The 288,358-nt window shown below is 38.8% G+C and overlaps 17 protein-coding genes, 1 long non-coding RNA gene and 2 other non-coding genes across 25 annotated transcripts in view; 10 read left to right on the top strand and 10 right to left on the bottom strand.

The window, feature by feature from the left end:
- LOC117991391 (serine-rich adhesin for platelets-like) overlaps nucleotides 1-27,274 on the top strand; it is a 165,557-nt gene extending 138,283 nt beyond the window's left edge. Inside the window, exons 6-10 of the mRNA XM_034978979.2 lie at nucleotides 19,873-20,045; nucleotides 20,516-20,735; nucleotides 21,056-21,395; nucleotides 21,753-22,857; nucleotides 23,119-27,274. Of these exons, the coding sequence (XP_034834870.1) occupies nucleotides 19,873-20,045; nucleotides 20,516-20,735; nucleotides 21,056-21,395; nucleotides 21,753-22,857; nucleotides 23,119-23,333 (2,053 nt within the window). The 3' untranslated portion in view covers nucleotides 23,334-27,274. The remainder of the gene's footprint in view (nucleotides 1-19,872; nucleotides 20,046-20,515; nucleotides 20,736-21,055; nucleotides 21,396-21,752; nucleotides 22,858-23,118) is intronic.
- LOC117991406 (uncharacterized) overlaps nucleotides 1-33,499 on the top strand; it is a 311,428-nt gene extending 277,929 nt beyond the window's left edge. The window contains exons 2-5 of the mRNA XM_034979001.2: nucleotides 28,851-29,196; nucleotides 29,777-29,944; nucleotides 30,773-30,875; nucleotides 31,926-33,499. Coding sequence (XP_034834892.1) covers nucleotides 28,996-29,196; nucleotides 29,777-29,944; nucleotides 30,773-30,875; nucleotides 31,926-32,125 — 672 coding nt within the window. The 5' untranslated portion in view covers nucleotides 28,851-28,995 and the 3' untranslated portion in view covers nucleotides 32,126-33,499. The remainder of the gene's footprint in view (nucleotides 1-28,850; nucleotides 29,197-29,776; nucleotides 29,945-30,772; nucleotides 30,876-31,925) is intronic.
- On the bottom strand, nucleotides 33,494-39,975 carry LOC117991399 (putative nuclease HARBI1). The gene is made up of 6 exons (XM_034978990.2): nucleotides 39,562-39,975; nucleotides 38,657-38,850; nucleotides 38,070-38,202; nucleotides 37,576-37,720; nucleotides 36,321-36,487; nucleotides 33,494-34,795 (listed from the first exon to the last, which is right to left on the bottom strand). Exons 1-6 carry the CDS (start codon nucleotides 39,787-39,789, stop codon nucleotides 34,523-34,525), a joined length of 1,140 nt encoding a protein of 379 aa, XP_034834881.1. The 5' UTR covers nucleotides 39,790-39,975; the 3' UTR covers nucleotides 33,494-34,522.
- Nucleotides 39,976-41,577: 1,602 nt separating this feature from the next.
- On the bottom strand, nucleotides 41,578-41,649 carry TRNAD-GUC (transfer RNA aspartic acid (anticodon GUC)). The gene has a single exon. It is a non-coding gene; the product is annotated as a tRNA-Asp (tRNA).
- Nucleotides 41,650-42,144: 495 nt separating this feature from the next.
- Mettl14 (methyltransferase like 14) lies at nucleotides 42,145-49,467 on the top strand. Its single transcript, XM_034978989.2, has 7 exons — nucleotides 42,145-42,302; nucleotides 43,236-43,400; nucleotides 44,087-44,287; nucleotides 44,536-44,692; nucleotides 45,366-45,527; nucleotides 47,190-47,337; nucleotides 48,007-49,467. The coding sequence occupies exons 1-7, from the start codon at nucleotides 42,237-42,239 to the stop codon at nucleotides 48,251-48,253; spliced, it is 1,146 nt and encodes a 381-aa protein (XP_034834880.1). The 5' UTR covers nucleotides 42,145-42,236; the 3' UTR covers nucleotides 48,254-49,467.
- A 22,907-nt stretch (nucleotides 49,468-72,374) lies between these two features.
- Pten (phosphatase and tensin-like protein) lies at nucleotides 72,375-125,398 on the bottom strand. Its single transcript, XM_034978985.2, has 8 exons — nucleotides 124,698-125,398; nucleotides 100,359-100,531; nucleotides 85,572-85,713; nucleotides 78,058-78,156; nucleotides 75,512-75,705; nucleotides 74,891-75,119; nucleotides 74,271-74,368; nucleotides 72,375-73,940 (listed from the first exon to the last, which is right to left on the bottom strand). Exons 1-8 carry the CDS (start codon nucleotides 124,933-124,935, stop codon nucleotides 72,576-72,578), a joined length of 2,538 nt encoding a protein of 845 aa, XP_034834876.2. The 5' UTR covers nucleotides 124,936-125,398; the 3' UTR covers nucleotides 72,375-72,575.
- Nucleotides 125,399-130,366: 4,968 nt separating this feature from the next.
- On the bottom strand, nucleotides 130,367-144,909 carry LOC117991410 (nucleolar MIF4G domain-containing protein 1 homolog). 2 transcript variants are annotated; one of them, XM_069505069.1, is made up of 11 exons: nucleotides 144,640-144,908; nucleotides 143,969-144,200; nucleotides 142,732-143,459; nucleotides 142,071-142,161; nucleotides 139,792-139,913; nucleotides 138,579-138,775; nucleotides 137,687-137,862; nucleotides 133,335-133,516; nucleotides 132,463-132,627; nucleotides 131,600-131,731; nucleotides 130,367-130,682 (listed from the first exon to the last, which is right to left on the bottom strand). In XM_069505069.1, the coding sequence occupies exons 1-11, from the start codon at nucleotides 144,838-144,840 to the stop codon at nucleotides 130,386-130,388; spliced, it is 2,523 nt and encodes an 840-aa protein (XP_069361170.1). In that variant the 5' UTR covers nucleotides 144,841-144,908; the 3' UTR covers nucleotides 130,367-130,385. The 2 variants fall into 2 exon arrangements, with proteins under 2 accessions (XP_069361170.1, XP_069361171.1); XM_069505070.1 differs by lacking the exon at nucleotides 132,463-132,627 and having other exon boundaries at nucleotides 144,640-144,909.
- A 467-nt stretch (nucleotides 144,910-145,376) lies between these two features.
- On the top strand, nucleotides 145,377-193,949 carry LOC117991396 (outer mitochondrial transmembrane helix translocase-like). Of its 3 annotated transcripts, XR_011237886.1 has the most exons (8): nucleotides 145,377-145,693; nucleotides 147,329-147,437; nucleotides 147,812-147,956; nucleotides 148,491-148,658; nucleotides 149,103-149,371; nucleotides 150,131-150,259; nucleotides 150,982-153,699; nucleotides 193,863-193,949. XR_011237886.1 is itself a non-coding variant. In XM_034978988.2 (7 exons), the coding sequence occupies exons 1-7, from the start codon at nucleotides 145,521-145,523 to the stop codon at nucleotides 151,141-151,143; spliced, it is 1,143 nt and encodes a 380-aa protein (XP_034834879.1). In that variant the 5' UTR covers nucleotides 145,377-145,520; the 3' UTR covers nucleotides 151,144-155,050. The 3 variants fall into 3 exon arrangements, 2 of the variants coding, with proteins under 2 accessions (XP_034834879.1, XP_034834878.1); XM_034978988.2 differs by lacking the exon at nucleotides 193,863-193,949 and having other exon boundaries at nucleotides 147,341-147,437; nucleotides 150,982-155,050; XM_034978987.2 differs by lacking the exon at nucleotides 193,863-193,949 and having other exon boundaries at nucleotides 150,982-155,050.
- LOC138403612 (uncharacterized) lies at nucleotides 155,308-158,192 on the top strand. The gene is made up of 2 exons (XR_011237843.1): nucleotides 155,308-157,292; nucleotides 157,331-158,192. It is a non-coding gene; the product is annotated as an uncharacterized lncRNA (long non-coding RNA).
- Nucleotides 158,260-162,470, bottom strand: LOC117991405 (uncharacterized). Its single transcript, XM_034978999.2, has 4 exons — nucleotides 162,254-162,470; nucleotides 161,155-161,639; nucleotides 159,079-159,212; nucleotides 158,260-158,299 (listed from the first exon to the last, which is right to left on the bottom strand). Exons 1-4 carry the CDS (start codon nucleotides 162,433-162,435, stop codon nucleotides 158,285-158,287), a joined length of 816 nt encoding a protein of 271 aa, XP_034834890.2. The 5' UTR covers nucleotides 162,436-162,470; the 3' UTR covers nucleotides 158,260-158,284.
- LOC117991509 (uncharacterized) lies at nucleotides 172,147-174,302 on the bottom strand. The gene is made up of 2 exons (XM_034979103.2): nucleotides 174,121-174,302; nucleotides 172,147-172,852 (listed from the first exon to the last, which is right to left on the bottom strand). The coding sequence occupies exons 1-2, from the start codon at nucleotides 174,300-174,302 to the stop codon at nucleotides 172,369-172,371; spliced, it is 666 nt and encodes a 221-aa protein (XP_034834994.2). The 3' UTR covers nucleotides 172,147-172,368.
- On the bottom strand, nucleotides 182,469-202,038 carry LOC117991390 (uncharacterized). Its single transcript, XM_069505132.1, has 13 exons — nucleotides 201,834-202,038; nucleotides 199,632-199,837; nucleotides 197,911-198,041; nucleotides 193,635-193,639; nucleotides 193,460-193,528; nucleotides 191,962-192,088; nucleotides 190,812-190,905; nucleotides 189,493-189,651; nucleotides 187,794-187,926; nucleotides 187,530-187,635; nucleotides 184,764-187,452; nucleotides 184,524-184,667; nucleotides 182,469-184,456 (listed from the first exon to the last, which is right to left on the bottom strand). The coding sequence occupies exons 1-13, from the start codon at nucleotides 202,021-202,023 to the stop codon at nucleotides 184,244-184,246; spliced, it is 4,266 nt and encodes a 1,421-aa protein (XP_069361233.1). The 5' UTR covers nucleotides 202,024-202,038; the 3' UTR covers nucleotides 182,469-184,243.
- A 2,915-nt stretch (nucleotides 202,039-204,953) lies between these two features.
- Nucleotides 204,954-209,998, top strand: LOC117991407 (UPAR/Ly6 domain-containing protein crok-like). Its single transcript, XM_034979003.2, has 3 exons — nucleotides 204,954-206,958; nucleotides 207,553-207,729; nucleotides 209,585-209,998. Exons 1-3 carry the CDS (start codon nucleotides 206,904-206,906, stop codon nucleotides 209,794-209,796), a joined length of 444 nt encoding a protein of 147 aa, XP_034834894.1. The 5' UTR covers nucleotides 204,954-206,903; the 3' UTR covers nucleotides 209,797-209,998.
- Nucleotides 209,999-211,290: 1,292 nt separating this feature from the next.
- On the top strand, nucleotides 211,291-211,374 carry TRNAL-UAA (transfer RNA leucine (anticodon UAA)). The gene has a single exon. It is a non-coding gene; the product is annotated as a tRNA-Leu (tRNA).
- Nucleotides 211,375-216,938: 5,564 nt separating this feature from the next.
- On the bottom strand, nucleotides 216,939-220,665 carry LOC117991409 (zinc finger CCHC domain-containing protein 24-like). The gene is made up of 4 exons (XM_069505131.1): nucleotides 220,606-220,665; nucleotides 219,017-219,139; nucleotides 218,574-218,771; nucleotides 216,939-217,945 (listed from the first exon to the last, which is right to left on the bottom strand). Exons 1-4 carry the CDS (start codon nucleotides 220,663-220,665, stop codon nucleotides 217,799-217,801), a joined length of 528 nt encoding a protein of 175 aa, XP_069361232.1. The 3' UTR covers nucleotides 216,939-217,798.
- Nucleotides 220,666-221,387: 722 nt separating this feature from the next.
- Nucleotides 221,388-228,897, top strand: LOC117991400 (uncharacterized). Its single transcript, XM_034978991.2, has 5 exons — nucleotides 221,388-221,520; nucleotides 224,558-225,322; nucleotides 225,991-226,195; nucleotides 227,444-227,597; nucleotides 228,128-228,897. Exons 2-5 carry the CDS (start codon nucleotides 224,953-224,955, stop codon nucleotides 228,302-228,304), a joined length of 906 nt encoding a protein of 301 aa, XP_034834882.1. The 5' UTR covers nucleotides 221,388-221,520; nucleotides 224,558-224,952; the 3' UTR covers nucleotides 228,305-228,897.
- Nucleotides 228,898-241,356: 12,459 nt separating this feature from the next.
- LOC117991402 (uncharacterized) lies at nucleotides 241,357-249,017 on the top strand (the record flags this gene model as incomplete). The annotated part of the gene is made up of 6 exons (XM_034978994.2): nucleotides 241,357-241,499; nucleotides 242,008-242,258; nucleotides 242,769-242,951; nucleotides 243,655-243,859; nucleotides 245,916-246,075; nucleotides 248,547-249,017. Coding segments are annotated over 6 exons (1,110 nt in total), but the record flags the coding sequence as incomplete, so codon positions are not given.
- A 946-nt stretch (nucleotides 249,018-249,963) lies between these two features.
- Nucleotides 249,964-268,232, bottom strand: Mlf (myeloid leukemia factor). Of its 3 annotated transcripts, XM_069505084.1 has the most exons (9): nucleotides 267,972-268,232; nucleotides 266,817-266,983; nucleotides 264,958-265,043; nucleotides 264,250-264,352; nucleotides 263,746-263,866; nucleotides 261,758-261,907; nucleotides 258,234-258,299; nucleotides 257,269-257,320; nucleotides 249,964-256,641 (listed from the first exon to the last, which is right to left on the bottom strand). In XM_069505084.1, exons 1-8 carry the CDS (start codon nucleotides 268,028-268,030, stop codon nucleotides 257,287-257,289), a joined length of 786 nt encoding a protein of 261 aa, XP_069361185.1. In that variant the 5' UTR covers nucleotides 268,031-268,232; the 3' UTR covers nucleotides 249,964-256,641; nucleotides 257,269-257,286. The 3 variants fall into 3 exon arrangements, with proteins under 3 accessions (XP_069361185.1, XP_034834886.1, XP_034834887.1); XM_034978995.2 differs by lacking the exon at nucleotides 257,269-257,320; XM_034978996.2 differs by lacking the exons at nucleotides 257,269-257,320; nucleotides 258,234-258,299.
- Nucleotides 268,233-268,681: 449 nt separating this feature from the next.
- LOC117991392 (homeobox protein 5-like) lies at nucleotides 268,682-272,524 on the bottom strand. Its single transcript, XM_034978982.2, has 3 exons — nucleotides 271,913-272,524; nucleotides 269,677-271,723; nucleotides 268,682-268,875 (listed from the first exon to the last, which is right to left on the bottom strand). Exons 1-3 carry the CDS (start codon nucleotides 271,981-271,983, stop codon nucleotides 268,726-268,728), a joined length of 2,268 nt encoding a protein of 755 aa, XP_034834873.1. The 5' UTR covers nucleotides 271,984-272,524; the 3' UTR covers nucleotides 268,682-268,725.
- A 101-nt stretch (nucleotides 272,525-272,625) lies between these two features.
- Nucleotides 272,626-283,443, top strand: ScpX (Sterol carrier protein X-related thiolase). Its single transcript, XM_034978983.2, has 2 exons — nucleotides 272,626-273,956; nucleotides 280,906-283,443. The coding sequence occupies exons 1-2, from the start codon at nucleotides 272,850-272,852 to the stop codon at nucleotides 281,407-281,409; spliced, it is 1,611 nt and encodes a 536-aa protein (XP_034834874.1). The 5' UTR covers nucleotides 272,626-272,849; the 3' UTR covers nucleotides 281,410-283,443.
- Nucleotides 283,444-288,358: the final 4,915 nt, after the last annotated feature.

The following is a 288,358-nucleotide window of genomic DNA, read 5'->3' as shown; positions in this document are numbered from 1 at the left end:
TGCCCACTTCAGCTTCGCAACCCGCTGAGCTATGTCGGTTACTCTGGTTCTCCTACGGATCTTGTCATTTCTGATTTGATCACGTAGTGTGTTGACACACTCCAAGCATAGCTCTCTCCATCCCCCGCGGAATGACTGAGCTTTCTACTTCTATATGTAACTAGCTTATGCTCGCGACTTCGGCCGCGTGGACTACACAAATTTCAAACCCCTATTTCACCCCCTTAGGGGTTGAATTTTCAAAATCCTTTTTTAGCGGATACCTACGTCATAATAGCTATCTGCATGCCCAGCCCAATCCGTCTAGTAGTTTGCGCTATGCGTTGATAGATCAGTCAGTCACCTTTTCCTTTAATATATTACTTAGACTAGCTTATGCTCGCGACTTCGTCCGCGTGGACTACACAAATTTCAAACCCCCATTTCACCCCCTTAGGGGTTGAATTTTCAAAAATCCTTTCTTAGCGGACGCCTACGTCATAATAGCTATCTGCATGCCAAATTTCAGCCCGATCAATCCAGTAGTTTAAGCTGTGCGTTGATAGATCAGTCAGTCAGTCAGTCAGTCAGTCAGTCAGTCACCTTTTCTTTTTATATATTTAGATATAAGAGTTCTGTGGCGTAAAAGCTCACCTTTTGCAAAAGCTTAATTGCGTAAACTACGTTTCCAAAAGTTTTAACCTCAAAAACGTTGGAAACCCTTGTGCTAGTTCTCCGCTTAGTATTTCGTCCGCTTTTTGCTCAAGACTCATAATTTCATCTACCCCCAGGCCTCAGGGGTTTTCCTCGAGTACTGCCTTAGGTTAAGAGCACAATGGCAACGATTCCGTTGTCTTTCTCTAAACTAAATTTAGAGTATCTGCATCCTTTTCTTTTTAACAATGCTAAAGAGGGACAGAATATGAACTTTAGTTTTAAAGAATCTAAATTTTAGTGCACGCTACAAACAGTAGGCTCGCGACTGTGCGCTAAAATCACGGGTTTTAACATCTAAAAATAAAATTTAAAACTGTCAAACTGCGTCTGTCCTTTTCATATTACATTAGTAAGAAGAGGATGCGAATACTCTAAAATTAGGTTGTGCTCAGAATCAGTACCATTAGGGACCTTTTGTTTTAACTATTTTCATGTCTTTTCTTTCTATATTTATTTGCCTGTTCTCGGGAGAGATGGGGAGGGTGGTCCTGCGCTTGATTGTTTTAGTTTGTCGTGCCATGAGAATAGAATAGAATAGATAAGAATAGAATAGAATAATGCAATGGAATGGAATGCAATGCAATGGAATGGAATGCGGTAAGATCGTAATTATTTTAAAAGGCATTTCACTAGAAAAAAGTACCATTTAGTCTTGCAACTAGTCGCCAGTCTGGCCGCACCCTTATTATTTGATCTGCCGCAGGCCGGGGTCTTGTTCCGAGCGCGGTCTTACTGTTTGAATTGTTAAATTGAGCTAGTTTTCTGTTCTTTATTACAATTTGCTTTTCATTACATTACATTTATTACTTGTGTGCCCTCGGGTAGTACCTACTTCTGTATCGTTCTTATTGTTTGGTGAAATCTAAATAAATATGAAAGTAAAAGGTGACTGACTGATAAATAAATTTAATTAAAAAAAATATTTTTAATTCAATTAAACTTTTACAAGTATTTTTGAATCGTCAGAGGGCGAGGAAGGTCACCCATGCGATGGACCGACCAAATTAATTAGTCTGCTGTCGTCCTTTGCACGAGTGTACCAGGCTGTGGGCCAGCACGGGAAGTGGTGAATGCTCGTGAGGCATATAACATCTGCCCTCAAAGACGTTGCTTCGTGATGACCACGACCGCTCTGCCAAGAGTGATACGAAGAAGAAGAAGAAGATGCATCTACCACTGGTTCGGAATGCCTTTCATACCGAGAAGAACCAGCAAGAAACTCGGCGGTTGATCTTTTCAAAGATTTGATATACAATATTATATTTTATAATTTTTATAGTGTTTCACCTACACTTGAAGGAAATTTCTAAATAATTTTAAGTACACATCAAAAATTGCGAACCGGCAGGAATCGAACCCGCGTCTCCTGGGATCGCGCCCGACGCTCTAACCACTAAGCTACAGCCCGCTTACTGCCAGTGACGAAATTTGTAATGTGTATGCTCACTCAGTACCTACTGAAGCGACTGTTTCTGCCATCTAGTAGCGACATCTTTTTGCAGTTATCGAAACTACTTTCAAAGGCCCATATTACAATGCAGCTCTTTGAACGAGAAATGACATACTTGCTTTTTACTATATTTTATAATTTTTATAGTGTTTCACCTACACTTGAAGGAAATTTCTAAATAATTTTAAATACACATCAAAAATTACAATTGTGGTGGCATTACAATATTATGCCATGTAAAATTAAAGTATTCGCGTTGCAGGTCAAATCCACGCTCATTTTGAGTTTTATGGCCCTAAAAACTTCTCATTCTAAGAGGAAACCCGTGTTGGAACGGCCCGCGATGGGTTGATCATGATAATGATAATAATCAATACTTAATATTATAAATACGAAAGTGTGTCTGTCTGTCTGTTAGCTTTTCACGGCTTACCTGTTTAACCAATTTCGATGAAATTTGGTACAAATACATCTTGCATCCCGGGGAGGGACATAGGCTAACTTTTAATCCCGGAAAATCAAAGAGTTCAAGCGGGATTTTATAAAACCTAAATCCACGCGGACAAAGTCGCGAGCATTATCTAGTTAATTTCATATGATCAAGATTAATTTATTGTCCCCTGCTGGTTTGTAATTGTTATTAATGCAAATCAGTCTTCAGTACTTATTATTATAAATGCGAAAGTGTGTTTGTTTTTTAGTTTGGTGCAACGGATTCACGTGATTTTTTGCATGGGTATAGATAAATACCTGGAGAGTGATATAGGCTATCCCGGAATATATTTTATCCCGGAAAATCAAAGAGTTCCCACGGGATTTTTAAAAAACCAAATTCCACGCGGACGATGTCGCAGGCATCAGCTAGTTACCATGTAATTCCAAATTAACATCTTCATATTTGTCGTTACTCCGGAAGTTAAAGATTCGGAAAATGAGGTAACTTCGTATCAAAAAAAAACTTTTTCAATTTTATAATGGAAAATGTGAAATCTTTTCCCGGAAATAAAGTTATAACTTCATCGCCGGAACGGTGTAAATATTATATGTTTAATAGACGAACCAACCAATTTAGTTGGTGCCGACATATTATGCTCAGGTGCCGGGATAACCAAACTCTGAGGTAGGTGTTGTGGTATAAGTCTCACAAATTGCTATTGCGCTGGAACCATGTCTCATTAACATCGAATCATTAGACCTATATTTAAGTAAAATATACCATCAGCTCCAAACTTCAGTCTAGCTCTGACGTCACTAAAATGGCGGCCAGGCGTATTAGCAATTTGCAGAACTTATACAACTGGTGACTTTAAAAAATTACGTTTTTCTTTCTTTCAACTCCAACTAAGGTCAATAGCTGGATATTTCTAATCTAATCTAAATCAGCCTGCATTGTCCCACGTCTGGGCAAAGGCCTCTCTCCGATCCCGATTCCGTGCCTCTTCAGGCCACGTAACCGTAATCTTATCTAATTCATCACGCCAACGTCGCCTCGGCCTATCACGCTGGCGTTGATGGTTCTGGGGAGTCCAGAAAGAAGCAGATTTTGCCCATAAGTCATGTGGCATACGGCACACATGACCGAATATTTACTTACAATACGCGGCAGAAAGTAATGTACATCGGCCTTTAGAATAACATTTCGGCTTTGTAGAGCGTTGTCTCTGTCACTCATACCTATATGACATTTTGTCGGTCTTAACGACAGATACAACGCTTTACAAATCTGCTATCTGCTGCTAAAGGTTGATCTACATTACTGTCTGCCGCGTACTGTACTGAAATTATTGAAAACTCCACCCGAGAGCTCAACTTGGTTGGCACCAATCAAGTTGGGTTGTCTGGTTACAATCATAAACACGGAAACATTAAGAGGCTGTTTGGCCAAAATTTTGGAAAAGTGAAGATAATTCAAACAATTTTGGAGGATACGCGCAAGGGGATGGATTTAGAGCCGCAGGGTGAAATTAGGGTCATCCCAAAGAATACTAAATAAGGTAATAGAAATGTAATATCGGTATTAAAATACCGGTACAGGTGTCGCCGATTTTAAGCAACTCACTCATTCAAAATTAAGTCGAAAGTATTTTAGCGTTTAAACTACCGTGAGTGAACGTCGACTACACACGTGAGTAAGCCGGGACAGATAGTATTTATAAGTCGAAAGTACTTATATTCATTAATTTTATTTTATTATTTTATCGACTTTATTCTGCCCATTGATTGGTGGATTCGCGACATTTTTTCACAGCCAATCAAAGGGCAGAATTTGTTGACGATTACGATAACGATGAAATCGTTATTCTTACACAATTGGGGGGCTGTTGACGATTGGCAGATTTAGCACACGGTTGAGACAATTATGGGGAACTCTCAAGCATGCTGGTTTCCTCACGATGTTTCCTTCACCGTAAAGCAAGTGATATTTATTTGACAACCCTCCACCTCCCATGGCGCCACCAACCTCTCGGTTATATGGGCCGAATCGCAGGAAGACGCCCGTTCGGTACTTACTCTTGGCGTTTTCCCGGGGCGCCTTCTTGACTCTTTAGAATTTATTTTATGCGTCCTCCTTATACTATAACTAACTCCATAACTCCGAAAAGTTAGAAATGCGTGTCCGGGACTGAACTTTGAACGCTTCTATAGTTATTCTGAATTCTGTGGGCCAACCTATCTAAACTTCCGTATTAGATAAATATACCACGAGGATTATAAATTTAGGGTGCAATATAAATCAAAAGTGTATGGAGATTAACAAGCCCGTTATCTTCTCGCCGGTGCCCTATTTCTAACCATCTTGCCTCTTTTTTCTGGACAATTTTTTGGGCCAATAATTTTACTCGAAGTAAAGAATTCAGGTTAAGATCTATGGAGCCCACTTTGACTTTGCTAAGACTTAAGACACTGTTGAAACGAGACTGTTATATCGCTGGCATAAATCTGCTAAGTCAAAGTACATGTGACGACCTCCCTGGCGCAGTGGTAAGCGCTGTGGTCTTATTAGTGGGAGGTCCCGGGTTCGATTCCAGGCAGGGGTTCGAAATTTTATAATTTCTGAATTTCTGGTCTGGTCTGGTGGTTTGGCCGTGGCTAGTTACCACCCTACCGGCAAAGCCGTGCCGCCAAGCGATTTACTCTGTCTGTCGTGTCGTGTTTGCATCGTAGATCTAGCGACATCTATTATATTGTACAGTAACCCAAAAGTAAGTAAAAAAAACACTTGCTTTAACGGTGAAGGAAAACATTGTTAGGAAATCTGCATACCTGAGAGTTTTCTATGATTTTCTTAAAGGTGTGTGAAGTCTGCCAATCCGCACTTGGCTAGCGTGGTGGCCTTCTCTTACTGAGAAGAGACCCATACTTAGTAGTGAGCCGGCGATGGGTTGATCATGATGATTAACCCTACAGTAAAAAGTTAGCGTTGATCTACAGTATAGTTCTTGCATTTCACGAAGGCCACTGACTCATGCTTGTGTTTAAGTCGTATCGGTATACATAAGGTACAGTAAATGTGTGCGTTTGACAGCGCTTGCTCGCGACTGATTGGTCCGACACGCACGCACACTTACGCAATGACCATGTAAACGACGTTACCACAAGTAAAGTTCACTAGCCTTCGTGAATTGCAAGAACTGTAGCATAATATAACCATTTACTGCCATTCCACTCGCCTTTTCATCAAGGGCGCCGTGGCCGCCAAATGGTCCTTAAACTCCCTACGCCGCGCTCGCCGACAATTTGTCGGCCATTTGGAGGGCCTTCCCATAAATCATGTCGGCCAGTGTTTGTGGGCGCACCCGCGACAGCTCCGACGTCAAGTGGTGTCGGTCTTTTGTTGCCGACACTTTTGCGGTCGATAGAACGTGGAGACTGGCATTTTTGTGTGCTGAAATTTTACATTCCAATTTGCATCAGGGATCATGCAGATAGATAGATATTATGCCGTAGGCATCCGCTAAGAAAAGGTTTTTGAAAATTCAACCCATAAGGGGATAAAATAGGGGTACGGAATTTGTGTAGTCCACGCGGACGAAGTCGCGGGCATAAGCTAGTTTTACACCTAGTATTATTTTTCCTTCAAGTAATAATATTATTACACACTGACAGGCGCTTAAAATAGATCTGATATGGCCGTATAAACCTGCAAAACGTAGCTCTTGCAAGCTAGATTACGGTAGGGAAGTGTAGGTAACAGCTTAATAGGTCTGTATTCGTCGATAACGAGCGCGCTGTCGGCCACGGGGTCATCCATCAGGCTGCCCCTACGTTACACTCATTAAGACCGTGTTCTTTGAAAATGTATCGCGAAATATTGGTAGTAGGTTTGCAAGATATTGGGCTGAAAATCTGTTTTTTTTTTGGATGGAAAATGAGCCTGACTGAATGTCTGATCTATCAAAGCACAAAGAAAAAACGGGCTAGAATGGCTAGAAGTCGGTTTCTTCTATAACATAGTCATTCACTAAGAAAGGATATTAAGACATTTCTCCCCTAAGGCGGTTAAATAGGGGATGAAAATTTCTATAAAAGTCCCTCATTTTTCCCTCCGTTATATCCAGAGATATGATTGTTTCAATCCATGAAAATTGGTGTTTTGGCTGTTACAGGATTTTTGGAAATTCAACCCTCTCAATGTTTTTCAAAAATCCCATTTTAGCTAAGCCAGGGCGAGTCAGTCACTGCCGATGCCGTCGCGTTGTTATTATTGTCTGCTCGAGCTTTCCGAGCATGTTATCGGGTACATAGACATACCTTGATTAATTTGATGATTTTGGTTTGTCACGACGGGACTGCAGTGCTGCGAGAAATGTAGTTCGAGCTGTCATGGGCTTGGCTACTTTTCGAGAATGTGGTCAAAATCCATGTAAAAACGTAAACAATCATCCAACTGGCTCGGGACAAGTACAATACAATTTGATTGATGAGCTCAAATAATTTGTCTAAAATAATATCTAAATAATGTAAATCTGATGACTTAGATTAGATGACTGAAATAAATTATGGTCTTTGTAGTGCAATAGTTAGGTATCCCCTCTGTATGACATGTAAAATTTAAATGACTGTTTTTATTTCTATTTTTTTTCTCTTGTTTTTGTATGACTTAATTAATTTACTTTCTGAATATTATATAATTTTAAAGATTTTGTAATTTATATGTACTTACATGTTTTTAAAAATTTAACTGTAATGTAATATTTAAATATTCATACACCAATATTCTAAGGTAGAATGCATAAGGCTCGCCAACTAATTTTATAACCATGTTATGTCACCTGCATTCTTATGAATAAATTTATTATTTATTTTATTTATTTATTATTTACTTAATAAAGGCTGTAAGGCTGACAACAAACGTCGGGGCTAATTTCATTATTAGGGCAAGCACGCGTGCCTGCAACGATTCACTCTGGATTACAGGCATTTACGGACCGGTGCTGGTCTAAACTACGAGAGGTAGCGTTGGTACAAATAATGATCGACTGACTCTGATAGAATGATGACTGATAGCTTGATAATTATTAATTTTAGGCGTAAATTAAACAGAGCAAAGCGATTAATTCACAAGTAGTTGCATTATTTGTGACGAAATCTTTATCAAAATTAATAGAGTAAGAGCCCGCGAGGACCAGACCTTAGTTATTTTATAAAAGCTGGAAGTTTCTCTGCGTATTGTCCCCAACACAGTGAGGAACTACGAAGTTTGGATCATGGTAGCTTTGGCAGATAACAGGTAACAAAGGTTTAAAAAATCTTACGTCAAAGTATGAAGTGTAATTTTTTTATATACTAGCTTATGCTCGCGACTTCGTCCGCGTGGACTACACAAATTTCAAACCCCTATTTCACCCCTTTAGGGGTTGAATTTGCAAAAATCCTTTCTTAGCGGATGCCTACACCATAACAGCTATTTGCATGCCAGTTTTCAGCCCGATCCGTCCAGTAGTTTGAGGTGTGTGTTGATAGATCAGTCAGTCAGTCAGTCAGTCAGTCACCCTTTTCTTTTATATATTTAGAAGATTCTCCGGAATAGTATGAGAAATTACTTCATGCATTCCAGACACTTAGTATCGTGGCAATCCCCTGCCAGACACCCTTAAACTTTAACAATTTATTAAACTTAAAGTTTTGGGGCACGCAGCTTTTATACAAGCGCTTATGACTTGCACCACAGTTCCGATGCGGCTCAGCCTAGAGCCATACCTTAACTAAACAAACGCTGTAATGAGCCGCCTTTGGGAAATGATAGACGCGACTACAACGCTCGCACATGTTTGCCTTTGATGTCCCATCATTGATTGTACTCTAGGTATCGATAAACTTTGTAATTAATGTTTAATAATTATTGTGTACTTGTCATCATCATCATGTTCAACCCATTGCCGGCGCACTACAGAGCACGGGTTTCCTCTCTGAGTGAGAAGGGTTTTGGCCATGTGTGGATTGGTAGACTTCACACACCTTTGAGAATATTATGGAGAACTCTCAGGCATGCAGGATTCCTTACGATATTTTCCATCACCGTTTAAGCAAGTGATATTTAATTACTTAAAACGCACATAATTTTGAATAGTTAGAGGTGCGTGCCCTGGATCGAATCGAACCCACGACCTCCGATCAGAAGGCGGACGTCCTAACCACTAGGCTATCACAGCTTAATTAGCAATTATAATTATAACAGTGTAGTTATAATTGAATATAATTATGTATTATTGATTAACATGGCAGACAATAATTTGAAGCAAGATAATCAATCAGGCCTGCGCATTTGAACGATTTCTAGTAATGCAAATGAACTCTACTAGAATTCAAACCTTTTGTAAAAAATGTATTTGAGTAATTCGTGTAAAAAATTAATTTTTACACATAAATAATTTTATAATTCTCACTTGCGATTCTAAATTATTATTTTTACTGAAAATGAAAATATCTTTATTCGGTTTCAAATTATTTATCCACTTATATTGTAATAAATTGTTACATTTTTTTAAATAGAGATAGCGAGCAAACGAGCAGGCGGTTCACCTGATGTTAAGTGATTACCGCCGCCCATGAACATTTGCAGCACCAGAGGAACCGCCGATGCATTGCCGACCGTTTAGGAATTTGTTGGTCCGCCCCTTGAATAACCCTATGTTGTAATCTAGTGGGAACACCGCCGATGGGAGTTGGTTCCACAGTTTGCATGTGCGTGGAAAGAAGGATCTGGCACAACGGACGGTCGAAGTGCTCCAGAAACCCAGCTGGTGATACAACAGTGCTGAGATTTCATATCCTTTAAATCTTTCTATTTGATATATCAATTAACAACTACTTTAACTTTGTGTAACTAGTTAAGTTATCAATCAATTAGGGCTGTCAAACACTGTAAAATATTTACACGTCACAATCCCCTATCGATTTGCGAAAATGAAGGGCAATTAAAGCGTGACAATCGTGATGGATGAGTCACAAGCGGCTTGCTGCGGGCTGAGAGGTCTCAGCTCGAATCCCGTTGGATAACGGAACTTGGCTGGAAAAGTTACCCCAAAAAAAACCGGCCAAGTGCGAGTCAGACTCACGCACTGAGGGTTCCGTACGACAATCGTATTTTATCGACATTTTGCACGACAAATCAAAAACTATTATGCCTAAAAATAAATAAAAATCTGTTTTAGAATGTACAAATAAAGCCCTTTCATAAGATACCCCACTTGGTATAGTAATATTACTTTGAAAGTTGAAAATAGCAATATTTGTTCATGACCACAATTTAATTTTTTTTGTGTCATGTAACCACAAATTCACGGTTTTCAGATTTTTCCCCTCATGTCTGCTATAAGACCTACCTACCTATACCTACCAAATTTCATGATTCTAGGTCAACGGGAAGTACCCTGTAGGTTTCTTGACAGACCGACAGACAGACAGACAACAAAGTGATCCTATAAGGGTTCCGTTTTTCCTTTTGAGGTACGGAAAAAAGTATTAAAAATTAGTGCAAATTATTTCTGAAATCATCATCGTCAGAGTGAGAAGGGTTTTGGCCAGTCTACCACGCTGGCCATGTGCGGATTGGTAGAGTTCACACACCTTTGAGAACATTATGGAAACACATTCGGGTTTCCTCACGATGTTTTCATTCACTGTTAAAGGAATTGTTTAAAACGGTGCCGTAGACTTGATACACCTATTGCAGCTATACCTGTCCTTTAAGAACATTATGGAGAATTCTCAGGCGTGCAGATTTCCTCACGGTGTTTTCCTTCACCGTTAAAGCAAGTGAGAAATAGTTTTTTTTAAACCAATCATTGTAAAATAAACTGACAACACAAATAAAAGTTAACTGATCATCTTCAAATAAATAAGCGAAAGGATATCGAAGCCAATTATATAAAGAAATCTTCAGTGAAAAATCTCAAAAGATATCCCGAAGTTAAATATTTGACATTCGACTTGAGAATCCAATCCGATGGAAAAGTTGTGAGCTCGGAAGCTAAGTAAGAGATTCGAGAGAGCTTAATTTTTATCTTTTTTACATTTCAGCAATTAACCTTTCCTAAAAGTATCTCTTAACTTTCAAACGGGATGAGTAAAATGTTCCAAATTAAAGCCATTAGAGATTTATCTGATATCTGCGAGTTTTAACTTTTATCTGATTCTAATTGGCAGTGGGCCAGTGCTTGGCAAAAAAATTATACCGGCTGTAACCACGTGGTTAGTCGAAGTAAGCCCGACTAGTTTCGGACCCATCTAGGGAGTTCCACACGCCGCCTGAATCCAGCGGCTCCCTGCGACTCGTCCAATGTCGTTCGTCCAACGCTGCGTCTTCTGGTTCGAGGTCGCCATTCTAGAACCCTGACAACATAGTCAGTAGACTAATATAATTTTAATTTAGTTTTTATCCATTTCAGTACTTTTATTGTAAACTTTCACCTAATGCTTTCGTTTTTTAGGGTTCCGTACCTCAAAAGGAAAAACGGAACCCTTATAGGATCACTTTGTTGTCAGTCTGTCTGTCTGTCTGTCTGTCAAGAAACATACAGGGTACTTCCCGTTGACCTAGAATCATGAAATTTGGCAGGTACGTAGATCTTATAGCTGACATTTGGGGAAAAATCTGAAAACCGTGAATTTAGGGTTAGATCACACAAAAAAAATTAAATTGTGGTCATGAACTAATAATTAGTATTTTCAACTTTCGAAGTGAGATAACTATATAAGTGGGGTATCAATTATCATATTATGAAAGGTCTTCACCTGTACATTCTAAAACAGATTTTTATTTATTTTTATGCACCATAGTTTTTGAATTATCGTGCAAAATGTCGAATAAATACGACTGTAGTACGGAACCCTCATTGCGCGAGCCTGACTCGCACTTGGCCGGTTTTTGGAATCTAATCAATATTTCTATTATTGGAAAGTAGGCAATGCTTTCCCTTTAACTTAATAGACTAAATGTACAGTAGACTTCTTCACGCTTAGTACTAGATTTTATGTCTCACCTACGTTGATTATTCGAGTGTCAAAAACACTTCTGCGTTATAGTAAACTGGATCTTAAATGCCTTGTTTTAAAGCTTGTTTTTAAGTTTGTCTACACATCTATAGCCAGCGCTCCAAGCGGAAACTTTGCGAAATTAAAATCAGCGGCATTGAATTTTTGACTTTAGTTCAAGGCTTTTAAGGTCCATTTTACTTTGACGTTATTGTGTTTCGAATCTCGAATTCTAGCAACGTTGATGAGTCGTAAAATCTTATACTAAGCGTACTGGCAAATTGTCGATATTGAAAATCCGGATGTCTTTATTACCTTTCTCTATGCTGCATCTACGTGAGCTCCACAGACTAAATGAAAATGATAGAAGGTGCAACCAAACGTTTTCATAGACTAGTGGCAGTGGACACTGGAGATTTGTTAGAATCCGCTGAAACAGGTGGAATCTGTATGGTGCAACATGCAGCGTGCGACATGCACCGACCGCCCTCCCACTGCTAAACATGCAGGAAAAAACAGCCACCAGGCAAGCAATACGCACCACCACCACGCAGCACCACACAAATCCCAAAACACACTCGACTCACGTTTCACCCCGACACCGGAGCATCCTCAGGAGATATACTTAGACCTTACAATCCACAAATGCAAAGTCTTTGCCTTTTGGCGTTTGGTTCATTGTAAAATATTTGTGTAAAATGTGATACTATTTTGAAGAAAAGTTTGAGTGTTCGTATCCCTTAAACATACTAAAGTCGTAAATAAACCCCTAAAAATTATTTACATAAATTTTTTTGTTGTTTGGGTAAAGTAATAAAAGATGTCGTAATTTTTAAGGAAGCCTTAAAACAATATCGTTTGTGATTTAACCCACTTTAGTGTCGCGGTTAGGGATGTCAGAAATGCAAATAAGTATCGATATTTTTTGAAAGGATGTGGAAAGTTCCATAAAAAATATCGATATATCGGTTCAATTTCTAATATTTGTGACGTGCAGAGAGATAATAGTGAACGAACTTTTTTTGAATGAGCTATAAAATAAACTAAAGTAAAAATGTAATTAGGTAAATTTGTTTGTCGGTCTGAAAAAATAACGATTTTCATACTTACCTTTTCGATAGTTGGAATTTTAAATCGATACATCAATATATCAAAAATTAAATATTGCTCCTAAATATCGATACATCGAACAAATAAGTAATATCAATTTATCGATATTTTTTCGACAAGCCTAGTCGCGGGCTTATAGATTTGATTACACGCTTTACGATTGCGGACGCGACTTCCGTGCTCTGCGGCGTTTGTTTTACGACGGCCATAAGGCTGCTTTTCCACCATAGGCATAGATGTGTAATGCAGCTATGCTTTGAGGAGGTTTCGGCTTTGTAGAGCGTTGTCTCTGTCACTCATACCTGTATGACGTTTTGTCGGTCTGTTGGTCTGAACAACAGAGACAATGCTCTACAAAATACAAATCCGTTATCTCCTTCTAAAGGTCGATGTACGTTACTTTCTACCACGTACTGTACTCGACGTTTGTGGACCTCTAGCGTCAGTCACATGTTTTATTTGCAATACATTGCTGATTTTAAAAATACCGTTCCTTTTTAAAAAAAACGTGTTTTTTTTATAAGTCATTGGTTTTTTGTGGTATATTATTAGTAATCATCTGCTGCTCCATTGCGGTAGAATGACTGCTACAGTGTCATGATCGCAATCACCCCTGATTAGTTGATGTTCGCTCACTATTGGCAGCATTGTATTGTTGCAACAAGAATAGCATAAATTCAGCCAATCGCAACGATTAAGATTGTAATGATGTTAGATACAGTTTTCCCGCAATCGAGCAGCGGTAGGTACTATCGCCTGTCTTCGTTTTTGCTAGCGTTCTACGTACACCCTGTATATGTTATCTCTATAACAAATCCCCCATTAAAAAGGATTTCTGAAATTTCGAGTGAAGCCGGGGCGGGTCAGCTGTTTATTACTAAAGAGGTGTTAAACTTTTTTTAATGTCTGTATGTTTATGGTTGCCTATAAAATCCAAAACCGTCGTCGTAGGACGGTTCCGCTCGTTAAGTGCACTCGTATATCCGTTACGGCTTTTCTCCAAAACCAACCAACTAAGTATCACGTCCGAAATATACCCCTAGGATGCAAACTATCTCTGTACCAAATTTCGTTAAAATCGGTTGAAGCCGGTTGAGCCGTGAAACGCTAGCAGACAGACAGACAGACAGACACACTTTCGCATTTATAATATTAAGTATGGAAGTATGGATAAGGACACATTACTGGTGTTAAAGCACCATCAAGTCCTTAGTCAAATAAGGAGCTATTTTAGTTCAATCCTAATCCTAATCCTAATAATATTATAAATGTGAAAGTGTGGATGTTTGTTACTCAATCACGCAAAAACTACTGGACGGATTTGGCCCAAATTTGGAATGGAGATAGATTATACTCTTGATTAAGAGGCATAGGCTACTTTTTATCCCGGAAAATTAAAGAGTTCCCGCGGGATTTTGAAAAACGTAAATCCACGCGGACGAAGTCTAGTTTACTATAAACCAAAATCTTAATTTGCTCAAACAAGTCGAATCTGTATGGTGCAACATGCAGCATGCGACATGCACCACCGGCTCCCCCACTGCTAAACATGCAGGAAAAAGCAGCCACCACCACGCAGCACCACACAAATCCCAAAACACACTCGACACACGTTTCGACACCGGAGCATCATCAGGAGATGTATTTAGACCTTACAATCCACAATTGCAGTCTTTGACTTTTGGCGTTTGGTTCATTGTAAAATATTTGTGTAAAATGTGATAGTATTTTGAAGAAAAGTTTAAGATTGTTCGTATCCCTTAAACATACTTAAGTCGTAAATCAATCAATCAATCAATCAGCCTATTTGCGTCCACAGCTGGACATAGGCCTTCCCAAGAGCACGCCACCACACACGATCCTCCGCCTTCCTCATCCACCCACTTCCCGCTATCTTCTTAAGGTCGTCAGTCCAGCGGGTTGGAGGTCGTCCCACACTGCGCTTGCTGATACGCGGTCTCCACTCCAGAACACGTCTGCCCCATCGGCCATCGGTTCAGTCGTAAATAAACCCCTAAAAATTATTTACATAACATTTTTTGTTATTTGGGTAAAGTAATAAAAGATGTCGTAATTTTTAAGGAAGCCTTAAAACAATATCGTTTGACACTACACAAAATATCTCAAAACACACTCGACGCACTATTCGCCCCAAACGCGACACCCGAGCATCCTCAGTAGATGTAGACCCTACAATCCACATTTGCAAAGCAACTGCGTAGCATTTGTGGGTTGTCTACAACTTCACTGTACTTCAGAACAAGTCAACCCCAGCGGTCACTCGTTCTTCGATACCACCGACTACTCGTGTGCCACCGACATAACCTGCCCAATGATGCTTTAGCTTGCTAAACTAAACGTACGCTCTTAAAAAAAGCATAAGTACATAAATAGTTATATATTCAAAGTCAACGTCAAATGATTTATTCAAAATAGGTAATAAATTACTCGTATTGATGGTCTGGTATGGTGTTAGATTTGTAAGATATAGTGGTGATAATTATTACGCAAACTTAAAACTAAAGCTACGAGGGTTCCAAACGCGCCCAGGTCTGAGAAGAGCCCACAACAAACTCAGCCGGGTATTCTTTTTATTATCACCACTTTACAAAATTATTGAAACTTATTAGAACTATCACAAAGTCGTTAAGCAACTCATTCCCAAGCTTGCTTATCATTTAAATAATCCTTTACATTGTAATAGGATTTTTCAATTAGTTTACGTTTTATGAAAACTTTGAACTTGTTGAGAGACATCTCCAATATGTCTTCTCTTATTACAATCGAAGATTATGTAAATTATAAAAAAGCGTGGATTTGACTCGCTCCAGCAACGCGCGGGAAAGCAGTGTTATGATGCAGCCAACATTGTGCTGTGTTGGCTGCATCATAACACTGATTACACCTTTACCTACCTTTTCAAAGCTAATTAAAAGGTGTAAGATTATTTAAACTGGCGTCTACGGCGCACCTCGCGCGCTAATTGCGCTAAGAAATATAACCAACAAGAATTAATGACACTCTTTGTTCCCGGGAAATAATTGGCTTTTCATTTTACCGGTATTTATGGTCGATTCGCACCGCTAACTAACGTTGTGGTTAATTGGTTTTAGGCGGAAGCGGCGGTCAGTTGAGACTTTTATAATGAACACACGTACTCGGCTCGTGTCATTGTTTTTCATTCGTTTGGCTACTTACTTCTATTTTTTATGATTTTTTTATCACAAGCTTGACTTTCATATAAAGATGGGCGGTCTCCATATAAAGATTGTGAGGGTATGTGAAGGTGTGTGAAGTCTGCCAATCTGCACTTGGCCAGCGTGGTAGACTATAGCCAAAACATTTCTCATTCTTAGACCCTACCCATATCCATGCCCTGTAATGCAACCGCGCCGGCCCACTACTTATCACGGGCTCCCTCAGAATGAGAAAAGTTTAGGTCATAGTCTGTCACGCTGGCCCAGTGCGGATTGGCAGACGTAGATTTGATATTTTTATTACTAGCTGATGCCCGCGACTTCGTACGCGTGGATTTAGGTTTTTATAAATCCCGTGGGAACTTTTTGATTTTTCCGGATAAAAAGTAGCCTATGTCCCTCTCCAGGTCTTAGGTCCAACAAACAAACACACTTTCACATTTATAGTAGGGTAGTGATTCAGATTGTAAATAAATTGCTGTGGCAATATGCATTGTCTATAGTCTCTGCTCTCTACCTAAATACAGTACCGCACGACTATTTCCACAATTTAAGGGCAGATTTGAGAATCACGTCACGTTCATCTTTTATTTAAGGGCCCTCTTATGAATAACTAAGGTCACTGGTTTTAATTATCGCTCTAATGCGGCGGGACGCGGGAGTGACGCCCTTGTTTGGTGCCGTTATTGCTGGCGGGACAGTTAGGCATGATTAAAAATTTTCATCACCATGTCACAGAGTAAGGATATGATCATTAAGAATACCCGGCTGAGTTTGTTGTGGGCTCTTCTCAGACCTGGGCGCGTTTGGAACCCTCGTAGCTTTAGTTTTAAGTTTGCGTTATAATTATCACCACTATATCTTACAAATCTAACACCATACCAGACCATCAATAAGCGTAAATTATTACCTATTTTGAATAAATCATTTGACTTTGACTTTGACTTTGATCACACTTAAGGTGAACGCACACTTATCCGAGCCGAACGCGTCGAACGAATCGAAGTCAAGGAGGCCTCGCACACATATCCGCACCAGAAGAATCGACCGCGCCGAAAGAATCGACTCAAATTAGAATCACTCATTTTTTAAACAATGAAGAAATAGTACTCGCGCGTTGCTCTGTGCTCTGCGAGCGCATCAGTCGAGTCAACCGCATAATCCGCGCCGAATCTGATGACGTCATCCGAATGCGTCTAGGATTTCTGGGGTTCTTGCAGATTTGGACGATTCGACGCAGAGAAGTGTGCGAGGTTTTATGAAATTTCATATACAGAATTCCAAAATTCGTTTCGTTCGACTCGTTCGACGCGTTCGGCTCGGATAAGTGTGCGTTCATCTTTAAGGCGAAATGTTATTGAAGTTGTACATGGGTGCTCTCTGAGACGCGTTGCGGGACCGGGAGCGGTAGCCTGGGCCGCCCGAGCGCAAAGTTGCACGCTTTTTATAATTATTTATATTTAAAATTCTTTGTGCTCTGTTATCATAAAATAACACCGTAATCCCTTAGTATATTAAACGTTGAACGTAAATACGAAATTTTATTGAAATTGGTTTTATGTCAATCGAATAAAACTGTAGGGCGATTGTCTAAAACCTGCATCAATCATTATTACAATCTCAATTGTTCTGATTGGCTGAATTTGTGCGATTCTTGTTGCATCAATGCATTGTGGCCAATAGTGAGCGAGCATTAACCAATCAGAGATGATTGCGATCGTGACATTGTAGCTGTCAAACAACCGCGGTAGGGCCACTGGTTTTTCTCCTAATGGTCGTGTAAAAAATGCGTATTTTGGGGAAACTTCGCGATTTTATTTGTATCCACGCGGATTGAAGCCACGGGCATCAGCTAGTAATGAAAATAAACGAATGATATTTTCTTTGTATTCATTCATTAATTCATTCACAACGGTACCGGAAGACAATATTAAATTCACAAAAGGCGGTACCAATTTAATGGTACAGCGAGAGCTCAATAAGGCTCTATTTTCATTTCGTAAAAGGAAAAAGGCGAAAAGGCTGGAGTCAAAGGCCGTCGGGTTCAGGTTTCATACGGAACACACTCAGCAAGTCTGGGGGACCTAGATGCCAGAACGCCTACCTTTACTAGATGGTGCGAATTATCCTGGGTAGACTTTGAGGTTGAATTGAGTCTTGCAGGGTTAGTATGAGTAAGCCTATCTAAAAATCTATCTCATAAATATCAAATCATAAATATAAATATCATCGCTAAATGTGTTGCTGATCGCAAATCTCGAGAACAGCTGAACCGATTTCGCTAATTCTTTTCTTATAATATTTCTTGAAGTACGGGAATGGTTCTTACGTAGAGAAAAATTTTAAAAATTGCAAGTATTAAAAAAAATAAAAAATTAAAGAATCGACTGGTATAGGCGGTACGAAGTTCGCCAGGTCAGCTAGTATATAATAAAAAGAAAAGCTGACTGATTGACTGACTGATAAAATCTATCAACGCACAGCTCTGACTACTGGACGGATCGGGCTGGGCATGCAGATAGCTATTATGACGTAGACCTATAAGAAAGGATTGTAGAAAATTCAACTCCTAAGCGGATGAAATAGGAGTTTGAAATTAGTCCACGCGGACGAAGTCGCGAACATAAGATAGTTAGGAATATAGGTAGGAATTATAATAAATATGGCATATTATAAGTATCTTATACCTATTCGATTCATATGTATGTAATTATGTATGTATGTATCGGTTTTGATATTTTTTCACTGTTGCAATTTACATACTTTCAAGAAGTTTTTAGTGTAGGTATGTATAATAGACCTAGGCATCAATTCTTATGTACAAAGCAAATAGCAATGGACATAATATACGCTTATGTCACCAATATTTTCGATTTCTGCGAGATTTTTTATTGACGTTTCTAGTATAGAAGAGTCCATAATAAGACGCTCCCAGCGCTGGAATATCAGGCATCGTGCAGATACCGGCGCGCGCTGATATCGTCGGAAATGAAATTCCATCGCGGTCAAACAATTTCGCTTATCTGAGCAGCTTTGCGAGCAGGAAATTAAATTTAGAACACTATTGTTTGTTTGCAGTTCGGATTTTTTGTTTTCATTTAATATATTTTTTGGGTTTTATCAAATATATTTTGTTCATTTATTTTCATAATCATTGTTCTGAAATTATATGTAACCTTTTGGGTTACATTTAGTATTGAGAACTCTTTAATTTTTTGGAATAAAAAGTAGCCTATGTCCGCCCCGGGGTGTAAACTAACTCTGTACCAAATTTTCATCTCTTATTTATCTTCAATCAGTCATCATCAATCATAGAAGCAGTTAAAACAATTACTCATTAAGAGCTACTGCTGCTACAGTAAATTAATTACTTGTTACGAGCATACGGGTGGTCTATCTCACTTACTGTCAACGGACCAATTTAGAAAATAAAAAGCAATTTCTCTAATGGAACCGGGGATGGAAAACTATTGTTTCCCATATAAATAACAACTCGAAATGGTTTTTTTTTCGACCGATTTGTTCCTTATTAAATTTAATTTCTTATTAACGTCCCTAATTGAATTGTGGTAAATAAAAAGAGCGTGCATAACAAGGCTTACATCTTGGACCTTTACTATTCCTTGATTATACAAATGATTTTGTCTCTTTTATCTAGCTTTAAATTGCATTTTTCATATTTAATCATGTGTTTATAAAATTGCGAGTTTTAAAGACCTAACTGTAATTATGTGGAGATCTTTAGAGGCGACTTTCATCCCAATGGTCGTCTATCGATCGATAGTGACATAGATAGATAGACGATAATGACAAAAAAATCATGCACTCTTCACTTTCTTTCTTTTCTTCTTTCTTTTTCAAAAGATGAATTCTCTATCAAAATACTAGTATATATAGTATTTTGTACTGTGATTTCTATACAAGCATTTTATTTGTCTACAGGAGGTTCGGAATGGTAGACAAGCGGTTCTGCGTAGAAGGTGGCTCGAGGTGCGGTAAAGGCGAGGGATTGTTTGTTTTTGCCGCCGAGGGTGGCAGGGAACTGACGGAGCTCCTGAACATCTACAGTCATGAAGCACATTCGCGGCTAAGTGTCGCCTCCAGGAGTGGATCAGGTAAAAATCAAAGCATATACATAACATCTCAAATTGATTGCTAATTATTAAAAAATATAAATTTTTAAGAAAATAGAAGCTTTTAGACTCTTCGGAGTATCTATGAAATGGCCATTTCTAGTCCAAATTACTTAAACTTCATAGTCTTTTTTATCATTGAGATCAACTATTTTCAGGGAATAGAAATTTTTTATATCCAAAATTAAACTTTACAAAAACCGTTCAAATCGTCAAGTGAATCTATCACTGATTCAAAATGCCCATAGGTACTACCAAAAAGAACTGGCAAGCGTATTGGCGGATGCTCTTTTCAAAAATTCAAATGACAATATTATATCTTTTTAAGATATTATTTTGTGACGATATGTCAGTTATTTACAATTACTAAATAAATTCTGCGAGACCAATAATGTAATCTATGATTCTGGTATTTCCGATCTTGTTAATGTTCGATTATTGTCTTTTTACAGTTCTCGACAAAAGGTTCTCCGACACGAGTTCCTGCATGGACGACTGTTTCCATCAGTCAATGCGCTCCGTGTCCCCCTCCTGGGGCGGCGCGGCCAGTCAGACCATGCACTGCCTGTCCGACCTGGACTCCAGCCTCGACAGTAGCGAGGACAAGTTCAGGAGGCCCACGTCTCTGCCCAGGTGTTCCAGTTGCATTGGGAAGATCAGTCATTTAACCAGGTTTGTTGACTGTCATTCAAGCCTTGATGTCTATTCTAGACTATATAAGCATTGTCTCGTTTCATCTGACGGCATTTCGTATTTAAATGGTTTTATCAGTATATCTTGAAAATTGATCAAATTAGTGATGTGCCCAATTGAAATTGGAACATTTACATTCTACAATTACACTAAAACTAATTAATTTACCATCGAAATAAAACTCTTCAAGATTAAAGAACTTATTTAATTTTATGACTCTGTAACTGACTTCTTTAGTCTAGACAACTAAGACGCAACTGTATTAAGATTACTGTAACTTAAAAAAACATATTTTTCAGGTCATCAACAATGCACACGCCAGGCTCAATCATGTCACCAGTGTGGACGATGGAGAACATATTGGAGAAACGCTCGGATTCTGATCGAGCGTCCATCTACTCAAGATCAAGTGGCAGTGCTTCCGAGTATTCAGTACCTCGAGGCGCTTGCCTGCTCGACAAGAGCTTTGACTCCAAACGTGCCAGTCCGGTGGCGTGCTGCACGCCCACCGTGCCAGTGAAGACTGGCAACACGTGCCAGTGCTGGCAACAACCCAAACCCTGCTGCTGCAGGAAGAAATCCTTCAACGGACCTTACGAGAATTATGACGTGCCAAAGACGCCTATGCCTTTAATACAGGTAAGAAACAAAGACAAATTATTTGTACTCCATTATTTTCCTGTAATTTTTAAACAAACACCATTACACATTCGATTACTGTCTCACCTCATGAAAAGAAGTGATGTGACCTGCAGTGACATGCAGGTCATAGAGGCATAAAAGTACTGCGTACCAATGTTAAAATCTTAATGCCTACCAGGCACGCCACTGGTGGTCAAAGTTAAAACGGGTCCGCACAGAAGATGCCTGTTCACTATTAGATTTGATATATCACTTGTGATCCAATATTCTGAAAAAAATGGTAAACCTGACTTATTTTTTTTTTTAAAGATAGAGACTGAAATTCCAATAACAACATAGATTATTTATTTTTAGGAACATCCAGTAGACGTCAATATGGATGCAGCAAGTTTATACGACACACCAAAGAAACTGAAATGTCTTTTGCAGCAATGCGACTGCTCAATGAACGAAGCCAAAAACGATGAAAGCCAAACACTCGAGAACAACAACATATGTGATACTAGCGTTAACAATAATACCGAACACTCCAACTACGTTAATGTTACCCCGATATCCGAAAAAACACAAATAGATTTAAGCAATTACGCGAATATAGACCGAGCGACGTTAGAAGAATTTGAAAGCTCGTTGCGTATACTTCGAAGCGCTGGTTTCAGTCAGGAAGAGTTAGATGCTTTGGAAGATATACCGGAGCAAGATGACGACATATCCACAGCTACATCGAACACAGTTCACCCTTCAACAGAATGCTGTAACGATCATATGAACTACATGCATATGGAACCGTTAGAGAACAGTCTATCTAGTAACAGTAAAAACTTTTCCGATAACATCAGTCGAATTAGTCACGTATCAGATCCAACTCACACTGATACAGATAACACGATCAGTACAAGACGATCAAGCTCTGCAGATTTCACTAAGAGACATGACGATGACTACAGTATAAACAACAGAGTTTGCTTCACACCGACAGTTATTAGACGAACTTGCAAAAACGATTGCATAAACGAAGGTATACCAGTGAGAAATAACACTCCTGATGCATTTGAGAAGGGGAAAGTTTTCAAATCTCCCGAACCAAAGGCGGACAACAGTTTCGTCGCTAAGTTTAAGGATGTGGTTAAAATTCGTAGATCTTCGAGCGTCCCGAGTAAATCTGATAAGAACAGAGATTCATCGAGCTCCAACGATTCAGGAGTTTCAACAGGATCTCTCAAACATCACAAGGGAGATTTCAATGAATTTGAAATGCCCGTCACGAATTCGAAATCGTGTAAGAAGCATAAAAGCAAATTGTTCAGAAATACGTTGACGCCAGTCCACGGGCCGTTTACAAAGTCTAATTCGTCGGATCCACTGAAGAACCTGACATTTCAGTTCGAAGAAGTCTCTATTATGGCCAAGTCGAACTCCTGTGATGTGGACACGCTTACGAGGAGGAAGAAAAGAATTGGTGAGTTCAGAAATGTATTATTAATTATGTTATCTATTATTAAAAGTCTACTTTTCACTAAGATATTACACTGATAGCGGTTGATTTGCTGTTACCCGTTGTGGAGTTCCATGCTCCATTTCAGATTTCCTTCCGATCACCTTTCTATCAGATTTTCACTAAATTGCCATGAAGCTAACCTGACAATACAACCTTTGGTAAAAAAAAAATATTTTTGACTATAATTGATTTTTAAAATAAAACATTGTTAATCTATTTCAGGAGAAACGGACACAACAGCGCGCCACAGCCAGATGACAAACAAAAGCACGTCCTCTGGAGCCTCCGACACTTCCGACTACATGGAGTCTCTATCAGTTTCCTCGTTCAGCTCCTGTGACGTGTCCGCAGACAGGCACGTAACGAGACCGCGCTCGGGGAAGGAGTATGCCAGCATTGATAGGACTGCGTTAGTGTGCGACGTTGGACCCGCTTGAAAAACTAAATTTCTTGCCTTAAATCTAATCTTCAATTCAATTCCCAATTATTGGCTTTTAAATCTAATCTTGAATTTGGAGTGTATTTGACAAATAAATCGTGGAATTTGTCACATGTTTGATTAACAAATATTTAGATTCGTCAAATTTGTGTTGATTTAAGTTTGGTATCAATATTCAATCTATTTGTAATACATTCGTCGATAAGTTACTTATAAATATTGCTTTTTGGCAAATATATTTGACCAATAATAACTTTAATGAATAATTAATTACTAGATGGACTTAAGGACATTCAAAAGTGCTCGTGAAAATATTACTTTATTACGATTAGGCGTACGTATATTTGTAATTTTTTAAATGTTAAGTTTTACAATGCAATGTTTAAACACTTTTTTTGTTCTGATGTAAACAAAACAAAGTTGGAATTTTATTTTTCCTGTCGGATTTTGTATGTCACTAACTACATATCTTTTCACAAAGATCAATACTTTATCCACGAACAACGTTGCTAAATAACTAATTATCGACAGATTACAGATAGATTGAATACTGCAACCTGACGTAAGACTACACTCGACCAACAAGTCTTCGGATTTATTTGTCGAATAAAATCTTTTTAATCGAATTCGTCAAATAAATCTTGCATTATTTGTTGTGTATGTGGCAAAAATACTTACGCCTTTTTTGTAAAATACGTAGTACCTCGTTACCTTAATATAGGTAGCCTTTTATTGATCGTGGCATTACAAGCTACTTTTATTTTATTTTTATGTCTTGTATTTTGCTTTTCAACTTACTATAAAAAATATTATAAATATTTCGTCGATGTAAATGCAAACATTCAGAAAATATGCAAAATGGAAGAATATAAATAAATCGATTAGTATGATTGATCGTATTTTTCGTAAATTTTTTAAGTAAAAATCTATTATTTTTAGCAATATACATTACTAAAGATTACAATTTAGCACCTAACATATATTTCATTTAAAACAAAAATCAATCACATGAAAATATACAGTTGTTCCTATGTACATAGTTAATTGTAGCAAAGAATTTATTATCAAGTGAGTTAGATGTTAGTTCAGACGAATTTAGCTAAAATATGAGGTAGCGTGCCAAAAATGTTAGCGTGCTTTCAAAAAATTTGAACCCTGAATTTCTTTGATATTGAAATTGTAACTGCGAGCGATGCATTTTATGATATCAAGTTTGACACCACTCATACAAGTACGTTCACAACATCATTACGAACTTTCAGGCAAAGCGTGTAACTATTGTGTCATGTGTACTAAAATAAATTAAATATTCACTAATTACAAGTTTTCCAATTTTATAAATATTTAATAATTAATAATTACAGCTATGGCACAACTCTAGTGCCTACCTATTGCATAATTGATATACGTCGATTAAAGCTGATCAAACCATAAGATTACTACACTTTCGTTCTACTTGCAAATACCATAGAATTATTAAGTACTATGTAAACCAATACTAGGTACCTAATTCCGTGTCAAATAGTGTCACCTTTAACGTCATAAAATTGCAGTTACGATTGTAATGTCATAGCGAATAAGAGCCCTAAAGTCCGATGTAGATGTGCGATACGTGTAAATTATAAGAATAAATGTAAGTCTTATAGCAAATAAGAGCTTTCATTTAAAACGAGAATCCGTGAGAGTGAACAATTGTAAATTGTTCCACGTTTGAATGTAATAATAAATGATCAATTACTTAAATGTAACTTACATATTATATTTTAATAAATGAGTATGTAACGATTAGATTAGTTTAAAAACATAAGTTTTTGAATAAACTTAGGTAGGTACCTACTTAAATTATTTGTGCCTTTATGTACAATGTGTTTTTAGGATGTTTTTGTCTATTTGCCGGTTCCTTGGCCCTTGCTTTATTGTCAATTTACTTACTATACATTTTGATAAAATATTAATAAACTTTCATATTATAGCCTATTGCTAAAGGATATGACATAGGCTATGCGACGTTCATTGTCATAGGTTATATGACGTCATGACAAATCCAATAGTGCGGATATCAATCAAATATTATAAGTACGTCAAGAAAGAAATTTTTAGATTGGTATCAAATGGAGGGTTGTAGATTCCGCAATTTATACATAATATGTAAAAAATATGAACCGTTTGTCAGCGGTGGTCGGGTTTTAATTTTTAAACTAAATCTTGTTCGTAATATTATGTTACCTTTATATTTTATTGTGTCCTTATTTTAAGATGTTTCAATGGCTAAATGGTTTTTATTCCTTGACGCATAAAGTCGTAAAATAATTATTATTTATCATAAATTATTTTTAGTTTTTGGGTAAAGAATAAATTAAAATACTTGATTGGTGCTGATTTATTTTAAAATTTAAACATTGTACTATTAATAACGTACATGAGTTTTATTTAAATGGATAAAAATACGACTTTATGCGTCGAGATTTATTTTAAATTATTTAATGGCATATTTCTGTAACTGTAAAATAAAATAAAAATTTAAATAAAATAGTTTGTATATGTATTTATTTCATAACATGTACATACTAGCTATGTTTGTAACGGGAGGAAAACATTAATATTATGTAAACTTAAATATTACTAAGTATGTACTTATATCAAAGAAGTAATTAAGTATAGGTACTCAACTTTGCCTCCATAGAAACAAAAGCAATAGTAAAACTCCAGTAACAAAGTATTCTTATAAAATGTAATATACTAATTATAATATATAGTAACAGCTGTACTTACCTAGCCATTTTATACAAATGATAGCTTCAGAATCCTGTCGTTTTAATAAATACTACAGTCCAATCTCGTTATTCGTGACTCGTGTGTTCCATCCATTAAGAGGGTAGTAAACAAAACTGCATGTCAGAACAGAGCACGAAAAACAAGCGTGGAAAGTATTTAAAAAGTCTTTTATAAGAATTCTTGTCCTTTTTATAAGACATTTTTATAAGAATGTTTTTCTTTATAGTCTTTACTTATACGTTTATTTTGTTTAATTATATATTGTGTTAATTTATAATTAGACGCAATTTAACGTATCTGTTACGATCATTTTTAAAATCGGGTATTCAATTTTACCTCTAAAAATTGACTTTTGGTGAATTTTTCGTCTAGTCAAGCGTGAAATGGTGGTCATATTGAAGTTTTTTATCAACTCTCCATAAAAGTGAAATGATAGGTATTAATAGTATACTACTATTACCCTTACTATATTTTTTACTGGGATTTTTTGACACGAGCATTCAATAGTAGTTAAATAGTTATATAATATGTATGTCACAAGGGGCCAAAGTGATGTTTCGTTCAAGGGCGTTATTTGAATTCTGAGTGAAGCGAAGTATTCTAAAATAGAATGCTGAGCGTAGCGAGGAATTCAAAATACGCCGATCGAGAACAAAATATTTTGGCCCCAAGTGGCACACGCTATTTTCCATCACAATACCTATGAGAGTAAACAAAACACAATATACTTATTGAATTTTGTTCCCACTAGCCCCTTATTTTTTTTCAAGATTTTTTTCAGTCTTTAACGAAAAAAACTGGTATAGGTAAATATTATTTTAATGAAAAACGTTGGTATAATTCGGTTTGAGTTTGTGTTATTTTTTGTACGATGGTACGGAACCCTTTGTGTGCGAGTCCGACTCGCACTTGACCGTTTTGTTAACTTTTCTTATTAGTAGTTTGATAAGCCATTTTCATTATTCTCATGATATTTGATATGGCCACCTCACAAAACGGTTTTGGTTCTTTGCACGAGATATTTGCTTTTACGCGAAGATGGCGTATTTCCTTATAAGTAGATAGGTATTTACTATTTACTATTATTGTGTACACTATTATTTTTAACTTTTGTTTGTAGTTTATTGCAACTGAGAGAAAATATAGCGCATTTCAAAGATGAAACATTTATTATTTCAACCAATTTACTTAACTACCTACCTTATTACTTATCCATACTAATATTATAAATGCAAAAGTGTGTCTGTCTGTCCGTCTGTCTGCTAGCTTTTCACGACTCAACAGTTTAACCGATTTTGATAAAATTTGGTATAGGGTTAGCTTTCATCATCCATAGGCTACTTTTTATCCCGGAAAGAAGAGTTCCCGCGGGATTTTAAATCCACACAGACGAAGTCGCGGGCATCACCTAGTAAGTTATAATGCTAGCACATTTTAGGATATTTTACTGGAATTTATAAAAGCGTCCGGGGTTCGATCTTCTTAGCAGAGAGTTTCGGAGCACGCACTTCTTAATTTTTCGGTAACTGCTATTCTGTTTCCTCAGATCCAAACTCCCTTTTGAGCTATTAAGTAAATAGTTTAGTACAAATTTGTGTTAACGCTAAAGGAAAACATCGTGACCCATGCCTGAGTGGTCCCCACAATGTTCTCAAATGGTGTGTGAAGTCTGCCTATCTGCGGACAAGAACAATGCGGAATGCCCGAACGCACAAGGTAACAAACAGACTGACAAACATGCTGTAATATTAAATAATATCGATTTTTAATTAAATTCAGTTTCGTTGCCTTCTAACATCAGATGGCGCTGTATGACTGTCTTAACACATTTCGACTTTCGATGCTTGAATTCTATCAACGTAGGTAGGTTAGATGTAAAATCTCATACTAAGCATTTATTTTGTGTTCCATTCATTTTCTATTTAGAATAGGTACCTACTCACTGCGGCCGCTTGTATTCAAATGGAATAGCAAGTAGCTAATCGGAGATTCCATCGATAAGATGAGATGCATTAGGAAAATTGTGCTGTTGGGAAACGTCAAAGCAATCTACCAATCTACTCATTTTAAAAGCTCAATGCTGCTAATGGATGAGTAGGCGGATGCAGTTGCTTTTTTGTCACAATATTTTATTTACTTGGTTTTCAGGGGTAGGTATTTAATAGATACCTAGTTAGGTACTTCGTAATTATGGTTTTTTACGTAATTTTCTTAGGTCACGCATTGAAAGCAGTAGGTAAGGCAGAGAGTAGATAGGTTATAAATGGCCGTAGCCAGGAATGGATTTCGGGGGAGGATTTTATCAGGGTCATAACCGAATCCTTTCGTAAATAGGTACCTGGTTAGTGGAATTTTACCTTGCAATTTGGCAGTGAGATTGAGTAAGTAGGTACCCAGGAACAAGAAAAAGAGCGCGAGCACAAACCGGTCCGGGGCCGGGGTCGACGTGCGGGGTGCCCTCCCGCCTCATACCATGATTGCCATCTCAATCTGTCGCGGACTATAGCTTTATATATCTAGCACCGTTTAAAGCTTAGGCAGTTGGCGTTTTGTTTAGATCATTGTAAGTTCGTGTTTCGCGTTTTGTTATTGCTCTGAAAGATACCTATTTGTCTTGTCAGTAGACATTTGTGATTTGACAATGAATGACGACAGTCTGTGAGTTCATAGAGCCATAGACAAGAAAAGAAGAAGTCCGACACTGACATTGACATGTGTTTGTTTTCGAAAAATAATAAAGAAGAGGCCTCAATTTTGTTATATATATACTTCAAACTCCTAGTTCTAAAGAATGCTCAATTAAACCAACTCTAATTAACATTTATAACACAACTACGTATAAATTCAAGAAAAACTAAAGAGGTTAAATATATGAAAAAGGCACTATGGTAGGCAAAACTGTGGTGTCTCCAAAACAGATGGAAATTCTTGTATCGTTTATGGAAGAGAATAAGGACTTTGGGAGAGGACATGTCTTCAGCAAAGGGCGACTGGCCAAGCAAATGATCGCCGCAAAGTGGGCCAAACTGGCCGCTAGACTCAACAGTGTTACTGGAGCTAATAAGTCAGCTAGGAAGTGGAGAGAGGTAGGCAAGGCATTCACACCAGTTTCTCTTACTTTACCAGCTTTTCCCTTGCACACTTCTCCTTGATGTCCTACAAGTGTATGTACTGTATCTATAATAGGTCGCTACCTACATCTGCATAAATCATCATCATTGTCAATTATCTCATAAGAAAGGTCAGAGTCAACCAGCGGGCGATGGAGAGAGCTATAATTGGAGTTTATCTACGTGACCAAATCAGAAATGAGGAGATCCTTAGGAGAACTAGAGTGACAGCTCAATGGGTTGCGAAGCTGAAGTGGCAATGCTGCAAAGCTGAAGTGGCTACACTATTCCTGAGTGACATAGGCTATATTTTACTATCAATAAAATTAGAGATTTCTACGAAAATTGTAATAAGCTACCAGTATGAAGCCGGGGCGGGTCCCTAGTTTCTTAAAAAAAAAAGTTATATTCTTAATCTCTTAGGCACACATGTTATGTAGCTATTACCAGAAAGTCTATACACAAAGGATAAATGAACTCCACTGTACAATGCTGAAGCATGACTTCTGTAGGATAACAGTTGACATCTCACAGCTGTTCAAACTATTCTTTACAGTATTGGAATGATAAAAAATACTCTGTCAGGAAAAAGTCCCTGTCAATATTGGGTGGGAGTTCCAGCAAGAAGTCCCTTGATGAAATGGATGTCAGGATACTGAATGTGGTGGGCAAAGTGGCAGTCTACTCCGAAGAGTCTGTGAGGATACCCAACCCGTTTGATGATGTAAGTTAATATTGAATGAGTAAAATTTATTAGCCTGCAAAAGCGAGGGTGGGTGAGCCTGTGTTTGAACACTTGTGCACATCTCCTTCGTAGTAGGCTAGTCTTTGTGGGAATTGGCCACCGTGGCTGAAATTCCATCAGGAGAATCTTCGTCATGATCTCAACCCATCCTATCACTGGTCTATTACCGAGCATGTTTATTCTATCAGAACGAGACGAGAAGTGTTTAGGTCATAGTCACCACACTGGCCACATACCTTTGAGAACATTATGGAGAACTCGGGTATTCAGATTTCCTCAATGTTGTTTTCGTTTTCAATGAAAGCAATAAGGGCTTAATTTAAATGTACCTTAGCACTGAAAAATTAGAGATGTGTGCCATGGATTAAACCCACTCCCCCTAATAGAAGGACAACCACAGATCAATATTTTTATTTCTATCTGTCCCCCTAAGGGTGTTCCCTAATAAATTATTTGGTGAAATAATACATTTATTGATATTTTAACAATCAGCACATTTAGTAAGTAAAACATATTTTGTTAATAGATTTGGTCAAATGTTTTTTTTTTGTAAAATGATATGTTTGCGGAATACAATGTTTGTGATTTGATTATAGTAGTATGAGTAGTTTTTGAAATGTTTTTGGCGAAATGATCATTTGTTATATGTTTTTTTGTAAATCATTAGTGAACCGTACATTGTACACATAGGAGGTCAGGTCACAGGTTTTATTTAATTTTTAAAAAAATGTCTACAACAAAACTCAGTCAGATATATTCAATATGTAGCCATATTGTCATATTAATGATTTATAATACCTATTTCAGGAGACGGCTGTAGAAGATGAGCTCCCCGCTGACTCCAATTTAAACGGACATGATGCAGATGGAACAGACAACTCCACTCCTTTGAAAAGACGTCGCTACATACGTAAGTGCCTGCCTACTAATAAGGTCTTCGGTCAGAGGCAGATTATCCCTAAGGCAAACTAGGCACGTGCCTAGGGGCGCGAGGTTACGAAGGGGCGCGTGCGATCATGTAGAATTCCATTACCTGGCCTACCTAACTATACCTACTAATATTATCTTGGAGTGACCGAAACTGTCCTTTAATATACCAAAGTATCATGATGTGATGTTCTCCACTCGTTCCCATAACGATACGCGGTCTCCACTCCAGAACACGTCTGCCCCAGCGGCCATCAGTTCTGCGGCAGACGTGACCTGCCCACTGCCACTTCAGCTGGCTAATGCGTTGAGCTGACATAGCTCAAGGAATTAGCCAGCTCAGTCACTTTGGTTCTCCGACGGATTTCCTCACGGATTACGGATTTTGTCCCTCATCCTCAGAGAGACACCCTCCATAGCACGCTGAGGGACTTTGAACTTGTGGACAAGGCCAACTGTCAGTGTCCACGTCTCGTGATTTCACATCACCTAGTCTTATATTTGACATGACAGATTCCACGATCAAACCGAGAGTTTCCTTACTCTAGTTCACTCTGGCGTGTCGCGAAACTAGTCGGGTGAACGTCGACTAAACACGTGATTAAAGCGTGTGTGTGATTGAGAAGAAGAATATATTCTTCTTCTCAATCGTTCACTCTTGACAGAGTGGTCGTGGCTATGAATTCTTCACTGCTGCTCGTGCGATCTCCCTCCAGCGACTTCTATTGGTGGCATTATGTGTACACACGGAGACAGGCGTGTTCGTTGCGGATTAAGTCTGTCCACCTAGTTGGGGAACGACCACGTGGGCGTGTGCCCTCCACTCGACCTTGTACCACGAGGTGTTCGATGGTACAACTCTTCCTTGTAATGTGCCCAAAGAACTTGAGGATTCGCAATTGTACTAGTGACGAAAGCCTTTGATTTATTTTCAGTTCTTTGAGGTGATGAGGATATGTATAATGGAAATCACTCACGATAGTTTAAACGCTAAAATTTCTTAACAGATGAACTAAATATTTTATTTTTGCAGGAACTCGCAAAGGAGTAGTGGCACCGGATTGGGCAATACAGATAGAGGCGCGACGCGTGCGGGCCGAGGAGCGCTCCGCGGCTGCCTTCGAAGCCCTAGCGGCCTCCGCTGGCGGCCTGGCCGACAGCCTGGTCGGCATACGACACGAGCTGACTCAGATACGGACAATGCTTGAAGCTAGGCAGAACAATAACTATTGAGAACAGTGAATAGTGAACAGAAGTGAATAGTGAAAAGAAGTGAATAGTAAAAAAAATTGCAATAAGTATCATAACAATCGTTGTGATGGTAGTATCAAAGCAGATCAAGTCCAAAATTGTGCTCAAGCACTCCTTAGAGCAGGGATGTCAAACAGATTTTCTTGAAGTGCTATCTTTAAGATTTAGGGCGTGTTGGCGAGCCAGGGTCAAAGGAGGTGGCCAAGACTGGAAACACGTTTTCAACCTTTTTATTGAAATATGAAATGACATTTAAAAACTGTAAAAAAATCTTTTTTAGTTTTTAAATGCTCACACGTCTCGCAAAACGGGCTATTTTCAGCATGCGTGGGTTACATCGAGTGCATGCCGTCTTAAAATCCTCTCGAGATTCTGGTGGCGCGCCGTATTGAAATGGTTTGAGGGCCGGACGCGGCCCGCGGGCCGTATCTTTGTCATGCCTGCCTTCTAAGGCATAGGCTCTAGGATTGAAATAATATTATCTTTATGCACACAAATTTCAAAAGCAGTGATATCCTAGTGGTTAAAATGTCACCTACCATACAGAGCTCCAGGGTTCGATCCTGGGCACGCAGATTTTGCAGTCATGTAAATTGTAAGCAATTAAATATCACTTGCTTTAATGATGAAGGAAAACATCGCGAGGAAACCTACATGCCACAGTTCTTCTTGTTATCAAAAGATGTTTTAAGTCTACAGATCTGATTATCAGACCTGGTGGCAAGACTCTGAGTGCAGCCAAGAGCTAGTCTATAAATTAAAAAAAGGGTGAAATCCATGTCATCCAGCCTGTGCCATGGTCACATAAGGATAAGATTCAGAAAAATCTGGAAATCACTTCATTGTATAAATGTAAATAGGCTAATAGGAATAATTTATATTAAATAAATGACAACCTCCCTGGCGCAGTGGTGAGCGCTGTGGTCTTAATAGTGGGAGGTCCCGAGTTCGATTCCTGGCAGGGGTTTGGAATTTTATCATTTCTAAATTTCTGGTCTGGTCTGGTGGGAGGCTTCGGCCGTGGCTAGTTACCACCCTACCGGCAAAGCCGTGCCGCCAAGCGATTTAGCGTTCCGGTACGATGCAGTGTAGAAACCAAAGGGGTATGGGTTTAATAAAAACTGCCATACCCCATGCAGGTTAGCCCGCTATCATCTTAGACTGCATCATCACTTACCACCAGGTGTGATTGCAGTCAAGGGCTAACTTGTATCTGAATAAAAAAAATAAAAAATAAAAAAAAATGACAAAAACTGTATATAAATAAATAATTTATTTTAGGTAAATACTCATTAATTTTATTAATCAAGCATCATTAATTTTTGGAAATGTACAAATAAAAACAGTTTGTTTATATTAAAATAATTTTATTTTTACCACCTTACTTACCATTTATTATACCTACTTACTAAAAATACTAATATCTACAGTAGTATTTTAAATGCATTTTATAATTAATTCATTACTTATTTACTGATTCTGAATGATTTTTATTTCATTGACTTATCATATTCTATTATGACTTAGGTACTAGTTTTTACATACCTATTTACTTAGTATGTAATACAAAAGTATTATCACAGCCTAACTATACATACAAAAAGAAGTCGATTTAAAATAGTGTAAAATACAAAGTATCACAGAAAATTAAGCTTTTTTTAGTATAAATATAGGGATTTTCACAAAATCAAAAAAGTGTAAAACATATTTTTTAACAAAATTACTATCAAAAAATAAAACTAACATTATTGCTAGTTAGTTTGGCACATAAGTAATTTTAGGGTTCCATAGTCCATACTTCAAAACAAACCCTTCTAAGATCACTTTGTTGTCTGTCTGTCTGTCCGTCGTGTCTGTCAAGAAAACCTAAAGAGTATTTCCCGTTGACCTAGAATCATTAAAATTTGGTAGGTAGGAGACGCTTATAGAAGAAGTAATTTGTGGTTACATCACAAAAACAAAATTATTGTGTTAACGAAAAAATTAATTTACTATATAACGTAATTATAGATGGCGCTGTTGCCATTAACTTGCAGTGTTGCACATAAAAATGTTAAAATATCTTGTCCGGAACCCATCGTGTGCGAGGCCGACTAGTATTTGACCGGTTTTTTTAAATAAATCTTCGTGCATTGCATATAAGTCCCGCAAATTGCTATTGCGCTGGAACCATGCCTCATTAACATCGAAATGACGTCATTTTGACGTCAGCCGAAATAAAAATATACCATCAGCTCGAAACTTCAGTCTAGTGCCGACGTCACTAAAATGGCAGCAACGCGTATTAGCAATTTGCGAGACTTATATTATAGTTTTATTTTATACTTTATATTATACTAGTTTATATTATACTTTTATTATAGTTCCTCAGCTGGTAATCTACGTATAATACTGATTCCCTTCACAATGTCGATGGTTGGACCAATCAACCTGGTACATGCAAGCACTCCTCGCAGCCCACAGTCTGCCGACCAGGCCAAGCCTCGACCCATCCACGTCATGTGACTCCACAGCCTCAAAGATCTGCTGCTGGGAGTCCAGGTGCAGCTCCTCTTGGATGTCTATGGCGAGGCCAGCCTGGTTTACGAAATTGTGGAGGACCACACATGCGTTGACCATTTTGCCGGCTTTGATGGGGCTGTAGCGGAGTACCTAAAATTTTTTTATTTATGTATATTAACTAAAAGTATTTATACACTAGCGTTAGATAGGAAAAAATGGAGAAGTCTAGAGGAGGCCTATGTCCAAAGAGGACAACCTGAACTGTAAATTGCTGGTGTTACTAATTTTTTAGAATAAATTATGTAGGATAGGATAATTAAATAATAGGAAATAAGAAATTAGTAATACGGTTAGTTAATAATATAATATGTAAAACTAGTGTATCAGTGAATAAAGGCTATTTTATTTTTATTTTATTTATTTATTTATTAACTAAAAGTATTAGCGCCTAGCGGTGATAGCCTAGTGGTTAAGACGTCGGCCTCCTATCGGAGGGTTGGGGGTTCGATACCGGCCAATCAAATGTCACTTGCTTTAACGGTAAAGGAAAACAATGGGGCCAATTGTCTTGTACACTATCTCTAATCTAAACTAAATTAACAGATCTAAATCTAGTGCTATCCTTTTCCGCAAGCAACATTATGAAAGGGATAGCAATAGATTTAGACGTTTGATTTCAGTTTAGTTTAGAGATTATGTACAGGAGAATCGGCCCCATTGTTAGGAAACCGGCATGTCTGAGGGTTAATGTTCTCAAAGGTGAGTCATCATCATCAGCTTGTGGACGTCCACTGTTGGACATAGGCCTTCCCTTAAGAGCACCACCACACCCGGTCCTCAGCCTTCCTCATCCAGCCACTTCCCGCCAGCCTCTTTATATTGTCGGTCCATCATGCCAAAAGTGAGTGAAGCCTGCCAATCTACACTTGGCTTGCATGGTTAAGTATGTATGAGCCCTTCTCATTCTAAAAGGAGACCCATGCTCGGATTGGAAATGAGTGAAAACCCTAGCTCAAGAAGGAAAGCGCTAGGCAAATCACGTCACTTACGCGTTTCTCCGAGGTTTCTGCAATTTGTTTTTTTTTAATTAAAAAAACCGGCCAAGTGCGAGTCAGGCTCACGGAATGAGGGTTCCGTACTACAGTCGTATTTTTTCGACATTTTGCACGATAATTCAAAAACTATGACGCATAAAAATCTGTTTTAGAATGTACAGGTGATACCCCACTTGATATAGTCACTCACTTCGAAAGTTACTACTACTACTAATACTAATTATTAGTTCATGACCACAATTTAATTTTTTTTGTGTCATCTAACCCTAAATTCACGTTTTTCATATTTTTCCCGAAATGTCAGCTAGAAGATCTACCTACCTGCCAAATTTCATGATTCTAGGTCAACGGGAAGTACCCTGTAGGTTTCTTGACAGACAGACGGACAGACAGACAGACAGACAACAAAGTGATCCTATAAGGGTTCCGTTTTTCCTTTTGAGGTACGGAACCCTAAAAATGGCGAGCAAACCAGCAGGTTGGTCACCGGATGCTTTTTTTTCAATAGTCAATAGTTAAGTGATTACCGCCGCCCATGAAATTGGTTACGGTGACGTACAGTGCGATTGTAGAAAAAGCTGAGGTTTATATTTTAGGTAACGAAAGAAAGTAAAGTATACCTTATGTGCCAGCATGCATCGCCAGCGTGCCTTGAGCACGCCGATGCAGCGCTCCACGACGCTCCTGGCGTGCGCGTGCAGCCGGTTGTAGTACTCCTCCGGCGACCCGAGGCCGGCCCGCAGCACTGGGGTCATCAACCAGGGCCTTTGGGCGTACGCTGAATCACCTGCCATTTTAACTAATGGTTAAAATGGTATTAGTAGATGTTATGTTTTTAGGGTTCTGTATGTACCTTAAAAGGCAAAAAAGGAACCCATATAGGATTAGTTTGTTGTATATCTGTCAGTCGTGTCTGTCGAGAAAACCTATAGGGTACTTCCCGTTGACCTAAAATCATTAAATTTGGTAGGTAGGTAGGTCTTATAGCACAAGTAAAGAAAAAAATCTGAAAACCGTGAATTTGTGGTTACATCAAAAAAAATTGACGCTACTCGTACTGCGCTACAAACTTACAACGAACAAACTAGATGGCGCTATAGGTATCTTCAATCAATCACTATAGAGTCTAAATCGCGCTAACAAAGTTTAGCTGGTTTCCGTAGTTTATTCTAGCTGGACATTTCCTAATGAATGCCACTACACCTGGACCCCAGCCTTCTTCATCCAGTTACTACCTGCCTAATATCACCTGTCCATTGGTCTGGAGGGCGCCCCACACATTACGCTAACTTGTTTAAGGTCTCCACTCTAGAACTTTCCGGCTCCAGCGGTCATCACTTTTTATGTAGTTGGTATATCTAGGTTATTGAAACCACACACAGAGCCTCAATAGCTCAACCGGTAAAGGAGTGGACTGAAAACCGAAAGGTCGACGGTTCAAACCCCGCCCGTTGCACTATTGTCGTACCTACTCCTAGCACAAGCTTGACGCTTAGTTGGAGAGAAAAGGGGAATATTAGTCATTTAACATGGCGGTTCCCGCTTCTACGACTATCATCATCAACAACCGATAGACGTCCACTGCTGGACGTAGGTCTCTTGTACGGACTTCCGCAAGCCACGATCTTGCGCCACCTGAAACCAGCGGCTCCCTGCGAATTGTCTGATGTCATCTGTCCACCTAATGGGGGTCTCCCAACGCTGCTACGACTATAAAGCCTGACCAGAAATATAAAACACCTCGCCATATTGCGGAAAAGCGTGGAACTAATTTATACAAGACATATGCTTAGTGACCATAGACCATTTACTAGTGGCGCCCCCAGAGCAAGTTTTTTATATTTCTGGTCAGGCTATACATGGCCTACATAATACCGAGAAGATAATGTGCGCCTTCCCCGCGACTGTGTAGCTGCTGCATGAAGTGGTTGACGGGGCACTGGCTCCACACGTGGCAGTCGTGGCAGGCGCCTCCGAAGGACGCGTCCACATATAGTATGTTCAGTTTCGAGTCACAGATCTGTACATATATAACACAGTACCATGTCTGACTGACAAACAAGGCACAGCTCAAATTGGTGGAATCTAGAAATTTGAAAGCATGCAGGTTTTCTGTATAATGTAGACTCACATTAATAAAAGATTTTGGGTTGCAATGGCATTAAAAACTTAAATCAGCTACTATCGATATTCGTAATAACTATTATAAATAATATTTGATAAATAGGTATTACAATATTAATGATTACAGAATTTGTTCTAAATGAATAATTATTAACAGCAACTTTTAGTATTAAAAATTTATGTTATATCAAAAAAAATATATATTTATCATGTTATTAGTCAAAAAATCTAAAATAGATACTTACAATCAGAACATTAATGGAATGATAGTTTTTCCTATTGAAATAGGCTCCCTCATTTTCGCTGGGTCGTATCATGGCGATGTGAGTCCCGTCTATACACCCTGCTACGCCAGGTATCCCAAATTCTTCGAAAAACCTTGAAAAATTATATAAAAAAGTCTTAGGCATCACCTGTAGGCTGTATGTAATTCCTATTATAGCTAGGATCTGCTGTTAAACTAAATACAACCCATCGGAAATATCTGCGCACCTCGCTCGAATGCACTTACCCGCAGCTCGCCCATTTTCGCCTATCCAGTACCGTGGCCAACGCAAGCGCATTGCATGATATCACTAAGCCAGGTTCGCAAATATTTCCGACAGGTTTATTTTTATTTTCAGTTTAAACAATATACACTTACAGACTAATCCAAAATGTGTACAGGCTAAATAAATTACTCAAATCTAGTAACATTTAGTACTTAACTATAATTTATTTAAATACAAAAAAAATGCTTTTATAAAAGCTGCCTCTTTTTGGTAAAACACGTACTTGTACTTATCATGTTCAAATTTTTTTAAATCAAAGGATAACCATACAAATATCTCACCCTCTAGACACCTCCTCCAACTCCTGATTGGTTCTAGGAAACTTTATATATTTTCTTAATACTTTTGGTGTGTTGAGAGCATTAGTGACATCCCTCAAACAATCATGCACTGATGTTTGTGACAACCCTAGAAGCTTTATCCCAACAGCTTTCTGATAGCCGCCTTGTCCATAAAATGCTAACGCTGTTAAGATCTGTCAAATAAATGTTTTTTTTAACTAAATTCAAATGTTTAAATAAAAATCGTTAACTATTCCAAGACAGACTACAAAATATATATCATACAACTATGACGTGGTACTAATGTTTTAATAAGACTATCGCCACATCTGTGTGAACCACTAGGCAATCAAAGCAGTGCTACAAAGACATCCTATCGAGGATCCATGATTTAATCCCCGGTGGTGGGCATGCACCTTTTCAGTTATGAGCTCTTTTACTTTTATGCCAATACTAGCTTATGCTTGTGATTTCGTCCGCATGGACTACACAAATTTCAAACCCCTATTTCACTCCCTTAGGGGTTGAATTTTCAAAAATCCTTTCTTAGCAGATGCCTAAGTTATAATATCTATCTGCATGCCAAATTTCAGCCCGATCCGTACAGTAGTTTGAGCTATGCATTGATAGATCAGTCAGTCAGTCAGTCAGTCACCTAATCCTTTTGTATATATTTACAAATATCATTTGCCTTAACAGTGAAGGAAAACCGCGTCGTGAGGAAATCTGCATACTTCACGAGTTCTCTATAATATTCTTAAAGGTGTGTGAAGTCTGGCAATCTGCACTTGGCCAACATGATAGACTATGACTTAAACCCTTCTTATTCTGAGGACAGTGGTCAGCAGCGGTGATGATGATAATGACTACACAGTCTACAGTACTAAATGAAAACACAGTCTCACCTTAATATCTAGAGGTATCGCATTCGAGTACTGGCGTCCAGGCAAGAAAGGTTTTAGAACGGCGCAAAGTTCTTTAAAAAGAGGCTTGGTGAGGCGAAATAATGTGAGAAACTCGTCATCTGGCAGATCTAAGGGACTGTCCTGTTCCCTAAGAACACGTTTGCTCACTTTTACGATCTTTTTTTTACGATCTTCTTCGGCTGCAGCCAAGAAATATGCACCAGACATTTTGTGAGATTCGCAGCTGGAACTAAAATGGAAACGTGTTCTGTGCTCACAGTCGATATTGGATTTTGTATATATCACAAATTAATTGGAGAAAGTGCACTGTTTATTTATGTTAAGTTTTTTTTTTTTTAATTATAATGTTTACGCTTTTCTGACACTTTTTAAAATACATGAATGAAAATAATACAATTCTGTCACATTGACATTTGATTTGTCACAAGTTGACACGTGTGCTTTTGAGTTTTGACGTTTTGACTTGGAATGTTGTTTCGACATTTTGACCATGGTTTTGAGTTTGACAAACACACCACGAACTAAAATCGATTTTTTACTCGATTCAACGAATGTATTAGTCATTTTATTCTCTTTGGATTCAACCGCTATGAAAATATTGTATTTGTAATCATTATGGCAGAGTAGGTAGTGGTTCGCCCCACAGAGTACTTTGTAATGTTCGCCCCGACTAAGACCTTACGTTACGACCTTACGGACGTTTACCTGTTATAAAATGAGAGCAATAACGCAAGAAATTCGCTTGGCTAATATTATTGTGAAATTATGTTAAAAGTTTAGCATTTAAATCTACTAAGTTAGTAGATTTAAAACTAACTAAACTACTAAACTAGTCGGGCTAACGTCGACTAAACACGTGAGTACAGCCGGGACAGATATTATTTAGTATGTTTAAAATACCTACTGATGTCCATTAAAAATGAAATAATTTCGTTTCTTTATTATACAAATTATCTACATAATTTAAGTATTTGTTGTTCAAGTGCAGGATGTAACTGAAATTATACTGTATAATTAGCTCCAATTTCTAATATATGTAGGTAGCCGTTTTTGACATATAACGTAGATATTTTTATGTATAAAACGGGTACCACGATTAATTTTTGTTTTTATTTGTCGATATTTCAACCCAATTGCACGGGTCGTGGTCACGACACGATTAATTTTTGTTTTTATTTGTCGATATTTCAACCCAATTGCACGGGTCGTGGTCCCGTCGTGACCACGACCCGTGCAATTGTACCCGTTTTATACATAAAAATATGTCGTTAAACCACGAAACAAGCTTAAAATCATTAGTATATAACGTAGAATTCAATCTACACTTTAAAGCCCCCCATTTCAATAAAACGCCCGACGCGTATCTAAATATATTTAAAGACCTGTTTTATTCATCCAAATTACAAGTTACAGTCTCACAGGAAACAGGGTCTTCGTCGGACTAACTACGTGCCCTCTCGATAACTTTAAAATAACTATTAAAAAGAATTTTAGCTTCAAAATAAGATTATAATACAAATACAAATAAATACAAATTATTTATTTGCTGATTGTAGGTACATTTATAAGTTGTCAATTACAATTTTTGTTTCGAGCTACAATCTACCATACTATGGTGTGCAAATTTGAATAGAATCACTACCTACGTAGGTACCTAATAATAATTAATTTCAACGAAATCTTCTAAATGGCTGAGGACCGGGTGTGGTGGCGCACTTTAGGGAAGGCCTATGTCCAACAGTAGAAGTCCACAGGCTGATGATAATGAATTCTTCTAGAATAACAGATTCACTATACAAATTACAGTACGTAAACAACCTACTGAAATGTGACTCGCGTAGATCACAATATAATGTGTTCCTACGCGCTAATTTAAAAAACAACTGTAAGCTGTAAGGATATTAATGCAGTTTTGAAACTAGTACCCTAATCTAACAAGTAACAATAAAATGTAGTTATTTGAAAAATAAAAAAAATATAAATAAATAAAAAGAACTCTCCGGCGGGGAATCGAACCCCGGTCTCCCGCGTGACAGGCGGGGATACTTACCACTATACTACCGAAGATGTATTAGTCGACGTCGAATTTGTTTACCGTTCTTTATTTGCTAGCCGTGTATCACATTAATAATACCTAATATATTGTAGTCTGCAGTCCAGAGTAGACTCCAGGCTCCAGATTCAGGACTCTGGACTCTAGAATAGGTATTATTTCTTGCCAAATGCCAGTGATTAATTAAATTGACTTTCAGCTCTTTTCACCAGGTGCCTAGGTAACTAGGTAAATAACCGTTTAAAAAATTACTACAATTTCAATAATTTTTCGTTCCATACTTATTAATTTCGAATCTAAGGTTTTATAAGAAACAAAAATACCAAACTTATTCTAGAACATAAAAATTACAGATCGAAAATATCATCTAAACCACCGCAACGAGGCAGGGTGTTATTAGTTTTGAATAGTCCGTAATCGAATTTTGAGTTTTGAGTTGTTTTTTTGGTTTTTGAAGTTTTGAACGAGACGTCGACTGTCAAAGTAACTCACTTGTCAGTTGTCAGTGTCAGTGTGTCAAATTGTGCCAAGCGAAGCTTGGGTATTTTTTTACGAAATTCCTGAAAGAAAATAAAAATACTTTTGTAATAAAAACATAACAATGAGTGAGAAACTAAAGGAGTTGCGCGAGAGGTCTCAGAAACGAAAGAAATTGCTAGCACAAACGGTAAATTCTGATATATATTCCACGTCTGCTTCTGATTTTTGTGGTTATGAATACTAGCTGACCTGAAAGTCCCGGCTTGCTTGGGTAGAATTTCAGAAAATCCTGCCTACATGTTAAATCTTTTAAGTTTCTACACTAGACAATTTAAGGTTATATATTTATGTCGGTCAGTCAGTTTATAGAAATAGAAAGATTTCTCATTTAAATAAACTTATACAAGTTGTTGAATTGTCTTAAGAATGGCCTTCCTACCGAAAAGTACCTACATGCAAGAAACAGTATAGTTTTGTTTATTTTCTGTTTTGATGCTTCATGAACTTAGTAGCTATCTTGTTCTACTAGGAATCTGGAAGTTCTGGATTTAAGGTTGAGCCAAATAAGTTATTAGGTTTTTGTCAGGAAGTTTTTGGTGGCACTTTCCTATATTGTATGTTATTTCTTTTGTTTGTATGTCCTTGATTTTACAATATTTAGCTTTTAAAATATAGTAACTGCTCAATTTCTTGCCAGATCCTGTCATTAGGATACCTTGCAATAGAAACAGGTTAAACTTTTAGTTACCAACAATTCTTTTTTTCTATTCCTATACAAGTTAGCCCTTGACTGTGCATCACCTGAAACTGCCATACCCCTTGTGGGGTGGTGGCAGTTTCATTGAAGCCCATATGGTCAGTTTCTACGCGGCATCACACGGGAATGCCTGGCGGCACAGCTTTGCCGGTAGGGTGGTATCTAGCCACGGCCGTAGCCTCCCACATGACAAGACCAGAGACCATTTGCCAGGAATTCAACCCAAGATGTCACCACTGTGTCAGGGAGTAGATAATATTCTAACTTTTTATGATCTGAAAAGACCATCTGTTGAGTTTCTTGTGGGCTCTTCTCAGATCCATGTTGTTACTGGCCAGTGACATTTAATTTAATTGGTTACAGTTAGGAGTGTCGAGTGTCAGTGAGCTGCGACATGCTCTAGGAGCAACTGTGGATGTGATGCCCAAGAAGCAGGCGTCTACTGAGTATACTGCTGATAATAACGAGAAACCTACGCAGAAGGAAACTGATAGCCTTGTTTATACCGACTCTTCTACTTTTCTGAAGGTTTGTTGTTATGTTTTTAGTGTTTCGTACCTCAAAAGGAAAAAGGAACCCTTATAGGATCACTTCGTTCTCTGTCTGACTGTCCGCCTGTCCGTCATGTATGTCATGAAAACCTATCGGGTACTTCCTGTTGACCTCCAATCATGAAGTTTGGTAGTTAGGTAGGTCTTATGGCATAAGTAAAGGAATAAATTCGAAACCCGTAAATTTGTGGCTACATCACAAAAAAAATGTATTTTCAATTTTTAAAGTAAGATAACTCTGTGTAACAATTTTTAAAGTAAGATACCAAGTGGGGTATCATATAAAAAGGCCTTTACCTGTACATTTTAAAACAGATTTTTATTTATTTTTATGCATAATAGTTTTTGACTTATCATGCAAAATGTCGAAAAAAAAATACCCGATTACGGAACCCTCGGCGTGCGAGTCTTACTCGCACTTGGCCAGTTTTTGGAGTGCAGTGTATCTGTGAGATTGTTGTAAAGTACCTACTGATAACTAAACAGATTTTGAAAACATTAGCAGATAGATGCAAATGCGCGCGTCCGTCCCGCGCTTCTGTTGCTTCGGCCGCGACTACCTTTTAAGTCTAAGGCTATTTATAAGTCTTTGCTAAGCTATCCTTCTGTATCTGGAAGGTACTATTGAGTGTTTTGTAGTTATAGCTTGTGTCCTGTACCCAGGGCACGCAATCCTCCAACCCTCACAATGACTACTGCCAGCACTTCGTGGACACGGGGCAGCGGCCGCAGAACTTCATCCGCGACGTGGGGCTGGCGGACAGGTTCGAGGAGTACCCCAAGCTGCGCGAGCTCATCAAGCTGAAGGACGAGCTCATCGCCCGCACTGCCACTCCGCCCATGTACTTAAAGTGTGACCTTAAGGTACGTGAACACTTTCAGTGACCGCAGACGCGATGTGAGGCTGCGGACAGGTTCGAGGAAGGACCATAACAAGCAGTGGGCCGGCGAAGGGTTTATGATGATTTTTTTTTGCCTAGCCGTGCCGAGCCGTGAAGCCTCTGCTGTCACGGCTCTGGGTTTTAGCTATTTGACCCTTGGTCTTACTAAACTGTACATTTTGTGTCATTATGAACCCATTTCATAAACAGCTATTATGTCTCACCATACAGACGTTCGACCTCAAGTCAATGGGCAGTAAGTTCGACGTGGTGCTGGTGGAGCCGCCACTGGGCGCGGGCTGGCGCTGGCGCGACGTTCTGGCGTTGGAGCTACATCACATCGCACAGCCGCGCTCTTTTGTGTTCCTCTGGTGCGGCAGTTCTGAGGGTTGGTATCTTCTGTTAACTAGTGGTATAAGGGAAAATAAAGGGCACAAGGTCCCAGTTTAAGAATGTGACCGCTCCATGTCTTCCCGTGGATGTCGTAAAAGGCGACTAAGGGATAAACCAAATGGTGGCGGTTCTAACGTATTTCCACCCAACAAAAGCGTTCCCAAAGGGGGTTGGCGTCAGGCAGGCGGCCGGCTGGGATAAGGTAAGGAAGAAGAAAAGCATAGTAGCAGATCGGGCAGACCAAGTGCAGGATGTGGTGGGTATTAGTAAATAGTAATTAGTAATCGCTGTTAGAAAAGAGTAGGAGTTAAATGGTTTTGAAATAAGCAAAGGAAATCTATCCATTTATTTAAAAGAGGAGAGTCATATGATAGCCTAGTAAGACATCTGCTTTTTTTCTTTGTTAGTGTGGAGGGGGAAATGATATAATTAAATAAATAAAAATATTTTTTATTCAATTAAACTTTTAAAAGTATTTTTGAATCATCAGATGCATCTACCACTAGTTTGGAATGCCTTTCCTACCGAGAAGAACCAGCAAAAAACTCGGCGGTTGCTCTTTTCAAAGATATGATATAGAATATTATGTCATGTATAAGAATCTCCTCTCTTCTTCTTAAGATACCGACATCCTGAGGAAGACATCAGATCTATGAATGATGTTTCAGGCTTGGACATGGGACGGGAGTGCCTTAAAAAGTGGGGTTTCCGGCGCTGCGAGGACATCTGCTGGATCAAGACCAACATCAATAACCCTGGACACTCCAAAAACCTGGAGCACAACGCCGTGTTCCAGCGGACCAAGGAACACTGCCTCATGGGAATCAAAGGTCAGTACCACCACTTGTACGTCGATGTACCTGCGCAGAAATCTTATTTTTGAATGGCGCGAATTTTTTCCATTTGCAAATTCAAAATGGCCGACGTATTTTTCCTTATTTTTTTTATGAATTTGAAATGAAGTAATTTCAAAGGTTTTTCACGGCTATTTTTGTAAACATTCCATTTTATGCTGACGCCTTTTTTTAAAGAAATCTATATGCATGTTAGCACGCGACAGGTCGAGATGACCATCAGGGTTAGAGGCGGCGGGACGCCCCGTACGCCACCTCGCTATCCCGCACCGGGTTAGTGCGGGTGCTGTGTGGTTATGCGGGGCGTTCCCACCCTGATTGCCATATCGAACTGTGGCGTACTATAGTTTCCAAGGTTTTTCGGGGTGCAAATTACGAAACCCTCGTCCATTTTCGTATTCAAGACGGCCGCCATATTTTCCTTTTTTTTCATGACATTGATGAAGTGACATTTCTTATAAAGTGTTCGGGTCGCTAATTATGAAAATAGCGTTCATTTTTTATCATAGCTTTGTTTGCTTTATTCCTTAGAGCTTAGAGTTTATTATTGTATGATTTGAAAGAAAGAAAGAAAGAAAGAAAACTGGTTTATTCATCTTATGCCTAAGGTACAAACAAACTTAAAATTAATAGTTAGTAGATAGTAGTTAGTAGATAATAAGAAGTACTTAATAATTAATTTAATCTAAAATGAGTTCTTGCACCCACTTGGCACAAGATGAAATGGCCCCAGCTCAGCATTAATGCTGCAGGTTTTAAAATAAAACCTGAGCGCTGGTATTCTGCCAGGACCAATAAGAGTGACGTGCACGAGCCTAACAGTCTTCACCAACATCTGTGATTGACAGGATGAGTTCGATTAAACGGAGCTAAAAAATAAAAATAAAAAATAGTCATTGTGCATGGTTAGTATAGCGTGTAATTAAAAATCTTAAAAACTTGCCGTTTTATATAAGGGTAATAGTTAGAAAGGCAATGAAATAAATACAGATAAAAGCATAATTAACATGTATGATATATGTGTGGTATTGACGAGCTGTCTGCCGAGATAGGTACGGGCGAAATGTTACTTACATTACGTGTGTAGGTACCTAGATGTAGCAAATTAGCAGCTTCAAACGACCAAACTAAATAACCTAGAACTAATTAGAGTTTTTTGATCGTTTAGGAGTTTCTTTTTTAGATTATTCTTAAACGCAGGAACTGAACTTAAATTTGATTTGCAATAGTAAATAGTCTTTTTTAGGTTGTTGTCTGTCTGTCTGTCGTTCTGTCAAGAAACCTACAGGTCCCGTTGACCTAGAATCATGAAATTTGGCAGGTAGGTAGGTCTTATAGCAGACATTCAGAGAAAAATCTGAAAACCATGAATCTGTGGTTACATCACACAAAAAACATTAAATTGTGGTCATGAACTAACAATTAGTATTTTCAATTTTCGAAGTAAGATAACTATATCAAGTGGGGTATCATATGAAAGGTCTTCACCTGTGCATTCTAAAACAGATTTTTATTTATTTTTATGCACCATAGTTTTTGAATTATCGTGCAAAATGTCGAAAAAATACGACTGTAGTACAGAACCCTCGTTGCGCGAGCCTGACTTGGCCGGTTCTTTTTAGTCAACTTCTTACACAGGCACGGTGAGGAGGTCGGTGGACGGCGACTTTATCCACGCGAACGTCGACATCGACCTGATCATATCCGAGGACCCGGAGTTCGGCAGCAGCGAGAAACCCATAGAGATCTTCCACATCATGGAGCATTTCTGCCTGGGCCGCAGAAGGTAACAGTTATTTATAAGACGTAATCTTCTTCACTATAGACGTTTCTTCACTATAGACCCATCGCTGGCCCACCACTAACTTGATATTTGATATCTTCTGGCTAAAACTCACTTTTAGGCTTCCCTACCTAAAGAGTAAAACGGGACCCTATTACTAAGACTCCGCTGTCCGTCCGTCTGTCCATCTGTCACCAGGCTGTATCTCATGAACCGTGATAGTTAGAAAATAAAATAAATTAATATCACTTACTTTAACGGTGAAGGAAAACATCGTGAGAAAACTTGCATGCCTGAGAATTCTCCATTATGTTCTCAAAGCTGTGTGAAGTTTGCCAATCCACACTGGTCCAACGTGGCAGACTGTTTGACCAGACTGACACGATGTTTTCCTTCACCGTTAAGACTTCAGCTCGACGCTAAACGACACCCCGAGCCGCTAGTTGGTACTTAGCGTAGCCATCATAGGGGTGACTGCAGTACTCCATGCACCACCTGACTTGTGCTTGTGCTTCTAATATCATCATCAGCATCAACCAATAGACGTCCACTGCTGGACATAGGTCTCTTGTAGGGACTTCCACACGCCACGGTCTTGCGCCGCCCGGATCCAGCGGCTCCCTGCGAATCGTCTGATGTCGTCAGTCCTATTATAGCTGTCTTATTTTCCAGAGTCCATCTCTTCGGCAAAGACTCTACCATCCGACCAGGTTGGGTCACCATCGGACATGAGCTGACCAACTCCAACTTCAACGCAGAACTCTACGCTTCATACTTCACAGAGGGCCGCGAAACCACCGGCTGCACCGAACGGATAGAGGCCCTCAGGCCCAAGAGCCCCCCCAACACTAGTAAAGGGGCCCGGCCTAGGGGGAGGGGAGGATTTAGGGGCAGGGGCCGCGGGAGGGGCGCTATTTAGTGGTATTTTATATTACATATATGGACTTGTGGAATACTTACTATTGGTAACACGAACGCGTTACAAGTAACCAAATGTCTAACTCTAAAACATGTTTTGTAACAATATGTCGCCATTTTTGTTTGCACTTCAAGTTGTGACTTGTCACTGGAGTTTTATACAGAACCTGTAAAATACTTAATCAAAGTTAAGTCGAAACCTTTTATTACAATTAGGCTTAGGTAGGTTTCTACTGTACACTTTTTGACTGTCAATTATTGAATGTTTTATTTTATTTTATTGAACCACCAACAGAATTATATGTACAAAAAAACGGTTTTTCCTTGATTTTACGTCACCATAATGACGTTATACTTGACATATCGTCGATTCAGGATCAAACCGAGAGTTCCCTCACTCTAGTTCACTCTGCCAAGTCCTGTCTCCTCCAAATTCCAATAATTGTACTATTTGGTAACATAATGTGATAGCTTTGTTAGTGTTGCCAATAGATGGCGATATATAAGCGTATCGAGTGACAGTTATTATTTTTAATATAATAATTTTAATTTTATTTGAACTGTTTTACTTTAAATTCCACTCATATATCTAGACCAATTTTGTGTGTAGGTACTACTATAGTTTTCACACAATTTATTTATAATCCGTAAAAATGACTCTCACGCGCCATTTCAACTGCATAGACTATGTCATGTCAAAATTTTAAAGTTAATTTCAGTACAGTTATACATTCGTGGTTCACCTTTAAAATAAAGACTAAAGTGACTAAAATCGTGCTTTTGACATGAAATTTGACACAAAAAGATGGCGTTCTTTCTATTATATCTATTATTATCTGTCTATTAGTTAGCAACGTTGTTATTTGTCAATAAATATTATACAATTTTTGATAACAACAAAATGTACTCATCGTAAGTAATCGTTATTTGCTAACGACTACTCTGCCTCTTGATTGACGGGAAAAAATTGGTTTTTTACACAATCGGGGGGATGATGTGTTAGGCCGCGATTACACCTGTAAGTTTTACTCACGTAAGTAGCTTACGTAATCGACAAATATACAAATGTAACTCTATGTAAATGTACTCTTTCATTAGTAAAACTTACAGTTGTCATCGCGGTTTTATAAAAACTTCTTATCACGTGAAGGACCTCTGATAGTGATAGTAAATAAAACTCCAAAATATATACATCAATATATTTTATTTTACATAGGTTGTCTTTAAATCAACTCGACTATTCTGAAGTTCATCAAAATATAAAAAAGACAAAACAAAAAAATATGTCATATGAGATCTTTTACTTACTAAGATAAGAAAAAAATTACATATTTCATTTTAATTAATTATTTATTTTACTGTGGAAACTAAGAATTTCTTACGATTCAATTAAAAAAAAACTTTAAAATAACATATAAGGGGACTTTATTGGCCTTTGCATTTTTTTTTAAATTTCTACATCCATTGATGTATAAGTAATATTTGAGGGATAAATCGAGGTAACAAAATTTTAAATATAACTTCAACAATAACAGAATACGCTTATATTTTGTACCAAACGATTTAAATAATGTTATCATCAATGCCTTCAAAAAAAAGAATTCCACCAAATGTCAAAGTTACATTGAAAAAGTTACCCCAACTTAGTGCAATTGCTAGCGACATGCTAGTTCAATAAAAAGAAAGGCTGTATTGGACTTATACCGCATAAAATTTAACTCCTCACGCGCCATTTTAACTTTTTGTGTCAAATTTCATGTCAAAAGTACGATTTTAGGCCTTATTTTAAAGGTGAGCCGTACTTTTAACATGACAGTTGACCCATAGAGTTAAAATGGCGCGTGAGGAGTCAAATTAGATTTAGATTAGGTTAAATAAGATAATGCAAAGAGCAATAAAGCCCCCCGCAAACTAAGGCACTGGTCCAACCGCCGACGATTAGCGAGAAACAAGCAGAGCTAAAAGCTAGAAACGAGTTGGTGAGCGTCGTGAGAAGCGATAGTGTGTAGTTGTGTTAATTTTGTCGCTAGGCTATCATCGAGTTTGCGAGTTTGACGGGCGACAAACTGCGCGAGTGTTTTGATTGCCAAGAGAGGTCGCTGAGCGAGTTTTTTCTTTTATAGTTCTTGTCGCTGCGCTAAACTAGTGATGAGAGAGTTCTCTCTGACAGTGTGCACAGCCAGCGATCAACTAACTATTAATATATCTCTCATTGACACGAAATTATACATCGATTGTACGTTTCTTGAGCGAGAAAAGAGTCGATAGCTATACTGTATCTATGGAGACAAGTTAGTATAAGGCTCTCTTTGGTACGTAATCTATACAAATGACAGAGACAAAACTTTAGTGGGCGTTAACCATTTTGAGGCACCAACCAATCACAATCATGTTTTTAAAAAACATTCGAAATCAAATGTAATCAAAACACATTTGACAAAAATGTTTGTGATTGCTTGCCGCCTCAAAATGGTTAACACCCAATGAGTTTTTGTCTCTGTCATTTGTATGGGGTTATATAACAGAGAGAGCCCTATACTAACTTCTCTCGGTGGATAGAGTATAGTCACTTCCTCGTCGGCGGTGGGACAACTGCCTAATCTGTATCCAATTGACACAATTCTCCATCGATCCTATTCTTTATTATTCTTTACATCGCACATTGTCAAGTCTTATATTACATAATTCAATTTTTTTTGTTATCATTATACAAGGCATATTCTACATTTAGTGTCGAAGCTACACGTCCAAATGTTAACAAGATGACCTATGGCCGAATTTAATATAATCAATCTATCTATTCATAACTGTCGATAAGTTCAACGAGATGTCGATAAGTCGGCAACATTGTTGTTAGTCAAAAAAAGATCACACAATTTTTGGCAAATAACAACGTTGCCAAATAACTTATCGATAGATTACGGATAGATTGATTAATAATTTCGGCTCCTGCTATCTTCACTCACAATGTTTCCAGCATCATTTTTATTTATCTATGTGAAGTTAGCCGGAACTGTCAATGTCTATAAGCATTTGGACGGGTTAATATTGTACCAGTACAAAATATCCATCAAGATATCCAAATATATAAAAGGAAAAGGTGACTGACCGACTGACTGATCTATCAACGCACAGGTCAAACTACTGGACGGATCGGGCTGAAATTTGGCATGCAGATAGCTATTACGACGTAGGCATCCGCTATGAAAGGATTATTGAAAATTCAACCCCTAAGGGGGCGAAATAGGGGTTTGAAATTTATGAAGTCCACGCGGACGAAGTCGCGAGCATGAGCTAGTTCAATATAAAATTTCACCGCACTTACGGCTTTTTCAAAAGTATTAATGGAACGGTGTTTTTAATTGGACAGAGAAATTTTAACTTGGATTTGGATACGTAAACAAAGCATCAAGCGATGCGAGGTCTTGATAAATGGCGAGAAATCTCTGTAAAGAAGTAAATTCTTGTGTTTAAAGTCTTGACGTCAAGCAATAAGGTCTGTATTTCATTGGTTCATTCGCTTTTAGTCGGCGATAGATTGCACATTTTTGCTCAACTAATTTTGCCGATGCGACTTATAAAGTCGTCTCGTCCACAAACTAAAAGTCACTCAGTGCGCTATGTTGGGTATCACTCTCAGGGATAAAATCCGGAACGAGAAAATTCGCAGAACAAAAGTGACCGACATAGCTCAAAGGATTAGCAAGTTGAAGTGGCAATGGGCAGGTCATGGCTGTCGCAGAACCGACGGCCGATGGGGCAGACGTGTTCTGGAGTGGAGACCGCGTACCGGTAAGTGCAGTGTGGAACGACCTCCAGCCCACTTGACCGATGACCTGAAGAAGGTGGTGGGGAGCGGCTGGATGGCAAAGGCGGAGGACCGTGTTTGGTGGCGCGCTCTTGGAAAATCCTATGTCCACCAGTGGACGCAAATAGGCTGATGGATTGGATTGGACTTATAAAGTGGTATTACTGTAACTGGATGGTAAGTTACTATCAAGTATTGTGTGATATTGGTACAATATGCACCGTAGCTTCGACACTGCAATATCATCCTTCAAGTATAATCGTCATAAGATCACATTTTTTAATAAGGCAAACAACAATCTTTAAAGCTAAACCTTTGATGAAGGGGTACAGATCGGTTCACGTAAAAATACCTCTGGCCGATAGAGGAGGGGACGTCTTCGAATGGATATAATGAATACGCATAATAACATAGTACGCTAGATGTTTGTGCCATACAAAATGACAGTTCTTTTTTGTGCCTTTTCAAAGCGCCCCACCGAGCGTACCGGAAGATAAAACTGTCACCTAGTGTCAAATAGTTGTGTTAAAACAGGTGTCACATCACTAACATTTGACCTGCGATCTAAAGAGCGAACTTTGACTTTGCTCAGATTTAAGACACTTAAAACGAGACAGCGTTATATCGCTGGAATAAATCTGTCTCGTTTTAACTGGAACTTACGTCTGTACCCGTAGTACAAGATTTTACGTCTCACCAAACCAAACCAAATTCGAAATACTTCCGCGTTACAGTAAACTGGATCTTAAATGCCTTGTTTTAAAGCTCAAGTTTGTCTACACTTCTACAGCCAGCGCTCCAAGCGGAAACATTGCGAAATTAAAATCAGTGGCATTGAATATTTGACTTCAATTCAAGGCTGTTTAGGTCCATTTTACTGTAACGCGGAAATATTTCGACTCTCGAATTTGGTTTCGTTTGGTGAGACGTAAAATCTTGTACTACGGGTACTGAGGTAAAGTGCGCTCTATAGAACTCTGCGTAAATTCCAAGTACGTACGCTCACTGCTGCTATCAGCGCTAAAATAGTGATAATCAATGTGCTTCAAAAACACGTCGTCAATAGCAGATCTAGCGTATTATGTAAAACATAGTATAGTAATACTATAAATATGTATCAGTGTTATATGGTTGTAATAACAGTCTGCGAAAGAAAAAGTTGACTGTAAGAACCATTGCGCGGTCATAGACACCCGCGCCGTTCCCCATCACTAAATAAGTAGGTCAGAAAAACGGCTCCTGCACAGGTACAAGGTCAACAGTAGTTTTAGGTGAACCGAACTGTAAAGTAGAGGGGTGGTGGGAAAGACGGCGAAAAACCGATAACGAAACTTTTCGTGCGACAAAATCTTGAAAAAAAAAACAATGTCTGCAGAATGGGAGTTTATTCTATTCCGGCTAAAAGTTTCAAAAATCGTTCAAAAACTTATTCGGGTATACAATCAGTTATATTCTAGGAACCCTAGAAGTTAATTGAAAGGTTTTTAATAAGAAAAATATTGAAAACTATAGATTTCAGTTTGGTAACACAATACATACAATGCCTAAAAGTCACGTGCCTTTCCTTTTCAGTAGATAAGGTTACGAAAAGGAGGGCAATAGTTTTAGTTTTGTTTAGAATTAGCACAAATGCTATTTACTCAAATTAGTGAAAAAGAATTTTTGAAATTGATAGATCAGTTCGAGTTTTATGAAATATTCTTCCAATATACTTTTAGGGGTCCTAAGACACTAGCGTTACAGTGTACATCAAATCTGTCCTATACGGAACCCAGCTAATAGAATCCTAAATTTGTACTTGACGTTATAGAAACGTGTAAGAACACCCGGACGCAAACTTCGATACGGCTAACAACAAAAACGCATCAACCAAGCATGTACACAGTAAAGTAAAACAAAAATGCGAGTCATCAACATTACTTCGATGTGATGATGTGGCCGAATCTTGCATTTTCTTATCTTAAACGCATTTTCAGTACAGAAATATGGTTGGATGGATACACATCATGGGATGGTATGTATCGATATCTCACATTGGTACAGTTTTATTGAAAGTCGATTTCACAACATACTTACTAGATTTTTAACAACACTCGATTCGGCAATCGATATCAATATGAGTTAAATCAAAATGACAAGAAAATAGTATAATATACGAATACTGAGATATATAGAGCATACTTTGAATTTGCTCAGACTTAGAGTTAAAATAAGACAGACATAGGTACCTATCTGTAACATAAATCTGTCTCGTTTTAACTATCTTAAGTCTGAGCAAAGTCAAAGTACGGTCTATAGATCTCAGCCATAAGATGGCATTTTTACAGAGCACAAAGTATATGTTGGTACCTTTTCGACATGAAAAAAAAAACAAAGTAGTACATTTAAAGAATTTAATTAATTATTACAAACTAATTAAAGAGAAACGTGTTAAAAAATCATGATACTTATAGAATAAAACATTTTCTTTTCACGTTGGAAGCATTTTGTGTGCCTGAGACTGCCTAAGCCCGAAGAAAATACCTAAACAAAAGCTTGGAGGTTGTTTTTAGTACGAAATGTGTTCTTGTTTCATGCAGGAGTATGTTTCTAGTTAACGTTAACAACGCTTAAATCTGCCCAAAATTGTGTAAGTATATGTTAAAATAATAATCTAGAATATTATTTTTCATTGTACGTCGTGTATATGTGCAGTCAGATATTACTTTTTTATATATTTTATTTACTGGACATTAAGTTTTTGGTAAAATTGTGTGACATTGGCACCGATTCCCTTGTCTTTCTCTAAACTAAATTTAGAGTATCTGTATCCTTTTCTTTTTACTAATGCTAAAAAAGGAGCGGAACATGCCTTTCACATATAAAGACTCTAAATTTTAGTGCACAATACAAATTTAAACAGTAGGTTCGCGACTGCGCGCTATAATCACGGGTTTTACCATCTAAAAATTAAATTTAAACCTGTCAAACTGTGTCTGTCCTTTTCATATTACATTAGTAAGAAGAGCATGCGATACTCTAAAATTAGGTTGTGCTCAGAATTGGGGCCATTACCTAATAAAAGGATTTATCAGTAATTCTGCAGCCTATATAACGAACCTCCAATATTGTTAATTTTGTAAAAAATCTACCACTGAGTTTTAGATGATTCTATGACGTTCTTATCTTACTCGTACCTTAGATCCTAACCTAACTTACTCGTACAGATAGCGTCAAGTAAAAAAATCTCGCATAGGTCTTTCCTACAGCGCGTGAAGCTACTTGACTTCGTTGACTGGCGAACCAAAGTGCAGCGACATAGACCCCGTCATCGTACCAAGAATATCTAAACGACAGAATTAAGGGGATGTCTGCGCATAGCTTTTTCATATAGTGCCCGGCAAACAATGAACACATTAAGAGACGTAGTGGGGAAAGATTAAAGAATCCAGGAAGAAAGGGTCAACTTTTGAACCAATAGCGTGCACCCTCGACGACTGATTATCCAATCGCATGCACCCGTCAATCGCGTCAATAATGCAGACACACAGACCTCGTCATCGTATCACCAAATAGATCAATAAATCGCCCACTGCGCAGGTTTAAGGGAGTTCTTTTTACCTGACGCCTACTGTATATTTCCTTTCTTCTAACATACCTATGCCTACAATACTAACTTTCACCTTACCTCATCCCGACATTCCCGACATTCCCGACAGAAAAAATTTAATCTGTTAATTTTTAATCATAAGCCTTTTGCCTACTAAAATCAGCGTTTTCAAACGTAAGACCCGCAATGCAAATGATCCGAACTCAAATAAATTCAAATCAGAAAACTCGGATCGAATCCGGAACTGCATCCGTTTAGATCATGAATGCACAGATAAAGGTGGCTCGAGTGCTCCTAATACCTACTTGAAGCAAATATCTGCTAATTGCTATCCCTTCGACTGCCGAGTGATAAGCGAAAGGTCGGAGACCAACCTCTTGCTCTAATTTGTTGGTTGAAGTGGGAAAGCGATAAGTATAGTAAGTTATTAGGAGCGCTCTATCTACAGGTCTATATAGATTCATGGTTTCTGCTTGCCACCACCACCTGGATGAATGCCGGCTCGGATTCGGATCGGACCAGAGCACAACACGGATCGAGAATTCTCAGACCCGGAAAGAATTCAGTGCGTAAAGACCCTTACTCCAGATTTACGTCAACACCGTTTGTCCACTTGAAACCTTTACAAGTCTCAGATTTTCTGCGAACGTGTTTCCTTCACATACACTGATGTTGATACTTTCATACTTTTATTGCTTTTTTAAGGCAAGAAGTGTGACTTTACAGTAAATTTAGTATTTAACTTGTCAATTTATAGAATGAACTGAACTAGATCGAAACCAAAGTTTTCAGAATGATCCGCTAGGGTTTAGTTTGCACTTATCGTGGCTGATAAATATATCTTTTCTTTTCATCAACAGATGGCTATTCGGGAGCTCATTCTAATACCCTTTGGGTTACATCATCATACCACAATGCGTAATCACCTGATACCGCTTTATTAAGCTAACATAAATCGATTCCGTGTATTTAAACAGTTTTTTCTGTTTTTGGCCTCCAAAAACGATCTATCCATAACCTTAGCGTAACTGACCTAAACGTCATAGAAAACAAGTAGGAATATTATTGAAATAATAACCTCATGGGCCCGCCATCTTAAAACATAACCTCAATTTTGACAAAAAAATTACACCAGAGGCTCAGCCCCTTTAGGGTGGATTTTCGAGTAAAGCGCCGCGACAGAGCAGCATTATGAATGTATAGATGTTCTATTTCAAGAAGACCGTTTGACTATGCGTGTGTGAGTGCACATGTACAGATTGTTAATTGTTATAGTGTGCGTGGCGCTCAGTTTCGGCATTTAGAATGACATTTCGGCTTTGTAGAGCGTTGTCTCTGTCACTCATACCTATGACGTTATATATGACGTTTTGTTGGTCTCAATGACAGGGACAACGCTCTACAAATCTGCTATCTCCTTTTAAATGTCGATGTACATTATTTCTGGCTGCGCTTATAATATACACCCACTACTACAACCAAAGTTGTGCGGTCATCGTGAAATATACTATGCAATTGTAACGGCGTCTCGTGTGTTTCCAGATTGTAGCGTCACATTTTCCGAATTTATATTACTTTAAAATAAATTTCCAATTTTATTCATATTTGGTGTAGACTGTAGACTTTTGAAAATTTTTAGACAGAGATTACTTACAACAATTCACAATGGTAGATACAAGTTATATTTTTTAAATCAATCAAATTCTAATAATATCCTTTTGTTAATTTTGTTCTTTAATGTCACTCTTTACTTTTCTCCACATCAATAACAGTGAGAATAATATAAGTGAGAACACTTATTTACACTAGCTGATACCCGACATATCGTCGCTCGGGTATAAAATTTTGAAAATCCTGTGGGCATTCTTTAATTTTCCAGGATAAAAAGAATTCTATTTCCGTCCCTAAGATGCAAGCTACATCCTTGTCAAATGTCGAAATCGGTTCAGCGGTTTAGGTGTATAAAGGTAACAAACACACAGTGTTACTTTTGCGTTTATAACATTAGTATGGGAAATGTATTTTTTCGAACGTAGCTTTAAATGATTCTTGTGTTTGAACTTGTTTTTGATTTTGATTGAATTTATTTTTGATGTCTGGAAATAATAAGATGAGTTGTTATGCCTTGGTCCCAATCGATATGATTCCGAACCACGCTGCACGCAGCAGCGCTGCCGCAACAGTACTGTCACCAGCTGTCACAGTCCTGTCGCGGCAGCAATGTAGCGGAACATTGCTGCCTAGCTCGGAATGTAATGTCATATAAGCTTATAGAGATTGTATGGGGACCAGTAGTGCCGCGACAGGACTGTGACCGCACTGTTGCGGCAGGGCTGCTGCGTGCAGCGTGGTTCGGAATCATACCTTTAATCTATAACAGGGTTCCAAAAAAAGGGTTCAAAAACATTCTGTTTAATTTTACTACCATTGTTACATGTATTCTAGCAAAATAAAGGATTTATGATTTATTTATGATTTAACAGGGCTCAAAACTTGTTTAAAACAATGCCAACCCTGCTTTAAACTAAATGGTGTACTTTATAGTTAAAATTTTGTCTATGCCTTATTTATTGAAAATAGTGGAGATGACTTTTTATTAATAAAATAGTATGTTGTATTATTTTGCGTCTTTGGACTGCTGATTTTCGATTACAGATGTTGTAAGCAAAAGATGCTTGCCTACTGTTCATCGCATAAAATATTTACGTACCTATGATTCGTTTTCTGATGTTATAAGTATATTCCACAACGCGTAAATATAGCCTAAAAAGATGGCAGTTTGAGATCGCCGATCTACATAAATTTTTTCGTCCAACTAGAGTCTAACAACAAACTAAACATATCTTTTTGTGCTAACACACTATAACGAATTTGTTCTAAACTTGAGAAAATTAGATATATGTAATAAGACTTTGTGTCGTATTCCTAATTATTAAAGGTCGTGACTCCTCTTCACTGTTCATATTAAGAGTTTTTTAAAGTTCATTTTAGTGTGTTAGTACATTCAGATCAAATGGTGGGTAAATCTGCCTCGTCTGATGGCATAGTAATTCTTTAAAATAACATTAAAACAAGTAAAGCAACAACGGAACTAATAAAAAAACAATTTCCGAAGAAACGATTACCTAATTTATCATGCCCCTTAAAATAGAAACTTTATGATCGGTCTGTCTGTATAATGTTATTAATTTAACCGTTCCCGTCCGTAATTCGTTTCACGTAAAAAGAACGCTTTGCGACTGTGGGACGCTGCTTAGCAAGCGAAGGTCTGCGTTTGATTATATGGTTGTATGTACTGAGGGTTGGAAAAAAAGAGTTTTTTAGACTAAACATTATTTTTTTAATTTTAAACATGTTTTAAACATTTGTATAAAACAATGTCAACCCTGCCCCTGGTTATATTGCTCTTGACTAGTCTGCGAAATGTAACATTGACTGGACGATACAATGTGCAGCCGTTTGGCTGGCCATCGCCCTCAATTCGTATCAAATTGATTAAATCGCCTGCTGCGCAGGTATAACATCAGCGGGGTTTTTACATGAAACGAATGCAAAATCTGGAGATGATTATTATTAGATCTATAATTTGCTACAAAAAATTGTAATTGTAGAACAATTTTTGGATACACTTGAAATTGAAAAGTTACTCCAACCTCAGGGGAAGTGAAAAGAAACACAGCGGGCAACTCAGAGAAGAAAAAAATCGCAATAAAAATACCGTGTTCTAATTAATATTCAATGTACTTCTTATTCAGTCATAAGATTCGCTGTTAAATTACATTCTTTATATTATTCAATAATATTATTATATCATACGTTGTGAGCGTACTACAGGGGTACCTTGAGTACTGGTTGAGAAAGTAAAACCTTTTATGTCTCAATGAGGCGTCCAACGTACTATGTCGGTGTTTGAAGGACAATCTAGTGTCTGCTGAAAAACCACTAAGTATCAAAATGTTGCATCATGAACATTTTGATAGTGGTTTAGATCTACAGAACGTACTTTAACTTTGCTCAGACTTAAGACACAGTTAAAATGAGACAACTTTGTCTTTCACATAGTTCTGCCTCGTTGCAGATTTATATGAGAGACATAAATCTGTCTCGTTGCAGATTTATGTGAGAGGCATAAATCTGTCTAGTTTGAACTCAAGCAAAATAAAATTACGCTCTCACCAGAAGTGTATAATTTTTGACACTTTGTCCATACAACAAATTGCATCCCTAGATCAAAACTATCTCAACTCAAAACAATTGTTTTCAGAAACTAAGATTTATTTAAAATAATCAATGGAAAATATTACAATTCAAAAAAATTAGAAGGAATTATAATTGTGCTTTGAATATTACATAAAGTATCATCATCATCATAAGCAACCCATCGCCGCCGGCTCAGTACAGAGCGCGAAGTGGGAAGGGTTTTGACCATAGTCTACCACGCTGGCCAAGTGCGGATTGGCAGACTTCACGCACCTTTTGAGAACATTATGGAGAACTCTCAGGCATGCAGGTTTCCTCACGATGCTTTTCTTCACCGTTAAAGCACAAAGTAATATTTAATTACTTAAAACGCGCATAGCTCCAAAAAGTTAGAGACGCGTGCACGGGATCGAATCCCGACCTACGATTAGGAGGCGGACGTCCTAATCACTAGAGCACACATAAAGTATTAGTTAGTTATTACAGTTCTCCCGTACAAGTAATCGAGTCAAGAATCAGAAACTGACATATCAAAACGCAAGGTTTTTGAGTTGAAGCAGTTTTGATATAGGGATGTGAAATCTCAAAAACCAGTCTCTTAGCGTTTGGAACGCTCTTATGAGTTAAGATCCGTTTCAGGCTGGTATACAGTCGTGCGTGCTTTAACATTTACATTTCTAGTGACTAAAAAGGTCCAAATATATATGACAACTTCATAAATGGTTTGGCAAAGGTTTTCCGTTTTTTTTACATGATACGTTTACGCTTGACGACAATCATGCTCAGGCATGATTCATATTGCCAGCGAATCGAAGGGAATTTAAAAATTTACCTAGCATAAGCTCTATGTACCCTGGTTAAGCACAAACTTCTCGCGCAAAAACAAAAATTTGCTCAAAAAATTCTTGCAATTTTTTTTGCACGAAAAATTTGTGCTTTATGCGGGTAGATAGAAATTAATACTGCTATTGTAGTTCTAAGAAGCGACTTTTGGGTTAGTTTCACGTTTGAAGGTGTGCAATGGATTTTATTAGACAAGCCGAAAATTGTGTGAAAACCAGAAACCCATTTGAACAAGGAAGGTTAAACTGATTTAAGTAATTAAATTTTGTAATGCTGTCACTTTTTTGCAACCGCATTTTTACAAAATTTTGGCCGAGATCTATAGAGTTTACTTTTTGATTGTTTGCTCAGACTTTGCTTAGAGTTGAAACGAGACAGATGTATGTTTCTTACTTCATTTTAACTGAAATTTAAGTGTATGCAAAGACAAAGTACACTCTACAGATCTCAACCTAAGCGTCCTTGTGCAAGTGAGCCTTAGTCATGGTTTTATGTTAAGGTGTTCCTATGATGCAAGAACATACTGAACTGAACCTAACCATCGTGAAGCTGGTGCTATAAAATCCGGACCTCGAAAATAATACGTTCACACAATAACCGCACGAAGATCCTTCCAAGTCTTTCACATATTCCGTTATATTATAAACACTGAAGTTTATCCATTGACTTACTTATACCAGCAAGATTTACTATCACGTTCAAAAAGTGTCACGAGACAAAATATAAGTGCTCCTGCAAAGTGGGATTTGTATAATGCATAAATTTTGAGAACTCACTCGCCATATTCGTTCTGGGTGTCAACTGTCATGTCAAAAGTGCGGTTTACTCGTAGACGGAGTAAAAAATCTAGACAAAAGAATGTTTTCTTTCTCATTCACATTAAAAAGAGAGCACAGATAAAGTTACTAATGTGATAAACAGAGACGCAGCTAACTTATTTTTTGTCCCTTAACGTGTAACCGATTTTTTTCAAGGAATACAACTTTAGTTGCAAAACAAACTTTGAGAATTCGTGGCGTCATTAGGTTTTTACTTGTTTTCACATAAAAAACGTTTAATACAAATATTGTTGATCGGTTAATACAAATATTGACTATAAAACAATGGTAATTGTCGTGTTATTCATCGTTACGTCGTGCTATCGCTATCTCAGACGCGGTTACACAGTACTTTAGTCTAGCTTTTTAGTCAGTCTACGGGTTTACCCTTAAATTAAGGGCTAAAATCGTACATTTAACATGAGTCATGTCACATGTACGATTTGTTTGACACCGAGCAAATATGATGAGTGGGTTCTCAAAATGTACGCACTATATAAGGTTTTACATCTCACCGACGTTGATAGAATTCGAAAAACTCTTTAGCGTTAAAATAAAATCGACTTTACCTGCCTAGTTTTATGACTCAAGTTCGTCCATACATCTACAACCAGCGCTCCAAGTGGAAATCTTGCGAAACTAAAATCGGTGGTACTGAAATTTCAACTTTGAATTGAGGAGCTTTGGTTAATTTTACTTTGAAGTTTTTAGTTTCGACGTTCGCATTCTATCAATATTAGAACAAACCTATTATGTTTTTATTTAGTTTTGTCACTATTGCGTACAATTCAAATTGCACCTTACTGTGACGAAATAAGAATGAATTTGTTATTGATTTGATGAACTTTTCTTATGCTATGATTATTAGTCTTGCTCATATAATAAGTCAACGAGTTTATCACATCATTAGAATCGAATCCTTTTTTATTTTTTCAATGTCAATAGTCCACCGGGGCAATGGCACAACCCGCAAAATTGATTAATTAATTATTTAAAATCCATAATCTACACATCGTAAACACACATATAACACTACATTGTTCGTTAAAACTTTTAAAGTCACTACGGTAAAGGCTCGGAGGAAAGTCTTTTCGGGCGCCGAGATTAAAGAGTGTTTTTTTTAATTTTAAGCCTTTGCCATATTTTTCGGAGGGGGAGGTAAGCGGGGTTTAGGTATAGAAGAGTGCGGAGGTCACTGATCCCTCGTGCGACCCTCACAAGTACGTGGATTCACCTGAAAAATGTAAGAAACCCATATAAGCGATCACGACACGGTTACAAATGCCACATTTTTTTTTTGAGCAACGGACCATCCATTGAATTTAAGTCACACAAAATTCGCGTTTTTTTTTTAGTTATAACTCAAATATTTAAATTATTATTATTTTTATAATTTCATAATATACTTATTGTAAATAATGTACATAACACTGTACAAAATTGACGATATAAAATTAAAAATGCTTTAAAAATTGTGTGACAACTCATGGATAGTCCGCAATTTTTTTTGGGTTTTTGGGCTTTTAAAGTTCTAACCGAATTCCAAAGGCGTTATTCAATTTGATTTACATACATATTTACAACTTTACAAAGCTTCAATAAGTACAATCGTGAGCGAAAAAAGGTTTTGATTCAGAAAATTGAATTTTTTTTATAGCAGAGTGAAACAATCGCAAAAATGTAAATTTTATAATACTGAATTTTATTTTATTTCTTGTTATATAAATTAAACAATTTTAGTTTTTTTTATTTAGAAAAATTAATGCTATATTCGCTCTAAAGTGTATTTATTGAAGATTTTAAGTCTGCAGCCCAAAAAATCAAAATTTAAACAGTTCAAAGCAATTTTAAAACGCCATAAGTCGTAAAAAAATCTTATTAAAAGCAAACAAATGTTAAAAAACGTAAAAAAACAATAACAGTAAACAGGCGTTCGAAAATTGAGTGGCACGTGTGATGCGGTCAGGTTTGTGCAAAGCGAGAGTGAGTATGAGATAATGATGGTTAAGTGGACATGATACAGTAGGACTCAAATTTATTGGTGGCTGAGAGGTTGGTTACAAGCAGGGTTGGCAAGTTTTAAAAAACACGTTTTTAAATAAACAAAAAATGTATTGTTTTAAAAAACTGTTTCTTCTTAACCCTGGTCACGAGTACCGTCACAATGGCATGTTTTATTTAAGTATTAGCGCCAAATCAATTGTACCTGCACGGATTCGCTCTTGTATTCACTACTCAGCCGCGAAAAAATTGAATCAACCTGTAAACTTGACATTTATGCAACATCCATACTTTTGAAGATTAAAATAGCAATCCAGGAGACAGCTACACTGTTGTCCTTTAGCCAAAACGCAGCTAACCCCAAAAAAATATGAATTATCGCCAAAAAGACATGGGTTATTTTTTGTCGAAAAATTTATATTTCTAAAATGTACATAGGATTAAGGTGTTTAGTTACTTTTGTCCTATTTAGTATACTTTCTTAGAAACATTATTTTTTTGAAATCTCACTTTTTTGGTGATAACTTACAATACATTTTGAGCTTAGCCGTTTTAACAAAAGGACGACAAGTATGTGTGGCAATTGCGATCACTATTTGGCTGACGTTCTCTCGCTTTTGGCTAAAATGCACAGTTCTAGTAAAAATACTTTAAGTTCAGCCAATCCGAACGGCATTCCGAACTAGTGGTAAATTGAACTATTTGACGACTCAAAAGCACTTGTAAAAGTTTACTTGAATAAAAATATATTCTATTTTATTCTATTCTAATCAAAACAATAGCGATTGTGGCAAAACTTCGTTAGATTGGTATGGATGTCACGAATAATGTCCAAAATTAAACACAAACTATTAATCAAAAAACAAAACCTTTACACAAAACACATTCCACAAGGACAAGGCCCAGTTAAGACCCTCGCAGATTATGACGACTCAACACCAACTGCACTCAAAGAGCCAAAGCCAACACTCAAAACCACGATGCATATTAGCAATTTGTATAAATTGAAGAAATATTTTTTTCACGTCTCAAGTTTTTGCGAAGCGTTGAGCGAGCTCGTAGTTTTTGACGTTGTAACGTCACGTCGAGGTCACGAGGTCTGTAGAGCACACTTTGACTTTGCTCAGACTTGAGACAGTCAAAACGAGACAGATTTATGTACTCTATATAAATCTGTCTCGTTCTAACTTTGTCTTGAGCTTGAGCAAAGTCAAAGTACGCTGTAGATATCAGCATTAATGAAAGTCAAATGGCGCCGATTGGCTTGAAAACCATCTCTAAACTAAATAATGACGTAGCGCTATTTTACTACGGATTAAACAGTCCGAAAGGGATTGCACTAATCTTGAAACTTGTCAGAGATTGTGTACCACCGAGTGAGCGCTTAAATCTAGTGTTGGGTAGTCATAGTATGCGATGGCTGTGAGCAACCATTTTATAAAAGCAGGAACACTTTTATAAATGGTCAGAAGTTTGAACAGAAAATATTAAGACAGTATTCATTTCTACTTATGGGTTTCAAAGCAGACAAAGTTTATTTTTTATAAATATTAAGAGAATATTAGCGGTCTCTTGGAAAGGTGCATTTAGACCAAACGAGCGTACGTTCTCGCGCTATCCCACAGCACTGTGTCAAATTCCCTCAGGACAAACAGAGACAGCATAACGGTCGGTCTTTGTTTATCCAAAGAAAATTTGACAGAGTGCGAGCTTAGAGCGAGCATTCACTTGTTTAGTAGTCAACCATATGACAATAAAAGGAAAATTGTAGTTTAGGGAAATCGCAATCGCAGCTCGCTAGCTGCCCTTGAATCACCACTCTAAAAAAAATGGAACACATCTTTCTACTTTCTGTCCAAGTTTATAAGTAAGCATGCATAAACACTTTTGTTAAAGCGAAATCGGTTTAACATCTATAGGGAATCACAAAAACCTGGAAGATAAAAATCATAATAGCAACCAACCAAATGTTTTACAAACCACACGATATACACAGAATTAGTAACGAATTGGGGGTTTTTTGGTGTTAATCGACTGTGGTTTAATCTGTCAAAACTGACAGGTCTATTATCCTCCGTCCTTTTTCGCCGGAAGCATTGTGAAAGAGTTAGAACTATTTTTAGCTCTGTCGATTAAATTAAGGCTTGATATATAAAATTATAGCCACATTCTATGTGGTATAGGTATACCAACTGAGTAGGCTCCTGCGGTAGTGGCGCGGTGCGGGAGGGTGACACTTGTCACAAGAATCACGCTTGCGTCACGTCATCACACTTTTCCTGCACCGCTCCGTTCCACTACCTGGTGACCTCCTCAGTTATACGTTACGCATGTACAGTACGACAAGGCTCTTTTGGCACTTGAATGACATTGACAGGGGGGCGTAGATGTAGAAGAAAGTCTGCCAGCAAATAAAAATCTCCTCAATTTTAATTTAGTCAATCTCGAAAATCGAGTATGTTTTATCTAATTTTAACTGAATGAGAAATTGAGAATACCGTCCCTGTTTCCAATTCGACAAAGAATAATAAAAAGCCATTTATAGGCCATGGACTTGCAACTTATCATAGTTACCTGCTAAAAATACTATATTCACCTAATATGGCTATAAAATGCAGACAAATTTATGCTGAATATATTATCGAGATATATCGTGATGTTATGTATATGGAGTGGCTCTAATATTTAACAAAAACAGCGAACTTCAGATTTTTTACTTAGCAACACCGCATATAAGGGGACAGTGTGACACTTCATAAGACGGCGACGTTAGTTCCCATTTTGACCACGCGCCAAAAGTGTCTTGTCGCACTGTAGTAGTGTACGTAATAGATTTAATAGAATGTCGTCTCTTTTGACCACGTTTTGACAGCTTTTTTACAGTCAACCAACACCGACTTAACAATAAATGCGAAAAGCATCTTACTAAGAAATGTAAATAATGGGGTAGGGTTTACAGAAAGCAGTGATATTGCTTGTAAAACGAAAAACGAGCTTAGAGATGCGGAAACTTTGAAAATTGTGGTTTTGTGCACGATGCACACACAAAATACACTCTTTGTGAAAATTTTACATACGCTGACAGACAGACGGGACGGACAGCGGCGGCTTAGTAATTAGCACCTTAATGATTTTAAATAACGATATTAATTAACAATTTTCAAAGCTTTCAAATGATATATTTTACACACTAACGCTTTTGGGGAGAAAGCCAGGGCTTTTAAATATTACGTGCGTTTAAACGATTTTTGTTCACAAAAAAATAATATATATGCGAAAACGTCTTTTGTGCTAACAAAAACGGACCTTATGCCTTGGCTTAAAGAGCTAATTTTATTCGATTCTTGAATAAATTTTAATTGCAGATATCAAATGCAAGTGAGGCCAGACTAGGCCCATTCACGATACGCTTGAAATAAAACTTTTTAGGCGTTATTTTTTTGAACACTAAAACTAGGGTTTCCAGAAACCGGTGCTTAGCTTTAATTAAACCACAAAAAAAAATAAAAAGTCTATTCAATTTTGTTTTTAAGGCACGCAGCTTACCAGAAGAGTACAATTATTTACTTCGCCGATGACTTGTGGAATGGAAGAGACACGCTAGATAATTGTCGGTGGTATAAAGCGTAAAATTGAACTCCTCACGCGCCATTTAAACTTTTTTGACAAATTGTCATGTCTAAAGTACGATTTTAGTCTTTATTTTAATGGTGAACCGTACTTTTGACATGACAGTTGACCCATAGAGTTAAAATTGCGCGTGAGTAGTCATTTTGTACGGACTCTATAGCTAGGAGTTTTCAGAGCTATCTTATAATTTGGATAATTTACAAGTAGCAGGTGTGTGTTGTGTCGGATCGACTATGAAGAAATAATCTGAGAGGTCGGGAGGCAACGTCCTCCTAAGGGCGCCTCCTGTGAGGCTCGGACCACGGCTTAGGATGACGTTGGGATGGGATTGGTTGGACTACTGGTTAGTCCGTACGCGTCCGTGGCTTGAGTCCACGTCCGGGTGGCGTTAGAAATCGGGGACCTCGTCTTCGCCGGCGAAGACGCTGTGATAAGGTTGAATCGTGTAGCCCTACGAGATAGGGAGCATTGTCGGTTATGATATTATGATCGTCGGGATCGTTAAGGACGTGCTTAGGGCGCCTTTTTATCGGGGGGTTTGTATCAGTTTTTGCAGAGCATATAGTATCGTGAATGAGCCTAGGGCGCGCTCGTGCGTGTAGGAGTGTATATTTACGTGTGTGCGCTGTTCTCGGGCGACAGCGGCCGGTAGCGGCCCACGCGCTCGCACCCCGCCCCTGTGACGTACGTCTTTACTTAGTACTCGGAATTACATCGACACTGAGGTTGAAATCTATAGAGCGCACTTTGACTTTGCTTAGACTTAAGTTTCAGTTAAAACTAGACAGATTTATGCCAGAGGTATAGCGCTGTCTCGTTTTAACAGTGTCTTATATCTGAGCAAAGTCAAAGTGCGCTCTCTAAATCTCAGCCTAAAGCCTAGCACGAAAGTTGTGATGGTCAAGTCGACTATCACAATTTTTGCTATTGGTACTGATTCTGAGCGCAACTAAATTTTAGAGTATTAGCATCTTTTTCTTACCAATGTAATAAGAAAAGGACATACAAACCTAATTTAATTTAGAACTGCCAAACCTCGTGACATTTAGGTGCCAGTCGCGAATGAAACTATTTTTTAAAGCAGAGTGCACTAAATTTAGGGTCTTTAAATTTAAAATTCATTTTTCGTCCTTTTTTAGCGATATTAAAAAAAGACGCAGATACTCTGTATATTTAGTTTCGAAAAAACTTTAGAATCGACGCCAGTAGCTGACTTATTTATAATCTAACTAAAACTATGTTTTGGAGCTTAGCAGATTTTTTTTAACGTATCTGGCGTGATTATAATCATCTGGTACCTGATCTGCTACCACTCCCTATCACTCAATGTGATAATCACAAGTTCCGTGCTAGCCCTCCTTACTCGTAGGAGTAGAATAAGTATTACTTTTTAAACTATATAGGTTTGCGCTTGCCTGCAATCACTCTATATATTAGATGATGACTGATGATGCAGCCTAAAGTGGAGCGCGTCTGCCTAAGGTGTCTAACCTTACGTTTCACGTTAGTCGTGTCGAAAGTCCATCTCTTTCACCCATTATTGAACCAGAGCGAGAGGTAAAAACATGACATTACGTTACGTTAGTCGCGTCGTATGTCCATCTCTTTCACGCATTGTAAAACCAGAGCGAGAGGTAAATAGAGGCTACTTAGAATTTTTTGCTGTTCTATCAAATTACATTAGGTATGCTATGCATAAAAAACTCGTTATCGGTTTTTGAGATCACTATCTGATATCACTACTCTTATCCCCTACGTTTTTTTTTCCAAAAAACACCTAACCAAATGTATTATGTTTTGGCTTATTGCATTTATCCACCCTAAAATCTAGGGTGTATACTCGGAAACATACACCCTAGGTGGCTGCTTTAGGGTGTATACTCGAAAACGTGAGTCTCGTCTATCCACCTGTAGACGGCAAATTCGTATATCATTGTTTAGTCCAGGGTGGATAGACGGAAAAAAGTTTCAGAGTATACACCCTAGGTGACTGTTTTAGGGTGAATTAACGAATAAGCCTACGTTTTCAATTGGAAAACTGACAATCGAAACTTGGATTCCAACGCTAATCAAAATTAATATTAGCGTTTAGGGTTGCCACACGTATCGATAAAATAATTCGATAATTGACTTAGGAAGAACGCAGATTTGCATAATGGAAGCGTCGCGTCGGCTTTTGTTGATAACAACTGAAACTCATCTTTATCGACTTTAGCATATGGTTGAAATTGATAAAACAAAACACAGAGCACATAGTCTTCTTAGTGTTTGTTTATTTCATACCAATTGTAATAAAGCTAATTTTCAGTTGCTCTGCAGGGCAGAGGTCTCCCTAGATCATATGGGATCATCCCTAATATGGCTTTTGCCCTAAAAATAAGTTTATTTTTACTTAACGTAATAGACTTAACGTAGTCAACTACCGAATTCAAAAGATGTTAATAGATAAAATAACAACAGAAAGAATAAGAGCGTCCTACACTGAAATACCTATACAAGAATCTATTTACGAATTTCACCATTCTTTTTAGAATTGATTAAATCACTAAGCAATGTAAAAAAAATATGTTTAAGTGCTTAATAAGAAATTAAAACACGTTATGACAGTTTTTGTATTGAAAATTTGTCAAAATTTAAAATTTGTTTCGTCAATTAAAGTTTATTTTTATATTATTGAAAGAGATCATTGTGTTTAAAAATCTGTCATTAAAATAAACCCGTCAATTACAAGTACTTAAAGGCTGTTTTACGCCGAAGCAACAAAATGCGACAATGCAGCATGCTACAAAATGAAAGCATTAATTTTCCGCCTTGAGCTGAATTCTATTTTATGCAAACACAACACCGTGCTGTAGAATCAAAATGTTACGGTATGACGTGTTAAACGCCGGAGTAACAAGATGCCACAATGCGGCATGCTACAAAATATGAGAGCATTGATTTTGCGGTCATAAGCAGCATGCGATCAACATCGTGCTGTAGAATTGAAATATGACAGTCTGCCGATTTGAAGAGTTTTGCTACATTTTTAGGGTTCCGTACCTCAAAAGGAAAAACGGAACCCTTATAGGATCACTTTCTTGTCTGTCTGTCTGTCAAGAAACCTACAGGGTACTTCCCGTTGACCTAGAATCATGAAATTTGGCAGGTAGGTAGATCGTATAGCTGACATTCGGGGAAAAATCTGAAAACCGTGAATTTGTGGTTACATCACACAAAAAAAATTAAATTGTGGTCATGAACTAACAATTAGTATTTTCAAATTTCTAGTAAGATAACTATATCAAATGGGGTATCATATGAAAGGTCTTAACTTGTGCATTCTAAAACAGATTTTTATTTATTTTTATGCATCATAATTTTTGAATTATCGTGCAAAATGTCGTAAAAATACGACTGTAGTACGGAACCCTCGTTGCGCGAGCCTGATTCGCACTTGGCCGGTTTTTATTATATTTTGAAGCATGCAGCATCGTGGAGTGTGGCATGCCTCAATGTCGCACTGTGTTGCCCTGGCGTAAAACAGCCATTTCATCCATAAAAATTCAAAACATCTAACAAATTTGGAAATCTGAATTTTGGCTAAACATACACAATTGTTGAAATTTTAGTAATAAAAAAGGTTTCCAAAATCATTATTACTACATGAATGTCAAAATTCGTAAAACAAATCCATTTTAAAAATAACAAATAAACATTATAACATAACAATTAAAACAAAACATATAATTATTATAATCTGTACATAACACCCTACCTAACTTGATCACTTAGCATTTATTATATTATATTATCATCGTGTATTAAAATGACACATAATTCAGAATAAATATAGAAATGGGAAAGAAACGTGAGCTTTTCGTCGCGCAGGTGACTAGTGAAGCATCAGAGCGCGTTATTGTACAAACACACGTATAATGCGTCCAAACTAAGAATAGGAATGTTATTTCACCATATTCTGACCATCTTTGCTGGAAATAAATTTTCATTCAATATATTTATAGATTTTGTAAGATCTGCAATTATGTATTCAAAGTATTTTCCTTGCAAACTTGGGTTAGTATGATACCTACAGTATGACGATCGCAATCACCTCTGATTGGTCACTATTGGCTGAAATGCATTGTTGCAGCAAGAATGACATAAATTCAGCCACTCACAACAACTGCAATTATAGCAATGATTGATGATTTTCAGCAATTTTCCAGCGTCATCTTTAAGTGATACATAGATGACAAATAAGTCATTAGATTTCCTATTCTTTACTTTAGATGCATTATATTTGACGTTACAATTTAATTTACGTCGCTTTGGATACTAGAGGCATACCTCTAGTATAGGTTTATACATCTAGACATAATTATATCTTTATTTTTGAGTAGCTAGAGTTGTACCAGTGACACAATTTTTCAGAAAGCACAGAAGAATTAATGAACAGCAAATACCATTTCTATTACCTAATTTAGAATTCTGTGTTACGACATCAGACATGACTGCTGCAATTAATTACTATTTTGTGATTAATAATACGTCTGACATAATATATTGATAAAACTCTTAAAGCCTCATTCATATTTTGCCTAAACAGCTCAACGGGAAATAAGTAAAGCCAGTTTCATTGATATTAAATGAAGCTTCAATTTGTTTTCTATTTCTTTTTTTTTTATCATTGACTCAGTCAAACAGTCAGTGACGTCAGTAAAATTGAATCTTTCCCGTGAACAAGTCTCAAACCAAATCAAATGATACCACCGAGATCATAATACAAGCACATAATTGTACTTCCTAATTATTTAATGCGATTGCGAATGTTAGGGCATCTATTTGACGTCAGTATGATTGAACAATTTGCGCAATTTTAATCAACTCGATAATTTACGTTCACAACTGCACTAACTACATAATGTTTAAGTTTTTGGAAGGTTTTTTTACGACTCACACTAAAAAAGTAGACAATTTGTTTAGTATCTGATCACAGCTCTCGGCCTGACTGATTGATTATCTACTATTTTTATGCTAGTTATAATCTGAACTTTAAACCTCCTCCTGTAAAATCATCCATTGTGAACTAAGCTATCAAAATGATCAATCAATGTTGTTTCGCGCAGGATGACGCCTAAGATAGGGGTCTCTTTGTGTAACGCATTGTGTGACGTCATACTAACGCTGCGTTTTTGCGTTGCGTTCATATGCACTAAGGATCCCGTAAGATCGGTCGCGCGTACTGTACATCATAGGTACTACTCAGTCAGCGCAGAACAACAGTGTTGTTGAAGAGTAGTGTGATTAAATCGCGCCTCATACAATCAAACTTGGTTTGTATAGCACGTGCTTGAAAGACACTCTACTTAAAAGCACACAACGTGTATACGCGACCGACATCAGCGTAGGAATAATACAGGCCTTTATCGCTGTCTATGAGAACAATTTAATATCACTGGCGATCGTCCTTGTGTTTTTTCTTCCTATTCTCGCCGAATTTCCCGCTAAATTCTCTCCAAGACGCTCTCATGTCGCCTAGCGAAAGTCGAGGCCTAGATCCATATTTACATTTCTTATCCTTTTTACTAAATTCCTCGGCTTTGAAATCTTTTTTACTTTCTACCGGATATTCTGGAGGCTTTTCCATCCCGACTGGATATTCGGGAGGTTTTTCTGTTTCTGAATATTCAGGTGTGTCTGTATAAATATTAGTGCCATCTAAATATTCAGGCTCTTTAGTATAAAGAGGACTATTTTTATCAGTAATTGGGTATTCTAGTGTTTTACCTGTAGTAATTGTATTAACTGGATAATCGACTTTATTCATATTCGTATTACTAGTTTCAACCATTTGTCTATGCAAATTATAATCATATTCAGGTTTGTCCATAAACAAATTAGTATTAACAGGTAGTTCAAATTTATCAGTATATAAATTTTTGTCATTGTCTTCAAGGTGGTTCGCGAAAGATGTCATTCTATCGAGCTGTACTAATTTACACGTACACGATTCATTGTTGGTAGGATAAGTGGATTTACTTGTACTTAAGCCATTAGCATTGAATACAGATTTAGCATTCCGGTCCCTAGCCTTATCGATATGGTTCCTACCTAATTTATTAATATTATTAGATTTTCGTGCATCCTGCGCAACGTTAACACTATGTTGAAGTGTATTGGAACATAATTCCTCATCAATGTCAGCAGATTGACTAGAGTCATCTGATTTACTCGACTCGCGTACAATACGACGTTCTTGCGTTTTAGTGAAAACATCATCGTATTCAACAAACTCAGGAGCTTTATTTTCACTATTATCAACATTCATATATAGTTTACCATCATTAGATTTATAATCGGATAGACAATTCGCACTTAAAGTATTATCATCAATGTTCATACATAGTTTAGCATCATCAGAATAATTTTCGGGTGAAGAAACTTTATTTGCACTTAAACTATAATTATCGACAGTCATATACAATTTACCATCATCAAAATGATGTTCAGATGGAAGAGTTTTATGCGTACTTAAACTATCATCGACATTCATATATAGTTTATCATCATTGGGGTAGTGGGGTGGGTCGGGGTAGTCATCATCGCTGGGGCAGAGGTAGGGGCAGCGCGGGCAGGGGTGGGGGTATGGGTAGGGCGGGTAGGAGGGGCAGAGGCGCTCACCGGAGTCCCAATGCGCGTCGGGCTCTGTATCAGGTTCAGAGCCGGAAGAAGCGCAAGATGACAGCGATGGCGAAGCCCGGACGGAGTGCCCGCTGAACGTTGAGGATTCTGGCTGCTTTTGGATTATAAGTTCCACCTGGAAATAAGAACAAAATTTTGACTGCCTTATTGGCAGCTGGCTTATTTATTCAGCTGCAAACCATGAGATATCATGACCAGAAAAGCCCCACTAAGCGCCGTTGGGACTTAATGACATGTAGATATAAATACATACATTGTTAAGAGTTAAGACATCTAAAGTGATTGGGTTTTTCGGTCAAAAAAGCCTGTAGAAAATTAAAGGATGGTTCTCGTCCCATCAAACATATGACAGTGCACCTGTTTGTGCACACTTGTGCACTGTAATACACTGTATATCTCTTTGGTAGTTGGCTAGTCTCCGTTGAGAGTGGCTAAACGTTATTACCTTAAAGTCGGGACTGTACAGTTTATGCTGCTTGTCTTTGTGCGCGTCATCCAACTGCCACTTGTCCAGCGTCAATTTGAACGTCTCGAGGTTTGGACCTGTGGAATCACAAGTTTATTCATAAACGACGTGGCTTTCTCTTACTTCACACATGATATACTGCCCAGTACCATCAATTCATTAATGTATATCAGAAAAAGAATCGGACCGAGCATTCTACCCTGGGGTACACCAAAGAGTCACCTACCGGCAAAGCCGTGCCGCCAAGCGATTTAGCGTTCCGGTACGATGCCGTGTAGAAACCAAAGGGGTATGGGTTAAATAAAAACTGCCATACCCCTTCCAGGTTAGCCCGCTATCATCTTAGACTGCATCATCACTTACCACCAGGTGAGATTGCAGTCAAAGGCTAACTTGTATCTGAATAAAATAAAAAAAACTTTTAAATAAAAATATAATAAAATATTTGCAAAATAAATATAAAACATACTTTGTGTGTATTGATTAGATGATTACGAACTGATCTGCCCTGCCTCAGCTTTGCTTGGGCTGAATTTCTGAAAATCCTTTCTTAGCAGGGGTTTGGCTGCCAGGACAAGCGTACAAGAAAAAGTTCTCACTGTCGACGGGCGCGGGAACCGGCTCGGCGCCCACGCAGGCGGTGACGAAAAAGGTGTTGAACCAGAAGTGGAAGAGGCGCTCCTTGCGCATCATCATCTTGGGCTTGCAGTACACGTCCACGCGGACGTCACCCGCCAGCGGCGTGCAGGCTGCTGCTACGACGCGCGCCGCGCCGCTGCCAGCCGCGCCCGTGCCGTCGCGCCGCAGCTCGTGCGAGCCCAGCGACGCCTGCGCATAAAGAAAGATAAATACATTATACTTAACAGAATTCAGAAGTTTGAGTTAACTTCGGAGACAGCCAATTCACAGGTAGCATGTGAAAAACCACGTGGAAAGCCTTTTACATAGTTATAAATGTCATTCTTGCTACTTTACTGTAAATAAAGGTTTGAAAATTTACATTTGAATTCGTGCGCGCTTCGCCATCGACGCGAGCAAAGACGCTAAGATTGTGCGAGCGAGTACACTCTCATCTCTACGTAAACATCAAGTAAAATTAATGTAGCAAACCATTGTAGGTGCGAAAATTTGAAAATTGAAAAAAAAAACACCTGTGAAGAAACAAAAACCATTTCACTAATTGAAAATGGTTTAAGAGCAGCAATAATGCCCATCTCTACCTTGAACGTCAGCTCGGGCTTCTCCTTGGGCTGCGTGACGGTGACCTCGAGCGTGCACTGTGAGCCGGCGAGCGCGGGCGGCGGCGACATGAGCAGCTCGCGCACGTGCACGCGCGTCGCGCGGTACGCCAGCCCGCCGCGCACCAGTGCCGCGTAGTAGTCCACGTAGCGCCGCTGCGACGGAATTGTCACGCCTGCAGTAACGCGTCACGAGTTAGTTCCGAAGTGTCGACTAGATGGCGCTGCGCTATATTAAATCTCGATAATGAATGCTGCTCTCTAAAGGAGGATCAAGTTGAACGGCTCATTGCACAGCACAAAGTGCGCGACGTTGTGACGGTATTTATCTCTGATCAAAGGCCGCTCACGTAATTAATACCTATTGCGCACTGAGTGACTCAGGATGAGCAACTTTAAACGCTCAGCTTACACTAACAGGTGTGGATCCTTCTTAACAAATAACACTTCTAGGTCTGAGAGAGACGCCGATTCTGAGCATAATAAACTTCCGGCCACAATGGTGCCCTGATCTTGGAGGTCCGAATTTGATTATTTCGTACCCTTCATGCTTCGGAGAGCATTTTAAGGCGTGAATCTTGGTTATTATTACAATAAAATTCGATAGCAATTTAAAATCTAAAACTAAAAATTACACCCATTCAAGTCATATGCGACAGGCAGTGGCGGTCACAAGGTTTGAAGCTAGGGTAGGCATTAAAAAAATAAAAAAAAAATAAACATTCTACACCAAATACCAAAATTTCAGGATTGTAACTCATTTCGTCTAGGAGCTAGGGACCCATGACAGACGGATAGAAAGACAGCAGAGTGACATTAATAAACCCTCAAAAGCGGCCAAGTGCGAGTCAGGCTCGCGCAATAAGGGTTCCGTACTGCAGTCACAATTTTTCGACATTTTGCACGATAATTCAAAAACTATGATGCATAAAAATTAATAAAAATCTGTTTGAGAATGCACAGGTGAAGCCCTTTTATATGATACCCCACTTGATATAGTTATCTTACTTTGATAATTGAAAATACTAATTATTTAGTTTATGGCCACAATTTAATTTTTTTTGTGTGATGTAACCACAAATTCACGTTATTCAGATTTTTCCCCTAATACCAGCTATAAGACCTACCAAATTTCATGATTCTAGGTCAACGGGAAGTACCCTGTAGGTTTCTTGACAGACAAACAGACAACAACACAGTGATCCTATAAGGGTTACGTTTTTTCTTTTAAGGTACGGAACCCTAACAATTAGGTAGTTAAATTAATAGGTAAATACAGGTAGGTACAAGTCCTTAAGTAAACACAATAGTTCATTTTAAAAAAGAAAATCAGATTGTTCATTATAAGGAGTAGTTAGTTGTTTAGGTAGGCTATACTAATTTAGGGAATTCTAATTAAATCGACTCGGTAAATCTACGTCAGAATATTTTGATTATTGTGGTAACGATCGTGTATAGTATATAAACAAACCCTAAATTGATTATATTTATCACTTACTTACCTAGATTCGAAAAAGTTCTGAACCGGAGATATAATAACCTCAACGTTTCCAACGCTTGTTAAATTGATTAGCGAACAATACCAATTTAATCATTCTGTTATCACTAGGTACACTAATAAGATCTCACACACATAACCTGCAAGTAATATTCACTTTTTACAAAGAAAACTATTCTTGTTGTCGATCAAAACAAACAAACTTTCTTGAAAACAGCTCGAGTGCCAAACTGACAACAGAAAGCGCGCGCCGCGCAGTGCGCACTTCGCGCGGAGACGGCGCGAAAATACAAAATCAAAACACAAACTTTATAATTTCTTAGAATTTAAAACGTACTTAAATTTATGGAAAATAAAATAATATCAATAAATTAACAACATTGAAAAAGTAGAGAATCATAATAAATATAGTTTTTATAGCAATAGATAAAATACTCATTTGTTTACATGAACTTACGAATTTAAATCACGCGCGGTTTTCAAAACAATATGTCTGATACAAATTTCTCTCTTGTGATTGGACAGAAGTACTGCTTATTTGGGCCCGTTAACGACGGGTCATTTGACGCACACATTAACAGATTTCGAGGTGAATTGTGTCACACATATAAACGTTTTCTTGTAAGCCGTAAGCATTTCGGTCCTCAGCTTTTTCGTCCGATGTCGACCGCGCAATCACAATCGCGACCGCTCGTGATCGTTTTGAACGGGCGTGCGCGAGTTTTTGAAGAAGAGGTGTGTGTAATATTAATATTATTATTTAATAATAATTATTTTATGTATTATTTTTTAAATAATGTTATACTAACAATATTATTTAACATGAATTATGTAAGTATTTTTTTTTGTAAAGTCTTTCATATAAGTTTGAACATGTCTAATGGTAGGGTAAGCAGTGCTTTTATGCCTCTATGACCTGCACGCCACTGGCGACAGGGTGGCGAGCCCGCCACATGAATGGAAAGCGCGTGATACCTCACGACCTCAGCAATATAACTGGGACAAAGAGTAACATGTAGAAAAGTGACACCTTTCTGGTCGTGCGTCCTCTTGGTGCCGTAGAACTGCAGCGCCTTGTCCGCCGTCTCCTGCTGCCCGCTGTACAGCAGGTAGCAACACACCATTGTACCTGAAAAACAAAACAAAACATTTTATTAAAAAGAGGGAAGCGCTTGAACCCAGGACAAGAAAGATAATTACGCCCAACTTTATTTCTTTTATAATTTTCCTCTAAGCGCTACTTGAAAAATTGCTTAAATCTTTTTCCGGACAGAAGTAACGTTCATACTTCACTTTCACCAACCTTCCGTTCTTCTGACATTCTGATGGCTCAAAAGAGCTAATCTAAGCGGATTAGCTCTTTGAGGCAGCCATATTTCATCGAGTACCATCCATTAAATGCTTTCGTTTTTACTTACTAATATGATAAAAATATATTGGGGACTCATTTTCAAAAAAATTAATCTATCGAGCGCGTGTAGTTGGACTTCAAGTGTGCGTAGCACGCATTTTTTTAAATTCCCTGTTTGACTGTGATTTAGGGGTTAAACACCCAATTTTTTTGTGGTCATCCTCGCTACACAAACGTTTAGAAACAGAAATAAGTTAACAGAATAGCTACATCCATTATCAAACATAATATCAAGTACCATATCCCTATCAGGTTACGAAAACACAAAAAGACAATAACATAATATATTGAAGGTTTCTTGCATAATTAAACGTAACAGAACGTTAAGGAAAGAAAGGCAATCGCCCACAGCCATAAAAATATATAACAAGTGAAATGATCATCCACTGCCTCCGAAAACTTGTTCCTTTCATATTGGAATAGCTGCGCGTTTTTAGGGTTCCGTACCCGAATCGTGCCAACGGGACCCTATTACTAAGCCTCTGTTGTCCATCCGTCCGTCCGTCTGTCTGTCAGCGGGCTGTATTTCGTGAACCGTAATAGGTAGAGCTGAAATTTTCATAGAATATTTCTATAACAACAAAAATGAACATTTCAAAATGGCCCCCATGAAAACGTGTTATTTCTTCTACGATGGTACAGCTACAGAACCCTTCGTGTGGGAGTCCGACTCGCAATTGATCGATTTTTTATTTTTACGTCCCTTTAGGGCTGACCACAAAGGAAAAAAAGGAGGCGGGATAAAGGATCCCTTTTGGAATTTACGACACCGCGTGAAAGTCCCAAACGCTGGTGATTTTGGCAATTATTATTATACTCGTGGGCCGTAAAGAAATTGTCGCACATTTGTTAGTCTTAATATATAAAAGGAAAAGGTGACTGATTGACTGACTGACTGACTGATCTATCAACGCACAGCTCAAACTACTCGACGGATCGGGCTGAAATTTGGCATGCAGATTTGGATTTGGTGGCGTAGGCATCCGCTAAGAAAGGATTTTTGAAAATACAACCCCTAAGGGGGTGAAATAGGGGGTTGAAATTTGTGTAGTCCACGCGGACGAAGTCGCCTATTGCTCGTGACAGGTCGAGATGACAATCGGGGGTATGAGGCGGGTAGACATTCCGCACGTCACCCACGCTATTCCGCACCGGGTGCTGGGGGCTGGGCGGGGCGTCCCCACCCCGATTGCCATCTCGACCTGTCGCGTATCGCACGCAGCAAAATTTTGAATTCTTTGTATGAAATCCTAGGAAACTTAGCACATAATTCGTCATCTTTGTTAATAAACTAGTTTCCTTTTATTTGCGTTCCGCGTGTCATATAATATTAAGACGTCATGACAAATCCAATATGGCGGATATGACAAACAAAGGTATGACAAGAATAAAAAAGGTGAATTACAACGTCATGACAAATTCAATATGGCGGAAACGATGGAACGAAATTTAGGCGGAAATTGAGAAACCCATTCATTGAGTTTGGTATCAAATGAAAGGTATAGAATGTGCCGATTCCCTTTAGGAGGTCGTCAATTTTTTTCTAATGCGGTTATTCATCCTCATCTCATCCAATCCCCGGTTCATCTCTCTACTGAGTACGGGTGTCCTCTCAGAATGAGAAGGGTTTAATTAGATTAGGTCATAGTCCAAACGCTGTCCGCACTTGGCCGGCTGAACTATGGCTTAAATAAATCCTTTTGATTGGTCGAATTCACACACATAGGAAAACTCTTAGGCATGCAGGTTTCCTCACGATGTCTCTTTCAAAGTTTGAGCAAGTGGTATTTAATTGCTAATTGGGAATTATAATAATTCCGAAAAGTTAGAGAATACCCGGGATCGAAGCCCGGACCCGGGATGCTAATATTATAACACTTATATTATGAAGGCGAAAGTTTGTATGTGTGTGTGTGAGTCTGTGTGTTTGTTACTCTTTCATGCAAAAACTACTGGACGGATTTGGCTGCAATTTGGAATGGAGGTATTATTGGCCTATGTCTTGGATTAACATATAGGCTACTTTTTATCTCGTATAAATCAATGGTTCCTGCGGGATTTTTTTTAAATAATATATCCATGCGGACGAAGTCGCGGGCATCATTTAGTAAATAAAATGTGCATAAAGGATCCTTTTTGAAAATTTACGACACCGCGAGAAAGTCCCCAAACGCTTACAATTCCGCCAATTATAGGCCGTAAAGAAATTTCGCAATTACGGTTGTAAATTTTAACCTGGCAGGTTAGGGGGGGGGGGGGGACTTTGTTTGCATCACAATAGCTGCCGGCATCAAAGGAGATGTTACGTGTAATTCGTATAACTTCGACCTTTGTTATTTGGGAAACTATTAGGCGCAAGGCACACCTGCAGAGGGGAGTGGAGGCAGCGACTTTATAAAAGCTTTTCAAAATTTGGGACACACGTGCAAAGGGCAAAGGGGAGTGGAGGCAGCGACTTATTAAAACTTTTTCAAATTCAAATTATTCAATTCGCAGAAACATTTTACAAATTAAGATCTTTCGCCTCAACAATAGACATGCAAAAAATAAAATAATAATATGTATACTTAGTCAATACTGTAACTAAAATTCAAATCACAAAACGATACATACATAAATAACAAACTGTTCATGTTTAGATATTAGTCAACGTTAAATGTCAAAAAATAGCCTGGACATGTTAAAAATGCAAGGTTACAAAAATTCGCCTAAGCTGATTTGTACAAATGTTCGGAACACCATCATAAAAGATTTCAATTTTTTTACATAAACATTTGCAAAAAAATTATTCAAGGTCAAAGTTCGCAAATATGGGTTTATTTGTTTTTCTTAAAAATATGTAGGTCTGATTAAAATATTGTAGATCATGCATTATCTATAAAAATTGTTTTTACACTTTTCTCCTAAGAGTTACCGTTTCTGATATAAATAACGATTCAAAAAGTTGAAATATGCACACGTTTCCACGCCACCTGTGAGGTAGTGTACTTGGCGCAATTTTTTAACGTAGGTTCCCCGGTAATATTACGATTTATTGTGATCCTGTTTCAATTCTATATTAAGTATGAAAAATTGTACTATAGAAAATGATTTTATAGGAAATTTCAAGAAATTGGGGAAAATTATTCGCAATCATCTAATACTTCTGCTTCCTCTTCTTCTGTTCTTGTTTTTCTTGTTCTTCTTCCTGGTTGCAAATAAATCGTCCTATCATCGATGAATCAGACGTCTCCTCGCTGATATCGTATGAACATTTTTTTGATGGCGAATCAACATTGGAGCATGACTGGTCTTGACTGGTCTTTTGAAAACAGCAGAAATTACGTAGAGAAATAATATTAATAAACACGTGTTTTCACTACGAAGGAACGTTGGAGACTAGCGTTTTGTCTAATAGGCCTTGGGCTTGGAAAAAAGAGCAGGATACGACCCTTGCCACGCGAACAATGATTGAATGGGAGACCGATGCTGCTCAAGGTTACACTGGCGTATAAAATGAGGGACTGGGTTTCTTTCGAGTTGATATTCTCATCGTTATAATATTTATTTTGTGTGTACATAAACATAAGTAATACAGACCGATAATAAAATATTTTTACTTGTATTACAGCTCCAGTGCATATATGCAGCGTATGATGTATAATATATATACGTACGTACTTATTAACACAACATTTTGAATCGTTATATCTCGGAAACGGTGGCTTAAGTGAACAATTTTTATACACAATTGTATGATCTTTTACAATAATTATAACCTGAACTTTTTTTATGATAAAACTTACCGTTTGGCTGAAAAACGCAAAAAACCAACAAAAAAAAACCTACATTTGTAAACTTTGACCTTGAATATTTTTTTTGCAAATGTTGGATCGATGGGTTATAATGGTGTTCCGAACGTTCGTACTCAGCTCTATGCGAATTTTTGTAACCTTACCCCTATTTTTAGGGTTCCGTACCTCAAAAGGAAAAACGGAACCCTTATAGGATCACTTTGTTGTCTGTCTGTCTGTCAAGAAACCTACAGGGTACTTCCCGTTGACCTAGAATCATGAAATTCAGGTAGGTGGGTCTTATAGCTGGCTTTAGGGGAAAAATCTGAAAACCGTGAATTTAGGGTTAGATCACACAAAAAATTTAAATTGTGGTCATGAACTAATAATTAGTATTTTCAATATTCGAAGTAAGATAACTATATCAAGTGGGGTATCATATGAAAGGGATTTACTTGTGCATTCCTAAAACAAATTTTTATTTATTTTTATGCATCATGGTTTTTGAATTATCGTGCAAAATGTCGAAAAAATACGACTGTAGTATACTGTATACTGTAGTCTGAGTGTACCCTCAGTGTGCGAGCCTGACTCGCACTTGGCCGGTTTTTAGGCTAATTTGACTGGGCTAAAATTCAAATTATATAGTAAGATTTTACAAATCAAAAAATTATTAAAAAGTCTCTTTGAAAAAAACTGATTCTACCATCTATGCGTATTTACTTACGGCTCTTGGTTCTGGTAATTTTTAGAAAAAATATGACCATATTATAGTCAAATAATAATTAGATTGATAGAAAGTCTTTATTGCACACAAAACTAGAAAATACACAAGGAAACTAAAACACGTGTATGCAAAGGCTGCCTTATTGTTTAAAGCCTTAGATTAAGGATTGATGAAAACATGTAAATTAAAACAAACACAACACAACAAAAAACAAAACAAAAAGAGTTAAAATGGGCGTGAGGAGTTAAATTTTACGCGTTATACGTGCGTTTTACTTTTAAGCAATTAAGTATGACTTGCTTTAACGGTAAAGGAAAACATCGAGGAAACATGCATGCCTGAGTGTTCTCCATAATGTTTTCATTTCAAATGTGTGAAGTGTGCAATTTAGCCAGCGTAATGGACTATGGCCCTTTTCAACCTGAGTGGAGACCCATTCTCAGTATCGTCACAGTTCACGACAGTTATGGAACTTGTAACAAAGCGTCGAGCCTTCGACGTCACTGGCAGGCGTCAAATGTTCCTACATTTGACACCAGGTAGCCTATAAATCGCCTATTTTTCTTTGATTTCACGTCACCCCTAAAGCACCCCTAATTTAGACATGTCATCGATTCAGGATCAAACCGAGAGTTCCCTCACTCCAGTTCACTCTGGCAGTGTGCCTGCGATAGGTCGTGACGACGATGATGATCAATCGATTTCTATCGATCGATTACACGAATCGATGTTAGACTCGCAACCCTACTTTTTATTCAGGCATTCGTATGCTTATGAGGAAGGTCTGCACATGTTTGACCTCAGCCGAAATATTTGCCTATGCACACAATGAAGTGGCATTGAACACTGAACTCAAAGAAAATTGAATATTATCATGCTCTTCATCAAATACACCTTAGCAACGACTTATAATCTACTAGCTGACGCCCGCGACTTCGTCCGCGTGATTTAGGTTTTGAACAATCCCGTGGGAACTCTTTTGATTTCCGGGATAAAAGTAGCCTATGTCACTCTCCAGGTCTTTGACTATACCCATGCAAAAAATCGCGTTAAACCATTGCGACGTGATTGAAGGACAAACGAACAAACAAACACACTTTCGCATTTATAGTAAGGGTACGGATACTAATCTATACTTCTATACTAATATTATAAAGAGGTTATGTTTGTAAGATTGTTTGTAGGCGGTAATAACCACTGAACCGATTTTGATAATACTTTCACCAGTAGAAAGCTACATTATTCCTGAGTAACATGGCTATGTTTTATTTTCAAAAATTAGAGAAACAAGTCTGGATCCGAGTCAACAGACCTGTCCTCCCCTTGCCAGCCTTGCAGTACACGGCGGCCACGTTCCGCGCATCCTCGCTGAGCCACGTGTGCACGTCCGTGCAGAACTCCTGGATCTGAGTGATCTTGGGTGGCGCGTGGACTTCTATAAGCTCTATAGATCTCAGTCCAAGTGTCGAAACAAGTGCACGAACCGAGTTCCTCAACTGACCTGTCCTCCCCTTGCCGGCCTTGCAGTGCACGGCGGCCACGTTCTGCGCGTCCTCGCTGAGCCACGTGTGCACGTCCGTGCAGAACTCCTGGATCTGAGTGATCTTGGGTGGCGCGTGGACTTCTATAAGCTCTATAGATCTCAGTCCAAGTGTCGAAACAAGTGCACGAACCGAGTTCCTCAACTGACCTGTCCTCCCCTTGCCGGCCTTGCAGTGCACGGCGGCCACGTTCTGCGCGTCCTCGCTGAGCCACGTGTGCACGTCCGTGCAGAACTCCTGGATCTGAGTGATCTTGGGTGGCGCGTGGACTTCTATAAGCTCTATAGATCTCAGTCCAAGTGTCGAAACAAGTGCACGAACCGAGTTCCTCAACTGACCTGTCCTCCCCTTGCCGGCCTTGCAGTGCACGGCGGCCACGTTCTGCGCGTCCTCGCTGAGCCACGTGTGCACGTCCGTGCAGATCTCCTGGATCTGAGTGATCTTGGGAGAGCGTGGTCTTCTATACGCTCTATAGATCTCAGTACAAGTGTCGAAACAAGTGTACGAGCCGAGTTAGTCAACAGACCTGTCCTCCCCTTGCCGGCCTTGCAGTGCACGGCGGCCATGTTCTGCGCGTCCTCGCTGAGCCATGTGTGCACGTCCGTGCAGATCTCCTGGATCTGAGTGATCTTGGGAGAGCGTGGTCTTCTATACGCTCTATAGATCTCAATCCAAGTGTCGAAACAAGTGTACGAGCCGAGTTAGTCAACAGACCTGTCCTCCCCTTGCCGGCCTTGCAGTGCACGGCGGCCATGTTCTGCGCGTCCTCGCTGAGCCATGTGTGCACGTCCGTGCAGATCTCCTGGATCTGAGTGATCTTGGGAGAGCGTGGTCTTCTATACGCTCTATAGATCTCAATCCAAGTGTCGAAACAAGTGTACGAGCCGAGTTAGTCAACAGACCTGTCCTCCCCTTGCCGGCCTTGCAGTGCACGGCGGCCACGTTCCGCGCGTCCTCACTGAGCCACGTGTACACGTCCGTGCAGAACTCCTGGATCTGAGCGATCGTTGGGTGGCGCGTGGACTTCTATAAGCTCTATAGATCTCAGTTCAAGTGTCGAAACAAGTGCAGGAATAGAGTTCCTCAACTGACCTGTCCTCCCCTTGCCGGCCTTGCAGTGCACGGCGGCCACGTTCCGCGCGTCCTCACTGAGCCACGTGTGCACGTCCGTGCAGAACTCCTGGATCTGAGTGATCTTGGGCGGCGCGTGGTCTTCTAACTTGATCCGTTGCACCTGGAAGAACAACACAATCATTTAACTATCCTTTTTTTTAAATTTAATTATTTCGAAAAACCCGATACACGTTGGGAACCGAGGTCGATGGCGATCTCTCAACCCACTTGGTGAACACACGACATCAAATGAGTTTCATTTTACCATCTCGTATGCGACCTTCGGAATATGGCAGCGTGTGCCACAGCAATACTTCATAGCGAGGTGTGAGACAGACCACAGGATATCTTAAGATGAATCCCCCCCCCCCCTTTATAATATCAGTATGGATTATGAAAAAATTGGAAAACAAAACCGCCGTCCATCGATATAAATGACAAGATATAGTCAAGCGAACAAAATTTTTCACAGTTTTTGGAATACTTATTAACGGACCCGTTTGAAATCCAGACGTCACTGAGGTTACATTGCTAAAGCACCACTGAGTCGGTGCCATTTTGTTTGTTCAATAACCCTGTCCATACGAAGTAATATATAAGTCAATGCCGCCGCGCCGTCCTACAAAAAGGTAATTTCGAATTTAAGTACAAGTTTGACATTTAACATGTCATGTACATATTATTAAGTGTCGAAAACGTGACCACAACTGGAGAAATCTCACGTCATAAGCTCAACCCGTCAAAGTTGATGTTGTCTAAAGTGCTATTGTATCTGTGGGAACGCGGCCGGCGTATTTCGAGAAAAGCCAGCGCAACCTTCTGCTGGAAGCGGTCTGCGGTCGTCACATCAGGGTCTTCACATCGTATATGTCATGTGTAGTTTACCTTTTACGGTTTGCACACTTATGACTTACTAGCGGCCCGCCCCGGCTTTGCACGGGTAGCTTATGAAAATGTTCGTATTATGGATTTCAATTTATTTGAAACTAGCTTAAGCTACTAAATTTTAAACCCCTATTTCACCGCCTTAGGGGTTGAATTTTCAAAAATCCTTTCTTAGCGGGTGCCTACGTCATAATAGCTATCTGCATGCCATATTTCAGCCCGATCCGTCCAGTAGTTTGAGCTGTGCGTTGATAGATCAGTCAGTCTGTCAGTCACCTTCTCCTTTTATATACTTAGACTAGCAACCACTCCGGCTTTGCACGGGGAGCTTATTACAATTTTCGTATAGATCTCTAATTTTTTTGAAATAAATTATAGCCTATGGCACTCGGGAATAATGTAGCTTTTTACTGGTGAAAGAATTTTCAAAATAGGTTCAGCAGTTTCAGAGATTACCCCCCTATATACCTAAACAAACTTTACTTCTTTATAATATTAGTATAGATGAGGAGTTCATTCGTAGCGTGCTTCACACAAATGTAGTTTGGCTCCCGTTTGAATATTAACTAAATCTAGAAAATTCGTAGACACGTTCTAGGACTCCCGTTAATATATTTGGTTCCAAAGTTACGTAAGAGGAACTCTTCCTTTTAGGTGTCCGTTAATAACAGGAACACAGAGGGAAAAACTCATATTACGTAAATTAGGTATCAGTTCAAAAATTTCCGTAGGTCGTATTAAAATCAATGACGGCCCAATTTGTGGTCACATATTATGTACACGCAATAGAAATCGTTTGCGTCATAAGGAAAAAATTGACAACAATTACAACAATATCATGCCGACTTCCGATTATGACTATACCCATATAAGGGATTTGTTACTCAAATACATTAAATACTACGTAATTGAAATATCCAATTTCTAACCATAATGGGATGGGATTTACATTGTTGGAATGATGAAACCTACATATAGGTGTACCTAGTTAATATTTCCTCGATTGGACGTCATTACGTCGTGTGACGTCATTACTCAACATTTCCTGTAGAAATTCAATTTTTATTTTTTTTATTTTTATTTTATTTTATTTTATTTTATTTTATTAGATATGCCAACGATAAATTGTAACAACATTCACAAATATTAAAAACATGTCACATTTTCCAACCATAGTTGATATTATATGGGGTAAACATAAGAAATGGGCCTCATAAGAAAGCTCAGTGTCACTCAGCGGGCTATGGAGAGAGCTATGCTTGGAGTTTCTCTACGTGACCAAATCAGAAATGAGAAGATCCGTAGGAGAACTATAGAGTAACCGACATAGATCAACGGGTTGCAAAGCTGAAGTGGTAATGGGCAGGGCATATTGTTCGTACAACCGATAGACGTTGGGGTCGCAAGTTGCTGGAATGGAGACATCTGACGAGTCTATAGGAATCTAGTCAGTGGTTTCAGATGCGTCCTTGAATGACGTCACATAACACACTGACGCCAGTGTGTCATGTGACGTCATTACACGGCATTTCTCTGTAGAAATGTAATTATTCCAATCATAGCTGATATGGGGTTTACATTGAATGATATAATCTATTATAGTCAGTGGTTTAACGCGTCCTTGAATGGGGTCTGAACGTCATGTGACGTCATTACACGGCATTTCTCTGTAGAAATGTAATTATTCCAACCATAGCTGATATGGGGTTTACATTGAATGATGTAATCTATTATAGTCAGTGGTTTCACGCGTCCTTGAATGGGATCAGTACGTCATGTGACGTTATAACACGGCATTTCACTGTAGATTCTATAGACATTGAGGCATCTGTACTCTGTAGAGACTAGAGAGTATACAATATCTAAACTAAAATGACAGATATTTTTCAGGACGGGACGGGATGGGACGGGGGGGGGGGGTATATATCCGGAACTAATGATGCGATTCCGGAATTCTTTCAGCGATAGCTACATTATCCCTGAGTGCTATAGGCTGTAAACTATATCACGCGGACGAAGTCGCGGGAAAAAGTTAGTATTTTATTAAAACAGTAGACTTTTCAACCATAAGTAGAATATTCAAATGTAGAGAATTAGGAAACCTAGTAAGAGCAACCGGGTCAGTCAACTGCTTGTGGTTCCAGACGCGTAGGAGTGACGCCATCAAATCCTCACAGATAATGGCATAGAGACAACGGAGGCACTTCGACACCGGCGCGTGGGCGGTATTATGTCCCATAACCGAGGCTAACATGACCATACTATGTGACTCTTTAGGATCTTAGATTAATACTCTAACAAAACTTTTTTTTAGAGATTTGTATGTGTGGGAGATGCCTTACAAATGTACGAAAAATTTCGTCCGCAACTTGTGGCGGCGGCTCCTAGTCGTCGCACGTGTAAGGAACGACTACGACTGAGATCTGAGCAAAGTTTCAGTTAGAACGAGATAGCAATTACTAGTGATATACCGCTGTCTCGTTTTATTTTACCAGTATTGTAAGACTAAGCAAAGCCAAAGTACAAAGTCAAAGTCAAAGTCAAATGATTTATTCAAAATAGGTAATAAATTACGCTTATTGATGGTCTGTGTATGGTGTTAGATTTGTAAGATATAGTGGTGATAATTATAACGCAAACTTAAAACTAAAGCTACGAGGGTTCCAAACGCGCCCAGGTCTGAGAAGAGCCCACAACAAACTCAGCCGGGTACGCTTCATAGATCTCAACCTGACTGCGATTATTGTCATACTTCAAAAAATAATTTCAAAACAATGTCCCTTTCTTTCTTTCTCCATTCTGGGCTGGTTTCCGCACTTAAACGTTTCCGTCTGTTGTGCGTGCATCGCCCTTCCCCGCCGAAGTCTTCACTCCAGCCATCCAAGCTCCCTCCAGAAGCCAAATAGACCGCCCAGGTTGCCGAGGGCTTCATGGAGTGAGGTCGGGGAACCTAAATGGCGCTCGCGTTGATCTGCTACGCCCGTGCACTCCAGGAGCACGTGCGTCGGTGTTTGTCCCAACAATGTCCCATCGTCGCATCAGGTAATGGTCACACGACACCATAGTGGTCACAAATGATGACATTACGCGCAGGGCTGCGGTCACGGCCGGCCGGTGCGCCGTGGGCGTGCACGCTAAACAGCTACATATAGTGTGCTTAGTCTTTGTTTTAGTAATAACTAGTATAGTTACAGTCTGTGTTAGTATAGTCATTAATAAGTATAGTTGTTAGTTAGTGATTTTTTATTTTATTATTTTTTTATGTTTCCGTGTGTTTCATTAGTTTAGTTATCATTAGTTTATAATCCGTGGCGTCACCCGGTTCAGGGTACCAGCTGAAAATCAGCGCTGTATGTCCTTGTGCAACAAGGCATACAGCATAATGCTGAGCTGGGACCCTTTTTTCGGGTTGTGCCACACAATATGACAGTTTGTTCCGGCGCTTCTTTTGCTTGTTCTCAGGTGGAAGAAGCGCCGGAACAACCAGCTCTTAGTTTTAAGTTGTGATGTGTGGCATAATTTGTATTAATAAACGTCTTTTCTTTCTTTCTTTCTTTCTTTTCTACAACTGTTCAAACACTGGAGCTGATTCTCTTATACACAATCTCTAAACTAAACTAAATTAACAGGTCTAAATCTAGTGCTATCCTTTTTCGCAAGCAACATTATGAAAGGGATAGCAATAGATTTAGACGTGCCATTTTAGTTTAGTTTAGAGATCGTGTACAACGGAATTAGCCACATTGTCTGTTTGAATGTTGTAATTCCTGCACGACGAGATGTAATCCAGAGTCAAATGACTTATCCTTTTTAACGGACAAGAACACTGTTAAAAGAGGACAGGACTTGAAATCATCATCATCATCAGCATCACCAACTCTTGTAGGGACTTCCACACGCCACGGTCTTGCGCCGCCTGGATCCAGCGGCTCCCTGCGACTCGTCTGATGTCGTCCGTCCGTCGGACTTGAAATCACTTGTATCACAGTTCACGTCAGTTAGGGAACTTCTAGCAAAACGTGAAGGCCTCGACGTCACTGCTACTTGGCAGGCGTCAAATGTTAATTAATACATTTGACTCAGGTAGCCCTATTTTTAGGGTTCCGTACCTCAAAAGGAAAAAAGGAACTTTTATAGGATCACTTCGTTGTCTGTCTGTCTGTCTGTCCAATGTCCATCTGTCCGTTTGTCGTGCGTGTCAAGAAAACCTACAGACTCGCCTGATGTCGTCCGTCTACCTAGTGGGGGGGTCTTCTAACGCTGCGCTTTCCGGTGCGAGGTCGCCATTCTAGCACCTTGGGACCCCAACGTGATACTGTGCTGTAATACATTTCTGCGTCGTCACGCATTGTATCGGAATAAAGGATCTCCTTCAACGTATCTATTGTAATCTGGCAATTTCACTGATAACCCGTTGATAAGGCGCCACTCCACTTGCCTTGCACCCGCAATACACTATCACTTGGAACATACATACACTCCACTATACTGAATGCGATTGCTATCTTAAGAGCCCCTTCACAGTAGCGTTTTTCCAGTGTTCGCCGAACATAATATTATGACGCCGCGACTACGCGACTACGATGCTTGAACGCGATACTAACACTTGTCACTGATGTCTTACAGAAGCCACGTGAAAACGTTATCGTATGGGTATTATCTACACTAATATTATAAAGAGGTAAAGTTTATAAGTTTGGATGCAAGATGTAATGTCCGAAACTAATCAACGAATTTCAAAAATTCTATAATGATCTATAGATAGATAGCTACATTATCCCTCAGTGATACGGGCTATCTAAATATATAAAATAGAAAGCTGACTAACTGATCTATCAACGCACAGCTCAAACTACTGGCCGGATCGGGCTGAAATTTGGCATGCAGATATCTATTATGACGTAGACATCCGCCAAGAAAGGATTTTTGAAAATTCAATCACTAAGGGGGTAAAATTGGGGTTCGAAATTTGTGCAGTTCACGCGGACGAAGTCGCGAGCATAAGCTAGTAAAATACATATGTGTCGTGGATGTAATTGCAGGCTAGTAATTAACAAATGGATTCCGACGAGGGAACAAAATGGATTACCGGCTTTTCTGTTAAAAAGAAAATTACTACGGAAACGAAAAAAAAAACCCTGTGGGGGACCCATTATGGAATTTGCGAAGTGAAAGACATTATTTTATGCTATATTGTAGACATAGTAAAAAATAACTTCAAATGATAGGATTGTACATGACATGGGGCTGGCATACAGACTATCAGTAAAAGCCCCTTAAAAAAAATCAGATTAAAAAAAAAATCTGCGCGGCGAATACGTCCGTTGAACGCTTACGCCGCAGAAATGCTAGTGTGCAAGGGCTCTTAGAGAAAGGTGGAAAAGATAGCCGTCATTTTAAACCGAAAAACAGATTTATATTTTCAAATTTAACGTCTATCGGTTTTTCGAACTCCCACTGCCACTTCAGCTCGCAACCCGTTGACCTATGTCACTCTGGGTCTCCTACGGATGTCCTCATTTCTGATTAAATTCTGATAAACTCCAAGCATAGCTCTCTCCATCGCCCGCTGAGTGACTGAGCTGATTACCTAGTTTTAAATAATGTCGTATTGATAAGATTTAAAAAACCGGTCAAGTGCGAGTCAGGCTCGCGCAACGAGGGTTCTGTACTACAGTCTTATTTTTTCGACATTTTGCACGATCATTCAAAAACTATGGTGCATAAAAATAAATAAAAATCTGTTTTAGAATGTACAAGTAAAGCTCTTTCATATGATACCCCACTTGGTATGGTAATTTTACTTTAAAAGTTGAAAATAGCAATATTTGTTCATGATCAACGTTTTAATTTTTTTCTTGTGATGTAACCACAAATTCACGGTTTTCAGATTTTTTCCTAATGTCTGCCATAAGATCTACCTACCTGTCAAATTTCATGATTCTAGGTCAACGGAAAGTACCCTGTAGGTTTCTTGACAGACAGACAGACAGACAACAAAGTGATCCTATAAGGGTTCCGTTTTTCCTTTTGAGGTACGGAACCCTAAAAAGTAGGAGTCGGTAACATTTGATTAAATGTACCTATAAAATGCATCGGCGCGGCGTAATCAGATTCACCCCCTTTATAAAGCTTCGCTGAATCAATCTCAGAAGCCCTACCGAGGCGATGGGGTAAATTGTCAGCGATATTCGCCGATACAATGTAATAGAGCCCTACGTCATAATGATGACATGACGGCACTCGTTGACATAAGATTAGGACACCTACACTGCCATGAATGTGATTTTTAATGTTTATTAGGGTTCCGTACCTCAAAAGGAAAAACGGAACCCTTATAGGATCACTTTGTTCTCTGTCTGTATGTCTGTCGGTCTGCCAAGAAACCTAGAAACATGAAATTTGGCAGGTAGGTAGGTCTTATAGCAGACATTAGGGAAAAATCTGAAAACTGTGAATTTATGGTTACATCACACAAAAAAAAATTGTTGTCATGAAGTAATAATTAGTGTTGTCAATTTTCAAAGTAAGTTAACTGCTATATCATAATATGAAAGGGCTTCACTTGTGCATTCTCATCATAGTTTTTGATTTATCGTACAAAATATCGAAAAAATAAGACTGTAGTACGGAACCCTTGGTGCGCGAGCCTGACTCGCACTTGGCCGGTTTTTTTTAAATAGCGAGCAAACGAGCAGGCGGGTCACCTGATGTTAAGTGATCACTGCCGCCCATGTACATTTGCAGCATCAGAGGAACCGCCGATGCGTCGTCGGCCTTTTAGGAATTTGTCGGGCTGCCCCTTGAACAACCCCATGTTGTAATCTAGTGGGAACACCGCCGATGGGAGTTGGTTCCACAGTTTGCATGTGCCTGGAAAGAAGGATCTGGCACAACGGACAGTCGAAGTGCACCAGACACCCAGGTGGTGAGGGTGAAATTGCTTACGGTGGCGCGCGGTGCGGTTGTAGAAAAAGGAGGGTGGAATGAGGTCAAAAGGCTTTTCAGAGCCCTCCCCATTGTAAAGGTGATAGAACACGCATAGAGAGCTTACGTTAACGTTAGGTATAGTGAATACATTTTGAGAACGCACTCGCCATATTTGGTCTTTACAAATATCAAAGTTAAACTTTCTTAACACTGGACATCCAGTCAGGACTGGTCCGGCTTTTGTTAGGCTTTTTACTGTCGATCGCTACCGCATGCGACAGTGCTGCCTGACAACAAGATTTATGACAATAATAAAAAAGCTTGATTTTACATTAAAAAAATTTGTCGTACCTATTAGTACTAAGACACAAAATGTAGGGTGTCCGGCCTTTCTACCCAAATATCCGGCCAAACTGGCTGGTCTGTCCGGCTATTAGGTTTGGCGACCTGGCAACCCTAGGTATGCAGATAGCTATTATGACGTAGGCATCCGCTAAGAAAGGATTTTTGAAAATTCAACCCCTAAGGGGGTAACATAGGGGTTTGAAATTTTTGCAGTCCACGCGGACGAAGTCGCGAGCATAAGCTAGTATACTATATAATAAGTTAGTCATAATAGGGTCAGAGAGCAATACAATATTATCTTTGCTAGGATGCTGCAAAAGTGATCTAATCCGCGCTTCTGTTTAAACAGACATAACAATGATAAATTATAATATGTACTTAATGTTTGCAAATTTCCAGAAAAGACTCCACAACAATTATAAATGCATAAGCCCGTCGGTATCGCTGTAGCTAGTCTTTATCTGGTCTAGACTGGCGTTCTGATAATACTCAATGACTATGTTGTATGTGAAAAAGGGCATATAACCACACGAGTAGATATATAGACCAGAGGGGAAGCTTCATACTAGCGGCTTGCTGTAGGTTCACTTACTCATAGCGCAGCTCACGCACACCACGACGTGTCACGGACGCTCAGTTTGCCGCCTTTTGCCATCGAACTGGCCCCAAACGGAGCGTCCGTGACACGTCGTCGTGGTGTGCGTGAGCTAGTGTGAAGCTTCCCCTCTGGTCTATAATATCTACTCGTGTGATATAATTAAGCAAAGGCATATAAGGGACTATTAAAGCAAGATGTATATATAATTAATCTTAATGTAAGTGAACAGTATGTTCTTTTTGAGAATAAATTCTTTAAACCGAGATCCCACTTCCCACACACACACAGAGAAACAAATTGTGTGGGGTAGAAGTAGTGCTAGTGTGTACCTTTTATCCCGGGAAATCAAAGAGTTCCCACGGGATTTTTTAAGAACCTAAATCCACTTTACTCGTACAAATCGTTTGCTCGCTATCTCTATTTAAAAAAAAAACCACGCGTACGAAGTCGCGGGACTAGTAGTAGATACCCGCGACTTTATTCGCGTAGATATTATTTGTTATCACTCTCTCTCCAAGAGATAAGTGCCGTCAAGGGGCGCGACGTCGTCGTCGCGTAGGTATATTTCTCGGGTCACACGACCAAGTGAGCCTGGCCTGATTGGACTTACATATTTCCTTTCTTCTTTTTCTGGGCACGCTCACAAGTTTAGTGTACTCGACCGATACGCGCGCCAATCTGGTGTGGCCCTAAGCCTTGATAAGCGTTATCAGGAGCGCGCCGCTATCGGGAGGGCACCCGGGGCGACACCTAGTCTGCTTACTTTCTCCAGGAATAGATCGACTCAGTCAAGGTGTTTGAAGGTTGCAGACTATCTACTATCCAGTATTTATAGTCAGAGGCGGATTAAATGTCGAGAGCGCCCTAGGCAAGCATCTGATAGGCGCCCCTCTAACAGATATATCTAAATAATATATGAAAGGAAAAGGTGACTGACTGACTGACTGATCTATCAACGCACAGCTCAAAATACTGGACGGATTGGGCTGAAATTTGGCATGTAGATAGCTATTATGACGTAGGCATCCGCTAAGAAAGGGGTTTCAAATTTGTGCAGTCCACGCGGACGAAGTCGCGAGCATAAGCTAGTTATTAAAAAATTTACTGATTTAATTTTTTTTTGCATAGCCGGTAGTTGGTGGTTATACTATTTATATGAACGAGTGAAGAACATCGCATCATGACACTTTGCTACATTAAAGAAGAGGCAGTTCACCAGAGGCCATCCTACCAGAGACCAGAGACAGAGAGAGAGAGAGTCCATCAGAGCGGCAGAGGTTTCGGTCACCCCATGATAATATTACTTAGTAGGGATAATTAGGTAGGCCACGTAATGGAACTCTACATGATCGCGCGCGCCCCTAGGCATGTGCCTAGTTTGCCTTTTATAGTTACCACTACCCATCCTAATTCCACGCGGACGAAGTCGCGGGAATAAGCTAGTAAATAATAAGTGATTTAAGGTAAGGACTCTTATACACAACACTTAAGGAGCTAATCATTGAACAGTTTACCTCCACTTCGGTAAAGGTAAATGTGTGACTAGGAAAACTGAATAAGAATTGATATTTGCATTGCAATTACCATAATATAGTTTAAAAGCACTCCATTAGGGGTGCCACTTGAAATGCAAGAAAGCAACTACGCCGAAATAGGGATGATGGCTACTTGTCAAATCAGCAACTTTTTATCAAATGTCAAAACGCTCGCTTAGTAAGGGAGCTTAATATGAAATACAATATGTACATTGTACATGACGTGAAGTAATTTGATGTATTTTTTAAGTTTAATCCATAATTTAAAATGATTAGAAATTTTAAATTAACAGTGGACGTCAATTTGACGAATTTTAGAAGACTCTATTTAATAATTCCTAAGAAATAATTATTTTATTTTTAATCATCATCCCCATTAATATGCAAATAGTATTTATGCAAATAACAGTAATAAAATAGAAAGATTTTTTATTCAAAAAACTTTTAAATTGTCAATCGACCACCGGTTTGGAAAGCCCCATCCTATCGTGAAGAACAAGCAAGAAACTCAGCGGCTGATCTTTCACAGCAGTGACTACGGTAAAACTGACAGCAAAATCGATCATAATGGAGCCCTAAGAATATTTTTTTTCAGTTGTGATATTATTATTTTCCAGAATATTGTTAATCCTCGAACACCAGAAAGAAAATTGCATTTCAAATCGAAATTGGGAAAATTAATTTTTATTAGGAATTACAGTAGTTTAGTGTACGTAGATAAAATTCTTTGAAGACTACAAAGAAAGATGGTCACAATGGGTGCAAAACCAAAATAATTGAGTTGTATCATTCGTTTGCACACCGCAATTTTAGGTCAAGGTCAACAAATAAAGAAATTATTTTTTGCGACATCCCTATCAATCCACGTGGCATCGACTTGTGACGCGTGAAGAGGAAAATCGCGTGCATTGTATCTGAATTATCTAATACATGGTGCTCCAAATAATAACATCATCATCATCATCATGGTTAACCCATCGCGGCACACTACTAAGCACAGGTCAGAAATTTAGGCCACATAGTCAGCCACGCTGGACCAGTGCAAATTGGCAGACTTCTTACACCTTTGATAACATTATGGAGAACTCTCAAATATGCAGGTTTTTTTGCCATGTTTTCCTTCACCGGTAAAGCAAGCGATATCTGATTGCTTAAAAACGCACAAAACTCAGAAAAGTTAGAGCTGCGTGCCCAGAAAACATCGCTGGACATAATTTTCAAAGACATGTGAACTCTAACAGTCAGCAGTCCGCACTGGCCACCGTGGTGGTATATGACCTAAACCAATCTCAATTTTTTATTTTTTATTCAGATACAAGTTACCCTTGACTGCAAATCTCATCTGGTGGTAAGTGATGATGCAGTTTAAGGTAGAGCGGGCTAGCCTGGAAGACCCTGGCAGTTTTTATTAAGCCCATGCCCCTTTGCTTTCTACGCGACATCGTACCGGAACGCTAAATCGCTTGGCGGCATGGCTTTGTTGGTAGGGTGGTAACTAGCCACAGCTAGAAATTCAGAAATTATATAATTCCAAACCCCTGCCAGGAATCGAACTTGGGACCTCCCACTAATAAGACCACAGTGCTTACCACTGCGCCAGGGTCAAAAAAAGTCATTCTGAGGAGACCCGTGGTCAGATATACCTAGCGGTACAAGATCCTGTCCTTGTTAGAGACTATGTCCAGCAGTGGTCGTCTATCGGTAGCTCTAGATGGACCCCCTGTATAAGGACAGTATCGTATGGTCACGTAGGAACATGCTGCATGACTCAGGTGGCTCCTACGTGATTGATATCATAGATCGCAAACGTCATGACATGATGATGAAAGTCAAGCGATTTTTTCATAATACACTACTGGTGATACCTAATAGCCCTACTCAAAGGAATTCTGATGATTTAATGATTTTAAGCTTACTACATATTTAAATGTAGATACCGTTATTTACATTAAAATATGTAGTAAGTACATAATGGCACCGATTCCGTTGTCTTTCTCTAAACTAAATTTAGAGTATCTGCATCTTTTTCTTTTTAACAATGCTAAAAAGGGACAGAACATGAACTTTAAATTTAAAGACTCTAAATTTTAGTGCACGCTATAAATTTAAATAGTAGACTGGTATGGCAAACCCTGTGATTTTAGCGCACAGTCGCGGACTGTGCGCTAAAATCACGGGTTTTACCATCTAAAAATAAAATTTAAAACTGTCAAACTGCGTCTGTCTTTTTCATAATACATTAGTAAGAAGAGTATGCGAATACTCTAAAATTAGGTTGTGCTCAGAATCAGTACCAATATCACGATTAATTTGATGTTTTTATTTGTCGATATTTCAACCCTGCACGGGTCATGGTCGTGACGGGACTGCGGTGCTGCGAAAGATGAAGTTCGAGCTCTTAAGGGCAGAAGCACTACCCTCTTTCTTGTTCTTTTCGTTGGAACTTCACGAGATGTCCGGCAAAATACACTCACAGCGTCACTATTAACTTTTGATGTCGTATGATGCTGTCTTGGTTTGCATAATTCTACCACTGGATTCCACATACTTGCTTAAAACCATTCTCACGATTGGAATTCTTGTGTTTGCGAATTTCAATCGCTTCGCGCACTAGTCTAGGTATACAGTGATTATATTTGTAGGAATTTTTCCACGCTTAAGCAAAACCTGGTAATAGCTATTTGATACATTTTGAAATAGACGTCATATCGACCCATCGCCGGTCCACTACTGAGAACGGGGCCTTCTCAGAAGGGTTTAGTGCAGATTTAGGCTTGGAAAACTCTTAAGCATACCGGTTTCCTTTCGATGTTTTTCTTTACCTTAACGGTGGTGATAGTGACCGCAAGAAGTTTCAAAACGCAAATAGCTCCCAAATGTTAGAGATGCGTGTCTGCACTCTGGAGTCGAAGCTTTTTGAAGTTGTCAAACTTAGTACACCACCAAAAGCGAGTTATAGGTAGACAGAGCCCGCAAAAAATGTTGTTCGAAATTGGTGCAAAGTTGCCTGTCTATCGGTATTTTACAGGATATATTTTGGAGAGTGTGCCGAAGAACTTTTCGACCTGGTTCCTCCTTCACCTTTCTACTATCGTACCGCAAGGCATCGCCAAGGTCTGCACCTGTACGTCGTCGAAATTCCACGATACGTACGAAGCGATTTGCCTCCTCATTTCTAATTCGAACCGCTAAGATTTGGAACACCCTTCCAGCATCAGTTTTCCCCTCCAATTATAATATGGGTACTTTCAAGTCAAAAGTGAATAGACATCTTCTAGGCAAGCGCACTCCATCTTAGGCTGCATCAGCACTTGCCACCAGGTCTGATTGCAAGCCCTAGGCGCTAATCTACTTAAAAAAGAACTGACCCGCCTAGTGCATAGTACACATAGATTGCTGTACTCAGCTAACGCAGATAAAGTCATGTAATAAGTTTAGTCTCGCACTGGTTGCGCGTCCACGAGTCCACGTGTAGCCTTGAGGCCGCAACATAAAGAACGAGCTGTTCTGTTGGCGCACGACAAACGTCGATATGAATCTTTAGGGGGCTGTTTGTTTATTGCGTAACGCCGTTCGAGTTGCTGTTAAACAACCATTACACGACAGGTTTTCTGCATTGGTAGATTCCGTCAATCATGAGTGAGGATGATGCCCGCGACTTCGTACGCGTGGATTTAGGTTTTTAAAAATCCCGTGGGAACTCTACGATTTCTCGGGATAAAAAGTAGCCTCTGACACTTTCCAGGTCTTTAACTATACCCATGCAAAAAATCTCGTCGATCCGTTGCTCCGTTGCGACGTGATTGAAGGACAAACCAACAAACAGACACACTTTCACATCATCAACAACTCATGCAACATCAATCATCGCGTTTAACCTCATTATATTTAACGCTGGTAACAACGAAGACAGGACGATAGCACCTACTGATGATTAGGTACTGATATGATACCACAAAAAAACGCCAAAAATAAATAAAAAACCTATACATTGTAAAAGTTCACGATAAAACATCTGACGCTAGAGGTCACCGAACGTTGCGTAAGTAGGCCACTTGGAGTAAATGCCGCGTCGTAGGTGGGGCATTGACCCGAGTTTTGGACGCTATACATTGCGGGTTTGAAAAATACTAAAAACTAAAAATGAGGCAAATGGTTATTGGTATTGGATTGGGATTGTGTTTAGGTATTATAACAATAACGCTAAGTTTTTGCTAGCGTTCTGGTTACACCCGCGGGGCAATTACGTAAAACGTTACAGTAGCGACAGCAACGCGACAGCAGTAGCAATGCGACAGTTCATTTGCTGTCTCTCTTCTTCTTCTTATTTTTCTTTGTGGCTATTGCTGTCTCTCTCTCTACTCTCTAGCCGCTGTTACGTGTGACGTTATACAGTAATGATCGCGAGATACGTAAGCACTCCGCCGCCGGCGCCGCCGCGCCGCCGCCGGTGCGGTGTGTGTGTGAACTCACCCTCTGATGAAACTTGTTGCTGTCGTAGGTGCGCTCAGCGCACAGGTTGTATATCTTGTAGTGCTCCTTGTGCATCTGCTCCAGGAAGCGGTACACGTCGTCGATGTGGTTCCTGTACACCCCCTCCAGCTTGTCTCCCGGGTAGCCCATCGCTATCAACCTATCTGTTATATCTGTGAGGCACGGGTTAAGGAAATTTCCATAACAAAATTTAAACATTAAGTAAATCTACACTTCAACACAAAAAAAAACCCTTACCTATAGGATCACTTTGTTGTCTGTCTGTCAAGAAACCTACAGGGTACTTCCCGTTGACCTAGAATCATGAAATTTGGCAGGTAGGTAGATCTTATAGCTGGCATTAGGGAAAAAATCTGAAGACCGTGAATTTGTAGTTACATTACACAAAAAAAATTAAATTGTGGTCATAAACTAATAATTATTATTTTCATCATATGACAGGTCTTCACTTGTACATTCTAAAACAGATTTTTATTTATTTTTATGCATCATAGTTTTTGAATTATCGTGCAAAATGTCGAAAAAATACGACTGTTGTACGGAACCCTCGTTGTGCGAGCCTGACTCGCACTTGGCCGGTTCTTTTTTGTGTGATGTAACCACAAATTCAGTTTTCAAAATTTTCCCCGAATGTCAGCTATAATATCTACCTACCTGCCAAATTTCATGATTCTAGGTCAACGGGGAGTACCCTGTAGGTTTCTTGCCAGACAGACAGACAGACATCAGCTAGTACATGTATATTGCGTTCGTATAAATAAAAAATGTGCGCCATTTTACCAGCACCAGCAGATAAATTAGTTTTGTTCAGATATTTGGGTAAAATCTCATTGTCACCAATGACCTCGAAAGGGTTACGCGTGGTCACGTATTTAGGGTTCCGCAAGCCGTACCCGAAAGGTGCCAACGGGACCTTAATAAGCCTCCGCTGTCCGTCCGTCTGTCACTCTTGTCTTTTAGCGGGCTGTATCTCATGAACCGTGATAGGCAGACAGCTGAAATTTCGAGTGTGTATTTCTATTGCCGCTATAACTAAAGCCGCTATAAAGTTTATATATGGTTATATTATTATCTTGTATGATGAATGATGAAACGGAACCCTTCGTGTGCGCGTCCGACTCGCATTTGACGGATTTTTGTATTTCTTACAATAGCGAAAAGGGCCTCGTCATACTTATTATAAATTAAAATGAAACTGTCTGTCGCTGACATGAACTTGAGAGTGACTTAAATTAAGTAACTAGGTATATGTCTTTAAAAAATAATTAAATTGTATGCAGTGACATTCTAGAATGTCATTGATTGTATGACATTAATCTATACTAATATGTATTATAAAGAGGTAAAGTTTGTGTGTAGGGAGTAATCTCTGGAACTACTGAACCGAATTTGAAAATTCTTTCGCCAGTAGAAAGCTACATTATTCCTGAGTAATATAGTTTGTATTTTATTTTAAAAAAATTAGAGAACCCTACGAATATACATCGTCATGAATCATGATCAACCCATAGCAGGCTCACTACAGAGCATGGATCTCTTCTCAAAAAGTGAAGGGTTTGGCTGTAGTCCACCACGCTGGAGCAGTGCAGATTGACAAGACTTCACACACCTTTGATCATATTAGGGAGAACGTTGTTTTCTATTTAAGCCAGTGATATCTAATTGATGTAATGACATTAATAGATAAATAATGTAATATTGTAGTATTGTTTCGAGTCGCTCAGACTAATGACAAAGCAAACTTTGGGTTCTAATTGCGGTTAAGTAATAGGTTACACGCTAGGCCGCCGATAATACGTTAACCGCAGGTTAGGCAAACGGGTTCACTGGATACACATTAATCTTGTGTGTTCTTCGTGAACATCGTCATGATCAACCCATCACCGGCCTACTACTGAGAACGGCTCTTCTCAAAATGAGAAGGGTTTGGCCGTAGTCCATCACGCTGGAGAAGTGCGGAATGGCAGACTTCACACACCTTTGAGCACATTATGGAGAACGAAGTTTTCCTTCACCGTTTAAACAAGTGATATTTAATTGATTAAATGACATTAATAGATAAATAATGTAATATTGTTTCGAGTCGCTCTGACTAATGACAAAGCAAACTATGGGTTCTAATTGCGGTTTAGTAAAGCAGGGTCCTAACCACTAGGCTATCGCCTTCTAATTGGAGGTCGGGGGTTCGATCCTGGGCACGCACCTCTAACTTTTCGGAGTTAATAAATAAATAAATAAATAATCTTTATTTCACAGACATCAAGGCCCACAATATTATGTTAGTAACCATCTTAATCTATGTTAGTAACTATATTATAATATAATGTATGTTAGTAAGAAACTTATTCTATGTTAGTTAATGTGCGTTTTAAGTAATTAAATATCACTTGCTTTAACGGTGAAGGAAAACATCGCGAGGAAACCTCCATGCCTATGAGTTCTCCAAAACATTCTCAAAGGTGTGTGAAGTCTACCAATCCGCACATGGCCAGCGTGGTAGACTATGGCCAAACCCTTCTCACTCTGAGGGGAGACCCGTGCGCTGCAGTGAGCCGGCGGATGGGTTGATCATGATGATGATGAAAACAGGGTACTCACCTAGCCGTGTAGCATGTAACGTATCTGATCCTGTATCAAGTGAGTACGTAGGCTTGAGCCCGCTGCGAGCGGCTCGCGCGTGGACCGCAGTGACCCGCCGAGTGGCGGTATCGCAGCAGAGGCGTTACCTATGGTGCAGGGTGTGCGGCGCACATGGGCGCCGGGTCTAAGGGGGCGCCGAGCGCCCTCTAATGCGACACCTCCAAAGATGCGTCGATGCCGGCGCTCTCAAAGACCCTGCGCTCGTGTTATGGCCGACGCCGTCATCATTTAAATTTTTTTTTGCACCTTTTACATCTGAATTTCCGTTTGAAAATATAAATGTTGGTATTCGATTTTGACCCTGCTCCTACTATACTAGAGGGCGCCAGGGTACTGGTTGCACACGGGCGCCACAAGGGCTAGAGACGCCCAGTAGCCAAGCCAGGGTATGCATTTAGGTATGAACTTATTTTACGGCAGGTTAAAATGAAAAATAAGCATTGACTTATTAGAATGAGGGTAAGCAGTGCGTTTATGCCTCTATGAGCTGCACGCCACTGGAGACGCCTCTGGCTCACAGTGTGCGCGTGGACGGCATCCGGGAGCCCGTAGCTGGATACGGGGTGACCCTGGACGAGCCGTACTCACTTGCAGGTTGATACAGTATCAGATACGTTACATGCTACACGGCTAGGTGAGTACCCTGCTTTACACGTTACGCGCTCGGCCGCCGACAATACGCTAACCGCAGGTTAGGCGAAAGGTTCACTGGATACACATTAATCATCTTGTGTGCTCCTTAAAATTCATCATCATGACGATGATGAATTTTCGGTCCATCAGCCAGCTCACTTCTGAGCACGGGTCTTCTCTCAGAATGAGAAGAGGTTTTTATTTTATTTTAAGCCAATTTAATCATATTAGTTCGCGGCAGAAAATAATGTACATCGACCTTTAGAATGACATTTCGGCTTTGTAGAGCGTTGTCTCTGTCACTCATACAGCTATCTGTATCTCCTTCTAAAGGTCGATGTACATTACTTTCGGCCGCGTACTGTAAATGATTTGACTTTTGACTTTGACTTTTAGCTTTACGCCACGCTGTGGCCTAAACCTTCTCATTCCGAGGAGAGACCCATGCACAGTAGCGGGTCGGTGATGGGTTGAAGATGACGATGATGATGAATAAAATACAAGATTTGAGCAAAACCTTGTTCTGAAATACCTAAGGTTACAATGTAAAAAACAGACAATGTAGTCTGAAATCTGAATTAGGTTCAAGATACCGTTTCGTATATGACGCGGAATTTTTATCAGCACTGGAAAGCTATTCAATTTCACAAGCCGGTGGTCCAGACACTGGCGTTGTTAACATGGAAAAATTAATGACGTTACGAAATGTCATCGAGGGGCCACGATCTTGTCGCACGAGCGGGGTCGTACGGCAGAGCCTGGTATAGATAGTTCAATCCACGAAAACGCGTCCCACTATTTCGTGCGGGGAAATCACGGGTGTGGGGAGTAATCTTTACCTAATTTTTCTTCTTGTGCGTGTGTCCACATCGCTGATCGGTGCGTTACGAGTTACGACTTACGACATACAATAGAACTCACACTCTAACAACATCTATAGCACATTTTGCATTATGAACCAATTGGGACAAAGAGTGGGGCGCGTCATCATGGATTGAATTATCTATACAACGGTAAAATGACAGCCACAAATGCACAGTTTACGGATTTATTCTTTACTTGTGCTAGCTCAGTGCTCAGCTATAAGACCTACCTACCTACCAAATTTCATGATTCTAGGTCAACGGGAAGTACCCTATCGGTTTTCTTGACAGACACGTCGGACAGACGGACAGACAGACAGACAGACAGACACAGACAACAAAGTGATCCTATTTTCCTTCCTTTCATTTTGAGGTTCGGAAGCCTAAAAAGTCCTCAGGTCGACAGTGTGGCTAATTCTGTTGTACTACACAATCTTTTAAACTAGCTAAACTAAAATTACTGGCATTACGGGCAACATTACTAAAATTGCGTGAAAGGGCAATACGTTTATTATTCATAATGCTCCCTACGAAAAAAGTATAGCACTAGATATTATATACTGCTACCGTCTAGTAGACTAGTAGTTTGAGCTGTGCGTTGATAGATTAGTCAGTCAGTCACCTTTTCGTTTTATATACTTAGATATCATACATAAAGCTAAATTTAGATACCTAAAAGTTATTGAAAACACTTCACCGCGCCTGTTTGGGCTGATCCTTATGCATCGCTTATTTGAAAAAGCCATGGCTCTGCGTTAAGTCGCGTTGTGACGTAACCAGCCGACTGGAACACTAAATTAAATAAGTGGAATAAAATAAAACCTCTAAATGGGCCCACTTTCTTGCCCCAGACCATTGCCCCGCATATTAACTGGAGATAATGCGACTAGTTCTCAGTTCATAGATTAGCTATATTGCCACAGCATAGCTATCATACAGTTAGGAAACGAACATAACGGGAACCAGTCATTGGCCATTGTAGCTAATTCTACACTATACCGAATGGACTAAATTCAGCGCCAGTACCAGACCTTCGTTATTTTATAAAAGCTAAAAGTTTCTCCGCGTATTGTCCCTTACACTGGGAGAAACGTTTGTTTGATGATCCAAGCAAACGTTTCTCCCAGTGGTGGCTTTCGAAGGTGTTGGCTAGCTTTTCACGGCTCGTATGTTGAGCCGATTTTGATGAGATAGCATCCTGGGGAAGGACATACTTTTGATCCCGGAAAATCAGAGTTCCACGGGATTTTTAAAAACCTAAATCCACGCGGACGAAGTCGTTGGCATCATCTAGTTTTTTTTAAAATTATATTTTCTTTGGAGTAGTTTTACAAATCACGTCATGCATTGCCAGACAGTGTCGTGGCAACCCCCTGCAGACGGCAGGGGGTTGCCACGATATCGATCACAGTGGTGTCGTTACCAAAAAATAATTGTAAACGTCATCCCAGTGGTGTCGTTACAAGACATGTACTACCAATGTCAGGACTGCAGGCCTTAGCCGACACAAGGTTTAAAATACAGTACCGGGGAAGCGTCCCCGCGTCACACCCGAGCAAATAGGATACTTGGCCTAGGCCAAACGCGTGTATATCAAACTTTATCGTCTAAAACGACGCTATTTACATCACCGGCGTCTCTAGAATAACAATGAATTAGCTTTCGAAACGAATCTTTGCCAAGTAGGCGTACGTTTGCTCTAGGCGTTATATAGTAAACTTAGTAAGCCTTTACCTACATAGTCTATACTTTACATAGGCTACTTTTTTCGGAAAATCAGAGATTTTTATTTCTCTTTATTTTTAAATAGTATCTGTCCCGGCTGTACTAACGTGTTTAGTCGACGTTAGCCCGACTAGTTTCGAACCCATCCGGGGTCCTTTTTCAAGGGAGTTCGTTCGCGCACGCGCCGCAGTTTAGACTGCGGGCCGCGCGTGCGGGGTTCAATAACCTAAATGCTAATTTTCAGTCAGTTTATACTTTTATATGCAAAGATATAGATATTGGTACTGATTCTAAGCATATCTAAATTTAAGAGTAGGTATTCGCATCCTCTTCTTACTAATGGAATATGAAAAGGACAGACGCAGTTTGACATGTTTTAAATTTAATTCAGAGCTGTCAAACCTTGTAACTTTAGCTGCCAGTCGCGAGCCTATTGTTTAAATTTGTAGCGTGCAATAAAATTTAGAGTCTTTAAATGTAAAATTCATATTCAGTCCATTTTTAGCAATATTCAAAAGAAAAAGATGCAAATATTCTAAATTTAGTTTAGAGAAAGACAACCGAATCGGCGCAACCTTTACGCAACGGGTAAATGCTTTATTCCACCAGGACTGTATAATAAATAGCGATTCAAACTTCTTGGCTGTACCGTGCCATAATTCAGCCGTTCAATATACCGTAAAAGCCTGACCTTTTTAGTTTTATCCTGTCGCTGGCTCACGAAGATTTATATTTTCCAACCGTTATATAAAATGCAGCTAAGCCGGACATGTTCGATTTGGAGTTTCTGACACCATGCTCAATTGTCAGCAGAAAATTGTCTCATCATCATCATCAGCCTGTGGACATCCACTGTTGGACATAGGCCTTTCCTAAAGAGCGCCACCACACCTGGCCCTCAGCCTTCTTCATCCAGCCACTTCCCGCCACCCTCTTTATATCGTCGGTCCATCGTGCTGGAAGGCGTCCCACACAACGCTTGCTTAAACGCGGTCTCCACTCAAGGACTTGTGGCAACCGCCACATCACTCCCCTCCGAGACGAACGCGTAGTGTGAAGCAGTGAAGAGAGGTGGCGTTGTAGCGTGAAGGCGTGTGAAGGGCAATGGCCGCTAACCATCCAGAGAATGTTGGACAAGGACGCCAACGGCCATCGCCTCTACGACAGACATGACCTGCCCACTGCCACTTCAGCCTTTGTCTATTGGCCTGTATTGGAATCGTTTCTAGGGCTCCGTACCTTAAAAGGAAAAAATGGGAACCCTTATAGGATCACTTCGTTCTGTCTGGATCTGTCTGTATTTATCTGTCGTGTCTGTCAAGAAAACCTATAGGGTACTTCCCGTTGACCTACAATCATGAATAGGCAGGTAGGTAGATCTTATAGCAAAACTAAAGGAATAAATCCGAAAACCATGGATCTGTCTGAGCACATCACACAAAAAAAAAATTAAACACTAATTATTCATTAACAATTTTAAATTTTCAAAGTAAGATAACTAACTATACCCACCAAGTGGGGTATCATATGAAAGGGCTTTACCTGTATATTCTAAAACAGATTTTTAATTAATTTTATGCATAATAGTTTTTGATTTATCGAGCAAAATGTCGAAAAAAAAACGAGTACGGAACCCTCGATACGAGAGTCTGACACGCACTTGGCCGGTTTTTTTTTTAAATATTTACTCAGTTTATGATTTTGTAAATTTGACACATTTTTAACACGTTTTTACTAACTCGCTTACTTGTTTTAGTACAGAATCATTATGCCCTGATTTTATTATTTAACTAGCTAATGCCCGCGGCTTCGCTCGCCTGGATTTAGGTTTTTAAAAACCCATGGGAACTTTTTCCAGGACAAAAAGTAGCCTATCCGTAGTAGCCCGTCCCCGAGATGCAAGATATCTCAGTACCAAATTTAGTAAAAACATTTAAATGCATGGTACTCTACAAATTCCGTGGGATCACCACGATTTAAGAATTTAATTCCTTACAGCATCAGAGCTGAGGAGTTGGGTCTTCGAGTTCAAAAAGTCTTTACTTGGCAGGTACCTCCAATATCAATTTATAACCGACAGTTTCTAAATCCTATCAATATTTGTGGTCAGGTCCAGTACAGCATCAGGATTCAGGAGTTGGAATCCAAATTTTTTATGGAACAATGTGGCAAAGCTTCTCTATCGATTAAAAAAATCAAATTGCTCAAATCGGTTCAGAAATCTCGGAGATTTCGGACATATAGGTAGAAAAACACAACTCCTCTTTTTTGAAAGTCGGTTAAAAAAGTAACCTATGTTACTCCCTGATTAATCCTCTACTTGCCTGTGAAAGTCCCGTCAAAATAGGTTCAGCCGTTCCGAAGATTAGCCCGTGCAAACAGACAGACAGACAGACAAAATTTTTAAAAACGTTTGATTCAGTTAAGGTAAAGTTCAAATAACCATATGAGCTTAATATGGGGCAGTTATTTCGAAATTACAGACGGACACTCCAATTTTATTTATTAGTATAGATTTTTTTTAAGTTTATTTTTGGCGCGCTTGATTTCGGTGAAAATCATCGTGCCTCTCACCTTTCTCAAACAGGATAAAACCAAACAGGTTACCCACGTGCGCCGCCAATTTCGGTCGCGCGTACTGCGTCACCTTAATGGAACTTTTCGACAACAATAATTAATTACTTACTTTCAAGAAAGATATAGATTTATTATTAGTAAGTACTTCGTCCGTGTGGATTTATTTTTCTAAAAATCCCATTGGAACTATTTGATTTCCCGGGATAAAAAGCCTATGTCACACTCCAGGTCTTTAACTATACCCACGAAAAAATCACGCAAATCTGTTGCGCGTGCATTAGGTAGTGTTTTGAATATGACGAAGCCGGGGCGGGTCGCTAGTATCAAAAAACCCGTGCGTGTGCGCCGGAGGGCATTACGACGCAACTTTGTGAATCGCAACAGACTATTAAACATAATTAAGTGCGCGAGCGCAGCCCAGTTATGTAAATCAGTAATTGTTGCTAAGCGCGTTTAATTTCACTATTGAATTGCGACCTTGAGATCATTAAGTGTAGCTTTATACCCGAGTGCGATAAACGTACCGTTATAGTAACAGAACTTGTGGTTAGATTTTGTACTGCAATCAAACGTAACGGGGGTGGACAGTGGTACTGATTCTGAGCACAACTAAATTTTAGAGTATTTGCATCCTCTTCTTACTAATGTGAAAAGGACAGGTATAGTTTGACAGTTTTAAATTTAATTTAGAGCTGTCAAACTTCGTGACTTTAGCTGCCAGTCGCGAGCCTATTGTTTAAATGCAGATACTCTAAATTTAGTTTAGAGAAAGACAACAGAATCAGCGCCAGCGTGTGATCTATAGAGCACACTCTCACTTTGCTTAAACTTAAGATAGAGTTCAAACGAGACAGAGCTAAATCTCTTACATAAATCTCTCTCAATTGTGTGTTTTAATTCAATTTTAAGTCTGAGCAAAGTCAAAGTGCGCTCTATAGATCTCAGCCTGAGACCCTTTAGGCGTTGTAGACTAGTCGCCCGGCAACTCAATCGACGGCGACCGTTAGAATCTGTAATGTTTTAAAAAAAAAAAAAATATTAGCCATGTTAAATGACTAATATTCCCCTTTCCTCTCCAACTAAGCGTCAAGCTTGTGCTAGGAGTAGGTACGACAATAGTGCAACGGGCGGGGTTTGAACCGTCGACCTTTCGGTTTTCAGTCCACTCACTTACCGGTTGTGCTATTGAGGCTCTAATACTTATATGACTGCCAAAGATAATTAGGTATTGGACTATATAATTTTTTTTTTAATCAGAGATTATTAAATATCGTCCTTTGTTAGTTTTAAGTGCAATAACCATTTTAAATATCGATTAAACTAAAACGTACGTCATTATAATATGACGTCACATTCCAGTATTTTAGAAAATCTCGCATACTAAGCGCGCGTTTTGACGTTTGATAAAAAGTCACTGATTTGACTAGTTGTCAAATACCGTATTCACCATTTGGACATCTATTTTTATATAATCTCGAGAATAGCTGAACCGATTTCGCTTATTCTTTTTTCATAATATTCCTTGAAGTACGGGGATGGTTCTTACGGAGAGATTTTTTAAAAAAATCCTGAAAAAGAATCGACTGTCAGGCGGTACGAAGTTCGCCGGGTCAGCTAGTTTTTAATATTCGTCGATTTTCTCCGCTCGTTCTCAGAGTATAAACTTTAGTATTACGAGGTTGCAGCGTCTATCAAATATTTGCCAGCAAATCTGATATCTGTGTAAATACAATAAGCTTCCATTTCGAGTGTATTTGCTATTTTAACTATACAGTGCTAAATAGTTTTAAGTACATTTTCGTAGAAGTCAAGTATTAGAAACGCTTTAATGGCTTTTAGGAGTCGTCAAACTTTTAGTTAATAGCTAGAAGTTAGAATAGCTCAATCCCGTGACTTCATACGCGTGGATTCACGTCTCAAAATTCTTCCCTAATGCATCCCTAGGGTACTCATCATCATCACAACCTGTCGCCGGCACACTGCTGAGCACAGATCTCCTCTCAGAACGAGAAGGGTTTTGGCTATAATACACCGCACTGGCCAAGTGCGGATTGGCAGCCTTCACGCACCTTTAAGAGCAGTATGATTCCGAACCACGCTGCACGCAGCAGTGCTGCCGCAACAGTGCTGTCACCAGCTGTCACAGCGCTGTCGCGGCACTACTGGTCCCCATACAATCTCTATAAGCTTATCTGACATTACATTCTGAGCTAGGCAGCAATGTTTCGGCAGCACTGCTGCGTGCAGCGTGGTTCGGAATCATACCTTTATGGAGAACAATCATAGCCTCGATAGCTCAACGGTTAAAGGAGCGGACTGAAAACCGAAAGGTGGCCGGTTCAAATCCCACCCGTTGCACTATTGTCGTACCTACTCCTAGCACAAGCTTTACGCTTAGTTGGAGGGGAAATGGGAATATTGGTCAGCAATTAACTTGGCTAACATTCTTTAAAAAAAACATAAGTTTGAAGCGTAGTTGGAAGGCTAAAAAAATCGCTTTATAAGTATTGTTAGCACTTAGCACAAACTTTTTGCTATGCCCTCTGAAAACGAGGCAAATACAGGTAGCGGCAAAAAATTAAGCATTCTTCAAAATCAGTCATTTTTCATGTACTTGTGAAAGAATTAAAATAACAACTAAATTATTTTACTATACTTATACATGACCCAGATCTATTAAATCAGTCAAACGATGTAAAATAAAAGGTCAAGAGTTATTATAATATTACTATCTGATGCCCGCGACTTCGTCCGCGTGGAATTAGGTTTTTAAAAATCCCGTGGGAATTCTTTAATTTTCCGGGATAAAAAGTAGCCTATGCCACTCTCCAGGTCTTTATCTATATTCTATACCAATGCAAAAAATCACGTCAATCCGTTGCACCGTTGCGACGTGATTGAAGGACAAACCAATAAACAAACACACTTTCACATTTATAATAATAAAGGTACTGATTCTAGCGACCCGCCCCGGCTTCGCACGGGTATTATTACAATTTTCGTAGGGATTTTTTTTGGAAAATAAAATATAGCCTATGTCACTCAGGAATAATGTAGCTCTCTACTGGTTAAGAATTTTCAAAATCGGTTCAGTCGTTCCAGAGATTACCCCCTACAAACAAACTTACAAACTTTACCTCTTTATAATATTAGTATGGAAGTTTAGATAAAACATAATTATAATTTCTGAATAGTGAAGTTAGCTTTAATTTAAGCGTGGTACTCATAATATTAATTTAGCAAGGTCTGTACACACTGAGGATTACTGTAACCTTAGCAGATTGAAACCAGTTTTTAAGGGTTCCGTACAAAACAAAAAACCCTTACTAAATAAGGCCCAGTCGCATAAAGTTAAGTTACGGTTACACTTTGATCGTCAATCTTCTCTATACAAAAATGAATCGCTGAATGTGTTGCTGATCGCAAAACTCGAGAACAGCTGAACCGATTTCGCTAATTTTTTTTTTATCATATTCCTTGAAGTACGAGGATGGTTCTAACGGAGAGAAAAATTGAAAGAATCTATTGTTAGGCGGTACGAAGTTCGCCGGGGCAGATAGTAATAAATACCGATAGACGTTGGGGGACTGGGGACCCAAGGTGCTGGAATGGCGACCTTGCACCGGAAAGCGCAGCGTTGGAAGACCCCCACTAGGCGGACGGACGACATCAGGCGGGTCGCAGGGAGCCGCTGGATTCAGGCTGAGCAAGACCGTGGCGTGTGGAAGTCCCTACAAGAGACCTATGTCCAGCAGTAGACGTCTGAACGTCTGGACGTGAAAATTTCAGCTCTGTAGCTATTACTGTTTACGAGATACAGCACGCTGACAGACAGACGGGCGGACGGCTGGACGGACGGACAGCGAATTCTTGGTTATAGAATCGCAACCCTAAAATGTTTAATATTTTTACCGATTGATTTAACTAAATAAACATTTGTATCAGGGTTCCAAGTTACGGAACCCTCTGTGGTCGAGTCTGTCTCGCACTTGGCCGGTTCTATTATAAATAACTTATGCCACTCACGAGTTAGATACGACCTCTTTCAAGGTTTCAGTGGTTTTGTATATTCACCGACAGATAGGCCCATGTAAGTAAAATCCATATACATACTAGTCCATACTAATATTATTATAAACTAGCTTGTGCTCGCGACTTCGTCCGCGTGGACTACACAAATTTCAAACCCCTATTTCACCCCCTTAGGGGTTGAATTTTCAAAAATCCATTTGGTCCAATTGGTACAGAGATAGCTTGCATCCCGGGGAAGGGCTACTATGCAAGGATGACAAGGATATGCTACCTCTATCCCGGAAAATCAAAGAGTTCCCACGGGATTTATAGAAACCTAAATCCACGCGGACGAAGTCGCGGGCAGCATCTAGTCTTCTAACTATATAAACCATGCTGGCCTACAGTGCGGATTGGCAGACCAAATCAAAATCGGTCTACTAGTTTAGGACCTAACGGTGGGCATACATACTAGACTGTCGCCGGGTTTCTTGCTGGTTCTTCTCGGTAGGAAAGGCATTCCGAACCAGTGGTAGATGCATCCGACTATTCGTAAGTACTTGTAAAAGTTTATTCGAATAAAAAAGATTTTTATTTATTTATTTATTTATGTCAAAATCATAACCCATTCTTTTGGATTTGCCGTAGTCTAATAAAAACCCGGCCAAGTGCGAGTCAAACTCGCGCACCGAGGGCTCCGTACTAAGTAGTATTTTTCGACATTTTGCACGATAAATCAAAAACTGTTATGTCTAAAAATAAATAAAAATCTGTTTTAGAATTTACAAGTAAAGCCCTTTCATAATATGATACCCCACTTAGTAACTTAATCTTAGTTTGAAATTTGAAAATACTAATTATTTGTTCATGAACACACTTCAATTTTATTTTTGTGGTGTAACCACAAATTCACGGTTTACGGATTTCTCCCCTTACGTGTGCTACGACCTAACTACCTAAGACCTACCTACTTGCCAAATCTCATGATTCTAGGTCAACAGGAAGTACCCTATAGATTTCTTGACAGACAGATAACAAAGTGACCATATAAAGGTTCAATTTTTTCTTTGGAGGTACGGAAACCTAAAAACGTGCGGTGTTAATGACATGTGAACTGTCAACACTGTGAACGGAATCTAAGGGTTTCTTATTTTACTACGGTACCCTAAAAAGAGGGCTGATTTTTGCATGAAGTTTTAATTTATGAGGTCACCGCTCCCATTGCTCGCCATGCAAATGTTATAAATAATAGCCCGCAAGTGTTCAATTATTTTATATCGCAACCATATTTGAACAAGAGGTTATTAAACCTATATTTATTGAAATGACGGTACACAACTGAACAATTGATGATGCAGCTTATTAATTAATTGATATGTGTTAATGATGTTCTGTCTTGTAAGAAACATGAAAGTTTTTAGGGTTCCGTACCTCAAAAGGAAAAAAGAAACCCTTATAGGATCACTTTGTTGTCTGTCTGTCAGCCTGTCAAGAAACCTATAGGGTACTTCCCGTTGACCTAAAATCGTGAAATTTGGCATGAGGGGAATAATCTGAAAACCGTGAGGTTACGTCACCAAAAAAAAAATTTAAATGACGAAAACAAATATTGCTATTTTCAACTTTCAAAGTAAGATTAGTATACCAAGTGGGGTATCATTATGAAAGGGCTTTACTTGTACATTCTAAAACAGATTTCTATTTATTTTTAGACATAACAGTTTTTGATTTATTGTGCAAAATGTCGATATACTACGATTGTAGTACGCACATGGCCGGTTTTTTTTTAAAGTAAATCTTCTTTAGATACGACTGATTAACTCAAAGAACTTTTTTCTGAAGAAAGTCACGCGAACATTATTTTCGTCCGTATTCAAAATGGCCGCAAAACAGAATAGCTGTTATGAGATCGCCATCTTTTATCGAGGTGTTGCATAGTAAAAAAGTTTTCACACTTACCTACTCTTTTAAAACTACAATTTAATATTATTTAAAGAGTAAAGATTTGTTTGTTTGTTTGTAATCGACAAACTTTGAAACTACTGAATTGACTGACTTTAATAATTCTTTTACTATTAAAAAGCTAAATAAATGCGAAAGTGACAAGTGTGTTTGTTTGTCGGTTTGTTGGTTTATTGGTATGTTGGTTTGTCCTTCAATCACGTCGCAACGGAGCAACGGATTGACGTGATTTTTTGCATGGCTATAGTTAAAGACCTGGAGAGTGACATAGGCTACTTTTTATCCCGGAAAATCAAAGAATTCCCACGGGATTTTTAAAAACCTAATTCCAAGCGAACAGAGTCGCAGGCAGCTAGTTTAGGCCATATTATCCAGTTATTAGGTACATACTTAGTCAATAATTATTATTTATTATTTTAACAACTTCAAAGTCACTTCAATCGAACCTTACACACGCACTAATATTTTTACGACATTAAAAAAAAAACTTTCATGTCCTTTGGAGGTCCGACTTTGGCAATTTCGTCTCCTTCAAGCCTCGGAGAGAAGAACTTGAGAGTGCCGCATTAATACCACGAAAAGTGCATTATAATATAGAGATCTCTCATAGAGATAAGTGCTTCCCTGTCCACTTTTACTCTCTTTTTCTCTTTGTTGTAAATGTTTTTGGTACAAATTAAATTAAATTAATGGAAAGGAGTCACGAGTCCCGACCCTCAAAAATGAGGATTACGACGCAGAGAGACAGCGCACACAAGACTATTAAATAACTTTAAACAAAGTGATCATATTTTATAGTCCGTTTAGAAAACATGGTTTCAAATCACATAACGGGAAATCGACCCTAGCAACTCTTTCTTATGAGATGGTTAATGCCGCCGTTGTGTCACGTAGCTTAAATATAAAGGATAAAAGGAAAAGGTGACTGACTGACTGACTGACTGATTCATTAACGCACACCTAAAACTAGTGGTCGGATGGGGCCGAAATTTGATGTGCAGATTGCTATTATGATGTAGACATAAGAAAGGATTTTTCAAAATTCAACCCCTAAGGGGGTAAAATAGGCGTTTGAAATTATTTGTGTAGTCCACGCGGATGACGTCGCGGGCATAAGCTAGTTATTCGATAAGGAAATATCTTTATCGTTCAGAAACCAGTCCAAGAAGAATACTCTATTAAAAAAAACGGTATCATCGATTAATATGCAATGAAAAACAGTTTTATTTTTAAACATTGAATAGTGATGAATAAATTATTTTTTATACAATTTCATATTGAAAAAAATTAATCATAATACAAATGGTCGTGATTATAACTCTCAACGGTTGATTGAAATGTCAATATAAATAATTAATTTATTAATTTTTGTATTTAATGTATCCTCTCAATTCAAATTAATTTTAATTATGAAAGACTAGTTTGGTTAATAGGTTGTTATACTGCATTTTAGTAAATAATCTGTAATATATTTCTCGGGACAGTTACCCCGAGGAAAGTTCTCTCCATCGCTTGCTGAATGATTGATGCAAATTATGGTCCTCAATTGCGGTAGAATGACAGCTACAATGTCGCGATCGCAATCACCTCTGATTGGTTGACGCTCGCTCACTATTGGCTACAATGCATTGTTACAACAAGAATGGCACAAATTCAGCCAATCAGAACAGTTGAGATTGTAATACTGATTGATGCAGGTTTTACGAAATCGACCTACAGATCATTTATTCAAATAGGGTACCATTGTACACTTTTTGATGATCAGTTGTTGAATTTGTAAGATGTGATAGTGATAATTAATTACTTAAACATAAAACTAAAGCTACGAGGACTGAGCTTTCCTAACCGGACCTTTTAAGGAACATGTTAAAATCAAACTTTTAAACAAAATAAATCGCAATTAAAAAATTTATAAACGCGACTACTATGGTGACATAGAATCAAAGAAAAAAAAAGGGGTACTTTAAGGGCCGGTTGTTTCAAACCATTGGTCTTCGTAAGGTACGTTCGTTTAAATTTAACAGACGTAGACGAATTTTAACATTTGTTAATTTAAGAGCGTTGCTTCATTGCACAAAAAACGGTTCGTCATTGTTATTCTGTTTACGAAACTAACCCTTAAAATTAACTTACTTTTCCGTAACCTTTTTTATTTCATTTTATATTAAATTATATAGTTATTGATATTGCTACTTCGCATTTTAAACACTTTTTCTTTTTTTAAAATTCTCTTTCATCTTAACTGATCATCAAATAACTACCATTAAAAGCATTGAATTCAATTGATTCCATTATAATTTGTAAATAAAATATTCCGTTTGTAGGAAGTATGAAGTTATGAACTGATTTGACGATCACCAATGGTGTCAGCACTGGTTAACGTAAACGTAACTTTTTAACGAACGTTAGCGCTAATAGTTGCTGAATCAACGCTTTTTCTTTTCTTACGTTCGTTAGCGCCATATTTAAAGGTTACGTGTCCGTCAAAATTTGTTGAAACAACCGGCCCTAAGGCTACCTGCGTCAAATGTTCTAACATTTGACGCCTGCCAGTGACTTCGAAGCCTCGACGTTTAGTTAGAAGTTCCCTAACTGTCGAGAACTGTGCCTATTCCCTAAATAAGGAGATTATTCAAATTATATGCGTCTAAAACGTCTAAATACGTCTGTCCGTTCAAAATTAGAAACGCGATGTATCTGTCTACCATATCCAGTGGTTGCTGACCGATGTTAAACAATGCTGCTTGCCAAAAATCGGTGCTAAAACGCCACCGTCCTGCTTTGTGGTTACCGCCACTGTTTAGCTAACGTACAGTTAGGAGCCCGAGTCACAGCTGAAAATCAGCACCCTGCAGTTTATGCGTGTTGGCGCATAGCATTATGATGCAAGGCATTATGCTGAGCTATTTCGGGGTGGTGTCACAGATGGAAATGTTATAACGTGGCGGAAATATCAACGCACCTCGCTGGAATGCGCTTCCCCACAGCTCGCCCGTTTTCGCCTATCCAGTACAGGTGCCAACGGGAGCGAGTTGCATGACGTCACTAAGCCAGGTTCGCAGATATTTCCGCCGGTTTATACATTTGTATGATTTGTCTGCGACACCAACAACGCTCTTTCCTTCTAATATGGCAGGCAACTGTGAATGCTAATTTATTTGATAACTGGGCCTAAAACTGATTGACGCGATTTTATAATATTTTTACTTTACTTTTACCTATGCACTCATAGCAATCTGATGAAAGTCCATTCATTCAATGACTGATTACAGATAGCTTTTAAATATTTAAAAAAAAACTTGACGCGACGTTCGGACAGTGCTCGAGATATGAGAAAGACCTTGATCAAGCCAAACAAAACTACGTGCTTGACCGTCTCTTTATGTTCAAGTGTGTGTGTACAAAGAGTAGGTACAAAATGGATAAAGGTAAATAATCTATACTAATCTATACTAATATATCATAAATGCGAAAGTTTGTCTGTCTGTCTGTCTGCTAGCTTTTCACGGCCCCACAGTTCAACACATTTTGGTAAAATTTGGTACAGAGCTTACATCCCGGGGAAGGACATAGGCTACTTTTTTATCCCGGGAAATGAAAGAGTTCCTGCGGGATTTCGAAAAACATAAATCCACGCGATGTGGCGCGGGCATTAGCTAGTAATTAATAATATCATGTTACATAGTTTAAGCACTTGAAAAGTTACATAGTTACCTGCGGGTTAACGGCCTCCGAACTGTACGATAGCTAGACGGTGGTTAGGACTGACGGACAAAGTAATCCTTGCTAATTTGTTTGTCTGTCGCCGCCTCACGTCTGAACAGCTCGGCTCATTTATATTGTTGCAACCCAGTAGCTTTGCGTCATGGATTAAGGCAATGCATTTAAAATCATGAGGTGACGATTGATTAATGTTTTTCTTAAACAAGCTGACCTGGCGAACTCCGTGCCGCCTAACAGTCGATTCTTTAATTTTTTCGCTCCGTAAGAACTATCCTCGTACTTCAAGGATTATTATAAAAAAAGAATAAGCGAAATCGTTTCAGCTGTTCTCGGGAGATTTGCGCTTAGCAACACATTCAGCGATTCATTTTTATATAGAGAGATTACGCAGCCCGACCCGGCTTTGCTCGGAATTGATCTGATTTTTTACATGGATATAGTTGAAGACCTAGAGAGTGGCTTTTTATCCCGGAAAATCAAAGAGTTCCCACGGGATTTTTTTAATCTAAATCCACGCGGACGAAGGCGAAGGCATCAGCTAGTTTATTATAACTCCGAAACTTAGATGTGACCTGGATCGAACCCAAAACTTTACAACAATTTTATTAATAACTTTTTTTCAGTTTTGCAAGGCCAATAACTTTTAGAAACATTTACTCGCTAGGGTCTGCGTAGAACATTTCGCAACTGTAAATTTAGGCTTCATTAACTTTTAACAAGGGTTCCCGTAATAGCGTTTCCCTCTAACCGCGAGGGTAGGTACTCCAAATGTCAACCAGCGTAACCTATATTTGACATATTACCTCTGGAAGGGCGTTGACCTTTCACCTCGGTAACATTACGGGCGACCCAATGACACGTCAGATTGTGTAGTGAAATAGCATACTTTTTATCATGTAGCTGATGCCAGGCATGCTTTGCAGTCAGAGTTGCAAATAACCATTATTGGGGTTCCGTACCAACGCAACGGGGTGCTGACGGTAGCCTCCGCTGTCGGTCCGTCCGCGTCCGTCTGTCTATCAGCGCGCTGTATCTCGAGAACCATAATAGGTAGTGAGCTGAAATTTTCACAGAATGTGTATTTTCCATTGTCACTACAACAACAAATAATAAAAAATTTAAAATGGTCGTCACGAAAATTAAAAAAAAAAAAAATTATACGATGGGACGAAACTCTTCGTGTGCTAGTCAGGCTCGCACTTGGCCGATTTTTATCATGTAGCTGATGCCAGACATGCGTTGCAGTCAGGGTACATAGTACGGCTAGCTTATGCTCGTGACTTCGTCCGCGTGGACTACACAAATTTCAAACCCTTGTTTTACCCCCTAAGGGGTTGAATTCTCAAAAATCCTTTTTTAGCGGATGCCTACGTCATAATAGCTACCTGCATGCCAAATTTCAACCCGATCCGTTCAGTAGTTTAAGCTGTGCGTTGATAGATCAGTCAGTCAGTCAGTCAGTCACCTTTTCCTTTTATATATTTAATATTCTGTGGTCAGGATTGGAGAAACTATGTGTTTAAGAAAATCCGATCAAATGCGAGTTGGAATCGTGCACGAAGGGTTCAGTACCATCGTACAAGAAATACTTAACACTTTAAAAGAAAAGTTGTGATGCCAGACTTCATGATTCTAGGTCAACGGAAAGTCACTACCTCAATTACAAATGCGAAAGTGTGTTTGTTTGTTGGTTTGTCCTTTAATCACGTCGCAACAGAGCAACGGACCGAGATGACGTGATTTTTGCATGGGTTGAGTTAGACCTGGAGAGCGACATAGGCTACAACTTTTATCCCGGAAAATCAGTCCCCACTGGATTTTTAAAAACATAAATCCAAGCGGACGAAGTCGTGGGCATCAGTTAGTCTCACAATAATTATTGTATTAAGTAAAATAACAGTCAAAATCTCGCGCTCAGTCGAGTCGTAGGTATGCGGAAGGATCTTGGAATCCACTAAGACATTGCTACATGCCAAATTTCATGATTCTAGGTCAACGGGAAGTAGGTACCCTATAGGTTTTGATACCCAAACAGATTTTTTTAATTTTGACAGACGTTGAGACGAGATGTTGGAGTGAACCTATAAGGGTTCCTTTTTTCTCTAGATACGGAACCCTAAAAAGCAATCACAATATCGATAATGATATTGTGATTATGGTGCTAAAACGCTAATGTGGTCACCGCATACCTATCGCGTAACTCGGGTCGATGAACTATGCGAAACTGATAAATTGACGTTGCATTTACTATGGAGTATAATTTTTTTTTTTCAGCACTTTTTAGGGTTCCGTACCTTAAAAGGAAAAACGGAACCCTATTAGGATAACTTTGTTGTCTGTCAAGAAACCTACAGGGAACTTCCCGTTGACCTAGAATCATGAAATTTGGCAGGTAGGTAGGTCTTATAGCTGACATTCGGGGGGAAATCTGAAAACCGTGAATTTGTGGTTATATCACACAAAAAAAAATTAAATTGTGGTCGTGAACGAATAATTAGAATTTTTAATTTTCGAAGTAAGATAACTATATCAAGTGGGGAATCATAAGAAAGGTATTCACTTGTGCATTCTAAAACAGATTTTTATTTATTTTTATATAAATCATATATTTCATAGTTTTTGAATTATCGCATCATAGTTTTTGAATTATCGTGCAAAATGTCGAAAAAATACGACTGTAGTACGAAACCCTCGTTGCGCGAGCCTGACTCGCACTTGGCCGGTTTTTTAGTATATCTAGCTTTACAGGATTATTCCTAAGACGCTAGTGTAACATAATTATGTCTTTAAAAAAATCTTATATCATTTCGCTTAACTATTTTGTAGGAGTAGACAGCAGTGATAGTGATAGCCAAGGTAGGTCAGCTGCGGCAGAGTGAACTAAAGTGAGAAAACTCTCGGTTTGATCCCGAATCGACGATATGTCAAATATTAGAATGATGACGTAAAATCAAAGAAAAATAGGGCTACTTTTGTGTTCATGAGAGATCTCGGAGGCTCCCAAATTTAAGCGCTCAGGGTGGCCTCCAAGGGGGTTTTAGTGCGTAGAAATCCTACATAACCAGAAGCTCGATTGCGGTAGAATGACAGCTACAATGTCACGATCGCAATCATCTCTGATTCGTTGACGCTCGCTCATTATTGTTTACAATGCATTTTTGCAACAAGAATCACACAAATTCAGCCAATCATAACAATTGAGATTGTAATAATGATTGAAGCAGGTTTTATGAAAATTTTCAGAGTTATGTGCGTTTTAAGTAATTAAATACCACTTGCTTTAACGGTGAAGGAAATCGTGAGGATACCTGCATGCCTGAGAGTTCCCCATAATGTTCTCAAAGGTGTGTGAAGTCTACCAATCCGAACTTGGCCAGCGTGGTAGACTATGGCCAAAACCCTTCTCACTCTGAGAGGAGACCCGTGCTCTGTAGTAAGCCGGCGATGGGTTGATCGTGATGATGATGATGATGAAATAAAATGAAATAAAGCACTTTTAGTTTTAGGTTAAGTATAAACAATAAAATTCCAACTATTTGTATATATATAACTACTGTGCCCATTGGCACATTGGATAGCTATAAACCCAGAATTAAATTTAATCCTGTCACAAAAGCCTCACAAAAGCACATAAAATCTCTACATTACATAGGAATGCCCTCACAACTGAATTTCGCCAATCTCATTGGAGATTAGCCATCTCTCTGTGTTGTAATTGCTAAGGGTTATCAACTCTTTTAAGGGGTATCAGTTTAATTAACTGCCATACCCTTTCCAAGTTAGCCCACTTCCAGAGCTTCCGACATGGTCAAGCGACTTGACGTCAAGCACGTAGATTTTTGATCAAGCATTTTGACCGTTTACAAAGTTTGCTTGATGCTTGAGTCAAGCGTTTACGTGCGTGACTTGTGATTGATGCGATTTTATATTGTTGCTTGACGCGACGCGACGTTTGGACAGAGTTCGAAGTATGATAAAAGTCCCATTTTCTTGATCCAGGCGCTTGACAAAACAAATTGGGCATCGATAGCTCAACGGTTAAAGGAGCGGACTAAACCGAAAGGTCGCCGGTTCAAACCCCACCTGTTGCAGTATAAGTCGTACCAACTCCTAGCACAAGCTTTACGCTTAATTGGAGGGGAAAGGGGAATATTAGTCAACATGATAAACTTGGCTAATAAATAACTAGGTATGTGCTTGAGCGTGTTAGAAGCTCTTAATATGAAAGTGGGCTAACTTGGAAGGGGTATGGCAATTTTATTAAACTGATACCCCTTATCAGTCTTGTGTTACACTGAGCTATTAAAAATGGCTCACTAGAGGTTATGCTCATTATCTCACGCTAAGTAGGTACATAAGATTAAGTTTAAATATCAATAAATCAGACTAGCATAATATTATTAGTTATTAGCTTTATCCTGTGACTTCTTCCGCAGTATATATATTTAGCTTATCCCCGCGACTGCACGTGGACTACTTAAATTTCAAACCCCACTTTTTCCCCCTTAAGGGTTGCAGATGCAGATGCGGCCCTTGGCAGACTTCTAGGTCCTAATAGCTATCTGCATGCCAAAGTCCAGTAGTTTCCAGAGCTGTGCGTTGATAGATCAGTCAGTCAGCTTTTCTTTTTATATATTATTTAGACTAGGTGATGCCCGCGACTTCGTCCGCGTGAGTTTCATTTTTTAAAAATACTGTGGGAACTCTTTGATTTTCCTTGATTAAACATAGCCTATGTCCTTCCCCGGGATGCAAACTATCTCTGTACCAAATTTCATCAAAATCTGTAAAAACGGTTGGGGCGTGAAAAGCTAGCAGACAGACGGACAGACAGACAGACACACTTTCGTATTTATACTATTAGTATGGATGGATATGGATTTATAGCCTTATAGCACTCGAGGACAACATAGCTATCTATCAGTGAAAGAATTTTCAGAATAATCCAATTCTCAGATTAGAACTATAAATGATCTCATTAGTTCCAGAGATTACCCCCTATATCCAAACTTACAAACTTGAAATTTTTATAATATTAGTATAGAATAGGTTCTGCAAATAATTATTGCAAAATGTACAAGGTTTTTAATATAAGAGAACGTACATAAAACAGAGTAGATTCTTAGTTTTTCAGAAATTCCAGGTTAGCCCGCTCCCACCTTAGACTGCATCGTCACTTACCATCAGGTGAGATTGCAGTCAAGGGCTAACTTGTATCTGAATTAAAAAAAAGTAGATATTGATCTTATTCAGAAAGTAGGCTTATCTAACAGAAATCAAATAAAATGTATTGAACTAAAAAGGGCATAGCTTAATAGCTGTTTTAAGTAAGCAGTTACCTACTTAGTTATTGATTTGGACACCACTAAATACTTTATTATATAATATAGGTACTTTACCTAATTAATATTATTACCCATAGTTAACAAAGATAGTATCATTCACACCTGTCTATTAGAACATAAGTATAAAATTAGCACCTTTTAAGTACACCATAGTAAAATTATGCAATGGCATAGTGAAATTTTTCTTTTATAATGTATATTTGAGTTGAGAAACAACAAAGACTTGTCTGCATAACAGAGAAAGTTACATTAGCAAACAAGCAACTTTCTTCCACACCTAATGGCTTGACATTGATTGGCCCCAAGGCTGCCTAAAATACACACAGAATACTGAATGATGCTCTCTGCAGGTTTCCAACTGTTTATCAGATACTATCTAAGTGCTGTACATATACACTGTGCATAGCTATACATATGTAGGCTATTTGAGCTGTTGCTATGCAAGATATCTGACATCTATACATGTATAGCTAGGGCCTACATCAACTGTTGCCTTTATGTGAGCTCTCAATACAATGGAACTCTGTTAACCGTCTTCCCCGTAATATAAGTATGTAAACAGTATGTTTGAACACTCTCTTGAATGTTTACAATTGTAAATCTCGACGGGAATTGATTATCTCGAGACGAATCTCGCGATATAACCTCAAAGACGTGAAACTGGTGAGACGAACGCAACATACAGGTTGTTATACTAACACTCGTAACAACTACTAACGTGACGAGAATTCCTACCGATACGTGGATGCGAGCGGGCACTTCGGGTCACAAAGAGTCGACTTACCCAGGGTCGGAGATGGAGGAACAACTTATCACAAATCACTACACAAAAAGGATACATGCCAAGTCCAAATTGTAACCGTCCTTCGTGTACCGTTTCCGGCGCTTGCTCACGATGCCCTTGATGGGGTTCGTCATCTTGATGTTGGAGATGGAGTTGGCCATGGCTGGCGGCGGGGGCGCGCGCCGCGGGAGCAACTCTGCCGCCGCGCCCTTAGCGGGCCCGCCCGCTCCCGGCACCCAACGCTTCTCGGGTGCCTTTCGCTCGCGGCGCCGGCAGCTCACGCAAATACCCATAAACCCTCCGGCGCTCGCATGGGGCCGGCGGAGCGCGAGCGGACGCCGCGGCCGCCCGATCAGCTCGCGCCCGCCATGACTGTCCGCGCGCCCCGGGCCGGGCCCCGCGCTCCCCGTGCTCGCACGCGCTCGCGCCCGAGGCCAGCCGCTCGCACCGGCGCCAGTCACACATATAGCATACTCCACACCCGCCACTGATGCACGCACTGTCGCCACGAGCCACGAGCCGCGAGCCAGTCGCCTGGCGCTTCCACAGCGATGCCACAATTTATCTCGCACGAATGGCGTCCATCCTGCGTTCGCACTCGATCCAGAACACGACCGACGAGAAACAGTTGCACAAGAAAGAAAGATGGTTATGAATTGATGGCCAAAAGTGAAGACACTGTCCTGTTCGCACTTAAAATGTACGCGTTTATCGAACAGAGATAGAACACAACCTTAATTTCAGTGCTAGCGGCTGCCTCTCTTTGTTCACTGACGTTTACGATTTTTCTCGCAAGGTCGCGCTTTAGTAGAATCTTTTACCGCCATTATTTAAATTGCAACCAATGAATGGCATCAATTATATATTGCATGATATTTTACTTCTGATAAGAAACTTTGGTGTAAATAAACATGATTAAATACTATAAAACGCTATTATCTAACTTAAATAGGCAGTTTTCTTGAAAATAAAAAATACTGTTGCTTAAATGGAAACATAGATGGCGTTAGTTGTAAAATAGTGAAAGACTGCGTTCCGATTCACATCATATCATATTTTTTAAGTATTTTATAAAAACATAATATATATTTTATTAATTATATAGCTAGCTAGCCGTAAAATTGTTTCTTAATTTCGAAAGAAACATGTGTAAATAAATCTATAGTTAACCTAATATATATTTGAAAAAATATATTACGATTGCGATGTGAATCGATTTTTAATCGAATCGTAACGATACGAACACAGATATGTCGATACGAAGATACCTACTTTAAATACTTCAAATAAAAATATTTTCTATCCCTTTATCACTCAATCCAGCAAAAGTAGTATCAGTACCTCACAGTTCACAGCAGTACCTAAGAGAATATACTTAGAGAATATACCTTCTTGGGATACAGGTTCACATTCAGGGTTCGTAGGTACCTACATCCGTATAAGTAGGTAATATTTAATTCGCCTAAAATAACCAGTTTCAGCATATCTTCTCATCCTTATACTGACTATAAAACACTATAAAAGACGTGTTGCCGTCGGCCGTCGCACATCGCCCTGTGTGTGAACGTTGTGTGTTTTGAAAAGGTTTTGACTTTTCAAGTTTTACTCATGTACTTATGTACAGTAGCCGGCAAAAAATATTGTACATCGACCCATCGACCTTTAAAATGAGATTTCGGCTTTGTAGACGCGTTGTCTCAGTCATTCATATATCAATCATATCTATGTGACGTTTTGGCTCAACGACAGAGACTAACGCTCTACAAAACTGCTACCTATGTATTTCTAAAGGTCGATGTACAGTACGCGGCAGAAAGTAATGTACATCGACCTTTAGAAGATTTGGCCTAAGGCCCAGTAGGCCCGGGCCTAGGGCGGCTAGATATTAGAGGCGGCCAATCATGACAAAAATCACTTTTTTTTAATAACAAAAAAAATTGCGCCTGCTGCGCTTGCGCTCCTACTTATCATTGTATTGTATTTTACTGACAAATCAAAAGGTAAATTTTTAATCCCCAATCAACTCATGATTAATGGGTGTCGAGAATAAAGCGGCTGGTAGGTACTTACGATCTGGGGCCTAGGGCGGCCAAGACTGCAAATCCGCCACTGTTTGTAGAGCTAGAGCATTGACCTGTCGTTGAAACCGACAAAACGTCATATAGGTATGAATGACAGAGACAACGCTCTACAAAGCCGAAATGTCATTCTAAAGACCGATGTAGGTAAGTACAATATTTTCTGCCGCGTAGTGTAGATAGCGTGGATACCTAACTAGGTATGTAGTTGATCGAACGCCAGCAGACAGCCTGTTGCCTGTTGCCTGTTGCCACCCGACCTGAATGCAACGTACGCATCGGATTACAATAATTTATTATAACACGTAGGTACCTACATACATATGCCTACCGTAGCATCAGTAGTATTATAAATGCGAAAGTGTGTTTGTTTGTTGGTCTGTCCTTCGGTTCGCCGTGATTTTTTGCATGGGTATAGTTAAAGATCTGGAGAGTGACATAAGCTACTTTTTATCTCGGAAAATCGAAGAGTTCCCACAGGATTTTAAGAAACCTTAATCCACGCGGACGAAGTCGCGGGCATCAGTTAGTGGAATATAAAAACATCCTATAATTAACCGCTATTATTTATCAGTAATTAGATGCATGTACCTATAGCTAGGTACCTAATTCATACAAGGCAACAACCTGCTCTAATTGAATCGATAGAAATCAAAATTGATGAAAACTTTTTTTTTTTTTAAATTCAGATACAAGTTAGCCCTTGACTACAATCTCACCTGGTGGTAAGTGATAATGCAGTCTAAGATGATAGCGGGCTAACCTGGAAGGGGTATGGCAGTTTTTATTAAACCCATACCCCTTTGACTTAGACCTTAGACTTATTAAAAAAGCCGTGATATGATAGCCTAGTGGTTAAGATGTCCGCCTCCTATACGGGAGGTCAGTGGGGTCGATCCTGGGTGCGCGCGCAACTCTAACTTCTCGGAGTTATGTGCGTTTTAAGTAATTAAATATCACTTGCTTTAACGGCGAAGGAAAACATCGTGAGGAAACCTGCATGCCTGAGAGTTCTCCATAATGTTCTCAAAGGTGTGTGCCAATCCGCACATGGTCAGCGTGGTAGACTACGGCCAAAACCCTTCTCACTTTGAGAGGAGACTCGTGCTCTGTAGTGAGCCGGCGATGGGTTGATCAAGATGATGATGATTCAAAGACTTATAAAAAAGTCGTGATATCCTAGTGGTTAAGGTGTTCGCCAAAATCATTTAAATCGTGTATTTGAGCCAATAGAAGACTTTTGACTTAGTGATCAAATGCTTGATCACTAAGTCAAAATTCTTTTATCAAATGAAATGTTTTGATAAGTCTAGTGCCTAGTGGTTAGGACGTCCGCCTTCTAATCGGAGGTCAGGGGGTCGATCCTAGGTCTGCACCTCTGACTTTCCGGAGTTATGCGCGTTTTAAGCAATCAAATATCACTTGCTTTAACGGTGAAGGAAAACATCATGAGGAAACCTGCATGCCTGAAATTTCTCCATAATATTCTCAACGGTGTGTGAAGTCTTTATTTCTATGCTTTATTTAACAATCTTTCCCACACCACAACTGATATGAAGGTAGACTGTATGCCGTTGCTACGCTACCCGATTCATTTAAAGCCCGTCCTACACTCGTGGCTGTAAATTTTTACGTCGAAGGAAACAATAGGGTCTTGGACTGTAGCAAACTGTAGGTACTAATAAAATAACGTGATTTTTTGTATAGCAGTAGTTTATGGGGCTAGAATTCATTATTAAAGAGAATATTTAAAAAAAAATCATGTCAAAGTCAAATGATTTATTCAAAATAGGTAATTAATAACTCTTTTTGATGGTCAGATGTTGGATTTCTAAGATATAGTGGTGATAAATATTACGCAAACTTAAAACTAAAGCTACGAGAGTTCCAAACGCGCCCAGGTCTGAGAAGAGCCCACAACAAACTCAGCCGGGTATTCTTTTTATTATCATGATTTTTAATAATTAATGATTATCGTCACATTGTACAGAAAACGATTAATGACGTCACATGTCGTAAACGTGAATATTCTTCAATTTTTTAATATAAAAAAAAAATATTTTCCCGTAGAAATTACTCTATTTTTACGTTAAGAAATTGAAAAAAGTTGACGTTCACGGATTGTGACCATCACATTATTTTTCTTCCGTACAACCATGACGCTCATGGTAATAATAATCATGATTTTTTTAAATTTATTCTCATCTCAAAAATCACTTTATTTCATTTCTACAGTCCAAGACTCTTTTACCTAAGTAGTTTTTTCTTTCTTTCTCTGAAGTATTTAAAATTATTAAATAATAATGTAGGTAGGTAGTAGGTATACTGCTTGCTAATTGTTCTCAGTCAATATTTAAATTTTGAAAATATTCATTGAGTAGCGTGAGTCAATAAAAATAAATTTTGGTTTACCTCCTCTATTGATATCTTCGCATTATGAGGTTTCTTAGACAGTTTTTGGAAAAATGCCATGAAACTATTTACATTATTGTTTCTTTTTCGCGAGCTTTCGTCACGTGAGTGTAGAGCAGGGTTAACATTATCAATCCTCAACGATTGATAAATTGATAAGTGATAAGTTAGTCCAAACGCAGACGCAGTGATAAGATAACGAGTCACTATGGGGTGCAGTATTTAACATGATAAATATGTATATTTACTTAGTAGGTATGTACTAGGCAACTTTGTCAGTACCTATGTAAAATTAAATTATATAAATCAATTTGTTTAGCGCAGCTGAGTACATGAAAATATTTTATAAGCTTTTGTTGATATAAGTACTTACTCATATCAAAATCAAATATTTTATAAGGTGTTTAAACAACCATTTAGAGACTTCAAGTTTCAACTTGTAAGAGACTTAGTGTTGCCATCTTACGTTTATTCCCGAAATGGTAGCTTTATTCCTTAGAATGTGTAAAAAAACTGAATAAATTAATATATTTATGTAAGTACCTAGCAAAGTCGTAGTAACCTATTTTTCTATCAACTTAACCAATCTTTCCAAATAAAACGAAAAATCCCAAAACGATGAGACGGTTGTAACTCCATTCAAAGGTAAATAAAAAGAAGAAAAAAATGCAAATTGAATATCAATAAAAACATATTTCGTCAAAATTGTAACTTATTTTCGTACAAAATCAATATTCTATCAACTTCTACCACCCTTTCTTTCAGTGCTGCCATCTCTTTATCAGATAAAACTATAGTTTTTTTTCTCGAGTTTTCATGAGAAAGTGTTGTATGAACAGTCGTAGACTTTCTCTGAACATGTGCAGTTTTGACAGATTAGACATTTCTATAGAATTTATAGTTAGACCTTTTTAGTTCTTCAGCAAGATTGTTTTACTTAGAATAATTGCAGTTTTGAGCGATTTTAATCTATATATATAAAAGGAGAAGGTGACTGACTGACTGACTGATCTATCAACGTACAGCTCAAACTACTGGACGGATCGGGCTGAAATTTGGCATGCAGATAGCTCTTATGACGTAGGCATCCGCTAAGAAAGGATTTATGAAAATTCAACTCCTAAGGGGGTGAAATAGGGTTTTGAAATTTTGTAGTCCACGCGGACGAAGTCGCGAGCATAAGCTAGTTTATTATATTATTTTTAAATTACCAGGAAATAAAACTTTAAATAAATAACTTTAAAAAAATTTATTCATAGTCGTAATTTATTTTCGTACAAAGTCAATATCCTATCAACTTCCACCGCTCTTTCTTTCAGTGTTGCCATCTCTTCGTCAGATAGAACAGTAGTCTTTTTTCCAGCGTTTTTGATAAGGAAGTGTTGTATGAACAGTCGTAGGCTTTCTCTGAACATGTGCAGTTTTGGCGGTTTGGATATCCTGTGGAACACTTCTAGTGATGATTGGAGGTCTTCGTTCATGATTATTGCGAGAAGGATTTGACGCATGAAGCGAACTGTCGTTTTGTTCAGGTCGGAGAATTGGATTATCTGAAAGAGACAGACATATTTTATGTTTATCTTTTCTGAAACGAAATATGAAATAACGGCCTTTCCGGGATAAAAAGTAGCCTATGTCACTCTCCAGGTCTTGAACTATACCCATGCAAAAAATTACACCGCTCTATTTCTTCGATGCAGGGTGATTGAAGGACAAACCAACAAACACACTGACGCATTTATAATATTAGATTCCATCCATATCAGTACATTTTATATTATAAATGCGATAGTGTGTTTATTTGTTGGTTTATTGGTTTGTCCTTCAATCATGTCCCATGTTTCAACTCCCCTGAAATGTACGTTTAAAGTCTTTGAGAAGTCTTTGATTTTCCGGGATAAAAAGTAGCCTATGTCACTCTCCAGGTCTTGAACTATACCCATGCAAAAAATTACACCGCTCTATTTCTTCGATGCAGCGTGATTGAAGGACAAACCAACAAACAAACACACTGACGCATTTATAATATTAGATCGGCTATTAACTTTTCCTAATCCATACTAATATTATAAATGCAAAAATATGTCTATATTAAGAATAGAATAGAATATATTTTATTCAAGTAGACTTATTACAAGTGCTTTTGAATCGTTAACTAGTTTAATTTACCACTGGTTCGGAATGCCGTTCCTACCGAGAAAAACCAGCAAGAAACTCGGCGGTTGCTCTTTTCAAGTGATCAATTTACAATATTATTATACCATACTGTACCATATTTGTCTGTCTGCTAGCTTTTCACGGCTCATTAGTTCAACCGATTTTGACGAAATTTGGTACAGATATAGCTTGCATCCCGGGAAGGGACATAGGCTACTTTTTATCTCGGATAATCAAAGAGTTCCCACGGGATTTTTAAAAACCTAAATCCATGCGGAGGAATTCGTGAGCATCATCTAGTAAAGTATACCTTTAAAACGGAAAGCGGCAGTCCTTTCTCCATGACGATATGTATCAGGAACTGTGCCAAATTCGTCATGCCTTGCTTGGAGAGAGAATCTAGCTCCTTGATCTTGTCCCACACCGAGTATTGTATTGAGAGCTGAAACAACAAATCTAAATAACAAAAACTAACTGACTGGTCTATCAACGCACAGCTCAAACTACTGGACGGATCGGAATGAAATTTGGCATGCAGATAGCTATTATGACGTAGGCATCCGCTAAGAAAATCCATATTCATACTTTCATCCATTCTTTAAAAGTCCTAAATCTCATGGGCATCATCTATTTGGTACAGAGATTAAATTTAGGTATCGTTTACGATTTATTACCGATTTAATGAACCGGTTTTTTCCAATATTTTAAAAGTTATCGGCCGAAATAGAAAAACCGTTTCATTCAATCGGTCATAAATCGCAAACGGTAAGTTTTACAAAAAAAGCTTACAGGAAACAAAAGATGCAAAATTTTATTTTCTACAATAATGATTTTAATAACTTTTGTCCTAAAGCGGATAGTTTTCGAGATACCAGCCAAAAACTTTCCTTCAAGATTGCGATCGAAGCTCCACCTGGATCTGTCAGCATTTTGTCACTTTATGGTCAGTAACCTTAACTTAAAAAAAAAAAAGAAATTGGATCGGAAATTTAGTACGAGGTTAAATGCTCTATTTACTGGACTATTGGTATATGTGTACCTACGCCTTGGCGCGACTTGACTCGGCATTTCATGTGCCTACACTATGTACTGTGCAAGTTTGGTATACTGACATTTTGGTATTTGGCCCTTAGCTCAAAATGACCATGGTCCTTAGTGAAACATCCATTATACCTGGTATTTCCTATCGTAGTCGCACAGCTTCTGCCCTAGCACCCCGTAGTAGGGGTTGTATGATTTCTCCTGCAGACAGCACGCTAACAATACATGGATCACTTCCCTTTCTTGTTGACCTTTTAATCCCAGGTGTTGCAGCTTTTCGAACGCGTCCATGTAGTCCTTCAATAAACGTAATGTTATTGGAAATTGAATTTTTATTTTCAAATTTATCAAAGCTTAGTCTAAAAACACCGAAACAACCACAGAGGTTTGTCCACATTGATAAAGACATGGAGAGTAACACAGGCTACTTTTTATACCGGAAAATCAAAGAGTTCCCGCGGGATTTTTAAAAACCTTATTCCACGCGCACGAAGTTGCGGGCATCAGCTAGTGTAGGAATATTTCAAATCCATTCTGGCTGTCCCTACTTCAGAGGCAGCCAGGATGCTTTTCAATTTACAATTAACAGAGAAAAAACCTCTAAAAATTAGAACAATAAACTTACCTCGGCAGCCACATGCCATATAATAACACGGAATATGCTCCGTATCAATTCATACGTTGTTTGCGTGTGGTCTGACCTCTCGCTCTTACTTGGTAGTAGAAGTGGGATAGCGATAATAATTAGGTATTTGCTTCGAGTAGGAATAGAATAGAATAGAATAGAATGTTTTTTATTCATGTTAACTTTTTAAAAGTGCTTATGAATAGTCAGGTTTAATTTACCACTGGTTCGGAATGCCGTTCCTACCGAGAAGAACCAGCAAGAAACTCGGCGGTTGCTCTTTTTAATTTTTCAATTTACAATGTTATTATACCGTACTATACAAGCCATTGCAGCCCCGTGCATTGCTGGAGCGAGTCAAATCCAAGGGATTGCTTACCTCAGCAGCCATGATCACACAGAATATGCTTCTTCTCACGTCAGTATTCATGCGTTGTTTGCGTGCTAACTCCAGCAGTCTCTGATCACCAGACGCTGGTAAATTAACTGTTTGTTTGTCTTCTTGTACGCGGCTCCCCTCCCAAGCCGACCCTACCACCCACCACTTGCCTCTTTCATGAGCTGGAATTATTACAAGAAAATTATTATTTAAAAAAATCCGTTCAGAAATCTCTAAGAAATTAGTATATGTATAGTCTGTACAAAATGACTTATCACGCGCCATTTTTAACCGACTTCAAAAAAAGGAGGAGGTTCTCAATTCGACTGCATGTTTTTTTTCTGTATGTTCGTTACGCGATTACTCCGTCAATTATGAACCGATTTTGATGATTCTTTTCTTGTTTTGTAGGACATACTTCCGAGGTGGTCCCATTTTAATTTGGTAAAGATCTGATGAATATCTTCGGAGATGGAGAACGGAACTCCTCAATTAATAAGAGTAAATTGCTCGCGATCTATGTAAACAGTAGGGTTTTAACCAGGCATAGCATATTTTTAACCGACTTGAAAAAAGGAGGAGGTTCTCAAATCGAATGTATGTCTTTTTGTATGTTTGTTACGCGATTTCTTCGCCAAATATGAACCGATTTATAATGATTCTTTGAAACATACCAGGCATATCATATTTTAGTACGATGGGGACACTAAAAATTGTGAAATAAAAAAATTTCAAAAAAAAATACTACTATAGAACTACAATAACTCTTGTATACATAATATATTGGGTAATAAATTAAATTATTTTTTACTTTTTAGTGTTGGTGGTTATTGAAGTCGGTTTTTATTTCGGTCCGGTTCATCTTTAAAATAAGGACTAAAATCGTACTTTGACATGCAATTTAGCACAAAAAGTTAAAATGGCGCGTAAGAAGTCATTTTTTATGCATTATACATACCAAAAATATTGGTCAAATAAAGGTTCGAAAGGGCTAGAACCTAGAGCCCTTAACCCAGTTAAAAATGGTGATATAGGTAAGTGTTCATTTAATTATTTTAAATGCATATTTCTTCTTACATAAAAATAATACCTAAATGTATTAAATTAACTATATAACGCGTAAAAATGACTTTTCACACGCCATTTTCATTCTATGGGTCAACTGTCATGTGAAAAGTACGGTTTATCTTTGAAATAAGGACTAAAATCGTCCTTTGGCATAAAATTTGACACAAAGTTAAAATAGGGCGTGATGAGTTTTTAACGCGCTATCGCTATACAATTTTTGAGGAAGTAGAATAAAAAATATGTAAACAGGCTACTGATGGGCGATTGTGAATGACATTATTCGAATAACTCGATTGTAGAAATCATTCAAATTATTCGAATAACCTACCAAACCATTCGAATTTGAAGAAAAAGAAAAATATATAAGAATGTATTGCGCCGTCTCATTCCCTCCGATTCGAATTTGATTACTACTAGTTTACAAATTCGAATATACATAACCTCATCTAAAAGTAAACTCTATCTACTAAGAAAAAATACCCAATTTTGTGTGGCAAATTTTATCATTCAACCATCGAACTTAGGAACTTACTATTTTGTATTCGTATTTAATTTCATCTAATTTAAAACTGAACTCTATGTTCTGAGAAAAATAGCCCAATTTTGTATGACAAATTTTATGAATGAAACTAGCGGTTTTAGTCGAATTTGCGAATCAAATAAAAGTCGACTTTATTGTACGAGAATACAGCCCAATGTAGTATGACAAAGTAAATGAATAAAACTAGCGGTTTAATTCGAATTTGCGAACTAGCGGTCGATTGTTTCTGCATTCGATTGTTATTATTAGTAGTATCAAACCATTCGATTGTTGGAACTAGTAACAATCGCCCATCAGTAAAACAGGGTACAGGAATATCAAAAAAATATTGATTTGAAGTTTAAATTTGGAATTTTCCCTTAGCTTAAGGCGGTGCACGGTGTGGTGGTTATGATGTAAACAAAACATTTTTTTAATAATGTAAACAGGCTACGAAGATATTAAAAAAAAATTGGAATCTACCCATAGCTAGAAAAAAAAATTATCACAACGAAATCGTTTTATATTATTTCGGCGGGAAAATAAATTATCCACAAGTCATTTTCCTTATTAGTTATTGATATTTGATATCACAAGCGAAATTGTACAAATATGGCAGAGGGAAAGGGATCAGAAAAAGATGAAAGACAGGTATCAGAGAAAGATGAAACAGATGCAAATATATTAGAGGCCAGCAGTTTAGTTTTCCATAGTTACATCCAAGATAAGATGGCGACTTGCAAAGCTCGTATGTTAAATTGTATAGAACGATTAAAGATTCTTGACAGTAAGTTTGTATTGTTTTTACTATTTTATTGATTACTTCATTAAATTTTTTTTTTGTTATTTTGTATTTGCTTTACTATGCCTAAAATTATATTTGGCTCGGGGTAAAAGTAATTTACAACAGGCAAAAAGATAATGAGTTGCAATTATTGTTGTAATTATTGATTTTTTTGTACGTTTCTCACACAAAGAACTATAGACCTATCGATTTAGTATTTTTATTGGCGCTATAACAACAAAATATAATAAGAAATTCAAAATGGCCACCATGAAAATTAAAAACAAATCAAAATTGTTATTTCTTGTACAGAACCTTTTGTATGCGAGTCCGACTGGCACTTGACCGATTATTTAATTAATTAATTGTTACAAAATCTTTCAGTGAAATATTGGGAGCTACAACTTGAAAATGTATCTATGGTGGCTCATGTCCTCTTTTCTAATATAGAAAAGTCAAGGATGATTGTCGAAAAGGAAGAAACTTCCGAAAGTGAACTAGAAGACGAGGGTATGGCAGAGAACACTGAAGAGGATTCGAATCATAGCGACATAAATCCTAATGAGAACGCAAACACTGAATCTGATGAACAAGGACAAATAGATTAGATTTTTAATAAATTCCTCATATTATATATGCTTAGTTCATTAATTCAAATTACTAATTAAAATTAAATAACAAATAAATAAATTAAAATTTCTAATGTTATTAATTAAAATTAATAAAGAAACGAAAATTCAAATTATTAATTTAATAACCAAATAAACATTGATTTTGTTATAGTAGTAAATGAATATCTTTAGATGTGTTGGTTTTTTCTTGAAAAGAACCCCTCCCTCAATGTTTTTTCATCATCATCATCATCATCATCATCATCAACCAATAGACGTCCACTGCTGGACATAGGTCGCTTGTAGGGACTTCCACACGCCACGGTCTTGCGCCGCCTGGATCCAGCGGCTCCCTGCGACTCGTCTGATGTCGTCCGTCCACCTAGTGGGGGGTCTTCCAACGCTGCGTCTTCCGGTGCGAGGTCGCCATTCCAGCACCTTGGGAGTGATGGGGCCCCAACGTCTATCGGTTGTACGAACTATGTGCCCTGCCCATTGCCACTTCAGCTTCGCAACCCGTTTAGTTATTCGTTTCATACCTATTCGAAAAACAAGCATTGGCATTACGGGATACTGTTTGGCCTTCCGAAAATCCTATGCTGTCAGAGAAACGTGTAAATTCTGAAAAAGCACATTTCAAGAGTTTGTATTTTAGCACATGTTTGAGATAGCTATAGTGCCCGAGAAACAACTTGGACCTGAAGCAGCGTGGTGGGAGAAAGTTGGCGAATCCGGGAAGCGAAAGGCGACGTATCAACCAATCGCGTGCACTCGCGCCGACTGATCAACCAATCGCGTGCACCCGCCATTCGCCAGCCATTCGCGTCGATACTCAAGTTAATTGCCGGGCACTGTACAAACATTGTTCTGAGATATTGTAGGTAATGGCATGTAGTTTGACAATAATTTAAAAATAATGATATTCATTGGGCATTTTCGGTCTTATTAGGAAAAAAACAATTTTAAACATAAATATAGAAGAAAACATTATTTAAGATACGGTGAATTTATACAATAATAAAACTTATATATATTTTAAAACTATAGTGTTTGACAATATTTTTTTAATTTTTCTTTATATTTTGGAAAAGATATTAGAAAAATAGGCTGGTTTTTCTTTAAATTTTGAGTCAATTTATTTATTTTTAGATTGTTTCATTTGATTTCAGATAGATTTAATACACAAACAAACAAGACACGTATAGCGAGAGAGAGACGCACCAAGGAACTGGCGGGAATGTAGGAGCGAGACGTGCGCTGTTACCCTCCCCGCTACCTCCCCGACCTCGGACACCCAAAATGTGTGTTCTGCGCAACGTCATGCGCAAACTTCAGGGGCGTATTTACGTTCAAATCGTACTATACTAACCTTTTAATAAGTCTTCCAGTCTAATATTGAGCGTGGTGACATAGTTGCCTTTCCTAACAATGCCACGACACATTTTCTTCAAATGCTCTACATATGTGGGGTCGTAGTTGGGGATTTTATTCAAGTTGTTGTTCTTCACTGCCAGCAATACTTCCAAGAGGAATTTTATACGGGTCCTGAAATAAGTAATTAAATACTCATATACACATACTGACGTTGGAGAACTAGAGTAACCGAAATAGCTCAACGGGTTGTGAAGCTGAAATGGCAACGGGCAAGGCACAAAGTTCTTACAACCGATACTGGAATGGCGACCTTGCACCAGAAGACGCAACGTTGAAAGACCCCCCACTAGACTGACGACATCAGACGAGTCGCAGGGAGCCGCTGGACTCAGGTGGCGCAAGACCGTGGACGTCTATCGGTTGATGATGATGATTATGATGATGATACACATACTAGCTTATGTCCGCGTAGACTACACAAATTTCAAACCCCTATTTTACCTCCTTAGGGGTTCAATTTTCGAAAATCCTTTTTAGCAGATATCTACGTCATATTAGCTATGTCCATGGCAAATTTCAGCCTACTATTGCGTTGATAGATCAGTCAGTCAGTATCTAGCCTCGATAGCTCAACGGTTAAAGGAGCGGACTGAAAACCGAAAGGTAGCCTGTTCAAATCCCACCCGTTGCACTATTGTCGTACCTACTTCTCGCACAAACTTTACGCTTAATTGGAGGGGAAAGGGGAATATTAGTCAGAAATTAACTTGGCTAATATTCTTTAAAAAAAAAAAGTCAGCCCCATTGACGGACTCAGAACGCTAATTCTCTCAATGTTGGAATGAATGAAAAATGAATCTAAACCAGGGATTCATTTAAACCCTTACCCAGTGTCTGCACTCTGGTTCAGCTTGGTGACCTTAGTTTGCGTGTCGTGTATGAAAGTCTTTAGTGCAGCCGGTTCCTCCTTCCTCAGCACTCCCCCTACGTTGCGTAAGGCTGTGAGCACACAATCAATGCTTTTTTCACTTAACTCGTCTACTAGACGTGTTAAGATGTCATAGAGTAAAGATGCGTGGTAGATCTAAAAGAAAAAAATTGTAGGTAAACAAAGTAGATTATTCAACATGGGGGTAATGTAATGTCTTACGCATATAGAGATATAAAGAGCTGCCCTAATGTCCTATAAAAAATAGCGGATCGGAAACTAGCTCAAGCTTATCGAAATTTTCATAAGTGTGTAAGAGACAACACTACATTTTAACATAACTATAATAACAGGGTTTCGGCACAATCCGCCATTTGCTGTGCCAGCGCAAGTACTTGTTTTTCTTGTAAATAAATAACCTAACTTTATGTGATACTATGAACAAGCGCCGCCATTTTCTGTGCCAAAAAATACACGGTAAAACCGTAGGTATTTTCTCTCTATTAGTTTAAATACTCAAAGGTCTTACGTCACGGGCGCCGGGATAAATCCTAAGCCTAACTTCTATCTGTCTTTAGAAGTTTATGGGAGAAAATTGTTTATTATACTTTGAACATTAATAAGTTTCCGGAGTTAAATTACTGCTGTTATCATCGTCGCCCCTCGACATTTTAATTTCAAGTTAAACAAATAAGTAATTTCAATAACCCCACAATATAACGTTTCGCAGATAAGCCTTGGAGGGAATTTTCAATAATCTTGTTTTTACTCTATGGTTCGTGTTTCTGGCGAGTGAAAGGGACGCAATTATACGTCGAAGCGAGACAACAATAGTTGACGAACTTAGGAACAGAATTTGCTTTGGGTGCACGATGTTCTAAATTCAAATTACATTACATCCCATAAAGCGTAATGGGTTTCAGTACAACATTACAACCCGGCTAAGTCATAGGAATATTATGAAGTACTTTACTATGTAGATAACAGGTCTGTAATAAGGCATTGTCAAGCAAGTGGTGTGAAAAATGATTGTTTACAAGTGCTTTTGAAACGTCAAGTGAATCTACTACTGGTTTGGAATACCCCAAAAAAATGTTTAATTTACAATAATATTAGGTAAATATGCCATATTGTACAATTGCAGCCCCCACGTTAATAATAGTTTGTCTCACCTTAAAGCTGTACAAAAGAGCGAGACATCCTACAAGATTGTCCAACGTCTTATCTTGTACTGGTTGTGGGGTTTCCATCATGGCGTCAAACTTCCTCGATAGTTCTTCTAAGAAATGGGCACCTGGAATCAGTACCCTTATTATAAATGTGAAAGTGTGTTTGTTTGTTGGTTGGTTGGTTTGTCTTTCAATCACGTCGCAACGGAGCAACGGATTTTGCATGGGTATAGTTAAATACCTAGTGACATAGGCTACTTTTTCCTGGAAAATCAAAGAGTTCCCACGGGATTTTTGAAAAACCTAATTCCACGCGGACGAAGTCGCGGGCATCAGCTAGTTATGGATAAACGCGACTTTATAGCTTTCAGACATAAGTTAGCCCTTGACTGCAATCTCACCTGGTGGTAAGTGATGATGCAGTTTAAGATGGAAGTTGGCTAACCTAGAATCCCTGGCAGTTTTTTTTAAACCTCTTTGTTTTTTTAACACGGCATTGTACCGGAACGCTAAATCGCTTGGCGGTACGTTTTTGCCGGTATGGTGGTAACTACCCACAGCCGAAGCCTTCCAGACCTGACCAGAGAAAATTTAAAAATTATAAAACTCCTGCCATGAATCGAAGTTTACCTAATCTGTCCCTAACCTACCCATCTTATCAGAAAAGATGGGTAGGTTAGGGATGAGAGCAGATGAGCTAGATGATGGTCGTGACGATTTCGTCTAAAATTCAGTAAAAAAAAAAAAAATACAGCCTATATCCGTTTCGGGGATACAAGCTATCTCTGTACTGAAAAGCCTATTTATACCCTTAAAACTGAAATTTGGCACAAATGTTCTTCTATATATATAAAAGGAAAAGGTGACTGACTGATCTATCAACGCACAGCTGAAACTACTGGACGGATTGGGCTGAAATTTGGCATGCAGGTAGCTATTATGAAATAGACATCCGTTAAGAAAGGATTTTTGAAAATTCAGCCCCTAAGGGGGTAAAATAGGGGATTGAAGTTTGTGTAGACCACGTGGACGAAGTTGCGAGCATAAGCTAGTGTCCTACAAGAGTTTCAAATAAGAGCGGGCGCACACGATGCGTTGCGGCGGCGGTGCGGCGCCGGAGCGCATCGTGTGACATGCCACAGATTTTTCTATGTAAACGACGCAGCGACAACAGGACAGGACTTGCAACCACCGAGACGAGGCGGGGAGGGGTGAATGCGTTGCGACGTCGGAGCGGCACCGCTCAGTTGTTTTTATTAACAGACTGTCCAACGCTGCTACGGCTCCGATGCGACATAATAACGTTTCGGCGCCGCACCGCTCGTGTGTCCGCGATACGGTGAAATCTTTGCGGTGCGGCGCTGCAACGCATCGTGTGCCCCCAGTCTAAGGTTGTTTATCATACCTATTTCTGAGCCAACGTTGGCATGTAGAACTGCAATGAGCGCGGCGTGCTCGGCCAGCATTCGGTCCGCAGTTAGAGCCTTTTGAACCGTCGCGTCCAGCCATAGCTGCGTGAGAGCTGTATTGACTGAGTGGCGGCTGTTACTGGAGTATAGGTGCTCTATAGAGGTGCAAGCCCAGTGCAGGTTAGTACCAGCTAGCTTGTTGAGGACGCCTGAGGAAGGAACAGTTCATCATCATCATCGTCATGTACCATCGCGTCCAGCCATAGCTGCGTGAGAGCCGTATTGACTGAGTGGCGGCTGTTACTGGAGTATAGGTGCTCTATAGAGGTGCAAGCCCAGTGCAGGTTAGTACCAGCTAGCTTGTTGAGGACGCCTGAGGAAGGAACAGTTCATCATCATCATCGTCATGTACCATCGCGTCCAGCCATAGCTGCGTGAGAGCCGTATTGACTGAGTGGCGGCTGTTACTGGAGTATAGGTGCTCTATAGAGGAGCAAGCCCAGTGCAGGTTAGTACCAGCTAGCTTGTTGAGGACGCCTGAGGAAGGAACAGTTCATCATCATCATCGTCATGTACCATCGCGTCCAGCCATAGCTGCGTGAGAGCCGTATTGACTGAGTGGCGGCTGTTACTGGAGTATAGGTGCTCTATAGAGGTGCAAGCCCAGTGCAGGTTAGTACCGGCTAGCTTGTTGAGGACGCCTGAGGGAGGAACAGTTCATCATCATCATGAGCATCACCGGCCCACTACTGAGTATAGGGCTCCATTCAGAATCGGAAGGGGTTGGTCATAGCTTAGTGTGGATTGGCAAACTTCACACCTTCGAGAACATTATGGAGAACTTTTGGGAATGCAGGTCAGAGAATTACTTACTTTTAATTTGACGTTTCAGTTGAGCCAATTCCTTATCTGAAACTGAATCCTTGTTCCGTAAATGTGGTGGAATGTATACTCCTTTTTCTTCCTGAAATAATTAAATTGAATTCATTAAGGAGGATTTTTTACTTTTGAACAGAAATTAAACTATTAAATTCATCATCATCTCATTCCATCACCAACCCACTACTGAGCGCAGGTGTCCTCTCAGAGTTAGAAGTGTTTAGGACATAGTCTACCACTCTGACCAAGTGCAGATTGGCAGAATTCATACACTTTTGAAAACGTGGAAATCTTTCAGCGTAAAGGTGTTTTATTTCACTGTTAAAATAAGTGATATTTAATTGCATAAAATGCAAATAGCACATAACTCCGAAAAGTTACCCCTTCCATGTTAGCCCACTTCCATCTTAGACTGCATCATCACTTACCACCAGCTGAGATTGCAGTCAAGGGCTAACTTGTATCTGAATAAAAAAAATTAAAAAAAGTTAGAGCTGCATGCAACCGACATCTTGATTGACAATTTGACAGGACTATTTATGACATCTTTTTTGTATGTCACATTGTTGTCAGCAGAACAGGTCACTTTGAGTTCAAATTTTCCAATTTAAACAGTTTTTTAAAAGTGTGCTATACATTTTAATAGTACTATCACCTTAATAATATTTCCTTCTTTGTCCCTTTTTCTTCCATAGATATCCTCCCAAACATCAGGTTTTTCAGCTATTTCTTTAGCACTTGTATTTTTGACATCACCGGAAAAATCTCCATCACCGGAAAGCTCTGACACTTCATCATCACTAAACACTTTATTAAGGTCTTCTTCTGAAATAATTCTTTCCTTTTTCAATTTCGATTCGGTTTTACTTTTTTCTTCTTTACTTAATTGTTTATTACTTGATATTTTTGTAGATTTCTTCACTGGTTCTTCATCTGATTCACTTTCTTCACTGTCATGATCGCTATTATCACTTAATACACTTTCGCTTACATTATCATCATTAGAAATATGTTTTTCTGTACTAGAATTATTATCATTAGATAAAGATTTTTTACTTGATTTCTTAACTGATTCTTCATAGTCATCTAATTCACTCTTATCACTTTCATAATTATCGTCACTTATTTCACTTTCACCACTAACTGGCTGATCATCATCATCATCATCATCAGAATCCATTTCATCAGCATCAGATTCTATTTGATCTTCAGATTCCTCTTTTCCTTTTTTCCGTTTTTCTTTTTTACTCTTTTTAGATATTTCTTTACCAGTGACCACAGCTAGATCTTCCTCAAAGTCTGAATCATGTTCTACATCAGCCAAATGTTTTTCTGCAGCTACAATCTGTTCTGATGTTGTTCTATCACAGATTTCTAGTAGATCTAAGAGTTTAGTTAAGAACATTATTTTGCATTATTTATGAAAATATTACTTCATCTGCATCATCATGATCAACCCATTGCCAGCTCACTACAGAGCACGGGTCTCTTCTCAGAGTGAGAAAGGTTTTGGCCATAATCTCCATGCTGGCCAAGTGCGGATTGGCAGACCGTCCACCTATGTGAACACTATGGAGAACTCTCAGGCATGCAGGTTTCCTCACGACTTTTCCTTTACCGTTAAAGCAAGTGATATTTAATTACCACACATCGCTCCATAAAGTTAGAGGTGCATGCCCGGAATTGAACCCCCCACTCTCTGATTTGAAGGCTTACCATTAGGCTATCAGCTATCACAGCATTTATTTAAGATTTATTTCAACAAAGAGTTTTCAATGTTGTTAATCAAAACTAGTTTTACTAATTTATTCAGTTAAAAGTACTTTTGGCTGAATAAGAGCTTGACTGCAACACAATAACTTGTAAAAATAATTAAATAGCAAAAAGGATACAATCAAGACCATCCTCAGCAAAAGTCTTAGTCTTATTCTTGGCCTTGTTCAGCCCCAGTTGCTTCTCCAGCTTCTTGATCATCTTCTCTTCATCCTCATTGGCTTGGAGCATCATCTTCTTTCTCTGTTCATTCATCTGCGATTTGAGCTCGTTAGCGTCTTTCTTCTCCTTATTTAGCTGCCTTAATATGATGTCTTGCGATGTTTCAACTTCGGCTTTCCGTTTTTTACTCTGGAAAAAATTATTGTTCTCTCATAAATAATTTTGTGAATAATTAAATATTTGAGAAAATAAATTCTTTAACCTGGAAAATGTTAGTAAAATTGTAACAACGCACAGCTTTAGCCTGTGGATCTAGACTCAGAAATTTCGCATACGAGTTTCTTATATTATAATTTAGGTCAGCACTAAGCATTTTTATACACTTATCCCTAAGGACTAATTCAAACTGACCTTCATCGTAGTTATAATAACTTTATTTTTTTTATTATGTTTGAATGATTTTAAGTCTTTGATAGGGAATGGTGGTAAAATCAAAGGGTGGTCTTTGCCCAGTCGTGGGACAGTACAGGCTAATTTAGATTCATTTAGATGGATTTTATATCTTCTTTTAGATCTCTTGATCTCTCAATTTTTTTTATTTAGTAGTAATTTTTGTTCTATTACTTACAATTGGTTCATCGTTGGAGACTGGGCTATCAGCTGGTCGTTTGACAAACTTTCCTGCTATATACTTAGGCTGAACCGACTCGGTTTTTTTTCTCAAATAATGGTCTTGCCGATTAATCTTCTTTTGTTTCCTTTTTTCCTTACGTATAGCTTTGCGTATGTTTGGAAATTTTGGCCTATTGGCTGCTTTGACTTTCTTCATGGTGCAGTGTTTGATTTTGAAAAGTAAATTGTTTTTATATAAAAATTAAATAAGATAAACAATATTTTTGAGGTTATTTTCTAATCTAACACAAGACAATGACATTCGCAGCAGATGACATTGACACTAAAAAAATATTGCCAAATTAAAAAAAGATCATAGACTAGAGCTATTGTGTACTGAACCCGACTCGAATTTGAGTTTCAAAAGTTTCATAATTTACACGAAGCACAGACACGAAGTAAATACAATTTTATTATCATAACGATATATTATGTTCTCCAGTGATTTAATAATTTTAAAAATATCAAATATCAATAGTTTTGGTTGAAGCAGGGTTTTAGAAGAACGAAAGTCGTACCTTTATATAATTTAAACTCTTTTCGGTCGAGTAATGCCTCTCTGAATATTTTCACCGGTTTTGGATCGTGTGCAGTGCACAATATGTATCCTACTATCTCAAACATTTTTGCACCTTGCAACTAAACTAATGACGGACAAAAAAAGTTAGTCTATTATCTCTGTCTCTACGCATAGGTCTGTGGTCACAAAATTTCTCAAAATCCGAGGGAGAATAAATCGTCAAATTTATTACGTTTCTTATATTTCATAAAAAGCAATAATTTTCTTACGACGGCTACGCGCTTTTCTGGTGAAAATCTAGATATTGAACATACGGCATGATGGTGGAAGGTTCTGCATTTACGCGAAACGATGTCTTTCAAATGGCTATCCGCGTTGCTTTTGTGTCCGCAGTGACTTATTTCTCTATAAAATGGCTTGTGAATCAAATAGATCCAACTTCCAAGAGCAGGAAGAAAGCGGAGGAGAGAGCGCGGGAACAGTTACGCAAGTAAGTATTGATTTTTGACTTTGATGCAACTGCATCAGTTGGTGTGAAATCCAATAATATTGTCTCGTTATTCATGTTAAAATCGATGGCCTCCTGCCAGTAATACCACTATTTCCATGTGAAAATTTATTTATAACGCTTAACAAATTAACATCCACCTTTACAAAAATTAACCAGTCATGCCAGATCTATCATGTGTAGGTATGTTTATATATTTGTACTATAAAATATGTACTTATTTGATTTATTTATGCTGTATTTAGTTTAAATGTGCTCAAATTTAATAAACTATTTGGTCTGCAATATTTACTGTTACTGTACTGGCTTCCTCTGGTATTAGAATCTGCGACTCTGATTTTGTGCTGCTTCGCACCGCTAGTCTTTCGATTAAAGAGCTGACAAACAAAATGGTGTAATTGCATGAATTAAATATTACAGAATGAGAAAAAAATGAATGAAAAGGTTGAAACTTTACTGTAATTAGTACAATTTTGATTGAAACTTGCACTTTTTTATTTTTTTTTAATACAAATATCGAGCAAACGAGCAGGCAGGTCACCTGATGTTAATTGATTACAGACACCCATGAACATTTGCAGCACTAGAGAAACTGCCGATGTGTTGCTGGCCTTACAGGAATTTGTTGGTCCGCATCTTGAATAACCCGCTGTTGTAATCTAGTGGGAAGAAAACTTAATCAAGTCACAAGCTTTGGACTTAATTTCAATTCATTTTGCCACTTTTGCTTGAAAATGGGTTTAGATTAGTACCTATTCAGTTATCAATATCACGAACTTTGGACTCAAGTTTAACACAGCATACTTAAGATATTTTGTTTATGGATTTGGGCCAAAATGGATTAAAATGAAGTATTTTGATCAGAAGCACAATTAATTTTTTTTTTGTTAGCCAGCTCTGTTATGTATTTTTTTTTTTGATGGATTTTTCTCATTTTATGACTGGTTCCCACTGTAAAACTCTTATTAGAATGGTCCTTTCCAGGTTTAAAGTTTTGAAAATGTTACTTCTCATTTTGTAAAAGAAATGAAATGAATTTATTTATTTCAAGCCTATGCAAAGTCAAAGTCAAAGTCAAATGATTTATTCAAAATAGGTAATAAATTACTCGTATTGATGGTCTGGTATGGTGTTACATTTGTAAGATATAGTGGTGATAATTATTACGCAAACTTAAAACTAAAGCTACGAGCTTATGCCACTTAAGATTTGTCAAGACCCTACCACAGGATCTGAAAGCAGATTCTATTGAGCAAAGCTAGCAAGAAACTCGGCAGTTGCTCTTCTTTTAAAGTAACAAAATGTTACAATTTTTTTTTTAATTATAGACTAGCATTTGGCTGCAATCAAACCTGGTGGCAAATGATGATGCAGCCTAAGATGGAGCGCGCTTGCCTAGAAGATGCCTATTCACTCTTGACTATTAAGGTAACCATAATATTATAATTGGAGGAGAAAACTGATGTATATTATGTTTTTTTTTTTTTTTTTTTTGATATTTAAAAGCTATCTGCAATCAGTCATTGGATGGACTTTTATGAGATTTTTATGAGTGCATTCAAGGTATATTATGTAAATGTATTTAAAAACATTAGTATAGAAGTTGCATATGTTAAGGATGTCTTGCAGAGCCGGGCTGGGCGGCAAGCATTCGGTGGTGCTGGACAAATTGACTGACCATGAGATGATCATTGCCTCACAGCTTGTTGTGCCAGAGGAGATCAATGTAAGTAGTTAAGTTAAAATTAAAATACAGTATACAGCAGCTTCCATGGAAATGAAAATCAAAGAGTACTCATGGGATTTTTGAAAAACCTAATTCCACGTGGATAAAGTCAGCTAATCAAAAATAAAAAACAGGCATTTTGGATTTGGACAATCAGCAATCCAAAAAACTTCGGAAATGTCACCCAGATCGAATTCGAGCATCAGTTCTGAAATACTTAAAAAATAGCTCTGCTGACTTCGGCCGTTCATATCGATTTCTTAAAAAACATGACAGCCATCTTGGATTTCAAAATGGACAACTTATGTCTACTGGAGAGATTTCTTCTAGTAGCCCTAAATATTGTATTGTAATATTGTATATTGTAATTGCAGGTGAACTGGAAAGACATTGCAGGACTGGACCAACTGATAAAGGAGCTGCGAGAGACAGTGATCCTCCCCATTCAGAAGCGGGAATTGTTTGCTGACAGCCGCCTCACACAGCCACCCAAAGGTGTCCTGCTGCATGGACCCCCAGGTCAGTCACATAATTTATTCATATATGTTGGAGAATATAATGCATACGAACGTACGACGTCATAATCCGAATAAATAAACGTCTTTTCTTTCTTTCTTTCTTTCTAATCCCCATTAAAATGATTTGAATAGAACCTACTCGTAGTAGGTTCTATTCAACTCAATTAAAAAGTACAATCCATAGATAATAAACTATTTTCAGTCAATAGTGCCTTTTGTCGGACACATTCGTGAACGAGAGATTGCCTGCGTCGCATGGACGCATTGACGGCTAAAAATAAGAAAAACAACATGGCAGACATTAGAAGTGACCACGTAAAATTTGAAAAAAACATTCTAAAAAAAAGACAAAATTATATCTCACAACAGACAAGACTAATTCTGTTGTAAACAATCTCTAAACTTAACTTGTCATTTTAGTTAAGGTATTGTGTGCAACAGGATTAGCTAAAGTGGATATGTTTAAAATTCAAATAAATAGATCACATATTTTATACATAAAAACTAAACATCCAACTTAACACTTTTTTTTCAGGCTGCGGCAAAACTCTGATAGCCAAGGCAACAGCCAAAGAGGCTAACATGAGTTTCATCAACTTGGATGTATCTCTACTAACTGACAAGTGGTATGGAGAGACACAGAAGCTAGCGGCTGCTGTGTTCAGCCTTGCTGTCAAATTGCAGCCTTGCATTGTGTTTATAGGTGAGTGGAATTTTAGAAGCATCAAAAAATATGATGGCCATCTTGGATTTCAAAATGGACATAATTTTCTTCAAAACAATAAGATGATATGACAGCCATCTTGGATTTCAAAATGGATCTAACCACTGAATTGTAATCGGCCACCTAAAGAAGTGTCACCAGTCTCAATGTCGTCATAAAGAAAAAAAAATATTACAGTCATCCTGGATTTCAAAATGGTCATCATTTTCATAATCAGTCCCTGAAAAACTTCGGAATTTGCACCCGTCTTGAAAAAAATTACGGCCAGATTTGATTTCAAAGTTCATCATTTTCGTATTTAGCACTCCGAAAATTTCGGAAATGCCACGCATATCGAATCGAGCGTCTGCTCTGAGGTACAATACAAATTTAAATTGATTATTCATTTTTATTTTTTAATATGACGCGTATTTTTGTCCGTAGACGAAATAGAGTCATTCCTCCGGACTCGAACCCAACACGACCACGAAGCGACCGCGATGATGAAGACCCAGTTCATGTCCCTCTGGGACGGGCTCATCACCGACTCCGGCTGCACCGTCATCATCATGGGCGCCACCAACCGGCCGCAAGACCTGGACAAGGCCATCCAGCGCCGCATGCCCGCCACCTTCCACGTGCCCATGCCTAGTGAAGCGCAGCGGGAGAGGATACTGCAGCTCATCCTGCAGGCGGAGCCTACTGCACCCGACGTGAGTACTGACTGCTGACGTGAGTAGGTTATTCATGACGTGAGTAGGTTATTAGTGACGTAAGTAGGTTATTCATGACGTGAGTAGGTTGTTACTGACGTGAGTAGATTATTCATGACGTGAGTAGGTTATCGCTGACGTGAGTAGGCTGTTACTGACGTGAGTATGTTATTACGGACGTGAGTGGGTTATTACTGACGTGAGTAGGTTATTAATGACGTGAGTAGGTTATTCATGACGTTAGTAGGTTATTACTGACGTGAGTAGGTTATAACAGACATGAGTAGTTATCTCTGACGTGAGTAGGTTATTAGTGATGTGAGTAGGTTATTCATGACGTGAGTAGGTTATTCATGACGTTAGTAGGTTATCACTGACGTGAGTAGGTTATTACAGACATGAGTAGGTAGTTATCTCTGACGTGAGTAGGTTATTAGTGATGTAAGTAGGTTATTAATGACGTGAGTAGGTTATTCATGACGTTAGTAGGTCATCACTGACGTGAGTAGGTTATTACAGACATGAGTAGTTATCTCTGACGTGAGTAGGTTATTAGTGATGTAAGTAGGTTATTAATGACGTGAGTAGGTTATTCATGACGTTAGTAGGTTATGACTGACGTGAGTAGGTTATTACAGACATGAGTAGTTATCTCTGACGTGAGTAGGTTATTAGTGATGTGAGTAGGTTATTACTGACTTGTATAATAATATCATAACACAGTATGTATAGTCAATATGTTTGTTTTGTCCCAAACAGATCGAGTACAAGCGCCTCGCGGCGGCGACGGAGGGGTTCTCAGGCTCAGACCTGCACGAGCTGTGTCGTCAGGCCGCAGTGTACAGGGTCAGGGACTTGGCGCGAGAGGAGCTAGCGAGAGAAGCGGAGGTAAGTCAACTAGTCTATCGTCGCAATACTCCTAGAAATGGACCATTTCACTGGTAGCATGTGAAAAATCACGCGAAAATCCTTTTAACGTACTACATTACTCGTTACTCTATAGTATATATAAAAGAAAAGCTGACTGACTGACGGAACGATCTATCAACGCACAGCTCAAACTACTGGACGGATCGGGCTGAAATTTGGCATGCAGACAGCTATTATGACGTAGCCATCCGTTAAGAAAGGATTTTTGAAAATAATTTATTTTTACCTGATTTATTTTTGAATTTCGCGCACGCATCTTCATCAACCCGAGCTAACACGCTAAAGAGTGTGCGAGTGTGCTAGCGAAAGTGTTATTCATTCTATAAATTGTTTATTTTTTGTTCATTCATGTCACTGTTTATTAATTTACTAGCTTATGCTCGCGACTTCGTCCGCGTGGACTACACAAATTTCAAACCCCTATTTCACCCCCTTAGGGGTTGAATTTTCCAAAATCCTTTCTTAGCGGACGCCTACGTCATAATAGCTATCTGCATGCCAAATTTCAGCCCGATCCGTCCAGTAGTTTGAGCTGTGCGTTGATAGATCAGTCAGTCAGTCAGTCAGTCAGTCACCTTTTCCTTTTATATATATAGATTTGAATATTTGAGTAAGGTATTTATTTACGAAATATCTGTCTTATGTGTATTAGTTTCTGACTGCCCCATATTCTTTTCCAGCCAAAACAAAGCAAATCAAGCACATCAGAGTCAGACGAAGAATTCGTAGATGCAGTTCGACCAATCACTATGGATGATATGAGACTAGCGCTCGGCAAATTGAAGGAGTCCAAGATACAATGCGGCACTCTAGCACCCTCGATGCGGATAGAACTCGACTAGACCACCGGTGTAGTCGAATGAACTACCTGTGTTGTCGACTACACACAATCTGTAGTCGACTTAATTCTCGACACATATGAACTATGACTTTGAGTTAAAAATAGGACCTCTTTTCAGTTTACCATCACTTATCACAAAAATGCATAAACATTACATAATATTGTGAGTTTAAAAACAATTCTAAAACATACAAAAGCAAGTGGTGCGAAAACACACATCTCTTATCTGGTTGTTTCTATAATCTCTCTGTTCTATGCCCATTTGTACGGTAACAATAATTCGAGAAACCATCCTAGTCATGTCAAATCACTTAATTAACAGGACAATCATGTAATTGTCATTACGCTCGGCCAATCAATGAAGTTTAAATTACAGTATAGCATAGTGCCCTCAATGCGGATAGAACTCGACTAGACCACCAGTGTAGTCGCATAAAAAAACTAGTCTACTATACATACTATGAAGTAGATCAAAAACTCCATACTCAAAAATGGGTCAGTTTTTTAGATAAAGCAGTGTGAGAACTACATGCAACTTCAATTTTTCTTTCTATTTGAAATGAGTTATTTCTTTATTTTCTATGCCCATATGATTCGAGGAACCATCCTAATCTAGTCATGACAAATAACTGATGTAACTGTTATAACATTGTAATTTGAAATGGATGATTAGCTATATGACTGTGACTGGTAATCAGCAAACCGAAGGAGTCCAAGATATAGTGTGGCGTCCTCAATGCGGATAAAACTTGACTAGACCACCTGTGTAGTCGAATAAACTACAAAACTAAAAGTTGACTACACACACTCTGAAATCGACTAAACGGTCTCGAAACTAAATTGACAGGTTTTAAAGATCGTTTTCATACTGTTACTTGCGAAAAAGGATTTTTTCGATTTTTTAATACAGTCTAATACTATAAACTTAATGTGATCTTATAATACATACGTAATTTTTGGCATTTAAAGCGGCCGCACAACTATTATTTTAAGTCCCGCAAATTGGTATTGCGCTCGAACCATGTCCCATTAACATCGAATTGACGTCATTTGACGTATATTTAAGTAAAAATATACCATCAGTTCGAAACTTCAGTCTAGTCTTGACGTCACTAAGGTGGCGGCCACGCGCATTAGTAATTTGCGGGACTTATAACAGAAAAATTCTGGTGCGTGTCTGGAGGCACTCTTCTTGTCATTTTGTACTGGATCCCAAAGATTGCTGGATCGGGCGTACGCTTCTGATGTTCGCAAAGTGAGTGGGATAGACAATTTCTGATAATATGCGGCCGGCAAAGGCCTGAGCACAATAAAAAATTTCAATAACGTTCTGAGTTATTAAAAATAGATGCTCTTTTTTCGGCCTCGGTAACTGTAATGTTTTTTTTAAAATGATTATCGTATTTAAATCACTTGTCTGTAATATTGATTTTAAAACGTTAGTAACTAAACTCGAAGTCTATTTACAAATGTTAAATTATTGTAAATATTTTATTGACTATTATAAATAAATTGTTATATCCTAAAACTGTAAAAGTTTATTCATACAAATAATGTGTTCTGAGCCTCGAGTATATAAAGTATTAAGTAACTAATCAAAATTCGTCTCAAGAATTGGCGTAAGTCTGTGAAATTGTATGATGATTGATGAATGAGAGCTTTTAACGCCGACTCCACACGTTGGCCCCAACACTGTTCGCCCAACGTGGATCGGGAAATTAGCGTTGCCAACGTTGGAGCCAATTCTAATTTCCCGCGGGGTGATTACGTATCTCGCGACAGGCTTGTGACAGCCGTAAATCTCGCAATCGTTGCTGTCAAACGTTCGCCTAGAGAGAGACAGCAATAGCCACAAAGCAAAATAAGAAGAAGAGAGACTGCAAATGAACTGTCGCATTGCTACTGCTGTCGCTTTGCTCTCGCTACTGCAACGTTTTACGTAATCACCCCGCCGATCCACACGTTGAGCGAACAGTGTTGGGGCCAACGTGAGCACATTTGGCCAACTCGTTCGGTCAAACCCACTTTTGCATATATTTGCCAAAGTGGGTTATCATACAATAATTTCGACGCATTTCGGAAACAGCGTTTGTTCACTACTGCTCGAAAGAACCTCTTATCTTAAATTAACTTCGATTACCTGATTCTATACGATTGTTTGAAAAAAACATTGTATTATAATGTAATATTCGAAATTTTCAAATTCTATTTAAAACAAAATAAAAAATATAAAGTGTAATAATAAAATATTTAATTAACTTTTAATGCAAAGCATATTAAGTCAGAGCGTATCACGGATGTGTTAAAGTAACAATTAGGTATCAATGTTAAAATATGTGTGTAAATTATAGAAAAAAAGAATACTTATTAAATAAAATAACCAAAATGGAGCATATAATATTATAGAGTCCTTTTTCGTCCGATGTTTTAATATTCACGTGTAGATACCTAAATAGAATACATAAAATACAAATATAATTACTAAAGGTATAAGTCCCGCAAATTGCTATTGCGCTGGAACCATGCCTCATTAATATCGATATGACGTCACTTTGACGTCAGCCGAAATAAAAATATACCATCAGCTCGAAACTTCAGTCTAGTGCTGACGTCACTAAAATGGCGTCCACGCGTATTAGCAATTTGCGGGACTTGTATACAGTTTCAATGAGGCTGCTCGTTAGGTAGGTACAGGTCCGATTGCGGCAGAATGACAGTTACAATGTAACGATCGCAATCACCTCAGATTGGTTGACGCTCGCTCACAATTGGCTAAATTCATTGTTGCTACAAGCATACCATAAATTCAGCCAATCACAACAATTGCGATTGTAATAATGATTGATGCAGGTTTTACGGGATCGATCTGCAGTAGGTCGATTTCGTAAAACCTGTGTCAATCATTATTACAATCTCAATTGTGAATTTGTGCTATGCATTGTAGCCAATAGTGAGCGAGCGGCAACCAATCAGAGGTGATTGCGATCGTGACATTGTAGCTGTCATTCTACCGCAATCGAGGCCGGTTGCGGAAGGGTGACAGTTGACGTAAAAATCAAGGCTTTCAACGTTGCTGTCACTTTCCCGCAACTCGAATCCTACCCTACGAGCTGTCTCAGTCAAGCGGTACACCTATAATTATACTACTACATAAAATATGTAAGAACTTGATCTTGTTAATATTTACAGTACGCGGCCGAAAGTAATGTACATTGACCTTTAGAAGGAGATATCAAATTTGTAGAGCACTGTCCTCTGTCATTGGGACCGACAAAACGTCAAATAGGTATGAGTGATAGAGACAACGCTTTACAAAGCCGAAATGTCGTTCTAAAGGCTGATGCACATTACTTTCGGCTGCGTACTTTACGAGACTATTCATTTATTGCATATGGAAGTTGGAACCTATAAAAGGGAGCAAATAGAATTTGACCACTAAGAATGAAATTGGATCTATATTTTCTTACATGTTTTTTGGAAATTTCTTGTTGTGGAAGTTTCTTGGAACTCCGATTAGATATTTCTTGATTGGGTGACTTGGAAAAAACAATCGTTATTTTTTAAAGTATACACTCCACCTTTTTAAGGGTTAATGCAATAAATGATCAGTCCGTAAGTATGAATTCAGTAGGTAGTTGTGACTAAAAATGCGTTTTTTTATATAGTTGCGTAGATAAATTAATGTGCCTGGCTGTGTACTGCATTACTCAATGCTTTATAAATTGGTAGATATTTTAGGCGTTTCAGATATTACTTAATACTTGTAACAGTTGTACAGTTGTCGTCACGGAAGAGAACTCTGGATAATAAGTTTCGACGACCTCCCTGGCGCAGTGGTGAGCGCTGTGGTCTTAATAGTGGGAGGTCCCGGGTTCGATTCCTGGCAGGGGTTTGGAATTTTATAATTTCTAAATTTCTGGTCTGGTCTGGTGGGAGGCTTCGGCCGTGGCTAGTTACCACCCTACCGGCAAAGCCGTGCCGCCAAGCGATTTAGCGTTCCGGTACGATGCCGTGTAGAAACCAAAGGGGTATGGGTTTAATAAAAACTGCCACACCCCTTCCAGGTTAGCCCGCTATCATCTTAGGCTGCATCATCACTTACCACCAGGTGAGATTGCAGTCAAGGGCTAACTTGTATCTGAATAAAAAATAAATAAAAAAAAAGTGGGATACCGTACTTCCTAGAACGCGGGAAGCGAAAAGTTGACTAATAAAACTAGATTCTTTTACTTACGCGGACGTCAACTATATGTGGGCTTAGTACAGTTTGCACGTTTCGGCAACGTTGATATGTTTCGAATATCGAAACGCTATAACGTCAAAGAAAAAAGGACCTTAACGTAGTTAGAGACTACATAATCAAGACTCGACTCGCTTCACTCCCGTCTGTTAGCGCTGACCCTAATAATATAATCGGGTACTACAGCTTGAGTTACCATTTACCAACAAAAATTGTGTATGAGTGTTAGGGTGACCAATCAACACTGACCTATGCTGCACTGTGCTGTGCTACTCTAAGCTAACTTTCTGGTGCTGTTTTTTCCACAAAAAACATTGAGCTGCGCGGTGTGTTGTTTTTTTTTTTTTTTTTTTAAATGAATATTAGCTATTTTTTAAAATAACTAATACTCCCCTTTCCTCTCCAATTAAGCGTCAAGCTTGTGCTAGGAGTAGGTACGACAATAGTGCAACGGGCGGGGTTTGCACCGTCGACCTTTCGGTTTTCAGTCCACTCCTATTACGGTTGAGCTATTGAGGCTCTGTGTCAGCTATAGCATAACGTAACTAAAAACGGTTACCGTGCCTATAGGGTACCGTATCGGTATTGTCGTAGCTAGCAACGGTTAGGCGTCCACTATAGTTCGATACCGATATTCGGCAACGGTTATCAATATCAGTATTGAAACTAAATAACGGTTGGATAACCGCTGCCAGAAATAGCCGATAACGCCCATCTCTAGTTTGTATCTTCATTATAATCTAAGAGGAGCGATAGAGCATAGCACAGCGTAGCGCAACATAGCTCAGTGTTGATTGGTCACCCTTGCTGTATATTAATTCGATGTTATTTACGCTTATAAAGCCACTAGGTTGTGCGCACGTTTGTTGCAATAAAATGTTATATTTAAGTGTTTTTTATGTGTTGCCGAAAAATTGATGTTTGGGTGTTATAATGAAAATACTGTATGGCTGTTGACAGACGAAACAATTGAGTTGGGGCCAATCATCCAACCGACATCATTTAGAACAGCGCCGTGTTATCAGAAATAGTATGTTATGAAAAATTTGGGCGTGCGCCATATTATGGCAATACACACAAAATACATACATTCCAAATGTACTCGTATAAGTAGAGACTTAGAGTGAAATCTATAGAGCGCACCCTGACTTTGCTTAGACTTAAGACAGAGTTAAAATGAGACAGGTATATATCTCTCACATAAACCTGTATCGATCTAAGTCAATCTTAAGTCTGAGCAAAGCCAAAGTGCGCTTTATAGATCTCAGCCACAGACCTTTATTATGTGATCTCAGCCTTATACGAGTACGTTTTGTGCAGACCTCACAAACTGTCAGAACAGAATGTTGTTGGATCCAACCAAAGATATAAAAAAGCTCTAGATAAGCAAAGCTCATACAAATATTGTATTTTAACAAGACAACTTTAAAACTAAAACCTGACTACTCATATTAATAAACGCTGAAATATAGTAGAATTGTTTGTCGATCGGTATATTTTTTAATAAATATGACGTTACGCAGTGAGTGTATTTGGCAAACAATCTGGCGCCCTATATAATATTTTCTATAATTAATAATGACATAAAATACGACTTTTGCGTTTTTGCATATAATATTATGCGCTGCGTTTCACGCACAAAAGCGCCAACTCCTTTCGTAAAATTGTAATTTTGGATGGATGTTTGGTTAGGTTGGTTGGCGTAAATCGGGTCGTCTGTTCACAGCGTTTGCCTGTAAAGATTTATAAAATCATTTTCTAAGGATTCCTGCAAACTACAGATATTTGAGAGTTCTTATGTGATTTAAAAAACTAAATCCATCAGCTAGCTGATGGATTGTCAGTATTGAAACTAAATAACGGTTGGATAACCGTTGCCAGAAATAGCCGATAACGCCCATCTCTAGTTTGTATCTTCATTATAATCTAAGAGAAGCGTCAGCATCAGCTAGTTTGAAAACCCCCAAATGTCCAATTTACATGATGGCTTGAGGCTAGATCTAATCGGCATAGTTCGTCCAGACCCTATAAGCTGTGCAGATAGATCGCTTATCCTGTAGTGTGCGGGCATTCTTACGGCGGTTACGCACTCATCCGATCCGAGTCCGTGAAAATACGTTTCTTTTTCTGTGTATGGTAGCTTATGACATGTCGTAGATAAGCGCTGGTATTCTCACGGATGACGGATAGAACTCTGATGACGGAGGTGCAGTGCGTAATCGCTTAAACAATGTTAAGAGGGGTTTATTCGTAGCGCGCTCCAAACAAACGTAGTTAAACTCAAAAAAGTAGATAAATTCTAGGAACTATATCTGTCTGTGGTTTTCCAGTTTTAAAGTTGGTTTCAAGAATCTTACATGCAGTACGCGACCGAAAGTGATGAACATCGGCCTTTAGAATGACATTTCATCTTTGTAGAGCGTTGTCTCTGTCACTCATACACATATGACGCTTTGTCGGTCTTAACGACCGCGACAGTGCTCTACAAATCTGCTGTCTCCTTCTAAAGATCGATGTTCATCACTTTTGGCCGCGTACTGTAAAAATCTTTACCCGTGTAACTTTAAAACTTGTTATTCTTACGGAAATCTGACACACGACAGACACAGATGTTAGTTTCTAGAACGTGCCTACAAAATTAGATCGAGTTTGATTGATTAATCAAACGAAAACCAAACTACGATTGTATGGAGCGAGTGACGGAGGAACCCCCGTTAAAATCGTTTTAATTTGTAGATATTATTAAAAGTTAGAGATCTTTGATTGTGCAGATATTATGTAAATAAAGGGAATAAATGAAGTGAAAAACAGTTTATTTTGTTTCATATATTTTTAATTTAAGATTAAATTTAGTTGTCCTTATTAGTATGCTTACACTGATATTCTAACTTTCTTAAGATATTCACCAAAAAGATACCTGGAAATAAATAAATAAAAATCGGTCCAGTGCTAGTCGGGCTTGCACACGAAGGGTTCCGTAGTCCGTACCATCGTATAAGAAAATTTATTTATTTTAATTATTTCACATGGGGCTGATTCTCTTGTACACAATCTCTAAACTAAACTCAAATGGCACGTCTAAATCTATTGCTATCCCTATCATAATGTTGCTTGCGGAAAAGGATAGCACTAGATTTAGACCTGTTAATTTAGTTTAGAGATAGTGTACAAGAGAATTGGCCGACGGCCATTTTTAATTATTTGTTGTTATAGCGGCAATAAAAACACTCAAAAATTTCAACTCTACCTATCAAGGTTTACGAGATACAGCCCGCTGACAGACAGACGAATGGACGGACAGCGGAGGGTAATAGGGTCCCGATGGTACCCTTCGGGTACGGAACCCTAAAAATACTTATTTGTAAGTGTAATCTATTTTTCTTTCACTGACTTAAAAGGAAAACCAGTCTTAAGAGGAGCACCGCACGTAGGCATATGAGCAGGTATCGTGTTATTGGCATATGAATAGGCTCCAAAAAATATTATACAGTGCGACAAGGTTCTTTTGGCGCGTGGCGAAAATCGGTACTAATGTTGCCGTCAAGTGTCCCCTTTGTTCTTGTTTGAATAGTCTAATCGAAACTTCAGTCTAGTGCTGACGTCACTAAAATAACGGCCACGCGCATTAGCAATTTGTGGGAATTTATACTAAACTTTATTATTTATAAGTAATATTTATACGATTTAGGTACGTACCTTTTTCCGTTTTTTGCTATGTTTATTTCTTGATCTAGGTTGGCGATGATTTTTCCTTTTCTTCAAACTGTATTTCGAGTTGTATTTCTTCGGCGGTGGTCTAAGGATCATGTTTCTTAGAAGATCGAGCAAACCTGTGGGAATACATTACCGATTGGTTTGGTTGTGATATTTTCTGCAGGCGTACATTTTTATAAAAAAAAAAAAGGATTATTAGCCAAATTAAAATGACTAATATTCCCCATTCCTCTCCAACTAAGCGTCAAGCTTGTGCTAGGAGTAGGTACGACAATAGTGCAACGGGCGGGGTTTGAACCGTCGACCTTTCGGTTTTCAGTTCACTTCTTTACCCGTTGAGCTATTGATTTTGAAAGCGGTTAGTGAGGCGAAAATAACTTATTCCGTTTGTCCACCCTAGGAGTGGGGTGTATGTATGTACCTACCTACTTGAAAACGGGTGTCGGTTTATCCACCCTGGGTTATAAAACCGGTCAAGTGCGAGTCGAACTGGGGCTCCGTACCATCGTACAAGAAATACCTACCACTTTTTAATCCCACACCTAACCCATTGTGCACTCGTGACTTCGTGCAAGTTAATGACCGGACAGCGCCATCTATGATGTGGTTTAGTATATTATTTGTTCAAGGACACATTTTAATTTTTTGTGATGCAACCACATATTCACGCTTTTCGGATTTTTTTCATTACTTGTGATATAAGATCTAGCTACCTGCCTCATGATTGTAGGTCAATGGGAAGTACCCTATAAGTTTTGATTATCTTTTCTTGACAGACACGAAAGACATAGGTACAACAAAGTGTTCCTATTATAAGGGTGCCTTTTTTTCCTTTTGAGGTACGGAACCCTAATAATAACCCTAAAACCCTACAAAACACACGGTAACACCCTGCAGGCTGCAGCTGCAGGGTGGTTGTTTTATTTATTTATTTTTTATTTCATCCACAATCCACATAAACCTACTACAAATCTCCCTCTGCACAGGTTCAAGTTATTTTTAGGGTTCCGTACCTCAAAAGGAAAAATCCCTTTGTTGAATCAAAATCACTTTGTTGTCTGTCTGTCTGTCTGTCTGTCAAGTAACCTATAGGGTACTTCTCGTTGACCTAGAACCATGAAATTTGGCAGGAACGTAGGTCTTATAGCAGACATGAGCGGAAAAATATCTTTGTGGTTACATCACAAGAAAAAAATTAAAATGTGTTCATGAACAAATATTGTTATTTTCAACTTTCAAAGTAAGATTACTATGCTAAGTGGGGTATCGTATGAAAGGGCTTTACTTGTACATTCTAAAACAGATTTTTATTTATTTTTAGGCATAATAGTTATTGATTTATCGTGCAAAATGTCGATAAAATACGATTTGACGACGAGATTACGAGATTGTAGTACGGAACCCTCAGTGCACGAGTCTAACTCGCACTAGGCCGGTTTTATTGTACCTAGACAACATCATTCACAAAATTAAGGTGCAATTTTAATTATTAGTGCAATAAAAGACGAAAGGTGCTTTTAAAATTATTATTATTTATTTAAGTCGTAAAAATGATAAAATCTATAATACTTATTGGTGCATTGTACACTTATCATAATAATTACATTTTAATATCTTTTCTTACTGTCTAGGTAGTTAGATACTTTTATTAGTACCTACCTACCTAAGTAAATAGCTTTGTTCGTACATTCGGTTATTTTTGTGGTATTAAACCAAAATCAGTAAGACTAACTCTACAGTCTCACCATGATCACAGAATATTAATAAAGCTAGACAGACTAAAGAAAAATGAATAGACGGAGCTTCTTAGTAAAAATGTGCTCATAAAAGGGAAAATGATCGTCTCACAATATCAAAAGTAGCATTGTAAAAAGCAAAGATGCTGTAGTGTAGTCCACTTTTCCGTTCACTATATCTTTTGCTTTAGTCTGTGATCGAAATTACTAACTAATTAGTTTAGTTATAAGTTACATTACAACCCAGTGAGATCGTCACGCATACATGCAGAAAATTAGCAGAAGGTGGTTAATTAGCTCCAATTTCATACACCATTCTCACCTTGGTCGATTCCATCTAACGGCACCGCTTCTATAGGGAAGCTCTCAACACCAGGCCTGATCGATATATCAGAACAAGCTCCAAAAGTTTCCTGGTTTCCACATCCCAACCCTGAGGTCCCGTCATCACAGACACCCCAGTTGTTACCAGCGATGTACCGCCATTGTAAAACGCAGTGTTCACAAACTAATCCTTTGGGTAGACGGTAGTTCAAAGAGTATATTCCACCGTGTGGGGGGTAGAATCTGAAGCCACCGTCTTCAAGCTCAAGGGGGTATTCGTCAAAGCACGATTGGTCAGTATTTTTTGGGTCTGGGCAGAGCTTGAAAATCCAGTAACCTCTGTGGTAAGCTGTTATGTGGACGGTTATATTGACGACCTGGCCTGCATCGTAATCAGCTACTATGATGCCTTCACCAAATATACCACCGAGCTCATGAGGTCTTGGTTCGGCATCGTCGTAGGGATCCCCGCAAAGACCGCATCTGTTTGGAACAAAAATATTATATACCTGGATGTTTACTAGGCCTTTTTTTTTTTAATTTATAGACTAGTGCTTGGCTGCAATCAGACCTGGGTGGCAAGTGATGATGCAGCCCAAGATGGAGCGCGCTTGCCTAGAAGCTGCCTATTCACTCGTCTTGAAGGTACCTACCCATATTATAATTGGTCTTGGAGGGGAAAAGTGATGCTGGAAGGGTGTTAGATTGATTGAGATTTGATTGATTAGACTAGATTTACGCGACTTTGAAGTGAAAACTTCTTTAGGCGCTTGGGCGATTTTGGTGTGGGTATAAAATTCCAAGATGCATGAGCAACTTCAATCCGGGTCTTTATTTCATGATGGACCCCATTATTCATTTACCCATGTACCATAGTATCTCCATGTCTCAACTGATAGATAACCATTGTTAGATGAAAGTCTCTAGCAAGGATTTCTACTGAATATGGTCTTATGCCGCTTGAGTCCAGTAGTTCCCGGCTTCTCGCTTGAAATCCTCCTTTTGCCTAAGAGCTCTCGACACAGCATTTTCCGGTGCGTCATCGCCATTCAAAAATCCACATATTGTGAGCTGCTTAGAATACCCAGAAGACTTACTTCCCCTCGTTCATTTGGTACTGCCTCGCAAAGCCCCCGCAGTTGAGGCCGTCGTCGTCATAGTTGGCGCGCGTGGCATAGCCGCTCCGCCACATGGAGGCCCGGGATGGCGGGCCCAGCACTCGCCCGTGACCCGCCACCAGCACGACAACTGCTGCTAGTGTCAGCAAGATACGCAACATCTGAAACCAAAGTGGTAGTGCATATCGGTTTGCTTCTCCTGTATTATAATGTGGGTGCTGCTACACCGTACATTATAATTAGGTACTACTATAGTTGGGCCAATATGAACGTGCGAACGGAGTCATAAATCATTATTGTCATAGGGTTGTGAGAATTCCGCAGATGTCGCCACCGATAAAGGGATGCCGTTCGGACGCAGGTATTTTACTTTGCTAACGCCTACGCTATTATATTGGACGCTAATTTTGCTGTCTCCCCTCGCTCATAATCGACTATCGAAAAATCTCGATTTCGAATCTCGATTCGATTTTTCGATCTTCCGAAAAGTTTACCAGAGGATCATGTCCCAGTTCCATAAGGTAAAGTGTGAGGTCTGATAAAAATTATTTATTATTTCGTTCGCACGTTCATAATAGCCCAACTAGGTATAGACGGAAAAATTATATTAATAATTATCGAGCTAAGCGATGCATCGACTACGGTAGGGAAAGCACGGGAATATGCCACTCGCGCATCCCATCAATAGCTCTCATTCATATTTCATAGCACGCATCCCTCCATATAAAAAACATAGCTTCGTTGAACCCGTTTCCAACTCTCTATGTGGAGCAATGAAAATTATTGGTGGCTGTCACACATCCATAGTAACGTAGCATAGCACATTACTGGTAGAAAAGCGTCTGGTCTTATGGCCTCACCTTGTCTTACCTTATAAAATTGGAATCTTCAGTAATAATTTTAATTATCAAAACTTTAACACAAAATATGAAATCACGCACAACTGTTTTCAGCGCAAAATCAGTGACAAACTATCGTTAAACAAGAAAATCGCATACAATTTATACTACTTATAAATTGTAGTATTATAAATCTTTATCACCTGATACCTAGTCGTTATCAGCACTTGGAATCAAAACAATGAGTAAACAACGGGTCATTTTATTTGTTTGAAAATTGGGGATTAGCGAAATTAAAGAGCTTCTCGGATTTGCCGCGGTTTTTTTCACAAGATTGGACAATTTCTTCCGGTTTTAGTAATTGACTTTTTATTACTTAGTTAATTACAATGAAAAAATTTATAGAAATAACTAAATAACTAGTCAAATATAAGTGTGTTAGTTAATCCGGGGGTACACGACCTAATTTTTTTGCTGTAAAATTTCTGAAAATTACATGTGAAATTCTGTGCGTGAAGTTCTCTTCGGTGTTTTGTCTGCGTATAGATCGAATCTTACATTTCTAAACGAAAAAAAATACAGTTTTGGCTTCAGTGTCGATTATAGAGAACTCTCCAAGAAACATTAAATTAAAGCTGTGATAGCCTAGCGGTTAAGACGTCCGCCTCTTAATCGGAGGTCGGGGGTTCGATCCCGAGCACGCATCTCTAACTTTTTGGAGTTGTGTACGTTTTAAGTAATTAAATAACACTTGCTTTAACGGTGAAGTAAACCATCGTGAGGAAACCTACATGCCTGAGAGTTCTCCATACTGCTCTCAAAAGTGTGTGAAGTCTGCCAATCCGCACTGGGTCAGACTATGGCCAAACAAAACCCTTCTCATTTGAGAGGAGACCCGTACTCTGTAGTGAGACGGTCATAGTTTGATCATGATGGTGACGGTATACTTACATAATATCCGACCACATTTCAGAATCACATTTCATGACAGAATTTTTTCCGTAAAATTTTCAATATTTATCCGCTAAATTCCGTAGGCGCTGCGTTAAAAACGAATAGTCCTCAGAACAAGGACTATTAGAAGTAGCCCTATTGTAACACTTACTGTTAGAGCGAGATAGCTAAATGCATTTAAACTCTTATTAGAACGTGACAAAATGATTATGTTTTGTCCTTATCACCGTGGCCACTTTTTTTGTTTGCCAAAATGTATTCGTACGTGAGTATTTGGCAAACAACGTGAAGTGAGGTTATGTTGACTCAAGTATTGTAAATAAATAATTGATTCGTTTAGTTGTTTTTTGTTTTTGAAGTTATTGTGCAATGGTGGGTTGCAGATACTAGGCTACAATAGCCGAAGCGAACGTAAAATAGACGGAATAACATTTCACAAGTAAGTATAGTATAAGTACCTCTGCCTGAGCGAGAGGGACTGAGGGGGCCACGCTAGTTGCATATCTGGACATATCTGTGAAACAGTCAAATCGTGCGAAAGCTATCAATGCAGTCATTATAAAGGTGGATATGTTCGCAGGATTACAAATCAGTCAACTTGTGATGCATAAGTAGACATTACTTAGGCTTGTCTAGTAACTTTCATCGATATTTGCCTTGTAAACCAAGCACGCACTATAAGTAATTTGCAATCTAAGTAAATTCAATTAAGTAGGTACTTTACTTACACATTTGTTCGCGAATCCATATCCATACTAAGTAATATTATAAATGCGAAAGTGTGTCTGTCTGTCTGCTAGTTTTCCACGGCCGATTTGACGAAATTTGGTACAGAGATAGCTTGTATCTCAGGGAAGGACATAGGTTACTTCTTATTCCGGAAAATCAGAGTTCCTAAGGGATTTTTAAAAACCTAAAGCCACGCGGACGAAGTCGCGGGTATCATCTAGCTTTAAATAAAACAGGCGCAAATACATTTGTAGAATAGAGATTAAAATACCTATTGATACGATTTACGAAATAAAAATCAAAATTGTAGCTATTGCTAATTGCTGATCCTTGTTTTGGTTTTCTTAATTTTCTATTTTCATAGTGGAAATACAATATTATTCTGTAATAAAAAGATACCTAGCTATGGTCCGTGACAGGTTGTGATGACGATCGGGGTATGAGGCGGGGGGAGGCCCCGCCGGACGCACATCACGCACGCTCGCCCGCAGCGGGTTAGCGCGGGGACTGTACAGGTGTGCGGGGCGCTCCCTCCCCGATTGCCATTTCGATGGTGCGTACTACTTCCTACGTCCGTTTCCCTAGATATCGTAGGTTACGATACGACACGAAAAGCTGGTAACAGACAGACAGACAGACCTTTCGTATCTACATATTGATATATATTACGGTTTTTTCTAAGTTTTTTCGAATAGATGTACGTAGTACATACCTACTTACCTAACTAAACCTTTTTAACCGATTTTGTATATAATAAGGATTTTCTATAAAATAAACCTGGTGCGTATAAGCCAACTTCAAAAAAAAAAACCGGCCAAGTGCGAGTCAGGCTCGCGCAATGAGGGTCCCGTACTAACAGTCGTATTTTTTCGACATTTTGCACGATAATTCAAAAACTATGATGCATAAAAATAAATAAAAATCTGTTTTAGAATGTACAGGTAGACCTTTCATATGATACCCCACTTGATATAGTCACTCACTTCGAAAGTTGAAAATACTAATTATTAGTTCAAGACCACAATTTTTTTTTGTGTGATCTAACCCTAAATTCACGGTTTTCAGTTTTTTCCCCAAATGTCAGCTATAAGATCTACCTACCTGCCAAATTTCATGATTCTAGGTCAACGGGAAGTACCCTGTAGGTTTCTTGACAGACAGACAGACAACAAAGTGATCCGATGAGGGTTCAGTTTTTCCCTTTGAGGTACGGAACCCTAAAAAGGAGGGTTCTCAATTAGGTGCGTTTTTAGTAAGGTAAGGAATAAGTTTTTATCACTGAGTGCATTGTCAATTCTCAGAATATAAATTATAATACCTATTTTAGGAACTTTCTCGTGCAAAAACAAAAACATCGTTATATACATGGCTATTAAATTTAGTTATATTATGATGATTTTATTACAGGAAGTCTGATTCCAACAATAGTATATCTAATCTCTATAACATTTTAGTGTTCTTTCCCCTAGCAGATAAACGTCTATCTTTATGAGTTTTTTTTTTTGGTAGGAATACCTACCTACTAGTCATTCATACGTTCAAAGCACGTAGAAGGAATATAATAATCAAGTGCATAACAATAATGCAATAATGGTTTTATCAATTTTGATGACCTCTCCAGCTGATAAATGTCAAGTTAGCCCTTGACTGCTATCTCACCAGGTGGTAAGTGAAGATTATAGTCGGAATAACCTGGTGTTGCAGTTTTTACTCATATCTACCTCCCTACAGTGCGACAAGGCTATCTTGACGCTACTCATGAATGAGGAAGTTTCAGGGCGAACGTTCCATAAAATTATCATAGATGGCGCTGTTTACTGCACCCACTAAAAACGAAAAATAATTTCCGAGCGAAGGTATACGCTATAATAATTTGTACGTAAAACATCCTGCAAAACAACAACGTCAATAAAACATACGGACAGCCAGGCAGCTCTTTCAGCTCTGTCCTCTGAGGTTGTTAACTCAAGACTGGTTGAAAACTGCAGAGACACCCTGGCCCAATACCGCGTGGTTCTACGCTGGGTACCAGAGCATGCTGGAATAGTTGGCAACGAAAATGCTGACATTCTGGCTAAATCATATAGATATAGGTATTATTTTTCGTTTTTACACAGCGCCATCTATGAAAATTTTATGGAACGTTCGCCCTGAAACTTCCTCATTGGAACTTCCAATATACATTATCCGTATACATGCAGTCGAGTAAAAAAATACTTACAGTGTACATTTAGGTACATACTAAATCCGTCGTTTCATAGGTACTTATAACTTCAAATTGAAACCAAGTGTTCAATTCATGACTTCGCACAAACACACACACACACAGGTTCTATAAGAACATTATTTTTTTCAATCCATCTATCGTTTCTACATAGTCTGTGTGTTAATTTTTTTTAATATATTTAATAGATAGACTACCTACAGCAACAGATTTTTAATCTCCTACTACGCTATTGCAGTACAACAGTGTTTTATGCAATATTTTATTAAGTAACTAAAATTTTTTTTTTACCTTCAAAGATACCTTCTATTATGTTAACTCAAACTTATAAAACTGAATTTATATTAGGTATTGTTTTATATTTAATATTTTTTATTTATATTTAATAAGTAAGTACCTATACATTTATCATCTCGTAGGTATATTATGTACCTACCTACGTTTAAATATTGAATTTTTTAAAATAAACCTAAATCTTGGGTATAATTGCCTCGCTGCGGCGGTGGTCTAGAATACTCTAGATGAGGTTTTAGATTTAAGCTATTATGGTTTTTATTTAATTTTTTCAGCTTTAATTTAAATTAAAGTTTAAGCAGTTTTAATTTCCGAATTTCATTTCCGCACTGCATTCGGAAGTGCGCCCGCGCAACTGTTCGGAAGTAAGCCGAATTTTTCTCAACAAGTGCCTTTCTAATTCGTTTGATCTCAGGGCATTTCGCTTTCTCCTAAAATCGATCTCGAGCTCCGTGACTTAGACAGTTCATTAAACAGAGGCGTGACTTATTATTTTCTAAGTAAATAATTACCTAAGTACGTTACGCTAAAGGTCTTCGCACATCACACAGACTCGTCGCCGAATCCACTCTGAATAGTCTCACAGTTGACTTTCAGAGGCGTGATTTATTATTTTCTTAATAAATAATTACCTACGTTACGCTAAAGGTCTTCACACATCACACAGACTCGACGCCAAATCCATTTCGAATAGTCTGACAGTTGACTTTCAGAGGCGTGATTTATTATTTTCTTAATAAATAATTACCTACGTTACGCTAAAGGTCTTCACACATCACACAGACTCGACGCCAAATCCACTCCGAATAGTCTCACAGTCGACTTTCAGAGGCGTGATTTATTATTTTCTTAGTAAATAATTACCTACGTTACGCTAAAGGTCTTCGCACATCACACAGACTCGACGCCGAATCCACTCCGAATAGCCTCACAGTTGACTTTCAGAGGCGTGATCTATTATTTTCTTAGTAAATAATTACCTACGTTACGCTAAAGGTCTTCGCACATCACACAGACTCGACGCCGAATCCACTCCGAATAGTCTCACAGTTGACTTTCAGAGAAGTGATTTATTATTTTCTTAGTAAATAATTACCTTCGTTACGCTAAAGGTATTCACACATCACACAGACTCGACGCCGACTCCATTCCAAATAGTCTCACAGTTGACTTTGATTGTTTACGTGACTTATTATTTTCTAAGTAAATAATTACCCACGTTACGATAAAGATATTCGCACATTAAACAGACTCGACGCCGACTCCACTCAGACTAGTCTCACAGTAGGAAATATGATTGGATTTTGGTGGAAATTTCAATATCGGGTTTTTTAAAAACTTACAGGAATACAGGCGGTCGATGTCCCGGGCATCATCTAGTAAAATCACTACCCAAAGTGTTTTTTTATTGGTTTATGGGTTTGTTGATTTGTCCCTCAATCATGTCGCAACGGAGCAAGGGATCGACATGATTTTTTGCATGGATGTAATTAAAGATCAGGAGAGTGATATAGGAAGTTAGGCTGTTTTTATTCCGGAAAATCAAAAGAGTTCCCATGGGACTTTTAAAACCTAAATCGACACGGATGGAGTTGCTAATACCTTTATTTTTTGTTTTTTATTTTATTTTTATTCAGATACAAGTTAGCCCTTGACTGCAATCTCACCTGGTGGTAAGTGATGATGCAGTCTAAGATGATAGCGGACTAACCAGCCCCCCAATTGTGTAAGAATAACCATTTCATGGCTATCGCAATCGTCAAGAAACTGGAAGGGGTATGGCAGTTTTTATTAAACCCATACCCCTTTGGTTTCTACACGGCATCGTACCGGAACTCTAAATCGCTTGGCGGCACGGCTTTGCCGGTAGGGTGGTAACTAGCCACGGCCGAAGCCTCCCACCAGACCAGACCAGAAATTTAGAAATTATAAAATTCCAAACCCCTGCCAGGAATCGAACCCGGGACCTCCCACTATTAAGACCACAGCGCTCACCACTGCGCCAGGGAGGTCGTCAAATACCTTATATAGCCTTTATTAAGTGACTCAGAGCAATAAATATGTATATTTGTACAGATAGATAAGCAAATATTCCTTATAAGTATTATCAAATTCTTGGCAATGATTACGAAAATCCACTCCAGTTGAACGATATGGAATTACCATCAGGGCCGTCCATCCGTTTGCACAAACTTTCATCATCATCATCATCATCAACCAATAGACGTCCATGCTGGACATAGGTCTCTTGTAGGGACTTCCACACGCCACGGTCTTGCGCCGCCTGAATCCAGCGGCTCCCTGCGACTCGTCTGATGTCGTCCGTCCACCTAGTGGGGGGTCTTCCAACACTGCGTCTTCCGGTGCGAGGTCGCCATTCCAGCACCTTGGGACCCCAACGTCTATCGGTTTTACGAACTATGTGCCCTGTCCATTGCCACTTCAGCTTCGCAACCCGTTGAGCTATGTCGATAACTCTAGTTCTCCTACGCACAAACTTTAAAAGGAGTGTATTCGGAGCACTCTCAAACAAACGGAGTTAGATTCCTATTTGAATATTGACCAAACAAACTCGATGAAATGTGACAGTACACGTTCTAAGTGTAAATTATTCTGAGGTTTGAAATCTATATCATCTATGAAATGTTTCTCGAACGTTGCCTGGAAACCTCCTCCTTGCACTTGACAAATAGGTAAGTATTATGTGTGAAAGATTTCGCATAATGGAAAAGATTTATCATAGTCGATTTAAACAGACAGAATGTTTTGGCGTTTTGGCACACTTGATCTAATCTATCAATATATCAAATGTAAGGAAATTGTTAAATAAGTACTTAAATAGTTAAAATCTACGATCATCGAATCATAAATCAGATAAATAAAGCTGATTACACATTACAGTAAGCATCGCACCGGCCGCGGCCGCTCGTCCCACAATATTATTATGATAATAATAATATTGATAATTCAAATAAATAAATACTAATTATGGAATTGTGTTTTGAATCTTCTTGCAAATATTTGTATGTAAATAATAATCATTAATCTGTATTTAATATGTAATTTAATTTAATTTTGTTAATTAGCTTTAGGAAATGTATGATAATTTGTATGCATGCTATGTTTGCCTATAATAAGCTTGTCATTTTGTGAATGTATTTTAAATAGTTAAAATTGTTTTTGTGACTGTTTTTGTGAATGACTAAGCTGTTGGTCAACCCAATAAAGAAAATAAAATAAAAAAAGATAAACTTAATATTACCTATAGAACGCGACAGGTCGAGATAGCAATCTGGGAGGGAACGCCACACACATAAGCATAGCCCCTGCGCTAGTCCAGTGCGGGCGAGCGCGGGTGACATGCGGGTGTGCGGGGCGTACCCCCGCCTCATACCCCGATTGCCACGGACATTGCTACATGTCCGTGCGGTGTTATAGGTACATCCCCGTGCACGCGGCAGAAAGTACCTAATGTACATTGGCCTTTAGAATGACATTTCGGCTTTGTAGAGCGCTGTCTCTGTCACTCATACCTATATGACGCTTTGTCGGTCTCAACGATGGAGACAACGCTCTACAAATCTGCTATCTCCTTCTAAATGTCGATGTATATTACTTTCGGCTGCGTACTGTAAAGCCATTGGTCCTGCGCCTTGATCTTTCTCCGGTCGTGTCGGATTGTCGTCCCACCGGACTACGAGAGTGAGGGAATAAAGAGTGCACTTGTGTTTGCGCACACACTTGTGCAATATATCTGGCTGTGTGTTTCGTTAATTTGAACTGTCATGGCCAAAATTAGGTCAGAGAACTGAAAAATGCGTTTTGTGCGGCTCGTTTCTCACGATTCGTCACGTAGTGTACGATTAGCTTATACCTATCTATCGCAATGAAAAGAAATTTATCTTGATCTATCTATGTTCCGATTGCGATCTATGGATCTATAAACGGATTATATGCGGCAATCAAAGACAAAATTTCATAAAAAACTTTTTATTGCACACCGTAACGAAATAAATTAACATCAAAGATCACCGCGGTGGACTTGTGGACGACTCTATCAGGCATATTGTTTAAATATTTGAATAATTGTGACTCTTGGGTTGGTTGTAACATTTTAACGTAAAACTGAAGTAAAACTGTCACTAATTCTGATGTAAACAATCTTGTAAACTATATTGACAGGCGACTTAGAAAGTACAAACCTGTATCTACTTTACGCGGCCGAAAGTAATGTACATCGGCCTTTAGAATGACATTTTATCTTTGTAGAGCGTTGTCTCTGTCACTCATACCTATATGACGTTTTGTCGGTCTCAATGACAGGGACCACGCTCTACAAATCTGCAATCTCCTTCTAAATGTCGATGTACATTACTTTATGCGGCGTGCTGTACTTCTACTTCAATGGGTATAAACCATCGATGGTATAAACCTATTGCTTTCCTTTTCATAATCTCAACATCTCTAGATTTCAAAGACACTAAGTATTGAGTGTTTGAAAAACCTTGTGCTGGGTAATACCACCGCAATTTGACAGTTAAGTACAGTGTGATGTGATTGCAAGCATCTCTTATTGGCTGAATAAACCAAAAAATCATAAATTTAGCCAATCACGACATTCTGTGGATAACTTTCATGCTAAGGGCATAATAATGTGCCCTTTGTTTTTTAAGTGTATCCTGTATTCTCTGTAAATCTATTAACAATAAAGTTGTTTTAAATTAAATTAAAATGTTATGTGTATAAGTCCCGCAAATTGCTAATGCTCGTGGCCGCCATTTTAGTGACGTCAGCACTAGGCTAAAGTTTCGAGCCGATGGTATATTTTTATTTCGGCTGACGTCAAAATTACGTCATATCGATGTTCATGAGACATGGTTCTAGCGCAATAGCAATTTGCGGGACTTATAAAATATTTTATTTTAAAAAGTTAAGCTCAGGGTTCTGGAACAGACAAAGTAGAACATAATGGCTAGATTGACTATTAAGACATGCCTGAAGGAGTTCAAAAATACTGGCACGGTAAAGACGTCTCCGATTTTCATAATTTAAGCTTAACTAGCCTCGATAGGTGCCGGTCCTCCTTCAGGAATTGGGTGCGCTGGAGCTTTGATGGTTATGTCAGAACAAGCGCCAAAGGTTTCTTGATTCCCACATCCGAGATCTCCTCTTCCATCACCGCAGTAACCCCAGTTATTACCAGCTACGTATCTCCATTGAAGAACACAGTGCTCGCAAACCAGTCCTTGAGGGATTCTATAGTTAACTTTATATAGCCCTGCTGTTGGAGGGAAGAAGTTATATCCACCCCTTTCTAATCTTACAGGGAATTTGTCGAAGCATGCCTGGTCTTTGGAGTGAGGGTCTGGACAAATTTTGAAGTACCAGTACCCTCTGTGATGGACGGTAATCTCTACTTCAGCAGTGAAGACTTGCCCAGAGTAGTAGGTGGCAACGATGAGGCCTGAGCCATATTCGCCTCCAAGTTCGTGACGCCTTGGCTCAGGTTCATCAAAGGGATCACCGCAGAGACCACACCTGATTTGGGCAACAATGAAAAAATTTAGTTCAAAATAAATGATTATTACTACAGTCAAGTAGTTTTATTAAAATGAAGAGTCCCTAAATTATAAATGCGAAAGTATTTGTTTGTTGGTTAGTTGATTAATCACGCCACAACAGAGCAATGGGACAACGTGATTCACCGATATAGATAAAGACCTGGAGAGTGGCATAGGCTACTTTTTATTTCGGGAAACCCAACGGGCCCAGTCAAAAAATCAAATCCACGCGAATAAAATCACGGGCATCATCTAGGTACATTTTAAAACAACATGCTAACAAGTTAAAAGAATGTAATCAACAACAAAGGAACAAAACCTCTTGGATGCTTCGAAACATTTTTTTTTTTTTTTTAATAGATATAGCGAGCAAACGAGCAGGCGGGTCACCTGATGTTAAGTGATTACCGCCGCCCATGAACATTTGCAGCACCAGAGGAGCCGCCGATGCGTTGCCGGCCTTTTAGGAATTTGTTGGTCCGCCCCTTGAATAACCCCATGTTATAATCTAGTGGGAACACCGCCGATGGGAGTTGGTTCCACAGTTTGCATGTGCGTGGAAAGAAGGATCTGGCGCAGCGGACGGTCGAAGTGCACCAGACACCCAGATGGTGAGGGTGAAATTCCTTACGGTGGCGCGCGGTGCGGTTGTAGAAAAAAGAGGGTGGAATGAGGTCAAAAAGCTCCTCTGAGCACTCCCCATTATACAGGCGATAGAACACGCATAGGGAGCTAACGTCTCTGCGGTGCTCCAGGCTTTCTAACGAGCCGGTTAGTTTGGGATCGTCCACAAGTCGAACAGCCCGCCTTTGGATCCGATCAAATGGAAGGAGTTGGTACTGGGGTGCTCCAGCCCAAAGGTGGGAGCAGTACTCCATGTGAGGGCGGACTTGCGCCTTATAGAGTAGGAGCCTATGCTCGGGCGCCAAGTACCGCTTTGCTCTGTTGAGCACCCCAAGCTTTTTGGAGGCTAATTTGGCCTTGCTTTCCAAATGATCGCGGAATTGAACCTCGCTCGAAATGTGGACTCCAAGGATCCCAATGCTGTTGGAAGGTGTGAGGGGAGTGCTCTGAAAGAGAAGAGGTAATGTGAACGGGGACTTCTTGGCGGAAAACGCGCAAACCTGTGTTTTAGTTGGATTAAATTGCACTAGGTTTTGTGCTTGTGCTGAATTATCCAGGTCAGCTGAGGGTACAGTAATTCCAAATGAAGATGCCATTAAAAATAACTACTTAAGTACTTACTTTCCACTATTGACGGAAAACTGGTGTCCAAAACCACCGCAGTTAAGGCCATGGTCGTCATAGTTGGGTTTGGTGGGGAAGCCTTTACGCCACATGGAGGCTCTTGAGGGAGGCTCCAAGACGCGGCCGTGGCTGGAGACTGACACCACAAATACCGCTAATGCCAGAATATGACACAGCATCTGTGAATGTCATAAAATGGGTGTAATAATCAGTACCAAATGTCAAAACAAGACTTTGGCTCTTTCTATTCGGAGGGTTTGGTGAAGGAATAAATCGTAAGGAAATCTGCATGCCGGAAAGTTCTGCTTACTGTTCTCAAAGGTTTCTGAAGGCCGGCGCGATATGTTGACACTAACTCTAACTAATTTTGTTTGACAATAATTGAAAGCCTATCGAAATTAAACATCACTTTGCATTCAAACAATACGTAGACAACGACTGTAACACCAAAAAACAATTTTGCAATGTTTTACAAGTTACAGCTATACGTTAGTTACCCGATATTTACTTGTAAATAACAAAATAATTAAGCTAAGTACATAATTCATGAGCTACAGAATAGAATAAAAACTAAACAAAATATCCATTAAAATCTAAGCGTTACTACTTTATATACCAACCTTACAGTTTAGAACTAAACGAAGCTTTTGATAGCTTAAAGCACGCTTTATGTCAATTATTATAATGTATTACTAACTAAATGTACCTTGTGAATTAAAAATAAATCAAAACAATAAATGTAATTTACACTAAAAACAACCAAATTGTTTAGAATAATTAGATGAACTGCAAAGCACATTATATATATTATATACACACCATAATGGAGTAACCCAAGGAGGTCATTAACTATTATTTTAGGCTTACTTTCTATCTATGTCAAAGGTTTTCCTGTTTACTGTTAGGCTTACTTGTAAATCCCTAAATTTAGTTCCTTTATCAAAGAAAAACATACAGTTTGGGTTAATAAACTATAGTCTTATTTCCTTATAATTCAGGACCTAAAATATTAATTCGTCATTTCATATGTGAATCATTAGGTTATTACCCTCGGTCAAAAACAATCCATACTAATAATAATCAAAATGTATAGAAGCGAAATACCACTCACTCACTCACTCACTGACTGACTGACTGACTGACTAATCACGAAATCTCATGAACTATAAGGCCTACAAACTAGAAATTTGGAAGATAGGTTCTTTGTAGGTTTGGTTTCGGGAAGGTTCTATGAAAGTCCTATGTTTTTGAAGTTAGAGACATATGAAAATCGACATCTATGTTATTAGCTTCAAATAATATTATGCTAGCTTTTCACGACCCATACGTTTAACTTTAACCGATTAAAACGAGAGATATAAAGATAGCCTTACCTAGGAATAAAGAAACTCACATAAATTATGTATTATACCATACATGAACCCTGAAAAAATTACGGTCCTTCTTTTGACGATCTCCCTGGCGCAGTGGTAAGCACTGTGGTCTTATTAGTGGGAGGTCCCGGGTTCGATTCCTGGCATGGGTTTGGATTTTTTTAATTTCTAAATGTCTGGTCTGGTATAGTTGGAGGCTTCCGCCGTGGCTGGTTACCACCCTACCGGCAAAGCCGTGCCGCCAAGCGATTTAGCGTTCCGGTACGATGCCTTGTAGAAACCAAAGGGGCATGGGTTTAATAAAAACTGCCATACCCCTTCCAGGTTAGCCCGCTTCCATCTTAGACTGCATCATCACTTACCACCAAGTGAGATTGCAGTCAAGGGCTAACTTGTATCTGAATAAAATAAAAAAAAAATTGGGCAGTTGTGTAGGTAAATAGCCTCTATTGACTTGCACTGCATGCACAGAGTAATAAACGATTTCAGAGAAAGGTTGTAATATTAACTGAATTTTATAGTAGGTCATCATCATGATCAACCCATGGCCGGTTCACTACAGAGCACGGGTCTCCTCTCAGACGTCAGAATGAGAATGGTTTTGGCCATAGTCTACCACGCTGGCCATGTGCGGATTGGCAGGCTTCACACACCTTTGAGAACATTATGGTGAACTCTCAGGCATGCAGATTTCCTCCATAACCGTTAAAACAAGTGATATTTAATTATTTAAAACGCACATAACTCAGAAAAGTTAGAGGTGCGTGCCCGGGATCGAACCCCCGACCTCCGATTAGAGAGCGGACGTCCTAACCACGCTTTCACATTTATTATAGTAGGTCCTAATTATTTATTTAAAATAGTAATTTAATATATGTACTTAAATATTTTACCTTATTATTTTTTTCCCGCCCCCCTGGACAACAGAGTCAAAGCAACGGGCTACTCCTACAATCGTTTAGCAACTGTTAAAAAAACTTCCAAGATCATAAAATAGATCAAGACCATTTATACAATACTTACCGTGTTATAAAACTTATCACAAATAATAATCGCTTTCCAAAATAAGCTTGATAGGATCAAAAATCGGATAAATATCTATTATTTTGACAAGTGATAAGGGCTTAAAGTGATTCGTCAGATTCACCGACAAGTCCATAGATTTAGTTCTAAAGAGTAGTTTTAAACAGACGCTACAAAAATATGATGAGAGTTTTAATTTTTTCATGTAGTTTTATGGTTAGGATATGTAAATATCTACGTTTACTAGCACAGCAAAGAAAATACTGTTAAAACTGTTCTAGTATCCAGTAGGGATAATAACAGAAGGTGGTTCGCACTCGATTACTGGAGCGTTGATCCCTTGGATAAAAATAGTCCAGTGGCGTCACGCTCCTCGTAGGCCCACACTCCACAGCTCTGTTAAGACCTTCAGGTCCACCTCATTTGACCTCAGTTGCTACCTACTTGGTCGTACATCCAGGGTTGGACTAACCAACGCTCTAGAGCAGGTTTGTTAAAGATATATTATGTAGACTACATCCATATCATATCTAAATCAATACTAATATTATAAATGCGACAGTGTATCTGTTTGTCTGTCTGTCTGTATGCTAGCCTTTCACGGCCCATCTGTTCAACCGATTTTGACGAAATTTGGCAGATTTGGCTTGCATCCCGGGGCTACTTTTTATCCCGGAAAATCAAAGTTGCCACGAGATTTTTAAAAACCTAAATCCATGCGGACGAAGTCGCGGGCATCATCTAGTAAGTTATAACAGCTATGTGAAAGAGAAAATGTGGAGAAAATTATGGAATCTTTTTGAAAGTTATATAGGCAGTTACGAACAGGTAGTCATTTTTAAGTTTCTTTGACCTTCAATACAATAATATGTCAGCGATATCAGTAACCCACAGAATCGAGAAAAGGTATAGAGCTGGTTATGGTTATGGAGCTTATGGAGCGTTAAGATTTTCGCAAAACAGGTGACTGATTATTAATAAATAATTATAAATAAATAAATAATCTATTATTTCAGACCACAGTAGAGTCCATATTAAATTTACTAACGTTATATTTATTAGTGTGTTAATGAAGCATCAGTGCTGCACGGTATTGTAATTTGTAACAGACGTACGTACGTATTTGCATAGCATTACAGCCTTACAGTTTAATTTACATTGCTTTGGTAGCTACAGGTAGGATAGTCGGCGTTATTATTACTGTATGCAATGCGGGAGTAGCTAAAAATTGATTTTAGGTTGAATTAATGTCTAATATTAAGAAAAGTTTTGCGACTTTTGCAAGATTTATGTTCGAAAATTATAAAAACAATAACTTTATCTATGGTGCTTTTTGAGTAAGTAAGTATTTAATCTAAGAAATTTCTTCGATCTAAATATGTGGATAGTTTAAATTTACAAGAAAGTCATGAAATTGTTTTGTTATTCACCTTGCCGACAAACTATGCTAATTGTAGTATAACGTAGTTTTTCAGAACATTACAGTGTCTAATATATCTCACATTTTTGTTTCGTAATAGACTTTTAAACGAACAGCATGTATGTATACCTACTGTATCTATTACCTTATTTACAATTCTGTGGTAATCGCACACCATACGATACAAGTACGACTGTTGCTCTCGTATTTCGAGTAAAAGTATAAAGTAAGTAAGTAGGTAGTAGGCAGTGGCGTGCAGGTCAAAGAGGCATAAATGCACTGCTTACCCCTGTTGTAATAGCTCAATGTATAGTTTTCATTATGACCTGCCATTAAACAGGTTCCAACCTAACTAATGCCTACCCTGGCTTCAAACCCTGTGCACGCCACTGGTAGTAGGTAAGTATACCAACAGAGCAGATGCAACAAGATGTTTACTGACTTTTATTTTTATTTTCCAAAACCTGTCTTACAAAATTTATTTTGAACGAAACTTTCCGACTTATATAATTAATTGTTTTTTTACTCTAGAAAAAGGAGCGCTGAATTATTATACTTAATTTGAGTTTTAAAACATCGACCAAATAAATACCACACTATCAACACAGTTGATAGGTACCTACCTACATCTATACTTTTTTTTTTTTTTTTTTTTTTTTTTTGTTTATTTGAAAGTAATCAACAGCGTAAATACATAATTATTATTTAAATTTAAATCTAGGTATAACAGAAGGCCAAAAGAGATTACTTAAAATTATAATTAAACTATTTTAACAGAATAGAGTTAGAATAAATGTAGGTATATACAATAATAAAATAAAATTACGACAGTGTGTGTATGATTGTATGTGTGTGTGTATGCGTGTGTGAGTGTGTGCTTATGAGAATGTGTGAGCGTGTGTGCATGTGTGTGTGTGTGTAAATGGGAGTGTATGATTGCATGCATATTTAGATGTTAGCTACTTTTTTTTTTTTTGTTTTACGATGATAGTTTCTTAATTCCTTTTTAAATTTATTGTTTGATAGGTAAAATAAGTCAAACTCAGCGAACTGATTGTTATAAGTACGTACCAAGCGTGGAATTATAGAATTTCGCGCATAATTTGAGTTAGATTTGGGAACATTTAGAAGGCGCATTTCATTTTACTTCTATATCTATATCTACTAATATTATAAAACAAGTTTGTTAGTTTATCCTTCCTTCACGCACAAACTAAATCGACTACGAGGATAAAGTCGCGGGTATCAGCTAGTATTCAAATAGGAACCAAACTATTGTACGCGACAGGTCAAGATGGCAATCGGGGTATGAGGCGGGAGGACGCCCCGCACTCCCGCACGTCACCCGCGCTATCCCGCACGGGGTTAGCGCGGGGACTGTGCGGGTGTGCGGGGCATCCCCACCCCGATTGCCATCTCGAGCACTATATGTTTTGTATAGAAAAGTTACTTCTCTTAAATAATAAGTGCAATGTCTGTTTAGAGCTAGTCTATGGAAAATTAAACATGGATACTTTATATCCGTTTTGATAATAATAAACGATAATTAAACATAGAAACAAATATTTGGGGACATTGAGAATTATCTGAGATATCTAAGGATGTATTATTTACCAACAATTGCCTAATTACGGACAGGGCCGAGCTAGGTATGTTGTCACAGGGTCAGATAATAATGTAATCTGTGGCCCTACCGCGGTTGTTTGACAGCTACAATGTCACGATCGCAATCATCTCTGATTGGTTAATGCTCGCTCACTATTGGCCACAATGCATTGTTGCAACAAGAATCGCACAAATTCAGCCAATCAGAACAATTGAGATTGTAATAATGATTGATGCCGGTTTTAGACAAGAGTTTCGAGGATGTAAGTCCCGCAAATTGCTAATGTGCGTGGCCGCCATTTTAATGACGTCAGCACTAAACTGAAGTTTCGAGCTGATGGTATATTTTTATTTCGGCTGACGTCAAAATGACGTCATTTCGATGTGAATGAGACATGGTTCCAGCGCAATAGCAATTTGCGAGACTTTAAAGTTATAGCAGAAAAAATTGAATTCAAGACTCTATCTACGGAAATAAGTTAGCAGGTATCCGGCTCTCTTGGTTACGTAATCAAATGATAGCATAACATACCTATCCGTTGGCGTTAACCATTTTGAGTCACCAACCAATCACAAACATGCTTTCAGAAACAGAACAATCTGTATTCTGAGTCGAAATCATAGGTTTGTGATTGGTTGAAGTCTTCGGCTATGTCCGAGGGACGGTGGAGATTAAAAGGCAATTTTATAACACAAAGTTATGTTTATTCTTTGAAAAAAGTTTCAGTAAAATCATTTGAACGCCCTGAATTGAGTGAATTTATTAATTGTTAATTAAGTAATTTTATTTCGATAAAAAGTCGAATGTCAAAAAAGATATACAAGATTGGGTTCTAGAAAGCAATAGGGTTTCGACTTCTGGTTGACGGGCTCTAATTATTATTAAGTACCTACTAGCTGATGCCCGCGACTTCGTTCCCGTGGGAACTCTTTGATTTTCCGGGATAAAAAGTAGCCCATGTCACTCTCCAGGTCATTATCTTTACCCATGCAAAAAATCACGTCAATCCGTTGCACTATTGCGACGTGATTGAAGGACAAACCAACAAACCAAAACAAACTAACAAACAAACACACTTTCGCATTTATAATAGGGGTACTGATAAAGAGGGTACATATTGATTCATATTATATCAATAATGACCCCTTGAATCGCACCTCAAATAAACGTATTATTAATTAAGAACCGACAACAGCTGATAAGCCTACATGTACAATGCCCAACAACATTTCATTTTACAGTTTTACAGCAGTTATTTCCGTAATGAGCAAGTTTATTGAACCGTTTTATGATCCCCAATACAAGTGTTATGATAAATTGCTGATTTCCAATGCTGATGAAATACCGATACGTGGATATGACAATGCCAAATAAATTCAAGTTTAATGTTTATGGCCGACAGTTAAGGATGTCTGTCCACTCAATCGGAGTGAGGGAGCAGTGCCAGAATGAACTACAGTGAGGAAACTTTCAGTTTATATTACTTTATTCTATGGAGGAAACCTTCTCGGTTTTGGGTTTTGATCCTGAATCGACATCTGTCAAATATTAGCTGTAGTCCGTTTCGTCCGTTTAGGTAACCTCTGTGATCATCGACCCCATATCGACCCTGACTCCTGACTCATGCATAAACTATTTTCAGCACTTCATTGATAGTGTGAAGATTCTATGTATAAACTATTTTATCAGTGAAGTGTTTTATCCCCTATCTACTTAAGTATAGCTATAAATATTATAACTATAAAAACCTGGTCAAGTGCGAGTCGGGCTCACATACGAAGGGTTCTGTATCAAGGTACAAAATAATGTACTTTTTAATTTTTTTAATTTTATGGCAGTCATTTTGAAATTTTTATTATTTGTTGTAGCGGCAATAGAAATACACATTCTGTGAAAATTTCAATTACAGCCCGCTGACAGATAGACGGACGGACAGCGGAGGCTTAGTAATAGGGTCCCGTGGGCACCCTTAGGGTACGGAGCCCTAAATAACCGGCCAAGTGCGAGTCAGGCTCGCGCAACGAGAGTTCCGTACTACAGTCGTATTTTTTCGACATTTTGCACGATAATTCAAAAACTGTGATGCATAAAATAAATGCACAGGTGAAACCTTGAAACCATGAAACCCTTTCATATTATGGTATGTGATCTGATACTGGTCATGATCCTGACAAGCTGTGCCATCAAGACGTTGCCATGGATACATTGTCAAACAAATAATTAATGATTGTGGATATCTCTGAGCATGCTCTGAGCTCAACTAATTCGATATCTTCCTACGATTATATATAAATCGAAATTGCCCTATTTGCTTTATTTATAAGACCACTTGATATATTTATCTTACTTCGAAAATTGCAAATACTAATTTTTAGTTCATGACCACAATTTAATTTTTTTTGTGTGATGTAACCACAAATTCGCGGTTTTCAGCTTTTTCCTCTAATGTCTGCTATAAGACCTACCTACCTGCCAAATTTCATGACTCTAGGTCAACGGAAAGTACCTTAGATGAATGATCCATGTAGGTTTCTTAACAGACAGACAGAAAAGTGATCGTATAAGGGTTCCGTTTTTCCTTTTGAGGTATGGAACCCTAAAAACGAATCTTGGAAACTTGGAAATGCTTTGGATCCTACGTAAATGTAAAAGCAATTACACCCGTTGTAATCCATCCATACTCAATATTATTAATGCGAAAATGTGTCTGTCTGTCTGTCAGTCTGCTACCTTTTCACGGCCCAACCGTTCAACCGATTTTGATGAAATTTGGTACAGCGTTAGCTTATATACCGGGGAAGGACATAGGCTACTTTTTATCCCGGAAAGTTGAACAGTTCCCACGGGATTTTAAAAACCTTTCATCTAGTTGCAATATATATTATAATCTACGACAATAGGTCTTCTATGAAAATAAAACTCATAATACGAAACAACTCTTGTATTATCATAGGAGTTCATTGCCATAATTTTAGATAAATAAGTTAAATAATAACATCACAACTTAACGAATACTTAAAATTAACTTAAACGTCGTCAAATTAAATTTTTAAATTTAAAAGCCAATCATTTTCCAACATTTTTGCCGAATCGTAATCGAATGAAAGTTAGGAATTCACTTAAGGCCTATGGCAGGTAAAATATAATCAAAAACTCATAAAAAATAATCGATACAATGAGAAAGTGAACACGAACAAATTAGATTAAAAAAGCAACATTACACACTTATACAAAGTATTGTAGTTAGTTTGGTTTGCCAATGAGATTGTTACTCTAGTGTCACAACAAGATAAGTTACCTGTTGTTTATTATAACAATATAGAAAAAACCGGCCAAGTGCGAGTCGGACTCGCGCACTGAGGGTTCCGTACTACAATCGTATTTTATCGACATTTTGCACGATAAATCAAAAACTACTTACTAGATCTCGTTCAAACCAATTTTCGGTGGAAGTTTGCATGGTAATGTACATCATATATTTTTTTAGTTTTATCATTCTCTTATTTTAGAAGTTACAGGGGGAAGGACACACATTTTACCACTTTGGAAGTGTCTCTCGCGCAAACTAATAAAAAAAATGATATTAGAAAGCTCAATAGTTATCATTTTTGAAGACCTAGAGGTTTGATGCAAAAAAAAATTGAGTTTCAGTTCTAAGTATGGGGACCATGGGGACCCCCAAAATTTATTGTTTTTTTTTTCTATTTTTGTGTGAAAATCTTAATGCGGTTCACAGAATACATCTACTTATTACCAAGTTTCAACAGTATAGTTCTTATAGTTTCGGAAAAAAGTGGCTATGACATACGGACGGACAGACAGACAGACATGACGAATCTATAAGGGTTCCGTTTTTTGCCATTTGGCTACGGAACCCTAACAAGGTAATGACTTTTCTGGAGAGTAAATTCGAAATTTTCAAACCAATTGGAGTATAACGTAATAATTATTATTATTGCAACATCACGTCGAACTTTATATTCAAATTGTCTCTTTTACTATACCTATTTACAAAATACTAGTAAAACTAAGCGTGAATGACGATTCAGATTATTAACTTTTACCTAATAATACATCACAGATTGAACTATAAAAAGAACTAACATCTAACTTTAAGAAGATGGTATTATGGAGATGACAGAGATGTTTGGACCCATGGTTTGATATCGTGGCAAAGAAAATTCTGCAGCTATGAACCTGAATTATTTGTTTCATTAATACGAATTCAACACGGACCATTAGCGTCTAATGAAATAAATCCAACAATAATTATGACAAACTACTAACTAATCAGAAAGAAAATAAGAATAGAAGAAGAGAATAAGAATTATTAAGAGAAATTAAAGATTATCTCCTTTCTAGGAGCACGTAAAGTCCGATCAAAAATTGGCAAGCACTTACATATTAAATTGATTATCTTATTATTAGTTCCGATAACATCACTGACATTTGCTAAAAAAAACGTTTGACTAGATATCATTCAGTAAATCTATCGATCAAGTAATGAGAACATTTTTACAGGAAGAGATTTTAAGGTTTTACCTTATTGTTTTCAAAATATTATTGAAAATAAATGTGAAAATATTAAATAACGAAATACAAAATAATAAGCGTTAAAAAATTAAATGGTTTTAAATTATGAACTAGAATTTATCTAACACGAAGAGGGACTGTCTTTATTGTAACAGATATATGTATCTATTTCCCATCTTCACATGAATTTGAATCGTTTTTGATTTCATCCTTGTGTGCTTCCGTTTTGTGTGGCTCACTTTCTTTCTCAGATTTTTTACTTTGTTCGAATTGTTTACTTTTGGAATCACTTTTATTTTGAAATTCTTCACTTAAAATCCTTTCGAATTCAGTTGATACTTTATTAACACTCTTCTTCATAATAGAATCTGGATAGGTCTACAAATAAACATTTTCTTAATTGTTATGGTAAACTGAGAGCATAAATTCTATTATTTTTATTTACCTTGAGATAGAGTCTGACATTATTGAAAATTCGCCGAAAATCTTGAACAACTTGATCATATTCAGTATAAGAAGAATGCTTCAGCTTGGTTGAAATATCGTTAAGACACATTGGATACTTTACAACTTCATAAAATCTTGGTGCCTGCAAATTTTTAATTAAGTTATAGAATTGTCATTTTTAAAAAGTTTATAATAAATAATGTTTATAGTATAATGTAAATATACTTAGTTAGCATACCACTTTAATATCCATATCTTGTTCGATAAAAGTCGCTTCATTTAATTGGGATAAATGAAAAATTACAGACTCGAACTTTTTTACAATGGTGCTTGATAAAGGTTTCTTTTTTTTAGGATGATACCAAGTACCAGAAACGGCTACTTTGGGTTTTCCGCTAGCTTTCTTTTGATTTTCATTTTTAATATAATTTCCGGTCTGATCAAAATTAGGACAGCGTATGATTTGTTTTATTTCTTGGTTTTTACTAACATCGATGTCAACTTGATCGTCGGTTTCAGTTGATCTGTGCTGTTCATCAGATTGGTTTTTTACTGTATTGTCTGTAAAAACAACAGTGTCTTGACTTTTGTTTGGCGTGTAATCTTTGTTAGTTGATGTCTGATCCCACTCTGAAGGTGCTGGTTTTGACATAAAGTGACTTGACTGTAGGATTGCTGACCAAGCATCGCTATGTTCCAAAGTTAATTTTGAATATTTTGAAGGATCTGAAAAATCTTCATTCGCAGTCAATCGCGTCAATGCGTCGTAGAGCCTCGCAGTATCTGACTTGGATCCTTCATGAATGAAATCCATTAATTTCGGCGCAGATTGCTTAGCAGCTTCCCAAGCTTTATCAGTCATAGAGGTTAATATTTCCAAAGATTCAACTCCTCGTCTATCTAAACCAGGCACGGAAGGTCTAGCTAAGGAGTTCTGATCATTTATAAATATTTCTTCAGCTCGTCTGGACATCAAACATGGCCATGATTCTATATTATACTTCGGCTGTGGCGCTAAAGTCACTTGAGAAAATGGAACTTTAACTTTTACAGCAGACGAGTCTTCACCGTGACTCTCGTATACAGCATCTTGTGATGCATTTTGCATAACTGATGTTATTAACTCCGCTGGCTTTATTGGTACCTTATAACTGCCAGGCTTCATATACACTTTAGACATTTCATGAAACTCATCATTTTCAAGCTCAAGAAATTGCACGGGGCCAGAAATATTATTAGAGATCGCCACAACATTCGATGGTATTTGAATATTGTGACTATGATGAGTCAAAAAATCACTAGGTTCTTTTTGGACCATCTGACCCCACGCCGCAAAAAAATCCGCCTCTTCTTTAGTATCTCCGCAACTATTATTTTTTTGCACGTAAAAACTTCGTATATCAGCTGTCGATGCCATACTGGGTATCAATGTCTTCTCGACATGACTTAAAGGAATCATTTTAGCTTTAAGCTCCATATCCCGGCGTTGGAGTAAGTCGCACGGCACGTTTGTCATAGAAGCTTGACTGGGCGGTTTCCCTAGTTCAGCATCCATCTTAAGTTTTAATTGTGTATACAGATCCCTCTGATCAGCGTGGCAGGCTCCTTCCAAAGTTCTAAAATCAGGTACGTTTGTAATAGTCCAAGATTGACGAGGCTTTGCTTCGCGAATCACGCATGGATCACATTTGTAGTGAGATTTCTGATAGTTCTCGATGTCGCTGTACTCATTTAAGGGATAGAAAGTCTGAGAATTAGACGGTGGTATAACTGGAACTTTTTTATACGTCACATTAGATCTAGCTGACCATGGACTCTCACTATAATTTTGTGCCATCGTTGGTGTTTGGTTCTGTACCCACGGTGGTTGTATTACATTGTATGGTTGTGGAGAAACATTAATAGGCCTCGGAGTACTTACATGTGCTTTTGCTGATTGGAATTTGTTCTGATTTTGGTGTCGAGGCGCTGCTGAGTTGGTGGCATAGTAATTATGGGTAAAGCTTTTTTGTTCCATTGTAAATCCATGATCTAGACATTTAAACGTCTTATAAATATGCGTGAGCATTTCTTTGGTAACAGCCTGCCATTGCACAAAACATTCTCTAATATTTTGACTATAGTATTTATTTTCGATTCTAGAAAACGTGTCATGTTTTTCGCTGAGTAATTCCTTTACTCCCTTCCAGCCATCTAAAATTCTCACAAATGAAAATATGAAGTTTTTTATTACCCACGGTATTCCCTGTGAGTGCAAGTTTGCTACTGCGCTATCTGGTTTTTGGACGTTGGATCTAGTTTTTGCGCAGATTGAGTGAATATTTTTAAAACAAGGTCTATTGTGATGAGCAATGGCTATATTTTCAGCATCAGTACAAGCTTCTATTGCCAGCTGAACGATTTGATTTGGAATCTGATCATGAATAATGATTTTGTCTAAAGCCGTCAGCAAAATATCTGAAGATCCTGAAGCTTCAGTTTCATCTTCCTCATTCAGTGATTCTTTTTGGTTACATTTTAGATTATTCGCGTCATGTCTAGTATTTGGATCAGGTATATTACACAGTTCTGACACCATCCTTTCTCCTTCTGTAAAAAAGTCCAGACTGGATGTAGATTCAGATCTCAAGTTTCTATCTTTATGTCTGGGCCGATCAGTTTCAGTACTTGTATCTTTATATTTTTCTTGGTATCGATTATCAGCACTGTATGCATTTCGCTTGTCCTGACTCTTGACAATCTTTTTCTTTGCTCCAGTTCCGATAGGTTCTTGATGAGAGAAAGACCAAGAATTTCGTCTATCAGCATTGTGACGTTCAGCCATTACATTAGACCCGCTGTAATTTGGTGCAGATGAATCAAATACCAGTCCAACTAATGGTGAATTAGGTGGAGAACTAAACGTAGGAATCGAAGACGGTTTGTATCTGCAAAATTATTTTCTTTTCAAATCTAAAACTATTATAAAATGAACATAAATTTTGTTATTATTTTTAACTGTCACCTGATGTTTTGATTCTGGTAATGTTGGATTGCTGTAGCTTCATAGATTCCAGTTGCAACTCTACTGTACGTCGTTATATTTTGATCTGATATATCTCTATTATGACCTGTAGTAGAAATTGAAGATAATAAAACAACGAACATTCGTTAATATTTTATTTTTATTTTTGTGATTAAATAATAAATATTGATTATGTAGCAAACAAGCGAGTAGGTACGTATATGAATTTATTTCAATTTCTACACTTACAGTTTGTCGTCTTACCATATTTTTTTCCGTATTGGTGTTGGGAGTGGAAGCCATCTTGGCTACGCTCTCTTCCTTCTGCGCCATCTCGGAACTCTCCCGATTTGTTTGATGTGTCGCCGCCATAGTCTTGCATTTGACTTGCGGTTTTCTGTTGTAAATAGTTTTAATATTTTACTAGATTTTCAATTACATTTATTTTCTCTGTTGTCCTGTGATGCTCCCAAGACAGAACCCCTAGGCATTACAATTTTGACAGTATATTTTGTGCAAACTGATGAACTGAGATAAAAATAATTTGAGATATTTTTGATGCTGTGAAATTGACAACTCGAGGTTTGTTTGTTGGTGGATCAGGCTTCGTCGATCAATTAAGTATTTTACTATTGTAAATAAATCGCTTAATCTTTTAAATTAACAAAATAAAAGTAGTAAGTAACAAAGTCCGAAATCAAATCTAATTCTCTTAATATTAATTTGGATTGACGTTACTTACACGTGTGATTTTGACCAAAATCTAGGTGGTGTCTGCATGTCATCACGTATCATTTTCAATGTATTGCCTGTTTTCTCAAAATATGTAAACCTAATACAATCATTTATACAATACAATAATTCTAATTATTTTACGATCTACTTTGCAAGCATCGACATGTTCATGTTTGCAAGATTCTATGGGTTTTAAATTATTATTAATAACGAAGTAAAAGTCATTAGTCTTTACTTACACTGAATAATCCGCTTTCTGCTGCTCCTGCAAGACTGTTTCCTTTATTTCACTGCATTGCAAGTGTATGATAAATTATTATCACATGAAAAAATTTTGAAGCGTCAAGTTTTTTTTAAATCTATTTATATTAAGCTTAGAAGTAATGTTACAATTGTTCGTTGTAGATGTTTTAGGAGCACGACTTTGTCTTTCTTATTTTCTAAGTTAATTTGTACATGAAGAAAGAAATCATGATATTTTCAGCTTCTCGATGTGCAATGAACAAATTGTGACTTGCCAATAATTGAAATCAACCATATGATTTTGTTCTTTTGTTTTCTGACGTTTTGTCATTTTATATTTACTTTTCATACTTGATATGGGACCGATTTTGATCTTTTCCAATGTGCTATTTTAATTTGGATTCGTTTCTTGTATATTTCGTAAGAAGTTTTTTATTCATTACAATAAGAACAACATTTTAAATTCGTAGTTATTATATTAGCTTTAACAATACATAAAACAATTCTAAAAGCATATTTTTTAACTATCTATGTACCTAGACTACCTATGTTGAGTATGTACTATGTACTAGATTTGACTGCAACCATACCAAACAATATGCGATGATGCAGCCTAAGATGGAGGGCGCCTGCCTAGAAGGTGCCTATCTAGTTCTTTTGAAGGTACCAATAAAATGGCTAGACGGAACGGGGGAAAACGGATGGTCTATACTAATATTATAAAGAGGTAAAGTTGTAATGTCTGGAACTACTGAACCGATTTTGAAAATTCTTTCACCAGTAGAAAGCTGCATTATTCCTGAGTGACAGGCTATTGGAAATGCTCTAGGAAAATTGTAATAAGCTAAGCTACCCGTGTGCAGACAGGGCGCGTCGTATTTACATTAAAAAAATAAACTTTTAAACAATAAATAATTATGCACTATATTTTCCCATTCTTAATCATTTTCACCTAATTTTCTATGAAATTTCGGAGTACTCATTCAAGTAGCTTGTTTCTGAAATGCTTCTGTAGGACGAACAACAAGATCGCCGCTAGAAGGAAGCGTGAAGAAGCACGACTGTGAACGCCGTTGCAGAGGTCTGTAGTACAGGAGCACACTTCCTGGCGACCACCATACCCGGCCCTATGGTAACAGGCGCCCTGGAAAAAAAATGATTTCGTTTTGTATCTTTACTCACACATGCAAAAATTGCCTCGTTAGTCAATGACGAGCTCCCGGGTTCAATTCCTGAGTCGGACCAAAATTAGTAGGTAAGGCATTGAATTTTTCTGATAAGAAATTCTCAGTACTAGTACGAAGTCAGAAAGTTGTTGTGTGGTGTGTGTTGGCACGTAAAGCTGTCGGCCCTGCGCCTGATCTCTCTCCGGTCGTGTCGGATTTCCGTCCCACCGGGCTATGAGAGTGAGGGAATAGAGAGTGCACCTGTGTTTGCACATTTATGGAGATTATCCGCCGTGGCCGAAATTCTGTCGGGAGTTTAATCTACTTAGTTTTGTTTAGTTAGTATAAGTGCTACCACGCCCTGACTTCGCACAGTTGGCCATTAATTAGGAATTAGGATAAACAAAGTGTGTTTTGGGAGCGCAGTGAGGCGAAAATTTAAACTTTTAGAGATATTTTTAAGATAGGAATTTATGCATAGGCACTAGGTAAATGTCGTAGATTTGAAAGAAAACAAAAACGGCGTACCTGCCTTATAATAAGTTTAACGATTTTAAATGAAACTTTTGTGTTAAGTAAATAGATAGAGTGGGTACTTATGTATGTTGTAGGAAACAAATACATATGCTAAAAAGTACAAAGAAACCTAGCCTCTGAAAAAAAAAACAAAAACCGGGCCAAGTGCGAGTCAGGCTCGCGCAACGAGAGTTCCGTACTACAGTCGTATTTTTTCGACATTTTACACCATAATTCAAAAACTATGATGCATAAAAATAAATAAAAATCTGTTTTAGAATGCACTGGTAAATACCTTTCATAATTATGATATCCCACTTGATATAGTTATCTTACTTTGAAAATTGAAAATACTAATTATTAGTTCATGACCACAATTTTTTTTGTGTGATGTAACCACAAATTCACGGTTTTCAGATTTTTCCCCGAATGTCTGCTATAAGACCTACCTACCTGCCAAATTTCATGATACTTGGTCAACGGGAAGTACCCTGTAGGTTTCTTGACAAACAGACAGACAGTCAACAAAGTGATCCTATAAGGATTCCGTTTTTCCTTTTGAGGTACGGAACCCTAAAAAGTCATAAAGAGTTAGACTTAGGTTATTCAAATGCTTTTTTACCTTATATTTAGTTTCATCCCACCCACAGCTTCTAATAACCCTGCTGGTTGGCGTTTTACCATTGATTTCATGGTCCACTTGCTGGATAATTTTTCTGGAAACAAAAATAAATTAAAACTATTTTTTTTATAAGTAGGTATAAGTACGCGACAATTTGAAATGGCAATCGGGGAGGAAAAGCCTTGCTCACCCGCACAACCCCCGCACAGCCCCCGCACTTACCCGGTACGGGCGACGCAACTTTATCCGCGTGTATTTAGGTATTTTTAAATTCCGTGGGAACTCGGAAAAAAGGAACCCTTATAGGATCACTTCGTTGTCTGTCTGTCTGTATGTCAGTCAAGAAACCTATAGATGATTCTTTCACGATTCTAGGTCAACCTTCCTGTTGACCTAGAATCATGAAATTTGGCAGGTAGGTAGGTCTTATAGCACATCGTAAGGGGAAAAATTCGAAAACTGAATTTGTGGTTGCATCACACAAAAAAAATTGTGGTCATGAACTAATAATTAGTATTTTCAATTTTCGAAGTAAGATAACTATATCAAGTTGGATATCATAATTATGAAAGGTATTTACCAGTGCATTCTAAAGCATATTTTTATTTATTTTTATGCATCATAGTTTTGAATTATCGTGTAAAATGTCGAAATTAAAATGTGGTCATGAACAAATGATTAAGTAAGTACCTACCTACTTAGTATTTTCAGCTTTCAAAGTAAGAGTAATATACCAAGTGGGGTATCATATGAAAGGGATTTAGCTATACATTCTAAAACAGATTTTTGTTTATTTTTATGTGTAACAGTTTTTGATTTATCGTGCAAAATGACGAAAAATACGACCGTAGGTACCGGGGGGAATTACGTATATCGCGACAGGCTTGCGACAGGTGTAAATCTCGCGATCATTGCTGTCAAACGTCATACGTAACAGCGGCTAGAGAGAGACAGCAATAGCCACAAAGCAAAATAAGAACAAGAAGAAGAGAGACAGGAAATGTACTGTCGCATTGCTACTGCTGTCGCGTTGCTGTCGCTACTGCAACGTTTTACGTAATCACCCCGCGGGACCCTCTCACTGTGCCAGAGAGGTCGTCAAAAGTGCGCATGCTAGTTTGTTAGGAGGTTGTCTGTTGCAAAGGTTTACCTGCAAAGAGTATGAGTGACTCCTCGGTCGTGGTCCGAGCAGTTCCGCCGCAGGCTTTCCGGCAGGAAGGTGTCAGCGCACACGGCGTTGATGGCGCTGTTGCATTCATAGCAAACTATGGCAGACCCTGAAACACTACCGATTTCTAGACATCCAGGTAACATTTTTTTAGTTCCGTAGGTACCTCAAAAGGAAAAACGGAACCCTCATAGGATCACTTTGTTGTCTGTTTGTCTGACTGTCCGTCCCGTTGACCTAGAATCATGAAATTTGGCAGGAAGGTAGGTCTCATAGCAGACATGAGGGGGAAAATCTAAAAACCATGAATTTATGGTTACATCACAAGAAAAAATTTAAAATGTGTTTATGAACAAATATTGCTATTTTCAACTTTCAAAGTAAGATTACTTTACTAAAGGGGGTATCATATGAAAGAGCTTTACTTGTACATTCTAAAACAGATTTTTATTTATTTTTAGGCATAATAGTTTTTGATTTATCGTGCAAAATGTCGATAAAATACGATTGTAGTACGGAACTTCCCGATTACCATCTCGATCTGTCGCGTATAATAGAGATCGTTGACTCTAATCGGTATGAAATATGAATAGAGTACTAAATTGTTGTGTCTAGTTATTAATCGAGGCTAGGCGCGCCTGAATATGCCGCATCCACCACTCCCACCAGCATCAAGCGTGGGTGAGTATTTAGGTAAGTATAGTAGGTATCTAGTACTTTTGAAATTCGTCTCAAAAAGTTCGTGAAAAAACAAGACTCAAGAAAACAGGATAATCCAAGACAGTTTTCGATTGGTCAAAGCAGTTCGCTATGAACAGAAAGCTACAAAAATCTAAACAAACAAAAAAATATGTCAAAGATAATTTAGAAGCAGAACTCACCCCATTAACTAAAAAATTGAGCGATTAACTTTGTGCAAGTGTGCAACTAAGACGTATCGCCAAGCAATACAAGTCATTTAGCGATTATCATATGTTCCAGTACGACAATGGACGTAATATGTATGGTCTACCCTACGTAAGTAACGTAACTGCCATACGTTATCTCTCAGATTGTCACACCCTACTCCACTCACCACTTCGACTTAGGTTTCATGTATGTTTGATGGCAGTCAAGGGTCATCAAATAAAAAAAACTAAAAGTCAGTGATGACACTTCTAAAGGGCACGGGTTTCCTTTCAGAGTGAGAAGGGTTTGACCATAGTCTACCGCGTTGGCCATGTGCGGATTAATAGACTTCACACACCTTTGAGAACATTATGGAGAACTCTCAGGCATGCAGGTTTCCTCATGTTCTCCTTCACGCCTTCACCGTTAAAGCAAGTGAACGCACATAACTCCGAAAAGTTAAAGGTGCGTGCCCGGGATCGAACCCCCGATCTCCGATTAAATGGCGGACGTCCTAACCACTAGGCTATCACAGCTTTTTCTAAAATGATATGAATGGAAAAATTATTCAAGTATTTTAAAATTGACCTACCATAATGGATGAGTCCAAAAATGATCACAGTTTCAAGGCCGGAACACTTCATCTCTCCACTAAGAGTACCTCACATCTGACCGTAGAACCAGCATCAGTCTATATCTAAATAGACTGTAGCAACAAGCTAAAAGTTGGCTGAAACCTACCTAAACTGCACCATACTGTGTCATACCTCCACTAAAGGATATCAGGGAGGAAGTCCCTCATTGAACAGATGTGGCCACGTAACGGATGGCTGCAATTGAGATCATTATAGAATTAAGGATATAAAGGTACAAGGATTTGGGAGCTGAAATTCGACAGATGTTTTGCTTCATTTCAATATTCAATATAAGTCCCGCAAATTGCTATTACGCTGGAACTTTGTCTAAACATTGAAATGAGATCATTTTGACGTCAGCCGAAATAAAAATATACCATCAGTTGGAAACTTCAGTCTAGTGCTGACGTCACTAAAATGGCGGCCACGCGCATTAGCAATTTGCGGGACATATATCAAACATTTGCTCATCATCATCATGATCAACCCATTACCAGCTCACTGTAGAGCACGGGTCTCCTCTCAGAGTGAGAAGAGTTTTGGCCGTAGTCTACCACGCTGGCCATGTGCGGATTGGTAGACTTCACACACCTTTGAGAACACCCACCATCAATTAATGTACTTGAAAGGAAATAAATAAATCTAAATCAAACATTACGGAGAACTCCCAGGCATGCAAGTTTTCTCGCGATGTTTTCCTTCACCGTTAAAGCAAGTGATATTTAATTACTTTATTAACGCACACAACTCCGAAAAGTTAGAGGTGCGTGCCCGGGATCGATCCTCCGACCTCCGATTAGAAGGCGGACGTCCTAACCACTAGGCTTATCAAAACATTTCACTAAGTCAAAATTCACGATTTAAATGATTTTACAAACAAATGATGAGAAAGCTTGAGTTGTTCTAGCATCTTTGATAGCTCTGATAAGTTTAATATTGTGAAATGGTGATAGTAAAAAGAATACCCGGCTGAGTTTGTTGTGGGCTTCTTCTGAGACCAGAGGTGCGATTGTGTAAAAAAGGACGTACGATTTCAGCTGTCAAACAACCTTCGTTGTTTTAATTTAAGTTTACGTAATCACTATTACACCAATATCTTACTAATTCAACAATTGACAATAGGTAGGTATTAAAAAATAGCTAATAATATCAAATAATTACAACTTTAATGAATTAAAATAAAAGAACGATGGTGCGTGAGATACAATTGGTTTTGTTCATATATAGTCATTTTTAAAGAGATTATGAAAATAATAAAATTAAACATATAGGTACATACAAAGATAGACTTGCTAACAACAACTTGTAACTTAATAAAACGAACTTACAAAAATAGAAACATTGAATATATCTAGAGAGGCATAGTTAAAGACGAGAGAAAAGTTGATGAACAAGGAAAGTCTGTTTGAAAGGGTGAAATGAGAAAGGAAACAGTTTTCTAGATAAATAAAATCTAAAATTTACGAAAACAATTCAATTAACGATTTCAAAAATGAGTACCTACTCATTACTGATAATATGGTATAAATAATGAAGTTTCAAGGAATTCTGAACATTGTTGTATTGCAACTGAAAGAATGCCTCGTGAACATTGCACATTTTTTTTTAATTCTACAAATAAAAAACAAGATCATGAAAAACGTTTAATAAATATTCGCAATTAACAAACACAACAGTAAATCATGTACGCTAGTGCAACAAACAACAATATATAATTGGTATACATTCGAAACATCGGTAATGTGAACTGATTAGAGCATGGAGGCAGTTGTACTTTTGATGTGTTATCGTCTACCTATTGACAAGCATTTGCTTATAATTATTATCACTCTGGTACAGTCAACAAAAAATCAACCGTCAAATTTCGATTGATTTTCAATCGTCAAAAATCTTTAACTGAGAAGTAAATTTGACTTTTTGTACGAAATCTACAAAGATTATTCCTCAGTTAGGTTACCTGACGATTGAAAAATCATCTATTCATGGTACCAAGAATACTATTAGACAACTATGAAATGTAAATTAAAGTGAATCTCCACTTCTTCCTTTTAAGATTCAATCCAATTTTTTAACAACTAAACCGAAACCTAAGTGTCTTTCACAAAGTTTTATGAAGTTGAATTTGTCTTATGTGCTAATGCTAATGCTAATCCTGTCCACAGGGAATATTTGTCCAAGGTTACAATACTTCAGTCTAATTTTTGTAATTTTTTCATACAACAATTATTAACATAGGTACATCAAATACTCAATCACAGCGTTTGAAATAGGTACGTTTCAATATTTGACTGTTAATTCTAACGATTTAGTTTCTTTAATGAAATCAGCAGTATTGATGGATTGATTACATTTACCTATAAATATTTTATTGGGTTTTTTATTACATTTTTAAATCAATTGTTATTACACACTGCATTCTGCATACATACTATATAAATGACTTATACGTACCTATGTACATATTTTTGTAACACCTCTCTTCTAAATAAGCTATGGACTTATAAACAGAGTGTAAAATGGGCCAAGACCTACTAATGGCCCTAAGTAATAAACCTGTCGCTGCCTGTACAGTGTCGCACTAGATCTATAGTAGTATAGGTAATGTAGTATAATGAGACTCCGTTCCAATAAGCACAAGCCATGGCTTGTTCTAGTTCTCCAGCTATATCTAATTAAATTAACTCGCATGTTTCGATGTTTGCGGTGCGTTCTAATCTTTGTGACACCGTTGAGTCTGCTATTATTTATTTCCTAGCTTTTTTGTATTGATTTGCGCCTGACCACAGACTCATTCATTCACACAACCTATCTTAATCAAACCTCTGTTGAATCAACAGTATCGAGTCTCATGAACTCATCGAATTCAGACGTCGAATTTCAATCAGGTTTTACGTATTATTCTACGCCTAGGTATATATTAACTTGTAGTTTATCATCAATAAAGGTTTAGAATTATAAGCAAATACAAATATGGTGAAGAAGATATTTGACGTATGACCAAATTCGATGTGTGTGCGCGAGTCATATGAATTGATTTGAATATGAAAGCTTCGTTAGCTTCGTTTAGTTGAAGGGCTGAAGCACGCACGCAAAGCCGATCTATATTTTGTCATCCTCAAAGAAGCTTCAGTCTCAGCATATCTTTGGAGGAGACAGAGGACCAGACGTATTCATTTGAGCAGTCTCAGTTTGCTTCAACTCGAATGTAGGTATTCGGCTTGAGGATAAACAAAATGTGTACTAAACTTTTCATTCACTCAATCAAGAAACCGTACTTTCAGCGAAATGCCTCTAGCAAAAGGCTAGGGACATCTCATCAATCAATATGGTTACACCTCATCAAAAAACATTTGCTAATAAAGCGTTAATTATTTTTTTAAGAAAGATAACTAAGAAATCACCTTTCTACGTGATAAATATTTTGATAAAATTATTCGTTGATATGTGTTTTCAACTTCTCACTGGTTATTTCATTAATATTCATAACTACTTCTACATTTTCCTTTGGTATCTAGCCTGTTCCATCTACTTCCTTTACATCATCTCACTATAAGATAAAAACTAAATAATAAGAATCAGGAGGTATTACAGAAGACAATTTGACATCAACATTCACCAATATCAACTAGACTACCAAAGGCATTGATTTGAAATCAAAAATTCTGTATGCAACTTGTTGAATATACGTCTTATATCTTTCAAATCAAAGCTTGGACGAATTACAGTCACCTTTAATTTCATTGATTGTAATCACAAAATATTATGCTTTTTTCAACTACCCCCTGATCTCAATCACCTATACATTAATCTAAAGCTGCAACCGAAGGACCATTCATTTAATAGAATCTGTCATCTAATAAAGAATAAAATTTACTTCCTAATAAAACCTAGAGCCTAGTAAGGCCGAGTACAATACAATGTCTGAGACTGGTGCATCCGCTCCAGATGATTCAAGGTTATCTAGTACAGAGTTTATTCAATAGACTTCCTCTATTTAACTTTTTGGAACCCACTTGCTTAGATCCCATTCTTGCTTTGCTCAAATTACATGTAGGTAGATACTAGTTAGTAAAGAAAACAGATCCTAGAAAGGGTATTCTACAATCTAAGTACATTATCTTAAAGATAAGTACTAGAATCAAAAAGAAATGATGAAGATGTAAAGTATGAGCCGAAATAAATTTGAGCCGAGACTATTTTGATAAAAATCCGATTGTTCAATAGCCAAAGAATAATTTGAGATTTTGACAGTATCAGAAATGTGAAAATTAATTCCTAAGGTCATCTAACTTTTGATATCAGCCTATGGGCCATACAATCTACAATACTATGGTATTGTAGATTGTACGGTAGATATGCGTTAAAAAGCTAACCTTGAAATGTCTAGACCTTACGAGGTTAGTAGAACCTTAGCAATGCGATTGTGAGGAGCATCAGAACCGTGGCCGCGACTGGCAGGGAAGCGCCGTTGCACCCGTCTTCTAGACACGAACATACTTCTTGTCTACCTCCAAAACCTGAGCGCTGGTAGCAACGACCCTGAAACAAACGGGTGGATCAATATTTTGCTAAAACTCGAGGGCAACTGATTGTATAATTGGATAAGTGGTTAAATCAAGGGCAATTTTTATGATGGGAAACTGATATTGATAAATGCCAGTTTTATAGCTCATACTTTTCCACAATGGTGACATAGGTTGACATCTTACAACCAGCGGTATAGAATTCGCAGATCACTGACCCATATTCACTGTAATCTTTGCAAAGGCCTGGATTCTACTACATAGGAATCTTTAAGTTCTGGTGTTTTATACTTAGGTCATGCTGATATTGATGAATGCCAGTTTCATAGCTCATACTTTTCCACAAGGGTGACATAAGTTGACATCTTATAACTAAACACTATAGAATTCACAGATCACTGACCCGAATTCAAATCTTTGCAAAGGCCTGGATGTCTACTACATTGGAATTTTTAAGTTCTGGTGATTTATTTTTATTTATTTATTTTTTAAATTCTTTATTATCAATAAACATTTTACAAAACATATATAACGTTATATTATAATGTTAAACTTAAATTATTAATACTTACAGGCTAAGGTGATTTATTGGTCATGATTGTTTCAGTTACATTTTACCTCGTTCCGTTTAGGATTCTTAGACTATCATTTAATAATTTTTATAGTTTGTTATAGCGTTTAATAGTACAGTGTTATAAAGATGCTGGTTTGAAGTGGAAGAACCATCAACCATCTTGGAGGTCTCATGAATGTTGTATATAATTGGTATAGTTAGTATAATGTTGGTAGCTACCTTGTAGTTGCTCTCATCTCATCCACAGTCCCAAATTAAGCCGCAGTTAGGTGACATAATATCATTTATTTAGAACTGCACCATTTGGGAGATTTTCCGGCACATCGTTTTGGAGCTGCAGAGCAGTCGCAGTGACTCAAGTAAAACGACGAAAATCACCAGGGGTACTCCTTAACTTGTAACTACTCTCGTCCCATCCACAGCACCTAATCACACAGCCGTTCATCTCGAACTGAACCACCTGGGATATCTTCCGGTACATGGGGCTGCAGCTGGCAGAGTGCAGACGTAGCGATATTGGTAACTTGTTCATAAAACACCGGGAACTAACCTTGTAACTGCTCTTAATTGTCATCCCATCCACAGCAACTAGTCACACGGCTATCAGGTGACTCGAACTCCACAACTTGCGAGATTTTCCAGCACATGGTATCTTTGTGGCTGCAAGACAGACCCACCCAGTCAGGTAACTTATGAGACATCAGGGCGAATAACTGCTCTCGTCCCATCCACATCCCCTAATCACACGGTTATCGGGTGGCATCTCGAACTCCTTGGGCGCTCTTCCCGCACATGGCCTGCAGTGTCTTTCGGTATGCAGGAGAGACGCGGAGTAAGAAGGAATACCAAAGCGACTAACCTTGTAACTGCTCTCATCCCATCCACATCCCCTAATCAGACGGCTATCAAGTGGCATGCCGTACATCTCAAACTCCACGACTTAAGAGATCTTCCGGCACATGTTACAATTGGCGCCGCAGGACAGACGCAGCGATTTTGGTAACTTGTGTTTCAGACACCAGGGGGACTAACCTTGTAACTGCTCTCATCCCATCCACATCCCCTAATCACGCGGCTATCAGGTGGCATGCCGTTCATCTCGAACTCCACAATCTGTGAGATCTTCCGGCACATGGTATCTTTTGGGGTGCATGGCAGACGCAGCGTGTCAGGTAGCTTGTCCAAAAGACACCGCGAGTCGTTATGGCTGTTGCATTGGTAGCATGTGATTGCCAATCCTGAGGACAAAAGCAAAGAGAATCTTGTATTTTTATAGCAAGCTGAAGTGGCAGTGAGTAAGGTCGTGTATGTCGCAGAATCGATGAGTCTAGACCGTGAACCGGCAAACGTAGTGCGGATTCGGAAGATTCGGAAGATCGGGGGTTCGATCCTGGCCGCGCATCTCTAGCTTTTTGGAGCTATGTACGTTTTAAGCATTGAAATATCACTTGCGATGAAGGAAACCTGCATGCCTCAGAGTTCCTATGTTCTCAAAGATGTGTGGCACTGTGTGGACTCTAGAGGGGGCCCAATACGTACTTGGGCAATAAACCCTTGTCATCCTGAGGGGAGACCCGTGCTCAGTAGTGCGCCAGCGATAGGTTGATGATGATGAAGTTCTGGCTTAGGTAACCATTTATTTAGGTCGATTTTAGACATTCACTGGTTTCATACAGTACGCGGCCGAAAGTGATGTACATCGGCCTTTAGAATGACATTTCGGCACTGTAGAGGGTTGTCTCTGTCACTCATACCTATATGACGTTTTGTTGGTCTTAACGACAGGGACAACGCTCTACAAATCTGCTGCAATCTCAAAAGGGGGATGTACATTACTTTCGGCCGCGTACTGTATCTAAATATATAAAAGGCAAAGGTGACTGACTGACTGAGTGACGGATCTATCAACGCACAGCCCAAACTACTGGACGGATTGGGCTGAAATTTGGCATGCAGAATGCAGATAGCTATTATGACGTAGGCATCCGCTTAGAAAGGATTTTTGAAAATTCAACTCCAAACTGGGTAAAATAGGGGTTTGAAATTTGTGTAGTCCACGCGGACGAAGTCGCGAGCATAAGCTAGTTTAAATAGGTAAAAGTAATATTAGGTGAGTATGCTGTCGTCGATGTCTCCGGTAAGTACCTAACTTACATAAACAGACGAAACCTTGGGAAATGTAAAAGCTATCATTCATAACCATGAGGCACGCGAAAATAACGTATTGAATATTCGCAATCTAGAAATGCTATAAACCTAAAAATACACCAAGAAATCCGCAAATGTATGTTCTTGCTCGTGAGCTGTTTATGATTATAATTTTTCATGTACTTATCAAGTAGCTATGTACCGTTTTACCTAGCTAGCTTAGCCTAGGCCTATAACATAATTGCTAGGTTGTCTGGAAGAGATCGCCGTTTTGCGATAAGACCTCCTTTTTGTACCTACTTTTAAAGATTTATTTTTGTAACTTACTTTCATACAAAATTTCATTTTCTATTTCCTTTCTTACGGGTGGCTTTTCCTAACATCCTTGTGAGCACATAGGTACACCATAAAAGGAACCTAGGCACCAGTGCTAGGCACTGTAAAAGTTTCGAACCCACAGTTTAGCAGTATGTTGATAGATCAGTTAAATCTTAGTTAAGTATACGTATTTTTTATAAAAATCACTACCTATTATATATAAATAAATAAGTTTATAATATGGGTAGGTTAGGTAGGGTTTTTTGGTTTATCCTTCAATCACGTCGTAACGGAGCAACGGATTGACGCGATTTTTTGCATGGGTATAGTTAAAAACTTATGTTTGGTAAACTAAATTATGGGCTACTTTTTATCCCGGAAAATCAAAGAGTTCCCACGTGATTTGAAAAACCATCCACGAGGACGAAGTCGCGGGTATGTAGCTGCAGGTACCCATTACAATGAAACTTAAAGCTAGCCTAACTACTTAATGTATAAATCATGCCCGAGTGGAATGGTGCCAAGAATATTGACTGCATTTCCGCGCTGGACAGCCAGACTGATCATTTTCGCAAAAATGTGATAGTCCTTCTGTCACCAGATGAGCGGATTAACTGCGGTGAAATTTCACAAACATAAATGTACCTAAATCCCGATAAGAGAGGCATACTTGCGCAGGTAACCGGTTTCAGCCATACGTGATGTACCTATCTATAGATTTAGGGCTAGGCTGGACCTTGACCAAACAAAACCACAAAAGCCACCAACCTTGTTGAAGCAAACTACATAAAGCCGCGAAAAAGCAAATGGTCCCAAGCGCCATCCTGTCTCCACAAATCTCTCGTTCGTACTGGTTCAGGCCAGTGTACCGCGCGCGCTCCTCACTCCAACTGCGGGGGAATCTATGAACACTATCGTATGACTGACACAGTGGCGAGTTGGTTACAGCTGAATACATCTATCATACTTTGTACTGTACTCACCTATGATCGAATGCCCCGTTTATCCAATTGATGTAATACACGGTAATACATACAAATTGACTGATAGGTACCATAGTATATTATTATGTAGGTTGACGGTGTATCAAATTAGAGGTGTCATAGGGCTGGAATGTTTCAGGGGACACTTCACACTTGTGACCTAGTTGCATACAGATTGAAGGTTAAACTTTTAAAGAGATATTTGTGCAACTAGCTGATGCCCGCGTGGATTTAGGTTTTTAAAAATCCCATGAGAACTTTTGGTTTTCCAGGATAAATGTAGCCTATCCGTAGAAGCCCGTCCGAGTGGATGCAGTACCAAATTTCGTACAAATATTTAAACGCAGGATTCTTTTAAAACCCCGTGGGATCAACTCCTTACAGCATCAGGGATGAGGAGTTGGGTCCTTGAGTTCAACGATACTTAGTCTTCATTTGGTAGGTATCTCCAATATCAATTTATAACCGACAGTTTCTAAATTCCACCAGTTTATAGGCGATCAGGTCCCGTGCAGCATCAGGATTGAGGAGTTGGAATCCAATTTTTTTATGGAACAATGACGCAAAGTTTCTCTATCAATTAAAAAAGAAACTACGCAAAAATCTCGGAGTTCAGAAATCTCAGAGATTTCTGTGTACATAGATAGGTAGAAAAACACAACTCCTCCTTTTTTGAAAGTCGGTTAAAAAGTAGCCTATTTTACTCCCCGGTTAATCCTCTACTTGTCTGTGAAAGTACCGTCAAAATAGGTTCAGCCGTTCCGAAGATTAGCCCGTTCAAACAGACAGACAAAAATTTTAAAAACTTGTGAATGAGTTATGGTACAGTTTAAATAACCATATGAGCTTAATATGAGGTAGTTATATTGAAATTACAGAAAGACACTTCAATTTTATTTATTAGTATAGAAGTATAGATGGGTCAAGTACGATGTTGGACTCGCACAGGAAGGGTTACGGTACGGACGGATGGATAGCGGAGTCTAGGGTCCCTTCGTGTACGGAACCCTAATAAAGTAAGGCTAGCCGTATGACATGACTAGTTCAGTGTTCCTGGATTGCAGGTCTGGATGCAGGAAGCGGTCGTTACCTCTCGTTACTGCGCGGGGCCCTGATATTCTGTTTAATCGCGTCGCGCTGTGCTCAAGTACCTACCTACGCACACGCAGGTAAGTGAGTATAGCTATAAGCTCCTACTAGGATAGTTTTACGATTGTAAACTCTTCTCAGACCCGGGCGCGTTTGGAACGCGAGTAGCTTTAGTTTTAAGTTTGCATTTAAAATTATCACCACTAGGTAGGTATATCTTACAAATCCAACAACTGACAATCAAAAAGTGTAATTTAGTAAGTAGTAGGTACCTATTTTGAATGAATTATTTGATTTGATTTGATTTGACTATAGCATGGTAAGTAGGTAACTGTACTACCAGAGGGGAAGCTTCACACTAGCTCACGCACACCACGACGTGCCACGGACGCTCCGTGCGGCCAGCTTGGCGGCAAACGGAGCGTCCGTGACACGTCGTGGTGTGCGTGAGCTGCGCTAGAGTGAGTGAACCTACAGCCAGCCGCTAGTATGAAGCTTCCCCTCTGGTCTATATATCTACTCGTGTGGTACAACCACAGTTTAACGAAATACTACTAGCTGCTAGTACTTAGTAAAAAATGAGTCGTACTAAAAATAGGTCGATTGAATGTGATAGTAACTATTCGATCCTAATACCTGGCAAATTTCATGATCAACGGGAAGTGCCCTATAGGTTTTCTTGACAGACACGACAGACATACAACAAAGGGTTCCTTTTTTCCTTTACAGGTATAGAACCCTAAAAATATAGGTACCTACTTAGTATAATATGTTGTAAATTATCACACCTAAGTGCTTATAGGTATAGCATACCTACTTATTATAGTAATAGCAGCATGTACTAGAGCTAATCAGTTGACAAGGGGACGGGGAGGACGCGAGGATTTCCTTCAATTACTACCTGCCTAGGCCTACACATCTATTCTGTGCACGCACGCGTTTCCTTCATCGCAAAGCACATTCATAAGATAATTGATGTAATCAGTACCCCTATTATAAATGCGAAAGTATGTTTGTTTGTTGGTTTGTCCATCAATCACGTCGCAACAGAGCAACGGATCGACATGTTTTTTGCATGGGTGTAGTCAAAGAGCTGTAGAATAACATAGGCTACTTTTTATCCTGGAAAATCAACGAGTTCCCACGGGATTTTTAAAAACCTAAATCCATGCGGACGAAGTCGTGGGCATCATCTGTTTTACATAAACTTAAAAGTGATAAAACTAAAGCTACCAGGCTTGCTAACGCGCCCTGGTCTGAGAAGCCAGCAACAAACTCAGCGAATTAGTCATAACGTCGCATTCAGGAATCTGATTTGTCTGACGTGGAATTAAGCGTAATCTTAAATGAAATTTGCCTTTATTAATGTTTCCTTTTATTAAGCATCATAGCATGTTTACGTTTTAGGTGTAAACCAACTAAATCCAGTTACCCTTACCTATCCCTTTGTGATTTGACACTGAACTAGATCAAATGATTCAGTTATAAAGTCACATTCTAGCTCACAGACATCCAGTCTCATACCTTCTTTGCAACGAAACTTAAAACTAAATTTTGATTAAAATAAAACAAATAAGTAGAAAAAGAATCAAGTAAATTCACTTCAATCATTGTTGAAAGTTTTTTAAATTGTATTAAAGTTTGTAACGCCTGTTGCATTTCGTCAGCAATTTTTGCAAAGAGTTATTGCTATTTTATTTTTGTAGGCGTTTTAAAATGTTATTAGAAAGTTGTGGTTCCTGTGTTTTAATTCTGATGCTGTACGTTAAATCAAGCAAGTATTTTTTTGCTATTATCATTTATATTATAAACTCTTGTGATTCGATTAACAGATACTTTTTATATCTAATGGAATCTCAGAAGTGGCGATGTTGTGAGCGTAGACGTGGCGTAGATCTACATCACTTCTTCTTCTTCTTGAAATGCCGTCTCCTATCGGAGGTTGGCAATCATTCGGGCTATCTGCACCTTGGACAGAGATCGGGTACTCTTCCCGTATCATTGGCGTAAATTCTTTAACCACGATGTTTCTACACCACACACCACACGAGTAGGTACCTACCTAGATATTATTATTTATTTATTACTAGAGGATGCGGATTTAGGTTTTTAAAAATATCTGTCTTACTAAGAGAATATTTTACAACTCTGATGCTCTCGAATTGTTGTTTGACGTGCATTTTTAGCAATTATAATATCATATCATTCATATCACTTGATTTAGCGGTGAAGGAAAACATCGTGAGGAAATGGCATGTCCGAGGACAATGACGAAAGGTGTGTGAAATCTATCAATGACGCTGTAGTTTATAGCCAAAACCCTTCTCTTTCTGAAAGGAGCCATCCGTAGTAGTCGCCCGCGGAGATAGGTTCATAATGATGATAGGTAGGTATACGTCCCGCAAATTGCTAATGCGCGTCGCCGCCATTTTAGTGACGTCAGCACTACACTGAAGTTTCGAGCTGATGGTAAATTTTTATTTCGGGTGTCGTCAAAATAGCATCATTTCGATGATAATGAGACATGGTTCCAGCGCAATAACAATTTGCGAGACTTATATTATGACGGATGACTGAAAAGAACTCGCCAGTCCATAACGACACAGATAGCCGATATATATGTAGGTAGTGGGTACACAAGACTAACAATACTGGTACAAATTACAAAAGCCACGGCTCATGACAAAAGCTCTGTAATTAACCAAACGAAAATACGTGAATAAAAGTCAATTGAAAATAAGCAGTGCGTATAAAACACACTTATTCTGAGACAAAGCACGCGATCTAATAATTAAATAGTGTAGTTCATTGATTACACGAGGACAGACCGTGTTTTGCTGGCGATTCATTCCTACAATTAAAAGATCGGTTAATTAATTATTGGACGTGCCTACTCTGAATTATTCATTTTCTAGGTTTCTTTTGGTTTTTCATTTAGGAACCTACCTTACCTAACAAGGTTAGGTTATATTTGGTTCTAGACACCAAACCGTATTCATTATCGCAAACCCATTTTATGTGCTAAACTTCCTTCAGTCTCGAACTCAAAATTAATTTATTTCGGAGCTGTCATACTCCTTCCTCCATCAGTCGAACAGTACCCATTTTTTAGGTAGGTAATTGAGGAGGTACCCAAACTACTCTCAAGTCTCAATGACGCACCTTAAAGACATTTTACTTTTAAAAATACTGGGTAGCTACTAGCTACCCAGTATTTTTACCCGCAACTTCATCTGCGTGGACTTAGGTTTTTAAAACCCCGTGGGAACTCTTTGATTTTCCGGGATAAAAGTAGCCTATGTCCTTTCCCGGGATGCAAGCTATCTCCGTACCAAATTTGATCAAAATCGGTTGAACGGATGGGCCGTGGAAAGCTAGCAGACAGACAGATAGACAGACACACATTCGCATTTATAATATTAGTATGGATAATATTTTTACCTCTCAGGAAGTTCTCGTAGAGTTCTGACTTCCAAGTCATGCAACTTGATACGCACTAGCCTAGGTACACTAGGTACCTACATTAAATTATAAATTTCGGCCCCAACCGTACTTTAATAAGATGGAACACGACACTTCAAAAGGTTTAATCAGTTCATTCACATCTCAATCGGCTCGTCCACGGAATAAGGATGTACATTGTACTTGGCCAAGTTAGTGGCCTCACTAAACGCGTCAGTCTGTAAGCGTCGCGATACTTACACACAACTCCGAATTATATGTTGTTTTGTATAATAAAAATATTCATTAGTTGCGGGAAGTAAAAATGACGCTGAAATTCGTACTCTCGATCTTGTTACTCACGATTTTTGTTCGATTCGGTAAGTATCAATGGCAACCAGGTGTAGTAGTCATCCAATAGTAATTAATTAATGACGAAAATAATGATCATTAATAAAATACCTACTTCATTATATTTTACCGTCGGACTCGGGTTTCTACTTTTTTCGGGGTAAAGGAAACTCTAAACCACTAGGGTTGGGTAGAATACACTAAGACGTTGTAAATCCCACCTGTATTTCCAAAAATCCTTTCTAAAGGAAATAGTAAACCACTGGGGTTAGGTAGGATTCACTAAGAAAGGATTTTTGGAAATACTACCCGTATTTCCAAAAATCCCCAGTGGTTTAGGGTTTCCTTTACCTACCCCAAAAAAAGTAGAGAGCCGAGTCCAACGGTAAAATACAATGAAGTAGGTTTAAGTATTTTCTTCTTCTATCCTTAGTGAAAGGAGTTTAAATAGGAGATAAAACTTTGTATGAAAGTCCGTCATTATTTAAGTTACCTTTACTTAAGAAAATTCAAAATTCAAGAAATAAAAATGAAGAAATACTTATTTCAGTATTTTTGGAAATTCAATTCAAGCAAAGGCAGCCTACCTTTAGTTAATTATTATTTCTACTCGTATCCCTCAGGTGCGTCGATCAAGTGCTACGAATGCAACAGTGCGAACAACTCTATGTGCCTAGACCCCACCATCTACGACGCGGAGAGTATCCAGAAGTACATGCGAAGCACGGAGTGTGAGCGCAGTGTGCTGGCCGCGGCGCATGCCGGCAAGCCCATGTTCTGCAGGAAGATTTTACAGACAAGTAAGTCGCAGGAAGTCGCTGGAGGCACAAAACCGTGGCGTGTGGAAGTCCCTACAAGAAATTAGTTGTGGACGTCTATCGGTTGACAATAATCGGCGCTGTTCTAGCACATCGGGTCTCTAACGTCGCAACCCGTTGATTGTGCTACGAGTATGTCGATTATTATGGTTCTATCCAGAGGCGGATTATCCCTAAGGCAAACTAGGCACGTGCCTAGAGGCGTGAGGTTACGACGGGGCGCGCACGATCATGTAGACAGAGGCGTCTCTAGCCCTTGTGGCGCCAGTGTGCAACCAGTACCCTGGCGCCCTCTAGTCTAGTAGGAGCAGAGTCAAAATGGAATACTAACAGTTATATTTTCAAACGGAAATTCGGATGCAAATGGTGCAATTTTAAATGATGATTTTAAATGATGACGGCGTCGTCGGCCAGAATACGAGCGCAGGGTCTTTGAGAGCGCCGGCATCGACGCATATTTGGAGGTGTAAAAAATAAAATAAAAATAAAATAAAAATCTTTTTTATTCGTATAAACTTTTACAAGTACTTACGAATAGTCGGATGCATCTACCACTGGTTCGGAATGCCTTTCCTACCGAGAAGAAGGTGTCGCATTAGAGGGCGCTCGGCGCCCCCTTAGACCCGGCGCCCGTGTGCGCCGCACACCCTGCACCCTGCACCATAGGTAAAGACGCCTCTGCATGTAGAGTTCCATTACCTGGCCTATCTAATTATCCCTACTAAGTAATATTATCTTGGAGTGACCGAAACTACCTATATGTATAATATAGCAAAGTGACATAACGTGATGTTCTTCACTCGTTCACATAAATAAATATAATCACCAACTACCAGCTATGCAATGATTCCTCGTTCTTTCGAAGTTAGTTAGTAAATTGAATATGGCTGTTATAGGGGCGCCTATGAGGGGCTTGCTTAGGGCGCTCTTGACATTTAATCCGCCTCTGGTTCTACCACAGATAATAATTCAACCTCAAAATACGCATATACCTACAGTGTTTTGCATGAAAACAAAATCGTAAAATGTTGGCGGGGGACAGGGGAGAATGCTTTGTTGTGATTGGTGGACTCAAAAGTCGCGTATTCAAGACCATGTGATGAGGGTACCGAACGGGCGTAGGCTGGCTTATATCACACGAGTAGATATTGTGCTTTTATGCTAAACAACTGCCTAAGCTTGGCGATCGGGGGTGTCCGGCTATTAGGAATCTATAGGTGGTGGTCTGTGGGTTCTACTAAGAGTTTTTCATTTGTATTTTCAAATAATTTGCGCATTGCTAGTCGCTAACCAGTGAAGCGAGAGATCTAGACCATTTAACTTTAAAACCTAGGTTTTAAAAAATGCTTATTTTGATTAAAAGATAGGTAATAAGTAATAACTGACTACATAATATAAATATTTACGTTGCAAGGAAATTATTTAATACCTAACCCCTTTTATCAAATAGATTAAGAGTTCATAAGTTAAACACTGCAATTATAAGGCTAGTGCTATATTGCACGAAAATTCCGTCAGCGGTCCCAATACCCTATCATTACTTAAGTACTTGTACAATACAATACAATACAATTTGGTATTTAACTCCAATTTATTTATTACTTTTATAAACTAGGATAAAAGTAATGACGTAAACTGAAAAAATTATAAGCATGTAAATATTTCTGATTAGACAGAGATTGCAATTTAGAATTATGACGTCATTTTGACAAATGCCATAGTAGCTTCGAGCGGTTTCATACAAATTTTCGTTTTGCGAGAAGGATAGAAGACGATAGATAGGGATGGGAAAATACCAAATTAGGATTAGGATGACACATCGTCTCTTCTCTTCCAGTTCTCAACAAAGGCCACGACCCAGAGGTCCGTGTGACACGCGGGTGCGGCTGGGTCAAGCACCGACGGGACTGCTACAAGGCGGACAATGAGGACCATCTCGAGACCGTGTGCCAGTGCTTCAGCGATAACTGCAACGGAGTTGATAACCTGAGCTGTAGTTTACTGACTGTTCTGACTGTCAGTTTAGGTAGCATAGTATTATTACTGTAACAACTCTTCAACACATCTACATTCCCGAATCCCGACCATATTCAAAGGTTCCCACGTTCCCACATTCTAAATGTTGGTGGGGTAGGTAATTGTTGTCCCAAAAATTTAAATAACGAACATAATGTGGGAATAAAAATTGACAGTTGGTTGTTGCAATAAATTAATAATTAATAAGCAGGGTAATATTTATAACATTATACAAATAAAATTATTGTTTTGAAATTTATGCGTTTTATTGTAACGAATTAAAGACTACCATAAAAAATCAGGTGCCTAGTAATTTGTAATTATTTTTTTTACAAAAAATAAAAATCGACTTCAATAGGTGCCTTACCAAAACCAGTAAAACGTAAAAAATAATTTAGTTTATTCTCGAATATAATATATGTATACAAGAGTTATATAATAATAATATTTTTTGGAGTCGGTGCCAATGACGTGCCAATGTGGAGTGTCACAAAACAATATGAAGAGTAGGCAGATGGTTTTGGCACCGGCTCCAAAAATATTATTACTTATAGAATTACAAAAATATTCAGTAACAAATTAAATTAATTTTTAATTTTTACTTTTTAGTGGCTGTGATATTGAAGTCGGTTCTGTTTTTTTTTTGTAAAAAAACATTTCGCAATGTTTAGTGGCCTCATGTATTAAAATTATGCTGTCTGGTTAAAACCGTTTACAAGTTTACTGAGCTATTACAATGTTCGCGAGCAATTTACTCTTATCCGTTAAGGAGTTCCATTATCTATCTTCGAAGGTGTTCATCAGATCTTTACCAAATTTATATGGAACCACTTCGTAAGTAGGCCGTTTCAAACAAAAAAAGAATTTTCATAATCGGTCCAGGTGTCTTTGAGTAATAAATCGGGAATATATTACATTAAAAAAAACAAAGATTCCGATTTCCGACTAATTGAGCACCTCCTCCTTTTTTCAAGTCTGTTAAAAAAGTGAAATCATTCATCATTCATTATCAGATACGGAAAAAATTGGTCAACGCCATCTAGTGTCTACTTACTAAGATGTTTGGGAATGAGCTTACGAAACACTGTAAGAAATGAATTGAAAATTGCAGTGTGTTTTGTTCCATAAAAAAATTTCGTGTTAAATAGTACGCAATGGAATAAGATCTACGAATAACAACTAATAGGATATAATAATAATCTCAGTTAGGTAATTTGGTGTCTGCTCTGGGATGACCTATTTTAACGTCATCTAGTTTTAATTCATTAGACCTCGCTGTGAATACGGCTTTCATACTTCGTTGCTAGTTAAATTATTATGTTGTTGTTGGATGGCAGCACTTGCAACTTAATTTTTATAAACTGAAGAAATCAATAAAGAAAAAAACATTTTGTTTCTATTTCTTGAATGTATAATTTATGCATAGTTAAATAATTATAATTAATATAGATAGTAAAATTATTTAATGTGTTAAGTGAATTTTAATAGATAAAAGAAACCTATTAATAATTTTACCAACTTACGTAAGTCAGGTTGGCCGAGTGGTCTAAGGCGCCAGATTTAAGCTCTGGTTCCCGAGAGGGAGCGTGGGTTCGAACCCCACACCTGACAAACTATTTTCTTTTTTTTAATTTTTTCGCACACCGGAGTTCGTTTTTCATGGAATATAAAACTCTTGACTCCTGAAAACTTATACATTATGTGTAGAATGGATTTTAACTGTGTGATTTTTTAGTAGCAGCCTTGCCTGGTACCTACTAACTATTCTGTCTGCATAATGTACGGATTACGTAAGTTTTTCCGTACTTCTACCTACCACACTTCTATTCAAGATTCCGTAGGGATTTGCAAGCCTTCATTGCTGCCGAACAGAAACTTGACCTTCTTTTTAGGGTTCTAGCAGTTAGGAGTAGGATACTAGCTTTGGCCCGCGACCAGGGCCATCTTTAACCTATTGGAGGCCCTGGGCACATTAGAATAATTGGGCCTCTATGACCATGACAGAGTAGTGGGCCGGGGGCATCGATGGTCGGGGGTAAACAAGAAGGATCGAATATAAGTCAGTCTAGACTATATAGTTAACTATCTATATGGTCCTCTGTTTGAGTAGGCCTTTTTGACCTTTGATTTTATCGAAATAAATATGTTTTTCGGTAATAAAATATCGGTCGGTCGGTTATAGTTTGGTGATCTGGCAGGGACTAGAGGGCCCCTATCTATCGTGGGCCCTGGGCACGTGCCCAGAGTGCCCAGTGGGAAAGATGGGCCTGCCCGCGACTTCCTTAGTTTACACTATAGAGTATATAATTTATAGCCTAAGTTACTATGATGGGTTAAATTGTTTATTAACATAAAGAGTTATTATTTTAATCAGTTCAGAACGTAGTTTCAGAGTTTATTGATTTACAAACAAACCTTTCCTCTTTAGGTACAATAAGCACATATTATGTAGGTACCTATGTAATTGTAAATAAAGACGCAAATAATTGTTATATTTACCACTGCAATTTTATTTATTTATTCAGATACAAGTTAGCCCTTGACTGCAATCTCACCTGGTGGTAAGTGATGATGCAGTCTAAGATGGTAGCGGGCTAACCTGGAAGGGGTATGGCAGTTTTTATTAAACCCATGCCCCTTTGGTTTCTACACGGCATCGTACAGAAATCGCTTGGCGGCACGGCTTGACGGTAGGGTGGTAACTGGTAACGGCCGAAGCCTTCCACCAGACCAGACCAGAAATTTAGAAATTATAAAATTCCAAACCCCTGCCAGGAATCGAACTCGGAACCTCCCACTAGACCACACCACAGTGCTCACCACTGCGCCAGGGAGGTGTCAAAACACACACACACACACACGTTTACGTAACATACTACATTTAGTAGGTAGACTGCACACATTTACATTTTGCGAAATGGGCTCACGCACACTTAGGTTAATAACATTAACCGTAATAGACTTTTGATCAAAAACATATAACTTTGGTCGTCTGGAGTTATTTATGAGTCAATGACGCACTGGATTTTCTTGAAAACGTGTTAGTTTATAAATAAACTAATCAATGACGTAGTTCTACGAAGACGCCGGCTATAAAATTGTTTATTATGTAAACAAATAGGGTATGGGTACAACATTGGGTACAACGAGCAACAGGCGATAAGTATTATCCTCATACTCCTCACGGAGTTCGGGGCTTAGGCCATAGTCCGTCACGCTGGCCAAGTACCTGCGGATTGGCAGACTTCACACACCTTTGAGAACATTATGGAGAACACTCGGGCGTGCGGGTTTCCTCACAATGTTTTCCTTCGCCATTAAAGCTATTTAATTTCTGACTAAACAGACATGACTCATAATAATATTATCTAGGTAGGTACAGACTACAGCCGAACAGTTAAAGGCACGTGCTTTCAAATTTAAAGTCTCAAAACTCAAAACTGTGCGTGAATGAACAAACGGACAGCCGACAGACAGATTTTAATTCAGTAGTTCTAATTAGTAGACATAGTTAGGTAGGCCATGTAATGGGATTCTACATGATCGCGCGCGCCCCTTCGTAACCTCGCGCCCCTAGGGATAATCTGCCTCCGAGTTCTAGGTATTATAGTAAGTATAGTAATTAATTCACTCTGGTAAGTAGGTTATGGCACAGTCATGGTAATTCACTTTTTATGGGAAGAAGCTACACAATAAATACCTTACCATACTGACTGACTGATCTATCGACGCACAGCTCAAATTACTGGACGGATTTGGCTGAAGATTAGCAGATACCTATTATAATTTATAACGTAAACATCCGCTAAGAAAGGATTTTTGAAAATTCAACCCCTAATGGGGTAAAATAGGGTTCTGAAATTTGTGCAGTCCACGCGGGCGAAGTCACGGGCATAAACTAGTTCTGTGTAATAACTTAAGACCACGCGATTCCCTTCGAGAGAAATTTAAGGAAATAGATATCCTTACTGTAGCCTCTCAATATATTATTTATAATAACATAATTTTTGTAAGACAAAATATTCTTAGTTACAAGAAAATTGGTGATCTACACAATAGGCTAACTAGAAACAGAGACAAGCTTGCAGCTCCTACCTTCCGCCTCAGGAAAGTTCAAAAGTCATTTGTGGGTATGGGTATTGCCTTTTATAATAAAATCCCGCAAACTATTTTGGACTTACCTTTGCACAAGTTTAAAAAATCTATTAAAAATATGCTCCTGAAAAAAGCATATTACACAATTGAAGATTATCTAAATGATAAAAGAGCGTGGATTTGACCTGCAGCTCGTTCCAGCAACGCACAAGACTGCAAATACTATTTTATACATGGCATAATCTTGTACCTATATCAAATATTTGAAAAGAGCAACCGCCGAGTTTCTTGCTGGTTCTTCTCGGTAGGAAAGGCATTCCGAACCAGTGGTAGATGCATCTGACTATTCGTAAGTACTTGTAAAAGTTTATACGAATAAAAAAGATTTTTATTTTATTTTTACTAGTGGCACAGGTGGTACTTAGCCGGTAGGTAGGTATCATTATGATGTTTCTGACTAGCTGGTAGGTAACCTTGCTAACTACTAAGAAATAACAATGATAAGAGCACTTGTTTACATAAGCACATTCTATTGTATAGTAGATATTATTATCTACATAGGAAACTTATGCAAACCTTCTCACGTAAGGGCAGATTCAGAGTTTAGACTTCATCATCATGATCAACCCATTACCGGCTCACTACAGAGCACGGGTCTCCCTCTCTGAGAGGGGTTTTGGCCATAGTCTAGCACGCTGGCCATGTGCGGATTGGTAGACTTCACACACCTTTGAGAACATTATGGAGAACTCTCAGGCATGCAGGTTTCCTCACGATGTTTTCAAGTGACATTTAATTACTTAAAACGCACATAAATCCGAAAAGTTAGAGGTGCGTGCCCGGGATCGAACCCCGACCTCCGATTAGAAGGCGGACGTCCTAACCACTAGGCTATCACAGCTTAGACTTTAGAGTTTAGACTTGCCTAAGCGTTTTTTCCGCGCGCATTACGCTCGTTTAAGCAAACGCGCTTTGCATGCAGATTGCAGATAGCTATTATGATGTAGGCATCTGCAAAGAAAGGATTTTCAAAACTCAACCCCTAAGGGGGTTAATAGGGGTTTGAAATTTGTGTAGTACACGCGAACGAAGTCGCGAGCATAAGCTAGTCCATGCTAATTATTATTACTTAATGTATACGGAGTTTTTTTTTTTTTAAAGAATATTAGCCATGTTAAATGACTAATATTCCCCTTTCCTCTCCAACTAAGCGTCAGGCTTGTGCTAGGAGTAGGTACGACAATAGTGCAAAAATTAAACCATCAACTAAGTATCATTTTGATAGTAACTAGGTACTTACCTATCAACTAGCACATGGCGACGACAAAACCATAATAGATAGATTAGAATAGGCACTGATGAATAATAATAAATAAATAAAAAAAAAATTACCTAAGTACTTCGTAGAAACACTCCGTGGACAATGTGATTAGGCACTGCCTAGAATCGGCAGACTTGTTGAAAGGTCAATAGGTAATTAAATAGGCAAGGTAGATGGGTACGTTATTTTATTAGCTACTAGATAATGCCCGCAACTTCGTCCGCGTGGATTTAGGTTTTTTAAATATCCCGTGGGAACTCTTTGATTTTCCGGGATCAAAAGTAGCCTATGTCCTTCCACGGGATATAAGCTAACTCTGTACCAAATTTCATCAAAATCGGTTGAACGGTTGGGCCGTGAAAAGCTAGCAGACAGACAGACAGACACATTTTCATATTTATAGTATTAGTATGGATCATAGATTTGATTTGAACATTGGGGGTCGGGGCTCGACTAGTCAGTCGACCGCCCTAAGGCCTCGACATTTGCAATTAAATTAGACTTCAGCATGACATCTAAATATATAAAACGAAAAGGTGACTGACTGACTGATCTATCAACGCACAGCTCAAACTACTGGACGGATCGGGCTGAAAGGCATGCAGATAGCTATTATGACGTAGGCATCCGCTAAGTAAAAGCATTTTTGAAAATTCAACCCCTAAAGGGGTAAAATAGGGGTTAGAAATATGTGTAGTAGTAGTGACATACTAAGAGCCAACGCGTGCCACACCTTCATTTTATAAAAGCTGAATGTTTCTCTCGCATTGTCCCCAACACAGGGAGACATGGAGTTTGGATCATGGTGACTTTGGGAGATAACAGGTAACAAAGGTGTAGAAAATCTTACGTCAAAGTACCTACTACATAATATAAAGTCTATTTTTTTATATTTTCTTCAGAATAGTATTAGAAATCAGGTCATGCATTGCCAAACACTTAGGCTGAGATCTATAGAGCGCACTTTGACTTTGCTCAGACTTAAATCTTATCGTCAAATCTGTTCGTAACTTCATACTTCTTACAAACGGAATATTTTATTTACAAATTATAATGGAATCAATTTAATTCAAAGCTTTTAATGATAGTTTTTTTGAAGATTTTGTAAGAAAGAAAATGTGTTTAAAATGCGAAGTAGCAATATTAATAACTATGTATATAATTTAATATACTTAAAATGAAATAAGAAAAGGATACGGAGAAGTAAGTTAATTTTTAGGGTTAGTTTCGCAACCAAAATAACTATGACGAACAGTTTTTTGTACAATGAAGCAACGCACTTAAATTAACAGATGTTAAAGTTCGTCTACGTCCGTTAAATTTTAACGAACGGATCTTACGAAGACCAATGGTTTGAAACAACCGGCCCTTAGTGTCGTGGTAACCCCCGGCCAGATATCCTAATTTTTTTTAACTATACAGATTATATGATTCCGAACCACGCTGCACGCAGCAGTGCTGCCACAGTGCTGTCGCAGCACTACTGGTCTCCATACAATCTCTATAAGCTTATATGACATTACATTCCGAGCTAGGCAGCAATGTTCCGCTATATTGCTGCCTAGCTCGGAATGTAATGTCATATAAGCTTATAGAGATTGTATGGGGACCAGTAGTACCGCGACAGCACTGTGACAGCTGGTGACAGCACTGTTGCGGCAGCGCCGCTGCGTGCAGCGTGGTTCGGAATCATACCTTTAGGGTGTCTGGCAGTTGGTTTGTCACACAGGTTTGTCAAGAACAAACAAAGATTAATGTATTGACATTTTTATTGAACTTATTGAAGTTAGGTACTTAACTATCATCAACAAATGTCATATTATTACTAAGTACCTACTTAGTTAATTATAATATTAGGTAATTACTCAGTTATAGCTAGTTAAGAAATTAAAAAAATACAAACTTAAACAAAACGCGGTGAGACTCTGAACGCTTTCAGATAAGTTTTGTTAGGGTTCCGTACCCAGGGTGCCAACGTGCAGTGGCGTGCAGGTCATAGAGGCATAAATGCACTGCTTACCCCAGTTGTAATAGTTTGTGCATATTTTTCATTGTAAACTGCCAGTAAACAGGTTCCTACCTAACTAATGCCTACCCTGGCTTCAAATCCTGTGCACGCCACTGCGGCAACGTGGGACCCTATTACTAGGTCTCCGCTGTCCGTTCGTCTGTCTGTCGTGAGTCGTCTTTCAGCGGGCTGCACTTACCTATTACATTATAAACAAAAACATTTTTAATACTATATACCTACTGTAGGTACATTACAAGCGAATACTCCAGCCCCCCAATTGTGTAAGAATAACCATTTCATGGCTATCGCAATCATCAAGAATTCTGCCCTTTGATTGGCTGTGAAAAAATGTAAACAGCGAATCAACTAATCAAAGGGCAGAATTTCTTGACGATTGCGATAGCCATGAAATGGTTATTCTTACACAATTGGGTGGCAGGTCAGTACGCAACTTACTGCCGCACTCAGAGTCGCTTAATCGTTACTTAAGTTTAGTTAAAACGAGACAGAGCTATATCCCTCTCACATAAATCTTAAGTAACGATTCGCGACTCTGAGTCCGGCGGTTAGGATACAAATTACAGTTTGGACCCTCGAGACCCCAGGGGCTATGCCCCATTAGCCACAACGGTAGGTTCATGATAAGGTTTTTTCCCACAATAGTCCTTAATAGAACGACACTTCTGGCATAGTGCTTGAGGGTGTTGCTTTGATGGATCACTCTTGTTTAAACCGCGAGACTTTTCGAGCGGCATCTAAAAATGAAATGCAAAAAAAAACATTTTTGTAACTCGTAAAATCCATCCATATACTAATATTATACATGCGAAAGTGTGTCTGTCTATGTCTGCTACCTTTTCACGGCTCAACCGTTCAACCGATTTTGACGAAATTTTGGTACAGAGATAGCTTGCATCCCGGGGAAGGACATAGGCTACTTTTTAGCCGGGAAAATTGCAGAGTTCCCACAGGATTTTTAAAAACCTAAATCCACACAGATTAAGTCGCAGGCATCATCTAGTTTATTGATAAAAGCTCTAAAATGAAGCATGTTGAAGCGGCGTACCAACGTGGCAGATGTCTGAGTGTTCTGGAATGGATATTGGCATAGTGTGGGTCGACTTTTTGCACGATATACTGACGATCGGAAGGAATTAGGTTTTCTGTTTTTCCCGTGGGAACTCTTTGATTTTCCGGGATAAAAAGTATCCTATGTCACTTTCCAGGTCTTTATCTATCCCCATGCAAAAAATCACATCAATCCTTTGCACCGTTGCGACGTGATTCAAGGACAAACAAACAAACAAACACACTTTCGCATTTATAATAAGGGTACTGAGGTACTGATAATAAAGGTACCTACTGCTTACAGAGATAACGTACCTGTTTATAAGGATAAACGTTGATTTTACATTTGTTGCACTCCTGGCCACAGTTGGCCCAGGAGTTCGCGCTCATCCAACCACGCTTGCACTGCGGGCACCTGAACTCTCCGAAGCTTCGCCTGCCGCCTTGATACGGCGTCAGGCCCTTCTTCTTCTTCTTTGCACCTCTATTTCGTCGGCGCCTTCTTGGTTGCTCCTAAAACCATTACCAGATAAACTGAATAAATACATATAACTATATTCCACAACGCTCAACGGGTTGCGAAGCTGAAGTGGCAATGAGCAGGGCACATAGTTCGTGCAACCGATAGACGTTGGGGCCCCAAGGTGCTGGAATCGCGACCTCGCACCGGAAGACGCAGCGTTGGAAGAACCCACAATAGATTGACACTGGACAGACACCAAACGATTCCCAGGGAGCCGTGCAGCGCAAAGCCTTACATGCCGTGTGAACTGTGAAAGCCTCAACAAGAGACCTACGTCCAGCTGTGGGGGTCTATCGGTTGACGATTTGTATCCACAAAGACACTCTTTTTGCGTAGTATGCCGTATCCGTATGGACAATCACTTACTAAATATTACAAAAAATCAACATTACAAACAAAAAAAAGCAAAACGAAGGAAATCTCGAATTTCACATTACATTTCAAAAATGGCGGTCCACTCACAGAGTCACAACTCACACGGCGTTCTTGCTGTTTAAAAGTAGCGAAAAAATTCTAATTCATAATTTAAGTATGAAGATTCTCATTTAAAAATGCAAATCATTTACCATTTAAATAATAAAGGTAGTAGCTCCCCCCGAAATACCGAGTAATATCCAATAATCAATATTAAAAATTAATATTATTTGGACAGGAGAGCGAAGCGGCAAACGGTTCCGAAAGTACCCTATAGTTCCGAGAAATTCCCTGACCATAGACACGATAAAGACCAACAATATCGTGATTAGACCACAGAACATAAAACACCTGCATAATTTCACTAATCTGTAAGGCTTCGACCTCATGGTTCCGGTTTCGCACCGGTAACCGGTTGCTAGCGGATTATTAAATAGATCATTCATCATTGCATGATCATAGGTACAGTGCGACAAGGCTATCTTGGCGCGTGGCAAAAATCGGAACTAACCATGGAACTAACGTTGCTGTCAAGTGTTTCCTTTGTTCTTGTATTATATATTCCTTGGATGAATAATGATCATCGACATAGGAATACCTACATCTAGTAGGTAGTACTTGCAAATTCTTTGATATTGATATATTCAAAGAATTTGCAAGTACTACTCCGTAGTATTATATTCTAAGCCTCAGACTAAGAATAAGGAGACTTGACGTAACCACAAGTGAAGTTCACCCGCCTTCGTGAATTGCAAGAACTGTAATGGTTAATGGTTAATGTCTGGGACACTACCACCTGCTTGGAAAGCAAATTCTAGTGAGTAGAGCCGGCAGCAGTTACTTTTGTCTACCACCAGAATCCAGATGTCAAAACAAATAAATAAAAAATATGTGTTGTTTACAATCTGCATGGAATGGAAATTTCTAGTTGAGCAAGGTTTATTAGGTAGGTATTTATTATGTTTGTGTTAACTCAGACATCGCACGCGACACACACACATATAACCGTGGTATCCGTACGTAAGAGTAAGAGTGTGGGTGACGCCGCAGATAAAGTTGATGTTTTAGTGATGGAAATAAATTTTATATTTTAGAGCAGAAGCAGAGAATATGCAATTCAATTACTTAATAGGACTTTCTAGGTACAGAAGGATCACTCCGCAAATACGTTTTTAAATAAATAACTAGCCACTCTACGTAGAGCGTAAAATACTACCTAGCTCGAAAAGCGCTGGGGCCTAAAATTTTATAAACGCCTCTCTTTCTATATCGTAAATTATTATCTCTTTCTCTCTCTCTCTCTTACATAAAAGATAAGAATTACGTGAGTGCCGTTGAAAGGGCGTACCACCGTAGGGCGTAGATAGGTGTACCTATACTTCTCAGGTCACGTGACCAAGTGAGTCCGACCTGGCAGAGGAAGTTGGAAGTAGAGCTGCCAGGGGTCTGACAGGCGTTAGTCGGACACATGTCCAACTAACGCCTGTTAGCTTTTTATGGTCATCATCATCATCATTATCAACCGATAGATGTCCACTTCCGTCCAAAACCGAAATTCCTGTGTTTGAAGTCCAAAGTCTTCGAACAGTGCGTGTTGCCAGTGATAACATATGGATCCGAAACATGGTCGCTAACTATAGGCCTTATAAGAAAGCTCATAGTCACTCAGCGAGCGATAAAGACACTAGATAGCTATGCTTGGAGTTATTCAACGTGATCGAATCAGAAATGAGGAGATCCGTAGGAGAACCAGAGTAACCAAAATACTTAGCTCAGCGGGTGGCGAAACTGAAGTGGCCAGGGGCAGGACACAGTTCGAAAAACTGATAGATGTTAGGGTCCCAACTCCCAAGGTGCTGGAATGGCAACCTCGCACCAGCAAACGCAGCGATAGAAGACCTCCCACTAGGTGGACGACATCAGACGAGTCGTAGGGACCCGTTAGATTCAGGCGGCGCAAGACCGTGGGGAGTGGAAGTCCAGCCGTAGACGTCTCTATCAGCGGTTGACGCCTACGACATTATCGATTCACAAATCACCGCTTCGCTCATGCATGTGCCACCATTCTGAATAGCGTAAAACACCCAACGCACACATCCAAACGCTGCCGCATCAACAGATGCCAAGTCACGCACACCAACACAAATACTGAATGACGCAGTCTGATCGAGGGGCAAGGAAGGCCAGGGGGAGGGGCAATACGAAGGTTCCAGTTTATATAGACCGCGTGGAGGCAAACCAAACCAGTTTCAATCTAGAACGTAAACAAAATACATCCAAGAGATAAATTGAAAGTTTTTCGCCAGGCGATTGACCCACCAATGGGTAAGTTCTTGATAACTATCTTATCTTTATTTAGAAACCTTGACCTTCTTAACTTCCGGTGTCCAAGTCCCTGGGAAAAGTTTACAGTAGTATCATTAAACACTTTTTGCTGTCAATCAGCTGCATCATGAGTCATGGGTTCACGATCAACCATGAGAAATCTAATTATGCCATAACTCATAGGTAAGTAGTTCGAACAATTGTGTGGGGATTTCTAAACCCCTCAGTCATAACATTTCTGTGACGCAGTAGGTACCTACCTAGTTTGAATAGGATCTAGGTAGATAAGTACTTGTTAAGTCCTAGGTCCTTTTAAAAAACACCTGTATTTATTTTCATTGATTTTCATTATAACACTAGCTGACGGCGAACTTCGTTCCGCCTAACAGTCGATTCAAATTTTTTAAATTTTTCTCTCCGTAATAACCATCCTCGTACTTCAAGTTCAAGGAATATTATAAAAAAAGAATTAGCGAAATCTTAATTTTTTTTCAATTTCTCTACTAACCTTTTCCAAAATATTTATTGATGTAGGTAGGTATATCAAAAATTGCGAAACTAGCAGGGATTGAATTTGCACCCCTCTGGCTATTGCGGTCTTGGAGTCCGTTTCTCCTTCCTTTCCTCTCATTCCTTTACTCTTTCTCTACTTATTCTTTCATTCTTCGGTATAAATAAATTAAAGGAAAAGGTTTGGTTTGTTTGTAAATTATTGCATTATTATCATTATTGATTAGCATCACTTCTGATTCTCAACACAATGCCTCATTATCCCAATGATTAGGATCATCCATCCGTGATCCGCGTATCATGTCATACCTACGTCACACGGATTAAGTAGGTAATTCCCTGTGCCAAATACGTGGATATTTTTACTTCTTTATGCAAAAATGCATATTTCTGTGACGTACAATTTCGTTGGCTGGATCCGTTTTTCCAGAATTAGAATGCTTTCGCTGTACTTTATCTATTGTAAATATTTTCTTTGTGCATGCTTAATATTTTCTTTAATTTTAATTTAAGGTTTTTTGGACCCTTCATAGTCTCATAAATATTATGTTTCTATGACGTAACAGTCCGGTATTCCCCTTTTCACAATCTCGATTCTCTACATCATGTTCAAATTCAATATATAACAACATCTACAATGAATATCTAAGTAGATGTTGTTTATTTTGAACAGTATTATTTAGATTTATATCGTTATCATTTCAAACAGTCTAGCTAGCTAGCGTCATAGGAATTAGCAGCTTTTGATTGTCTGTTCCTTATCACTTCTGTAAACAGTTAGTGTTTATCATCTGTTTATTTAAATATTAGCTTTATCTTCAATCGTATCATGTTTTTATTGTGGAAGTAAGTATCTAGGTACCTACTATAAATGATGAGATTTCTCCTCCTTTCACTTTTCCTTGATATTTTTTCCTCTACATTATAGAGGTCCATAGGTATCTATTTCCTTCAATGATATTTGGATTTTTAAGCATTCTACTTCCTAAATGAAAAATTCTGTATTGTTTCCCAAACGCAATATATTATTCAAATTTATTTCTTGATAAATACAAATATACAAATACTATACGTATACCTACCTATATCTGCAAGATTTATTTTACTGGTTTGAATGAAGTTGAACTAATTCAATTGTACTTAATTTGATATTGGAACAAATTGGATTTGTAAATAGGTAGGTAGGTTCGTGGTAGGTCCTAACGGGAAAACTACTGCGTCATCACATTACTTATTTCGCCCCTGTTTCACGGTCACCTTGGAAGCGACTCTCTGACGCGTCGACTGTTACGATGACTCACTCCTATTTCACCATAATTCACTCAACCCTACCCATTACCCAACCCATAGGAAAGTGTATTTTATTTGGGCCAGCTACATTTTAGTTTAGACTAGATGATGCCCGCGATTTTGTCTGCGTGGATTTAGGTTCTTTAAAATCCTGTGGGAACTCTTTGATTTTCGGGGATAAAAATTAGCCTATGTCCTTCCTCGGAATACTAGCTATCTCTGGATCAAACTTCCGCATTTATAATATTACTATGGATTTTAGATCCTTGATTTTGAGAATTTGAATTTAGGAAAGAGAAATTTCTATAGGAGTTTCCTTATGAGGAATCATGAATCATACAATTATACATAACCTTCTGATGCCAATTATTATCTTGACGGAATATCCTCAAGAGCGGGTACTTTGGGTTTTAGACTTTCAATTTAGCACGAATTTAGGAACGAAAGTTTTCTAAAGTACCTCCCTATCATGAATTCAGAACCTTCTGATGCAAATTATCTTGCCGGAAGCTCTTTAAGTGCGAGTAACATTGTACATAATAGTCGTGACTCATGATACATAATATACCTACATGTACATAGTATATTACCTATAGAGTATAGGTATACGGTTACATATCATCCAATTGAGGCCATCAGCTGTTATCTCATCGCGTGACCGACGCATGATGTGAAGTCTAACCATCCTTAGTTCTACTTATTTTATGTACGTCAATATATCAGATAGGTATACGCCCAACATTGCAATTCACATCTGGCTTTTGGGTCAATGGGTCAATTCCTGGACGCTTATCACATTGTTTGCCTGCTACAGTATGGCGACTGAATCACCTATGATTGACTGATTCTATCTCATCATTATCATCATCAACCCATAAAGCTGCTTTTGCTCAATAGTGAGCCAACCTGGCTCACTACTGAGCACGAGTCTCCTTGCAGAATCTGAAGAGCTTAGCCACGCTGGCCAAGTGCAAATTGGCAGACTACACACACCTTTGAGAACATTATGGAGAACTCTCAGGCATACAGGTTTCCACGCGATGTTTTCCTTCAATGTTGCTTAAAAATCACATATCTTCGAAAAGTTTCCAGGTGTAAGGTGCGTGCCTTAAATCAAACCGCGGACCCCGATTCTCTCTCTATTGACTAAAATGTACCTACTGTTGCGACAAGAATACCATAACTTTAGCCAATCAATGATGAATTCGATCCTAATCTGCATTCTCTCTGTTTCCAGAAACGTTAAATATAAAACCATTAAGTCAGGACATAGAGTGGTCTCTGGATGCGCCGAGCGGCGGCGTCGGGGCCACTCGGGACGTGGTTGACCACGCTCCCACCGACATGGCGTGCTCCTCCGGCGAGGAGAGACAGCTGCGCCGCATCACTGGCCGCTGGGGCGCCGAGTGGTTGAGCTGACTCGGCACCGGGGCTTTCAAACCTGCTGGTCTTCAATGGCCAGCCGATCACCCTCTACCGTTTCCCCGGTGGGGGGCCCCGCGCCCAGCTTTGCACCTCTCCCTCCGACAGTACGAGGATCTGGTGGCCAAAGCCGAGGCGTTGCTGAGCCGATTGGTAGTCAACGAACGCTACGATTCCGTTAACAACTTCATCTCACTGTACGACGCTTACATGGCGTCCCCGGATGACACTTTGAAGGAGTTCTTCCCCAAATACAACCCTCCTATCCGTCCTCATAAGCACACTTGCGTCGGTCTGGGCATGGAAGTAATGAAATGTCTTAAAGTACTTGAAAAGGACTTCCCTGGGTTAACAAAATCGATGATGCTGGTGTCCTGCGATGAGAACATCCAGGATTTAATGGACTATGCGACATCGTGTCCTGGGCCGCAAGGGTTCTTGGTGGAGACGGAGAAGGACCACGTGATGGTGGCTTGCCACGTGCGGGTCGCGGGCAGACCTGGCGTGTTCCTGTCGGACCTGGGGTACCATATCTCACGAGTTGTCACCGTTATGGCGGATCGTTGTTACCCGCATACAGGTAATTATCTATGACAGTTATTTATTTTTAAAAGAATTTATTTTTACATAAAAGCAGATCAGGCTCTTCTTTGGCACTTTAAAATTTAAGGAGGTCCTCTACAAGAACCTGATTAGGGTCCGCTATTACTAACTTTTTTTTATAAGTAGTTCTTTATTCCTGCTTAATTACTTATTCCTTAATTTTTTTAAACTCAATTTTCAGTCATCCTTGACCTTGAATTAAAATGAGAAACTATAGTGTACGCGGCAGAAAATAATGTAGATCGGCCTTTGGAATGACATTTCGGCTTTGTAGAGCGTTGTCTCTGTCACTCATACCTATATGACGTTTTGTCGGTCTCAACGACAGAGACAATCATAATCATAATCATTTATTTATTTTGCTCAGATATGGTATATATTATTTACACGGGATCTTAAAAATTAGGTAATCCTCTACAAATCCGCTCTCCTTCTAAAGGTCGATGTACATTACTTTCTGCCGCGTACTAGGCTGATAGGTTTAATTATGTAACAGATACCGGTTAATATTGGGTACAGTAACTGTACCCAATATTAACCGGTATCTGTTACATAATTAAACCTATCAGCCTTTTCTTCTTACCTACCCTCTGTTTTATAGTTGATGAAATAAAAATATAAAAACCAATTCTTCTTCCTTTCCAGGCTGGTTCACCCAATCCGACGAGCCGCACTGCCGCAAGGAGTACAACTACCAGTTCAACCTGTACAACTCCAACTACGTGGAGTGGCATGAGCGGGAGAAGCGAGGTGACAAGGTCAAGGAGCGACTGTCCCTGGTGTACGTCGCCAGGGCGTACCTTAGCGCCGTTGCTGTTACTGAGAAGAGAAACCTGGTTTGGGATATGAAGTAAGTATAAAAAAGAGCCTGTCTGCGGTATACCTAAGAGCTTGGTTCAACTTTTTTTTAATAGATATAGCGAGCAAACGAGCAGGCGGGTCACCTGATGTTAAGTGATTACCGCCGCCCATGAACATTTGCAGCACCAGGGGAACCGCCGATGCGTTGCCTGCCTTTTAGGAATTTGTTGATCCGCCCCTTGAATAACCCCATGTTGTAATCTAGTGGGAACACCGCCGATGGGAGTTGGTTCCACAGTTTGCACGTGCGTGGAAAGAAGGATCTGGCACAGCGAACGGTCGAAGTGCATAAGACACCCAGGTGGTGAGGGTGAAATTCCTTACGGTGGCGCGCGGTGCGGTTGTAGAAAAAAGAGGGTGGAATGAGGTCAAAAAGCTATTCAGAGCACTCCCCATTATAAAGGCGATAGAACATCACTTTTGGCCGCGTACTGTAGTCTCTGAGGTGCTGGCGCTTAATATTTAATAGTAGTAATCTGTGCATTCTAGTGCGAGCTTTAACAGGTCACTGTGGTCTAAACAGGCCCTAACAGACTCAGACATCTGCAGACTGTGCCACGAGTCCGTCGAGACTCCGTTGCACATAGTCTGCTACTGCCCTAGCTCTAATGCACAAACGTAGCATCCACCTAGGTCCTAGGGAAACACATATTTTGTAAGATGAAAATGTAATGGTGATAATTAATTACGTAAACTTACAACTAAAGCTGCGAGGGTTCCAAACGCGCCCTGGTCTGAAATGAAGCCCACGACAAACTCAGCACTCACTTCAGCTCTTTGTCGTCATTCAGAACTGGAATTTAATGCGGCTTTTGTGACGCAGGAAACAGCATCAGCGGTTTTTGGGAAAAGCTTGAGGGGTCTGAAATATGTCTCCGCGTCGTCTCCTTCTGAGAATGAGGGGCTATATTTATATGGGTTTAATGCCCTGAAACTCTCGGGAATTCGGCTTTGTTTGTAGCATGGAAGTTGGAACCCCCTCCCACCAAAAAATGAAAATTGCATATTTTTATTTGGGCCGAATTGGTGTAGCTACCTACCGTCCGCGACAGGTTGACATGGAAATCGGGGTATAAGGCGGGGGGACGCCCGGTTTAGCGCGGGGGTTGTGCGGGGTGTCGCCAACCCGATTGCCATGTCGACCTGTCGCGAACTACAGGTATTGTTTCTTCAAGCTATGTACCATAATAATGATCTTATAATATTCCATAACTTATGCCATCTTTTTCTTCTCCAGGAGTCTTCTAGCCCGTAATCCCAAGGGACACCTAACAGCGGGCTTCTACTTCATATCCAAGAAGAAGGAGACGCAGCTTACCATGTTCTTCGACGGTCACAGCGGCAAGCAGAGGAAGAAGTTCGCGTTTGACACCTTCTTGGAGGTGCAGAAGGTGTGTATGATAAATTGCCTAAAACTTTTTTTTTTGTTGTTCTTCTGGCTTTACACAGATTAGCCAATGTCAGGTTTGTTATTTATTAAAGTTTAAAGTTAGGGAAACTATGGATAAAATTGAAAAATCGGGATTTGGAATTTGAAAGGAAAAGGATAAAGTTTGCCTAAAACAAAACTGGCCAAGTGCGAGTCAGACCACTAGATATTTTACTGTAAAACAATCCTCTGATTTAACCCCTATCTATTACTATCTTATGCTCGCGACTTCGTCCGCGTGAATTACACAATTTTCAAAAATCCTTTCTTAGCGGATGGCTACGGCATAATGGCTATCTGCATGCCCAGCCCAATCCGTCCATTAGTTTGAGCTGTGCGTTGATAGATCAGTCAGTCAGGCAGTCAGTCAGTCACCTTTTCCTTTTATATCTTTAGATAATTGTTTTAGCGGTTGTTTTAACGTAATGACGATTACCTTTTTGGCCAGAGGTTTAAAAACAAAGACATTAATGGTTTATCCTTAATTTTCAGATCCCAGACGAGGTAGTGGACGAAGTGGAGCAATGTAACGACCAGATGCGTCTGAGAGATGGCGAACTGCTCTCTATGCTTAAGAAGCTGGCCACCATCATGACGGATAAGGAGTTCATGGAGGAACTGCTAGAAATAAACGACAGAGTCGTCCAACTTTCCGCTGGAGAGAAATAGACAGAGGCTCCTGCGTATAAACTATGAAGAACTTGGAAATTGGAAGAAGTTATGAAGAAAATGAGCGTAAAAAATATTGGGGAGGGTAGCGTTGAGAAAATAAGTAAACGCACACTGAAACACCTTTGAAATTGAAATTAAAAAAATTGGAAAGCTAGGAATTAGGATATTTTTGTGTTTTCAATCAATATTTTTTGGAAACACGGAAAAAATTAACTCCTAGAGCGTACAACTTCTAAAAGTCTTACTTTAAGTTAATTGGGCGTAGCAAAATTGTAGAGAAAGGGATAAATTATCGTGCCTTAGTTCTTAAATTTATTTTTAGAAATATTTTCTTGCTACACCCGTTTTCCTTCAAAATCATCTTAGACTGCATCATCACTTACCACCAGGTGAGATTGCAGTCAAGTGCTAACTTGTATCTGAATAAAAAAACTGAAGATGCGCTTTTCATATTCATTTTCTGTTGTTAACGGAGTCTTATATATAATATCATTAACTTCAAGATTGTAGTTGTAGTATTGTAGTGTCATTTTATATTCATCTTTTAGTTAAAAATCGGCTCTTTGGGGAAATAAAATTTTGAAAATGTATCACAGGTTATTTTTATTTATTTTTCACCCCTTAATAACAGTTTTCCTTCGACTTGTTTAAAACATTCACTCCTGTAATATTATAGGAGCAAATATTTTGCAAAATTGTTTGCAGACTTGTAGAACAATATTATTTTCTACAAATCTATACATATTTGCAAAATATACTAATAATTATGAAATAACTACTATTAGTGGAGATCAGTTCAGCAGCTGGCCAGTGAAAATATAACAGACCCAAAGACAGGGTCTACAAACATACAAGAAAATAGAAATGAATTTATTTAAATAATCTTATAATTGAGTTTTTAAAAATTGGGTGATTTAGTTTTAGATTAGTCTTTCCATGAAACAGGTCGACATGGCAATTGGGGTACGAGACGAGGCGGGGGGACGCCCCGCACACCCGCGTTATTCCGCACCGGGTCAGTGCGGGGTCTGTCTGAGCAGCTGCTGCTCGATTGCGGTAGAATGACAGAAACAATGCCACGATCGCAATCACCTCTGATTGATTGGTTGACTGACACTCGCTCACTATTGGCTACAAATTACAATACATGATTGCAACAAGAATCCCACAAATTCAGCCAATCACAACAATTGAGATCATAATCATGATTGTTGCGGGTTGTACGAAATCGACCTACAGCAGTACGCAACAGGTCAAGATAGCAATCGGGGAAGGAAACCCCACGCACACCCGCACAGCCCCTGCACTATACCAGTGCGGGCGACGTATGGGTGTGCGGGGCGTCCCCCCACCTCATACCCCGATTGCTATCTCGAACTGTCGCGGACTACAGCTACATCCCACGCTATGGTATAGACGACCTCAACAGTCGCAGGGAGCCGCTGGATCCTGACGTCACAAAACCACGGGCAAGTGCTTACAAGAGACTTATGTCCAGCAGTGGACATCTATCGGTTGACGACATCAATTGGTAATAAAGTTACAAAAAAAAATTGTACCTACCGGTTAACCGTGAAACTTATTGTGCACGTGGCTTACATTTCTTATCAAAGTCCAATAATACACGCTTATCAGCGGAAACGAAGTAACGCAACCTAATCAGAGTTACGATTAACCTTATTTTAACCGATTCTGTGTAGAACGCGCGGTCAAAAAGCATTATGACTACAGCGACTTCAAAAAATTCGACGAATGAGAAATGCTCCAACTTCAAAACAGTATATTTTTATTTTGCACCATCAAAAACCTTTTTAGGATTCCATAGGTACCTCAAAAGGAAAAACGGAACTCTTAAAGATCACTTCATTGTCCGTCTGTCAAGAAACTTATAGAGTACCTTTCGTTGACCTAGAATCATGAAATTTGACAGGTAGGTCATGTAGCACAAGCAAAGGGAAAACCCCGAAAACCGTGAATTTGTGGTTACATCATTAAAAAAAATGTGTTCATGAACAAATAATTATTACCTAGTATTTTCAATTTTCAAACTAAGATAACTATACCAAGTAGGGTATCATATGAAAGGGCTCTATTTATCTGTACATTGAAGAACAGATTTTTATTTATTTTTGCATTTTAGTTTTTGATTTATCGTGCCAAATGTCGAAAAATACGACTGTAGTACGGAACCCTCAGTGCGCGAGTTTGACTCGCACATGGCCTTTTTTTTCAGAGGTAATAAGTTTTTATGGCTGTACTTTTCAATTTTACAGCTCTTATGGTTTATTTTTAAAATGGCTGCTACACACAGACAGACTGACAAAAGGACATAAGGACTGGACGAAATAACAAGTTTTTATTGTTTTGCTACAGAACCCCAAAAAGGCCATAAAAAAGACCGTCTCCTCTACAGCAAAGCATTCTTTATATCAGACAAGATACCGAATCGATTGACATTTCATCCATCAAAATCGGCTCAGTAGTTTAGGTGCTACTGTAGACCATACATACGTAAAAATCGGGTTGGGTAAAAAATCGGAAAAATCGGAAATCAAAATCTACTTAAAACAAAAGAAATGACGTAGATAGTTTCTATGTAATCAGAACTGTTTTGTTTACAACTGATTACTTAGGTTTATTTAGGTGGGTTGCACCAAGTTTGCACCGATCGTGACGATTTCGAAGCCTTTTGTTTCAATTTTATTTGGAAATGAGAGTTATGACGATGAGGGTGACGCACTGTCATGCGCAGTAGTTACGCTAGCCACGCTGTAATGACAGTAACGAACGGTATAATCTGTGTCTATATCATTTAGTAACTGGATTATCGGTACGAATTTTCATACCGGATCGCAAGTTGCAATTAGGTATTTAAAATTTACGAAATATTAAACAATTTTAAGCAATAGCACATGTCGGTTCTTCGAGGAAATAATATATGCGCAGTCCCGATACGTACCTATTACGTAACAGTGAAAATAGTATTTCAAAATACGTTGGTATCGTTCCAAGTGGTATTGGTATTTTGATGAACACATGTAAGTATGCTTATGTAGTGAACATATTATTCAACCAACTATTCAGTTATAGATTCACGCAGGGGAAATCGATACCTAACAAGATCCTATTCACGAAGAGAAGTTGCTATAGGGTTCTCTCTGTTACGTAATCTCATAAAAATGACAAAGACAAGTGGACTTAAACCATTTTGAGTGACCAACCAATCACGAGCCTGTTTTCCGTACCAACTCGCCGTACAACAAACCGTACTTTTGATATTAAAGTTAACACATAGAGCCAATATGGCAAGTCTTTTCTGAGACTGTACGCGCTATATTTAGATTGTATTATTGCATGCCGTAAGGTAGAATTTGGCAGAATACTAACAATTTGTTATCCTAATTTATTAATATTATAAATGTGAAAGTGTGGATGTTTGGATGTTTGTTACTCAATCACGCAAAAACTACTCAACATTTTGACTTAAATTTGGAATGGAGATAGATTATACCCTGGATTAACACATAGGCTACTTTTTATCCCAGAAAATCATAGAGTTCCCGAGGGATTTTGAAAAACGTAAATACACGCGGACGAAGTCGTGGGCATCAGCTAGTAACTAATAAGATCTAATGTCCAAATTCACAACAAAGTGAATTGAATATGACAGCTGTAAAATCGTAACGATACTTAGTCAATAACCGTTATCCAAAACCAGTACCGTTACAGCTTTTAGTGAGTACATCTCTACACAAGAATGATAACGCTGGATCAACAACTTTCAACAATCAGTTCAGTTTGTCTGTTCTCTGTAGTCGCACTATACGAAACCCGTCCCTACATATTATTATAGCCACTGTAAAACTGTGATATAGCTCTCCGGGAGAAAGCGATTTTGTTGTTCTTTGTTATTTGGCTTCTAGTTGTTGTATGTAGGGCTTCCAATATCAGAATACCGGTACCAGACAGTACCGATTGGCTCATACCGGGATATTTCATCTTTTAAAAATTTTTTTTTTTCGAATTTCAATTTTTTCATATAATTTCGAAAAACTATATATTAATACCGGTATTGAAAAAATCCGGTATTCGAAAGCCCTAATTGAATAAAATAAAAATCTTTTTTATTCGAATAAACTTTTACAAGTACTTACGAATAGTCGGATGCATTTACCACTGGTGAGTTATCTTTTTAACTTACCAACTCCTAATAGTGTGTTTATTTGTGGGTTTTTTGGTTAGTTCCTCAATCAGGCCGCAGGCAACGGATCGACGTAATAAAAGACTTGGAGAGTGAAATAGGCTACTTTTGATTACGGAAAAACAAAGAGTTCCCATAGGATTTTTGAAAACCTAAATCCACTCGGACAAAGTCGCAGGCATCGGTTACTTTTTATATGTTGTAAGGCCTAAGTACCCCTAAAAATAAGATAGTAGTAAAAATCGTACCGATATTTAAACCAGTACTCAGTGGAACGTTATCTGTAACGGTACCCGTTACAGATAACGTTCCACTGAGTACAACTCTACCCAAGTATAATAACGCTGGCTCAACAACTTTCAACGATCAGTTCAGTTTGTCTGTAGTCGCGCTATACAAAACCCGTCGTTGCATAGAGCTCCCCTCGGGAAAACGATTTTATTTTTCTTTTTTATTTGGCTTCTAGCCGTTGTATGGGTGAGTGATCTTTTAAACTTACATTTAAATTAACTAATCTCCAATTTAAGTAGCACTTACGCGTAAAAGATAAATCCGTTGTCATGGTAACAAAGGAAATGTGCGCGTGTCCTGTAGCCAGACAGGTTTACGTTATGTGTATTGAATTTAATATTTTCGCACAATATAAACAGAGAGCCGTGTTATAGTATGTAAGTTTTCGTTTTTTATTCTTGGAGGAATAAAATAGGCCTCTTTTAATAGTAATAGTATAAAATGTAGTTTTTTGCAATTTTACGTGTTTGAACTTTGAATACGTGGAGTACTGCCGTCGTGCTTTTTCCTAAAAAGCGACTAATTCCTAAACCTAAAAGTATTTTCGATAATCGCCGAAAAATATGGGAATTTAGAAATTTATAGAATAGAATTATAAAATTTTCTAAAATAATACCTATGCTACGAAATACCTAGCTACGTAGCAACAGAATAGAAACCATGGTCCGGCTCCCACGTAGCATACTTTTTAGAAACATCAGATTTTCTAAATTCTCGTGTTTTGTCGATACCTAATTATTAAAAAAGTTTTTTGGGGTCAGCCACTTTTTAGAATAATAAAAACGGCAGCGTATTGGTTGGTTATAAAGTACAAAGCTAGCAAAATCCATAGACTAAAATTATATTACTTCGTAATCCGAAATCCTTTCGAAAATGCTTACAGTGGTGACATATTGAAATATTATAAGGGAACTAAAGAACGGAGCGCCATATAAAAATTTCCACAGACGTTTCCCACAAGCGGAATTTCTCAGATTTGTGTTTAGCCTAAGATAGATCGTGGAGAAAAGGTGTATTGTTTTTGTAGACATTTTATTGGCAATTTATTGTTAAGGCCATATCAAATGACGTTAGATGTATTAAGGAAAATGCCAAAACCGTCAAGGTCCTTTAAAACATATCTATTGTTTTAAAAAACCGGCCAAGTGCGAGTCAGGCTCGCGCAATAAGGGCTCCGTACTACAGTCGGTCAACGGAAAGTACCCTGTAGGTTTCTTGACAGACCGACAGACAGACAGACGACAAAGTGATCCTATAAGGGTTCCGTTTTTCCTTTTGAGGTACAGAACCCTAAAAACTGGTTAAGTGCGTGTCAGACACCCATAGGTAGGGTTCCGTGGCCATGTTAGTTGCTAAAGGCCTTGGCGGTCATTATTTCTTAACGTCTACATACCTACCTACTTAAGTGTTTTTTTTTTTCAAAAACTGTCTACGCAACCTAATAATGTTTTTAAATACTTATCTATTTAACGAGGTACCTATTATTGAAGGAGGTAAACCAAAAAATAAATGGCGACTCACTTTTCATGTTCAGGAGGTATCCTGAAAAAATTTTTTTTTGAAATTTTTAATATGCCTCTACTCTATGAACAATAACAGGTTCCTATAACTGTGCTAAATAACTTTACAGTTCTTGTTTATTTTTTAAATGGTTGTTATACACACAGACAGACGGACAGTGGGACTGGACGAAACTGTAAGGTTTCCTGGTTTTACTACGGAGCCTCAAAAAGACAAAGCTATGTTTGCTAATGTTTAGAGTCATTTTTAGGGTTCCGTATATCCAGAGTCACTTCGTTATCTGTGTCTATCGTCTGTCGTGTCTCTCAAGACCCCGACTAGGGAATCAAAACCTATAGGGTACTTCTCGGTGACCTAGAATCATGAAACTTGGCAGGTACCTATTTCGAGCACGAGCACTGTTCACGACCGTTCTTCTAATAAAACGTCGAGGCTTCGACGTCACTGGCAGGCGTCAAATTTTAATACATTTGACGCAGGTAGCCCTAAAGTAGCCTTATTTTTCTTTGATTTTAAGTCACCATTTAGTATAGTTTTAAAATATTTGTGTGGGTTTGTTACTTTTATGTGCATACTGCATACTAATAAATAATAATCTAAGCTAATCTAATCTAACCATATCCTCATATTTGACATATCATCAATTCAGAATCAAACAGAGTTCCCCCACTCCAGTTCACTCTGGCACGTGTAAAGGAAAAAATCCGAAAAGCGTGAATTTATGGTTACATCACAAAAAGTATTATTTCTTGTAACGATGGTACGGAACCCTACGTGTACAAGTCTGACTCGCACTTGACGGGTATTTTATAATGTTGTGTAAATAATTGAGTTTTATTCACGCAGTCACGTTGGTTTTATCAATAACCACTTGCTGTTGCGTGTGATATCTAGAGAAAATATTAGATAAAATTAATGCCGACTATTTATTTTATATTCTTACACGTGCGTCAATGTTAGGAAAAAACGATAGAATATAATCATTTTATAATAAAACTAGCTTATGCTCGCGACTTCGTCCGCGTGGACTACAAAATTTCAAAACCCTATTTCACCCCCTTAGGAGTTGAATTTTCAAAAATCCTTTCTTAGGGGACGCCTACGTCATAATAGCTATCTGCATGCCAAATTTCAGCCCGATCCGTCCAGTAGTTTGAGCTGTGCGTTGATAGATCAGTCAGTCAGTCAGTCAGTCACCTTATTTTCCCCCGGGCACAGAGTCTCTCTGTGTCCTGGATAAACGTGTTTCCATTCCATTACTGATTTACGTAACACGAACTTCAGTAACCTACGTGGGCATCTGAAAGTCCCGTGGGTTGGTCCAAAGGTCGCAATCAAACTCCTACGGCTTCTATGCCTAACCACAGCCTAAATACTTCATACAGTCGGTCGACGGAGATTTCTAGATAGCGCAATTACGGGGTCACAGCCTCACAGGGACGCGAGGGGATAGAAACTGGCAGAAGTTGGCAAAACAAACTTTAATTTTTTTTATATTTTTAATTAAAAGAATATTAGCCATGTTAAATGACTAATATTCCCCTTTCCTCTCCAACTAAGCGTCAGGCTTGTGCTAGGAGTAGATACGACAATAGTGCAACGGGCGGGATTTGAACCGTCCACCTTTCGGTTTTCAGTCCACTTCTTTACCGGTTGAGCTATTGAGGCTCTATTTTTTACTTAATTAAACTTAATAGGCATATACCTCACCATTGCTTTTTATTAGCCTTAATTGAAAACAATTACATAGTAGAGGAAAACATTGTGAGGAAACCTGCCATGGCAGAACAATGTTTGGGAAACACTGCACTAGAACAAAGTAAAGTGGCTAGTGAATTAATATTGGAGGTGAGTGAGTCGCGGGCGGGCGGGGGGCGGGCGGCGGGGGCCGGCTTTTGGCAGCACGTTCTGCAGCACGAGACAATGTAGGCCACTGTGTCACCGACCTTCGGGGCACGTGAGCAGGGCTGCCTACCGAGGATAACAACTATTAAAAAAAAATAAAAAAAAATAAGGATTTATTCCATGTATGACGACTAGTCGCTCTTATGCTATGTCAGTGACTCTACAACAGGCGGTTCGGAATGCAGAGTAGGAATTTTACATATCTATTACTATTATGCCCGCGACTTCGTCCGCGTGGACTACACAAATTTAAAATCCCTATTTCACCCCCTTAGGGGTTGAATTTTTAAAAATCCTTTCTTAGCGGATGCCTACGTCATAATAGCCTTCTGCATGCCAAATTTTAGCCTGATCCGTCCAATAGTTTGAGCTGTGTGTTGATAGATCAGTCAGTCAGTCAGTCAGTCACCTTTTCCTTTTATATAATACTAGCTTATGCTCGCGACTTCGTCCGCGTGGACTACACGAATTTCAAACCCATATTTCACCCCCTTAGGGGTTGAATTTTCAAAAATCCTTTCTTAGCGGGTGCCTACGTCATAACAGCTATCTGCATGCAAAATTTCAGCACGATCCGCCCAGTAGTTTGGGCTGTACGTTGATAGATCAGTCAGTCAGTCAGTCAGTCAGTCAGTCAGTCAGTCACCTTTTCCTTTTATATATTTAGATTTAGATTACTAGCTGACCCGGCGAACTTCGTACCGCCTAACAGTCGATTCTTTAATTTTTTTTAAACTTTAAATTTTTCTCTCCGTAAGAACCATCCTCGTACTGAAGTACGGAATATTATAAAAAAAGAATTAGCGATTATTAGCATGCAATATATCTACCTATTATAATTATTAATTATTATAAATGCGAAACTGTGTAAGTATTTAATTTCATACAAATTGCAATGCTAAAAAAACTCTAAAACTTCAAACAAAGGGCAGAAACATATCACGCAGAAGATTGCGTGTGCGCATGCTAAGGTGAACTCATATAAAATATGATGTCAGCGCAGAATCTGGCACGTGATTGGTCAATCTGCGGTGACGTCGAAGGGGTAAACGCACCGATGATCTCATTACAGTACTTTGTACTTAACCGCGGTTAACTCTTTGTATTCAGTGAATCATGCGATTTCATGTGAATTTTCTTAGTTGTTTTTATTATTCGCGAGGCCCCACTATCGGGATTCGGCAAATGATTCGCATACAGCAGCTCAGTATTCGGCAAATCAACTTATTGGTCTCGCTCCGTGTATGCATTGATCTCTTTGTATCCGCTGCGATTCGGGATACGGGCTATTAAGTTTCGTGCCTGGAGTACTACAGTCATTTATGGGATGGCTCTGCCAAGTATCAGCTTGATGCATTGGATTCGGTGGACCGTCGCGCTAGAAGACTCATTGGAAACGAAGCGCTGGTCAATTGTAAACTTCAAAGTTTGAAACATCGGCGCAAAGTTGCCTGTCTATCGGTATTCTACGGGATATATTTCGGAGAGTGTGCCCAAGAACTTTTCAACCTGATTCCTCTTCTTAAGTTCTGCACCCGTACGTAGTCGAAATTCCACGGGTACATACCTACGAAGCAATCTGCCTCCTCATTTTAAATCCGAACCCCTAAGATTTGGAATACCCTTCCAGCATCAGTATTCCCCTCCAATTATAATATAGGTGCCTTCAAGTCGAGAGTGAATAGGTATCTTCTAGGCGAGCGCGCTCCATCTTAGGCTGTATCATCGCTTGCCACGTCCGATTGCAGCCAAGCGCTAGTCTATAAATTAAAAAAAAAACAGCCGGCTGGGCGCCGATGCGTTATGCGACATTCTGTAACAGGGAATAGTTCACCTTGTGGTGTATCAGAAATATACCCGGAATAAAAAAAAAAGCTTAAGTCCTAGTTCCTCATGCAATATACTTACTACGTCCAGCGACCAGCACCAATCTACAGTGCGACAAGGCTCTCTTGGCACTTGAATGACATTGACAGGGGGGCGCTGTTGGAGAACAAATTCTTAGAATATTCTAAAGCGAGGTTTAGATTAGCAATAAAACTTGCAGAAGTTAACTTCCGCAAGCTATTTCTACCGTGTAAACAATCACGTCAAGCTCACTTCCGCAAGTTTTGTAACATGCTGGACTTGCCGCAAGTCACAAATGTATGTACATGTACAATATTGCTCGTAGTGTAAACAATTCTGCAAGTACTTGCGGAATAACTTGCAAGAAGTTATTGCTAGTCTAAACCTCGCTTTATACACGAACAAAGGGGACACTCGACGGTAACGTTAGTTCCGATTTTCACCACGCGCCAAGATAGCCTTGTCGCACTGTAGGTATTTACTTTCGAAATAAAATAATGTTGTTGTTTTTAACTCATTGAATTCAACAAATTCCAGTTGTAGCAAGTTTACTGTGACTCATGTAATAGGAAAAGGCGAATGTATGCTGCAGTGAAGGCCAACAGGCAATCGTTATGCAAAAACTGGCAGTAATTAATGCAGTTAATGTTAGCCTGCCCTATATTGTAACGAGGACATAGCGGGTAACGTTACCAATAAACTAAGGCAATTAGTTTTTAACTAGCTTATTCTACACAAATAAAACTATTTACCCTTAAGGGTTAAATTTTCGAAAATCCTTTCTTAGCGAATGCCTACGTCATAATAGCTATCTGCATGCCGAATTTCAGCCCGATCCGTCCAGTAGTTTGAGCTGGGACAACCCTCCACCTCCAATGGCCCCACCAATGGTTATACGGGCCGAATCGCGGGAGGGCGCGGTGCCCGTTCGGTACTTGCTTTTGTCTCCAGTAGTTTGAGCTGTGCTTTGATAGATCAGTCAGTTAGTCACCTTTTCCTTTTTAACCGACTTCAAAAAAGGAGGAGGTTCTCATATATATTTGGATTAAACTAGCGACCGCCATCAACTAGGCTCACCAACAAAATTAATATAAATCCTTTTATTCCCTATCCCGTGGCAATTTTTTGTTTCGATTACAAAAAGAACATTTTATGTGTAAAATTTTAGCTTTCTAAGTCCAAGGGTTATCAATGAGTGAGCCAAAATGTTATTAGCTGAGTAGTACACGCGTTGTGTGTGTACTTTGCAGCCTACCCTTCGGTTTACCCGTAAACGGAAATGTCAATAACCGGCGCGTCAGCTGATCGAGTTACATTGACTCGAGTGACTCGAGAGCTCGAGAGGCAACTCGATAACTCGATGAATTGATTGAGTCTCACATTTCCGTCCCTAGAATGCAATATCCGACCATCTTTATGTCCTACCGACTTATTTTAATCCAAGACTAACCATCGGCATCATATAAATTCCCAAATTGCCCCTGCCAGGAATCGAACTCGGAACCTCCGACCGATAAGATCACAGCGCTCACCACTGCGCCTGGAAGGTCGCAATGCCGTGTAGAAACTAAAGGTATGGATTTAATAAAAACTGCCATAATCCTTCCAGGTTAACCCGTTTCCATCTTAGACTGTATCGTCACTTACCACCAGGTGAGATTGCAGTCAAGGGCTAACTTGTATCGGAATAAAATAAAACAACAATTATTGTGCGTCAGTGAATGATTCCAGTTAACGATAGGTAGGTATGCGTTCTAACATCTAGCAACTAATTCAGGATAGATGAGTCAGTAGTTGAATATGTAGTCGAGACTCGAGACAGTAAAAATCTAACGTTGAATGATACGCAGAGCAAGAATCTCGATACAAATAGCCGGCATACTAGGTACAGACGAGCTTTCAGCTGTGTTTCAGCTTTACACAATAAGTATCTCATAATGTTAACGCCAGATGATTTTTGTATGTTTCGATTTCGGTAAAATGGACCTGAAATTCAACAAAAACTAAAGTCCAAAAAGAAAATGTACATACTTCCCGTTTACCTAGAATCACGCAAGTAATCAGGCAAGTTGGTAGGTCTTAGTCCTTATAGGACACGTAAGGGGGAAAATCAAAAAACCGTGAATTTGTGCGAAAAAAAAATTAAATGTGTTTATGAATAAATAATTACCTAGTATTTTCAACTTTCTAATTAAGATTACTATGCCAAGTGGGGTATATCATATGAAAGAGCTTTACTTGTACATTCTAAAACAGATTTTTATTTATTTTTATGCATAATAGTTTTTGATTTATCGTAGGTACAAAATGTCGAAAAAATACGACTGTAATACGGAACCATCTCGGTGCGCGAGTCTGACTCGCACTCGGGGTTTTTTTTTTTAATTATCAATAAGTACCTACTGCCACAGTTTACTATGGTACTGCAGGCCAGATTGACTGTTCGTACCTATAGGGTCCAATCCATTTTGCGTGACGTCAGAAATCAGGAAACTAGGCAAGGAGTGTCACATGGAGTACTGATAACACCTTGATAACACGACATGCTGACATGATGTCTGTAACAGAGAACCAAGTGACGAAAATAATGATAGTAATAATATTATCGGTCAAAACTTGGGGAAAACCGAGATCTTTTGTCCTTGCTGTAAAAAAACCCGGCCAAGTGCGAGTCAGACTCCGTAGAGGGTACTCGGATATTTTTTCGACTATTTGCACGATAAATCAAAAACTATTGTGCATAAAAATTAATAAAACCTGATTTAGAATGTACAGGTAAAGGCCCTTTCATCAGACCCCACTTGGTAAGTATAATTATTACTATTTTCAATTTTCAAAGTAAGATAACTAAGTATATCAAATGGGGTAGGTATCATATGAAAGGGCTTCACCTGTGCATTCTTAAACAGATTTTTATTTATTTTTATGCACCATAGTTTTTGATTTATCGTGCAAAATGTAATCGAAAAATTACGACTGTAGTAAGGAACCCTCAGTGCGCGAGCCTGACTCGCACTTGACCGGTTTTTTTATATAGACCACTTATCTAAAACTTATGGTTACTTTTTTTGTTGCAGAGCGTGAAAAACTATTATTATTGGTGTTAGAGAAGCGTGAGGCGCTCGCAGGCGCTTCCAGGACACAAAGCGACGACGATGTTAGCCTCTCCGACGAGGCGGGGGCCGACGCCGAGTCGGCCGACGTCAGCCGCTGGAGCGACGAGGCCGAAGCCGAGCCGCCGTCGCCCGAGGTCGGCCGCTGGGGTGACGAGTGGCCTAGTTGACTCGATGCGAGCGACATTGACTCGGGCGTGCACCACCTGACGCCGACACTACCGCCCCCAAGGTGGGCGACGCCAACACAACCGATTCATTTAACGACGGAGCAGCATGAGGACCTCGTCGCCCGGGCAGAGGCGATACTGAGGTACATCTCTCTAACAAAACACATACGACTTCCTTGATGAGCACTTATAAAGGGAGAGGCCCTGGGTTCGATTCCTGGGTTAATTAGGGGAAATTATAATTTTTAGCTTGTCTCTGACCTGGTCTGGTGGGAGGTTTTACCTGCTAGCGGCAAAAACTTACCATGTTTAGCGTTTCGGTACGATTCCTCGTAGAAATCAATTAGGGGCATGGTTTCAACTAAACTGCCATAACTCTTTCAAGTTAGCCCGTTTTCATCGTAAGTTGCATCGTCGCTTATTACAATGTGAGAGCGCTGAAAAAAACACACTGAAATACGTATTGCCATCTATGTCTGAAAGCACATAAGACTGATAAAAGTTTAAGTCATCATTCAGAATTGGAGCTATTATGACGTGGACATTTACTAAAAAAGATTTTTTTTGAAAATTGAGCCCCTAATAGGGTAAGATAGAGGGTTGAAATTTGTGTAGTCCACTATAGTCATGTACCTATACTTCTGTTTCAAGGTTCCTCCTCGTTTACAACAACTATGATTCCGTGAGCAACTTCGTGGCTTTATACGACGCGTTCCAGAAGAAGAAGGGGAATGAACCTTTGTACGGAATGTTCGAGAAGTACACTCCACCCATCATCAGGAGGAAGAAGACCTGCGTCGGGCTCGGCATGGAGCTGCTGAGGAGGTGGCGCGCGCTGGATGAGCAGTTCCCTGGCTTTGCCTCAGCTACTTCTATAGTGTCGTGCGAGGAAGCCGTCTTAAGTAAGATAATGTGGCTAATTCTGTTGTACTCATCTCTAAACTAAATTGACAGTTCATGATACAGATCATAACCACAGGGTTATCCTTTTTTGCAGAGAATATTATGAAAGGGGTAGATAGTATTATGAAAGAGATTATAGTTTTGAGATTATGTACAACAGAATGCAAAACACTAAATCGACATCAATTGAATGAAATCGACATCAATTAAGTTAATATTTACCATATCAAAGTGCTAAAAAAAGTTATAAGTAATATTGATAGATAACAAAAACAACCTACCTATTTACTATGTATTTATTGTTAAAGTACCTAACTTTGCAATGCCCTAACGGGGCTTCATGTAACCATGAAAGCAAATGAATAAATAAATGAAATCAAACAAAATTGATAAGCAAAGTTAGCAGGAACCACAAAACCTGTCTGTATTTGAATAGGGTTAAAACATAAAAGAATTTTGTAAATCTACCCCATGTTAGAGAAAAGTAATATTTTCTGGTTTGTGTTCAGACGTGCGGGAGTACGTGTCGATGGGCGAAGGGCCGTGCTCCGTGGAGTACGCGGAGAAGGAGCACGTGCTGGTGTGCGTGCACATGCTCGTGGACGGGCGCGCCGGCGTCATGCTCGCAGACCCCGGCTACCATCTCGCGCGGCTGATATGCGTGATGCATGACAAACTTTATCCGCATTCAGGTTAGTTCCTTCTCGTTCTGATGATAGACCGGCGGGGTGATTACGTAAAACGTTGCAGTAACGACAGCAACGCGACAACAGTAGCAATGCGACAATTCATAGTTCATTTGCTGTCTCTCTTCTTCTTCTTCTTATTTTGCTTTGTGGGTATTGGTGTCTCTCTCTAGTCGGACGTTTGACAGCAATGATCGCGAGATTTATGCCTGTCGCAAGCCTGTCGCGAGATACGTAATCACCCCGCTGGGCTCGACAGCGGGTCGGCGTTGAAATGATCACGATAGGTTAGTCTGATGAACATGATAAGTTAACACTTAAGTTTAACTGGGTTGTATTAATCATGATAGGTTGGTAAATAAAATATACAAGGCAAAGTTCTAAACTCCAACTTAGAACTTCAGTGGGTCTTCCATAAATTTCAGTATGATGATGATGGTGGTAATTGAATTTTTTCATAACCTCGTGGAATTTGGGCCTATGGCAGTTGGTTTAGATGCCCCCCTGTATTAAGCTACTAACTTGACATGGTTCCACGCACGAGAGTCCCATTCCTTAAGGTCTGCTTCAGTGAACCTCCACCAGGTGTTGCTTGGTCGAGCTGGCTGCCATTGGAATTGGAACTTGGATACACATACCTACACTTTAAAAAGATTTTCTTAATTTATATAAGTCACCATTTCGGTAAATCCTGTTTCTCTCTCAACAGGCTGGTTCACCCAATCCGAAGAGCCGACGTGCCGCAAGGACTTCGAGTACTGCTTCAACCCACACAACAGCAACTACGTGGAGTGGCGCGAGCGTGTCACTCGCGGCGCCGCCGTCAAGTGCCAGGCGTCACTCATCTACGTGGCGCAGCCCTTCCTCGACTGCATCCTGATCACCGAGAAGCGCAACCTGGTGTATAACTTCAGGTATCTATGAAACAACGGCAACTACGTAGAGTGGCGCGAGAGCGGCGCCGCCGTCAAGTGCCAGGCGTCACTCATCTACGTGGCGCAGCCCTTCCTCGACTGCATCCTGATCACCGAGAAGCGCAACCTGGTGTATAACTTCAGGTATCTATGAAACAACGGCAACTACGTAGAGTGGCGCGAGAGCGGCGCCGCCGTCAAGTGCCAGGCGTCACTCATCTACGTGGCGCAGCCCTTCCTCGACTGCATCCTGATCACCGAGAAGCGCAACCTGGTGTATAACTTCAGGTATCTATGAAACAACGGCAACTACGTAGAGTGGCGCGAGAGCGGCGCCGCCGTCAAGTGCCAGGCGTCACTCATCTACGTGGCGCAGCCCTTCCTCGACTGCATCCTGATCACCGAGAAGCGCAACCTGGTGTATAACTTCAGGTATCTATGAAACAACGGCAACTACGTAGAGTGGCGCGAGAGCGGCGCCGCCGTCAAGTGCCAGGCGTCACTCATCTACGTGGCGCAGCCCTTCCTCGACTGCATCCTGATCACCGAGAAGCGCAACCTGGTGTATAACTTCAGGTATCTATGAAACAACGGCAACTACGTAGAGTGGCGCGAGAGCGGCGCCGCCGTCAAGTGCCAGGCGTCACTCATCTACGTGGCGCAGCCCTTCCTCGACTGCATCCTGATCACCGAGAAGCGCAACCTGGTGTATAACTTCAGGTATCTATGAAACAACGGCAACTACGTAGAGTGGCGCGAGCGCGGCGCCGCCGTCAAGTGCCAGGCGTCGCTCATCTACGTGGCGCAGCCCTTCCTCGACTGCATCCTGATCACCGAGAAGCGCAACCTGGTGTATAACTTCAGGTATCTATGAAACAACGGCAACTACGTAGAGTGGCGCGAGAGCGGCGCCGCCGTCAAGTGCCAGGCGTCACTCATCTACGTGGCGCAGCCCTTCCTCGACTGCATCCTGATCACCGAGAAGCGCAACCTGGTGTATAACTTCAGGTATCTAACAAACAACGGCATTTACGTGGAGTTTAGCAAGCGTGTAACTCGCGACGCCGCCATCAAGTGCCAGACGTCGCTCATCTACGTGGCGCAGCCCTTCCTCGACTGCATCCTGATCACCGAGAAGCGCAACCTGGACTTCAGGTATCTATAAAACAACGGCAACTACGTAGAGTGGCCCGAGCGTGGCGCCGCCGTCAAGTGCCAGACGTCGCTCATCTACGTGGCGCAGCCCTTCCTCGACTGCATCCTGATCACCGAGAAGCGCAACCTGGACTTCAGGTATCTATAAAACAACGGCAACTACGTAGAGTGGCCCGAGCGTGGCGCCGCCGTCAAGTGCCAGACGTCGCTCATCTACGTGGCGCAGCCCTTCCTCGACTGCATCCTGATCACCGAGAAGCGCAACCTGGACTTCAGGTATCTATAAAACAACGGCAACTACGTAGAGTGGCCCGAGCGTGGCGCCGCCGTCAAGTGCCAGACGTCGCTCGTGGCGTATGATCGCGAGATATGAATTCATCATCATTATCTCAACCTATTGCCGTCCGACTACTGGTCCGGAACTTCTATCTCAACCCATTGCCGGCTGACTACTGTTCCGGAACTTCTATCTCAACCCATTGCCGGCCGACTACTGTTCCGCAACTTCTATATCAACCCATTGCCGGCCGACTACTGCACCGGAACTTTTCTCAGAATGAAAAGGATTTTAGGTCATAGTATACCTACCTACACTAAGTGCGGATTGGCAGACTTCCGGAACTTCTGTCTCAACTCATTGCCGGCCGACTACTGCACCGGAACTTTTCTCAGAATGAAAAGGATTTTAGGTCATAGTATACCTACCTACACTAAGTGCGGATTGGCAGACTTCTTTTGAGACACTCACTTTTGAGAACACTATTATCCCTCAGGCATGCAGGTTTCCTCACGCCGTTTTTCTTCACAGAAGCATGTAATGATTGATTGCTTGAAACGCACATAGCTCCGACAAAATAATTAATTATTATTGCTTTATTTTTATAACTGTTGTTGTCCCCAGGAGCTTGCTAGCCCGGGACCGCAAGGGGCGGCTGGTGGCCGGGATGTACTTCCCTGTAGGCAGTCACACGGAGGACGCCGTGTTCACCATCTTCTCCGATAACGGCATTGACAAACGGAGGACCAAGTACAAGTTCAGCACCTTCAGAGAACCGCACAATGTTAGTCAGTTTTACTTACTTTTTTATTTGAATACGGGAAAGTAGTGTTTAACATTTTCGATGACCTCCCTGGCCCAGTGGTGTACGCTGTAGTCACACGAGTAGTGCTGTGGTCTTATCAGTGTGAGGATTCGATTCCCGGCAGGGGCAATTTGGGAATTTATATTTTCTAAATTGTGATTGGTCTGATCTGGTGGGAGGCTTCGGCAGTGGCTAGTTACCACCCTACTGGCAAAGCCGTACCGTACCACAATCACTAAGCGATTTAGCGTTACGGTTCAGAAACCGATAAGAGGTATGGGGTTAATAAAACTGTCATTACCCCTTCCAAGTTAGCCCGCTTCCCATCTTAGGCTGTATCAACACGTCAGGAGAAATCGCAGTCAAAGGCTAACTTGTAATCGATAAAAAAAATTATAAGTGTGTCTAATTGGCCTCACTAATCATTAAACAGGTAGGTAAGTATATTTTATTAATCGCCGACTTGAGAAATCAAATATATTTTTTATCCCGGAAAATCAAACAGTTCCCCCGGGATTTAAAATCTACGTGGGTGAACTAGGTGATAATAAGAGTAGGTACCTACAGAGATATAGCATTGCTTCCCGGAGACGGACATAGGCTCCTTTTTATTCTAGAAAATACAAGAGGCCCTACGGGATTTTCAAACCCCTAAATCGACGAGATTTAGAAATTACGTAAGTGTGTGAAAATTGAAAATGGATGTCTAACCTCACGTGTTGCTTAAATACTTAAAGTTTATCGGAAAAACCTTGGACTGCGTAAACGCAGCGTAGGTAGGTACTAATCGATTTAGCGGTGTTTCAGTTCGGCAAATATTTACCCTATTACCTCACCTACCAGACTTCCTAGTGCTCTTAAATACCTATTTACACAAAATAATGAATGAGAAGACTTTCCTACATATAGGTACCTAAAGTTCTGTAAATCTGAACACTGAGGCGAACAGTATAACAGTTTTAGTCCCTCCGAAAATCGAACTTACGAATTAGATTTCAGTCCAGCTCTTAAATTAAATCTTCGAGTATCTAATTGACGTACTTTGGTACTTAAATAATAATTTTCTAGGACTTTCTTACGTTCCTACAAGATGGAGCGGTTTTGTTCATAATTTGCACTTGTATAAATTTTGAAGTGCTGCAAATTAAAAGCAAAAAGAGTCCTTTTGATTTTCAGGTTGTTTTTTAACACCTTCCCTAACATAATATAGGTACCTACCTAAATGCGTCAAGTCTGGGCTTTCCCTACTATTGCTTGCATTTTACACAAATAGGTAGGTATCTACCTAATGATTGATAGACAAGTAAATAACAGCTACTTACTTGAAATTCACATATTTGCATAATAAGTTACGAGTACGTCCGATAATGATAGACCATTATTTATACCTATGGAAATGCTTTGCCAACTGTAATTTCACCCATTTTAGCCCCTTTCTCTTTATTTATTCAATCGCTATTACCACGCTTTTACCGCGAAGTAAACAATTCTTGTTGGGCCGAACTAAAATCACTGTAATTTCTACATGAATTTTTAAGCATGTTTTCCTTCAGCAAGGCACACGTAATAACAGCTGTTTAGGATGGTCGTTATGCGTCCCAAAAGCTGTGTTGAGACACATTTCGGATGTTCAAAGAATCAAGTTTTGGCCTCAAAAACTACAAATTTGATTATTTATTTTTTAATATTGTAAAATATTGAAGATATTCTTTAGTGAATAGTCCTCCAAAAAGTTAAGAGGTGCGTGCCCGGAATCAAACCCCTGACCTCCGATTAGGAGGTGGACGTCCTAACCACTAGGCTATCACAGCTTTTTTGATCGTGTATGGTCATTGGCCAGCATGAAAAGACAGCTCTAAATCTAGTGCTACTGGTATCCTTTTCCGCAAGAAGCATTATGAAAGGGATAGCAATATCTTTAGACCAGTTATTTTAATTTAGTTTAGACAGAATTAGACACAACACTTACCTACAATAAATGTAAGCAATGAACCAAAAGCTTAATCCATACTAATATTATAAATGTAAAAGTGTGTCGGTCTGTCTGTCTGCTAGCTTTTCACGACGCAACAGTTTAACCGATTTTGATGAAATTTGGTACAGAGTTAGCTTACATCCCGGGGAAGGACATAGGCTACTTTTTATCCCGGAAAATTAAACAGTTCCCACGGGATTTTAAAAAAACCTAAATCCACGCGGACGAAGTCGCGATCGGCGGGCATCATGTAGTTTGTTATACTCCGCTGAAACAGATCAAATCTGTATGGTGCAACATGCAGCATGCGAAATGCACCGCCCGCCCTCCCATTGTCGCATGTTGCATGACTTGCACCATACAGCGGATTGTAGCAAATTAAGCTTTTGGTCCATTGTAGGTAGGTAGGTATATCATGATTTCCGCAAAATAACGCCTGCTTCTATACAATAAATAAAAAGCATCTTTTCACCAGGTACAACCCTCCATATTAGAGGAACTCGAGGAAGTTAGCGTAACAATGCGGTACAAGAAGCGTGGACTATTGGACCTCATCACCAAGCTGGCGAACATCATGGCGGACCAGTCCTTCATAGACCAAATGCTGGAAATCAACGACGACATATGCCGCATGTATCTGTGACATGACAGACACAAAATGGCCGATAAGAGAGTTCAAAATGGCGCCCGTTGAAAAGAACAGAATACCTACGTTTATCCTTTTTAGATTAATTTTATATTTATATACCAAATTTTTAAATCATTTTATTATTTAGAATGCCTACTTACATTAATTCTTGGTGACGGATTGTAATCACGTTAAATTATGCTTCTTTTTCTTTCGATAAGTTTCAAATTATTATCGTAATATTTAAATGTATCTTTCGGTGAATTGGGTACCTACTTATCTATCTACTGATTTTATTGATTAAACATTTTCCCTCAACATTGCGTTTATTTAATTAACCTATTATTACAGTACGCGGCCGAAAGTAATGTACATAATTGTAAGTAATGTAAATACATCGACTTTTAAGGTGACAGCAGAATTTGTAGAGCGTTGTCTCTGTCGTTGAGACTGACAAAACGTCATATAGATATGAGTGACAGAGACAACGCTCTACAAAGCCGATATGTTACATTACTTTCTGCCGCGTACTGTACAACCCGTCGTTTCTAATTCGAACTGCTAGGATATATAGGATATAGGATCGCCTTTCCAGCATCAGTTTTCCCCTCCAATTTAAATATGGGTACCTTCAGACTTCAAGTCAAGAGTGAATAGGCATCTTCTAAAGGGCATAAGAGGGCATGTTTGTTATTCTAAGGGGCATGTTCCACCTTCCCAAACAAAACGTCCTAAATGGTATAGTTACCGTCAAACTAGCCAACTTTGCCACGCACTGATACTTTGCCAAAAAGCAATTTATGTATAAGCAAATTCGCTATGTAATTTTTTTAAATAAATTAACATTCGAACCAAAATTTGTTCGATTTTAATGGTGGGCAAAGTAGTCCGGACTTTCAGCCAACATTGCCCACATCGATTTTTTATCCAAATATAGGTAACTCTTATTCTAATTTAACCCTATCTTGGCTTAGGTTTCAAAATTTGACGGTAACTAAACCATTTAGGACGTCTTATTTAGGAAGGTGGATACCGGCGGTGTGATTACGTATCTCGCGACAGGCGCAAATGTCGCGATCATTGCTGTCAAACGTCCGGCTAGAGAGAGAGAGCAATAGCCACAAAGCAAAATAAGAAGAGAGACAGCAAATGAACTGTCGCATTGCTACTGCTGTCGCGTTGCTGTCGCTACTGCAACGTTTTACATCACCCCGCGGGCCGGGAACGTGAAGAACCAATGGTCCTGTATGAACAAAAACAATAATTCTAAAATAATATTCACTTTATTCAAAGGAATGGGCGATTCGTTCCAGCACCCTCACTTTGTGCCTCGAGTTGCTGAGATAGATGCTATGAAATACACTGCCCGGCAGGGATATTGTACACTTTAGAAAGAGAAAGCGGTTCTATAGAGCGTTGTCTCTGTCTTCGACAACAAAACGTCACACAGGTATGAGTGACAGAGACGACGAGAGTACGAAGCCGAAATCTTTTTCTAAAGTTCAGTTTATTTCGTGCTGGGCCCTGTAATACCTACAGGCTACAAGTTACAACACAGATTACATGCAACTGTATTCGTCTACAGTACAGTACCCGGCAGTAAACACACAAAGTAGAAGGTAATGTAGAGTTCACTTCCAATACCTACTTATCGCTATCCCGCTTTGACTAATAAATTAGAGCGAGAGATCGGACCCCACTATGGTATCGCTCGTAGTCGATGTGGGATATCGATAAGTAGGTTTTGCTTTAAGTAGGCATTCCAGGAACATAAATTATAGAAGATTCATGACACACATCGAGCTTTAGAAAGAGATAGGTACAACAAGTAATTGGTGGTTTCGTAGAGCATCATCTCTGTCTTTGAGATTCATCGCCTTTTCTTGTTTGGTGACTTTTTGTACTGCCAAACCAGATGCACTACACACAGTGAGTGTCAAGAAGCTTGAAGGAGGCACGAAGGAGAATTGTCGGTAACATGTGCCAATTTTCTAAACATGCATATCTACTAATATTTAAAAAGAAAAAAAAAATTATATACATGCGAAAGTCTGTCTGTCTGTCTGCTAGCCTTTCCCGGCCCATCCATTCAACCGAATTTGACGAAATTTGGTACAGCGATAGCTTGCATCCCGGGGAAGGACATAGTCTACTCTTTATCCCGGACAATCAAAGAGTTCCCACGGGATTTTTAAAAACTTAAATCCACGCGGACGAAGTCGCAGGCATCATCTAGTTGTACTATAATAGATGGTTTAGGTATTTGTTAATCGATAAGTCAGCGCCGAAGCGTTTTCTGTTTTTTTCTGATAGTAGTTAGCCTTTCAATGCCATCTCACCTGGTAGTGAGTGGTAATGCAGCCTAAGATGGAAGCGGGCTAGCTTTTTTTTAAAGAAATGGAAGTTTTATTAAACCCTCTGATCGGTTTCTACGCGATATCGTACCGGAACGTTAAACCGCTTGGCAAAACGGCTTTGTCGGTAGGTTGGTAACTAGCTATGGCCAAGGTCGAGACTAGAGACAATTTAGAAATTAAAATTCCCAAATTGCCTTTGCCAGGAATCGAACTCGGCACCTCCACGTATAATAAATACCAAAGCGATCACCATTGCGTCAGAGAGGTTGTCAAAAACATCACGTAAGTGTGACGGAGACGATGCTATACAAAGTCAAAACTGCCAATTATCTCTTTCTAAAGCACGATGTGTATATTTACTGCCGAATACTGTAACCTTAATCTTAAATTACTAACTTATTCAAAGAAATAAGGGTAGAATGGATTAACAATTTATGTCAAAAGAAAAGTAAAATCTTGTAGAAGTAATTCAAAAAATCTTTGATTTAAATTAATTTATAAGTAAAGAAAAGTTTGATTTTACGGACATGTCCCAAAAAATAAATTTAACTTTCTATTTGTTTATAGATTTAAAAAAAACGAAAATATAACTTATTTAATTTTGAATCAAAAATATAGCGGTTTCATTTGCCATTGGGGAGCAAAATGTATTTAATATTTATATTAATCAGCCAATAGTAACTTTGGCTTCAAAGTCATTGGCTATCAAAAGAAACAAAACATTGACATTAAATTACATACCATTGACATTAAATTACATACCAAAAGGTTATTTTGGATTCATTAAAATTCTTCATTAATGAAAATACTGGCAAGCGAAAACGATAAGCATGAATTACATAATTAATTATTTATTATCCATTCTGTAATCTAAATTAACTACACCCGTCACAAACTATGCAAATATACGGAATCTAATACTTACATTAATATCAATACATACAAACTGAGAGACAAACAATACATATTATTAGGCTCATACACATTATAATAACTTCTTACAACAAGGCCTAGCATATCGCAGGGTGACCCTAAGGGGTTTATAATGTATATCGCATACATTTTGAGATCTCACTCGCCATTTTAGATCTATGTGTCAACTGTCATGTCAAAAGAGTGAAATAGAGTGAGGGAACTCTCAGTTTGTTGCTGAACCGATGATATGTCAAATATTAGGCTATGGGGAGAAATAGGCGATTCATAGGCTCCCTAGCGTCAAGTGAAGGAACATTTGACGCCTGCCAGTGACGTCTAAACCGTCGAAGCCGAAGTCGTGAACTGGATTAAGTTAAAGGTGAACCGTACTTTTGACATGACAGTTGACAGAGTTAAAATGGCGAGTGAGATCTCAAAATGTACGCACTATATCCGTAGGTTCCGACACATCACATTATAATACGAAAAAATGACTTCTCACGCGCCATTTTAACTTTGTGTCAAATTTCATGTCAAAAGTACGATTTTAGTCCTTATTTCAAAGGTGAACCGTACTTTTGATATGACAGTTGACCCATAGAGTTAAAATGGGGCGTGAGAAGTCACTTTGTACGGACTATAATGTGTTTGCGCCTTAAATCGGGCAAAGATGGCACTGTTTTTGATAATTTTTTATAACATGAAGGAGCCTAAAGTGTCACTTTTATAATTACATTAAATTATACATTACCATTATAATATTATCATTTATTTCTAAATTTTACCTAATACCTAATATCAAAACTGCCTCGATTTAGCAAAAGAAAAAAATAGTAGTTGGTACAATAAATAAAGTTGCCCATTCGCACTTGGTTAGCATGGAGGACTATGGCCTAAGCCCTTCTCATTCTGAGAAGACACCCGTGCTTAGTGCTGGGCCAGCGATGGGTTGAGATTAGGAAATAAGGTTATTTCTATAGAGAATGAAAGTGTGTTTCAAAATTATTCTTAAAGTAGCTTAATTCTCGCGACTTCGTCCGCGTGGACTACACAAATTTCAAACCCCTATTTCACCCCCTTAGGAGTTGAATTTTCAAAAATCAGACTTCGGAACCATATACCCGATGTGCCCTAAACCGGTTTCATTAGAAAATGTGAAAATATCTCTGTCGGTCCTTTTAATAGGGTCTGGGACTGCAGTAATAAAATAACGTGATTTTATGTATAGCGGCAGTTTATGGGGCTAGAAATTATTATTAAAGAGAAATAATTTTAAATATCATGATTTTTATTTATTTACTAGCTGAACCGCCCGGCTTCGCTCGGGTGGAATTTCCAAAAATCCTGGCACACGTATTTCTTCATTTGTGACCGAAAACCCAAATACCAATTTTTATGCAAATAACTTGGAAAATGACGTACTTTCGTACAAACTTTCATCCCCTATTTAACCCACTTAGGGGTAGAATTTCGAAAAATCCTTTCTTAGTAGGATACCTACTCCTTACAAAGAACACACCCTCAAAATTTCATGTCTCTAAGACCAGCGGTTTAGGCTGTGCGTTGATATATATGTCAGTCAGTCAGTCAGGACTTTGAATTTCATATTTATTTATTATCACGATCTACCAAAAGCTTACGAAGATCAATAACGTCACAAAGTTTAAACGACAAACATTTTTTAAGTTTTTAACATAAAAATATTTTCCCGCAGAAATTAATCTATTTTAATGTTTAAAAATTGAAAAAAATTGTCGTTTACCTTCCGTACAGCGTGACGTTCGTGTTAAAAATAAAATCATGTTTTTCATCAATCAATTATTCTCTTTAATAATTAATTATAGCCCCATAAACAACCGCTGTACAAAAAAAATCACATCATTTCATTACTACAGTCCATGATAGTATTCAGTTTTGACGCATTTGGCATAGAGATAGCTTGCATTCCGGAGACGGGCATATAGGTAGGAATTTGATCGTGAAAAATCAACAAGTTCCGACTGGGTTTAAAAAATCTAAATTCACGCGGACGAAGTCGCGGGTATCGTCTAGTTACACATAATAATACAGATAGTTATATGTCAATAAACTTATAATTTTTGCATAAATGTCCAAGCCAAAATCACAATACATCTTTAAACTATTATTATTAATTAAACATTTTATATCTATTACCTTAGTGCTAAGAGAGAATTTTAATTTAATTTAGAATTTTTGAAAGCTCAAGGCAAAAATAATGTATTTAATATAAATGTCATTTTTACAGCACTTTTAACATACAAAAAGATACTAAAGGTTTTGGGTTCGATTTTAATACAACTCGTCCTAATAAAGAAAATCGAAAATTTAAATATTCCCGATCACACCCCCCCCCCCCCCCCTTCCGTTCCCACTTGTCGTTTATCGTTTGATGTTGCAGTGGCAATACATTTTGGCACAAAATCGGTTTCCGACAAGTGTGAATAGCTTCATATAAAATGTTCTGCCACTGGAACATCCGATTTAAATCCGGGCCCGACAACGACAAGTGGGAACGTGGGGTTAACGTGCGAGTGAGACGGAATGCTTGGTGTCGCTTCGTTTCGTTTCTATTTTCAAGTGATTATCGCCTTAAATTAAAATTCTATATTAAATAAAATCATCTTAAATGAACAGCCCTTTTCTTGGGCCTACTTGGGGCCAAATGTCTGAGGCTCAAGACATACGGGCGGTACAGTAAGGGAGACGCGAAGCGTCAGTCCTAAAATGATCCAGAGTAAATTGAACGCGTGTTGGCGCCGTTATGCCAAAGTAAATAAAGCTTAATTTGAGTTGTTATCAAGAAAGACGCTTCGCTGCGGCTCTGCCAGTGTGCGTTGAGCCTTAAAGGCGATTCTAAACTACGCGACCGCGACTTGTGACACTTGGGAGGCGACGTTTGCGGACTGCTATATGGAGCTATATGGACAAATATATGGAGAATTGAGGCGACCAAATTTTACCGTCCATTTTTTTTTCAAAAGAATACTAGCCGTGCTAATCTAAATATATAAAAGGAAAAGGTGACTGACTGGCTGACTGATCTATCAACGCACAACTCAAACTACTGGACGGATCGGGCTGAAATTTAGCATGCAGATAGCTATTATGACGTAGGCATCCGCTAAGAAAGGATTTCTGAAAATTCAACCCCTAAGTGGGTGAAATAGGAGTTTGAAAGTGTAGTCCACGCGGACGAAGTCGCGAACATAAGCTAGTCATGAATAATATTCCCGTTTCCCCTCCAACTAAGCGTAAAGCTTGTGCTAGGAGAAGGTACGACAGTCGACAATAGTGCAACGGTTGGTGTTTGAACTGCCGACCTTTCGGATTTCAGTCCGCGCCTTAACTGTTGAGCTATTGAGGCTCTAAGGCTTTGCAGCGGACTTGACGCAACGGCCAGTAAACTTGACGTTGTATGGTGTCAGCACACTTGACAGTGTATGGCATCAGTTGACTGGACGCCGCTTCAAGTTCGCTGCAAACTTGACGATAAACTTGATCGTGTATGGCCAGCATAGTGTCGGGGTCGCCTAATTCAAAGTCTAGATTTTATAGTTATGGCCGCATCCCATGACTTTTGGGATTATCATGGCGTGGATAGAGATTCTACGAGCCAGGTAAAGGTTAATTTACGCCAGAGCGACATAGTGCGACTTTGCGGCATGCCACAGGATCGCATTTGAAATGTAACAAGAATCGGCAGACTGTCCAATCATAATATTCTAATTGGGTATTTGACTACATCAAAAATAAATTATTTCTCAGTGATTATTAAATAGGGGATCTTCCAAAATACGTAAAATCCACGTCCTTTGTTAGTTTTAAGTGTAATAACCATTTCAAATTATCGATTAAACTAAAAAAAGTAAGGCATTATGATGTGACGTCACATTCCAGTATTTCATAGAATATCGCATATTAATTTCGCGTTTTGACGTTTGATAAAAAGTTACTGATTTGACTAGTTGTCAAATACTATGTTTGACTTGTGATTGCGTGTGGTTCAAGTTTAGTCAGCGACAGAGCTTTAGGATTTATATAAGACTATATGATGCCCGCGACTTCGCCCGCGGGAACTCTTCTATTTTCCGGGATAAAAAATAACCTGTCCTGGGATGCAAGCTACTCCTGTGCCAAATTTCGTCCAAATCGTTTGAACAGATGGGCCGTGAAAGGCTAGCATACAGACAGACAGACAAACACACTTTCGCATTCATAATATTAGTATGGATTTTCTAATGAGAATTATCATTATGTAACTCATTTTTGGTCTATTCGTGGGTTGATTCATTTTAGCATAACTATAGGCGACGCATTTTAAACTGAGTCGTCGAGTTATCCGTCTGTTTCGCTCGCACTTACAGGTCGTAGGTAAGTGCGAGCGAGTTTAACTCGACGACTCAGTTAAAAATGCGTCGACTATAAGTCCATTTGTAGCATGCTGCATGATAATGTTACTCCGGCGTAAAACAACCTTAAGGCGATAGTAGAGTCACACGCCGGTGGGAAGTGGCCACGAACTAGAGGGAGCGAATATGAACTGGTGTAGAGTCCCTGAGAAGGCTTAGTTGTCGCTGGGCGTGTGTCGGTGCTTGTGCTTGTGGCGGCGCTGCGGGTGCGAGCCGCTGTACACCTCGCGCACGCCGGAGCTGCAAGAGGTTACACTGAACGTTAGCTTTTGCTGCTTAAACTAAACCATGATGGACCTTCAAGAGCTATAAGTCCCGCAAATTGCTATTGCGCTGGAACCATGTCTCATTAACATCGAAACGACGACATTTTGACGTCAGCCGAAATAAAATTACCCATACAATCAGCTCGAAACTTCAGTCTGGTGCTGACGTCACTAAAATGGCGGCCACGCGTATTAGCAATTTGCGAGACTTATAGCATGCAAGATGGCGAAGTTCAAAATGGCCGCCATGCCAATCTTTTTTTTAACCATACATTAATATCATTGGCAGTTGATTTAGACCTGTCAATTTAGTTTTGTTCAGAGATTGTGTGATTGACAGAAGAATTGGCCAGATCATCTATAGAGAGAGAGCCAGCGCGTGCCAGACCTTCGTTATTTTATGAAAGCTGAAAGTTTATCTGCGTATTGGCAAGCGCTGGCTGTTGGTCATAACATCAATGTAGGGAAAATAAAAAAAGGCCATGCTCAAACAAAGCGAAACGAAACCCAAATAAAATATAAATCCATAGCAAATATATACACAGCATGACATAAAATAAATATATCCATACAAAATATAATAAAATAGAGAATATTTTACATAAAGTTACGATATTTATTAGTAGTAGTAACGCCTCCTCAAAAATCTGGAACTGGAAACAAGTTTTGTTAAAAATTTGGAATTTTGGTTTTGTAAATAAGTTATACAAATATGATTAATATATTTTATAAATATTATTGAAACTGCTATTATAAATACTCTTCATATAAGTCCCACAAAATGCTAATGCGTGTGGCCGCCTTTTTAGTGACGTCAGCACCAGACTGAAGTTTCGAGCTGATGGTATATTTTTATTTCAGCTGACGTCAAAATGACGTCATTTCGATGTTAATGAGACATGGTTCCAGCGCAATAGCAATTTGCGGGATTTATAGCTTAATATAGTTTTCGTCACGAAAGTTGAAAACATGATTACGGCTACTATGCATATAAGAGATAATGGTACAGATTCTGAGCGCAACTAAATTTTAGAATATTCCCATCTCCTTCTCACCGATGTAATAAGAAAAGGACAGACAAACTCAATTTAATTCTGAACTATCAAGAAGTATTATGCGTAAAATAAATAAAAATCTGTTTTAGAATCTATAGATAAAGCCCCCCCCCCCCCCGCCCCGCCCCCCCCCCCCCCCCCGCACTATTTATCTCTATATATAAAAATGAATCGCTGAATGTGTTGCTGATCGCAAATCTCGAGAACAGCTGAACCGATTTCGCTAATTCTTTTTTTACAATATTCCTTGAAGAACGAGGATAGTTCTTACGGTGAGAAAAATTTAAAAAAAGTATAAAATTAAGTACTAATAAAAAAATTAAAGAATCGACTGTTAGGCGGTACGATGTTCGCCGGGTCAACTAGTTTTTCATAAAAATCTGGTAGCACTGAAGACGTCAAGAAATGTTGATTAATTAAAAATTCGAGTGTAAATGCCGGTTTTCAGCCCAAACCCCATCAGTTGCCGTCCATGTTTCCAAGTCTCGTGACGCTAGGGGGTACAACTTACGAGGTGGCGAGGGAGCTGGCGGCGGCTCGCAAGGCGCGGCGCGGCGCGGGCCGCTGGCGGCGCTCGCTGCAATACACACCTGTGCTAACTACTGCGGTACTACATTCTACGGCTAGCAGCTAGCGGGGTAGATGGAACCTTTTTTTTATTAATTATACGCGCACGCTTGACCACGATCACTCCTGATGGGAAGTGATGATGTGGCCTAATATGGGACGCGTTTGCCTAGAAGGTGCCTATTCACTCTTGTTTTAAAGATACCCGGATTATAATTGGGTATTTTCCTACTTTTGAATTTGATAAATATTATTACTTTATTATAAACTAGCTTATGCTCGCGACTTCGTCCGCGTGGACTACACAAATTTCAAACCCCTATTTCACCCCCTTAGGGGTTGAATTTTCCAAAATCCTTTCTTAGCGGACGCCTACGTCATAATACCTATCTGCATGCCAAATTTCAGCCCGATCCGTCCAGTAGTTTGAGCTGTGCGTAGATAGATCAGTCAGTCAGTCAGTCAGTCATTCAGTCAGTCAGTCAGTCAGTCACCTTTTCCTTTTATATATATAGATAGATACGCGCACGCTTGATCACTCCTGATGGGAAGCGATGATGTGGCCTAATATGGGACGCGTTTGCCTAGAAGGTGCCTATTCACTCTTGTTTTAAAGATACCCGGATAATGAGGCCGATTCTCTAATTGGGTATTTTCCTATTTTTGAATTTGATAAATATTATTACTTTATTATAAACTAGGATAAAAATAATGACGTATGCTGAAAAAAATATAAAAATCCAACAAAGATTTAGAAAGTTACAGGCATTTTAATTTTGGAGTGGGAGGGTCTTCTATCCCTTTCTCGCAAAACGAAAATTTGTATGAAACCGCACGAAGCTACTATGGCATTAGTAAGGTGTGACGTCAAAATGCTATATCGCTATCTCTGTCTAGTCAGAAATATTTAAATGCTCATAACTTTTTTGTTATTCGATCGATTTAATTAGTTTTTCCAGTTTACGTCATTATTTTTATCCTAGTTTATAGTAAAGTAACAAAAAATTGGAATCAAATGCCCAATTGGCAGGAAACACTGATCTCGGAAGAGTATTCCAGGCCCCAGCCATGCGTATAAGGAATATGATGACGCAAAGCGTTTCGTACGCGTAGATGGAATGTTGACGACATGGGGGTGGAAACTAGCCCGATGCCTTTTGTGCGTTGTATGAGACTGGGCAACATTCAGGAAGCTTTAAGATGTCTTCTCGTCCAAAATTTCTCAGTGCTTGAAGACAAAAGTCTTCGCACAGTGCATGTTGCCAGTGATGACATAATATATGGCCTCCCGAGACATGGATGCTAACCTCTCTTTTCTGGAGACGCGGCGCGTTGCGTCGCGAGTCATAGTCAGTCAGTCAGCTTTTAATTTTATACATTTATATTTTTATTCCATCTACCCACATAAAATAAATAAAACCGCAACAAAAGATAATACCAAGCCTATGTACCAACAGTTTAAATAAATACATCAACATGCCAAAAATATCTCGGTAGTATGAGATTTTAAGTCTTACCAACGCTTTAAGTCTTAACAATAACGTTAGAGAAAAAGGGACCTAAAATTTAGTTTAAAGCCGTAAATTCACTACAATCTATTTTAATTTCAGTTTTCCGCTTGGAGCGCTGGCTGTAGATAAATGTAGTCGAATTTGAGCTTTAAAGCAAAGCTATTAAGGTTTATTTTACTCTAACGCTAAAGTGGTTCGATGCCCGAACTCTATCAACGTTGGCGAGACATAAAATCTTATACTAACCCTACTGAAAGCCAATACTAGAATAGTTCGTAAACTAATAATACTTATTTTATACGAAATTTTAAACTTAAAAATATAATTTGCCATGCGTCTGATACAGGCACCAAAGCTATATAAGATATAGGCTTATATACTATACTTTCGTTTATTTGTGCCTAAGGCCTCTCTTTCTTGGACTTAAATACCCGGCAGGAAATATTGTACACCAACCTTTAGAAAGAGATAGCGGTTTCGTAGAGCTTTGTCTCCGTCGTTGAGCCCGACAAAACGTCACATATCTCTTTCTAAAGGTCGATGTACTAGGTAATATTTCCTGCCAGCTACTGTACTATACTTTAGAAAGATTTCTAATAAAAGTCCATCAAAAATGAAACTGTCAAAAACTTGATGGAATATTGGGGCCGATTCTCTAGTACACAATCTCTAAACTAAACTAAATTAACAGGTCTAAATCTAGAGCTATCCTTTTCCGCAAGCAATATTATGAAAGGGATAGCAATCGATTTAGACGTGCCATTTCAGTTTAGTTTAGGGATTGTCTACAACGAAATTAGCCACAGTGTACTTTATGAATAATTAACAGCCGCACTCAGAGTCGCTCAATCGTTACTTAAGGCATTAATTTGTATTGATAAGGAATGAAACGTAAACTTATTGAGAAATCCTATTACAATGTAAAGGATTTTTTAAATGATAAGAAAACTTGGGAATGAGTTGCTTGTGATAGTTCTAATAAGTTAAAGTGATTTTGTAAAGTGGTGATAATAAAAAGAATACCCGGCTGAGTTTGTTGTGGGCTCTTCTCAGACCTGGGCGCGTTTGGAACCCTCGTAGCTTTAGTTTTAAGTTCGCGGAAAAATTATCACCACTATATCATCATCTTACAAATGCAAACAGACTAATTAAAAAGCGTGATTTTTTTTACCTACTTTGAATAAACGTTATGACTTTGACTTTGCCTTAGGTGACGATTAAGCGACTCTGAGTGCGGATGTAAGTCATCAAACTAAGTCAAAGTAAAAGTCAAATGATTTATTCAAAATAGGTAATAAATAACTCTTTTTGATGGTCAGATGTTGGATTTGTAAGATATAGTGGTGATAATTATTACGCAAACTTAAAACTAAAGCTACGAGGGTTCCAAACGCGCCCAGGTCTGAGAAGAGCCCACAACAAAGTCAGCCGGGTATTCTTTTTATTATCACCACTTTACAAAATAACTTTAACTTGTTAGACTATCACAAGCAACTCATTCCCAAGCTTCCTTATTATTTAAATAATCCTTTACATTGTAATAGGATTTCTCAATAAGTTTACGTTTCATTCCTTATCAATACTAATTAATGCCTTAAGTAACGATTGAGCGACTCTGAGTGCGGCTGTTAATTATACATATAGTACACTGTGGCTAATTTCGTTGTAGACAATCCCTAAGCTAAACTAAAATGGCACATCTAAAAAATCTATTGCTATCCCTTTCATAATATTGCTTGCGGAAAAGGATAGCACTAGATTTAGACCTGTTAATTTAGTTTAGTTTAGAGATTGTGTACAAGAGAATCACTTTACAAAATCACTTTAACTTGTTAGACTATATCAAGCAACTCATTCCCAAGCTTTCTTATCATTTAAATAATCCTTTACATTGTAATAGGATTTTTCAATTAGTTTACGTTTTATGAAGGTCTATTACACTACAAAATGTATTTACCCGGTGGAGTGAGAGTGCGGGGATGGAGGCGAGTGCGAGGGGGCGGGGGGCAGGGCGAGGCGCGCGGGCGGCAGCGCAGAGTCGCGCGGCGCCGTTATAGCTGCGCGGTGGGAGCGGCTGCGGTGAGAGCCCGCGCGCACCTGGAACTCTCTGAAAAGAAAGAAGGAAAGAAAGAAAAGACGTTTATTTATGCAACTGTTTTTTTTGTGTGTTGTTTCGGATTGACTATGCTGCGTAGGCCCTACAGTACCCGTAGTACAAGATTTTACGTCTCACCAAACCAAACCAAATTCGAGAGTCGAAATACTTCCGCGTTACAGTAAACTGGATCTTAAATGCCTTGTTTTAAAGCTCAAGTTTGTCTACACTTCTGCAGCCAGCGCTACAAGCGGAAACATTGCGAAATTAAAATCAGTGGCATTGAATATTTGACTTCAATTCAAGGCTGTTTAGGTCCATTTTACTGTAACGCGGAAGTATTTAGACTCTCGAATTTGGTTTCGTTTGGTGAGACGTAAAATCTTGTACTACGGGTACTGGCCGCTACAGCGTCACCGGGGGGGTTGGCGAGCGCGAAGCTCCGCCTGGGGGTGAGCCCTAGGGCTCGAAGAAATAATTCAGAGAGGTCGGGGGGCAACGTCCTCCTAAGGGCGCCTCCTGTGAGGCTCGGACCACGGCTTAGGATGACGTTGGGATGGGTGGAGTTGTCGGTTTTGTTGGTTAGTCCGTACGCCCCCGAGGCCGTGGCGTGAGTCCACGTCCGGGTGACGTTAGAAATCGGGGACCTCGTCTTCGCCGGCGAAGACGCTGTGATAAGGTTGGATTGTGTAGCCCTACGAGATAGGGAGCATTGTCGGTCATGATTTGATCGTCGGGATCGTTAAGGACGTGCTTAGGGCTATACAACTGTGCCACACATCACAACTTAAAGCTAAGAGCTGGTTGTTCCGGCGCTTCTTCCACCTGAGAACAAGCAAACGAAGCACCAGCAAAAGCAAAACAATACCAAATACGGCGATTACGCACTACACTTCCGTCATCCGGGTTCTATCCGTCATCCGTGATTTTTTTCATTCATTTCAATTCAAGGGGCGGACCAACAAATTCCTAAAAGGTCGGCAACGCATCGGCGGTTCCTCTGGTGCTGCAAATGTTCATGGGCGGCGGTAATCACTTAACATCAGGTGACCCGCCTGCTCGGTTGCTCGCTATCTCTAATAAAAAAAAAAAAGAATACCAGCGATAACCTACGACATACGTCATAAGCTCCCATACAAAACAAAAATGAACGTATTTTCACGAACTCTGATCGGATGCAGCGCGTAACCGCTCTTACAGGTTATCGTCACGCAAAGAGAACTCTGGAAAACAGTCATCATCATCATCAGCAGCAATCGATAGACGTCCACTGCTGGACTCAGGCTTCTTGAAGGAACGTCCACACGCCACGGTCTTGCGCCGCCTGAATAAAGCGGCTCCCTGCGACTCGCCTGATGTCGTCCGTCCACCTAGTGGGGCGGTGGGCGGTGTGAGGTCGCCATTGCAGCACCTTGAGACCCCATCATCTATCGGTTTCGAACTATGTGCCCTGCCCATTGCCACTTCAACTTCGCCACCCGCTGAGCTATGTCGCTCAGTCTGGTTCTGATTTGATCATGTAGAGTAACTCCAAGCATGCTCGCTAAGAGCTTTCTTATGAGGCCCATAGTTAGCGAATCTTTACCTTTCATTGGAAAACAGTGAACTTTTACAGTAGGAAAGGCATTCCAAACCAGTGGTAGATGCATTTGACGATTCAAAAGTACTTGTAAAAGTTTAATTGAATAAAAAACCTTTGTATTCTATTATAAGTTAGCCCTTAACTGCAATCTCACCTGGTGGCAGGTAGTAAGTAATTGTGCAATCTAAAAGGAAGTGGACTAATTGGAAGGGATATTATTAATGACGGTAGGACGGACGGACACTGTAATAGGGTAAAAAGAGCAAACCTGTCAAAGTCCTCAGCCTCCTCCTCCTCGAGGTTGATGAACTCCTGTCTCTCTTCAGCGTCACCAGAGTACACGTTTTGCTCGCGCTCGATCAAGTGCGCGCGCTCTCCGATGTGGTGACCTGTGAGAGACAAGTCCACTGTCAGTAATGTGTTAGTTGATTCAGAAATTATTTTCAAAAAATCTATATCTATCTATACTAATATTATAAATGCGAAAGCGTGTCTGACTGTCTGTCTGCTAGCTTTTCACGGGCCAACAGTTTAACCGATTTTGATAAAATTCGGTACAGAGTTAGCTTACATCCCGGGGACGGACATTTATCCCGTTAAATCAAAGAGTTCCCACGGGATTCTGCTTAACCAATTTGTATGAATTTGGTACAGAGGTAAGCTTAGGTCCCAGAAATTGGCATAGGCAACTTTTTATCTCGGAAAAGCAAAAGGTTCCCTCGGGATTCGCGGAAGTCGCGGGCATCAGCTAGTTATAGATATGTTAACATACCAATGGACATTTTCTTCAGGCCACTGCGGGAGTCCTGCAGAGTTTTGCGCGTCTCCTTCACACCATTCGGGCCGATTTTGGTGCTGCTCGAGGAACTATATATCTATAAACAAATTTTTGGTCAATCATATAATCTAACTCAATCTCAAAGGTGTGTGAAGTCTGCCAATCTGCACTTGACCAGCGTGGTGGACTATAGCCAAAACCCTTCTTACTCTGTGAGGAGACCCATGGTCTGTAGTGAGCCGGCGATGGGTTCATCATGATGATGATATAATCCAACAACTGATTGACTCATGAACCATTTTACATTTTGAAAATTTTAATTTTATAACATTTTACAAATTTTAAGTTATCTGCTCTGTTAGATCTACCTCATCTAATACATTTAATATGATATCATTGCAGGGACCTTGCAGGTCGATTTTGTAAAACCAGCATCAATCATCATTACAATCGCAATTGTTGAAATTGGCTGAATTTATAGTATTCTTGTTGCAACAATTGTAGCCAATAGTGAGCGAGCGTCGACCAATTAGAGGTGACTGCGATCGTGACATTGTAGCTGTCATTCTACCGCAATCGCGCAGCTGATCTGCTACTGTTATTTTTAAGTTCCAATCTGTTTGTGTGCCTGTTTGATATAATAAAATATATATTAAATGGGTAATCCATAATTTTACTATGTTGAAAACAATCTGCACATACCTGTGGGTTGCCGTTAGGTCCGCTGGACATAACAACTGTGCTGCTGGAAAATGAGCTGGCGCCCATGCCATGACCATCTGACACATCTAAAATTAGAAGATAGATAAAGTACAGAAAGAAAAAGAAATCATTTTACATCTGTATATTAACTAGAGCCTTATTCTAAATAATTTTAAATACCCATCAAAAATTGCGGACCGGCAGGAATCGAACCCGCGTCTCCTGGGATCGCGCCCGACGCCCTGACCACTAAGCTACGGCTCGCTTGCTGCCTACAGGGTACTTCCTGTTGACCAAGAACCATGAAGTTTGGCAGGTAAGTAGGTCTTATAGCAGATGGAAAGGGAAAAACGCGAAAACCGTGAGTTTTGTGGTTACACCACAAAAAAAACCGGCCAAGCGCGAGTCAGGCTCGCACACTGAGAGTTCCGTACTACAGTCGTATTTTTTCGACATTTTGCACGATAATTCAAAAACTATGATGCATAAAAATAAATAAAAATCTGTTTTAGAATGCACAGGTAAAGCCCTTTCATATGATACCCCACTTGAATTTGATATAGTTATCTTACTTCGAATATTGAAAATCCTAATTATTAGTTCATGACCACAATTAAATTTTTTTGTGTGATCTAACCCTAAATTCACTTAAGTAAGTAAGATTACTATACTAACTCGCACTTGGCCGGTTTTTATTGGCAAGAAGAGCATCCCAAACCAGGATTAGATTCACTTAGCAATAATTGTAAAAGTTTATTTGAATTTTAAAAAAACTGCTAAGTATTATTTCTATTGCCTATATTTTACTCTGATGCTATATTGTTTTGACTTTTGATACTATAACAACGTTATGGAAATAGCACTGAAATCTGATCTAATTGTTTATTACATGGGAAACATTACATAATAGTATATCCAATGGTTTGGTGACAAAATTTATTTGGCAATAGTCTGGACTGTTTTTCATGTAGGTGGGTGAATATTCGTCTAAGAATACACATCCAGACATAATTATAGATTAATTACTAAAATAAATGTGCCATAGCTACAGTTTCAACCAGTTTCTTTGTATGAGTTTGAAATTACAATAATTTAGATGATGGAAGTTGTCAGCAATAACCGATTACATTTACACTAAGTACCTTTAACATTGTTCACACCCATTGTTACATGTTTTCTGAGAAGAAGGACAAATAATGGATTGCTGATTCATTTATGATTTATGCACAGAGATGCTGTTTTTTACTTTTTGACAATAACCCACATTTTTTGACAATAACTCAAAAACAACCATTTTCAGTTAACCACTTTTTAGGACAACAGAAAGGGAGGAAGCAGGCTACCAAAAATAAGAACATCAGAGAAAAAGGACCCAGATGGGTTCGAAACTAGTCAGGCTAATGTCAACGAAATTTGTGAGTAAAGCTGGTTTGTCATACATATATATTATTATTATTTATTATATGTAACATCAGAGAAGTCAGGTGCAGGACCTATCTGTCTTGTCTGTCCTTTTCTTATTACATTGGTAAAAAAAAGATGTAAATATTCTAAAACTAGATGCCTGCGACTTCGTCCATGTGGATTTAGGTTTTTTTAAAATCCTGTGGGAACTCTATATTTTCCAGGATAAAAGTAGCCTATGTCCTTCCCCGGGATATAAGCTAACTCTGTACCAAATTTGATCAAAATCGGTTGAACTGATGGGCCGTGAAAAGCTAGCAGATAGACAGACAGACACACTTTCGCACTTATAATATTAGTATGGATTTTGTTGCCATCGGAATCAGCCCCACTGGACATCAAGTTGTAAGCAAAAACAAATTGCAGTCACTGAAGTCTGTGTGAAGATTATTTACCTGCAAAAAGTCTATTCAACGAAGGCATCTGAGGCATGTAAGGCATCAGGGCGTTGCCACGTCGGGCTCCCATGATGGAAAGGGGGCTCTCTCCCATCATGCCAAAGGGATCGGAGAACAGAGAGTTCATCATGTTGTTCATCTGATGCATATGTCTCATGTGCGACCTGGAGAATTTAAATAAATTAATATACATTATATTACAGCAGGACCTCTTTAATCTGAACCCTGAAAATTTACCCCCTGTTCGGATTTGTGTGGTGTTCGGATTATGGTACAGAAAATTTATAAGGTATTGTTTATGAAATAAAACTAATTGTGTAATTTACAATGTATATTCATCTATAAACGTTACATTTATTAAACATTTTTAAAGAAATTCAATATTTTAGTTTGTCGGGAGATATTTAATGTCAACCTACTCGACATTGGGTAAGCAACTGATGGTAAGCAACGAGATGGCAAGTGAAAAAGCAGTGGGGGGTTCGGATTAAAGAGGTCCATATAAATCAGTACAGAGAATGGAACAAAGTACAAATTACGCAGCCTTATGAGTTATAGCTACATATTATGGTTATCTTCTAAGCAACCAATGATGTAAAAGCATACACATAGATTCCAAAGCCTAGGCTTAGACAAAGTTGATATTATAATAAAAAATAAATAAATAAATAAAATAAAAAATAAATAAATAAATTATATATCTGTAGTAATTAGTACATTGAATGCTGTTCTGTAGCAAATGTTATCCATTTATCTACTTTAAAAGCATTATTTAAACTCAATACATTGGAATGGAGCAAGTTGAATGACACTATAAAATCAAAATATTACTTTGTTAACCTTTTAATAACATTAAAGTACTTGTAACATTCTATAGGCTAGTTGGAGAAAAAATATGCAAATAGAAGAATAATAATTAAGTACCTATATAGATATGTAGTGTAGAGGTAATATGTAGGTACAGTAAAATCGTTTTTTCATAATACCCTGACGTTTCGCAAGCATTGCTTATTATCGACGCAAAGGGTGCTAATTGTATGTGGTTAGTCCATGGGAATGTGGTTTTGATAGCTTCTATAAATAGTTTAATATGAAGATAAATGAAATACTACAATATGTAATCGAAATAATAAAGATTAGTATGAAAATTACCCGAAAAACGGGTCGTCATCCACGTCGGCCATCCCCATGAGAGATCCAAACAGAGACATCGTGTTCACACTTCACTGTTGTTTTATACTCGATTAAACGCTCAAACACTTTTAGTTAATATCTAATCAATGTAAAAATTTTACGTTTTCGCAACACGAGTGTCGAAACAAATCGAATTCTCTGGCAAATTGGAAAATTTTCCACAAATCCGACAAAGCAGCAAATTACAACCAATGTCAAACAGTTTTGACCATAGACTAAAGAAGTCAAACACAGATGTCATAGGAGCCCAAGGAGTAAGGACCATTAAGGACTCCACAGAAAATAAAGTTAAAACTGTCGAAAACCTGAAAATATTTATAAGACGTTAATTGTCTATGGAATAGCACATTCGTTCGTGGGTTCGTGTTATGTTATAGCAGAGTTATAGCCATATCCAAACCAGAGTATATTATCTATGCCAGTGACTAGCCACGGCCATAGAGTAGGCCACGGCTGCCACGAGCTTTACCACGGGTAACCTTTAGAAAAAATTTGTTTGTAATCAGTTTGTAATCGATAAACTCTGAACTAGTTATTTAGTTACTGAGCCGATTTTAACAATACTTTAAAATTTTTAAACTATCGATGTTTACAAGACATGAATAAACTTGGAATAAAACTGCCATTAAAGTTCTTTTCAAGACACATTATAATTTAACAACACAACAACGTCACATTTTATTTTATATTTTATTTTATTACACCTTATTTTTCATCTATATCTGCCGCGATATCTGCCACGTGGGGAACTACTCGGCTTTGTATTGGCACCGTGGAATGTCCAAGCGGTAGAAGATGGGTAAGACGTATACACCATGTCTTGTAATCCATTTCTTGTTTTACGTTCCATTGCTGGGGTCATCTGTAAAAAAAAACCAGTCAAGTGCAAGTCGGACTGGCACACGAAGAGTTCCGTACCCTCGTATAGAAATAACACAATTTTTTTGTGATGTAACCACAAATTCATGGTTTTCCTACTTGTGTTAGACATTGCTATCTACCACATGATCCTATATCAACGGGAATAAGATCCTCTTGAGCGGTCTTGCTCTTGACAGACTGACAGACAACGAAGTGATTCTTTTTACTCTGGAGATACGGAACCCTAAAAACTGGTCAAATGATAGATAGATAGATAGATAGATAGACATACTTTATTGCACACAAAAAATATTACATAACTATTACAGAAACTAAAACTAAAAAATAATTGTATGCAAAGGCGGCCTTATTGCTCACAGCAATCTCTACCAGGCAACCTTTGGTGAAAGGAGAAACTAGGTGTCTTGGATAGTACTTACACGCAATACAGAAAAATGAAGTAGTATAATATTATATAATATAATTAACTAACTATTTCAGTAATAAATACATAACTATCATACATATACATAACTATTATAAATATCAATATATATACAATCCATAATAGATAAATATGATTGTCAGAACAAACATAACGTGGGGTTCTATAGCCAAGCTGGACGCGCAGCTGTTGTATCATTACAAAATGTCGCCATGCCATGACCCTTAGTTTATTTGGACTGGACAAAACTATAGGTAGTTAGGGAGTCAGAACCCCAAAAATGTCGTTACAAAAATCAACAAGAATCGTATTTATTTCGAAAGCATTTTGAGTTGGGTGAAAAAGAAACCTCGTTACCTCATTTGCGTTTTCATGGCCAGTAGACTTAACTGCAGCAGGCACGTCACCAATTTGTCCCATCACTCGCTCAACTTTAACAGTCCTTTGATCTAGCATTTGATTATTCGCGGCAGTGTCTCCTCCAATTCTCTCAACTGGCATTTGCCGCTGCTGTTGATATGTATGAGGAGCATTTAACTTTCCTTCAGAATGAGTGACAGCATTAACTCCTTGTGCTGGTATGTTTTGCTGCGTGAATGATTGGGATCCCTTATACTGGTTATAAATATGTTGTAGTTGACTTGGTGTCCTTCCAAGCGCTTTCGCTCCTATCAACGAAGTTTTACTCACTGTGGATTTCACTTTAGCATATTTAGCAGTATCAGCTCTAGGTTTTGATAACGGTTGGGGTGATAAAGTTTGTGGTAGACTTGATTCTGGAGCCCGATACATTTCTGCTGAAGTCTTTTCAACTGGTTGACCAAGAGTATTGAATTCAAAATACTTTGGGTGCTTGGGTGCTATGTATCTTGAAGTATCTACTGGGAGTATTGGTTCTTTTATTACTCGTTGATTGTTTGGAGATCCTAGATGCATGGTCAGTTGGTTTGGTATTACTTCATAAGCTGACGAAAGAGTAGGTGGTGCCATTTCACTGCCTGTGTTCGGATCCATTATATTTTGTTGTTGAACATCATATTGTTGCTGATCTGGTTGTGTATATTGATTAGGCACAGGCACTCCTGCCATGTATGCCTGCTGATTGTTCAATTGTACGTAAGGATATCCATTAACACTGGCATTGTTATTTACAGCATTGTTATAATTTGCAATGTTTTGATACGCCATTTGATCAGTTGAAGTCGCATTTGGTTGTACTGTTTCGTTTGCTGTTTGTTGTAAAGGAATCAATTGCTGAGCATGATTTGGTGGTACGTTATTTTGAATTTGGTTTAGCTGTGCTCCTTTCGCTGAAGTTAGAGCAGGATTTGCGGACTGATCGAAAACTTTATTGATGTTATTATTCTGCATCATATTGTGCATCGAGTTTATAGCTCCTTGCTGTTGGTTAGCTGGATTCATCTGTATAGCTATGGCCATAGGATCGAAACCTAAATCCCCGCCTAAATTTTTCATTACGCCTGGAAACATTTCGTTAAACTTTGCGATCCCTTTGCTATGGTGGCCGAAGTGACCGGTTGCCATTTGCTGTGTGGCTGGGTTTGTGTTTGCCATATTCTGAATATTATTTCCTCCAGATTGTATGGGTGACTGCATCATACCTTGGTTTACATAATAACCACCAGGAAACCCCTGAGCGTTGTAAACATCCTGATTTGTTGTCATCGGTGCGGAAAAGGGTGTAACGCCAATTTGGCCGTGTGGAGACTGAGGTGCATCAATCACCATCGGTTGTGTCAGCTGAGTATTTTGTCCCATGCCAGGGTTTGTTTTATTTTGGCTTGTCACGTTACCTTCAAGCATATTCATTATTTGTGGTCCCATTCCTCCCATCTGACCCATTTGATTTGGATTCGCCTCATTCGTAGGCATATAACTTGCATTGGCTGATTGGCTATTGAAGTTGTTATAATCGTTACCAGCCATCATGTTCCCTGTGTTACCATTCATGTTAGCTATATTACTAGTATTCATGTTACCCATGTTACTAGCTTGCATGTTACCCATTTTAGACATGTCATCCATGTTACCTTGAGCTGCTAAACCGTTTGAGAGTCCCATTTGATTTGCCATTGGATTGTTCACGATAGTATTATCTGGTGTCAGGCTTTTAAGATCATCGTAGACTTCTTTCATTGTTGGCTGGATGAGGCTATCGGATAGATAGTTATATGTATCCGCATAGAGTTGTCGAGGGTTACAACTGCCCATACAAGGAGTGTATCCGTTCTGTGCATTGCCTTGATATGGTTCACCACACGATCCGTTGGAATTCCATCCGTGACCGTTGCCATGGCAACAATTCCCTTGACTTCCCCCGCAAGTTGGTCTTGGGATTTGTGACGTTTGCCCAGATTGTCCAAATAATTTATTCATACAACCACTGAAAAAAGAAATGATGTAAGTATAGATTGCCTGAAAGGGTTGGATAGTGCGTTGACGGATGACAGAAGCGAGTGAAAGAGGACATGGTGTACCGGACTCACAATTCACATGGCGTGAAGAAGAAGAGGCATATCGTCGCTTTTATGTATTAGTTTTACTTAGGTATATGCAAAAATGAAGTTCTTACCAATCCGCGCTCTTTAACTGATTCATGACATTACCAAGTTCGCTTAAAATTCTTTGCCTGTCTAGAGCCATTTCACCTTCAATCCAATTTAATCTTCAGGGCCTAAACAGTTTAAAAAAATAGTAAAATATTTAGATCTTATCAGACGTTGTTGTGTTCAAAAAAATCTTCAAGAGAAATTATTATTGTTAGTTCGTATCTGTCAAGTTAATCATTTGTTTTAATTTATTTTTAATCAAAATGAGCCAGTTACATTGTTGTATATTTCAAAATAAAGTTTATACTTTATAAAGCAGGTGAATGTAATTTTTATTTTATAGTTAACTAACTAACTACATAGTTACTTTCAAAAAATTTAACTTAACAAACTTAATAGGTCTAAGTAATCAATTAAGTGTTTTTGTAATAATCTTTGTGGAGAAGAAATACAAAAATATTATGCTGCTGAGTTGAACATTATTTTTATGAAACTAATATTTTTAAACCATAGCGCATTTTTTAAAGGCAAATCGAGTGACGTATTTCCGCTATTATCTGATTGGTCAATTTTATTTGTGACGTTTTATTTATGCCATTTTGTACAGCAAAGTGCAAACTTCTACAAACTCAAGTAATCTTTCGAACGACGATTTACGGTTCAAATTCCAATTCACCAAGATTGCACTGTCATTCTGATTTTTTATGTCAATCACTTTTCATTTCATTTGGAGTTGAAAAGTTGGACTGTTGTCTCCGTTGTCTCGTATTTTAATTATTTTGTCAAATAATTGTAGTGAGAGTTTTTATCTAACTAAATTTAAATAATTAATAAAGGAATCATTTGCTAATTAGAAGTGCGTGTTTAAATCGCAGTTTACTCTCGAAACGAACTATTCCGCAGTGGTCGACAAAGTTCACAGTCTTCTTTGTGCAATCGAGGTAATTATCAAACATCAAAATGCCTAGGAAAGTTTTCGTAGTCGGTGTTGGTATGACGAAATTCGTCAAGCCGAACAGCGGTAAAGACTATCCTGAATTTGGTAAAGAGGCTGTTTTAGACGCATTGGCCGATGCTGGCATAAAGTATGAGAGTGTGCAACAAGCGGTTTGCGGCTACGTGTTTGGGGACTCGACTTGTGGCCAGCGGGTATTGTACCAGGTTGGCATGACCGGCATACCTATTTACAACGTCAATAACAACTGCTCCACTGGTTCAAACGCTCTGTTCATTGGTAAACAATTAATCGAAGGTGGACTTGCTGATGTGGTCCTGGCGGTTGGTTTCGAAAAAATGGCTCCCGGAGCACTCTCCGCCGGTACTTATACAGATAGAACGAACCCCATGGACAGACATACTTTAAAAATGGCGGAATTAGCAGAGTTAACAGGTTCCCCGATGACCGCTCAGTACTTTGGTAACGCTGCTATGGAGCATATGAAAAAATATGGCACAACAGAAGTTCATTTAGCCAAAATCGCTGCAAAGAACCACCGTCATGGAGTTAAGAATCCCCGAGCTCAGAGTACAAGGGAGTATACAGTTGAGGAAGTTTTGAAATCCCGTAGGATTTACGGGCCACTTACAAAGTTGGAATGTTGTCCGACTAGTGACGGAGCCGGTGCAGCCGTCCTCATGTCTGAGGAAGCAGTACTTCGCTTTGGATTACAGAACAAAGCTGTGGAAATAATTGGTATGGAGATGGCTACGGATACACCTGCCGTTTTCACTGAAAACAGTTTGATGAAAGTCGCTGGGTATGATATGACGGCTCTCGCTGCCAAACGTATTTATGAGAAGACTGGAATAAGTCCCAAACAAATTGACGTAGTTGAATTACACGATTGCTTTGCTGCTAACGAGATGATTACGTATGAGGGTCTTCAACTTTGCGGGGAAGGCGAAGCAGGGAAGTTTATTGATTCAGGAGATAATACTTATGGAGGAAGGGTTGTGGTTAACCCTAGTGGAGGGTTGATAGCGAAGGGACACCCTCTAGGTGCAACAGGTTTGGCTCAATGTGCTGAACTAGTCTGGCAACTTCGAGGGGAGGCTGGAGACAGACAGGTTTGTCATATTTGTTTAGGAGCGGTTGTCATGTATGTGTTGTAATGTCCGGGTGATGTTGAAATGGGTCTCAAAATACAATCAGGCTCAGTTAAATGTAATTTGGTATTTTTGATGCTATGTACTTCAAATCCTTATGTATTGGTTGTTCAAAATACGATTCCAAAATTGATGTCTGCCTATATAACGTACTAGTGAAAAAACTGGACCAGTCCTCTGTTAACTCAAACACATTTTCTTAATCCCTGTTTATAATGTCGACCCCTTTTATACTAGATGATTGCAGTGACTTTGTCTGTATGGATTCAGGCTTTTCAAAATCCTATGGAAACTCTTTGATTTTCCGGAATAAAAAATTAGCCTATGTGTTAAACCAGGCTATAACCTATCTCCATTCCAAACAGCCAAATAAATTTATAATACTAGTGTGATGTGATAGTGCGAAGTGTGATGAAAATGAACTTGAAGTGGTGAGTTTGTCTGGTGGAAGGCTTCAGCCGTGGCTAGTTACCACCCTCCCGGCAAAGCCCTGCCGCCAAGCGATGTACCGTTCTGGTACTATGCAGTGTAGAAACTAGAAACCAATGGGGTATGAGTTTAATAAAAACTGTCATACCCCTTCCAGGTTATCCCGCTTCCATCTTAGATTGCAGTGAAGGGCTAACTTGTATCTGAATAAAATAAAATAAAAGAAGGATAAAATAGCCTCAAAAAATGTTTTCAAATTAAACTGGATTAGTCCATCAATATAAATGACAAGATATGCCCAAGCAAACAAAATTTTTCATGGTTTTGGACCCAAATAAATCAGCGCCACCTCTTAGATACGAATGAACGTCCCGTTTGAAATCCAGACGTCACTGAGGGGTTATTCCCGTTGAGTCACACCCCCGTGTGTAACACTGTGACACAAGGTGCCTAAAATTTCAAAACATTCCCGTTGAGTAACACTGTTACACAACGGGAATTAATTTGAACTTGTTGGCACCTTGTGTCACACCTACATAAATACATATTATTGCGCGTGTATCAAGTATCAACTGATTGTGCACTTTTCCGGGATGTTATTTATTTATAAATACAAGATGGCGGACATGAATTTTTTTACAAAAAATTGACATGGGTGTCGTTTTTAGGGTTTTCGAGGGTGCTGAATTTGATGATGACATTTATTCTGAAATCCAAGATGGCGGACATGATTTTTTTTACAAAAAATTGACATGGGTGTCTATTTCAGGGTTTTAGAGGGTGCTGAATTTGATGATGACATTTATTCTGAAATCCAAGATGGCGGACATGATTTTTTTTACAAAAATTGACAGGGGGGTCGTTTTCAGGGTTTTCGAGGGTGCTTAATTTGATGATGACATTTATTCTGAAATCCAAGATGGCGGACATGATTTTTTTTACAAAAAATTGACATGGGTGTCGTTTTCAGGGTTTTAGAGGGTGCTGAATTTGATGATAACATTTATTCTGAAATCCAAGATGGCGGACATAATTTTTTTTTTACAAAAAATTTACATGGGTGTCGTTTTCAGGGTTTTCTAGGGTGCTGAATTTGATGATGACATTTATTCTGAAATCCAAGATGGCGGACATGATTTTTTTTACAAAAATTGACAGGGGTGTCGTTTTCAGGGTTATCGAGGGTGCTGAATTTGATGATGACATTTATTCTGAAATCCAAGATGGCCGACATGGATTTTTTTCCAAAAAATTGACAGGGGTGTCGTTTTCAGGGTTTTCGAGGGTGCTGAATTGGATGATGACATTTATTTTGAAATCCAAGATGGCCGACATGGATTTTTTACAAAAAATAGACATGGGTAGCGTTTTCAGGGTTTTCGAGGGTGCTGAATTTGATGATGACATTTATTCTGAAATCCAAGATGGCGGACATGATTTTTTTTACAAAAAATAGACATGGGTGTCGTTTTCAGGGTTTTCGAGGGTGCTGAATTTGATGATGACATTTATTTTCAAATCCAAGATGGCCGACATGGATTTTTTACAAAAAATATACATGGGTGTCGTTTTCAGGGTTTTCGAGGGTGCTGAATTTGATGGTGACATTTATTTTGAAATCCAAGATGGCCGACATGGATTTTTTACAAAAAATAGACATGGGTGTCGTTTTCAGGGTTTTCGAGGGTGCTGAATTTGATGGTGACATTTATTTTGAAATCCAAGATGGCCGACATGGATTTTTAAAAAAATTTACATGGGTGTCGTTTTAGGGTTTTAGAGGGTGCTGAATTTGATGGTGACATTTATTTTGAAATCCAAGATGGCCGACATGGATTTTTTACAAAAAATAGACATGGGTGTCGTTTTCAGGGTTTTCGAGGGTGCTGAATTTGATGGTGACATTTATTTTGAAATCCAAGATGGCCGACATGGATTTTTAAAAAATTTGACATGGGTGTCGTTTTAGGGTTTTTGAGGGTGCTGAATTTGATGATGACATTTATTTGAAATCCCAAGATGGCTGACATGGATTTTTTTACAAAAAATAGACATGGTGTCGTTTACAGGGTTTTCGTGGGTGCAGAATTTGATGATGACATTTATTTTTTAATTCAAGATGGCCGACATGATTTTATAAACTTGACATGGGTGTCGTTTTCAGGGTTTTCGAGCAAGCTGAATTTAATGATGACATTTGTTTTGAAATCCAAGATGGCCGATAGATTTTTACAAAAAATAGACATGGGAGATTTTTGTAAAAAATCCATTTTGGCCATCTTGGATTTAAAATTAAATGTCATCATCCAATTCAGCACCCTCGAAAACCTGGAAAACGACACCATGTCTATTTTTTGTAAAAAATCTATGTTGGCCATCTTGGATTTCAAAATAAATGTCACCATCAAATTCAACACCCTCGAAAACCCTGAAAACGACACCCATGTCTATTTTTTGTAAGAAATCCATTGTGGCCATCTTGGATTTGAAAATAAATGGTTCATCAAATTCAGCACGCTCAAAAACCCTGAAAACGACACCCATGTCTATTATTTGTAAAAAATCCGTGTGGGCCATGTTGGATTTCAAAATAAATGTCATCATCAAATTCAGCACCCTCGAAAACCCTGAAAACGACACCCATGTCTATTTTTTGTAAAAAAATCCATGTCGGCTATCTTGGATTTAAAAATAAATGTCATCATCAAATTCAGCACCCTCAAAAACCCTAAAACGACACCCATGTCAATTTTTTTGTAAAAAATCCATGTCGGCCATCTTGGATTTCAAAATAAATGTCACCATCAAATTCAGCACCCTCGAAAACCCAGAAAACGACACCCATGTCTATTTTTTGTAAAAAATCCATGTCGGCCATCTTGGATTTGAAAATAAATGTCATCATCAAATTCAGCACCCTCGAAAACCCTGAAAACGACACCCATGTCTATTTTTTGTAAAAAATCCATGTCGGCCATCTTGGATTTCAGAATAAATGTCATCATTAAATTCAGCACCCTCGAAAACCCTGAAAACGACACCCATGTCAATTTTTTGTAAAAAAAGTCATGTCCGCCATCTTGGATTTCAGAATAAATGTCATCATCAATTTCAGCACCCTCGAAAACCCTGAAAACGACACCCATGTCTATTTTTTGTAAAAAATCCATGTCGGCCATCTTGGATTTCAAAATAAATGTCATCATCCCATTCAGCACCCTCGAAAACCCTGAAAACGACACCCATGTCAATTTTTTGTAAAAAATCCATGTCGGCCATCTTGGATTTCAGAATAAATTTCATCATCAAATTCAGCACCCTCGAAAACCCTGAAAACGACACCCATGTCAATTTTTGTAAAAAAAATCATGTCCGCCATCTTGGATTTCAGAATAAATGTCATCATCAAATTCAGCACCCTCGAAAACCCTGAAAACGACACCCATGTCAATTTTTTGTAAAAAAAAAATTATGTCCGCCATCTTGGATTTCAGAATAAATGTCATCATCAAATTAAGCACCCTCGAAAACCCTGAAAACGACACCTCTGTCAATTTTTGTAAAAAAATCATGTCCGCCATCTTGGATTTCAGAATAAATGTCATCATCAAATTCAGCACCCTCTAAAACCCTGAAAACGACACCCATGTCAATTTTTTGTAAAAAAATCCATGTCCGCCATCTTGGATTTCAGAATAAATGTCATCATCAAATTCAGCACCCTCTAAAACCCTGAAAACGACACCCATGTCAATTTTTTGTAAAAAAATCCATGTCCGCCATCTTGGATTTCAGAATAAATGTCATCATCAAATTCAGCACCCTCGAAAACCCTAAAAACGACACCCATGTCAATTTTTTGTAAAAAAATTCATGTCCGCCATCTTGTATTTATAAATAAATAACATCCCGGAAAAGTGCACAATCAGTTAATACTTGATACACGCGCAATAATATGTATTTATGTAGGTGTGACACAAGGTGCCAACAAGTTCAAATTAATTCCCGTTGTGTAACAGTGTTACTCAACGGGAATGTTTTGAAATTTTAGGCACCTTGTGTCACAGTGTTACACACGGGGGTGTGACTCAACGGGAATAACCCTCACTGAGGTTGCATTGGTGCTAAAGCATCACTGAGTCTGTGCCATTTTGTTTGTTCAATATCCCTGTCCATACGAAGTAATATATATTAAGTCAATGGATTAGTCTAAAGATCTTAAAAATGCAATTGTATGCAGCCTTAATATTATCGCCAGCCTTAAAATTTTAATTTAGTGGACTTGTACAGTTCCGTTTGCTAGCTCTTCATATCTGTGTCTGTGGTCATGTTTTCCTTATGTAATGTCTATTTGATTTATGTAAAGTTATGAATATGTTTAGAAACCGACTGTTTGTGGCAATGTATGTGTATGACTATAACTGGTTGTTAGGTGTGAAATATTTTTCAATCATACAATTTATAGAATTTAACTAGGTATAAAATTTTATGGAGTTTTGCAGCACCTGTATCAAATTAATGTACCTATTGCTTGCGCATGTTATTTGCCTGTGCATAGACAGGACACGGTGAAAGAACTAGTATGTATAGTGGTCCCTCCCCTGTCTATACTAGTATGACAGTAGTCGCAGACTATGTAAACGATAAAAAAGCTTGGATTTGACTCGCTCCAGCAATGCACGGGGCTGCAATGGCTTGTATAGTACGGTATAATAACATTGTAAATTGAAAATTAAAAAGAGCAACCGCCGAGTTTCTTGCTGGTTCTTCTCGGTAGGAACGGCATTCCGAACCAGTGGTAAATTAAAACTACCTGACTATTCATAAGCACTTTTAAAAAGTTTACATGAATAAAAAAACATTCTATTCTATTCTATTCTATTCTATGTATAGACAGGGGAGGGACCGCCCCGAACAGCCCCCGCGCTAACTGGTGCGGGCTAGCGCGGGTGACATGCGGGTGTGCGGGGCGGTCCTCCCGCCTCTTGCCCCGATTACTATCTCGACCTGTCGCGGACTATAGGTGCTGATTTGATTGTACACAATCTCTAAATTAAATTAAGGTCTTATCAGAATGTTCAAGAACCCTGAAATAGCACCTTAGGACCCAACGTCTATCGGTTTTAAAATATATAAATCATGTTAAAGAAATCTTCTCTAAGGGTCTATTCAGACGTGCCACAGCGGCCAAAATATCGAAATGAAAATGTATAAAAACGCGTATTTTATTCACACGTGCCAGAAAGCAGGCGTCCTACAGCTGTCGCGAATGTGTGCTCTGGTGACATTCTGTAGTTCTGATTGTGGCGCGTCCTATTAGACCCTAATGGAAATTTTTCACAAAATCAAAAGTACAATGCTCCTTCAATAACATAATATTTTACAATAGATAAGAGACATTCCGAGGGGCAATGATACGTTTATCTGTTTGTGACGTTAATACTTTTATACCTACTTTATATTATTATGTTTTTAGGGTTCCATACCTAAAAAGGAAAATGGAACCCTTATAGGATCACTTTGTTGTCTGTCTGTCTGTCGGTCTGTCAAGAAACCTACAGGGTAGGTTTCCGTTAACCTAGAATCATGAAGTTTGGCAGGTAGCTACGTCTTATAGCAGACATTAGGGGAAAAATCTGAACACAAAAAAATTAAATTGTTGTCATGAACTAAAAATTAGTATTTTCAATTTTCAAAGTAAGATAACTATATCAAGTGGGGTATCATATGAAAGGGCCTCACCTGTGTATTCTAAAACAGATTTTTATTAATTTTTATGCATTACAACTTTTGAATTATCGTGTAAAATCACGAAAAAATACGACTGTAGTACGGAACCCTACTTGCGCGATTCTGACTCGCACTTGGCCGGTTTTTATACATTACACAATTTGCTAGGGCAAAAAGCAAGTCATGAGCTTAGGTTAAAAATCTGATTTAGGTATTGTGTTATGTGTAAATGTGTTACCTTGTGTGACGTAAACACCTGTAGTTTGTCTGTAACTATGCCATTCTTTGCTAATTAATAATCCGGTATTTGACAACTAGTCAAATCAGTATCTTTTTATAAAGCGTCAAAACACGCGCTTAGTATGCGAGTTTCTATGAAATACTGGCATGTGACGTCACAATGATTTGACGTACTTTCTTACAGACAGACATACAACAAAGTGATCCTATAAGGGTTCCTTTATTCATTTTGTGGTACGGAACCCTAAATAGTAATTATTTGGGAGTTAGGAAGTTCGGAGTGTCTCCCCGTGATTCAGATAGCACGTAAAGTCGTCGGTCCTGCGTTTTACCTCTCTCCGGTCGTGTTGGATTGCCGTCCCATCGGACTGTAAGAGCACCACATGCAGCACGCTTGTGCCCTTATAATATCTCCCGCGCAGATAAACTCCTCACCTATCATATGATATATTCTGTTGTACTTCTACCGTATCGCCAAACATTTTTGCTAATCTACCCTCTTTTCCCAAAGGTGCCACGCGCTCGCATCGGCCTTCAACACAACTTGGGACTCGGAGGCGCAGCCGTCATCACCATGTACCGCAAAGGTTTCACCAACGCCTCCCCCAACCAGGTCGCGGCAATCACCGAGAACCCTGAAAACTTCAAGGTATACAAATACATGAAGATCCTAGAAGAAGCCATGAAGACAGACGAAGAACAGCTTATTGAAAAGGTCAGAGGAATTTATGGATTCAAAGTCAGGAATGGACCTAATGGGGACGAAGGATATTGGGTGATTAACGCCAAAGAGGGCAAAGGTTGCGTTAGTTATAATGGCAAAGACAAATGTGACGTAACATTCACAATCAATGATGAGGATGTAGCGGACCTAATCTCGGGTAAGCTGAACCCTCAGAAGGCTTTCTTCCAGGGTAAGATCAAGATTCAAGGGAACATGGGTCTGGCGATGAAGCTGACAGATTTACAGAGGAGCGCCGCAGGTAGGATCGAAGCTATTCGCTCCAAACTATAAATAAACCGGTTTAAACTGGTTTTAAACGTCTATACATGTACCAACTGATATTCTAACCTATAAGTTTTATTAGCTGCTGTGATTACCTGACTATTGTTCTCATGAGTCATATCAAAAGGATAAAATGCACTGGCAAGTCAGTCAGCCAACTTAAAATAAGATTATAGGAATCTTCTTAAAATAACTTTTATTGATAGTAATTACTTATGATTACTATTGTACAATTGACTAAAACTATAAATTGACTAGTAATTACTAATTACTTTCAAAGATAATTCGTCGGGCTGACTTTGTAAAATTGACTGGTACTAGATTCCGTCCGCGTGAGTTTAGGCTTTTTAAGAGGATGGTACTCTAGCACGCTCGCCAGCGATTTCCATACAATCGTAGTTGGGTTTTAATTTGAATATCAACCAATCAAACGCAGTCAATTTTTTGGCACATTCTAGAAACAAATATCATTCTGTGTTTATGGTTTAACAAATTTCCCTAAAAACGTAGTTTTAAAGTTATAGTGGCTCAAAGGTGTATCTTTTAAGGAATTTCTCAAAATCCTTTCTTGGGCTGAGATCCATGGAGCGCACTTTGACTTTTCTCAGACTTAGTGTTAAAACGAGACAGACATATCTCTGCATAAGTCTGTCTCGTTTTAACTCCGTCCTGAGTCTGAGCAATGTCAAAGTATGCTCCATACATCTCGGGGTTAGTTTCGAGCGGAACTTTGTTGTAAAGACAACCTACACGCACAATGTAAGTTGGTACGTGTGTAGAGATCTTTATAGGCGCTATATCTTGTTAGTTACAATAATTGTTAATAATAATCGGGCTATGGAAAGGTCTCTAGGTCTTTGGGCATTTTATCTATAAGAAAAATAGGTCGCAAAGTTGAATTAGTGATCAAACAAAATAAATAATGTTTTTAGATACTCTTTAATGGCGGCGGTCTCTCCGTCACACGCTTCATACAAACTTAGTTTGGTTCTCATTTTGATATTGATATTAATCAATCAAACTCGGCGTAATTTTGTAGACACGTTCTAGAAACTGATACGTCTGTGGTTTGCCAGATTTTCGTAAAAACTACTAGTTTTAAAGTTGCACAAATTTACCTTTTTTTTTCAATATTGTAAATATTTTTTTTAAATGAAAATATTACAATAAAACTTAAAGCTAGCCTTATCTAATTACTATATAAATCATGGCCGCGTGGAATGGTGCCAAGCTGTGCCAAGTATACTGACTGCATTTCCGCGCTGGACAGCCAGGCTGATCCTATAAGATTTTTGTATAACACGTAAAAACTTTTTATGTCAAATTTCATGTCAAAAGTACGATTTTAGTCGTTATTATAAAATTTAACCGTGCTTTTCACATGACAGTTGACCCATAGAGTTAAAATGGCGCGTGAGACGTCATTTTGTACGGACTATACAGGGTGTAACCAGCACGCTAGCAAAAACTTAGCGTTATTGTTATACTACCTTAACACAATACAATATCAATAATATTTTATAGTTAACTATAATTAACTATAATTTTGAAACTGAATATTTTGACGGAAATCTGGAAAACCGTGACATAGATATTAGTTCCTGAACATATCTACAATTTTTTTTTTGAGTTTAATTGGTTAATGTAGTAGGTATTCGAATAAAAGCCAATAACTTTGTTTAGAGCGCACTATGAAATATGATTAAAACCCTCTTAAGAATAGACACAATTATTATTAATATTATTTTATTGTTTAACATTTTCCCTGTGTACTATTAATACTTTAATAATCCAGGATAATGAAAAACCCTGGTTTCATCATGTTATTATTTTATACAAGGAAAATGTTAAGACGTATCCCTGATGTAAAATAATGCAGTGTAATAATGAAATATTAATATAATAATTATTATTAAGTAATAGTCGTTTTATATTATTATGTTTTTCGTGTATACTTATCATTCCATTTTGTGAAATGCACTTTAATAATATAATAATCGTTGGTAGATATTTTTATATATTAAAGGTTTTTTATTAAAAGTCTCTTTTAATTATTTTTATTTTATATTCTTAAATGCATTTGGGCTGAGACCTGTAGAGGGTAGTTTGACTTTACTCAAATCTGAAGTTAAAACGAGACAGAGTTATGGGTCTATTCTGTCTAATTTTAACTCTTTAGAAAAGTTTAAGCGAAGGCAAAGTATGCTGTAGATATCGGTTTAAGGCTGACAGTTTGAGTTTGCTCAGACTTGTCACTTGAGATTGAGTTAAAAAGAGATATTTATGTGAAAGATATACCTACATCTGTCTTATTTTAACTTAAGTCAGAGTGCGCTCTAGGTCTCACGCTTTAGAATGTGAATAGAGAATAAAGGTTTATATAAATATTCACCTTCTTACGATACATTCCGAGGCGAAGCCCCTAAGGTAGGACTACCTATATAGGTAATCTAAGGTAACCGGACTGTAAGTTGTGTATCTATACTTTGTTCGCTAGTTATGTTTTATTTATAGCAAGACACAATTTACGTACTAAGTAAGTAATACCTACCCGTTTCTAGACTCTAGTACATTAATTTAATGACCTGGAGGTCAAGGTGGATAGTATCATAGACGTAAAATCCTGCTTATAATGATGGTAATTAGTGGACTGAGGGAGACATGACGGGATTTCTACCGCTCGAGAGCACATCGATTGGTTGATCAAGTCGCCATTTCTTTTATTCACTGCGCCACTTTTTGCTCATTTGTCGTCTTTTGTATTTTATTTTATTTTTATAGACTTAATGAAAAGTCAACATTTTACACCACACTTTTAGACCAAAAAGCACTAGATAAAAACTGAGACTGGTGATTGCAATTTGCAGCCCAAATAGACCGGTTTTATCGGTAGCTACTTACCAGATACCAGGACTTTGTCCTGACATTAGAATACCTAGGTGCTAAATTGCTTGGCAGCTGCACTGTTTATTTTTTTTTATTTATAGATTAGCGCTTGGCTGCAATTAGACTTGCTAAGTGATGATGCCGCCTAAGATGGAGCGCGCTTGCCTAGAAGATGCCAATTCACTCTTGACTTGAAAGTACTCATATTAAACTTGGAAGGCAAAACTAAAGCCGGAACGGAAGGGCGTTCCATTCGAGCGGCTCAAGTTAGAAACGAGGAGGCAAATCGCTTCGTACTACGTATCAAAGTCATATCACTATCAAAATGGATTTATAATAAGTGATTTAGTGATTTATAAGTTTAGTCTGTTACGGAATGGTTTAGTTACGGTTCAAGAGGTTCATTGAACATGAATATTAAATAATAATATATTCACGTACCTAAGTAGTTCGGTAGGTACTTCAAGTCGTTTATATAATAATATCAGACGTATAAAATACGCACGGAACAAAGAATAATCTTATCTATAGTTGTTGTATGATAATAATTATAATCGTTTCCAAAAAAAAGTATAAACAAATAAATCATCAACCCATCGCCGGCCCACTACTGAACACGGAATGAAATGAGAATGAGAAGGGTTTAGGCCATAGTCTACCACGCTGGCCAATTGCGGATTGACAGACTTGACACACCTTTGAGAACATTGTGGAGAACTCTCAGGCGTACCTACCTACAGGAATCACACCGGACACAGGTGACCCGTGCTCTGTAGTGAGCCGTCTATACTTTGTACGCGACAGGTCGAGATTGCAATCGGAGAGGGAATGGCCGCGCCCCCGTGCGGGGCGTCCCCCGCCTCGTACCCCGATTGCCATCTCGACCTGTCGCGGACTATACGTGATATTAAACAACAGGTAGGTAGGTATAGTCGACGACAGGTTGAGATGGCAATCGGGGTGGGGAAGCCCTGTACAACCCCCCCCTCATACCCCGATTAAAATAAAATAAAAATCTTTTTTATTCGAATAAACTTATACAAGTACTTTCGAATAGTCGGATGCATCTACCACTGGTTCGGAATGCCTTTCCTACCGAGAAGAACCAGCAAGAAACTCGGCGGTTGCTCTTTTCAAATATTTGATATAGGTACAAGATTATGCCATGTATAAAATAGTATTTGCAGTCTTGTGCGTTGCTGGAACGAGCTGCAGGTCAATTTACCCCCGATTGCCCCCGACCGACAAAAGACCTATGTCCAGCAGTGGACGTCTATTGGTTGATGATGATGATGATGACCCCGATTGCCATCTCGACTGGCGCGTAGGTAGGTATTATACCTAGGTTACATGATATGATTTCCTTAAGCAAATAGGTACCTAATAAGAGGTAAGAAATAGGGAAGGAAAACAACTCGATGACGGTGATGACTTACAAACTAAAATTACCAGATGTTAGACTTTTCTGTACCTACCTACAATCTCATATACTTTACCTTATATTATGCTTACTCATATACCTACTTTACCTCATCATCATCATCATCATCATGATCAACCCATCACCGGCTCACTACAGAGCGCGGGTCTCCTTTCAGAGTGAGAAGGGTTTTGGCCATAGTCTACCACGCTGGCCATGTGCATATACATAAAATAAAAAAATAAATCTGTTTTAGAATGCACAGGTGAAGACCTTTCATAATGATACCCCACTTGATATAGTTATCTTACTTAGAAAATTGAAAATACTAATTAGTAGTTCATGACCACAATTTTTTTTGTATGATGTAACCACAAATTCGCGGTTTTCAGATTTTTCCCCGAATGTCAGCTATAAGTTCTACCTACCTGAAAAATTTCATGATTCTAGGTCAAGGTCTAGGTTTCTTGACAGACCGAGAGACAGACAGACAGACAGGCATCAAAGTGATCCTATAAGGGTTCCGTTTTTCCTTTTGAGCTACGGAACCCTAACAATATCTATTTTTCATTATTATTTTTACAAACAAGTACCTAGGTAGGTGCCTAGATATTATATCTAGTAAGTACTTATTTATCTTGATAAACCATTGATGATTAGAATGATAGAGCTGCAGTAGTATGTAGGTACTTATTTAATTTTAAGCTTTTATCCATTTTGATAGTAATTTTTATCACTCCCGAATGTCAATTTAGATAATAGATATATACCTACTTACCTAACCAATGATAACAGCTTTAGCACATCTACCTGACAATCTAAATATTATGTTGTGTTGCCAAGCATCGATAAAGCGTTGCAAATGTTTGACGACCTCCCTGGCGCGTCCCTGGCTCAGTGGTAAGCGATGTGGTCTTATGAGGACCCGGGTTCGATTTCCGGCACGGAAATATGGATTTTCATAATTTTTAAATTTTGATTTTCGTTTGGTCTGGTTTCTTCAGCTGTGGCTTGTTACCACCCTAACGGCAAAGCCGTGTCGCCAACCAATTTAACGTTTCGGTACGATGTCGTGTAGAAACCAAAGGGCTTAATAAAAACTGCTATCCCTACCCCTTCAGGTTAGCCCGCTTCCATCTTAAACTTTTTTTTTTTAAAGAATATTAGCCATATTAAATGACTAATATTCCCCTTTCCTCTCCAATTAAGCGTCAAGCTTGTGCTAGGAGTATGTACGACAATAGTGCAACGGGCGGGATTTGAACCGTCGACCTTTCGGTTTTCAGTCCACTCCTTTACCGGTTGAGCTATTGAGGCTCCAAACTTTTGACTTCATCATCACTTACCACCAGTTAAAATTGCAGTCAAATGCAACTTGTGGTTTAATTTAAATTAAAAAAAAAACTAGAGAAAGTGTCGTCGCACTGATTGCCGTAGGCTCCTACCAGGGATTTAAACTCCGATTCATACCACCACTATTACTTATAATATTATGCTTCTGCAATATAAAGTGTTAGGTATGTAAAACCCAGTTAAAGGCAAAATTGTGAAAGGCGACTCGCAGTTGGTCTGTACCCGTAGTACAAGATTTTACGTCTCACTAAACCAAACCAAATTCGAGAGTCGAAATACTTCCGCGTTACAGTAAACTGGATCTTAATTGCCTTGTTTTAAAGCTCAAGTTTGTCTACACTTCTACAGCCAGCGCTCCAAGCGGAAACATTGCGAAATTAAAATCAGTGGCATTGAATATTTGACTTCAATTCAAGGCTCTTTAGGTCCATTTTACTTTGATGTTATTGTGTTTCGACTCTCGAATTCTAGCAACGTTTGGTGAGACGTCAAATCTTATACTACGGGTACTGGTCGCGCAACTTTTACAAGCTTTCGAATTTGTGACTCAGTCTTTAACATATTAGGTAGGTACTATTATTATATTCTTTGGTTCACCGTTAAAAAATGTTATTAATGAAAACTCAGTGGACAAACGTCCGCGACAGGTCGAGATAGCAATTTGGGTATGAGGCGGGGGGACGCCCGCACGTCACCCTCGCTCGCCGGCACCGGGTTAGCGTGGGGGCTGTGCGGGGCATTCCCTCCCCGATTGCCATCTTGACTTGTCGCGTACTATAGGTACCCAAATCCCAACTGCAGTACCTACCTATGCCCCAGAAAATAATATACCTAAAATACATCGTTTCGGCTTTGTAGAGCGTTGTCTTAGTCACTTATACCCATATGACGCTTTGTCGGTCTCAACGACAGAGACAATGCTCTACAATCTCCTAAAACAGCAGAACATAGGTTAGCCCGTATCCATCTTAGATTGCAGCATCACTTACCACCAGGTGCGATTGCAGTAAAGGGCTTTGTATCTGAACAAAAAAATTGTACCTACTCAGATCTCATCTAATCGTAAGTAATCCATACTTAAGTCTAAGCATAGTCAGAGTGCGCTCTATAGATCTCACCCTCAGGGTGAGATCTATAGCGTACTTACCTACTTTGACTCAGGTAACTTTAAGTAGTCTGAGCAAAGTTAACAGTACGCTCATAGATTTTAGCCCTAGGTGCTTATCGTCATTTTAAATGTTTTTTTTGGATTGCCACTGAATTTTAATCAGCAGTAACTTGTGAAACCGTTTAAGTATA

Source organism: Maniola hyperantus, chromosome 19, assembly GCF_902806685.2.
Source record: "Maniola hyperantus chromosome 19, iAphHyp1.2, whole genome shotgun sequence".
Taxonomy (NCBI): domain Eukaryota; kingdom Metazoa; phylum Arthropoda; class Insecta; order Lepidoptera; family Nymphalidae; genus Maniola; species Maniola hyperantus.
The sequence above is the reverse complement of the archived record's forward strand: the minus strand, read 5'-3'. Positions and strand labels throughout refer to the sequence as shown.

What these genes read in the sequence shown, in the direction of transcription:
- LOC117991399 (XM_034978990.2), bottom strand. Translation starts at nt 39,789, where the DNA reads ATGTCTGGTGCATATTTCTTGGCTGCAGCCGAAGAAGATCGTAAAAAA. An exon ending in ATTCCATTAATGTTCTGATT is followed by an intron (nt 37,721 to 38,069) that starts GTAAGTATCTAT and finishes ATATATGTACAG; the next exon opens with ATCTGTGACTCGAAACTGAA. An exon ending in GATGCATGCTGGCACATAAG is followed by an intron (nt 34,796 to 36,320) that starts GTATACTTTACT and finishes AAAAAATTTTAG; the next exon opens with GTACTCCGCTACAGCCCCAT.
- Mettl14 (XM_034978989.2), top strand. Translation starts at nt 42,237, where the DNA reads ATGAGTGAGAAACTAAAGGAGTTGCGCGAGAGGTCTCAGAAACGAAAG. An exon ending in CTGGTGCGGCAGTTCTGAGG is followed by an intron (nt 44,693 to 45,365) that starts GTTGGTATCTTC and finishes ATGATGTTTCAG; the next exon opens with GCTTGGACATGGGACGGGAG. An exon ending in CTGCCTCATGGGAATCAAAG is followed by an intron (nt 45,528 to 47,189) that starts GTCAGTACCACC and finishes CTTCTTACACAG; the next exon opens with GCACGGTGAGGAGGTCGGTG.
- Pten (XM_034978985.2), bottom strand. Translation starts at nt 124,935, where the DNA reads ATGGGTATTTGCGTGAGCTGCCGGCGCCGCGAGCGAAAGGCACCCGAG. An exon ending in GGTTCCCGCGCCCGTCGACA is followed by an intron (nt 74,369 to 74,890) that starts GTGAGAACTTTT and finishes GTGATTCCACAG; the next exon opens with GTCCAAACCTCGAGACGTTC. An exon ending in TGTACAGTCCCGACTTTAAG is followed by an intron (nt 73,941 to 74,270) that starts GTAATAACGTTT and finishes TCTTATTTCCAG; the next exon opens with GTGGAACTTATAATCCAAAA.
- LOC117991410 (XM_069505069.1), bottom strand. Translation starts at nt 144,840, where the DNA reads ATGAAGAAAGTCAAAGCAGCCAATAGGCCAAAATTTCCAAACATACGC. An exon ending in GTGTGATCATGGCTGCTGAG is followed by an intron (nt 132,628 to 133,334) that starts GTAAGCAATCCC and finishes CGTTTATTGAAG; the next exon opens with GACTACATGGACGCGTTCGA. An exon ending in ACTACGATAGGAAATACCAG is followed by an intron (nt 131,732 to 132,462) that starts GTATAATGGATG and finishes TTGTTGTTTCAG; the next exon opens with CTCTCAATACAATACTCGGT.
- LOC117991396 (XM_034978987.2), top strand. Translation starts at nt 145,521, where the DNA reads ATGATGGTGGAAGGTTCTGCATTTACGCGAAACGATGTCTTTCAAATG. An exon ending in TTGTGCCAGAGGAGATCAAT is followed by an intron (nt 147,438 to 147,811) that starts GTAAGTAGTTAA and finishes TTGTAATTGCAG; the next exon opens with GTGAACTGGAAAGACATTGC. An exon ending in GCCTTGCATTGTGTTTATAG is followed by an intron (nt 148,659 to 149,102) that starts GTGAGTGGAATT and finishes TTTTGTCCGTAG; the next exon opens with ACGAAATAGAGTCATTCCTC.
- LOC117991405 (XM_034978999.2), bottom strand. Translation starts at nt 162,435, where the DNA reads ATGTTGCGTATCTTGCTGACACTAGCAGCAGTTGTCGTGCTGGTGGCG. An exon ending in TACCAAATGAACGAGGGGAA is followed by an intron (nt 161,640 to 162,253) that starts GTAAGTCTTCTG and finishes TGTTCCAAACAG; the next exon opens with ATGCGGTCTTTGCGGGGATC. An exon ending in GTTAGATGGAATCGACCAAG is followed by an intron (nt 159,213 to 161,154) that starts GTGAGAATGGTG and finishes GTATTCCCACAG; the next exon opens with GTTTGCTCGATCTTCTAAGA.
- LOC117991509 (XM_034979103.2), bottom strand. Translation starts at nt 174,302, where the DNA reads ATGCTGTGTCATATTCTGGCATTAGCGGTATTTGTGGTGTCAGTCTCC. An exon ending in TTTTCCGTCAATAGTGGAAA is followed by an intron (nt 172,853 to 174,120) that starts GTAAGTACTTAA and finishes TGCCCAAATCAG; the next exon opens with GTGTGGTCTCTGCGGTGATC.
- LOC117991390 (XM_069505132.1), bottom strand. Translation starts at nt 202,023, where the DNA reads ATGTATTCAGCTGTAACCAACTCGCCACTGTGTCAGTCATACGATAGT. An exon ending in ATGTAGTTTGCTTCAACAAG is followed by an intron (nt 199,838 to 201,833) that starts GTTGGTGGCTTT and finishes TTTTGTCCTCAG; the next exon opens with GATTGGCAATCACATGCTAC. An exon ending in AAGATATGGATATTAAAGTG is followed by an intron (nt 184,668 to 184,763) that starts GTATGCTAACTA and finishes AAAAATTTGCAG; the next exon opens with GCACCAAGATTTTATGAAGT.
- LOC117991407 (XM_034979003.2), top strand. Translation starts at nt 206,904, where the DNA reads ATGACGCTGAAATTCGTACTCTCGATCTTGTTACTCACGATTTTTGTT. An exon ending in CACGATTTTTGTTCGATTCG is followed by an intron (nt 206,959 to 207,552) that starts GTAAGTATCAAT and finishes CGTATCCCTCAG; the next exon opens with GTGCGTCGATCAAGTGCTAC. An exon ending in CAGGAAGATTTTACAGACAA is followed by an intron (nt 207,730 to 209,584) that starts GTAAGTCGCAGG and finishes CTTCTCTTCCAG; the next exon opens with TTCTCAACAAAGGCCACGAC.
- LOC117991409 (XM_069505131.1), bottom strand. Translation starts at nt 220,665, where the DNA reads ATGTGTCCGACTAACGCCTGTCAGACCCCTGGCAGCTCTACTTCCAAC. An exon ending in CTTCCAACTTCCTCTGCCAG is followed by an intron (nt 219,140 to 220,605) that starts GTCGGACTCACT and finishes TTTAGTAAGTGA; the next exon opens with TTGTCCATACGGATACGGCA. An exon ending in TTTCACAGTTCACACGGCAT is followed by an intron (nt 218,772 to 219,016) that starts GTAAGGCTTTGC and finishes TAATGGTTTTAG; the next exon opens with GAGCAACCAAGAAGGCGCCG.
- LOC117991400 (XM_034978991.2), top strand. Translation starts at nt 224,953, where the DNA reads ATGGCGTCCCCGGATGACACTTTGAAGGAGTTCTTCCCCAAATACAAC. An exon ending in AACCTGGTTTGGGATATGAA is followed by an intron (nt 226,196 to 227,443) that starts GTAAGTATAAAA and finishes TTTCTTCTCCAG; the next exon opens with GAGTCTTCTAGCCCGTAATC. An exon ending in CCTTCTTGGAGGTGCAGAAG is followed by an intron (nt 227,598 to 228,127) that starts GTGTGTATGATA and finishes CTTAATTTTCAG; the next exon opens with ATCCCAGACGAGGTAGTGGA.
- Mlf (XM_034978995.2), bottom strand. Translation starts at nt 268,030, where the DNA reads ATGTCTCTGTTTGGATCTCTCATGGGGATGGCCGACGTGGATGACGAC. An exon ending in GTTGAATAGACTTTTTGCAG is followed by an intron (nt 265,044 to 266,816) that starts GTAAATAATCTT and finishes TTCTAATTTTAG; the next exon opens with ATGTGTCAGATGGTCATGGC. An exon ending in CCGCACTCTCACTCCACCGG is followed by an intron (nt 258,300 to 261,757) that starts GTAAATACATTT and finishes TGTGTATTGCAG; the next exon opens with CGAGCGCCGCCAGCGGCCCG.
- LOC117991392 (XM_034978982.2), bottom strand. Translation starts at nt 271,983, where the DNA reads ATGGCTCTAGACAGGCAAAGAATTTTAAGCGAACTTGGTAATGTCATG. An exon ending in CAGTTAAAGAGCGCGGATTG is followed by an intron (nt 271,724 to 271,912) that starts GTAAGAACTTCA and finishes TTCTTTTTTCAG; the next exon opens with TGGTTGTATGAATAAATTAT. An exon ending in GCCATGAAAACGCAAATGAG is followed by an intron (nt 268,876 to 269,676) that starts GTAACGAGGTTT and finishes TTTTTTTTACAG; the next exon opens with ATGACCCCAGCAATGGAACG.
- ScpX (XM_034978983.2), top strand. Translation starts at nt 272,850, where the DNA reads ATGCCTAGGAAAGTTTTCGTAGTCGGTGTTGGTATGACGAAATTCGTC. An exon ending in GGGAGGCTGGAGACAGACAG is followed by an intron (nt 273,957 to 280,905) that starts GTTTGTCATATT and finishes CTTTTCCCAAAG; the next exon opens with GTGCCACGCGCTCGCATCGG.